This window comes from Jaculus jaculus, chromosome 4 (genome assembly GCF_020740685.1).
Source record: "Jaculus jaculus isolate mJacJac1 chromosome 4, mJacJac1.mat.Y.cur, whole genome shotgun sequence".
NCBI classification, from domain to species: Eukaryota; Metazoa; Chordata; class Mammalia; order Rodentia; family Dipodidae; genus Jaculus; species Jaculus jaculus.
Genome location: NC_059105.1, coordinates 8,369,108 through 8,657,465, shown reverse-complemented (window position 1 = coordinate 8,657,465; position 288,358 = coordinate 8,369,108). Strand labels below are relative to the sequence as shown.

Below are 288,358 nucleotides of genomic sequence, written 5' to 3'. Positions count from 1 at the left end.
TGCGAGGCTCCGTGGAGCAGCGTCCCTTTTAGTCATGGTTTAGTGGAAGGAAGAGTTGTGGGCCAAGAATCACTCGAGACTAGCCTCAAAAGGTCTTAGAGATACTCAAAAGGTCAGTATCTTATCACATTTTCCAAATTCTTTTTTAGCTAATTAGAAGCTCAACAAAGCATTTTTAAAAATTAGGTTCTACAGGGCTGGAGAGATGGCTTAGCCATTAAGGCACTTGCCTGCAAAACTAAAGGACCTGGACTTCCGGTTAAGATGGCGGCGTAGGTACCACGCCAAAGCAGCCTAGGGGGGAAAAAGACCAAAAAAACTCAGCAAAATACACACTTTTACTAAAAAGTGAGGTGTATAGGAAATTGAGGCGGCAGCGGAGAAGTAGAAGAGTTCCAGAGCATCCAGAGCCTGCACAGGCGGGAACAGCGGCTCCGGGGCGGCTCGGCCACCCGCCGCAGCCGCGGCGCGGCAGAAAGCCGCCGGACTCTCGGCTCGAGCCGCAGGACAAGCCAGGTGCGGGATTTTCCCCTCACACTGCGCTCTCCACAACTCGGGAAACGTGAGGGGAGAGCGGCAGCGAGCAACGGAGGGAAGAGCAGACCGCGAGGTAGAAGCACACGTGGAGCAGCGATACAACCAGAGCAGCCGTGGCTCCCTCCCCTCCCCCACCACCTGAACCCAGCTCCAGCGAACACAGCAGCGGCCCGGGACCCGGCCACGCCAACTTGGGCTGACAGCAGGACCCAAGCAGGAGCAGAGTTCAGCAGCAACTTCAGCGGCTCCAGCACCGGTACCAGTGGCCCCAGCAGCAGCGGACCCAGGAGCGGCAGCGGCGGCAGGCGGCTTCGGGGTGAGCAGCGGCAGTGGACACGGCAGCGGCAGCTTCAGCAGTGGTGGTGGCTCCGGTGGTGGCAGCTACAACAGCAGCAGAGGCAGCAGCAGCGGCTCAGTTTGCCCCATAGGAAAAGCAAGTGCCCAGCTCCAGAAATCAGAACAGCAGCCCGACGACCCAGGCAGCAACTTGACTGAGACCACAATCACCCAAGGTAACTGGGATTGCACCAGGGAAGGGTCTCACTTGGTCACAAGCTGACTTGGATACCTCAACAGACCAGAAATCTAAACCTCTTTGTTGATAGAGGATCTGGTCATTATAATAACTACTCTTGCATACATACTCGGGGCTGTTTTTGATTGAATGTGTACAGTGTTTAGTTAAATTTTAGAATCTACCTGTATTTTATTCCACTCAGCCTGCTTAAATACTCCTATAGCAGGGAAACTCAACCCCTAAGAACATCTTTGTAGATACTCTGAGAGTCTTAAGAGCCACACCTAATACCTTAAGGTCCTACCCTGAAAATATATTACATCAAATCAATTGATACAGCTAAGAATACACAGCTAGCTAGAAAATCCAAGCATTAACTTAATCCAAGATGCAAAAATATATACATTATAACACAAGAAACACTAAAAAGCAAGATGATATAAATCCACCTAAAAGTATTAATGCATCAGAAATGTCCTCCAGTGAGAAAGAGTTAGAGGAAATGCCTGAGAAAGAGTTCAAAAGAATAATTATAAATATGTTCAAAGAGGTCAAAGAACACATGAAAACAATCAAAGAAGAAATCAAAGAGGAAATCAAAGGAATCAAAGAAGAGGCAGGACACCAATTTAATGAAATAAAGAAGGCAATACAAGACATAAATAGGGAAATAGAAATAATAAAGAAAAACCAGTCAGAATTACAAGCAATGAAGAACACAGTTAATGAAATAAAAAACTCTGTAGAAAATCTCACCAGTAGGATGGATGAGGGAGAGGACAGGATATCTAAGCTAGAAGATCAGGTGGCAGACCTAATGCAGTCCAACAAAGAGAAAGACAAACTTATAGAAAAGTATGAGTGGGATTTCAAGATATTCGGGACACTATGAAAAGATCCAATATTAGAATTCAGGGCATAGTAGAAGGAGAAGAACTCCACTCCAAAGGCATAGTAGGCATCTTCAACAAAATCATAGAGGAAAATTTTCCCCAAATTGGGAAAGAGGTGCCAATACAGATACAGGAAGCCTTTAGAACCCCAGCCAGACAAAACCCAGAAAGAAACTCTCCTCGCCACATTATACTCAAACTTCCAAACACACAAACCAAAGAAAAAATATTGAAAGCAGTTAGAGAGAAAAATCAAGTTACCTACAAAAGCAAGCCCATCAGGATTACAGCAGATTATTCAACACAAACTTTTAAAGCCAGAAGGGCTTGGAGTGATATATTCCAAGTTCTGAAAGATAACAACTGTCAATAAAGGTTACTTTATCCTGCAAAGTTATCCATCCAAATAGATGGAGAAATAAAGACATTCCATGACAAAAGCAGGTTAAAGGAGTATCTGAAGACAAAACCAGCTCTACAGAAAATACTTGATAGAATCCTCCATGCTGAACAAAAGGAAAAGCACACATATAAGGAACCTAGAAAAAACCAGCTATACTCAAATACCAGTTAACAGAAGAGAGCACAGGTAGAACAAGTAACACACACACACACACACAAATGGAAAACATAAATACACACCTTTCAATAATATCTCTTAATATCAACGGTCTCAATGCCCCAACGAAAAGACATAGATTTGCAGACTGGGTTAAAAAGCAGGATCCTACAATTTGTTGTCTCCAAGAAACTCACCTTTCTACAAAGGATAGACATTATCTTAGGGTGAAAGGTTGGAAGACGGTGTTTCAAGCAAATGGGCCTAGAAAACAAGCAGGGGTTGCTATCCTAATATCAGACAGGGTAGACTTTAGTCCGACGTTAGTCAAAAAAGATAAGGAAGGTCACTTTATATTGATTAAGGGCACACTCCAACAGGAGGACATTACAATCCTAAACATATATGCACCTAACATGGGGGCTCCCAAATTCATCAAACAAACACTATTAGAACTAAGGTCACAGATAACACCAAACACAGTGGTGGTGGGTGACTTTAACACCCCACTCTCATCAATTGACAGGTCATCCAGGGAAAGAATAAACAGAGAGGCATCTGGACTAAATGAGGTCATAGAAGGAATGGACCTAACAGATATATACAGGACATTTCATCCAAAGGCTGCAGAATATACATTCTTTTCAGCAGCACATGGAACATTCTCTAAAATAGACCATATATTAGGACACAAAGCAAATCTTAACAAATTCAGGAAAATTGAAATAATTCCTTGCATTCTATCTGACCACAATGGAATTAAACTACAAATCAGTAGCAAGAAAGGCTATAGAGCATACACAAAATCATGGAAACTAAACAATACACTACTAAATGATGAGTGGGTCAATGAAGAAATCAAAAAGGAAATCAAAAAATTTATAGAGTCAAATGATAATGAGAACACAACATACCAAAATCTCTGGGACACAATGAAGGCAGTTCTAAGAGGTAAATTTATAGCCTTAAGTGCCTATATTAAGAAATTAGAAAGGTCGCAAGTAAACGACCTAATGCTTCGCCTTAAAGCCTTGGAAAAAGAAGAACAAGGCAAACCAAAAAGTAGTAGACGGGAAGAAATAATAAAGATTAGGGCAGAAATTAATGAAATAGAAACAAAAAGAACAATCCAAAGAATTAATGAAACAAAGAGTTGGTTCTTTGAAAGGATAAACAAGATTGATAAACCCTTAGCAAATCTGACCAAAAGAAAGAGAGAAGAGACACAAATTAATAAAATCAGAGATGAACAAGGTAACATCACAACAGATTCCAGAGAAATTCAAAAAATTATAGGGACATACTATAAAAGCATATACTCCACAAAGTATGAAAATCTGAAAGAAATGGATGATTTCCTTGATCTATATGACCTACCTAAATTAAATCAAAATGAGATTAATCACTTCAATAGACCTATAACAAACATGGAGATCCGAGCAGTTATCAATAATCTCCCAACTAAAAAAAGCCCAGGCCCGGATGGATTCACTGCTGAATTTTACCAGACTTTTAAGGAAGAGCTAACACCATTGCTTCTTAAGCTTTTCCAGGAAATAGAAAAAGAAGGAATCCTACCAAACTCCTTCTATGAGGCCAGCATCACCCTGATACCAAAACCAGGCAAAGATAGAACAAAAAAAGAAAATTACAGACCAATCTCCCTCATGAACATAGATGCAAAAATTCTCAACAAAATATTGGCAAACAGAATACAAGAGTATATCAAAAAGATCATTCACCCTGACCAAGTAGGCTTTATCCCAGAGATGCAGGGATGGTTCAACATACGCAAATCTATAGATGTAATACATTACATAAATGGGTTGAAGGACAAAAATCACATGATCATCTCATTAGATGCAGAGAAAGCATTTGACAAAATCCAACATCCCTTCATGATAAAAGTCCTACAGAGACTGGGAATAGAAGGAACATATCTCAATATAATAAAGGCTATTTATGACAAGCCTACAGCCAACATTTTACTAAATGGGGAAAAACTGGAAGCTTTTCCACTAAAATCAGGAACAAGACAAGGGTGTCCACTGTCTCCACTTCTATTTAATATAGTTTTGGAAGTCTTAGCCATAGCAATAAGGCAAGAGACACACATAAAAGGGATACAAATTGGAAAGGAAGAAATCAAGTTATCATTATTTGCAGATGACATGATTCTATACATAAAGGACCCTAAAGACTCTACTAGCAAGCTGTTAGAGCTGATCAAAACCTACAGCAATGTAGCAGGATACAAAATAAATACACAGAAATCAGTAGCCTTCGTATATGCTAACAACAAACACACAGAGGATGAAATCAGAGAATCACTCCCATTCACAATTGCATCAAAAAAAATAAAATACCTTGGAATAAACCTAACCAAGGAAGTAAAGAATCTATACAATGAGAACTTTAAAACACTCAAGCGAGAAATTGCAGAAGACACTAGAAAGTGGAGAAACATCCCTTGTTCCTGGCTTGGAAGAATCAATATCATGAAAATGGCAATCTTACCTAAAGCAATCTACACATTTAATGCAATCCCTATCAAAATTCCAAAGGCTTTCTTCATGGAAATAGAAAAAACAATCCAAAATTCATTTGGAATCACAAAAAACCTCGAATATCTAAAATAATACTGAGCAACAAAAAAGAGGCTGGTGGTATCACCATACCTGATTTTAACCTATACTACAGAGCCATAGTAACAAAAACAGCATGGTACTGGCACAAAAACAGACATGTAGATCAGTGGAACAGAATAGAGGACCCAGATGTAAGCCCAAGTAGCTATAGCCACCTGATATTCGATAAAAATGCCAAAAATACTCATTGGAGAAGAGACAGCCTCTTCAGCAAATGGTGTTTTGTAAACTGGATAAATATCTGCAGAAGGATGAAAATAGATTCTTCTCTCTCGCCATGCACAAGAATTAAGTCCAAATGGATTAAAGACCTTAACATCAGACCGGAAACTTTGAAACTGCTAGAGGAAAAAGTAGGGGAAACCCTTCAACATATTGGTCTTGGCAAAGACTTTCTGAATACAACCCCAATTGCTCAGGCAATAAAACCACAGATTAACCACTGGGACCTAATGAAATTACAAAGATTTTGCACCGCAAAGGACACAGTGAAAAAAGCAAAGAGGCAACCTACAGAATGGGAAAAAATCTTTGCCAGCTATATATCTGATAGAGGATTAATATCTAGGATATACAAAGAACTCAAAAAGTTAACCAATAAGGAATCAAACAAGCCAATCAAAAAAATGGGCTAAGGAGCTAAATAGAGAGTTCTCAAAGGAAGAAATACGAATGGCATATAAGCACCTAAAAAAATGTTCTACGTCACTAGTCATCAGGGAAATGCAGATTAAAACTACATTGAGATTCCATCTCACTCCTGTCAGATTGGCCACCATCATGAAAACAAATGATCATAAATGTTGGCGGGGATGTGGAAAAAAAGGAACCCTTCTTCACTGCTGGTGGGAATGCAATCTGGTCCAGCCATTGTGGAAAACAGTGTGGAGGTTCCTAAAGCAGCTAGAGATTGATCTACCATATGACCCAGCTATAGCACTCCTAGGCATATATCCAAAGGACTCATCTCATTTCCTTAGAAGTACATGCTCAACCATGTTTATTGCTGCTCAATTTATAATAGCTGGGAAATGGAACCAGCCTAGATGTCCCTCAACAGATGAGTGGATAATGAAGATGTGGTACATTTATACAATGGAGTTCTACTCAGCGGTAAAGAAAAATGAAGTTATGAAATTTGCAGAAAAATGGATGGACCTGGAAAGTATTATACTAAGTCAGGTAACCCAGGCCCAGAAAGCCAAGCGCCACATGTTCTCTCTCATATGGGGATCCTAGCTACAGATGACTGGGCTTCTGTGTGAGAATGAAAATACTTAGTAGCAGAGGCCAGTAAGTTGAAAAGGAGACATAAAGGGTGGAGAAAGGAAGGGAGGAGGATACTTAATAGGTTGATATTGTATATATGTAATTACAATGATTGTAATGGGGAGGTAATATGATTGAGAATGGAATTTCAAATGGGAAAGTGTGGGGGTGGGGAGGGAGGGAATTACCATGGGATATATTTTATAATCATGGAAAATGTTAATAAAAATTAAAAAAAACAACAACGAAAAAAAAAACTAAAGGACCTCAGTTTGATTCACCAGATGCACAAGGTGGCACATGTGTCTGGAGTTCATTTGCAGTGGCTGGAGGCCCTAGCATACCCATTCTCTCTCTATTCCTCTCCCTCTTTCCCTCTCTCAAATGAATAAATAAAAATAAAATATTTTTTAAAAATTAAGTTCTAGGCCAGGCGTGGTGGCGCACGCCTTTAATCCCAGCACTCGGGGGGCAGAGGTAGGAGGATTGCCATGAGTTCAAGGCCACCCTGAGATGGCAGAGTTAATTCCAGGTCAGCCTGGACCAGAGTGAGACCCTACCTCAAAAAACAAAACAAAAAAAAAAAAAATTAAGTTCTACAGCTTGAGTTGCGGGCATACTGGCAGGCACCTTGAAGGTCACATAGTCGGGATGGAAGGGTGCGGGGAGGAGGGGATGAGAGGTTGGGGCATATACATACAAAACTGAACCCAAAATGAATGGATAGAAGACTAAAAGAACATTCAACAGGGGTGTGGGGGTGGGGTGGATCATCTGGTAGAAGGGCTCTGGCCTGTAACCCCCATCACCAGAAATTGGTCACTACCCACATTGAGCTGTGGGTGAGAGAGACCTAAAAGGTTCCCAAAACAGGACGCACTTCTGTCAAAGCACTGAGTACCTGCTTGAGATAAAAGGTAAGACCCTATTGCTGAAGACGTCACATGCTACCAACACAGAACCCTGAGAGATACAGCTGGAATCTGGAAGGAAGCCAATTCCCAGATAGTTAACCCCTAGAGTGCTGGAAAGTGCTTCACGAGTTGCTGGGGGAGAGTGCCTAACAACACTGTGAGCAAGCGGGGCGCACTGCTGCCCAAAGGCAACCAGCCTGACAAGACGTACACACCCGTGCAATGGTGGCACACAGCCTTGGTGGGCAAATAATGGCTTTCTGATTGGCTAAGAGATCCACTCCGTGGAAAGGAACCTAAGTGGAAAGGAACTGGAAACCAGCTCATAATCCTACAGAGATCAAGTTTATGGACTCCAACAACCAACTCCCACTAGTATTTGGCCAAAAGAGGGCCTACATCCATCAAAGTCTCCCTAAATTAACAATGTTTCTACCATTTAACCTATTCTGACCTCATTCTCCATTGCAGAATCTGTTTTTCTTTTACAGAACGTAGTGAGAACTGAGGATATTAGACAAACCCAGGTGAAGGCACAGAGAATTTGGGGAGATTAGCAAGAGTGCTGCTTCCATGGCGAGCCTGACAATCAGCACCAGGGTGAGGGAGACAGACCCTGAGGATACTCAACACATACCAAGGCAGAAATTCAAGGCTTCTAAGAGTTCATCACTGAAGTAGACTTAAAACACACCCACCACAGCTCAGGGAATTTTGTGGAAGAGCAGACATAAAGATCGTCAGAGCCGCAGGTTGAAAAGGCATATACAGAAGCATTGCCCCATACTTTGCATATCTTAGGCTGGAATTTGGATCACCCCCAGTAACAAACACCTCCTCTCGCCAGGTGGCTGGAGATCTAAATTACAAGCTTTAATAAACTCCTCAGTGTATTGGAAGACATCTGTGGTGGTTTGATTCCGGTGTCCCCCATAAACTTCGGTGTTCTGAATGCTAGATTCCTAGCTGATAGAAATTTGGGAATTACCATGTTTTGGAGGCAGTGTATTGTTGGAGGCGGGCTTATGGCCATTATAGCCAGTGTCTCCTGGCCAGTGTTTGGCACAGTCTCCTGTTCCTGCTGTCCACCTTATGTGGGCCAGGAGATGATGTCAAACTTCTGCTTATGCCATCATTTTCCCTGTCATCATGGAGCTTCCCCTTGAGTCTGTAAGCCAAAATAAACTCTTTTTTCCCAAAAGCCACTCTTGGTCAGGTGATTTCAACAGCAATGTAAACCTGACTGCAACAGTGATATTGGTACCAAGAGTGGGTCATTTGCTGCTAGACACCTGACTATGTGGCTTTGACCTTTTGGAGTTGGTTTTCATTCTTTTTTTTTATTTATTTGAGAGCGACAGAAAGAGAAAGAATGACAGAGAGAGAGAGAGAGAGAGAGAGAGAGAGAGAGAGAATGGGTGTACCAGGGCTTCCAGCCACTGCAAATGAACTCCAGACACATGCGCCCCCTTGTGCATCTGGATAACGTGGGTCCTGGGGAATCAAGCCTTGAACTGGGGTTCTTAGGCTTCACAGGCGAGCACTTAACCACTAAGCCATCTCTCTAGCCCTTGGAGCTGATTTTCAAGAGGAATGTGGAAGGACTTGGCCTAAGGGATACCTTGCAGGGCTGTAAGTACAGCTTGATGGACTACTCTGGTCAGAGTTGAAAGACCTGAATGCAGAAAGAACTATGGACTGTGAGGTTTAGCTGATGAGGATGGGAAAGAGCTTTGCCTGGACTGGGCTAGAAGCAGTTTGTGTGAGAAGCTTGCTGTTATACTCATGTCCCAAGGACTTGTGCAGAGTTACTTTGCATAGAAACAGACTGATGTGAGCAGAGGGTTATGGCAGAGAAAGAATTTTTTAGGCCAAAATTGTTTTCCTATTCAGCTGCAATTGAGAAATTACAACCATTGAGATTGGGCCAGCTGACCTGCATTAGGACAACAGAAAGAATGCAGTCTTTTGAAGGGGCCTGAGTGCTCAAGGAGTGTCCTGTTCTTTAAAGTCTGCTTTGTTCCTCCTTGGATTAACAAATTGGCACCCTACCTGGTATTATATAGTATAAGAAATCCAGGAAAGGAAGGGTCATTGAATTTGCAACACAGCTTTGTATTTTGGAAACGGCCATGGGCAGTGTGTACCAGGTTTGCTGGATGCCTGCATGCAGACCTGATTGAGCTGTGAGGATGGACAGTGGTTTGCAGTGGAGACCCAGTGGAGATGCCAGGACCATGAGATAGATGCCAAGGAAAGCTGCTGGCCCCAATGAAGTTTTCTAGGACTGTGAGTAGCCTACCTGGAAGGGTAGAATTGGAACTCCAGAGAATTGTTGCTGGTTAGAATTATTGGACTTGGAGATTTGTTACTGACTAGAGTTGTTGGACTTGTAGTTACAGAGTTTGATATCTGCCCTGGTTGTTTTAAATATTGTATTGATTGAATATTTCTTTGCTGTGTACGATGGCATCTTTTGCAGTATGAATGTTTATTCTGTGCCATTATGGGGTTTTTTGGAGATTTTTTTGGTATTATGGTTCAGTTAAAAAACTTTGCATTATGGGGATTTTGAACATTATTAAAATTGACAAAAACCATGGGGACTTTTAAAGTTGGACTAAATGCATTGCATTTTATATCATGGACGGTTAACTATTTATGGGGGTCAGGGGCAGAATGTGGTGGTTTGATTCAGGTGTCCCCCATAAACTTTGATGTTCTGAATGCTAGGTTCCCAGCTGATGGGGATTTGGGGATTAACACTTCTTGGAAACAGTGTATTGTTGGGGGCAAGCTTATGGGTGTTATAGCCAGTGTCCTCTTGCCAGTGTTTGGGCACACTCTCCTGTTCCTATTGTCCACTTGATGTTGACCAGGGGGTGACGTCCACCCTCTGCTCATGTTCTTTTCCCTGGCATTGTGGAGCTTCCCCTTGAGTCTGTAATCCAAAATAAGCTCTTTTTTTCTCAAAAATTGCTCTTGGTCGGGTGATTTCTACCAGTAATGTGAATCTGACTGTAACAACATCCATTTAAACTACCATAGTGACCCGATAACATTTTTGTTCTCAACAGATATTGGTAAAGGATAAATTTGACAGGTTTGTAAGCAGTCTTGTATAGCCTGGCGACAAAGTGAAAGAAAGTTTAAAAACTTTTTGATTTCCAACCTCCACGCATACCGAACACGCCCCACAGTCACCAGCCTCCCGTCCCCGAGTCCCCTCGGCCTCGGTCTCTTCTCACTTTCAACTCGTCTCTCCTCTGTTCCATCACCGTCTCTCCCCACTTCTTATGCAGGTCTTGTGTTTCTGCAATACTGTTTTCCAGATGCAAAGTGGCCTCTGTGTTCATGAGCTCACAGTGGCTGAGGCTCCTACACAAGACCTGCATTTGACTTTCTGAGCCTGGGTTACCTCACTTCATATAATCTTTTCCAGAGCCATCCACTTCCCTGCAAATTTCATAATTTCTTTCTTTCTTTTTTTTTTTTTGTGAATGAGCTCTTGAGAGGGAGAGGCCACCTCCAAAAGTGTAAGATTCTGCTTAGGTTTTCCCCGGGCAGTACCCACACATACTAACAACTTATGATCGGCAGGCAGCAGATAGTCCCAAAGACGACCACATTCCTGAACTTCCGCGTGCACTGGGATACATGTCAAAAGGGATTAAAGCTGTAAGTGGAATTAAACATGTTGACTTGTATGGTAGTTTGAATGGGATAGTTTATATGGCTCCATAGATTCAGGCATTTTCTTTTTAAAAAATATTTTTTATTTATTTACTTATTTGAGAGAGAAAAAGAGGAAGGGGGAGGGGGAGTGAATGGGCACACAAGGGCATCTAGCCCCTGCAAATGAACTCCAGACACATGCGCCCCCTTGTGCAACCGGCTTATGTGGGTCCTGCAGGAACAAACCAGGATCCTTTGGCAGGCAAACGCCTTAACCACTAAACTATCTCTCCAGCCTGATTCAGGCATTTTCAATTCAACTTCCTGCATGAGCCCCTAGCACCTAGATCCTTGCAACATGGGAGTCAGTCACTGTGGGCAGATCTTATTGTCAAGCCCTAAGGTGTGTTTGGGGAAGGATCTGAATTCCAGCCCAAAGGTGTGGGAAGAACTGTTTGACTGTGGCACTCCATGCTTGTTTGTGGTGCTGGGCTGGCTGATGGTTTCTCTCAGCTTGGATCTATGAGAGACAGCCAGCTGCTTCTGCTGTTGATGGTGGTCCCCCAGACTCTGCAAGCCTGAAATAAATCCCTTCCTCCCAGAAAGTGTGTCTAGTTTGATGGTCTTCCCCACAACAATTGCTGGCTACATCAGCTTAGCTGAGAGGAAGTTTTAATCAGAAACAGAGGTCTTATAAGGCTTCACTGAGCAACAGATGTTGCAATATCACAGGTAAATAGAAAGGAATTAATACCCATCCAGGTGGTAAAACAGCAGAGGCAAAATTCTGAGGCCAGCAAAGCTACAATATGAGAGTTGAGGAAGGCTGTAGCTGGAAGGGAGACCCAGACGGGAAGGGGGTTGGAGCTATGGGGGACGGATGGGGGAGGCCAGCTGTGGGATGCCAGTACAATGCCCTGTAAACCACATTCTTCGGTTCAAATGAGCGTTGCAAATCCCCATGGGGATAATCGCATCCCCAGTGAGGAGGGTCCCTTGGGGGGGCAGGGATGAGGGTAAGGATGGTATCAATATGTGCTGTTTACATACTGAGTATGCCCATAACTAGTTAAAAAATTTCAGGATAAAAAAATTTACTTATACAGAATGTATTTTTTTTTATTTGTATGTATACCACGGTGTTTTTTTTCCAATTACATATTTACTTGCATGTGTGTAGGGATGGGTGGGCACACCAGGGACTCTTGTTCCACAATGAACACCCATCCAGCTTTACCAATCTGGCTTTACATGAATGGCTAAGGAACTGAACCAGAGCTGCAGACTCTTCAAACAAGCATCTTTAACCACTGAACCATCTCTCCAGCCCCCAGAATGTATTTTTAAGGAATGCTATAAAAATAGCATGGTTGGGCTGGAGAGATTGCTTAGTGGTTAGGGCATTTGTCTGCAAAGCCATAGGACCCAGGTTCTATTCCCCAGGACCCATGTTAGCCAGGTGCACAAGGGGGCGCACACATCTGGAGTTCGTTTGCAGTGGCTGGTGGCCCTGGCGCACCCATTCTCTCTCTCTCTCTCAAATAAATAAATAAAAATAAAAAAGGTTTTAAAAAAATAGCATGGTTAAGCATATTGTTTCAGAAGATTGTCACTGAAATCTTCAAATTTGAGTATGATTGAACAGTAGCAATATTACTGTCTCTCAGAATATTTGCAATAAAATGTAACTTAGTAGAAAAATATTTGAAAAATTCATTAGAGCTTTTTAAAAATTATTCCACTGGCATTTATTTTGATTACAGTAATCTTATCTGACATCATCTTATGAATATTATATTGCATTTCTACAATTACAAAATTAAATTATATGCCGGCTCTCAAAGCAATTTATTTTTAGCAGCTTAAGCTTTTCTATTAAATTATAGACATAGTTTGATAATAAAATCCACCATGATTTTTAAAATTCCTTCTACTTTTTTTGCTTGTTTTGTTTTTCCAGGGTGGGGGTCTCACTCTAGTGTAGGCTGACCTTGAACTCACTCTGCAGTCCCAAATTGGCCTCAAAACCACAGAGCTTTATTGACTGAGCACATGCTCAAAACTGAAAGGAAAATCGTGTGGACAGCATTTTAATAAGTGCTCCCATGGGCTTCACTGTGAGCATGTAACATGCAGGTCATATGCTTGCCACACTGTAAGTGGCCAGTGTTTCCCAGGAATCTAGGGAGCTCGTGGGTTCCTTCCTGATTAGCTGATGCAGTCACAGAGCTATGACCGTATAGAAATGTAGAAAAGGGCATCTGGTCTCAAATTGTTTTCCTAACCAAATGTGTAGTGTGTGTGTGTGTGTGCGGGTGTGTGTGTGTGCATACACTAGTGCACACAATCACAACACACACACCACAAGACAAGATGATTTAATGAAGTCACGTATCTACAGCGCATGAGTGGACTTTATTGAAAATAATAAGATTATATAAAATCAACATTGGCCTTTTTTTTGGCAGGGTTTCTTACTTAGCCAGATTCAAGAATTGCCTATCGAGTATTCCAACAATACTATCAAGGCTCTGTAACTAGAGTTGGTATTTATTACAATTTCAAATGCTCTGGGGGCTGCAGCGAGAGAGATGGCTCAGTCAAACAAAGTGCTTGCCAATCATTTTTTAGAAGGATTTATCTGTATAAATAAATGGCATACACAAAAATAACAAAAAAGTGCTTGCCTTGTAGGCATGAAGAGCTGAGTTTGGTTCCCTTGTGGAAGCTTGGTGTGGTGTGCAGACACATACCTGTAATCCCAGAAGCCCTGCCAAAGTAAAAAAAAAAAAAAAAAAGCCATTATTTTTTCAAGTGGAAAAAGGAGACAGAGTACTTTGCAAACATCCTTCAGGGTATCTTTCTTAGCCATTTGAATGCTTCTGCCATTTACATGCAAAGGGATTTATCTGTGATGTTCTGACTCCACCACTTGTTCAAGAGCATCAGTTCCTGGATCTCTGGTAACCCCCACCCCCAGCACCCGTGTTCTCACAGCTTAATGCAGGCCTTGCTGCTTGTTGCAGTTACCTTCACATTGCTGACATGAAGAACCCAACCAAAAGTAGTTTGTGGGAGGAAAGGGTTTATTTTAGCTTACACACTCGAGGGGGAACTCCGCCATGTCAGGGGAAAAGGTGAAATGAGCAGAGGCTGGACATCGCCTCCTGGCCAACATCAAGTGGACAGCAACATCAGGAGGATGGACCAAACACTGGCAAGGGGAAGCTAGCTATAATACCCGTAAGCCCAGCCCCAACAACGCACCTCCAGAAAGGCTTCAAATCCCAGCTTGCCACCAACTGGGGATCAAGCCTTCAAAACACATGAATTTAGGAAGCGTACCTGACTCAAACTACCACATTGTCTATGCGCATATTTCTCAATCCCCAATGCAAATTCTGAATGTCACTAAACAACACCTTACCTCTTCCTGGACCTTGGTTTCTTGATTTCTTCTAAGCTAGGCTGTGGTTGTGGAGTACCATACTTGACTGGCATGAGACAGAAGGACACTCCACATCTATCATGGGGTAAATAAGAGACAACAGTCAAGATCATACACACACATGCATACATATATACATACATCAGTAGTGATATCAGGTCCCATACTCCCCATGAAATGAAGACTGCAAGAGACCATCAAAGCATATGTATGCTAAAAAAAAAAAAGAAAGAAAGAAAGAAAGAAAAGAAAGCAGAATAAGCTCTGCGACATACAGTGATATGGACAAGTCTTTTAAAACAGACGTTCAGAAGACCACATATTGTATGATTCACTTAGAGCATTCTGGAAACAGGAAAAACTATGTGGTCCACGTCCTGGTGGTAGTCATTTGCCTGCTGGGATTTGTCAACACTTGAAGCTGTGTACAAAAAGGACTGAATAAGAATTATACCTTGCTTAAGCATTTGTATTTGCTGTTTCTGTTTTACTTTAGATTTTGCACAATATATATGATGTATTTTGATCTTATTCCCCTGAATTCACCTTTTTTTATCCCCTCCCATTAACACTTTTCTTCTTCCCCATGAAGCCTCATTTTACTTTCATGCCTTATTTTTTCTTCTGTTGAGTTATTAGGGCTGCTTGTGTGATCCTGAGTGAAAGGACTTTTACTGGGGAGTGGGCAAGTTACCAGTGGCTGGCACCACTGAAGAACCCAACAACCATCAGCAGCCAGTAGCCGCTCTGGGAGGTCTGGGATCTGAGAGACCCCCAGTGATGGTGACGTGCTGACGGGCTCAGTATTGTGCTGGAAACCACAGCCACCTGGAATTTGGGAGTGTAATGACATGTCATCCAAAAGACAGCATTTCAAAGCCTTCCTCCCCATCCCACGTTTAAAAGAATATACTTAGAACTAGCATTCAAGTCTAGACTAAATTTAAATTTGAAAGTTATTTTAAATAGTTAAAATGATGGCTTTTAGTCAAGGAAACTGTAGATTACTACAGGATGGGATTCTAGGATAGTGGTCTGGGAGCTGATTGTACCAGGGTAGGAAGTTGCCTCTTGGTGTTTTCCAGCATAGTAGGGGAAAGTCTCAACTTACCTATGTACATTGCAGGATTTTTTTAAAAGACTTTTGAGAGTCTCTTTGAGGTATATTTCTTGCAGCTGATAACTTGCTTTAGCAATGACACAGGGTCTCTGGGATTTGAGACTTATGAAGTGTCTGCCAAGCTTCTATATGGATGTTTTAATTTTTAAAATGACATACCAGAGATATAAAATTCAAAGTTACCAATCCACATAGCTAGAAATATTTTGAGATTTTTTTGTCTAAAGAAAATGTATAGCCTTTTGAAGAAAAAGAAGATAATACCAGAAAATAAGCAATAACCACAAATACCTATATGTCAGGTTTCAAAGACTCGAAGAGACAAGTCTAGTAATCCTTTTCTGTTTCTTTTAGTCATTTCTCATAAAGCATCAACCAGAATTGTTGGGTTGGATTTATTTTATTAAACAATAATAACAAGCTAACATGTGCTGTAAGAAAATTCTGTTTGGAGCAAAGGGTGAGTGACAATTAGAACACTGCTCTCATCACTACCACCAGCAGCTGCAGGAAGACCTTGCTGTGGTATCAGCAGGGGTGGCCTGAGTCCACTAACTGACCCTAGTCAGCTGTGTGACAGTGGATGGATTAGCTCTCTCCACGTCAGTGTTCTGACCTCGAGTCACGGGAACAAAAGTGCTCCCCCTCCAGAGCTATTATTTCAAGTAAGTGGGGTAAAGTTTGTGGAAACTACCCAACAGCATGCCTGACCTCTAATCAGTTCTCCATACATCGATGACACTGTGAACATTTAATTTAGGAGAAATTGTGAGGATAAAACCACTAGATGGATACAAAATTCTTGCTGTAATCTGATGATACATTGATCTGACCAACGGGTCATTCATCCAGGTAAGAATAATCCTATCTGCTGTGGAAAATAATCTGTGACTGGCTTTTCCTGTCACTAGAGAGTCCTCAGCAAGCCCTGGACCAATCATCATCTGTGTAGAAAGTTCATGCCCTCACACTGGAAGGCACAGTGCCTCAGTGACAAGAAAACCGCTTTCCTTTCGAAGAGAAGGTGGAGGGTGGGAAGCAAATTTGTGATTCATGGTGGAAGAAGCCAGAACTCTATCCTGCATGAATTACAGGGAAGCCCTTGCTGGGAAAATATAGAACTTGTATATCCATAAAAACATAAAGTACATATTTAGTCAGCTCAGCTACTTAAAGTGAGAGAATGCTTATGCCAAGTATGCAAACTAAAAGAATATATAAGTATGCATCCTTTGCCAAATCTATCTTTGAATTGTGCTGCATGAAAATATCAAGGATGCCTCCACTGAGATGAAATGAGGAATTGTAACCATCATTAGCTACACAAAGTAGTCCAGGTGTGTTTCTTAGGAATGAAGCCAGATGTTGATGGTCTCACCCTTTGAAACTGTGTGTTATGAGGGAAGTCGTCGAGAAGATTTCCTACCCAGTGTCAGTGGCAAGGCGGTGGTTTTCTTTGCCCTTCCTTCTGGAAGGGGCACAAACATAATAAAAGAGAAACTTATGGAATCAAAAAAAAAAAATAACCTATTAGGTTTTCATGCCACATTTAGTGGGGACTTCTTCCTAAAGTGTTTCAAGTCAACTATTACAAGAAGTAGCTGCTTTTTGGCACAGGGTAACAATTATTTCACCTTTTAAAAAAAGGCTTTGTAAAATTGTTTTAATATGAAAGCATTTAATATGAAAGATGTGTGTAGTGTGGGATTCCAGTGTACTGTAGTAAGACACATGGTCGTTGAACTTGTGGCACATGACCAGTTCAGTTTCTAGAGATGCCCACAACCTATGTGTCTGTACTAGATGCAAACTAGACTTCTAACTTCTCACCCACTCCTAATTTTTACGAAGCAAAGTTAGCAAGTTTATTAATTAGGTAGCTATATAAGAAAATGACGACACCCAAGCCTAAGACACGGGTACCAGCTTCTCTACAGCGTCTTTATAATGGCTATATACATGATCCTGTGGTTTGTAAGCTATATTCCTCAAAGGGTGTGATTTCCAACAAGGTTTGAAGATTAAACAAAACTGAGAATTTAAAGCTTAAAAATTAAGTAATACAGGGCTATGGAGATGGATCTGTAGTTAAGGTGCTTGCCTGCCAAACCTAACAATCCAAGTTCAATTCCCCAGTACCCACATAAGCCAGATGCACAGAGTGGCACATGCATCTGGAGTTCATCTTCAGTGGCTGGAGGTCCTGGCATGCCCGACACTCTCTCTCCCTCTTTCTCTCTCTGTCTGTCTCTCTCAGTATCTGTGTCTCTCTCTTTGTATCTCTCTGCTTGCAAATAAATTTTTAAAAATTTTAAAATAGATGATATTTTATCATCTTATAAATGTAACGTAAGGTCATTTTATGAGGTGCATTGTTTAGATTTAAGGATAAGAAAATGGTCCTAAGTCGGTCAAACTCAAGTTTACAAAATTCTGACCTATGTGAGTACGAGTCATTTGATTTTATTATTGTTGTTAACTTTTTAAAATTTACTTCTGAGAGAGACAGATATGATGGATATGCCAAGGTTTCCTTGTGCATCTGGCTTTACATGGGAACTGGGGAATCGAACTTAGGCCCAGTCGTCTTTGCAAACAAGCACCTTCAACCACTGAGACGTCTCTCCAGCCCTATTTTTAATCTTTATTGTGCATATAGCTTAGGTGGGTACTGGGGAATCAAATCTGGGTCCTACATTGGGCTTTTCTAAACCTTGCCAAGTCACACACCCAGAATCTATTGATTCCCCTCGTCTCCCCACAGAAGCGCACAGTCAACGCACAATCGTGCACTCCGTTTCAGAGGCTTCAACGTGCTCCTGCTGCTTCTGCAGGTAAAGTGAGAACCTTTGCAATAAAAGCTAAAGCTCTTTCAAGAAAGGTGACACCAGGCTGGAGAAATGGTCTAGTGGTTGGGCACTTGTCTGTGAAGCCTAAGGATGCAGGTTTGATTCCCCAGTATTCATGTACACCAAATGCGCAAGGTGGTGCATGCATCTGGAGTTTGTTTGCAGGGGTTGGAGGCCCTGGCACGCCCATTCTCTATCTCCCTCTTCTCTCTCTCTCTCTCTCTTTCTCTCCCTCCCTCTCTATCATGAATAAATAAATAAATAAGAAGACGATGCCTGGAAGAACACTACATCTGCCACCATAAACAAGGAAATGCTGACACAGAATTGTAAAACAGTGCCAACAAATCCAAGTTCAGGAATGGTAAAAGAATTTTATGTGGGGCCATAGGAATTACAATTCAGAGATGCAGGTTCAGAAGGCTCCGAGTCAGTGTTCAAAGAGAGCATGGAAAATGGGAGCTGGTATCGACATTAAATCTCTTAATTCATTATGAGGTAAGTAAAATTGTTTAAAGGCAAACTCCTATTGACATATGAAAAGAGAGCTATGTAACCACTGGAAAGGAATGAAAACAAAGTGTGTGCTGGGTATAAATGTCCACAAAGTAAGAGTCTGGCACTTAAGCTACATCTTGAATCACATGAGGTTGTTACGCCTTTCCAGAAGCCTTCAGGAGGAGGAGAAAGCTCTCATATCCCAGCCAGAGCTGGAGACTGCTTCCTTAATCCTTTCCTATCCCAGCTCCATTTCACAATGCTCTCTCCATGTTGCTTTCATAGCAATTTCCCTTTTATGCACACTTTAGGAGAGTATAGGGAAATGAGGACTTTGAATGCTGCCTACTTAGGTCATCTTAGAAGCAACTAGCATTTCATAGTTCCATCTTCCAATGTCCTAGCCAAGAGAAATCATAGTGATAACTGAAAGAAAAATCATTAATCGTGTGCCTACCACATGCTAGGACTTGGATACAAAACTGAATACTTAAACACTTGCTTCCAGTTACTTGCATAGTCTTGATGATCTGCGGGGAGATCCCATTGGTCCACGTAGGGGTCTTCTGGAGGACTCAGCAGGTTGCTTCCAGACAACCCAGTCAACCATTCACCTCTGAGAGAGCTGAAACACGCAGAGAAAGTAGCACTTGCTACAGTTGTAAGCCTCAGGTGCCCGAAGTGCTGACACTGGGATCACAGCTGTCTTGGCACGGGTGCTGACAGACCTGTGGCTCCACAGATCGTCCATCCCGACACAGCACAGGAGGCCGGACTGTGACTTCAGCATCTGGGACAGAGGAGGAGGGGCCAGAACTACCTAAGCTTCCAGAACCTGAACTTCATAGTGCAAACCTTCCCCCATCTCAGCTGGAATCTGACTCAATGCTTAGACATCTTTTTCACTCCAGGAGATCCCTGACTTCCCTGGAATGCTCTTTTTCCTAGAAAGCAGATGAATACTTTTCGGAAACTTTACTCTGAAATAGGCCATGAATTGGCCCTAGTCAGGTTTGGCCATGGAGATGTGACATACTGGCAGCTTTGACTACGTCCAGACAGTGGTATGAGGTTTCCCATAGTCTTGCATTGCATTCTAACCCCTAACCAGCTGTCTTGGCATGATCAGCCCAAACGTCTCTGGGCTTCAGTTTCCAGATCTCTGAACAACAAGTCCTTTGAGACACTTATGAGGTACAGCTTCTAGGATCCCATGGGGCATTAGCCCCCAGGTGGCGAGAAGAGACAAGGGGGTGACGATTCATTATAATTTACAGCGATGTGCCACCAGGAGTCAAACAACATCCCCGTGTGTGTGTGTGTGTGTGTGTGTGTGTGTGTGTGTGTGTGTGTGTGTGTGTGAGAGAGAGAGAGAGAGAGAGAGAGAGAGATTTTGCCAAGAGTGCTGCTCCTCAGGACATGCACTCCAGGGGACGTTCCTGGCTCCCCACTGGCTGAGTGTGGGCTGTAAACCGGTTAGTGAAAATATGGACTCAGCCATTGGGAGTCATAATTTCAGGAAATGGCTTCTCCTGGCCTTCACACCATGCTCTGCCACATGGTGACTTTTATACAAATACTTGAGAAACCAAGAAAAGGGCAAAAGTGTGAGCGATGGAAGACAAAGTCTAAGCATGAGCTGTCGACACTTCAAGTCCCTTCATAGCTCGCAAAATTCTCATTGTCCAAAGCAGCTTCTCAGTCAATTCCAGGAGCCTGCGATGAAATTGCATTTATGGCCTCCCTTTTATTCTTGATCTTAAGACTCAGGTTATTGAGTGATGAGTGGTCTTTGCGAGGCTCGCTCCTCAAGGACACAGCAGATCGACCCTTTAACTCCTCCAGTTGAATTTTTATTTTCTCCTTCCACATGCTTCTCTTCAATAGAACTCTATTTTTTGAGAGAGCCTCTTTTACTTTCCTTTAAAATCGCTCAAAGCAATCACCCAAACACAAGATTTTCACTTACAAGAGAGGAAGAAAAGAATGAAACTCGAGGGTTTGGTACAAAGGGACTCCTTATACCATGCCGGGGTTTGAGTATCTCAAATTCCTCATGTTAGAAGAGGAGTGTGTTGCCCTGGCTGGATCCAAAGCTGGCCCTTCCTGTCTGCATGCCCATGCTCAGCCCGAGGACTTGATGGCGCCTGCCACCCCTGGGCCCCTGGGCCTCTGAACCCCTAGGACCCTGCACCCCTGCCATCTACTTTCTTCTCACTTGTCTTCCTTCCGCTCCCTGCTGTGGAGCCCGGAATCTTTCCCTGGCCTCCATCCACTTCCAGCGTAGAAAACATTGCACGTACCTTGGTGGTGCTAAGCTTCGGGAGTTACCTCCAAGCAACCGCGCTCACTTGAGGAAAACGTTAAGAAGGGCGGAAATCAAGCTGATGTTGGTTTTCGGGGCTGCAACCTCTTCTGCTTCTCCCTCATACACCACCTGTCACTGCCGGTCATGGTTTCCTAGGCTCTTCAGCATTTCAACCACAACATCCGAAGCTTGCCTCCCATTTCCGGCATCTAATGTTTTGTGCAGCCAGAGACTCTTACATGAATCCAAGGATTTCTAGGATACAAGACAAAAGTTGTTTAATATGAATTAATTTTGATCACTCAAACATCAGAACAATGTCAGGCTTCTCAGTGCTCTTTAGTCTTATTAAATCAGAGTTCTAGAAATTGAAAACCTAAGTGATTTTGTCAGGGTAGAATGAGAAAGTCAATATGAGTGCAGAGGAGGGCAGACATTTTCAAAGTCCTCATGAGCTCACCAGCCAAGTCCACAGCTCTAATTTTTTTTACAGAGGCATGAGACCAAAGAGAGACTCTGGGGGCTTTATAGACTGAAATGGGGTAGACAGATGGGGAAGCCGGGGGTCCTGCAAATGCAGCGCCACTTCCTATCCCTCCCCTTTGAAACATGTTAATGTTTGGGCAAGTTCTCCCTAACATGCAACTAAAATGACTGCTTCTAGAAACATCTATCTGATTAGAAGCTGTATGCCCCTCCCAGTTGAATGTGAATGACAAATGTTTTGTCGTGTGTACCCCCAAATCCCAACACATTAGTTACATATAACTTGCCATGGCACAGTTAATTATCACATGTTGGAGAAAGGAAAAGAAGTAAAAGGCAACTCTGAGATTAGAAAATTATATGTATCAAAAGTAAAGATTTTCGGGCTGGAGAGATGGCTTAGCAGTTAAACACTTGCCTGTGAAGCCTAAGGACCCTGGTTCGAGGCTCGGTTCCCCAGGACCCACGTTAACACATGCACAAGGGGTCGCATGCGTCTGGAGTTCGTTTGCAGTGGCTGGAGGCCCTGGAGCGCCCATTCTCTCTCTCTCTCTCTCTCTCTCTGCCTCTTTCTCTCTCTGTTTGTTGCTCTGAAATAAATAATAAATAAAAGTAAACAAAAAATTTTTAAAAATAAAAATAAAGATTTTCACCAGCCATGGTGGCGCATGCCTTTAATTCCAGTACTCGGGAAGCAGAGGTAGGAGAATCACTGTGAGTTCAAGGCCACCCTGAGACTACATAGCGAATTCCATGTCAGCCTGGCCTAGAGCAAGACCCTACCTCGAAAAACCAGCCAACCAAACAACAACAAACAAAGGTTTTTATGTCTTTAGAAATTTGACATCATAACTGACTTCACTACTCAAATTACAATTCAGATAAAGCTTCTGAGGGACAGCCTGATTGGTTGTTCTTGGGAAGGGATCCGCGGGACCCTAATGAACCCTTTCCATTGTAAGTGAACTCAGCAGTTCATTCAGACAGAGGAGAAAGTTGAGTGAACAGACATGAGGATGAGAGTTTGGATTCCCAGCACCCACGTAAAATGCCAAGTGAGGTGGCCCATGCTCACCATCTCAGGGCCAGGGCGGCAGAGTCAGGGAATCCCTACGGCTCACAGGCTAGCTAGTCTAGCTGAATTAGCGAGTGGAGCTCCAGGCTCAGTGAGAGAGCTCGTCTCAAAAAATAAGCAGAGAATAAGGGAGGAGAACACTTGACACTGACCTCTGGCCTTCATAGACACAAACACACACACATGCACATGCACATACATACAAACACACTTGAACTACACGTACACATGGAACAAGAATAAAAATGGGAGAAATAGAAATGAATCCATAGCTGTCAGTCTTGCCTGGCCTGAGTTTCCCCACCCCCCCCCTTTCCTATAATAATCAGGTGGGGTGCAGTAGACACAGGGCAAGTGTTCACTCCCTTACAGGAAACTTTGTCTACATGTATTAGAAATGCAATATACGTATGCCATGTAGGTCATGTTTTGCTTGGATTGCTGCAGTGATGCCCACACTTATGGGGAACAGATAGGGTGTGTTCTATTTTCAACCATATTGCAAAGAATCTTGTTCAAGAGCGGCTCAATATGACCTGCTTGTTAATGATGAACCCCACTTTTGTCTGCCTTGACAGTTTAAAAGTGGCAAGATTGGCTAAGGCTTGTCTTCCCCAGAGGTCCTAGAGGCTGCAAGCACTCAGGTCGATACTTCCAGCGTGAGAACCCTTTGTTAGGACCACAGATGGGCGAATAGCCAGCTACATAACGTGCTTAACTTGGAAGCAAGGCAGCAAGTCGATACTTCTTGCTGGTGAACACTGATGCGGAGAAGGATGCTTGCTTATCAGGGAAGCAGGAGCCTGGGTCCACAGCTCACTGGGAGAACATCCTTCACCTGACTCGCCTTCAGCCCTGGGCAGAAATGCCAGAACTTCCCTTCTGCACTGTGCAACCTGAACCCCCTTCTCACCGTTGTTTTAACTTGTGCCATTGCTTCTTAAAAATATTTTATTTGGGCTAGAGAGATGGCTTAGCGGTTAAGCGCTTGCCTGTGAAGCCTAAGGACCCTGGTTCAAGGCTCGATTCCCCAGGTCCCACATTAGCCAGATGCACAAGGGGACGTATGCATCTGGAGTTCGTTTGCAGAGGCTGGAAGCCCTGGCACGTCCATTCTCTCTCTCTCCCTCTATCTGTCTTTCTCTCTGTGTCTGTCGCTCTCAAATAAATAAATTAATTAAAAAATATATTTTATTCCTTTATTTATTTATTTTGAGAGAGAAAAAGAGAGGGGGCAGATAGGGAGAAAATGAGCAGGCCAGGGCCTCTAGCCACTGCAAATAAACTCCAGACGCATACACCACCTTGTATATCGGGCTTACATTGGCTACTGGGGAATCGAACCTAGGTCCTTAGGCTTTGCAGGCAAATGTCTTAACCACTTAGTCATCTCTCCAGCCCAACACATCATTTTCTTTCCACGCTATTTGGAGCCTGTATGTGATGGCTGGATTGCTTTCTTACACCTTAAGAACAAGAGGCTAGGAATCATACAGCAGAAAGCCAGTGCCAGCCTGGAGTTTGTACACACTTGGATGCTGATTGCTCAACTTTCACATAAGAGGGGAAACATTCTAGCTGCTGTGTAGGATCTTGTTGCAACCAAGCTTTAACTTGAAGGAAACAATGATACCCTTTAAAAAGAACAAAGACACAGAAACGCAGCGGGGTGTTCTTTCCAAGGTTATTCAGAATCGTGAGAAGAAAGAACACAGACAGACAGACACACAGAATAACCAGAATGTCCATGTGAACTTAACTCATCCATCCAGTGCAATAAAATTTTATGCTACTTTTGTAAACCATGGTTCTGAATGCTATCTAACATTAGAGAAAAATGTGCACAACAATGTTACTAGAAAAAGAATTGAATGTAAAACTTTAAGCAGTTTGGCTCCATTTGGAAAATAGGTCTATTTGAATACATATCCAGAGGAAAAAAGCAAACAAATAGAAGTCAAGGATTATAAGAAATATTCCTTTCTTGGGGCTGGAGAGATGGCTTAGCAGTTAAGGTGCTTGCCTGCAAAGCCAAAGGACCACAGTACCCATGTAAGCCAGGTGTACAAGGGGGCTTACGCGTCTAGAGTTCATTTGCAGTGGCTGGAGGCCCTGGCATGCCCATTCTCTCATTCTCTCTCTCTCAACAAAATGTTAAAAATATATTTAAAAAAAGAAATGTTCCTTTCTTAACTGTATTCTCTGCCCCCCCATTACTAATTTTAAGCCAGAGGAAAATTATGAAAAAACACAACTAATGCAAGATTCCTATTAAATAGTTCCTTCAGCTCACCACTAAAATAGAAGAGACCCCTTTAAATCGTATGCAAGGGGTAATACAATAAGAATCCCTGGGCTGGTGAGACGGCTAAGTAGTTAAAGACACTTGCTTGCAAAGCCTGCTGGCCTAGGTTGGCCTGGGTTCAATTCCTCAGTACTTAAGTAAAGCCAGATGCACAAAGTGGCACATTGATCCGGAGGTTGTGTGCAGCAGCCAGAGGCCCTGGCATCATGCCCACTCATGTTTCCTTGCTCGACCACTCTCTTTTTCTCTCTGCTCACAAATAAATATTTTAAAAAAGAATCTCTATCATACTACATGATAATTACCTATCACAAAAGTGAGACAAGTGGTGGTCTCAGATAGAGTAACTCATGTTAGAAAGATGGAATTTTTAAAAGTATTTTATTTATTTATAATTTATTTGAAAGGAGAGAGAATGAGAGAGCCAGGGCCTCCTGCCGCTGCATACAAACTCCAGATATATGTGCCACTTTGTGCATCTGGTGTTACATAGGTACTGGGGCATCAAACCCAGGCCATCGGGCATAGTAAACAAGTACTTTAACCACTGAGCAATCTCTCCAGCCCCAAAAGTTTGACTTTTTTAATGAGAGAATTGGCATGTCAGGGCCTCCAGACTCTGCGATGGAACTCCAGACACATGCACCCCTGTGCACATGAGCATCACTTTGTGTGTCTGGCTTACCTGGGACCTGGACAGTTGAACATGGGTCCTGAGGCTTCACAGGCAAGTGCCCTAACCACTAAGACATCTTTCCATCCTCCAAAGTTTGATTTTTAAAAAAATATATGAAATTATTACTTCAAAAATAAGTAATGGGGCTTAGTGGTTAAGGTGCTTGCCTGAGAAGACTAAGGACCCAGGTTCAATTCTCCAGGTCCCATGTAAGCCAGATACACATGGGTCTGGAGTTTGTTTGCAGTGGCTAGAGGCCCTGGCATGCCTATTCTCTCTCTCTGTCTGCCCCCCCATCTGAAATAAATAAAAATAAAATCTGGGCAGGCATGGTGGCACACACCTTTAATTCCAGCACTCAGGAGGCAGAGGTAGGAGGATTGCTGTAAGTTCGAGGCCACCCCGAGACTATATAGTGAATTCCAGGTCAGCCGGGACCAGAGTGAGACCCTACCTCAAAAAAACAAAAAATAAATAAATAAATAAAAATAAAATCTGTTTCTATTTAAAAAGAAAAATAAATAAATAAATAACGACCAGGTATGGTGGTGCACACCTTTAATCCCAGTACTTGGGAGGCAGAAGTTGGAGGATCACTGTGAGTTTGAGGTCAACCTTGGTTAGAGTAATACCCTACCTAGAGAAAAACAAAAATAAACAAATAAGTAATGATTTCCTAAACAGTGACAACTTACAAATTCCTTTGCAAATAGAGAGAGCTTCCAGATCAATCAGCAATAAGGATAAATCACGCTGCTTAGGGGTCAGCCTTTGAGGTCACATTTAAAGAAATTCAAGCACCCATGGTAACTAAAAAGGAAATGTGTCCTTGGCAGGTACAACTCTAAGAACATGGAAAAGGATAAAGGCCTTCACACACAGCAAGCATTTCAACAGCCCTTCTTACTTCTTAGTTCTTTTTAGGAAACTCATAAACCAAATCCCTAGATTCCTTCCTCAGCCCCAATCCAAGGACCTCTCCTTCTCTCAGAGATTTTTTCTTTTTTTTCTTTTTTTTTTTTTTTTTGGTTTTATGAGACAGGATCTCACTCTAGCCCAGGCTGACCTGGAATTCACTATGTCTTCTCAGGGTGGCCTTGAACTCACAGCAATCCTCCTACCTCTGCCTCCTGAATGCTGGGATTAAAGGCATGCACCACCATGCCTGGCCCTCTTAGAGTTTTCCATGTAGAACAGCCTAGTTTTTTTCCCAGGCAACTTGAGGATCTCTTGTCTGGTCCTGAGGAGGAAAGGCAGGAATTGGGGAGGAAGAGACTGGGACAATAAATTAATTTCTGCAGCCACCAAGCATGCAAAGTGTCATAAACACCCAGGGCTGGTCGGTTTGTCCCATCAAGTAAAGACCAACCACACCGCAGAGCAATCGGCTGGGTCCCTTTGATATTTTATGACTTAATTAAATTAGGACTTGGGAGCCAAGAAGATAGCTCAGCAATTAAAGGTGCTTGCTTGCCAAGCTGCTATCCTGGGTTCAATTCCCCAGAACCCATGCACAGCCGATGTGCAAAATGGCGCACGCATCCGGAGTTCACTTGCAGTCGCTGGAGGCTCTGGGGGCCCCATACTCGCGTTCATTCATTTCCTGCCTCTTCCTCCTCTTCCTCCCCACCCCCTTGCAAATAAATCAAGAAATTTGGAGTTGGACTAGTTCTTGTAAGTTACTTTTCTTGCTTGTAACTATGACAGAATACCCGGCAAAAGCAACTTAAAGGAGGTATTTATTTTGCATGATGTTTGAGGACATGAAGTCTGTCACAGCAGGAGAGGGATGGGGGGCACAGCAGCAGGAGGGGCTTGTGGCGGTGGCTAAGGAGGTGGGCACTTGCTCACATCTCTACAGATCAGGAAACAGACACGGCAGAGGCAGGGTTGAGTCGTAAACCTCCAGGCCACCCAACAGCAGCCTACTTCTTCCTAAAGGTGTCACAATCTCCCAAAAGAGCAGCGGCAGCTAGGGCCCGAGGGTCCCAACACCTCAGCCTGTGCAGGACATCCTACGTCCAAACCGTAGCAGTCCTAATTTCTGACCTTGTCAATACAAATTGCAAACTTGGTCCACCCAGGTTTGTTTAAGAACAATACAGAAAGGTGACTAGAACCTTTGTTAAAGAATAGCAAAAGTGGGCTGGAGAGATGGCTTAGCGGTTAAGCGCTTGCCTGTGAAGCCTACGGACCCCGGTTCAAGGCTCGGTTCCCCAGGTCCCACGTTAGCCAGATGCACAAGGGGGCGCACGCGTCTGGAGTTCGTTTGCAGAGGCTGGAAGCCCTGGCACGCCCATTCTCTCTCTCTCCCTCTATCTGTCTTTCTCTCTGTGTCGCTCTCAAATAAATAAATAAAAAATTAAAAAAAAAAAAAAAAAAAAGAATAGCAAAAGTTCAGTCACACCCCACACACAGATCAAAGTTTCTAGAAGTGGTGACATGACTGGACTGTCATCACCTCATAAGAGTTCTCAACTTTTAAGACTTCCAAATCACATGCTTTTTGAAGCTAGAAAGAGATCCGTGCTATTAACTTAAAGATATTAATAGTTTCTCACTGTTAAGCGGTTCCAAGAATTATGACTCATAATAGCAATATCATTCACTGACATTAATAACATTCTCAGGTTGCACAAAGCAGTGCATGCCTCTTGTTAACATGAGAATAGAAGACATAAGATGAAATTTTGATGTTTTTACAACTTTCAGAAGAACTTTATAATGCATTTTGTTTGAGCGCTCATATAATCATATTAATTATAAGTATTTTTTAAAAGCTTACTATTTCCTTCTGTACAATATACCATGAGGGAGGAATAAAATCTTTCAAAACAAATGAGTCTCCTTATCCTATCCTAATGCTGCCACTGAAACTTGATTTGAAAGGATGGTCAACAACGGCAAACTATTTTTAATAAAACAGTCCCTACTGCCTCTGAGCGGTGGGTTATTTTCAGAGTTTAAATTTCATTCACTCCAAGTCCTCTAGCTCATGGGGAGAGAATTTCAAGACTGACAGGGTTCTTATCAAGTTTCCATTTTGAGCATGAGATTATAGTTTAAGAAAATCAAAACTGTGCTCTATTTAGAGAAAGAGTCCAGAAAACTTATAAACATGGATGGTTGGCCAGTGTGATGGTTGATTTCAATTCATAACTTGATTGTATTAAGAAACATCTAAATGGAGCGGGCCACGGTGGTGAAGGGAAAGTGTGGGGGTGGGGAGGGAGGGTATTACCATGGGATATTTTTTATAATCATGGAAAATGTTAATAAAAATTGTGAAAAAAAAAAGAAAATAAAAGAAACAACTTTAATCCCAGAATTTGGGAGGCTGAGGTAAGGGGGTCACCATGAGTTCAAAGCCAGGTTTGGGCTATACAGTGAGTTCTGGGTCAGCCTTGGCTAGAATGAGACCCTGCCTCAAAATCAGCCCTGTACCAAAAAGAAAAGAAGCACCCAGAGAATTCATGAGGCACACCTTTAAGTGTGTCAGTGTGTCTATGAGGGTGTTTCTGGACAGGATTAACTGAGAATGTGCCCAGAACGTGGGTTATCCCATGGGGAAATGTCCCGGAATGGACAAAAGGGAAAAAGGAAGAAAGTGAGCTGGGCACCAGTATTGATCCATCCCTCTCTCTCCTTCCTGACTGCTGATACGATGTGACCAGCTACCACATGCTCCAGCCACCATGAATTCTCCATGACACACCCCTCTCAAAGGATAAACCAAAATAAACCCTCCTTCTCCTGGGCCACTTTTTGTAGATATTTGGCCACACTGATAAGGAAATAACTGATGCAGTCAGAGTGTTCTGTGACCTAGCAGAGCCAGGCTCCTCTGTGTGGACTTCCCTTGGGGGACCATCCTTGTCCATGGTCGCAGTCAGCTCCAGGCTGCTGCGAAGAAGCAACTTCCAAACCAGACGCAGTTTCAAGCTGACAGGTCCAGGAGAAGTTCCACTGGTGGCAGAGGAAGCTGGCCTCCTTCCACAGACCCCAGCAGAGAGACACAACCGCACAGCCAGCCCCCCAAGCACAAGCAAAACAGCAAGGAACCCGGCAGGGCTCAGGCACTCTGCATACCTTCAGCCGGGGAATCAGAGCCTCCCTAAACACATCTTTGGGCTGGACCCCAGGATCCTCCCCCAGTGGGTGACACCTCTTCCATCCAGGTGGCTAGAAATCCAAGTTACAAGCTTTAATAAAACTCCTGAGTCAGCTGGGCGTGGTGGCGCACACCTTTAATCCCAGCACTCGGGAAGCAAAGGTATGAGGATCACTGTGAGTTCAAGGCCACCCTGAGCCTACATAGTGAATTCCAGGTCAGCCTGGGCCAGAGTGAGACCCTGCCTCAAAAACACAAACAGACAAAACCTCCTGAGTCTACTGGGGAACATGCATTCACACCACCACAGCCACCATGTTCTGCTTGGCAGCTCTGCCACCGCCGGTTCCTGGAAACACGGGGCCATGGGCTCACGTCACTCGTCATAGCTCAGGAAACACCCCTGTGGAAAGAAAAGCATGCTGTCAACTCAGTGGGATGCAGATTATGGATGTAGCTGGGGGCAGCCCATGGGCCGGACATGTGTGAGGCCCAGGCTTCCATCTTCAGTTCCACCACAAAAAAAAAAAAAAAAAAGTGTATTTGTATCAATCAATGCATCACAACAGGAATTTATCAAGTATTTCTCATAACAGAACAGAAGCAAAACTGAGTTGGTCAGAAACAAACATTTGGATGGTAGTTCTGAGGGCTGAACTAGGCACAAGGCGTTGAAAGTCGCTATTCCAAAAGTCTTACCAGCCCCAACATACTTGGACTAGATCCGACGAGAGTATGGGATTGGGCTTTTTTCTTTTTACTGATAGATTTGGGTTGTCTTGGATCTTTTCTCAACCCTGAAATAAACCAAATGTCCTAAGAAGATTAAGAGGAATGGCAGCTCAGTCTTTGGCCAAAAAGAGAGGGCGGGGGGAGAGAGATTGGGAGAGACCCTAAAAGCTCAAATCTTAACGAGGGCTGGGAGTAGGGAAGTCTGGCACAGCGGAGATTTCTGGGAAGCATGGAGCTCCCACAAGCCAGCCTGTGACGTCTGCCTGGAGAGGAAGCTCTGTGCCATGAGCTGGGCTGTGGCGTGCAGAGATCTGAATCCCGCCAGACTTCACAGGACGGCCAGGCCACTAAGAGGAGAGCCAGGGGCCCGAACATGCAGCTAGGCAGTCCAGTGGCGCAAGCAAGATGGTACCAGAACGCTGGAAGAAATAATGAGCCAGAGGAAGAAGCAGACAGGGACACTGACCAAGAAGAGTGAGCAACAAACCCAAGAGCTTTTCTTCTCGAAAGAAAGCTGAAATTTGCATGCATGTGCATGATTGCATGTTGATTATCTATGTGGGCGTGGATGCAGGCACCTGTTTGTGAATTCATTTAGACAGGGGCCGGAGAGAGAATTTAGACTTTTTTTAATTTAAAATATATTTTAAATACATTTACAGAAATAAAGCACAAAATGAAAGGCCTTACCCAAAGTAAAGGCGAGAAACATTCATATTTGAGTGAAGCATTACATAATCAACTCTCAGAAGGAAAGCATTTCCGTTCCTGCTCACAAGGTGGCGGCAGGTGTCTATCCTTTTAACTTGGGCTGCACGTGGCTTTTGGAATGTGTGAAGACTCACTGAAAAGGTGACAGACCGTGTGTCCTACAAATGTGTGACACCTCTTCCCTGCGTGAATCAAGACTTTTTTGTTGTTGTTGTTGAAGTTGAATTAATGGGATGAGTATTTTCTGAATGCTACTCTACGGGAAGCCTGCAGATTTTTAGTTTTGATGTAGAGTTTCTGAGATATGCATGCGTGTGTGTGTGTGTGTGTGTGTGTGTGTGTGTGTGTGTGTGTGTTGTGGGGAATGATGTGTGGTGGTGTGTGTGCATGTATGCAGGTTCATATGTGTGTGGGTTCATATGTGTATGTATGCAGATGTCTATGTGCATTTGGAGGCCAGGGGACAAGCCTGGGTGTCATCCTCGGGTACAGCATTACCTCTTTTTGAGCCAGGGTCCTTGTCTGGCCTGAAGCTCACAGATTAGGCTAGAGTGGCTGCCTAGTGCACCCTAGGGATCCTGCCGTCTCTGCCTCCCCAGCACGTGCCACCACGCCTGACTTTTTTAAGGGGGTCATGGGGCTGTAACTCAGGTCCTCATGCTTGTGAGGCAAATATTTTACCAACTGAGCTCAGAAACCAAGCCGAGTCAGAAGCCCCGCTTCTGAGATAGTCTTCACACCTAGCTGAGGGTTCTAGAACTTGACTGACTGATCCTCAGGTGGGTCGCTGCCCTGGCCTCAGGTTGTGCTGGCTCAGACAACTCTCAACACATGACCTTGGGGTTTTCCTAGATGAGACGAATCTGACATAGGCTTCCCATGACAAAGGACAAGTGTCAGGGTTGCTAAAGACTACCTGGACTGGCCAAGCGGCTTCCTCCTGCTCCACTGATAAGGGCAGAACTCCAGATGAGCTGGCCAGGGCCAGATCTCCTACCTCACGTCATCTTTATCCAACACCTACTCGGATGCCTCAGCTGGGATAATGCCTCTGACCTCCAGATAGCTGTGACTTGGCCGGGGCCGGCTGGGATCGGCCCGAGCAGCAGCGGTCCCTGAGCGTGGAGCTTGTGTCCCTGAGCACGGCCACGCCTTTTCCTGAGCTCTGCTACTCCGCGCACCGAGAAACGCTGGCACAACCGTGCCCTGCTGAAGCCAAGCCCTACGGCCTCTTTTACTTTGAAATTTTGTTTTAATGTCGATAATAAATTTCAATTTACTTAAATACATATCCGATTGTTATACCAGATTGTGATGGTGAAATTTTGCTTGTAAGTATTTTTTATCAATTCACACACATTCTTTCCTCCACTCTCCATAGTCTGGTCTTCTCCCATCTTCTCATTCCCTCGCTCTCTACCACAGCTGCCAGCTGTTAACTTCTCCAGTGCCCCCAACCTTAAAAATTATTTTGCTCCATCGTGATTCTCAGTAACCATCCTGATTTTATTTTAAAGTTTCTAGAAGAGTGTCTGTGGGCTAGTTATCTAAGTGAGTTCAAACATCACTAAATCAGGGTCCTCTGTTGGATTAACTGAGTTAAAGGCACATGGCACTAAGCGAGTGTGTAATTCATATTCTTGCTGTTCCAGGGTGGAGCCTCTATTTCCTCATTTGTATTAAGCATACCATTTTGTTCTCATGCTTTGACATTTGGGGCCTGCCGACCCTAGACTGCTCCTATCAGAGTTAGTTCCTAGAGAAAGTAAAGGACTCACTTCAGTGTGCCTCTCACGGGTCCAAGCAGAGCCCAGATCAGAATGGTTTCCTTTATGGAGCCTCCCAAGACCCTCCTAAGTGCGCTAATTTTTCTCTTGCTTTAATTACTGCAGTGCCTGGCACAGGGCAGGTGGACATGCTCAGCCCACTGAACTTAGTCCCATTACCAACCTGAAATCTGCTTCTTCCCACAGAAACCATGAGGTGGTGGTTTGAATAGAAGAGATGGCCCCCAATATATTCAGTTGTTTATTTGTTTGTAGTTTGCATCTGTAGCCACCTGGCAGGAGGCAATGTCACTGGGTCATCTTAAGGTGTGGTGGTGGGTTTCAGATTTCAATCTAAAGATATGCAAAGTGTGCCTAGATGGAGTTCCTCAAGTGTGCTGCGTGGCTTTTGGCTTGTGGCTTTTTGGCTTGTGCTTCTCTCTCTCTGCTTGGTCCTGTGAAAGCAGGCCAGCTTCTTCTGCCATTTATGGAACTTCCCCTGGATCTGTAGGCTTCAATAAATATCCCTTCCTCCAGAACTGTGCCTGGTCTGGAAGTTCATCTCAGCGAACCTGAAGCTATCGCTACACATGATAACTACTGTCTTTGAGGGGCAGAAGAGGTGGCTTGGCAATTGCTGGTTCTTGCTTTTACAAAACTAGTAAGTTCAAGAATCCTCAGTTCTAGTTTGAAAATGAAATACTGGGGCTGGAGAGATGGCTTAGCTGTTAAGGTGCTTGTCTAAAAAGCTTAAGGACCCGTGTTGGACTCTCTAGGACCCACATAAGCCAGATGCACAAGGGGACACATGCATCTGGAGTTCGTTTGTAGTAGCTGGTAGCCCTGGTGTGCCCATTCTCTCTCTCTCTGTCTCTCTCTCTCTTCTTCTTTCTCTCTCTCAAATAAATAAATAAAACATTTTAAAAGATGAAACAGTGGAGACACTTTTGAAGTGTTATTTATAACAAAAGTGAAAGATGGACTTGTTTTGATGTAGGAAAACTTTCTTCTCCCAGTCAGATCCCTGAGCAAGAGTAGTCTACCACTAATGTGCGTGAGGAGTCTCTGGTTCTGAAGCCCCAAGCTTGTTGGATTCTTGCTGCTCTCTCACAGGGAGCATTGTGGGAAGGCAAGCCCCATGTGATGTGGGAAGGCTCATAAGTAGTACTGATTGGAACAGTGTTTTGTTTTGTTTTTAGAGAGAAAGAATTGGAGAGCCCGGGCCTTGACCACTGAAATCAAACTCCAGACACTTATGCCACGTAGTGGGCATGTGCAACCTTGCACTTGCCTCACCTTTGTGTGTCTGGCTTACATGGGATCTGGAGAGTCAAATATGAGTCCCTAGGCTTCACAGGCAAGCACCTTAACCACTAAGCCATCTCTCTAGCCTGGCAAGAACAATTGTTCACTCTTTATTAATAACTCTCATACACACACACACACACACACACACACACACACACACACACATATATAAATGTATTTTGATCATATTCCCCTGCCATTACTTTCTTTTGCTCCTCTTCCCCATCCTTCTTCCACTTGACGCCTTCTTGTTTCAAACTAGTCCCTCTTCTGCTCTGTTGTCCCTTTGTTTTTCATCATACATGACAACATATTAACGGGCCCAATACTGTGCAGGTGACAACTCCCCTCTGTAATGTCACGCATGCCGTGGCCACTTTGTGTTTGGAACATGATGTTCTAAGGCACTTCTCCTCCCCAGCCTTGGGCTCTTACCTTTTTTTGATTGTTTTGTTTCTTCAAGGTAGGGTCTCACTCTGGCCCAGGCTGACCTGGAATTCACTATGTAGCCTCAGGGTGGCCTCAAATTCACGGTGATCTTCCTATCTCTGCCTCCCCAGTGCTGGGGTTAAAGGCGCGCCCCCACGCCCGGCGGCTCTTGCCTTTCCTCTCCACCTCCTCTTCCGTGCTTCGCAAGGACAAATGCTCGTGCTTCTGCGCCTGTGTTTCACTTCAATGACCTTCAGAACGCTCAGAGCACTTGGACCTGGAGAGCAGCTGTGGCCGGCAAACGCTGTGCCTGCCTGCCAGCCATTCCGAAGGCTGGTGAGTGGTTGACTGACCCACATTTACCTGCTCTGGAAATGCCCACAGCTACACAAAATCACCCTTTACCAGGTCTCTAGACACTTGTTCCTCCAAACATGGTGCGAATACCCTATGCACAAGCAACTGCCAGTCTCTCCTCCAGACTGCAGTTTGCAGGCATCCTGATACAGCCTTTATGTTTTGGTTTTTCTTCATGACGGCTTATGCCACTCCATCATTAGGGATTTAATTTTTCAGTTAGTGGGGGTCTCTTGATCAGCTCTTTTGTCTTAGTACCTCAGACATACTGAGTTCTCATCACCATTGCTGTGATCATAACAAGGAACTGAGGTCCTGAGTCGGGGCAACACGGAACTCTCCCCTTACATAGATCCAAGCCCAGTGCCTTGGGCTCTTGGCTCTTCTTTGCTTGCTGACTTCCAAATCTGGATGCTCAGACCCCTGTGCTCCTCCCCATGGCAACCTCTCCACTAAGGCCTTGATTCAGCTCCTGTCACACAACACAATGGTTTTGTTGCCACTAGAAACCAAGGCAGAGAGTGCCTGGGTTGATGCTTTTCCCATTCCTGTTCTGACTTGATTCCATCCTGGCCGACTCACCCCTCAGGTTTCTATCTGCAAAATTAAATCACTGTCCAGATACACTTACACACTTTTGCTTTTTGAGGCATGCTCAACAGACTGGCCTTTTTATTTTTTAATGCAACAGTGAGAGAGAATTGGTACACCAGGGCCTCCAGCCATTGCAATCAAACTCCAGATCTGTGTGGCCCTCTGTGCACATATGCGACATTGTGCACTTGCATCATTGTGTGTCTGGCTTACATGGGACCTAGATACATGTGCCGCCTTGTGTATCTGGCTTTACATGGGTTCTGGGGAGTAGAGCATGAGTCCTTAGGCTTCACAGGCAACTGCCTTAACCGCTAAACCATCCCTCCATCCCCACTTATTTGTCTTTAATATTAAAACATTTTCAGGGATGGAGGGATGGCTTAGCGGTTAAGGCATTTGCCTGCGAAGCTGAAGGACCCAGGTTCAGTTCCCTAGGACCCAAGTTATCCAGATGCACAAGGGGGCACATGCATCTGGAGTTCATTTGCAGTGGCTGGAGGTCCTGGAATGCTCATTCTCTCCCTCTCCCTCTCTCTCTCTCTCTCTCTCTCTCTCTCTTTCCTCCTCCTCCTCCTCCTCCTCTTCCTCCTCCTCCTCTTTCTCTGTCAAATAAATAAATATAAAAAATTTTTTTAAACATTTTCAGAGCTGAAGAGATTTCTTAGTGCTTAAGGCACTTGCCTGCAAAGCCAAAGGATCCATGTTTGATTCCCCAGTACCCATGTAAAGCTAGATATACAAGGTGGCACAAGTGTCTGGAGTTTGTTTTCAGTGGCTATAGGCCCTGGCATGCCCATTTTCTCTTTCTCTCTCTCTCTCTCTACCCATTTCTCAAGTAAATAAATGAAATATACCCTTTAAAAAGATTTTTAATTTTTTGACAATTTGACATGTATATATATATATATATATATATATATATATATATAATTCATTTTATCACATTTGCCCCCATTACTGTCTCTTATTCTCCTCTCACTCTTGCTAACCCTTTTTCTTCCCAACTAGTCCCCTACTTTCATGTCTTTTTTTTTTTGTTTGGTGACCCACCAAGTTCAATTAGGGTTGCTTGCATGAACACAGGTCAGGGGTATTCTCTAGAATATGAGTAACTTACTTACCAGTGGTTATACCTCTGAAGAACATGACTCCTCCCCAGCAACCATTAACTGCCTATAGTTTCTTGGGGAGGGCTGGAGCCTCGTGAGCCCCTCTTACATCCATGATGGCAGGTTGACAGGCTCAGCTGGTGCAGGAAACTACAGCTGCTGTGAGTTCATGACTATACTTGGCATACTGTGTTAAGAAGACAGAATTCCACAGCACTCCTTCCCCTCCTTCACTCTTTCTGCCCCTCTTCCATGATACTCCCTCAGCTTTGTGGGAGGTGATACAGATGTCCCATTTAGGGCTAAGCAGACAATCATTATTTGTTCTCAGCATGCTTGCCACCTGCGCATCTCTGCGTTAATCTCTGTACACCACAAAAAGGAAACTTCTGTAACTGCTGCTGAGAGCAGCACTCGTCTATGGGTATAAACACGGAGATTTAAAAGGCAGGTTGAGGGCTGGAGAGATGGCTTAGCGGTTGTTGCAGTCCGGTTCGCATTGCTGTTAGAAATCACCTAACCAAGAGCAGCTTCTGGGAAAAAGAGATTTATTTTGGCTTACAGGCTTGAGGGGAAGCTCCACGATGGCAGGGGAAAACGATAGCATGAGCAGAGGGTGGACATCACCCCCTGGCCAACAGAAGGTGGACCACAGCAACAGGAGGGTGTGCCAAACACTGGGATGGGGAAACTGGCTATAAAGCCCATAAGCCCACCCCCAACAATACACTCCCTCCAGGAGGCCTTAATTCCCAAATATCCATCAGCTGGGAACCTAGCATTCAGAACACCTAAGTTTATGGAGGACACCTGAATCAAACCACCACAGCGGTTAAGCACTTGCCTGTGAAGTCTGAGGACCCCGGTTCAAGGCTTGATTCCCCAGGACCCATGTTAGCCAGATGCACAAGGGGGCACACGTGTCTGGAGTTTGTTTGCAGTGGCTGGAGGCTCGGGCACACCCATTCTCTCTCTCTCCCTCTTTCTCTGCCTTTCTCTCTCTCTCTGTCACTCTCAAATAAATAAATAAAAATGAACAAAAATTTTTAAAAGGCAGGTTGACAGCCTGTCTATTCAGCTTAGGAACAATGCTAGCATCTCCCTAGGATGACGACCTGCCTAGCCAAGGGCTTTTGAATAAGTTTACAGTGCCCGGCATGAATTCCTTCCTGACCAGCAGCCCTCAAGCCCAGCATGAAAGCAGGTGGTTGCCCCCATAACAGTCCTGCCACCAGTGCACCCCTGGCACATCTTGTCAGGATTGGTCGTGGAGCACACTGGGTCCACCACGTGGTAGACACATTTCTTTTCGTTTTCCTGCAGCTTTAACGGTAGGTACCCTGTCACTCCAAGATCCCACGCTATTCATCCTGCAAAAAGCACACAACTACGCTGGACCTTTGCATGCCTGTGGCCCAGGGGTGACTCAGCAGAAGCAGAGCTCTTGAAAGGAAGCAAAGCTTGAGTGTTGATGCAACATGGAGGGCCAGGCACCACCTTCTTAAGGAAGGCATCCCCTTATTGGGGTGTGTTCTTGAATCCTCTTCTTTTCACTTGAATAGAGCTAGTTATAGCATTGTGTGACAGCTGAGAGTATATCTATCTATCTATCTATCTATCTATCTATCTATCTATCTATCTATCTGTATGTATGTATACAAATTATATATAATTTCATCATGTGGCTTTCTAGTGTTCATCTCTCCCCACAGCTGCTTGCAGAAGTGACCAGCAGCAGCTCACATGAGCACGGAAGCTTATCATCTCCATTGCAGTCAATCCTCTGTTCTCTATAACTGACCCACTAGGCAAGGCGTGCCCACTGGTGCAATGGTGGCATGACTCTTATGGAGGTGACCAGTTGCCATGTCACATAGAATAGAAGTGTTACACCCACAGGATAAGCGAGTGGGGCTCTCTATTTGAAGTCAAGTGGTGGCATTCACTAAGTTGCTATCACTCTTTAATAAAAAAAGGTTGCCCTGGCCATAGTTATATTTTAACCTCTTTGCTAAATAATGTTCACAATAAAATGGGGAAAAATTCCTTAGGATACAGACTTCAGTGGCTAATTGGACTCTCTCCTTTCCATATGAGAACTGCAAATACAAAGCAAAAAGCTGTGTTAAATGACTTGACTCAGCCAGCCTTTCATGGGTGTGCCTGAGAGCAGAAGTGGCCACCTCCTGGGGGAGCTGATGAGTCGCCCCACCAACAGAGGCGATTTGCTCACTAGGTGCCCCGTGACTCTCACACCAGTCTGCTTTTCATTCCTCAGCAGTTCCTTCCTGTGGTAGGTATTTTTGTAGGCCCACATTGACAGAAGGACACTCGTATTTTGTGATTTTGCAATGGGAAACTATCTCGTGGTATCCTCAGGGCTCCCTTAGAGCTTGCTTAGTCAGTATTGAGATATGCAAAGTCACCAAAAGCAGTTCTTTGAAAACAGGATGATGGTCTGCTAAGAAATGCTAAGAATCTGTTTAAGTCCCCGAGGCCCTAAACCAGACAAATCCTTCCCAAGTTCCAAAGGCTACTGCTTGGTAAGAGGGCTGAGACAAGCCTTGTGGATGGAGGCTGGCTGGAAACCAGCTATCACAGTGTGGCCCTGCACAGACGCTTAAAGCTGGGCACTTCAGTGTTGTTTCTGATTGCCTGTGAGGCTGCAAAGTACCTGGACAGAAATGACTCCATTGACATTCCTTCCCAGGCGGTGTTTCAGCTTGAGGAGGCCTCTGCTCAGGTAGTTAAGATTATTTTACATGCCAGATCAAAGGCAGTTAGAAATAGGTTCCAGCCTCCTACTTTCCCATCTATGAGAGCCAGTTTAGCAAGCATCTGAAGGCTCCCTTCCACACTTCAATTACCCTAGGCCAATTTAAGAGAATAAAAATTTGGAAATGCGACTGAATTGTGAAGAAAAATGTAGACTGCAAAAAAGATCTCCCCACATGTGTTTCAGTAATTGGCATGAATGTGTAATTTGACATGAGAAAAATGTTGGGAGCAGGAGAGAAGCCCAAATTACTTACATCTGGACAGGCAAGTAAGATAAAACAAGCCCATGCAACATTCGGTGTGCACATGTGTCTGTCTACATTATTAACTTCTAGAGTAGCATCTAGCACAATGTTTAGTTCATAAATTCCATTGCTCTGAATTATGAGGCAGAAATGATTATCTGGAATTATGAAAACCAGCCGTTGGGAGCCCATGCTAAAACCAAAGGGAGATACACACCCAACTGTGATTCAGTGAGCTAGAGGCAGCCCTGAGTTTATGTAGAATGTGCTAAGGAGCAACAATCAAGGACATCGACTCTGTCATTTTCTTTCCTTCACTCAGCTCATGTTCACTGAGCATCTGCTCTGCTCCAGGCACTGCTTCAGCCTCATGGATACAATTATAGAGATAATGGGCCTTGACAGACAAAATAAAACACAAGAAAGGGAGGGAGAAAGGAGGGCGAAAAAGAAAAAGAGTATAGGCAAGAAAGAATGGCAGATGCAGTTGCCTCCTCATTGCTGGGACAAAACACCCAACCAGAAAACCAGAAGGAGCTTATGGGTGGAAAGGGTTGATCTCAGGACACAGCTGTGAGGGGAAGCTTCATCGTGGAGGGGAAAGCACAGAGCCTGGGTCACGTCTCCACAGTGGTGGGAAAGAAAAAGTCCACATGTTGGGCTTGGAGATAGGCTATATTACTCTGAAGCACCCCCTAGCTACATACCTCCTCCAGAAAGACCCCACCTCCAAAAGGCCCCATAGCTTTCCTACATTGCTATCAGCTGGGGACCAAGCACTCAAAACACTTGAGGACATTTTTGATCAAATCACCACAACAGACATAACAAAAACAAAAACAAAAAAAAAGCCAGAAAAGTTCTTATTAACAAACTCTATAATAGAGCAAATGGCAATTCCACCCCAAATTACATCTATATCCTAGACCCCAGAACCTGTTAACATGAGCTTACTGGGAACTGGGTCTTTTTACATATAATTCAAGTTAGAACCTTAGAAGTGATTGTGTGTCCACCAGTCCTGGACCTCCGGGAGCTGAAGGTCAGGCAGGACGCGTTCCTTGCCATGCGGGGCAAAGAGAGAAGCTCTGCTAACATCGATAAACTTCTAACCACAAGAACTATGGAAGAATGACTTCCTGTTTTCAACCATGAAGTTCTCACAGCAGCGTAGGAAGCTGATACAGGCTCTGAAGAGACGAAAGCTGATTAGTGGTCACCACGTGCTCCCGCTGTGCTGGAAGATCTCACACTATGAAAAACCACCTTTTTCTGTAGGAGGGAAATAACTAGGGTCCACATCCAGGACTCCCCTTGCAGGAAACACATAAAGGGAATCTTCCCTTGCCACTAGAGGCATTTGGGGCCAGGAGCAGATACCTTTGCGGTCATCCATCCTGGGCAAGAGTTCACAGGTGGTCCCGCTTCTCTGAAGGAACTTCCCTCCACCTCCATGGGTCTTACCCTGCAACCTTCCTAACTTGCTGAAGGGGAAGAGGCAGGTCTTCTTTCTCTCACAGCCAGGAGAAGAAATAAGCAACCTGTCACGTGAAACTTCTCCCTGGGGAGTTGCTAGCCCACATCTATTCACACCAGATAAGGCACAGATAGCAGATCAAGCACGGATGCACCAAAGCCAGTTTTAGTGGCCCAAGGAGTTAATGGGGTCACCTGCAGAGGAGGATGAGGGGTTGCTTATAAGAATAATGGATGACTCGAAGGTAGCTAATCCCAATCCCTAAAGCCAGACACCGTGGCACAGGCCTTTAATCTCAGTATTCAAGAGGCAGAGGTAGGAGGATTGCTGTGAGTTCAAGGCCACCTTGAGACTGCATAGTGATTCCAAGACAGCCTGGACTAGATAAACAACAATAACAAAACAAACAAACAAACAAACACAAAACACCCCAGCATAGGTGATAGCGCCCAGAAGCTACATCTCTGGAGCTCACTGCTAGGCTTGGTGGCAGCTAGCTTGGTTGGTCAGTATCTCCTCACAAGCAGTGTTTGATGCTCCTTCAGCCTTGGGGAGGGGTCTTAAGGCTTTCCCAAACTCATTTACCTCCTGAGCCTCCCTCTGGGAGCAAATGTTTCAATCTTGAGGAAATTCCTACAAAGCAGAACCCAAAAGGAAAAGGCTAATGTGAGGTGGTTATGAATCTGTCAGGGTCAGGAACAGAATGTGATCGTTTGCATGTATGTCTCCCAATATATTTAGTTTTATTAAAGCTTCTTAGATTTCTAGCTACCTGTGGGTGGATCCCAGGATCCAGCCCTGAGGTGTCTGGGGGCAGATCTGAATTCCAGTGGGAAGACGCGCAGTGCTTGAGTTCCGGCTGGGGCTCCTGGCGCGTGCTTGCTTTGGGTGGTGGTGGTGGTGGTTGCTTTTCTCTCTCTCCAAAAGGATCTATGAAAGTTTCTTTCAGATTCTTCCCGCCATTAGAGAACTTCCCCTGGATCTGTAAACTTCAATAAGTCCCTTCCTCCCTAACTGTCCCTGGTGTGGACGTTCATCCCAGCCACCTGAAGCTGTCGAGGGCACCACCTGAGCTCCTCATGTGAACGTGGCCGAGGGCTCTTCCAGCCAGACTTTCAGCTGAGGCACTGCAGCCTGGGGTGCGGCCCGTATTACACAGCGACGGACTCGACGGAGGGAGCTCAGCCTCTGTGAGTTTCACTGGAGCGTGGCAGCACAAAGGAAATGCACAGTGGTGTTCGTTACAGGACCAGAGTTTGATTTCCCGGTACCCAGTAAAGACAGATGCATAAAATGGTGCACGCATCTGGAATTTGTTTACAGTAGCAAGACGCCCTGCCATGCCCATTCTCTCTCTCTCTTTCTCTCTCGATCTGTGTGTGAGTGGGGGGGGGGGGGTTTACAAATAAAAACGTTTTTTTACAAAGAAAATGGTGATATCTGTGATGGTCTAAGTGTGTGTGTGTCTACCAAACTGACAAGCTAAAGCCTGACCCACACTGCACTGGCATCTAGAGGAGCCACGGAGAGGCGACCAGGTCACAGAAAGGGGCTCATGCCTGGACCTTAAAGAAAACGCCCCAGAGAGCAGCGTGTCCTCGCCTGGACGCCTCCCTCGGGCCGATGCGGGCTCGGGTCACAGCGCCGGGCTCCGCACAGCAGCCTGAACGAGGCGGCCCCTCCCCGCGGGCGATGCAGAGGACGCCTCCCCCATGTTCCCACCCGTGCTGTGCGACCCTTGAAGGAAGTAACCGTGCAGGCTCCTGGGTGAGAAACTGGGTGCCAGGCTGCTTCAAGATGGTGGCAACAGGGCAGAGGGGGAGGGGAGGGGCGTGGCTCAGCGGTTCAGGGCACTTGTTGGAAAGCCGGCCTCAGATCAATTCTTCAGCCAAGTAAAGCCAGACGTAGCATGGGAGGGGAGGGGACACAGCTAAATGAACGTGTATATTCTTTAATAGCACCTGCCCTGGACATGAGGAAGGGAGGTTAACCAAAACTAAAGATACATGGAAAAGGCCATAATGAACCTCCTTAATACAATAGAAAAAGTGTCTGAACAGTAGTCCCCTGTGCACAGGGGTAATGCCGCTCCCAGAAAATGTGGTTATTAAAAGAAAGTCCCAGCACCAGGCATGGCATACTTTCCTATGAGTGACTGGATGGGAAGGTTCCCGAGGCCCTCGGAACAATCCGGCCTATGGGCACTGCTTTTAGCTGCCCAACAGAAACAGCTGGTAAGATCCTATTGCTAGTGTGGTGGTTTGATTCAGGTGTCCCCCATAAACTTAGGTGTTGTGAATGCTAGGTTCCCAGCTGATGGATATTTGGGAATTAATGCCTCCTGGAGGGAGTGTATTATTGGGGGCGGGCTTAAGGGCTTTATAGCCAGTTTCCCCATGCCAGTGTTTGGCACACCCTCCTGTTGCTGTGTTCCACCTTAAGTTGGCCAGGGGGTGATGTCCACCCTCTGTTCATGCCATCGTTTTTCCCTGCCATCGTGGAGCTTCCCCTCGAGCCTGTAAGCCAAATAAACCTCTTTTTCCCAGAAGCTGCTCTTGGTTGGGTGATTTCTACCAGCAATGCGAACCAGACTGCAACAGCTAGAGATAACACCCAAATTGGTTTCAGGAGACATAGAAATGAAGCTGGAATTGAGCTAGAAGCTTCCTCCCTCTGGCCACCTTCCATAGTCCCAGAAGGCTGCTATGCAGACCCCTGGAAGATAAAAGTCATGCACAGTAGTGGACCCTGAAGGTGACACAACTGACCACCAGGAAAGGTGTGCTCAATAAATTGTATCTCTTTAAATATTTTTATTTGTTTATTTGAGAAAGAGGAAAATAAGTATAAGTGCACTGGGCCCTCTTGCCACTTTAAAAACAAATTTTAGATACATGTGCCACTTTCTGTGCCTGGCTTTTTGTGGGTAGTGGGGAATCAAACACAGGTGGGCAGGTTTTGCATGCCAGAGCCTTTATCCACTCAGCAATCTCCATAGCCCACAAATAAATTTTAAAAGTTAAAAAGAAATATATAATATCTAGCCAGGCATGGTGGCATATGCCTTTAATCCCAGGAGGATCACTATGAGTTCAAGGCCAAACTGAGACTACATAGTGAATTCCAGGTTCAGCCTGGGATACAGTGAGACCCTACCTCAAAAAAACCAAAAATATTAATGTATATGATAGTATTATATTGTATATATAAATAATATGTATACATAATCTGTCCTGAAGAATGACATTCATAAAATCACATATTTTAGGATTTTTTTTTATAAAGTTGGAAAAAAAGACATGAATATAGACCTACCCCCCCTTCCCTCCAAAAAAATCCAGCATATGAGCAAGTGAGAGCCTGTCCCTGTAATTTTAACTTCAAGATGGTAAATGCAATCCTCAGTGCGACCAGTCTGCAGCTGCAGGCTGTGAACACCCGCTGCATCCTTATGTGGCCAATGTGGGCCCATCTGTGAAAGATATTTTGCAGGAACAAAGTTGAACTTTGACATCTTCTTAAGTGTCAGCCCAGTAGATTTATCATAGTTGTAAAAACAATAAAAATGCCTTTTGGTTTTGATGGCCACATTATGTTCAAGTAGGTTATACATGAAGTCTTACTCAAACAGTGGTGTGAAAAAAAAAAAAAACGTTATTTAATGAACATATAAATGAATAAATGAGAACCGCAAAGGACTTTGGGAACCCAAATCCAATGAGCACACAAGTCCTCCTCCAGTGACCCAGCAAATCCAAGCTTCCCGCTCTACTCAGGGGAGATCTGGAATTATTCACACATCCCATCCTCCTTGTCTGTTGTCACTGTTGCCGTGTGTGTGTGTGTGTGTGTGTGTGTGTGTATGCCATGGCGTACATGCAGAGGTCTCGGCAATTTCCAGGTGTTGGTCCTTGCCCTCAACCTTATTTGAGGCAGGGTCTCTTGGTCACTATTGCAATCACCAGGTGAACTGGCCAGTGAGAGTCCAAGGGCTTCTCCTCTCTTCTTGCTGTAGGCCTCCCACCGCAACAGAGTGAGTCTTGTGTGTGTTAGGAATCTGAACTCAGGTACTCAAGCTTACACAGCAAATAATGCATTCACTGGCCCATCTCCCCATCTCTCTTCCTTGTTTTTAATATGATCTGCTTTGATAGGCCCTCTTTGGGGTAAACACAGGAGAGCTAGCAGAGCACAAAAACTTCAGTGCTGGCATTCATTTTTAACCTAATTTTTCTGAGTTTCCAGTGTAATTGCTCATTAAACGGGAAAAAAATAATGATTTATGATTTCCAAAACACTTTGCATTTTCACTCATTTCAGATGCAATCAATTTCATAGGCAAAGTCACAAGAGGGTATGTGGTGAACGAGGCTGTTTCCAAAGGAGGTCACATAAAAATTAAAAAGCACTAAAGAATAAATAGTTCATGCTGTCCAGGGGGATAAGCTATGCAACTCCAAGTAAAAGTTAAAACCCAATTACACACTAATCAGCTTTGCACAGCACATCTGACTCATTTGCATTCGATGCCAATATCCTGATAGGTGCTGAGACAACACATGCGACGCGGCCCTCGGCTCTCTGAGGAGTGCAGGCGCGGGCACCGGGCTCGCTTTCTCTGCCTGGCTGCGTTCCCTCTGACTGCGACAGCACACGGTCAACTCCCTGTGGATGGACGTCCAACGTCCGACGTGGGATCAGCACAGCTCTGCGTGCCGACAGCACTCGGTCCTCCTCAAACGGACAAGAAACTGGGCAATTCTGGCTCCGTATTTGGAGTACTGATCTCTGTTGTCAACGTCATTGGATTTCGAATCACCGGGCACACACATCTCTGGGCATGTCCGTGATAAAGTGTTTGCAGAAAGGTTTGAGGAGGGAAGACCCACCCTGGATTGTGGGTGTCACCGTTCTGGGGCCTGGAGTTCAAGAATGAATAAAAAGAAGAAAGCAAGTTGGATGCGGTCATCCATATCCCTCTGCGGCTGGACAGCTGCCTGACCCCAATGTCTTCCTGCTGAAATGGACAGTTTCCCCTCAAAGCATGCACCCAAATAAACCTCTGCTTCCTTAGGTTGTTTCTGTCAGGCATTTTGTCACAACAATGAGAAAAATAGCTACTATAGGACATTTCTAGGAGCTTCTATCTGATGGTATATTTTAGAAAAGCACATCTGTTTCATGTTATATAAAGAATTCTTCTTCTTTCTCTTCACCTTGGGCTGGCAAGTGATGGAAACATTTTGAGATAATCTTCTTTACACAAAGTTCTCTTTTGCCAGGAAGGGACAGAGGGCGAACTCTCTCCTTAAAGACTCTTTTGTTTGGGGAGGCAGTCGCCTCTGAGGATGAGCTTGGTAAGCAGGCTGCTGGCGGGCTGGCATGAAAATCCCTCAAAACTCTATTCAGAAAAGATTGCATGGGTTCTGCATTGACAACAGTGAACCCTGTGTCAACGTTTGTCTCTGCCTCAAGCCTCTGGAAGCTGTTTTCCTTGAGGCCACTTCTTGTGGCCCCAGGTTGGAGGTGGGGAGAAGGTAGGTGCCACTGGGTGTCTGTGGCTGAGCTGCCACCCTGGGAAGACCAGCCAGGACTTTTCCACAAAAGGCTACAGGAGCTGCCTGACGTCCCACTGGGCTCCAGAAGCTCCAGAGAGCGGGCTTTGAACCTTCTGCTCCGGCTCCTCCGGTTCCTTGGCTCGAGGGTTCTCATTGGAGAGACACCACTGAGCCTGGAGCCCTGATGATACAGGTTAGTTCCCAAACTGCCACTCGGAAAGGAAATCTCGCCGTTTCTAATGCCAAGTCCTGGCTTCGGCTGGACCTAGAAGACAAAGAAAGAGAAACAAATGGATCGTGGTTTAACTCAGTGCTGGGAGACCCCTATTCCTTACCCATCCTCCGCCAGCCACACCAAACTGACTTTCAGTCAAGTCGTGAAGTTACATGGAAGAAAGTCTGACTTTGAGTCTGTAGTCAGCATCTGCTCCGAGCAGCTCGCTGTCACTCTCAGACTCCCTGCATTAACTTCTCAACAAGGATGAGACTGGGAATCCAATGGACACTTGACGCAACCACAGTTCTGGTAGAGCCAGTTGTTTAAGTACAAAAAATACATGCACATGTTGCTTGCTGGCCTCCCTGGTTGTTTTAATGATGTATAACAACATACAAACAACAACAAAAGCCAACAAATCTGTGGCTACAGACAAGATACACACAGGAATAAGAATCTGATCTTCCAACATCAGTGGTCCTTCCTTCAGACCAGATCTGAGCTTCCTCTCACAGATTAGTCCTAGGACTTGTGGGCACTCTGTGTGGGTAAATAATCTGGCACCTTTTAACACAAATACTCCTGGGATGGAGAGAAAATGCTTAGCAGTTAAGGCGCTTGACTGTGAAGCCTAAGGACCCAAGTTTGATTCCCTAGTCCCCTCCTAAGCCAGGTGCACATGGTGGTGTGTGCATCTGGAGTTCCTTTTCAGTGGCGAGAGGCCCTGGCACACCAAGTCTCTCTATATATCTCTCAAATAAATAAATAAGATAAAGAAAATATTCCTTATTTTGGGGGGGTCCATTTATGTAGAGTAGAGGCTGGTATTGTGTGGAAAGAGGAAGGGGAGCTGCTTTTGAGGGTGCACTGCTGTGTTGTCCCATGAAGGCACAGTTACAAACTTACAGGCACCGATCAGCAAAACTACATCCGTTCTTCTGGTGGCTGCCCATCGCCTCCAGGATGGAGTTCACTGGCACACTTTCCATCCTTATGCTCCTGGGAGAGCCAAATGCTATCTCTAACTCAGCATCCTTCCAAGGGGATTTTTTGAAATGATAATTTTCTCCATAGAAATTGGTGTCCATGTTCTCTCTCCCACACACACAAGGAGAGAGAAAGAGAGAGAGAGAGAAAGTCAAAGTGACAGAGGGACTGCTAGTTGGGAAGAAACAGAAGTCAGGTGGAAGTTAAATGAGAAAGGAGGTCAAGAGATGGTAACAGGAGGAGGATAATTGTCAAAATATATTATATACATGTAAAAAATTATCAATAAGAAATTGGAGCTGGGCGTGGTGCACGCCTTTAATCCCAGCACTTGGGAAGCAGAGGTAGGAGGATCACCGTGGGTTTAAGGCAAGCCTGAGGTTCAATGAGACCCTACTTTGAAAAAATCCAAAAATAAAAATCACAGTATCCAGGACCCATCCTTGCCAGGACAAGTCATAAATCAAATAGAAAAAAAAAAGAATAATACACAGAATCCTAAATGCCTATTACTCACTGGAAGAAGCCAAGCTGGCAAGGCTACTCTGTGATTCCAACTAGATGACAGTCTGAAGAAGGCAAGATGATGGGTAAGACACAGAAGATCGGTAACTGACAGAGTGAGAGGAAGGAAGATGCCCAGGCGGCGCCCCGAGGCTCTCTAGGGCAACGAAGCCACTGTGTGTGATGCCGCCCTGGCAGGCGCCTGACTGCATTTGTCACCATCCGCAGACTGGACAGCATGAGGAGGGAGCCCTGTGTACACGACGGCCTCCAGGTGACAACCACTCCTCTTTGTAACACACACGCCACCCTGGTGGAAGCCGTTGGCAATGACAAAGACAGGGTGTCTGCTGGGCCCACGGTCTGTTAGATGTAAACTCCCTGTGTGTCCTGCTAACTAACACTGCCATGAAATACAGTCTACTCGAAGGGGGCATGAAAAGCGACACACGGCCATGTCCCCAAGCAAGATGGTGAGGACGGTTATGAGGCAGGTCTAACATGACTCCGCCGACATGTGCGTACACAAATTATCTGTCTGTGAATCTGCTCGTTACTGTTTTCTCTGTTGTACTAGAACGGTCATGTTGCGGTTACCTTCTTGTTGCTGGAATAAAACACCCAACCAGAAGCAGCTCATGCAAGGAAAGGGTTTGTCTGGGCTGATGGTTTCAAGGAGAAGCTTTACCATGGCGAGACGGGAGCACACAGCCAGGTGGACGTCACATCTCCATGGCAGCGGGGAGATGGGCTATGTCACCACAAAGCCCGACCCCACAACTTGCCCAAATTGTCATCAGCTAGGAACCAAGTATTCAGAACCCATAAACCTACAGAGGGCATTTCATTCCAACCATCACAGGTAGCATATCCGAAACCATAAAGACAACAGTGAAAAAATGGGGATATCTATTGCTTCTGTTAGAAGTTGTCAAATACTTCCTGTACAGAGCTACGTAGTGACAATCTGAGGCTTTCTTACCATGTAGAATTTATCCCAGATAGCTCTGTGCAAAGCAGCCAGACATAAATAAATAGTGTGTCTGTGTCCCAATAGATCTCTATTTGTGGGCACTAGAATCTGAACCTCATTTTCATGTGCCACGTTTTCTTTGCCAATCATTTAAAAATGGAAAGCTGTTTTTAGCTCCTGGGCTATGACTGTCCAATCCCTCCTCACTCTACAGCAATGAGCCCCTGATTCTCACTCATTCACTATCAAGGGATAACAAATTGCTTTTTATTTCTTCCCAAAAGCCCAAACGATGACAGCATCTAACTAGCGCAGCTCAAGGGTTGTGACAGTTTATATTGACTGTCAACTTGACAGGACCTAGAATCACCTGTGAGGGATTGTGTTCATGACACTAAATGAGGTGGGAAGACCCCCAGGCACGGTGGGTGGGGTCCTGGGCTTCCGATCAGGGAGAGGGCGGGCTGAGCTCCAGTCTACATCCCTCTGCTTCCTCACGGTGGGCTGAATGGGCCCAGCTGCCACAAGCTACTGCGAGCATGGCGATCCTACCACGATGGACTGGAAGTGGAGCTGTGTGGTGAAATAAGCCCTTCCTCTCTTACACTGATTTTTGTCAGCTATTTTGTGCCAGCAACAAGAAGCTGACTATTTCAAGGTTCTAGCACAGAGGTAACCCCTGACTGCTGGGCCTCCCTCTGTCTCCCAGCCTCTTTATAGCGACTAACACACACACACACACACACCTGTCACTAGGTGTGTGGCTTTTTTGAATACAGATGAAAAGCCACCACTCTAGACTGTTAATTCTACAGGACTAAGCCCAGTTCCCTAGAGAGCTTCACATTCCTGGACATCCACCCCCATCTCACCAGTGACATTCCATGATGCAGCCCACCTAACCACAGTGCCCCTGCTTGTGCCAGCTCCTGCCCCAATCAACAACTCTCCTAGAGGGGACACTGTTGGAGGGATGTCTGCTGCACCTTCAGATGCGCCCTTCGGCAAGCCCACAGGAGACATTCCTGACTTTCTGACATTGCTGCACACTGGAATCACCTGGGGATCATTTACCTAGAGCCCACCCCTGAAATTCTGACTGCATGGGGCCAGGATGCGGCACGAATGCCTCCTCCACCCCTAGAGCCCGTCCCTCGTGCACAGTGCAGGCTGGGGGCCACTGCTGTGGACCAGAAAAGCTGCACCCCCAATGCTCCCGTGGGCCTGTGAGTCTGCGCGGTACCATGTGGGGCCAGTCACTGTGCTTGCCCTTGGCTTCATTCTGCTGTCGCCCTTGGCTCTGTGCCTCCCTCCCTTCCTGCCTCCTGCCTCCCTTCCTTTCCTTTGCATCTGCCTGCATTTAATAAAAATCTTATTATAGGTCGAGAGTACTTTTTACAACAACAGTTCGAACCAGAAATATTTCAAATCTTGAATTTTTCATATATCAGGCTCTTTGCATACACACAATGAGATATCTGAAATATGGGGCCAAAATCTAACAACAAAATTCATTTACATTTCATATATAACTTACAATTTGAAAGCAATTTAATACATTGTTAGAAGAAGTGCATCTTTCTTTTGTTCTAATTGTTTTCTTCAATTTATTTGAGAGAGAGAGAGAGAATGTATGTAGTGGTTTGATTCAGATGTCCCCATAGATTTAGCTGTTCTGAATGCTAGGTTCCCAGCTGATAGATTTGAGAATTAACGTCTCCTGGTGGCTGTGTTGTTGGGGGTGGGCTTATGGGTGTTATAGCCAGTGTTTCCCTTGCCAGTGTTTGGCACACTTTCCTGTTGCTGTGGTCCACCTAATGTTGGCCAGGGGGTGATGTCTACCCTCTGCTCATGCCATCCTTTCCCCTGCCTTCATGGAGCTCCCTCCTCAAACCTTTAAGTCAAAATAAACCTCTTTTTTCCCCACAGCTGCTCTTGGTTGGTTGATTTCTACCAAGAATGTGAACCTGACTGCAACAGAGAGAGAGAATGGGTACACCAGAGCCTCTAGCCACTGCAAATAAACCCCAGACACATGTGCCACTTTGAACATGGGTCCTCAGGCTTAGCAGGCAAAATCCTTTACCACTAAGCCATCTCTCCAGCCCAGACTTGCCTCTTGACTGTGACCTGGAGCATAAGTTAGGTGTGTAATTCTGTGATACCATATTGGTATTCAAAACTTTCAGACGGGGGGACATTTTTAATTTTGTATTAGGGATAATCAACGTGTATAAAAGTGGTAACTAGTCCTTATAAAGATAATTTCATTGTATAAATAGAAACTAAGTCTCCCTCATCTTAGTCCTAAATTCCAAGTCCAAATTCTCACTCTTCAAAGAAAACTATATTGTTTATATTTTTAAAATTGGAGGGAGGGGATGGAGAGATAACTTAGCAGCTAAGTGCTTGACTATGAAGCCTAAAGACCCCAGTTCAAGGCTCGATTCCCCAGTACCCAGGTAAGCCAGATGCATAAGGTGGTGTATGCATCTGGAGTTCGTTTGCAGTGACTGGAGGCCCTGATGTGCTCGTTCTCTCTCTCTCTCTCTCTCTCTCTCTCTCTCTCTCTCTTTCTCTCTGTAGTCTCAAATAAATGAATAAAAATAAACAAAGCAATTTTAATTGGAGGAAAAAAGCATACCTACCATTTGTGGGTAAGGTCTCCTGGAGGACTCCCTCAGTCCTGTAGAGGACACACCTGTCATCTTGGCTTCTTGGACAACACTGAACAATATATTGTACCTGCTGATTTGACCCAATGAAGACTTTTTTCTTCTAGAAGTGGAAACTAGCATGGTTTTCTTCATAACCAAGAACCATTCAGTGTTGATTTTAAACTACCAGGCTAAGCCAGGCATGGGCGTGCATGCCTTTAATCTCAGTACTTGGGAGGCAGGGGTAGGAAAATCGCTTTGAATGCAAGGCCACCTTTGAGCCTATATAGTGAATTCCAGGTCAGCCTGGGCTAGAGTGAGACCCTACCTTGAAACCTACCTCCCCCTCAAAAAAACCTACCAAGGCTAGATAAATGTATCCTTAAGTTTAACTCTGAGGCGCCCATTTCATTTTCATTTTAAACGCAATTATTAGAAAATAGAAGCCCATGATGTGTTGTGTTAGAGGCCTTTGGGTATACTCAGGAGTGGTGTCTCACAAAGATATTATACATCTGTGTCTACTGCAGCACTATTTCAAAGTAGCCAAGTTATGGAGTTGGCCTATGCCCACCAACAGATGATAGTGGTGTTTTACTGAATCATAAATAAAAACAAAACTATGCCATTTGCAAGGAAATGCTGAACTTGAACATCTTTCAAGTCCTCAAGCATGACTTATTCCTTCCTGACACCCATGTCCACACATGATTTCTTCTTCTAGGATGGCCCTTCCCAGAGCCTTTTTCTAGAAACTCTGATCATTGTCAACTTCAACCTTACACATTGCTTCTCTTACAAATTCTCTCAATATCACCAAGTGTTGCAGTCAGCTTCGCATTGCTGGACAAACATCCAACCAGATGGATCTTATGGGAGGGACAAGGTTTTATTTCATGCTCACAGATCCCAAGGGAACATCATCAATGGTGTTAGAAGCCAACTCCCTTCTGTAGATCCACAGAAAAATACCATCAAAGAACCAGTAAACACCAGTAACCAGCAAGCACACACTTAGGGCTGGACTCCAAGATCTAACCCAGTGACAAGCAGGGATCTCCCTGCTAGGGGCTCAGTTTTTATTTTATTTTATTTTATTTTATTTTATTTTATTTTATTTTATTTTATTTTATTTTATTTTTCAAGCACAAACAGAGAGATACAGAGGAGACAGACAGAGGGAAGAAGAATGGGCACACCAGGGCCTCCAGCCACTGCAAATGAACTCCAGATGCATGCGCCCCCTTGTGCATCTGGCTTACGTGTGTACTGGGGAATCAAACCTGGCTTCTCTGGCTTCACAGGCAAGTGCCTTAACTGCTAAGCCATCTTTCCAGCCCCAGGGCTCAGTTTTTAATAAAATACCTGAGTGTATTGGTCCATACACTGCAAACTATCACATTCTAACTACGACACCAAGCTTGTGCTAGGCGCCACCATAATATTCACTTTGATACTTACCAGCTGTGGGACTTTAGATAAATTGCTTCATATTTTTTGTGTATGTGTCATGTGTGACGTGTGTGTCGTGTGTGTGTGTGGCGTATGCATGTTTGTGCCCTGTGTGTATGGTGAACAGTGCCAAGGTAGGGCATGATGTCCTCCTCGGGCATTCTCTGGCTCTGTTTCATTGAGACATAGTTTCTCACTGAACTGGGAGCTGCCACGTAAAATTAACTGACTGATCAGCAAGCCCCAGAAATTCCTTCATCTCCAACCCCCACAGGACTAGAGTCACATGTCTGAATTTTTACATGGGTGTAAGGATTGAACTCAAGTCCTTATGCTTGTGTGGGAAGCACAGTCACCCGCTGGCCATCTCCCCAGCCCCATGTCACTTAATATTTCTTTGTCTCCATTTCCTCATCCATAAAAGAAGGTAACAGCAAGTGCCAACATCACAGGGCTGCTGTGAGACAGATGGAAAGGGTGGCAGGGTGGAGGGATGCTACATGGGTCAGGATACTGATGGACTGAGATCGTCATCGTTAGCATCACTGTGGCTCCTTCCCAGTCTCAGTGCCCGACAGGCACTCAACTGCTTACGCCTCTCTTCCTTCCCCTGGACTTGGCCATCGGGAAGGGCAACACTTGCAAATGCCTTCTTCATTGTATTTCTGAACCTAGCACAGTATCCACTGCATAATAATAAGCAAAACCTCAATATCTGTTGAATAAGTAAAACATAACATTTAAATATATATCACATAGAAATTTATCTAAAAGCTAGGCCCTTGGTTACTCTTTAGGAAGACATAAGGTCATACTGAGAAAGAGATTGCTTAGTGGTTAAGGTACTTGCCTGCAAAGTCAAAGCATCCAGGTTTGATTCCCCAGGACCCACATAAGCCAGATGCACAGGAGATGCGGAATTAGTCTGCAGGGGCTGGAGGCCCTGGTGTGCCCATTCTCTCTCTCCCTATCCCTCTCTCTCTTTCCCTCTCTCTCAAATAAATAAATAAAAATAATAAAATTCAAAAGTTTTTTAAAAGAGAAGATTTAAGGCTGGGGAAGTAACTTCGTGTTGGAGTGCTTGCTGAGCATGTTGAAAGCAAGCCCTGAGTTCAGCCCTTGGTGCCAGATAGAGAGAAAGAGAGAGGATTTACAGTAACTTTATAACTTATGGCCAGACACCTCTGAAATCTTTGTAAACAGCATGATACCAGCTTTTTGAGGGACGGAGGGAGGAGTGGAGGGATGGAAGGAGGGAGGAGAGAGAGAGAGAAAAAACCTGGTTCTCAGGCCATCGGGCAGAGTGAGAGCAGCAGCGTTAGAGGGGGCGGCGGCGGTGCTGGCAGGAGCAAGTCCGGAGAGCTGGACCGCGGCTGGCAGATGAACCCTCGAGCAGAAATAAGCTCCGCTTGCCAAAAACAAGCTGGAATGCATTTCCAAGAATTCGGATCACCGGGAAATCATCATTCTAAGAACTATTTGTAAAATGCTACAAAGTGAGATCTAGGTTTTTCCAAGACTGGGGAACATTAGCAATGGGGAACAGGGAGACCATCTGTCACTCACCTGTGACTGTCTTAAACACAAGCAAAAGTGCACAGGAGAAGTGAAATGGAACTGGTAAGGGAAGGGCTCAGTACATGTGATGGGAAGACAATGTTGCCTCTTACAGACAACGATAATATCCAAATAGTACCTGATGTACTTAAGAGTTGAAACCAGTCCTTTTCAATACTTAATCTACTGACACACCACTGATGTCAACATGCTGGCCACACGTGTCTCAGTGCAGCATGACCCGGTACATGGAATGAGTGTGCATGTGGAGTGTGCATGTGGCTGCCTACGTGGGGTGTGTTGGGCACAAGGATGGAGAATGGGAAGGCAAGAGGAAAACAAAGAGGAAGCAATAAATTCCTATTGGGGAGAGTCAGACATGAGAAAGAGAAGTCCTCAAACAATACTAGAGAAGAAGAGGATAAATGCTTATTTCTGGAGAAACTATGTTCTTTTTTTATTTTTAGTTTTTTAAAAATTAATATAGGGCAAGAGAGAGAGAATTGGCATGCCAGGGTTACAGCCACTGCAATCGGACTCCAGATGCTTGTGCCACCTAGTGGGCATATGCAACTGTGTAACCTTGCACTTGCCTCACCTTTGTGCATCTGGCTTGTGTGGATCTGGAAAGTCAAACATGGGTCCTTAGGCTTCGCAGGCAAGCACCTTAACCTCTAGGCCATCTCTCCAGCCCAGAAACCATGTTCTTTTATCTCAAGTGGTTAATAAGACCTTAACAATGAGCCCAGCTAAGCATCTGTTGAGGGGTTGAAACACGGGCTGGCTTATGCCAAAGTCACTTCTGGAATGTATGTGCTCTTTAAACAAACTTAGTTCCTAAAAACAAATAGTCAATCAATCCACAGATACTGCAAGCCATTGCCTGTCTAGTACTCTACTGAAGATAAACCATCAGTAAATAAAACACTGAAAAAAGAGTCATACAGTACCACATTACAAGTGTACGGCCCAAGAATGGGAAAAAAGTACTCAGATTTACAAAGACTCATGTGTCAAATGTTCTACTTAGGAATGGTGGGTGGCGCGGCGTGCAGTTTGATCGGTGCTTGTAGGGTGGGTAACTAGGAGGAAGTACAGATCTCCTTCGATAAGGAGCAGAGGGCCACGCGTGGGTGCAGATATGCAGACAAGGGAGTCCCAGCCAGCCACTGAAGAGGTGAGATTCTGACAAACCACGAGACAAGAACAAAGCCTGAAAACGCTGTCAGGTGCAAAAAGACGTACTGCACCATTCCACTTACATGAAATGAGTTAGGCAAACAAATTCACAGAGGCAGAATAGAATACAGGGGACCAAGGTCTGTAGTGGGGAATGAATGGTGAGTTTGGGTTAAGGAGTTTCTGTTCAGGGTGATGAAAAGTTCTCAAATGCATGGCGGTGATAAGCTGTGTGCCTCGGCAAAGGCACTGAATCCCACTGGGCTTGCATGCTTAAAAATGGTTAAGGTGAGCAGGGCGTGGTGGCGCACACCTTTAACCCTAGCACTCAGGAGGAAGGGGTAGGAGGATCACCGTGAATTCGAGGCCACACTGAGACTATATAGTGAATTTCTGGGCTAGAGTGAGATCCTACTTTGAAAAACCAAAAAAAATTAAAAAGTGGTAAAGAAGGCTGGAGGGATGGCTTAGCGGTTAAGGCGTTTGCCTGCAAAGCCAGAGGACCCAGGTTCAATTCCCCAGGACCCACGTTAGCCAGATGCACAAGGGAGCACACGCATCTGGAGTTCATTTGCAGTGGCTGGAGGCCCTGGAGCGCCCATTCTCTCTCTCTCCTCTCTCTCTCTCTCTCTCTCTCTATCTCTCTCTCTCTCTCTCAATCTCTGTCAAGCAAATAAACAAAATAAATAATAAATAAAATTGAAGAAAGTTTAAAATTTTTTTTAAAAGTGGTAAAGATATAAGTGTAATGCTATATGTATTTTACTAACATTTTATTAAAAACATTTTCTGCATTGTTAAAGGTGAACATGGTAAAGTTTTCCTATGTACATTTTGCCACAATTAAAACCTTTTATTTTTTTATTTTAGTTTATTTATTTATTTATTGGGTTTATTTCTTAATTTATTTATTGTTTTTTTGAGGTAGGATCTCGCTCTAGCCCAGGCTGACCTGGAATTCACTATGTAGTCTCAGAGTAGGCTCGAACTCATAGGGATCCTCCTATCTCTGCCTCCAGAGTGCTGGGATTAAAGGTGTGAACCACCATGCCTGGCTTTATTTTATTTTTAATATTTTATTTATTTGCAAGGAGGGAGGCGGGAGAGAGAGAGAGGATGGGTATGTCAGGACCCGCAGCTGCTGTAAACAAACTCCAAGTGCACGTGTTCCCCTCTGCATCTCTGCCTACATAGGCACCGAGGAACGAGCCCAAGCTGCCAGGCTTTGCAGGCAAGCACCTCGACTGCTGAACCATCTCTCCGACGCTAAAAGCTATTTTTAAAAAAGAATCGGTACAAGAATAAGCCTAGACTTCGAAAAGGATAGGAGGTGGGAAGGTGAGGGTGGCCAAAGAAAGCCACACAGGGAGGAAGAAGCTGCTGGGACTGGGTGTGGAGAGTCTCGGAAAGGACTTCAGCTGTACTCGCTCCCACTTTGTCAGTGAAGTGAGAAGGAACAGGGCAAATCTTTTCCAAAACTGCCTTTTGACAGTAGTGTGCAGGTCACGCAGGCTGCCTGGGGCCAGGACAAAGACTTAAAAGTCAAAATCACAACGCAGACTTGAAGTTGCATGCGCTCAAAGAAGGAAGGTGGAAAGAAGAAACGACTTCAGAGGAAAATCGGAGCAGTTGGTGACTGATTTGATGTGGGGTTTTGAAAAATAAACAAACAAAAAAGAAGGCTTCAAATATAGCTAGTGTTTCAAACCCTGGACAATCTGACTTTCAGAGTTGAAACGGGAAAACCAGTCTCATGCTCTGAGAAGAGTGTTCAAAATCACTTAAGCCATCTATCCGTAGTATTCAGTAAAACTGATGTACAATCTCTTGATTTTTTTCAAAACTTTAATTTCACATTTAAGAGAGGAGACCTTGGTACCAATGAAGCTATACACAGGACAGCTATGGATGTTTCTAGTTGCAGGAGACCTTTAGAATGTCCCGGAAAAGTTCTATCCAATGCAGTAGGCACTAACTCTATAAGGCCAGTGAAACTACTAAAATTAAGTAAAATGAGTAATCCTGTTCCTCAGGGTCACTGGCACTCAGCAGCTTTTCTGTGGCCAAAGCCACCATATAGAACAGTGCAGAGCTGGAATATTTTCACCATTACAGAAAACTGTAGAGACAGCCAGGTGTGGTGGCGCACGCCTTTAATCTCAGCACTCAGGAGGCAGAGGTATGAGGATCACCGTGAGTTCGAGGCCACCCTGAGCTGAGACTACACAGTGAATTCAAGGTCCTCCAGGGCTAGAGTGAAACCCTGCCTCAAAAAACAGGGGGGAAAAGAAAAAGAAAATTGTAGAGGACCACATAAGTCAAGAATGTATCTCAAGTGGAGAGGGGAAAGTGGAGTGTTAGGTATATGAAATAAAATCTTTTCCAAAAACCACACAGTTTCTTTCACATGCCTGGGTTTTGGAGACTTCTGTGGGACCCAGAGGCGAGGCCCAGCACTGCCTGTGAGATGGCTTGTCACATGAATTCAGCCCATTTAGAAGAGTAAGTTAGAAGAATCCAGCAGGGGACATGGCTGACCACCTATGCCTGTTGTTGAGACTGGAAACCCCAGATTGGTTAGCTCCTGTGCTAATGTAAGGACCTGCCTATCCAGGTCACCAGTCCTGGGGGGGAAACTGGTTGGGGTGATGGGGTCAAGGAAGGAAGATCTGGAAGGTAAGGCTTTAGGGAGACAAGAGAGGGAACCTCTGCAACTCTTGGAGTTTTGCTGTCAACAGATACAGACATGAACAAGACCAGGCAATGACGTCACAGCCCCATCTTGACCTGGGAGCTCTGGGAATGGTGGCAGCCATTGCTCTTCTTGTATCCTCAATGTTTCAGAAAGATCTGGGGGCTGGAGAGATGGCACAGTGGTTCCTATTTCCGAATTCTTCTGACCCAGAACAATTACAGTCATTTCTTTAAAAAAAATAATTTATAGGGCTGGAGAGATGGCTTAGCGGTTAAGTACTTGCCTGTGAAGCCTAAGGACCCCGGTTCGTGGCTGGATTCTCCAGGACCCACGTTAGCCAGATGCACAAGGGGGTGCACGCGTCTGGAGTTCGTTTACAGTGGCTGGAGGCCCTAGCGCGCCCATTCTCTCTCTCGCTCTCTCTCTCTCTGTCTGTTGCTCTCAAATAATAAAATAAATAATGAAGAAAAAAGTTTAGAAAAATAATTTGTATATTTGGAGAGAGAGAGAATGAAAATGGGGGCTCCAGCACATGTAGCCACTGCAAACAAACTGCAGGCGCATGTGTCTCCTCGTGCTTATGTGGCTTACATGGGTGCCTGAGAATCGATGCTGGGTCCTTAGGCTTTAACCTAAGGCAAGCGCTTTAACAGCCAAACCATTTCTCCAGCCCCGAGGTCATTTGCGAGGTAATCATTTCACACTCTCCTATTTGGTGGATCCAGAGTCGCTGACCTACAGTGTCATACAATTATGATCCCACCGGCCCCTTCTCTTAAATCCTGAATAAAAGACTTTGAATCTCACTGCTGCGATGGCTTAATTGATTTTCAGCTTAACAGGATTTAGAATCACTTGTGAGGACTGATGTAAATTAGCTGAGCCTCTGCGGAGGCCTGCGGAGGCTGGCGAGGAGGTGAATTCCACCCTACCCGGAAAGCACTGTTCCGGGCTGCGGGGGGGAGGGGCGCTGCGACGGGCCAGCCAGCTCAAACTCCTGCCTCCAACCGTGAACTGTAGGCTGAAATGAGCCCTTCCTCCCCTGAAACTGATTTTGTCATATATTTTGTCCCAGTAACAAGAAGGTAACAAATAACCTGCTTTATGTGCTTCTGCGCTCACTCCCAGTGGATCAAAAGTTGCTCTCCTAAACTGTCTGGGCTCCGCGACCCTTCCCCCCTCCACGGTGCTACAGCTGATCCGGTCCCGGCTGCGTCATCCCTCCTCCGCTCCTCGGAATCAACGGTCCATTTAACCTTTCCCTGTACTCCACATGGGTGCTTGACGCTTCATAGTTACGTGTTATCACATGACACCTGTACTCTACATACTAAGGGAAGAACCACGTCTCATTAACTTGGAAGGGCAGCGTGCTTCCACACAGAACACTTAACCAGAGTCCATAAAGTACCTTAGTCAGCTCTCTGTCACTGTGACAAAGAGCCAGGATAACCAGACAAAAGTTTGTCTGGGGCTGGAGGGATGGCTTAGCGGTTAAGGTGCTTGCCTGCAAAGCCCAAAGGGCCCAGGTTCGATTCCCCAGGACCACGTTAGCCAGATGCATGGGGGGGGGGACACTTGTCTGGAGTTCGTTTGCAGTGGCTGAAGGCCCCGGTATGCCCATTCTCTCTCTCTCTTTCTCTGTCAAATAAATAAATAAAAATAAAATACTTAAAAAGTTTGTCTGGCTCACAGTTTTAGAAGTCCAGCCCACGCTCGTTGCCTTGCTTGTGCATCTGGTATGCAGCGGCATGTCATGGCAAGGGGCACATGTTGGAACAAACCATATGGTGAAGAAGCAAAAGGAAGGAGGCTCTCACTGTCCCTTTCGAGCACATATCCCCAAGGAGTTAAGGACCTCCCACTAGCCCCAACTCTAAAAGGTTCCACTACCCCCAACTGTGCTCAGCTGGGAATCAAAGCTTACCTCACGGACCTCTGGTGGGTGCTTAGAATCCACACTACAGTGCAAAGACATGTCTGCCTCATTTCCCCCCCCGTGGCCACGACTGGTAGACTTGCTGGAACTTTGCAAGTAGCTTTTAGAAAGACTTAATCTTTTTATTTTTATTTATTTATATTTATTTTTTATTTTATTTTGGATTTTCGAGGTAGGGTCTCACTCTTGTCCAGGCCGACCTGGAATTCACTATGTAGTCTCAGGCTGGCCTCGAATTCATGGCAATGCTCCTACTTCTGCCTCCCCAGTGCTGGGATTAAAGGCGTGCGCCACCACGTTATCTCTTTAATTTATAAACGTCCCCACTGACCATCAAACAAGATAAGATAATCAGTTCTAACACAGTGATCTGAAATTCTGAATCTGCCTGAAGCCTGCACAAAATGTGTGGTCAGATTGACCAAACAAGTACCGAGAGATCAAGGACGGCACAGCAACCAGGGCTGGGGACTGGGCCTGCGGAGACGGTGGGGGACAGCTATAAAGTGCAGAGAAGGACAGCAGTCGCCAGCCATGGAAAGCTGAAAAGAACCCGCAGCAGCTCCCAGCGGTGTGGAGTGTGGCTGATCTGATTGTAGGCTGGATTTACAATGCAGGAGGCTTAAACAAAGAGGAAACACCCGACTTCCCTTGGCACACAGACATCGTCCCTGCCACCAGTGGCCAGGCATAACGAGGAAGCAGAGAGATGCAAGATGGTGAGAAGGAAGAAGAAATCCACTCTATTTACGCATCCACCTAGAACTGAGACGGCAGGGTCTGGCCCCGGGGAGGCACTCGATAAGCATTTGCAAAATGGATCCGATAAGCATTTGCAAAATGGATGGGCTTAGGCTTGCTTGCTTATTCACTTACTTACTGAGCATCTACAGGACGCTTTGTCACTCAGTCTACAATGATGAGAGAGAGACCCTGTGGGCTGCGGACATTTAACAGGATCGCTGACAGCCTTCTGACACACGCAGGGGACAAGTGTGCTGCTTCTGTATGGCCTGCAGCAGGTTCCACTTAAAGAAACTGCATGTATATTCCTTCATCTGAATATCATAACACAAATCATAAAAGCAGTATGTGTTGGGTGACATTGATTGCATGACTCCATCCTGTCCCGGTAGAGAAGTTAATTTAGTGCCATGCTTTTCCTCAAGTAGGTATCTTTTTCTTATTTGGGGTGAACATCAGTCATTTGGGCCCATTCAGTCTTTGCCCGCTCCACTCTGCTCTTCACTGAGGACCCTCACCCTTCCTCAGCAGTCCCACAGGTCAGGCCAACTCCACACAGAAGTAGAGAACACCACCTCTATGTCTAATCTAATCTGCGCAGCCCTATCCTCCTGGACGCAACTATTATTGCAGAGAAGAAAATCAGATCCAAGTTGGACCAATTGAAGCCCTGTCCTAAAACTTGCTGGGCCATTGTGGGTTGATAATCTGTCCAAGATAAATGGGTCAGAGCTCAGAGTTTGGCCCTGGGTATACCGCTTAAGGTCTAGTCTACTTACTTACAAAAGCCAGCACAACTAACTGCCATCCTTGTGGCCCTAAGCCCCATGCCAAGAAAGTTTGAACTCGTCTATCTGTCTTTAAAAAATCATTCTGAGGCCAGGCATGGTGGTGCATGCCTTTAATCCTAGCACTCAGGAGGCAGAGGAGGAGGATCGCCATGAGTTCGAGGCCACCCTGAGACGACATAGTGAATTCCAGGTCCGCCTGGGCCAGAGTGAGACCCCACCTCAAAAAAGCAAAGCAAAAAAATCATTCCAAGCTGTGCTTGGTGGCACATGCCCTTAATTCCAGCACTCAGGAGGCAGAGGTGAGAAGACTGGCAAGAGTTCGAGGCCACCCTGAGACTACATAGTGAATTCCAGAGCAGCCTGAGCTACAGCGAGACCCTACCTCAGAAAAAAAAAAAAAAAAAAAAAAAAGTCATTCCATTCTAGAAGCAAAAGAAAGCCAGGCATGGAGGCACATATTTTTAATCCCAGCACTCGGGAGGCAGAGGTAGAAGGATCCCTGTGAGTTCCAGGCCTTCCTGAGGTTACATAGTGAATTCCAGGTCAGTCTGGGCTAGAGCAAGATCCTACCTCAAAAAAAAAAAAAAAAAAAAAAAGCCAGGCGTGGTGGCACATGCCTTTCATCCTAGCACTCAGCACTCGGGAGGCAGAGGTAGGAGGATCACTGTGAGTTCAAGGCCACCCTGAGACTGTGTAGTGAATTCCAAGTCAGCCTGAGTTAGACTGAGACCCTACCTCAAAAAACAAAACAAAGCAAAGCAAATTAGGGGCTATAGAAATTAATCAATGGTTAAATACATTTGCTTGTAAAGTTTGATGCCCCCAAATTGATTTCCAAGACCCCACATAAAGCCAGATGTACAAAGTGGTGCATGCATCTGGGGGTACTGGAACTCCCATATTCTCCTTCTTCCTTTCTCTCCTACTCCCTTCATGCCCTCTCTTGCTGTCTCTCTGAAAGAAATAATATAAATAAGTACAAGCAACATAGTTAAATGGTGCTACAGCATGCTAACTTCTATAGTATAGCACAGCCAAGCCTTGTGTACATTTTCCTCAGACACTGTTGTGACAAGAAACTAAAGCAGAATTTTCCAGAAAACAATCCCTCATTTCATTTGCGAAAGCTTAGAGTCATGGTTAGAGAGAAATTAAGAAGAAGGGACAAAAATTCAATGTTTTGGACTAGGGAAGAGGTATATAAAGTTCTCAGAACATCCTAAGAGGTCAGGAAACAGGCCCAGATGGGCCATCAGAATGAAGAAAAATGCTCAACCCCAACCTGAGAGGTGGCCAGACTCCTGGAAAATCCTGAGATAAATGGAGCTATTTTTATAATGCATATAGGCTTTATCAAAAAAAATAAAAAACAAAAAGCTCTGATATCCCCAATGTAGCTCAACTTTTCAAAGTAACTAATTATATTTCTTTATCTCCCAAGAAAGTGAACAAAAGGCTTAACTTTTAAAGCAAGAGTGAATGTTTCCTGCTACACACACACACACACACACACACACACACACACACGCACATTTTTGCTTTCTGGTGATGTTGATTTGAATCTCTGTAGGTTAACTAGGAGTGTAAGAAAAACCAGATGCCTTCAAAATTAGGGCATTGTGTAGCTGGGCGTGGCGGTGTACGCCTTTAATCCCAGCACTCCGGATGAAGAGGTAGGAGGATGGCTGTGAGTTCGAGACCACCCTGAGACTCCATAGTGAATTCCAGAAGAGCCTGAGCTAGAGTGAAAAGAAAAAAAAAAAAAAAAAAAATAGGGCATTGTATGATAAGTCCCTAAAAGGAAGTTCCTATCCACCTCTATCAAACAAGAAGGCAAAGAAAAGACTTTTAAAATCATGTAATTTAGAATCAGTATGATTCATGTTTGATTAACTAAGGCAAAGGAAAGAAATAAAATTAAATTAAATAGGAATGAAGCCAAGCGTGCTGGTACACGCCTTTAATCCCAGCACTCAGGAGACAGAGGTAGGAGGAGCGCCGTGAGTTCAAGGCCACCCTGAGACTACAGAGTGAATTCCAAGTCAGCTAGAGTGAGATCCAACCTCAAAAAAAAAAAAAAAAAAAAAATAGGTAAGACATCTCACTTGCTCTCTATTGCTTTATCAAATAGGCCTTAAAGGGGTACCTACTGGGGAGGCACCATGGGATCTTTTGCTGTGAGCGACGTATCATCCACCCTTATGGCCCACAGTGACATGCACGCATACACTCCTGTGGACCACTGGCTGCCACCACAGATACTGTGGCCTAGTAGCCACTTGCTAGCCAGCTACTCCCTAGCACTTGGGAGGCAGAGGTAGGAGGATCTCCATGAGTTCAAGGCCACCCTGAGACTATATAGTGAATTCCAAGTCAGCATGGGCTAGAGTGAGACCCTACCTGGAAAAAAAAAAAGAGTTAAATGAAAAATACCAATCTAAAAGCCATAGGTTAAATTGGGTGTGGTGGTGCATGTCTTTAATCCCAGCACTGGGGAGCCAGAGGTAGGAGGATTGCCTTGAGTTTGAGACCACCCTGAGACTACATAGTGAATTCCAGGTCAGCCTGAGGTAGAGTGAGACCTTACCTTGAACTCCCCCCCTCCAAAAAAAAGAAAGCCTTAGGTTAGGTTAGGTTAGGTTAGGTTAGAGTGCAAAATAAACACTAGTATCTAAAATTGAGTTCTGGGCACCATCTTAACGGTGTGCTTTAGTAAGTGCCCTATCATTTCATCTAGGTGACTACCTTTACCAACAAAAGGTGCCAGCGTCACCTTTCCTGAGCTAAAGCCACACAACTACTAAGTGGTGAAGCTTAGCTGCCGCATCACACTCTTAAGGGACAACACATGGCAAACCATCACAATGAAATATACACTGCTTAGGAACAGTTTGGTGGCCAAGAAGGGTAGCTCTCATTTTAAATCACGTTTAGAAGGGGCTCTGGTCATTGAACTTGATTTGCGGTTAAACTTGACAGTGACGGAAGATGTTTCCAAATTAAGCTGGGGAGGGAGTTGGCTGAACGGTTAGAGCATCAGCTGCTCAAGTCAGACCCAAGTGTGGTCCTCACACCCCACACAGGAAGCCAGAAGCTGTGGCGGATGTCTGTAACCCCAGGCGCCACCTGCAAGATGGGAGAGGAGACAGGGGAGTTTCCCAGTAGCTCTCTGGGGGTGCAGCAAAAACACAGCAGAGTAAGATCCAGAAAAACCCTGCCTCAAAAGAGGTGGTACAGCCAGGATGGACCCAAAAGCTGTCCTCCAACCTCCACATGCATGCACTGTGGCATGTGTGGCCAGAACATCACACACACGTGAAAGCATACACACGTGCACACACAAGCACACACAAAATAAATTTAACTTTAAAAAAAAAATCAAGTTAGGCCTGGAGGAATGGCTTAGCGGTTAAGGTGCTTGCCTGCAAAGCCAAAAGACCCTGGTTCGATTCCCCAGGTCCCACGCAAGCCAGATGCACAAAGTGGCATATGTGTCTGGAGTTATTTGCAGCGGCTGGAGGCCCTGGCACACCCATCCCCAACCCCCTCTTTCTCTCTGTTAAATAAATAAATAAGTAATCAAGTTAATGATGCTGCAAACTCAACATCCCCAAATATCATTACAGCTTGAAATTCTTTAAGTCAGGTGGAAGAAGCTCATAATTATCCTGAATCGTGAGCGGGCCAAGTATGCGTACGCAGGTGGCAAGCGTAGTGAAGGAGCACAGCCTGACGGCACCGCTTGTCAAGCCCAAATTCACTCCCAGTCGGAAAGCCCTGTCCCACAAGGAGATTGCATTAGATCAGTGTATGTCAGCCTCGTGGCATATTAGACTCATTCAATGAACCGGCTTCGTAGGGTGTGTGTGTGTGTGGTGCAGACATGCATGTACGTGTGTCCATATGTGACATGGGTACATAGGTGTGCATGCATGTGCACACACGTGTGTGTGAAGACCAGAGGTCAACATAGAGCACCCTTCCTCCATCACACCACACCTTGTTTGCTGAGACAGTGTCCCCTCCCTGCACCAGGAGCTCACCAATTTGGCTAGACCAGCTAGTCAGCCAGCCCTGGGGATCCCATTCTCTGTCTCCCCAGTGCTGGGCCCACCACTACACAGGCTTTTATATGGGTGCTGAGGACCTTAACTCAAGTCCTCCAGCATGCAAGGCATGTGCTTTGCCACCTGCACTTCTCGGTAAGTTGTTTCGTGTGTTTGTTTTATAAAGGCTCTGTGTCCCTCCAGAGAGGCCAGTCTAATGATCCCAGAGTGCAGCTGTGGAGAGGGAAACACTGAAAAAAAAAACAGACAGACATCTACGGTCCTTCTGGATGCAGGAATCACACTGTTCCCACGTGCTACAAGTCCCTAAGGCAAGCAGAGGACGCACCTGCAGCAGAATCGTGTTGCCCTCGTAGTCCTGGGTCTGCCACCGCCAGCTGCTGATGGGAACGCAGGGGTTGGGCAGGAGAGGCACCAGCTGGCCGATCTCCTGGACCTGGAACTGCAGCACCGAGGACTCCCGGGGGTCCACAGACACGCCCAGGGGCAGCTGCTTCAAGGAGAGCTGCACGCTGAAGCCCTCGGTGGCATAGAGCACGAAGACACAGACGTTGGTCTTCTGCGGGGTGGCGTCCCTCTGCAGGATCATCTCGTAGAGCCTGATGGCATCCTCGTAGTTGTCAAAGGCACAGTACAGAGTCACCCTGAGCACCTCGGCACCACGGTGCACCTGCCTCACGCCCCACACGGGCATCTGGTGGTGCAGGCTGTAGAACTCCTGGTTGGCAGGGAGGTAGGGACGCGGCCTCCCCTGCGCCTGCTGGGTGGGGAAGCCGTGCCACGGCGGGCGCTGTAAGGCGTCCAGGACGCGGAGCAGCCGCTCTTCCCCAAGACGTTCCTGGAGAAAGAGCAAAACAGACATGCCCGGGAACCTTGCCCTCCGGGGTTGGTACTTTTCGCAATAGCTCCTAGTTCTGACCCTCTCGGACACCAGGAAGACGCGCACCTCTGGGCAGATGTCACCCAGGAGCTGGTCCAGAGCCTGCTGCAGAAGCGCGCCATGGCCACAGTCGGCCAGGAGATGCACCGTCATGGCCACAGGCTCCTGCGTGTCGTCCATGGCAGGACCAGGGGAAGACAGCGGACTGGACCCACTGCCCACTTCCGGCTTCTGCAGTGAACCAAAGGCTGGGGCGAGGCCACCTTGGGCGAACAGCAAAACTCCCGTTGCTTCAGAACAGAGGCCTTGTCTGGATGACAAGGGGGACTGTCCCTCGGCTCTGTCCTCTGCTGCCCACGCACTCACCACTCACCCTCGCAGACGAAGCTGCCAGCGGCGTGCTTGGCTTTTTCAGGCATTCTCTTGGGTTTCTGTTTGACCTAAAAACCTACAATCCTGAGAACCGCCCCAGTGGGAGGCTCGGTGCAGCGACTCCGCAGAGGAAATGACCAGCCAGAAAGGAATAGGAGGAGGCTCCCTTTGGCTGATAGCAATCTGTTACATTGAAAAGACACCCATTTGGTGGACCACAATGGGCTCTGATTTCCTACTTGCATCTCCTAGTGTTTATAGTGGCCAGCCAAGCCACCTAAATACAATGACTTCCTTAAAAAAAAAAAAAAAAAAAAAAAAATCCCAAAGCTTGTCGCTTTGCCAGCCACCCTCCCCCTTCTGTCGGTTTTTTGTTTTTGTACTTTCTATGCTAGGACATGAAGAAAATATATATTTTTTCTAAATAGTGTTGACTTCATTGAAAATCATGTACACGAATGAATCTGAAGATTAAAAAGACGTTAAGAAACAAAGTTACCTTTGGCCCATACAAATTCAGTACGGAGTGAACATTCGCTGTATCGGTGAAGTGTCTACTACGCATAGTCATAACTGCCCTAAAAGTTTACCTGAATTGGTTGAATCATCCAAGAAACCTATGAAGATGATTGCTGATGAATCTGGGGCACAGAAAAGCTAAAGGACGTGCCCAAGGTTGGAACCCAGGAACCGAGGAACCCCTCTGAGGCTCCGAAGTCCAGCCTCCTTGCCCCTGCCGAGGGTGAGGAAAAGATGCCACGACCACTTCTACCTGGCGCCTTAGCCAGCGCCCGTGTGCTGCTTCTTGAGTGACCTTCAAAAAGACTGGCAACAAGCTTTGCCGTAAGCCCCCGCAAGCTCGAAATACTGTGTCAAAAGTATTTGCTAGCTAGGCATCGTGGTGCATGCTCAAAATCCCAGCACTAAAGCTACTGGGACAGTAGGCTGCTATGAGTTTGAGGCCAGCCTGGGCACACAGCAAAATACGGTCACAAACTAAAATGAAAAATTTTCAAGCATACTTCTGAAAAGCTGTGGGCATGCATATTTCTCTAAAGCTTAAAGGAAGCAAGTTATTCTTAGTGCTACAGTTGATCATAGTGTTGCTTGGCTTGTTATAAATTGAAAAAACAATCACTTTTCAGATGAGCATTCTAACTCTAAGTTTTATATATGTGGATTTCTTTCATGATAGTGTAGGCATGATCCCACCCTGGGGGAGTGGGCTGGAGCCGTGGCAGGATGGAGGAGACGGTCTAAATCCTCAGAAGAGATGCCTGCACCCCTCTGTGCTAAAAGTGGAGGTACCCCGAGGACCAGCTAAACTGATTCAATGCTAAATCTACTGAACCTCTGGTCTTTGTCCCTCAGTTTTCTACAGTTTTTTTTTGTTGTTGTTTTGTTTTTCAAGGTAGGGTCTCTCGCTCTAGCTCAGGCTGACCTGGAATTCACTATGGAGTCTCAGGGTGGCCTCGAACTCACAGCGATCCTCCTACTTCTGCCTCCCCACTGCTTGGATTAAAGGCGTGCGCCGCCACATCCAGCTAGCTTTCTACAGATTTTAAGACCCCGCCACAGGCACTGGGGTGAGAGGTGGGGGCTGCAATTCTTTCTCTCCCTTGTGTTGCTAAACTGTAAGTAGGAAAATTCTGTTTCTTGATTCTTTTTGGAATTAGGGAAACTGAGGCAGTGGCTTATAAAAAAACTTCTACCCATAAAAGGAACCATTTCCAGGCAGATTTACTTTCTAAATATACCTACAATTTTAATCATTTGAGTTTATAATTCCTGTGCTTTCTTCATTAGAAAGGCATACAGTTTATGACAAACAGATTGATTTTTAATTACTATATGCAACTCAGTAATCAAATTCATTTGACTTTAACTTTCTAAGAAATCATTAGAGCATTTTGAAGTGTTAAGGCATTACAGCTCTCAAACTTTAAAAAAAAAAAAAACTAACTTCTGGGGCTGAAGAGATGGCTCAGCATGTAAAGGTACTTGATTGTGAAGCCTGGTGGCCTACATTCATTCCCCAGTAACCATGTAAAGCCAGATGAACAAAGTGGCACATGCATCTGGGGTTCATTTGCAGTGGCAGGAGGCCCTGGTGTGTCCATATTCTCATATATTTATTCCTCTCTCTTTCCTTGTAAATTAATAATAAATTTAAAACATTGTTTAAACAGTATTTAACAGGCCTGATGGCACATGCCTTTATTTCCAGTACTCTGGAGACCAAGGTAGGAAGATCGTCATCAGTCTGAGGCCAGCCTGAGAGTACATAGTGAATTCCAGGTCAGCTTGGGCTAGAGTGAGACTCTATCTCAAAAAAAAAAAAAAAAAAAAAAAAAAAGCCGGGCGTGGTGGCACACACCTTTAATCCTAGCAAGCAGGAAGCAGAGGCAGGAGGATTGCCATGAGTTTGAGGACACCCTGAGAATACAGAGTGAATTTCAGGTCAGGCTGGGCTACAGTGAGACCCTACCTCAAAAAACAAAACAAACCAACAGAAACCCTTATATCACGTCCCATGCTAATATCTGAAATATCCGAAAGCAGTTGCTGTTCTCTTTCCGCACCCCGTCCCTCTCCACACCCCATCCTTCCACTACAGAGCTTACTATACCAAGTCAGTTTAGACTAGCTGTGGTTTTTTGGAGTCTTTGAAATTCAGGAAACAACAGAAATAATTAAAGCTTTGAGGAGAAAAACTATATCCCCGAGTTAAAAACATTAATTCATTAGCTCATAATACTTTGTCCAATACAAAAGTGAAAGCTGTTATATTGGAAAAGGTTTTACTTCTACCCAATGCTGAAAAGATGCTCTATTTTTCTACAGGGGCTATTATTTCTGATGGGATTTAAAAGATCTTATCAACCTGTTGCCTCTGCTCAGGGTCATCCCCTTCCACTTAACAAACGGCGGCTTCTCTGCTGAGCTCCACAATGGCATTCATTTGTTCATTTGTTTGCTTTACAATGTCCCTGCAGAAAGCATAAAACGGCTCAAGGACACCTGGGCAGCTAACATTGGCCCACTGTCTTGTTTTCTCCGAACTTGGAACCCATGTCCCGGTTCCTGTCAGCTATCCATTTCTGGACAGTGGCCAGCTGTTCCACTCTGCACACCAAAGTGGAATGAATTATTGGTGACAGGCAGCGACAAGAAATCATGGAAATCAGCTACATAGTCACCAAGCTCCACCTTGAAGAAGTACCTAGTGTCCTGATCAAGGGCACTGTAGGTCCCTGGAGACCCCCTTGGAGGCTGTCCTAGTGAAGGAGAAACAGGAGAAAGACAGCTTGTTGCACAAGAAGTCAGCCAGGGACAAAGATCCAAAGAGAACATGGATGTCCCCTTGCCCGTCCTGGTGGGACTAGAACCCGTGTCTGACCCAGTGTCATTCAAGACGGCTGCAAGCAACACTCCCTGGCAGCAACTTCCTGCTTCTTCCTCAGCTCACACACCTGGGTGGGCTGGCCCCTCCTGAGGCAGCTCCTTGAGTCCACAAACCAATCAGGTCTCTCCCTTGCACATCTGAGTGTGGTGGCAAAGCTCATCCTAAGTGGATGATGTCTGGCCCATCTAAATGGGAAACTCTCCTGAGCCCTTTTCTTTTGACACCAGAATCTCCTGTCTCTGGTCCCTGCCTTGGTAAGTTCTTCCCCGTTCTTCCTGTTGGGGCACCTTGGTGTTGGGTGCTTTCTCGCTTTGCTGCATGTGTGGTCTTTAACTATTTCTTAGTCTGTCCTGAGCCCTACGTGAGTGGGAAGGTGAAGGACGGGCACTGTCATGTTCCACCATGCGTGCGTGTGTGCGTGCGTGTGTGCGTGCGTGTGTGCGTGCGTGTGTGCGTGCGTGTGTGCGTGCGTGTGTGCGTGCGTGTGTCCTCTACATTGCCTTCGCCCCTGGAGATTTCCATCTCTCCTTTCTCTCCCTCCTCCTTTCGCACAGCCACTGAGGAGAATTCCCTCTGGCTTGAGTCTTTGTTAGCCTTTTCCCTGGATTCTCATTCTCCCTCAAATATGCCATATAATTCCTAATTTACCCTTCTCAAGATCCATTTTTGTTTCAATTATTTGCTAAATGTGGATAAGGACTCAAAAGTTGAGGTTCGAAGGCCTGGCATCTCCTGCATATCTCCTTGAACCCCTAAATCCTGCATCACTGGGAGACCTGCAGGAGAAGAGATGCTACTTGAAGCCTTCATAAGTGACTGGGAGAGGAGCCTCAGAACACTGGAGAAACTGCCGGAAGTTCATCATGGTTGGAGGATGGGAAGTGCTGGAAGGAAGCCAGGAGCTGGGTCACTGCCTTTAGGAGAAGAGTGGTCCTGTTTTCAGTCAGGAACATTGAGACTGGGTCTCACGCTGCCCTTCGCCCTGCCTCCTAAGTGCTGGGAGTACAGGTGTGTAAAATCATGCTTCCCCATCCCTCCTTGGGGAATAGGACTCAGCAGCTCTTCTGCCTAAAAGACAAGGAAGCATTGCTTTGAGGAGCTATGGACTCCAAGGCATATGAGAAGCCAATGGACAGGCTTGCCAGCTGGTGGGACGTGTCTCAACCCTGAGACCTCCCAAGGTGATGCTCATAGGCATCTGGATGAGGTTGCCAGGCCCACATAAGGACCACAGCAGAAAGGGGGGTTGCAATCAGGAGTGAGCATGAGGAGTGTGGGAAGATGTCTGTGGGACCCACAGTAGAGGTGTCCAGAAGCCACATCACACACAGCTCAGAGGAGAGCTGCAGACCGAGAACACGGATTGGGGAAATTCTGGTCTTTAGCTGTGAGGATGGATGTGATTCCTAGAGAGCGTGCATGATGGGTGGGGACACAACCCAGCAGAGAACCCCGTGTGAGTGACACTAAGTGGCCCCTAAGGAAAAGCAGATAAGGGGCCGTGTCATCCTGTGTGCCTGTCTTCAGACTCAGGAGTCCAGAATTTGGCTTTGGCTGGATAGATGCTGTCCCTCAGACACTGTCACGTGGGTGACTCACTCTCCTTTCTCAATTAGGCAAAGTCAAAAGAAGCAGCTATAGCCAGGAGACCTCAGAGCCCTGCAGATCTGTCTTCCTGGTCCCCCAAAGAACATCAGCTCGGTCTGCTCCTCCCTTGCAGGAGCTGGAGGAGGGGCCGCATAACACAGTTCAGCTGGGGCCAGTAGCTTAGGACCCCTTATCTGCAGATTGGGCACCACATGTCTCTGCGTGGATATGGGACTCTGGGCGTCTCCTGGAAGACGCAAAACACAGGAAGGCCTACTGGCAATCTGGTTGTTGGCAGAGCCTGGATTTCTGGGTTTAGATGATGCTCCGCCCCACCCCCCTCCAACGGACTAGGGCACAGCAGCTACTCACTTAAAGGTCTGAAGATCTTAGGAACTCAGGGAGCCAAAGCTAGAGGAGTAGGGAATATTCCTAGAATCCTAACGCATCGTGCTCCAGGGACACACACACACACACACAGAGAGAGAGAGAGAGGGGGGGGGGGGGGGAGATTGAGCCTTGGGATTACACTCGTGGCAGGACCAGAAGCAGACACAAAGCGGAGGCCGGTGCTGTCCCACCCTTTCTGGGCTGGACTCCGGCAGAGATGGGAAGGGAGGAAGGAGCCACTGTGAGCACCTTCTCCTCTTTCCCAGCTCCCCAGGGAACACCTCCTGCTTAACCCCAAACAATGCTATCAGGTTCCTATTAAACACCATCTGTTTCCCCCTTTCCCGGACAATGCCGGGCGGGGAGAAGGGAGCGAGCTGCTGACCTGGTTTCCACAGGTGCAAACAAAGAGGGCGGGCTCCCTCCTGGCTGCTTGTTGATCCTGTGATCCATGGTGGTGACTTCACTTCCTGTGCTCTGGCCAGCGCTACCCAGCCCCCTCCACCAGCCCCGGGCCGAGGCCTGAGCTCTAACACCTGCGGCTGTGCACATCAGGCAAGCCCTGAGATTTTGTTTTTTTAATTAAAACAAAATATATTTGTTTGAGAGGCGGGTGGGAGAGACAGGGAGATAATGGGCATGTTAGGGCCTCCAGCCACTGCAACGAACTCCAGACATGTGTGCCACCTTGTGTAGCTGGATAACATGGGTCTTGGGGAATTGAATCTGGGTCCTTTGGCTTTGCAGGCAAGCGTCTTAACCACTAAGCCATCCCTCCAGCCCTACCCTGAGACTTCTAATCCCCCGGGTTGATTTCATGACCCATTGAAGAGAAAAGCAGCCGTAGTGTTAATAGACGAGACTCTGGAGAGGAACCCAGGAGCTCAAACACCCCTGACACCTTGGAGTTTCCATATGTTCTTGTCGGGGTGTCTCCGGGCAGGAGGGTTACATTTCACCCCCAAACAAAGTCTGGTAAGTACTGTAGGGAATAGGTAAATAAGTTATGCATATTGTTGCCATATTATAAGTGAAATAAGTTAGTTTACAGTACTTCTATAGGTTACTATTCAGCTATGATAAAAATCAACAAAAAGAATGTTCAATCAACTAGATTTGGGGGAATCTAAGTAAGTGTGCACATCCTCTAGTACTTGACCTCCCAAGAAGCTCTGGGGAAATCCTCCCACATGTGCATAGGTGGGGGTCAGCGCTGTTTGTAGCTTCCTAGCTTGGTTGGTAGAAATAGCCAGGAAAGACGGGGTAGAGGGAAGACCGGCTATGTGACACCAGAGAAAGAAGGGCGTATAAATTTTTACGTGTCCTCACAGAAGAGTCGGTGTCAAGGGAAATGAGCGGACTTGAGCCACTCATTTCATTCTTTACTTTGTAAAATTTATTTATTTATTTGAGAGAGATAAATTAAGAGAGAGAGTGGGTGTTCCAGGGCCTCCAGATACTGGTGATGAACTCCAGATGCATGTGCCACTTTGTGTATCTGGCTTACATGGGTCCTGGGGAATCAAAATGAGGTCCTTTGGCTTTGCAGGCAAACATCTTAACTGTTAAGCCATCTCTCCAGTCCCATTTTTTTTTTTTTTTAAGGTAGGGTTTCACTCTAGTCCAGGCTGACCTGGAATTCACTATGTAGTCTCAGGGTGGCCTTGAACTCACGGCGATCCTCCTACCTCTGCCTCCCAAGTGCTGGGATTAAAGGCATATGACACCATGCCCAGTGTCCAGCCCTGTTTTTTAATATCTTTATTGACAACTTCCTTAAATATAAATTATACACCATGACTACCATGCCCTCCCACAGCCTTCCCTTTCCCCCCTCCCAAATCCCTCCTCCATTGAATCCCTTCTTCTTTCTAACTAATCTTTCTTCTATTTTGATGTCATCAATTTTTTTTTCTGTTCTAATTTTCAGGTCTAATTTTCAGCCACTGTGAGGTCATAAATATCAAGGCTACTTTGTGTCTGGAAGACAGTATTGTTAGCATTCCTCCTCTTCCTTTGCCTGTTACATTCTTTCTGCACTCTACTTCACTTTTTTAAATGACTCTCACAGAAAAAGATTGAGTGAAAATAGCAAGACCCCCAAAATATATAAACAATTCTATAATTGGTATAAAATTTGGAAACATGCCAATACTTTTTTTCTTTTTCTTTTTTGAGTTTTTGAGGTAGGGTCTCACTCTAGCCCAGGTTGACCTGGAATTCACTGTGTAGTCTCAGGGTGGCCTCGAACTCACGGCGATCCTCCTACCTCTGCCTCCCGAGTGCTGGGATTAAAGGCGTGCGCCACCACACCTGGCAACACTTTGTAATGGATATAAATATAAACCTCAGTAGTTAAAAAATTATGAAGGTTTGGAATATAACTCAGTGGTAGAGTGCTTGACTAGAATGTATGAGAACAAAACTGCAAAAAATGAAAAAAAAAAGGCTAGGGAGATGGCTCCATCAGTAAAACATTTACCACGTAAACACAGAGGACCTGAGTCCAGACCCCCACATCCTGGTAAAGGTCCCAGCATGCTGGCATATACAGATAGCCCCAGGATGGGGTGGTGAAGACAGGAGAAGGCCCAAGGCCTGCAGGTTGGCTTGTCTAGCCAAATTGGTGAACTCCTGGCTCAATGAGAAACCCTATTCCAAAATAAGGTGAAGATTATCAGGAAATCACCAAACATCAGCCTCTGTCCTCTATAAGCATATACACAAGCACCCATGTGCATACAAACTTATAAACACACATATACACACTCAAAATAATTTTAATGTATTTTATTTATTTATTTATTTGAGATAGAGAGAGAAAGAGGGTGAGAGAGAGAAAGAAAATGGGCATGTCAGGGCCTCCAGCCACTGCAAATGAACTCCAGACACATGTGCCACCTTGTGCATCTGGCTGACGTGGGTCCTGGGGAATCAAACCAGGGTCTTTTGGCTTTGCAGACAAACACCTTAACCACTAAGTCATCTTCTCCAGACCCAAAATAATTTTTAAAAAATTTTAATGCATGAGAATAAGAAGCACCAAATTCAAGGAGGTGATCACTTCAGGTGTGAATAGAATGTGATCAAGATATTGAAAATCTCTGCCGTGCTGGGTAGAAAGCTTGCAAGTGCTCATTTTGTTTATTTCTAAAATATTTGATAATAACTTATATACAGATCTGGAATTACAGGACCACTATAGTGTTAAATAAAACAAAAATATTAAGCCAGGTGCATGCCTTTAACCCCAGCAGTTGGAAGGCAGGGGTAGGAGGATCACTTTGAGTTCGAGGCCACCCTGAGACTACATAGTGAATTGTAGGTCAGCTTAGGCTACAATGAGACCCTACCTTGAAAAACCAATAAAAAACAAACAAACAAAAATATTTGGTATAAGATTCTATTTTTCTATAGAAGCTACATGTGTGTGAGCATGCACATGATTGTTAAACACACAAGAGAGAAATGTCTGCAATGGCATAATATAAGCTTGTATTGATAGTGTATGAATAGTGAATACCTCTGAGAGATGAGAATGGGAATATAGGAACAGTTTCATTTCTTCATGAATTATTAGTACTTACTGTAGACACTACATATTACTTTTGTAATTAAATAATAAAGAATGAATGAGTCAATTCAAATAAACTATACACAAATGATATAACTTTCTAATTTACTCTTTTTCCATATTTCATTTTATCTTATTTATTTATTTTTTATTAACAACTTCCATGATTGTAAACAATATCCCATGGCAATGCTGAAACTCCATTCTCCATCATATCCCCTCCCCCCCCCAATCAGTCTCTCTTTTATTTTGATGTCATGATCTTTTCCTCCTATTATGATGGTCTTGTGTAGGTAGTATCAGGCACTGTGAGGTTAATTTACTCTTTTAACAAATGCTTATTATGATGAAAGAAAATTGATACTGCCTGACTCTCAGGAGGTTATATTGTGGTGAGAGGAACAGATATTAACCAAACAATCACACAGTTAAAAATGGCCCTTGTGGGCTGGAGAGATGGCTTAGCAGTTAAGGCTCTTGTCTGCAAAGCCAAAGGACCTTGGTGCAATTCCCCAGGAGCCATGTAAGCCAGATGCACAAGGTGGCCCATGCATCTGGAGTTTGTTTGCAGTGGCTGGAAGCCCTGGCATACCCATTCTCTCCCTCTTTTCCTCCCTCCTTTCCTCCATCTCTCTCTCTCTCTCTCTCTCTCTCCCTTTCTCAAATAAATAAATAAAATATATTAGAAAACAAAAAATGGCCCTTGTGCTAAGAGGAAGGCAGGTAACCATAGGGTTTGATCTCCTCGGGGAGATTAGAAAGTCCATGTCTGCAAAAGAAAGCTGGAGCTGTGGTCTTCACGGGGAGCGCCAGCAGCTGGGGGAAGGACACTGTAGGAAGAGGAAGGCCGTGTGACAGCCTTGTGGCAGGTGGGAGCAGGGTGAGGAGCTCCCTGTGCTGTCAATGGAACCATCCCGTCTGACACGACGGAGAATTCTGCAAGAAGAGCAAGTTTGGCTGGGGCGTGATGGGAAGGGTTTTGACACACAACTCTGGGAAAATTCACATGACCCGGACTGCTCCCAGCAAATCCAATTACTGGACGGAAGATAAGAACAGTTTAAACACTGACTCGTGTTAGCTCACCCTGATAACAACCTTCTGCGGTAGGTGGCATCGTTATGTCCATTTTGCAAATGAGAAAAGAGGGATCGAGAGAAAATAAAAGCATAGGAATTTTACCTCCAAAAGTAATCTTCATGAGATGTATAAGAAATGACACCCCCAAAACAAACACCCAAATCCTTCCAGACTTTGCCAAATAATCCTAAGCGTGATTAGCGCTCACCTTGCATTCAGACCAGCATTTCCCAATGCAAGGCTCGCATTCACAAACTGACATGTACAAACTGGTGAAAGCGACGCAAGTGACTTTGAACCATAAACAATTTTAAACATTTTACTAACATATTTTAAACATTTTACTAACATATATACCCCTTTAAAAATCAGCTAGAAGTAGGCAGATAATATGAAACCACACCTCAAATGCTGCCAACAATGACGCTCCCACGAAAGTCTGGCTTTAATTCCTAGCTAGATTACAAATAGAGATGGAAAGGCACATGGCAGGAAACCTGACTTTCTCTGCCAACTTTTAAATCGTTAAAGCTCAGCACAAAGCTGACAAGCCAATCAGACTGAAACCAGCAAGCCTGGGCTGGTCGGCCGGCCCTACAGCGTGCAGAGCCGGGCTGGCATTAGTCAGCTGCTCTACACTCCTATGAGCTCCATTCCCTCTTTATATTTATATCCCAGCTGCTTCCAAAGGCCGTGCCTGTGCCAACCAAGCAGCAAAAATAGAAAGAAGAGAGGAGAAAATAACCCTGCACATGCAGAAGCATGCTGCTTCAAAAACTACAAGCAGGAATTCTGTCCATTAAACTTAATAACAGAACTTGTAGAAGACATGAACTGAGGTTGTGGCTTCTGTGACATGCCTATCTTTGTGGCTGAATCTTTCTCCAAGTATGAATCATTCTAAAATGCTTTCCAAATTTGTTGATGGTATCTGTTCTGTAGGATAGCACAGGGGGAAAAAATGAGGGTGTCTCTCACCTTGACTGGTATAAATGTAAACAATACTATTGCTGAAATATGCAACTCAAAAAGTTGAGTTTGAACACTGGAAGGAAAATCGGTCTAAATTGAGAGACCTTTGTGTTGGAATACTCACTGAATTACATACAAAAGTCAAGGTGCTTTGCTTGTTCCCAAGTTGTTAATGTGATTATAAGACAGTTTAGGGGTACGAGTGCTCCCCATAATAAATAGGGAAGGAATAGACCATGTGGGGGGATCTGATTTTTTTCTTATTAATTTTTTCTAAAACCTACCAGGAGAATATGAATAAGGTTACTAGGTACCTGAACTGTGTACCTGGCCTGAGATCTGTTTTTTGTTTTTTTGTCTTAAGGGAGTTCCCCTTCTCTAGAAATCAGACTGGAAGATATGAATAAGATTGACAAGTGCCTGAACACGTGGCATGAAAAACAGACTGCCCAACTAAGGTCCCATCCAGTAAATTCTCATTTTGAAAAAAACAAATCATGGGTGGAGAGACAGCTTGGTGGTTAAGGTGCTCGCCTGCGAAGCCTAAGGACCCATGTTTGACTCTCCAGATCCCACTTAAGCCAGATGCAGAGGTGAGGCAAGCGCGAAGTCACACATGCCCACTAGGTGGCGCAAGCATCTGGAGTTCAAATGCAGTGGCCGAGGCCCTGACGTGCCAATTCTCTCTCTGTCTCTCTAAAATAAACAAACAAACAAATAAGTAAATAAAAGCCTACCATGATCTCCTGGTAGGCTTTCCCATTTCTGGGGACCCCCCTCCTGCCTCTTAGCAGGGACTCTGTCTTTTTTTTTTTTTCATTTCTAAAGCTCTGTGTGCTGTAATGATGCCGAGTAGGAGCAAAGTAGCTTTCCCACCATGGCAGTTGGCTAGGGACTGGCCTACAAAACTCAGGCACTACGGTGCCTGCCCTCACAGGACTGCAGACCCCCCCACGGTGCCTGCCCTCACAGGACTGCAGATCCCACCCCGCTCAGTCCCCTCCTGGTGAAGGCAGCCACTCCTCAGTGGCCACTCACTGCTCTTACACCAGTCTGGGCTTAGCCCCTTCCTGCCCTCTGAGGCCTACCGGCCAGGCGGGTCCTGCCCACACACCTGAGCCAGGTGATGAGGCTCGTAACTGGATGTTGGAGTCCAATAAGAGAGTCTGAAAAGCGTTTATAAGTGCGTCCTCTTCTGCTCACGGGCGACTTCTTCCCCAGAGAGACCTTTCCCTGGGTGAGGGAGATCCTCCCGTCTCCCCTCCCCTTCTAAATTGGGAAGGGGGAGAAGTGCTTTTGACTTGGGCATTCCACATCTTTGTTTTCCCTCTCGCCTTACTCTTCCTAAAATAATTATTATAACGTCCCCTTTTCACAACCCTCTCCCCCTCGCCCCGTTAACCCCAGGAGTTCACGTTTTTAATTCTTTGGTAACGTGGATGAGAACTGGAGACTTGAGGCTGCTGGCGCCAGAGTTCTTGGCCCACAGAGCTCTCTCCTGCATCACTCGCTCTATACTAAATTCTTTCTAAACTTCACCCTGTATGTTTTGTAGATTTCATCTCTTGAGCATTCATAAGAACCTGTAGGCTACTAACTCAATAGAAGTTTTATTTTTTAGTATTTTTATTTTGTTTATTTGAGAAAGAGGCAGAGAGAGAGGGACAGAATGGGCGTGCCAGGGCCTCCAGGCACTTTAAACAAATCCAGGCACATGAGCCACCTTGTACATCTGGCTTATGTAGGCCCTGGGAACCGAACCATGGTCCTTTGGCTTTGTGGGCAAGTGCTTTAAAGGCCAAGCCTTCCCTCAAGCCATCAGTAGAAGCTTTGTGTGGCTGTGAACATCCCAGCACCTTAAATCCTGAGGCACAGTCCAACCAAGAGCTCTGAAACGCTCCATCACTCTCAAAGACAAGCCCAAATAATCATATCAATAACAGACCTGCAGGTACCTAACATAAGGCACAGGCCCAACAATGCGTTTGTTGTTGTACTTATTAAATTCATTTGTTTATTTTGGAGTTTTGAGACAGAGTCACATGTACCCCAAATTTGCTAGGTAGCCAAGAATAACATTGAACTCTTGATCGCTCTGCCTCTAGCTTTCAAGTGTTAAGATTACAGCTGAGGTAGCATTTCTGCTTTTGATCTAGGAAATGTGCTTGTTGAATATTCACTGTTCAGTGCTGCCATATTTACTCTACATAGTTGTTAAATTTTATATATATATATATATATATATTTTTATGTGAGACACAGAAAGAGGAAGAGAGAGAATGGGTGTGCCAGGCCCTCTAACAAACTCTGCAAACAGTGCAACTGCCTTATGTGGGACCTGGAAAATTGAACCTGGGTCCTTAGGCTTTGCCCGCTAAGCCATCTCTCCATCCCTTTCCATATTTTTAACATCCCAAGCAGTTCTAAACACCTTTGCAACAGCACGTGTTTTAACGTTAAAACATGTGTTTGGAGTCGTGATCTTAAGTAGGAAAGCCAGATGTTTCTCCATATGGGAAACCTAAGGCATACAAACCTAGACATGAAATGGCCTGTTCAGAAAAGTCATCCTTGACGATTAAGAACACAAGCCTCTTGACTCACCCCATCTGTTCCCGAGGCTCCCAAGACACACCAAGCAGGCAGCTTGTTGGAAAAGGTTAGTGGTGGGAGGAGGGGAGAAACAAAAGGAGAAAGCTGTGGGACCTGGCACTGCCATCCAGTCTCCTGACCCTCAGGTTGAGATTACAGAGCTAAAGCAGGAGGGTCCCCTGGGGTCACTAAGGGCGACGCATGCAGGGCGTGGTGGCACACACCTTTCATTCCAGCCCTCGGGAGTTGTGCCGGGAGTTCAAGGCCACTCGGAGACTACATAGTGAATTCCAGGTCAGCCGGGACTAGAGTGAGATCCTGCCTTGAAAATCACACAAAACAAAAGAGTGCAACGCATAAAAGTCTCTAAGGGAGTTACTTCTGTCCAGAAGCAAAACCCAGGCCACCCTAGTTAACTAGTGGATTCCATCTTCACACTATCTCATGAATAAATTGAGTTTCTAGTGGTGACTTCCTTTTGTTATAAATTAAAACCACTCTTCCATTTTCCCAGTGAGAATGTACTAGAAGAATTCAGGTTAAGAGAGAGAATGCAATCACTGATGGCCATTCTGCCGTGGGAACTTTCATTACTATATGAAACAAGAACAGAAAATGATCAGATAGAACCAAGTAGAAGGGAAATTTCCCAGACATCTCGTAGTGGGGTCTTACCAGGACATACTTCTGAGAGCTGGTAGAGGTTGCCCAACTTCTGACAGTCAACCTGCAGGGATTCACTCACAGGACTGCTGTCTCCAGTCCGACTGCAGTCAGGATCGGGGATTTTACTTTGTTTTCTTTGCTCCTGAGGTTAGGTGTTGGGAAACTTCAGATAAAAGCTATGAATTGTGGAGTAAAGATACCATAGGCAGCCAAGCTAGTAATGCTTTTTCTAGCTTCACCTTGGCCTATTTTAATAGCTTGGTAGAACGTTTGTCATAAGATGTAACCTATATGTGGTGTGAAGTGTTTAGCTATAAAAGCCAGATTCCATTGTAGACCAAATCTTGTCCTGAGATGTATACCCTGATGTTGAAAAGAAAAAAAATATACAAAATTTTACTAAACTGACAAGATTCTTATGTCTATCTAGCTGCTTTTTAAAATTTTTACTTATCTGAGAGCAACAGACAGTGAGAAAGAGGGAGGGAGAGAGAGAGAGAAAGAGAGAATAGGTGTGCCAGGGCCTTCAGCCTTGTGCATCTAGGCAGTCGAGCCTCAAACCAGGGTCCTTAGGCTTCACAGGCAAGGGCTTAACTGCTAAGCCATCTCTCCAGCCCTGTCTTTCTGCTTTTTGCTGTGCACTTAATGAGACAACTGGGCTGGAATAATAGCCAGCTAGGGAATGTCAAGTCCATGAGGTAGAAGCAGGGAAAGAGACTGCTCCAGGTTAAAGGAGATTGACTTGACATGACACAGCCAAATGTAATGTGTAGATCTTGACCCATCCTGGCTCAAATAAGCAAATGGCATGTAGGGACGTTTGGTGAAGTTTGAAAGTTGGGTGTTAATGACTACTGAGGTAGTTTGAATGGGTGTTCCCCAAGAAGAGTTTTATTAAAGCTACTTGGATTTGCAGCTACCTGGCCGGAGGAGGTGTCACTGTGGGTGGACCCTAGTGTCCAGCCCTCAGGTGTGGTGACAGACCCAAATTCCAGCTGAAACATGCAAAGGGCCTGGGTGCTGCCTGGGTCCCCTGTGGTTTGGCTGCCGCAGTTTTGCTCTTGCTTTTGGTGGTGGGTTTTCTCACATTTGCCATTATGAAACCTCCCCTGGATCTGTAAGCTTCAAGTAAGAGCCATTCCTCCCACAAACGGCCTGGTTTGAAGTTCATCCCAGCACCCTGAAGCTGTCTGCGACCACTGGCAAGGAAATGTTGGTTTTGTTGCTAGGTGAAGGAATAGCCCTGCTCCAGAGTGAGGCACAGTTAGTATGTAAGAGAAATTAGCCAGGCGTGGTGGCGCGTGCCTTTAATCCCAGCCCTCGAGAGGTGGAGTGTTGCAGTCCGGTTCCATTGCTGGTAGAAATCACCCAACCAAGAGCGGCTTCTGGGAAAAAGAGGTTTATTTTGGCTTACAGGCTCGAGGGGAAGCTCCACGATAGCAGGGGAAAACAATGGCATGAGCAGAGGGCAGACATCACCCCTTGGCTAACATAAGGTAGACAATAGCAGCAGGAGAGTGTGCCAGAACTGGCAACAGGAAACTGGCTATAAAACCCATAAGCCCGCCCCCAACAATACACTCCCTCCAGGAGGCATTAATTCCCAAATCTCCATCATTTGGGAACCTAGCATTCAGAACACCTAAGTGTATGGGGGACACCTGAATCAAACCACCACATAGAGGTAGGAAGATTGCCATGAGTTCAAGGACACCCTGAGACTCCATAGTGAATTCCAGGTCAGCCTGGGGCTAGAGTGAAACCCTACCTCAAAAAAACAAAAAAAAAATAAAACAGTATTTAAGAAAGAAATAAACATCTATGCTAAATTTGAGGGGGGAAGCAGATTAAGTGAACTATTACTTTCCACTATATCCATTGGTCACCTGAAGAAGTTCTTGGGACTTGCTGAGGGGAAGAGAGACCACTCTGCGACTTCCCTCACACTGCTCTGCCATGTCCATTTGCTCCCAGCACACACACAGCCGGTATGTTTCTCCTCTTTTCCTGTCCTTTCCTGCCCTTTTTTGGGGGGGGAGGCTTTTTTGTGGCACAGTCTCACTTTAGCTCAAGCTGACCTTGAACTCACAGCAATCCTCCTACCTCAGCCTTCCCAGTGCTTATATTATAGGTAGGAGCCACCACACCTGGACACCAGGAATATTTCTTAAAAGAAATGAGATATTTCACCTAAGTGTATCAGGTAGGAGTGTATTAGGTAGAAGATGACTAACTGGATAACAGGATGATTTTATAATATTATTCTTGGTTTTTAAAATGTCTCTAACCTACTTGGCCTTGGCTGTGTGGGGGTTTCAGATACTGGAGTGAGCACCGAGTAGTTCTAAACAATGGGGAGGGAAGATGCAGGAAAGCTCCCCCAACATATTAGAAGATTCATCTCTTATAGTGTTGAAGACGTGATCAGAAGAACCTCTTTTCCCCTGTCATGAGTGAGGCCAGCTTCAGGCTCCAGCCTGGTGAACTGGAAGCCGGAGGACTGTCAGATGTGGTAAGGGCCGATGTCTTTGTGTCTCATTTTTTAAAGCATTTTTTTATTGAGAACTTTAATCCATGCGCATACTATAATTTTCTCACATTCCTGTCCCATTAGCCTTTTTTATTTCCCCTCCCTTCCCCCATTCTCCTGAGCACCAGCCTCAGTCCAAGCAGCCTTTCCTCTGTTTGGATGTGTCGTCCAGTGCATGACTTCATCACTGAATATTTACTGAGCACTCAGGACATGGGGAGCTGAGCCCTCCCAGGGCTGTGGCCACTGACTATGAGGCAGAAAATGCATTATTGGCAACTGGTGCCCTGGGGCTTCCTGCAGCTTCTCAGGTTCCCTGGCCATCCCTCCTGTGTCCTCTTTGTGTCCACCTGAGGTGCTCACGTGGACAATTGACACGGGGGCTGGAGCCAAGAGGTAAGTCTGGATTGAGAGGAATCTTCTCCCACAAAGCCAGCTGAGCACGTGACAAACAGCCACCAGTTTGAGATATTTGAGGACAGGGGGAAAGGTGAGGAGAATGATTGGTTTGGCATCAATGTGAGAGGGAACCAGTTAGATAATAATTAGGTAGCTAGTTAGAAAAAGGCTCGCAGGGCTGGAGGGAAGGCTTAGTGGCTAAGGTGCTTGCTTGAGAAGCCTAGGGACCCAGGTTTGATTCTCCAGATCCCATGTAAGCCAGATGCATATGATGACGCATGCATCTGGGGATAGTTTGCAGTGGCTTGAGACCCTGGCATGCCCATTCTCTCTCTCTCTAATAAATAAGTAATTTAAAAAATAAAGAGAAAGGCATAAGGGAAATCTTAAATTGATTTCTGTCTGCCGCCTGGAACACAGGAGGGTGCTTGCCTCACAGGGACATGCCGTCACACCGCCTCCAACAGAGCCAGGACTCAGCCTCTGCCCCAAGCTCAGCCAGTCAGCTCTCTCACCTCCTTCTATTGCTGATCGCTTCCTGATCCACGGCCCTGAGCCCAAGCCAATCAACCCTCTGAAAAGCCCTCCACAGTAAGATTATATCCAGATCCTCACCAGGTGGGCAGGCCCGCTTTTGTGCTGGCCGTTCATCTCCCCTCAGCTTCCAGGATCCCGTCCTTGGAAGCCTCCTCTACTCCCCACGGCTCTCCTCCCCGCCCCCCACTTCCTCTGCACTTCTCTCTCCTCCCTAAATCCCTCTGTGTGGTTCAGGTTCATTCACTACTACATGGGTCAGACCACACGGGAGCCTGCATTCCCTGTTCCTTGGTCCATGGACTTTCCCTCACCCCTCCTGACCCCTGAATAAATGTAATAATTTAACAATTATCCTTCTCAGTCTTGTTTTATTTCAATTCTTTGGTAAAACAGACATGAACTTAGGGTTTGGAGTTTACCTTTCTTGAACCCCCCAAGCCCCATTACCAAATGGGGTTGTTTTTATGGTCTTTAAGGATTGTGCCCTCATCAGCACCCCATTCTCAGGGAAAGAGCCTACCTTCCAACACCCTGGCTGCCAAGCCATTGGGTGGAGAGGGGTTATTTGTACTTTTACAGAGAGAAATTCAGAAAGGTGCTTTCAAATATTTCTCTACGTGCGTAGTCGAATCATATTAGAGAAAAGACCCTCTTAGACATAGCAGTCTATTTGTCAGGTTAGTAGTGAACACCCCAGCAGGCCTTCAAAGGCAAGCTTAATGAGCAGTGACCCCGTCTGGTTAGGAAGGCATGCATTGAGCAACCGAAGGGTTTAAATTAACTGCACCTCGACGATGGCTTTGGAACACAAGCAGACTTGTTAACGCTTTGTAGTGGACTCGCAGCACTCCTCACCAGCAGCACGTGGGCTCTCGCGTCTCCTACTGGATGCTTCCAACCTACACAGAGGCGTGGAACTGCCTGGCGCACACTTACTTGCTAAGTTAATGCTTCCTGACCGTGCAGACACACATCACACACACACTGCACACACACACACACACACACACACACACACACACACACACCCCATTTCACTGTGGTTAATCCAGTGTGTTTCACCACCTTCAAACCTGTGAGTAATTCCTCACTGTATTTAGCTAACAGGATTTTGGAATTACATGCTTGAGATACAAACAGAAAAGCCAAAAATACAACCTGGACTCAGGAGTCTCTCCTGTCTCATCAAGAAAGGTGAGTATTTTCTAGCAAAGTTGTCAGCCTCTTGGAATTTTACCTGCTCACTTGTTTGGGGGTTTAAACTGTTTCTTAGATGTCAATGTCTAAAATGTACCTAGTGGCCCATATCTGATGCTGGGCATGATGTGAGCATGGAGTCCACAAGGCCAGACATGCTGGGTTTCTAGATCTTTTGACACTGCTTCCTTTCATCTCCCTGAGTTGTGCCTTAAATTTTTCAGGCACCAGGGGACCAGCCAAACTGCAGGTATCTATTCAAAAAACTATCATTTTTCACATATATGAAAGAATGCTCTGAGAATTTAAATTAACCTACCTTCTCTAACTTTTCTCTCCCATGGAAAGAAATGTTTCCTACTATAGATTCTTACCAGGAAAAATGAAAAAAAAAAAAAGAATGTGCAAGAGAGTTAGAATAATGCTATGTGGGGTATCCATTGGAGGTCTTTTATTCTTCTTATTTTTATGTTAATGATTAGTAGTAACATTTTTTTATTGGTACCCTCTTTTCCCTCATCCTTTCCCCCATTCTGTTGGGGAGCTCCTCAGTGAGGTTGCAGGTATTCCCCATGGGGTTGTGGTTTATGTGTTATAGGAACAGTAGTCAGTTATTTTGGGGGGAGGGAATGCTTCTGGGTATGTCTCAACCTGTGGCTCTTATGATCTTTCTGCCCCCTCTTTCACAAAATTCCCTGAGCCATGATGGGTGAGTTTTAAGTTGTTATTTGGTTTTTCGAGGTAGGGTCTCACTCTAGCCCAAGGCTGACCTGGAATTCACTACGGAGTCTCGGGGTGGCCTCGAACTCACAGCGATCCTCCTACCTCTGCCTTCCGAGTGCTGGAATTAAAGGTGTGCACCACCACACCCTATCTTGGAGGTCATTTTTGATGCAAGACCACCCCCAGAGTGAAGCCATTCTTGTCCCTTAGTAGCACAGCTCTTGGGAGAAACTTAACAATGGTCTGATGCATACAGATCTCCGTGTATAGAGTCACGTAGGATGCCAGAGCAGCTCCGAAACACAGCCACAGACACGGGTGTGTGAGTGTTCTGGAAAACAATTAAGTAGGCTCTCTATTGTGAAGAGCTTTAAAAACGTTGGGCTGGCTGGGCATGGTGGCGCACGCCTTTAATCCCAGCACTCGGGAGGCAGAGGTAGGAGGATCTCTGTGAGTTCGAGGCCACCCTGAGACTCCATACTGAATTCCAGGTCAGCCTGGGCTAGAGTGAGACCTTACCTCGAAAAACCAAAAAAAAAAAAAAAAAATGTTGGGCTGGAGAGATGGCTGAGCAGTTAAGTGCTCGACTGTGAAGCCTAAGGACCAAGGTTCGAGGCTGGATTCCCCAGGACCCACTTTAGTCAGATGCACAAGGTGGTGCACATGTCTGGTGTTCATTTGCAGTGTGTGGAGGCTCTGGCGTGCCCACTCTCTCTCTCTCTTTCTCTCTCTCTCTTTCTGTCTCTCACTCTCCAATAAATAAATAAAAATAAACAAAATTCCCTGCCAATGAGAGGCCCTGTCTCAAAAGCAGGTTGATGGTGCGTGAGGTTGACAAACCAGAGTTGTCCTTTGGTCGCCGCATGTGCACACACACTTGTGTATGCATGCCTCATACTTACACATGTGCCCACCCACACACAAACATGCGTGCAAGCACATCACACACACTATCAAAAAAAAAAAAAAGGTGTTAAACCCTTTGACTCTGTAAGCTTCCTTCTAGGAAACTACTTGTTTTAGCAATTTGTAAGTCTGTTTTTGTGGGGCTGGGGTTTGAACCAGGGTCTTACGCCTGCTAAACAAGTAGTCTCACTGAGCCATGGCCCCAGACCTTTCTACCAAACTATTTTAAGTGAATGTTAGAAACATCGACAAACACTTGTACAGAAGCTTTTGTTGCAGTGTGAGGTTATAATAGTAGAAAAAGCAGCTGGGTTTTCAAATACAGTATCAGTTATAACCCAGACACAGTATAGAATATTAAAGTAAGTTATGACACCAAACACTTAAAATTCTGCTTCCAAAAATGCTTATTGATGTAAACTCTCTCATGTTAATATTAAAGTTGTAAAAGGAGAATATATTTCATTTGTAATATGATCCTAATTTTAAAATGATTTATTTTATTTATTTATTTGAGAGAGAGAGAGGGAGAGGGAGAGAGAGAGAGAGAATGGATGCACCAGGGTCTCCAGCCACTGCAAACAATCTCCAGACGCATGCGCCCCCTCATGCATCTGGCTTACAAGGGTCCTGGAAAATCGAACTGGGATCCTTCGGCTTTGCAGGCAAATGCCTTAAACTGCCAAGCCATCTCTCCAGCCTGTATGGTCTTAATTTTAATATTTCATTTATTTATTTATTTTAAAGAGAGAGAGAATTTGTGCTAGGACCTCCAACCACTGCAAACAAACTCCAGATGCATGTGCCACCTTGCACCTCTGTCTTATGTGGGTACTGGGGAGTTGAACCTGCATCCTTAGGCTTCTCAGGCAAGGACCTTAACTGCTAGGCCATCTCTCCAAATTTTAAATATTCACAGAAAGAACAGGATGAGAGCACAAATATGAATCTCTAGATAATAGGATAATTATACTATTGCTTTTCATTTTTAGCTTTCTAAGTTTTCCAAGTTCTCTGAAATGTACATTTAGAACTTCAATAAGAATAAAACAATATATGCCTTAAATAGTGTAGCTGAAATACAGCCCTTCACTCCTCTTTTCCCTGCACAAAAATATAGAAGTGGATCCAAAGAAAGTCACTGATCAGTGGCAGAGGCTTACAATAGGGTGAGGCCTGACAGGAGCTCCGCAACGGGCTTCATAACAGACAGAAGACTGTCAAGCAGGTTCCTCCAAACATACATTTGTATTTTGAAGACAGACTCTTGACTGTGCACACCACACCCACTGCCAACATTTTACCAAACTGGATATACTTTCTTAATTCAAATTTCAGTAAACCAGGGCTGGAAAATGGCTTAGCAGTTAAGAGACTTAACTGTGAAGCCTAAGGAGCCAGGTTCGATGCCCCAGGACCCATGTAAGCCAGATACACAAGGGGTACATGCATCTGGAGTTCATTTACAGTGGCTAGAGGCCCTGGTGCACCCATCCTGTCTTTCTCTCTCAAGCAAATAAATAAAACATTTTTTAAAATTCAGTAGACCTTCAAGTGAAACTTTTCTAAGGCTGCTTTTCATAGTGACCTCCATGTTCTGTGACCCTAAAGTATCTTTCTTTCTTTCTTTTTCTTATTTATTTATTTATGTCTTTATTTGCAAGCATAGAGAGGCAGATAGAAGAGAGACAGAGAGATAGAGAATGGGCTTACCAGGGTGTCTAGCCCTGGTAATCAAACCCATGTCATCAGGCTTTGTAGGCAAGTACCTTAACTGCTGAGCCATCTCTTCTGCCCTGTTCTTTCTTTTTTTAAATATATATTATTAAATTTTTATCTTTAAAAAAAATATTTTATTTTTATTTACTTATTTGAGAAAGAGGCAAAGAGTGAGAATGAGCACATTAGAGCCTCCAGCCTCTGCAAATGAACTCCAGATGCCTGCACCACCTTGTGCATCTGGCTTACATAGTCCTAAGGAGTTAAACCTGGATCCTTTGGCTTTATAGGAAAGCCCCTTAACCACTAAACCATCTCTCCAGCCATTTTTTACTTATTAGAGAGAGAGAGAGAGAGAGAGAATGGGCATGCCAGGGCCTTTGACCACTGCAACTGAACTCCAGAAGCATGCACCAGCTTGTGCATTTGGCTTACATGGATCTTGATCAAACCGGGTCCTTTGGCTTTCTAGACAAGTGCCTTAATTGAAAAGCCATCCCTACAGCCCACTGTTTTTTTCTTCTTTTTAATCAATATATTTTTATTGAACACTGATTATAGGTCAAGGACTCTATTAGTGACCAAGGACAAAATAGTAAATAAAACAGATATGATCTATTTTTCTCTCATTCAATGGAATCTATGTGTCAATGAACACTTACCATAAACTGCAAATACATCCATGAAAGCAGAGTCAAGGTGGGTCCCAGGTTATATCCAGCATCAGGGAACAACTCCTCTGAGGACAAGGAGAGGAGCCAGCAATTAAATAGCATTTTAGGGAGAAGAGATGTGATATACCAATAGTCTGAGGCAGAAAGACATTTGATGTGTTTTAGGAAGCCCCAGGAATCCGTGTCATCGAAGGGTAACTGACAGGGAATTGACAGCCAATGGGGTGGAAGAAAGGATGGCCAGAGTCACAGTGCAAAGTGCTCCTGTGGTTCAGGGTCAGGACCCTGACTGGCTGAGATGGAAAGTCAATGAAAGGATTCTTTTTATTTAAATGTTTTAGGGGGGCTGGAGAGATGGCTTAATGGTTAAGATACTAAGGACCCATGTTTGATCTCTCTCCAGATCCCACATAAGCCAGACGCACAAAGGTGAGGCAAGTGCAAGGTCTCACATGCCCACTAGGTGGCGCAAGCATCTGGAGTTCTATTGCAGTGGCTGAGGCCCTGGTTCACCAACTCTCTCTCTAAAAAAAAAATGTTCTGGGGGGTGGAAGACATGGTTTAGTAGATAAAGGTACTTGTTTGAAAGCATAACCACTTGGGATCAATTTCCAAGTACCCATGTAAAGCCAGATGCACAAAGTTGTGCATATAACTGAGCTTCTTTTTTGCAGTGGTAAGGGGCCCTGGCACATCATTTTCCTTCTCTCTTACTCTCTCCTTGAAATCAATAAATAAGCTATTTTTAGAAAACTTTTTAGGGGCTGGAGAGATAGTTAAAGCCATTTGCTTACAGAGCCTGACAGCACAGGTTTGATCCCCCAGTGCCCACATAAAGCCGGATGCACAAAGTGGCTCATGCATCTGCGATTTCCTTGCTGTGGCAAGAGGTTCTGGCGCACCCATTCTCATTCTCTCTCTCTCTCTCTCTCTCTGTCTCTCTCTCTCTTCCTCTCTCTCTCTCTTTCTCTGCTTACAAATAAATAAATAAAAAATATTTTGTAAAAGCTTTAAGATTTTTTAACCAACTATAGACTGTCTTGAACGTGCAAAGCTAGTAAGTACATAGACACCTGTCACCCGTTCACTCAGTCTCCTCCGATCATATTGGAGAATAAAGCAATATCAAAGGCAGGAGTGTTACAACAGTGCAATCTAGAAGTCAGGCCTCATTTAGATTTTATCAGTACTCACGCAGATCCACTGATGTCAACACATGTAGGGGCCCATGCGGTTTTATCCCATGACAGATGCTAGTGAAGGATTGTGAATGAGTGCTATGATCTGATCGGTGCTTTGGAGTCAACTGCTGGGAGGAGAAGGGGATGTGGCGGAAGACCCGTTAGGAGATTACCACCGCAGGGCAGGAGCACGGTGAGTTAGTAACGGTTCACGCCAGCGCACAGGGAGCCAGCAGAGATGGCAAAAAATTGGTGTTGGGCTGGAGAGATGGCTTAGCAGTTAAACGCTTGCCTGTGAAGCCTAAGGATCCCGGTTTGTGGCTCAGTTCCCCAGTATCCACATAAACCAGATGCACAAGATGGTGTATGCATCTGGGGTTTGTTTACAGTGGCTGGAGGCCTTGGTGCTCCCATTTTCTCTCTCTTTCTGTCTGTCTGTCTGCCACTCACAAATCAATAAATAAAAACAAACAAAAAAGTTGTTATTGTCTGAGAGGCAGAAGAGATGGAGCCCATAACAGTTAGGATGAACTGCATGAGGGGAGTGAGAAGACGGGAGAGATTGAAATGTTCCCGAGTGACCTACCGCGCAACCAGCTGGACAGAAAGGCCATTTTCTGGGAGGAGGACGTGCTGGTTTGGATCAGGCGCTCCTCATAAAGTCACGTGTTTCAAGTGCTTGGTTCCTAGCGGGTGGCAGCTCGGGAGGTGGAGCCTTGCAGGAGGTGTGTTGGGGGGATGGGCCTGGGGGTTCCTCAGCCCCTGGCTTGCTGCTGTTTGTCCAGCTCAGGCTCTTGCGGCTGTTTCCACCTGGGGTGGCAGAGCTGATGCCCAGCCGCTGCTCTACCACCTTTCCCTGCCATCTTGAAGCTTCCCCGTGAGACGGTCAGCCAAAGTAATAAAGCAAAAACAAAAACCTTCCCATCAATCTCTTTTGGTTGGGTGCTTAATCCCAGCGACAGGAAGGAAATGGCAACAGAGGACATTTGGTCAAGGGGATGATTGGAAGGAAGCTGCTTTGATATGCACATGTGAGCCGCCAGGGGAAGAAAGCACCTGAGACCCAACAGAATGGGGTCTCTGAAACTTTATCTGAAGCCATGAAGCATCCTTCTGCGAGATCACCCACTGAATGAACGAGAGGGAAGCGAGAAGATGGCCCATTGCTCTGCACAACCCACGTCCATAAATAGCACAAGCTCTTTCTACTCCACCAGCTGCGGGTCACTCAGCAGACAGCGATGTCTCCTCAGAGAGACTGCAAACCCGCAAGTGACCGCGATTCTGCCTTGCAGTCGGGCTGAGCTCTTGACCACGCCTGGCGCTGCTGGCTCCGTGGCCAGCATTTCCTAACCAGGCCCGCTGGACTCACTCCGGAGGCAGAGCGGAGCACTGACCGGTCCACGAGTCACTCTCAGCTTCCACGTGTATTCAAGTAATGAACCAGGGGAGTCCGAGCAGACATGCGCTCTTCTTGCTCTGACGTTCCTGGATAAAACAATATGCCCGTTGACAACAAGGAGTCCGTCTTCTCAGTGTGGGCGCCAGCTTCCTGCAATTGCCATATGTCAAAATAACAGTCGTCTGTGGACTACTTTTGAGCATTCCTGGAAACTGTTATAAGCTGCCATTAGCTACAATTCCTGAATGATAACAGGACGATGTGTCAATTATTTGAACATTTCATTGGCTATAAAAACAATTTCTGGTAGATTGACTTTCAATATCATCATAGTAAGTGGGGTCTAATCTATCAAAAGCAAGCCGATATTTTCTGTTCTGCGGAGAGCCCTTCGGTGCGGCTGTTTGAGAGTGCGGGCTGCGGGCTGACTGGCTGCATTCGTAGCTTGATACTGAATACAAGTGGCCGGAAGGCGAGAGAATGACCTGATAGCGCTTCCCTGGAAAGCCTTTGTTGGATAGCCCAGAAACTTTTCACTCTTCAGAAAATCCATGATGTTTGTCCCATTTCAAAATACTTGTCATTAGATTTACTTCAGTTTTCTTTAACTAAAAAATCCAAGCTGAGTATTTTGGCCCCTACCTACTAACCCCAGCACTTGGGAAGCTGAGGCAGGAGAATGGCCATACTATCAGCTCCAGGCTAGCAAGTTCAAGGCCAGTCAGAGCTGCACAGAAAGATTCTGTCTCAAAGTAAACTAAAACTAAAATTAAAATCCATGCCATTCATTAATTCGGTGACCATCTATTTTTTCCTAGTATGTGCCAGATATTTTTCCAGAGACAAAATGGACAAGGTCTTTGTTTTCCTCTGTCTCAGTGGGCTGCTCAGAAAACAAACCCAACACATCTCATGAGGCCAATCAGGAACGAGATCCAAGCACAGACCAGAGACATAAAACGGTGACATGAGCAAAGGCCAGGCTCAGAGGACATGCTGCACTCTGTGGGGTCCAGCCTGCCAAACAGTCGGGTTAGTTCTGCGGACTGTATGTTTGAGTCCCTGTCCCCAAAATCCACATGCTGAGCCCTGCCCCGAGTGTGCCTATGTTTGAGTGAGGCCTCAAAGAAAGCAATTAGGACTAAATGAGCTCATGGCAACAGGGTCGGCTTGTCTGCAAGTAGTGTCCTTGCGAAAGAGAACGCCAAGGAGCGCTCCCTCTACTTTCCCTGGGACAACACAGCAAGATGACCTCCTGCAGGCGGGGAAGAGCCCTCACCAGAAACCAGCCACGCTGATCTTGGGTCTCCAGACTCTAGAGAGAGAACATAGATTTCTGCTAAGCCACCTGTCTGTGGTGTTTGGTTACGCTGCCTGAGCCAGTAATGCGATAACATGCCGAGATACAGCTGGGTGCATTGCTTTCTGTGATGATCCTGCATAACCTTGCTCAGGTGGTTTGACTTTTAGGACCTCATTTGCTAGGCGGTGTTGCTGGCTTTTCATGAGTTCTTGTCCTGTGACCCGTACAATGAATGGCATGCACGGACATGGCAAAAGGGCAAGTGAACAAGTCTTCTTTCATGATATTTATTCTGCGCGATTGTGTGGATTCACCGGCATCTCATATCACTGCAAATAAATGTGCCACGTTTTGTGTCTGGCTTTACGTGGGTGCTTGGGAACTGAACCCAGGCTGTAAGGCATGTTTTTTTGTTTGTTTGTTTGTTTTGTTTTTCTGAGGTAGGGTTTTACTCTGGCCTAGGCTGACCTGGAATTAACTTTAATTTAACTATGTAGTTTCAGGATGGCCTTGAACACCTCCTACCTCCTGAGTGCTGGGATTAAAGAGGCTTGCCACCACACCCGGCTTAGGCTGTCAGGCATGGTAAGCAAGAGCCTTTAACCATTGAGCCATCTCCCCATCCTGACATCCATGTTTTCTGGGTCTGTGTCCCTAATACCTACAAAAAAGGCTACCTCAACTCTATCAGTAGCATCACGGTGACCAAACTTTTCAAATTTCTTTTCAGTGGTGTGCTTTTTTACATCTTGAACTCTTCATTCTACTTTATATATGTTAATTTATCTTTGACCTCCTTGCAAACAGGTTTGAGTGCCCTTACTGTAAAAGTCATAAAATGAGGGCCAGAGAGATTGCTCAGTGGTTAGAGTGCTTGCTTACAAGGCCTAAAACCACAAGTTTGATTGCCCGGTTCCCATGCCAGATGCACAAAGTGGTGCATGCATGTGGAATCCATTTGCAGCGGCTGAAGGCCCTGGCACACCCATTCTTCCTGGCTGTCTCTCTTTTATTTCTCTGCTTACAAATAGATAAATAAAAATATTTAAAAATAAAAATCATAGACCGAAATATAATGACATGGAATAAAAAAAGAAATTACAAATAGAAAAGGAAGAAACTTACTCAAAGCAGAAGACCTGACAGAATTGTTGAAGTTGAGCTTCCTGGTGGCCAAAGCAAAAACTTCCAGAAACTATACACCAGATTTACTAACCCAGCACCAAATTTACAAGGTTAGGTCCTCTGGGATCCAGCAAGGACATGGACTGTGGTCAGCAAATACAATTCCAGCTCATCTCCCCCACAAAATCCTTCCCCCTGGCCTCTTCCCTTAAATGTTTCTCTACTGGGCCACCGGAGCAGCCCTTCAGAATTGCCATTTGCTCTCATTGCTGAGTTCTAGTACTAAGAGCAGCCACAGGTGACGAAGAGCTAACTTCTCTTCTAGGTGCTTCACGTGTATTTTTACATCACTGAAGCATCTCCAAACTGTGACATGATGGGTCATATTACTACTGCTATGTTCCAATGAGGACATGGAGTTACTGAGAAGGCTAACAGACGTGTGACGGAAAGAAGGTAAGAGCCAAAGCGAGGGTAGGACCGCTTACAACGCACTCCTCCAGACACAAAGTGGCCTGGATATCCATGACCTCGCAGTGCCTGACACTACCTACACAAGACCCTCATAACAGGAAGAAAAGATGATGATATCGAAATAAAAGACTAATTGAGAGAGGGAGGGGCTATGATGGAGAGTGGATTTTTTTGTTTTTTTTTTTTAATTTTTTAGTTTATTTTTATTTATTTATTTGAGAGTGACAGAGAGAAGGAGGCAGAAAGAGAGAGAATGGGCATGCCAGGGCTTCCAGCCACTGCAAACGAACTCCAGACGCGTGCGCCCCCTTGTGCATCTGGCTAACGTGGGTCCTGGGGAATTGAGCCTCGAACCGGGGTCCTTAGGCTTCACAGGCAAGCGCTTAACCACTAAGCCATCTCTCCAGCCCAAGAGAGTGGAATTGTAAAGGGGAAAGTGGAGGGGGGAGGGAATTATCATGGTTTACTGTCTATAGTTATGGAAGTTGTCAGTAAACAAAATTTAAAAATTAAAAAAGACTTGACCCAGGAGCACACAACTGGTTAGCCTGGGCCGCTGCCTCGCCTGCCTCTGCTTCTGCATTAGCCCTCTCCGGCCTCCACCTGCCTCTTCTCCACCTGCCACAAACTTCACTCCATTAACTCCAGATGCCAAGCTCCAGAGTGCCCACTGTCTGTCCTGAGAAAGAAGCCTATCTCTTGGGCTGGACACCCAGGGACCCGGCCACCCTTCCCAGCTGGCTCTTCGGCTCTGAAGAGAGCTGATCTCCAGCTCGGTCCACCTGCTGCCGCTTCCCTCACAAGCTGCACCCTTTCCACCTTCACAGGCAGAGAGGTCTTCAGTGCCCTTGCCTGACCTCACCCACACCGTGCCCCTGGCACACTAAGTTCTTTCCTAGAGATTTGTTGGGCATGTAACCTCCTTCCTCCAAAATCTTCCCCTGACTTCTGAAGATCTTGCCGCCGTCGCTCTCACATCAGTGCATGGGGCACGTTACTATAGCTACCCCAAGATATCTGTCTCCAGAAGGGAAGAGTCACACATTTGTTTGCAGATCCCTAGTGCCTGGAAAATCTGTTCTGTTTTTCAAAACTTGGAAAATGAGTAAATGAATAAATAGTAAAGAAAAGTGTGAAAGGCCAGCACAGGTGGACAAGCGCATCAGCTATGAGCTGATCTGATGGAGCAGCCACACCGATGAACTGCTTTTAATGGTTAATTGCAGAAAGAATTCTCACTTTTTAAAGATTTTTTATTGAGCTGGAGAGATGGCTTAGTGGTTAAGGCATTTGCCTGCAAATCCTAAGGACCCAGGTTCAATTCCCCAGGACCCATGCAAACAAGCTGCACGAGGAACCTGAGCATCTCGAGGATGTTTGGAGTGATGAGAGGCCCTGGTGTGCCCGTCCTCTCTCTCTCTCTCTCTCTCTCTCTCTCTCTCTCTCTCTCTCTCCCTTGGCTGCTTTCTCTCTCTCTCTCTCTCTCTGCTGCCTCTGCTGCTTTCTCTCTCTCTCTCAAATAAGTAAATCAAAGTTTTATTTTTTTATTTGAGAGAGAGATAGAAAGGGGCAGACAGAGAAAATGAGTGGGTGTACCTGGGTCTTCTGCCACTGCAAACAAATTCCAGACGCATGTGTCACTTTGCAACCAAGTGCGTTTTACCACTGAGCCATCTCTTCAGCCCAAGAATTCTAACTTTTATAACTGCAGAACATTATTAGTTATTGTTAAAGTTCAGAAAAGAGGTTTTGGGACACAGTTCCCTTGGGTTAGGGAGTTGATTTTTATGTACAAGACAGCCCAAATGGACAAAGAAAGAGAAATACTAAAAAGGCCAGAGGAAGGGAACGGGCTAGTGGAAGAGAGAGCTGCGTGGTTTGGGGGGAGAGGGGAAGAGCGCTGGAGAACCACACGGGCTAAAACCCTAATGCAGCAAACACTGGCTGTGACTTCTGTGGCATGTACCAGAGCACTGGCACAGCCGGGCAGGTGTGCCAGGACTTAGCAAAACTTGGGGTGGATTAGCAAAAGTTGGTGGAAGGAGAGCTGGGGAAATCCAAACCAGACCTGAACTAAGAAGCAAGGAGAGACTGAGAGGAACCACAAAATAGGCAGAAGTGAATAGAAAGAAAGATAAGAAAAGGAGGGGAAAAAAAAAGCATTAAGAAACAGGGGGAGAGACAGAGACATAGGGAGGGACAGAAAACACGCCTTAGTTCAGAGAGAAGCCATAGAATGAAAAGAGGGCATCTGAGGGAGGCCTTATATACATGCTTCCTTCAGGAGCAGGGAAACTGGCCCGAGAGGGAAGGGCCTTCAGAGCCTGCAGAGGTGTGGGCTGTGGTCCCAAGTCAAGCCCGCTTGACACCCCACCACACACGCACACAGCCTGTTGAGCCTTTTGGGAAAGTGAGGCGTTGAAAGCTTCAGTTATGGCTGGTTTGGAGAGAAGAGAGGGCTCTGAGACCCAAACAATCATCACCCCTAGTGTTCATCTAAGATGGGGCATGCACCTGCCAGTTTTATTCTGCGGCTCATACTCTACTAGTAATAAAAGAATGACGCTATTTGTAAATAAAATAAGTTTAAATAAAAATCATTGAATAATTCTTCTTTCAAGTTGAACTTTTTCCCAGCAGGCAAACATCACCCAACCTAGAAGGGCATCTGTAGTCATGTGGGCAGATCTTATCTTCGTGGGAGGATCAGAGCCTAATGCGGAAATGTGTGAGACAGATGTGTTTAACTGAAATGGAAGCTCAAAAGAGAACGCGTCTGGACACGCCCACTCACCGTAATAACAGCACAATACAAGTTCATAACCCCATTGTCCAGGCCCTTCCTCTTAGGAAGAACAGGGAGTCCAGCTAATGCAGACTCAACCAGTGCTAATCACTTATTTCCTCTTGAAGAGCCACACAAAACAAAATTCTTCATGATTATAATAGCAAAACAGTTCTCTATCATTTAGTTGAAAGAATTTAATTAATGCTTATAGCAGGATTCCCAGTATGTAGCAGTCTTTGAAAAGAGGAAGTGATTTCAGTTTTGTCAAAAAAAAGGATGGGCTGGAGGGAGGGTTCAGTGGTTAAGGTGCTTGCTTGCAAAGCCTAACAGCCTGGGTTGGATTCCCCAGTACCCACATAAAGCCAGATGTACAAACTGGTATATGCAGCGACAAGAATCCCTGGTGCACCCATTCTCTCTCCCCCCTTCTCTTGCCTTGCAAATAAGTAAATAAATAATAAATAAATAAATTATTTTAGCGCTGAGTGTGATGGCACATGCCTTTAATCCCAGCACTTGGGAGGCAGAGGTAGGAGGATCGCCACGAGTTTGAGGCCACCCTGAGGCTACATAGTGAATTCCAGGTCAGCCTGGGCTAGAGTGAGACCCTACCTTGAAAAATCAAAAAAAAATTTTTTTTTAACGGAAAGTAATTTAAAAACTACCTAACTCTGTCAACAGTCACCCCCGGGAGCTATATCCATGGCTCAGGCCCGTGGTTCTGCCACTGATGCCCCAGAAAATAGCCCGCATGAAGCTGGCTCACAGTGCATGCAGTGGCCATCAGAGGAATCCAGGCTGGTAGGAAATAAAATAGAAAGAAACATATTCAAAGAAATAGAGATGAGAAGGAAAACAGCCATTGGGAGCTGTGAAAATGGCCCTTTCGTGTGAGATTGGGCCCTACGGTTTCCTAAGGGCTTACACTGGGAATCCTGGTGACATTTTCCTCTGTCCTGTGATGCCTGTCCCGGTCTGGATCTGACAGGTCCTTTGCAGGGTCATGTTCTGAAAGCACAGTGTGAACTCGTTCTGTGTTGAAGGCTGTGAGATCGTTTGGGGTTAGGTTCTGGTGGAACTAGGTGTGAAGGGCCTTTGAAGGTTACGCCCACCCCTGCATCCTAGTGGGCGGCTCCCTGCCTCTGCCATGTTTGGGCGCTACGCCGCTCTGACCTCCATGGACAGCCGCTCCACTCTGCCCTCCCTGCCACCGTCAGACAGCTCGCTGAAAGCATAAGTCAGAGTAAATCTTTCCTGGGCCAAAGAGATGGCTTAGTGGTTAAGGAACTTGCCTGCAAAGCCACAGGACCCAGGTTCAGCTCGCCAGGACCCATGTAAGCCAGATGCACAAGGTGGCGCACACATCTGGAGTTCATGTGCAGTGGCTGGAGGCCCTCGAGCATTCCCCACCCCCTGCCAATTTCTCTTTCTCTCAAATAAATCAATAAAAATAAAATATTTTTAAACATCTTTCCTCCCATAAATCAATTGCCATCAGTAATGAAAAAGAAAAATAGTAAACCAGGCATGGTGGTGCACGCCTTTAATCCCAGCACTTGAGAGGCAGAGGTAGGAGGAACGCAGTGAGTTTGAGGCTACCCTGAGACTACATGGTGATTTCCAGGTCAGCCTGGGCTAGAGCGAGACCCTACCTCAAAAGACCAGCCAAGCAAACAAAAAATAATAAAAAATAAATGCACCACCTCTGCACATATCTACTTTATAGCAAAAAAAAAAAAAAAAAAAAAAAAGTCACCTGAAGTCATCTTTCAGGCCATAATGAGTCAGTCTTTGAGTAGGAAGCAATTCCATCTCCTAACTAGGAAAGCTGGAAGGGTCTGAACTCAGATTAAGACCCCAAATCAAGCAGCAGATTTTAGCAAAATAGGAAGCACCTCACGAGTGCAAACTTGGGACTGTGGGGCATCTTCACGTCGATGTGACTCAGTCACAGAGCCGGGTCCACCGCTGGGTTCCTGCCGCAGGCGGGTGACAGAAGGATGTCGCTGACTGCCCCAGCCAGCGGCGTCTGTGTCTACAGAGCCAGGCTCTTCTTCGGAACTGCTTTGCCCAGCAGAAGCTGCTGGTTTCTGAAGCTTTGATAGTTTCAGTTTATGAAGTAAAACCAGCAATATGTTAGCAGGAAAAAATATGAACATATGATTATGTTCCTAAACATGTCTACACGGACAGATGAGGAGCCACAGAGAGAAATGAGGGCTTACGGGGTGTTTAGGGCAGGGGCTGGCAAAACACTAGGAGGTTAAGGAAAGGAACGCAGTGACAACGGCTGTCCTGTGAGGCCGGCAAATGGTACCTGAGGTCACCTCTTGCTGTGCCATGTGTCAGACCCTGAACAGGTTCTCCCAGGGAGATCTTTCCGAGGCAGGCAACGGGTCCTCAATGTGAAGAGCCTCTGTCGTGAACCCTACTTCCGGTGTACATGTCAATTGTTTTTGCCCAAAAGGCAGTGTTTTCAGAGCCACTCTTGGATCTGCAGAGCTCTGCAGACTTTAAAATAACCAATTCAAAATATGCTCAGGAAATCTACTTTGAATGGGATAGTCTGATGTACTTCACAGACTGCCCCTCAGGAGACTCCAATCTTTGCCCTCTTAGAACATTCACCATTTCCGTGCAAAGAAGCTGAGGCTTAATGCCAAAGCATCAGTCCAGTGGACAGCGTGCACAGAAGGACAGTGTGTCAGTTACGTTCTGGCTGCTGTGGCCTGACAAGAAAGGACTTAAGAAGGGTGCATCGTGCGTCATGCACTGCGACGGGAAACGCACAGGGGCAGGAGCAGGGAGCAGAAGGGAAGTCCCATCCAGGCATCAGACTTCAAGGCCCAGTGGCTCACTTTCTCCAAGTATCTTTATATTAAAACTCCTTTTCTGCTCTTACTGTATGGCTAATTCTGTGTGACAACTTGACTGGGCCACCGAACGCCCAGGTGTCTGGCTAAGCATCCCCTTGGGACGTGTCTATCAGGGTGTTTCTGGGTCAGATTGTCAGCATGGGACACAGGTACATTTGGCAGGTTCTTGGTCTCATAAATAAAGAATTTAATTATGATCATGGTATATTGTCTATATTTGGGGGAGGTTGTCAGTAAAATATTTTTAAAAAGAAAAGAATTTAGACAACTCAGAAAGAAATTGAAGGAAGGTTTTGAAGGGTTTTTTTTTTTTTTTTTTTTTTTTGGTTTTTGAGGAAGGGTCTCACTCTAGTCCAGGCTGACCTGGAATTCACTATGTAGTCTCAGGGTGGCCTCAAACTCACAGTGACCCTCCTACCTCTGCCTCCCGAGTGCTGGCATTAAAGGCGTGAGCCACCACAACCAGCTTAAGGAAGCCTTTATTGGACTTTCAGAGAGAAAACAACCAGGCTGGCCAGCTTGTGGGCACCCACCCTAGGACGGGGGAAAGAGGGAGTAAGCCTGAGGCGTCAAGGCAAGCAGGCTTGGGATTTCAGCTGGTGTCCAAAAAGGGAGATAGAACATGGGACAGGGGAAGAATAGAACTCAGAAGTCGGGCAGGCTTAGCAGTGGGGGTCTGTAAGCAGCCGTAAGGGGGAGCAGAAGAAGGTTGCAAGTTCCAAGAGAGCAGCAGGTTTGTTGAGGGTCCGCAAGCAACTGCATGATTGGCTGAGAGGGAGAGAAGGTTGTACTTTTGAGAACTCAGAAATCTGGCCGGTTTAGCAGAGAAGGTGTGCCAGCAATTGCCTTGAGGGAAGGGTTCCTGGAGTATATGTATAAGTATACATCTCTTTAAGGGCATATTCTTCTCATCTTCTTCTTTTTTATTTATTTATTAGAGACAGAGAGAGGGAGAGTGGGCATGCCAGGGCCTCTAGCTGTGGGAGCTCTTGCTTCTCAGGTCTCAGGACTTGAACTAGAATCTTCATCCTGCCTCTCCAGGCGCTCCAGCTTGCAGAGGGCAAAATAATTAACGTCATCGGGGAAGTACTGGGGGCTCAGTCACTGGGGCGTTTGCTGTAAGTGTGAGGACCAGCACTCACATCACTGCAGGAAGGGTGTGCTGACACGCCAGTCATCCCAGTACTCTAGAGGAGACAACAGGATCCCCGAGCAAATGTGCTACCTACACTATTGGATTCAGTGAGCTGTGGGTTCAAGGGAGAGATTGTGTCTCAGTAAGTAAGATAAAGAAAGATCAAGGAAGACACCTGTTGGTAGAAATCACCCAACCAAGAGCAGCTTGTGGGAAAAAAAGAGGTTTATTTTGGCTTACAGGCTCAAGGGGGAAGCTCCATGATGGCAGGGAAAATGATGGCATGAGCAGAGGGTGAACAACACCTCCTGGCCAACATAAGGTGGACCATAGCAACAGGAGGGTGTGCCAAACACTGGCATGGGGAAACTGGCTAAAACACCTCTTAGCCCGCCCCCAACAGTACACTGCCTCCAGGAGGCATTAATTCCCAAATCTCCATCAGCTGTGAACCTAACATCCAGAACACCTAAGTTTATGGGGGACACCTGAATCAAACCACCACAACACCCAACTTCGACCTCTGGCCTACACATGCACACACACACACACACACACACACACACACACAAGCAAGCAAGCACACATATACACATATATTATATATGCTCATACATGTGCAATAAATATGATACATACATGTGTCCTATTGGCTCAGTGATGGCTTCGTTTGCAGTTGCCTTTTTCCTCTCCTCCCACTCTCCACCATCTCCACTTCATTTTGAAGGACTTTACAAGACAGCCCGGAGGAGGAGGAGCTCAGACACGCGGCCTAACTCTACGGCCATTTCCAAACACATACGCGGTCTTAGTGAAGCAGGGTGCTGTTCTGCAGCGAGCTCTCTCAGGAGGGGCCGCCTGTCCCAAGTGAGATGTGTCAGAGCATATATGAGAACATTTATGTCTTTCCCCAATGACAGAGCCTTTATGAGTAACATTAAATGCGGTAGCTACCTCAATTTGTTGGGTGCAATTCAACAAGTACTACTGATTTCTCTTACCAGATAGGGCCACAAGCAATTATAGGTTCTTTTATATTGTTCAAATCTGGTGCTGGAGAGATGGCCCAGCAGTTAAGGTGCTTGCTGTAAAGCCCAATGACCTGGACCCAATTCCTCAGTACCCACAAAAAGCAGATGCATAAAGTGGCATATTCATATGGAGTTCATGTGCAGTGGCTGGAGGCCCTGACACGCCAATTCCCTCTTTCTCTCTTTCTCTCCCTCCTTAATAAAATATTTTTTAAAAGTTATTCCAATCTTTGTTGCTGTTTTGAGATAAGTTCTCACATATCGCAAGCTAGCTTTAAGCTCCTCTGTAGCCAAGAATAACCTAGAACTCCTCCTGATCCTGAAGCCTCCACTGCCCAAGTGTTAGAATTACACCCAACACTCTTTTCTGGATGATGAATAAATTCCCATTACTACCTCTGTAGCATCGTTAGGATGTTCACCTACATGTGGAGGTCCCTGTACTCATGACCACAGTGCCCCGCTCTTCGCTGCCACTCCAGGGCCAAGCATCCCATCAGCTGTACCAGCTCCCACAACAAGCTCTCTGAGATTTATTCCAGAAGACATCTTCACTGTTCACTCAGCTTCCTATAGAATTGAAAAGCCTTATAAATAACTTTCAGTGAGTCTAGGCAAGTCTTTGAAGGCCTTTGCCTAAGAGCATATAGTTATAATGTGTCTAAAGGACTTATTTGTAATGTAAATTAACCTTTGTCATGCAAATCACATTGTATGTCCACTGAAAAAGGAATCAAACCAACATTAACTCATTTACTGTTTATTCTTATTTTCTCCCATTTCTCCTTCCATGTTTGGATTCCTAGGACAAAAAAGATGTGTCATAGTCAGCTTCACACTGCTGGGATGAACTTCCAAACCAGGTGCAGCCGATGGAAGGAAGAAGGGATTTATTGAGGCTTGCAGATCCAGGGCATGTTTTATGATGGCAGAAGAAGCTGGACGCCTGCTCAAACCCCCACAGAAAGAACCACTTCCAGCAGCACCACAGGCGCCCTTGGGAGCGCCAGGCAGAGCCCGGGCTCTCTGCACAGCCGAGTCTTGGAACAGCTCAGGCCTCAGGGCTGGTCTCCAGCACCCACACGCAGTGACACCTCTTCAGCCACATGGCTGGGAATCCCAGCTTGGATAAAACTCCAGAACCCGCTGGGGAAGGGCGTCCATTCAAACTACCACAACATGAGTTCTACTTAAAACAAAAAACAACGTTTTATTGCCAGGCATGGTGGTGCACACCTTCAATCCCAGCACTCGAGGTGGCAGAGGTAAGAGGACTGCTGTGAGTTCGAGGCCACCCTGAGAGTACGTAGTAAATTTCAGGTCAGCCTGGGTGACAGCAAGACCCTGCCTTGAGGGAAAAGAAGCAAAAAAAAACCTTTTTATTGACAATATCCACATATACATATAATACCCCATGATTGTAGTCCCTGCACCCCACCTTCGCCCAGTCTTGCAGCCCCTCCACGGAGCGCCTTCTTCCAAGCTAGTCTTTCTTCTAGTTTCTCACTGACAATATTTGTGTGCGGACAAAATGGATTTTGATCATCTTTTCCCCACCCGCCCCCACTCCATCCTCTGCCCTCTTCCTCCCTCCAGCTAGTCCCAGCTAGCACCACGGGAAGGCTAGATGCTGACCTTGAGCGTGACAAGACAAAAGGGGAAGAAACTGAAGTCTGGATGGATCTGGGATGCAGACCTCCTTAGGCCTCTCTTCTCTCTCTTGCATCTTAATTCATCGACGTCAGGTACTGGATCCTAAGCAGCTTCTTTCTGCTGTGGTTTGTAAACTCTTTCTTTATCGGTGCTATTGGGGATTGAATAATGCTAGACAAGTGCTCTACCACTGAGCTATATCCCAGACTTTAAAAATTTATTTATTTATTTTGAGAGAAGGAAAGAGAATGGGTGTGCCAGTCCTTCAATGGCTGCAAATGAACTCCACACACACATGCGCCCCCTTGTGTACATGTGCAACATTGCATGCTTGCATCACTGTGTTTCTGGCTTACGTGGGACCTGGAGATTTGAACATGACTTCTTAGCCTTTGCAGGCAAGTGCTTTAACTACTAAGCCATCTCTCCAGCACTCAGACTTTAATTTTTATTTGAGACAGTGTCTCACTAAATTGCCCAAGTTGGATTTGAACTCACTCTGTAACCACAGCAGGCCTTGAACTTGCAATTATGAATTAAAGGCCTGCACCACTAGGTCTGGCTCTATTATTCTTTTGTTTCATGGTGGGTTTTATTTTCATTTTTGATGTTTTGAGATAGGGTCTTACTACATATTGCTGGCTGGCCTAGAATTTGCTATGCAGACCAAACTGGCCTTGAACTTGCAGTGATTCTCCTGCCTCTTACCTCCTAAATTCTAGGATTTCAGATGGTTGCCGCCACACACAACTTCTATTATCCTTAAAAACCAATCAGAATTGAGAACATGCCAACAACTTATTTTGGTAATTGCTTCTTTCAGATAAAATAGGAGCTATGTGGACTACCTTTAATACTTAACAGTATTAATTATGAATTTGGGTCTTTTCTCTATTAAAATATCTATTATGTACCTATTAATGCTACAGCATGATTCTTACAGAGATAGCTTTGTGTATGTGTAATCACATTAGCACTAGTAATTATATTTATGAGTAGCTTTCACTGGGTGTGCACAGACATGTCCTATCAATTCTCACAACCTGTTGGCAGATTTGAAAGCAAATGCTTGGTTGGAGGGGTCAAAGCCTGCTGTGTGGTTTGAACGTAAAATGTCACCCATAGCTTCATTGTGGTTGTGATGAAGCTTCATGCTTAATCACTGGCTGGTGGAACCTTTGGGAGATGGAGCCTTGCTGAAGAAGGTATGCTGGAGGTGGCCAGTCTCTGGGATGTCATAACCCACCTCCACTTGGCTCACTCAGGAACATCATGCTCTGTGCCTCCTCTCTGCTGCTGTGAAGATATGACACCCACCTTCCTGGCCCTGCCATGGCTTTGTCGGCCATGATAGAAACTTCCCCTCAAAACTAAAAGGAAATAAATCCTTTCCTCCCATAAATTGCTTCGGGTTGGTGGTTTGTCCCAGCAATGTGAGAGTAACTGATTGATAAACCTGCCTTCTAGGGGTGGGGGAGGAGTCAACACTTCTTTAGGTTACCCACAATCTAAACTGACTTCTTTGGGCCCTGGCTTGTACGACCATCTGTTGCTGAAGAGAGAAAGATAGTATAAAATGCTTCCCATTTAAAAACCTCTGTGTATGGTTCAACATTTAAGTGACATACATTTCCCATCTTGGACTTGCAAGTACAACTCTAAAATCATCATTTAAAAAATATTTTATTTATTTATTTATTAAGAGAGAAAGAGAGAGAGGAAGAGAGAATGGGTGTGTCAGGGCCTCCAGCCACTGCAAACGAACTCCAGACACATGCACCCCCTGTGCATCTGGCTTATGTGGGTCCTGGGGAATTGAACAAGGATCCTCAGGCTTTGCAGGCAAATGCCTTAACCACTAAGTCATTTCCCCAGCCCTAAAATGATCACTTTTAAGTTGGGCTCATTCATAATTGATTATCTTTGCTCATTGGCTCAATAAGATGATTTTTAATTTTTTGTTTATTTTTATTTATGTATTTGAGAGCCACAGGCAGAGAAAGAGGAAGAGAAAGAGGGGCGGGGCGGGTATGCCAGGACCTCCAGCCACTGCAAACGAACTGAGGGGGGGAATAGAGTCTCAAACTGGGGTCCTTAGGCTTCACAGGCAAGTGCTTAACTGCTAAGCCATCTCTCCAGTAAGATGATTTTGATAAAAAGTTTCTCCTATCTTTCTATGCCTCAGTATCATCCAGCTTGGAGCTCTGAGGTAAGGTGGTCTCATGGTTGTTTGTCCGGGTCCTGCTCAGCAAACCACTTGAATGTGAACCCTGTTGATGGGCAGCAGAACAACAAGAATTTACTATATCTCACTCCTACAGTGCACTTTGCACTTCTCAGCTATTGGGGTCCAGCAGACTCCCTCTAACTTGAAATTTTATTTTTCAAAGTATGAATTTGGCAAATGAAATCATCCAGCTTGGACTTCTTTTTCCGTAGGTCAGTATTTTGTTTGTTTGTTTGTTTTTATTTATTTGAAAGCGACGGACAGAGAGAGAGAAAGAGGCATATATATAGAGAGAGACAGAATGGACACGCCAGGGCCTCTGGCCACTGCAAACGAACTCCAGACGCGTGCGCCCCCTTGTGCATCTGGCTAACGTGGATCCTAGAGAATGAGCCTCGAACAGGGGTCCTTAGACTTCACAGGCAAGCACTTAACCTTTAAGCCATCTCTCCAGCCCCAGTATTTTTTTTTTTTAAATGGAAGCTAATTTGTAACAGCATGACCTTCACCAAGGAATCCCGACCCACAGGGTAAGAACGGGGAAGGGAGACATATCCTGGCTGCTACGTTTATCTGACCTCAGTCCTATTCTGGCCCAGGCGTCCGTCCTCTTGCTAGCTCAGGGTTGTCCCCTAGACGCCCGTGGCTTCAGTCCCCGCAGCTACCCTCACCTCCTCCTTACCTTTTTGGTATCCTAACAGTGCTGGGGTCGCCACTCACCTTTTAGTATCAAAAGAAAGAAGGAGAAGATGAAAACATTTTCAGTGTCCAAGAGAAAGCGCAGTCGCGGCACAGGGGTGGGGAGGGCCGAGAGCAGTCAGGGATGTCTCAACCCACCCAAAGCAGACCGCTGGGGCTGCGGTGTCCGCGGGCTCCTGGGTGAGCGCGTCCTGGCTGGCTTCTCACCAGCTCCTGGCTCTCCTGTCCAGCCGGGCAGCAGGGGGTCAGGCTATGGGGTATTACGAGGTAAAAGGTTCGTATCCTTTTATGCCACGTGCAAAGTGGCTGCTGTGTGCGGTGGAAGATGGAGTAAGGGGCCTTGTACTCAGGGGTGCCTGGTGGGCCGGGCTGGCGCGCCTGGGGTCTCAGTCACCATCCTCAGGCGTCCCCAGTAGCTCCGCTCCTCTCCAGACCCGGGGCAGCTCGGCCTCGTTCCCTCCGGACCCCGTCCGGACCCCCTCCGGACTCCGCATCAGCTCCCCAGAGCCAGGTCACCTCCTGAGAGTGCGAACCCCGAGTCCGTGGGCCAGGGTCTCTGCCAGCATCCCTTAGCAGGCCGGAGGGGATGCGGTGCGCCCGGGTCCCGGCGGGGGCGGAGGGCTGCGCGGCCGGAGCCGGAACGCCAGGAAGCAGGGCGCGCTCGCGCTGCTCCCAGGCCTGGATGCGGGCCCCCTTCCTCCTTGTTTTCCTACCGATCTCCGCCCTCTGCCATCTCAGACCATGCCACTTTGGCTGCCACCTTCCTGTCTCTGCAACAACTCACAACCTAACCATAACGCCCCTCGGATAGGTCCCTTGGGCTCTCCAAGAACCCAAAAGCAGCGAGGACTGCACTGTCCACTGCAAACTCTCCGGTCCACAGCATGTCCCTCCACAAAACAAAACGGAATCAGCACTTCAGAGCTCTGCACTCGTGGGTAGCTCCCCCTCCCCCCGCCCATGTCCCCTTAGGTGGGCGCAGGCTTGCAGCCGGGGCCGCGACCTCTCCTCCCCGACCCCTCCGCTGGGCTCGCCCCGCACGTCCGCCCGGCCAGGCTCCTGCCTCCCTCCCTGGCCCACCACGATTCCCAGGCAAAGGAGGCAGGCTGGGAATTTCCACAAGAAAACAAAGACTCCAGAAAATTATTATTTAAAAAAAAAAAAAACTCTAGCCGGGCGTGGTGGCGCACGCCTTTAATCCCAGCACTCGGGAGGCAGAGGTAGGAGGATCGCCACGAGTTCAAGGCCACCCTGAGACTACAGAGTTAATTCCAGGTCAGCCTGGACCAGAGTGAGACCCCACCTCGAAAAACAAAAAACAGAAAACAAAACAAAACAAAAAATCTCTGAAACTTATAAAAAGAGATCTGAGAAGTTGAGGTGCTCAAGTCTACCCAGGGACACCCTTTTTCTCAGGTCAGGCTGGGTGGGTGTCAGCCAGAGCCCGGGAGACATGTCAAGCCAACCGGGCACCAGGGCCTCGGACGGAGCTCCAGGGCAGGACAGGCCAGCCAGGCTCGGGGGGAAAACTCGTTGTTCTGAGCGACGTCATGCGGAGAGGAAAGACCACCCAGCTTGTCTTCAAAGACATCAATGTGGAAGTTACAGGAGATGGGGGAGGGGAGAGAGACCCCCGACCATGAAGGGAATTGGGAACTGTAGCACTTGGGGTTGAAAGGGATTTAGGAGTCCCGGAAGCTGCAGGCGCAGTTCAGAACGTCCCCCTTCGTTTCTTTCGTTTGTTTTTTTTTTTTTTTGTTTTTTAAGTCTAGATTGTTCATGGGAGAGGAACATGTGATCCTTTTGTTTTCCCGAAACTGCCTTATTTCACTTACCATGACCATCTCCAGCACCATCCGTTTTTCTGCATGATTGTGATATTCTTTATAGCTAAAATTATATATATATATAAAGTTTATGTTTATATATATACATATAAACACACACACACATATATATGTATATATGTAATCTAGGCCGATATCATAATTTGGCTATTGTGAATAGGTACTCAGGCATTGTACAGTGACGTAGGGTGCTGTGAGTGTATACCCAGGAGTGATTTAACTTGATCTTATGGAAGCTTCGTAGTGGTTGTAGTTATTTATATCCTAAAGTATTTTTCTCTCCTTGCTATTATGTAATCATCACTCTAAAAGTTTTTAAAAAGTGGGGGTTTTTTTTGAGGTAGGGTCTAGTTCTTGCCCAGGCTGACCTGGAATTCACTATGTAGTCTCAGGCTGGCCTTGAACTCACACTGATTCGCCTATCTCTGCCTCCCACGTGCTGGAATTGAAGGATATGCCACCACACCTGGCTTTATTATTTATTTATTTTTGTTTTGTTTGAGGTAGGGTCCTGCTTTAGCTCAGGCTAACCTAGAATTCACAATGTGGTCTCAGGGTGCCTTGAATTTAGGGCAATCCTCCTACTTCTGCCTCCAGAGTGTTGGGATTAAAGGTGTGTGCCACCACCCCAGATTTTTTTTTAAATTTTGTTATATTTATATATTTGAGAGATAAAAAAAGACAGGTAGAAGAGAGAATGGGCATGGCGGGGTCTGTAGCTACTGCAAAGGAACTCCAGATTGATGCGCCACCTTGTGGATCTGGCTTAAGTGGGTACTGAGGAATCTAATCTGGGTCTTGGTCTTTAAGGTGCAGGAAAGCACCTTAGCTGCTAAACTATCTCTCCAGCCTAATAAGTTTTATAAGTGATATGTATTATTTCTAAATTCTTAAAAATTATAAAATTAGTACCCTATTAAATGTGTTAAAAATCACCCAGCACGACTGCAGGATTATTTATTTTTCCTCATGTAATATTATTTTTGCCTTCTGTGGTTTAAAGCTAATTTGGGGGTACATACAAGTTCATGCACATTATATGCTCTTCTCTTTTCCTAGGTTCCTAAGGGTTTTTTGTTGTTGTTGTTGTTGTTTTGTTTTTTGAGGTAGGGTCTCACTCTGGTCCAGGCTGACCTGGAGTTCACTATGTAGTCTCAGGGTGACCTCAAACTCACAGTGATCCTCCTACCTCTGCCTCCCAAGTGCTGGCATTAAAGGTGTGTGCCACCACGCCCAGCTCAATTTCTTTCATTTTTTTTTTTTTTTTAATTCCAAACTGGGTATGGTGGCTCATGACTGGGATCCTAGCACCCAGGAGAGGCTGAGGTAGGAGGATCACCATGAGATCCAAGGACAGATGGGGCTTGAACTGATAAGGGAATCTGGGGTGCTTTGAGAGCATCAGAGCCTTACCTCAGCTCTTGGGTGGGCAGTGATTCCGGAGCTAGGGGACTGGAAATTCAACAGCCACACAGAGCCTTCCCTGACTCACTGGCCTCTTCACTCTTGTCTTAGGAGTTTTGATGAATAGAGCCCACAGCTAGAAGGATAAGGTTAGAGTGACTTTATTATAGGGAGAGTTTAGAGTTTAGAAGAAAAGAACACAGAGCTCCTGCCAGCTGAGCAGAAACAGGGCTCTCAGAAAATGGGAAATCCCACTCAGAGACCCAGTTTGGGGCCCTTTCAGGGAGTCCTGGTTGGGAGCAGCAGAGCTGGACAGTTCAGTCTTGATACCAAGTGTCTGAAGTCAGATTTCTGGGCAAGGGCAATCTTCCTGGGAATCTTAATCTTCTAGGAAGGGTGGAACCTTCTGGAAGGGAGAGACTCTCTCTTGTAGGGAAGGAGAACTCTTCTAGGGAAGAGATTAGGAAACGGCAGACCCTCCTGAGACCAGATCCTTCTGACATTTCTGAGCTCTAGAAAGGTAGAGTGACTTAGATTCTCTCCCTTCAGGCTCAGAGACATCGTTGACTTCAACTTGGGGCAGAGATGTGGGAGAGAATGGACTGTCACTCCTAAATGGCCTCAAAATGAGACCTTGCCTCAGAAACATGTATATATTGTTTGTTTGCTTCACAAATTGTCTTTTTTTCTGAAGCAGGCATTGGTGTTCTAGCTTTTCAGGTTTATTATTTAATTATTATTTGCAAGGTACAGGTTCTCTAACGCTTTGTTATAACTTACCATGGTGGCTTTGCTCTGTGTGTATGTTGTGTAGGAAAGCTATATGCTGTGGGCTGAAGGTTGTGTCCATCCAAACTCACATGCAGCCTGAACACCGATGTGGTAGTATTAGGTGGAGATTTTGTCATGAAGGTATACGTTCTCCCTAGTAAGACGGCCTCAGCGCTCCTCCGCCGTGGGGGGACACAGCCAGAGGCACAGCTGTGAAGCAGACCGGGAACAGGGGACTCTCATCACACAGTCTGCTGGTGGACTCATCTTGGGCCTCCAAAACCATGAACAACAATTTTCATTACTTATAAACTGCCCAAATCACGACATTTTATTACACCAAACCAAATTCACTGAAATTCTATCCCAATACTTACTGATCGATTAAAAAAAAAATTCTCCAGCTTAGCTTTGTACTTCTTGAATCAAAACAAAATTTGAAGGTTTTCTTTTTTAATGTTAATATTTTAGCCGGGTGTGGCGGTGCACATCTTTAATCCCAGCTCTTGGGAGGCAGAGGTAGGAGGATTGCCATGAGTTTGAGGCCACTCTGAGAATCCATAGTGAATTCCAGGTCAGCCTGGGCTAGAGTGAGACCCTACCTCGAAAAACCAACCAACCAAACAAAAAAGTTCATAAATATTTATTTACACGTTATCAATTTTTGCACTTCTCTTCCCTTCTTTTCCAGGAAGGAAGGGAGACCAGATCTTCTCTTATGGGCTCATTCCGTAGTACCCACATAAGCCACATGCACAAGATGGTGCATGCATCTGGAGTTCATTTGCAGTGGCTGGAGTGGCTTTGAGTACTAATACCTCTCTATCTGCCTCTTTTTCTCTCTCAAATAAATAAAAAATTTTAAGAATTTGTATTAATTTTGAAGCTGACTTTACCTACCTGCTTTGTTTTTGCTGTGGTTTTCATGCAAAGACTAAGTGATGAGCCACCCTGTCCTGAAACCAGCAAGGGATTGTTGAGTTTCTGGTCCTCAGAGGACCCAAGTAGTACAACACAAACTCGCCTGAAAGGGGGAGAGTGTTTTGTATTTTTCTTATTTGCATATGCATATTGCAAAGAGTATTTGGTTTTTCTAAGCTCTAGACTTTTTAATGTTGGTTCAATTAATAGAAATATTGGGATATCAGGGTAATGTACTGACCCCTGGTGGATTCAGCAAGTGTCTATTTTGACAACTTCTGGAGCTGGGTTATAAAGCTTATTCTTAGAGTCACAGACTCCAGTGCTACCAGACACCAGGTGGGTTATGTTAATGTGACAGATCACTCTGTATATGATGACAGGTCATGGTGTCACATGGAAAAACTGGATAAGGCAGTCTCCATGAAAGGCACATACAATCAATGTTTTCTAAATAAAACAAAACGGGCTGGAGAGATGGTTTAGCAGTTAAGGTGTTTACCTACAAAGCCAAAGGATCCTGGTTCAACTCTCCAGGACCCACCTAAGCCAGATGCACAAGGGGGCACATGCATCTGGAGTTTGTTTTCAGTGGCTGGAGGCCCTGGCGTGCTCATTCTCTCTCTCTCTCAAATAAATAAAAAAAATATTTTAAAAAATAAAAATTAAAAAATAAAAACAGGGCTGGAGAGATGGCTTAGCGGTTAAGCGCTTGCCTGTGAAGCCTAAGGACCCCGGTTCGAGGCTCGGTTCCCCAGGTCCCACGTTAGCCAGATGCACAAGGGGGCGCACGCGTCTGGAGTTCGTTTGCAGAGGCTGGAAGCCCTGGCGTGCCCATTTTCTCTCTCTCTCTCTATCTGTCTTTCTCTCTGTGTCTGTCACTCTCAAATAAATAAATAAAAATTTAAAAAAAAAATAAATAAAATAAAAAAAAATAAAAACAAAGCAAAACAAAAGTTAGCAGAGCACATGTAGGTGCAACCTGAGTGAGCTTGGTTGGAACAATCAGCTTGGCCCAAGGTCCCGTATTTAAGTTACACACAGAAAGATTATGCCATGATGAGATCACACCAAAGTTCAGCTGTAAATTAGTACTGATTGCTCTTGTCATGATTCACTCTTACTTTGAAAAACTAGCAAAAAAAAGGTATCAATGCTATTATTGGCTATCAATAAAACAAGGTTAGAAATTTGGTCTCAAAACTCAATGGGAAAAATATTGTTGAAGTGATTTCATGTTTTATTGCTAAGTAAAAAAATAAAAATCCTTTGTACGATATAGAAATAGGGAGAGCAGTGGTTTTGTGAAATTAACTTGAAAAATGATACCTTAATTGGAATTGTTAATGGAAACTTACGATCCCTCATCCACACACACTGATTTACATTTATTGCCTCCCATTTTTTTCTAGGGTTTGTGTGATGTCTAACTTCAAAGCTTTCAATGACTTCCCATTATGTACCCATCATGTTCAATGCCCAAATCCCCCTCTATTTCCCACCCTCATTCTCTGTATCTTAAGCCCCACATTCCCATTCTACACTGTGAAGTCAAGATCAGCGTCTTTCACATGAAGCTTTGTCTGTTCCCCACCTAGGTCTCCCCACGCATCGCAGGAATGTGAAGGGTTAGTGTGGCTTCCTTTCTTGAGACAGAACTCCGGTCCAACCTTCAGCCCAGTGAAAACGGGTCCTCAGTTCTGAGTCTCCTTGGTTCTGTGCTCTCTTCCCTTGACACACTATTGTTCTGTATGTTATGGCTTTACTCAGACCCTCAAATTCTAAATAAATAAATAAATAAATATTCCTGGTAGCATAAGAAGCCTAAGGAACAGTGTTTCTTTAAATGTGTATGCATAAAATAGACACAATCACATCTTCCCATGTGTGGATATTTCAGTCATCTGCCATGTGTTTTGAATGCTTGGTCCCCAGGCGGCAGCACTGGGAGGGGGTGGAGCTTTCCTGGAGGAGGTGTGCTGTCGGTGGACTTGGGGATGTAGTAGCTTGCTTCCTCCCGCCAGAGATTGCCTCAGCCTTTTGCTGTTGTTTTCCACCTGCTGTTTCAAGGAGTGGTGCTCAGCCTCTCCTCCTGGACCATCTTTTCCCTGCCACCATGAAGCTTCCTCTTTAGACTGCCAGAAAAAACACATCCTTTCCTACTATAAGGTGCTTTTGGTCTGGTGTTTTGTCCCAGCAACACAAAGGTAACTACAACACTTATAAAACATATATGCGAGCTGGAGAGATGGCTTAGCGGTTAAACGCTTGCCTGTGAAGCCTAAGGGCCCCGGTTCGAGGCTCGGTTCCTCAGGTCCCACGTTAGCCAGATGCACAAGGGGGCGCACGCGTCTGGAGTTCGTTTGCAGAGGCTGGAAGCCCTGGTGCGCCCATTCTCTCTCTCTCCCTCTGTCTTTCTCTCTGTGTGTCTGTCGCTCTCAAATAAATAAATAAAAATTAAAAAAAAACATATATGCATATTACCCTTATCTGAACTACCTAAAAGAAATTAAGAAGTTTAAAATAAAATGTTCAATAATTTTTTTTGAGGTGGTGTCTCACTGTAGCTCAGGCTGACTTGGGACTTTAACTCTGTAGTCCAGTCTGGTCTCACACTCATGGCGCTCCTCTCACCTCAGCTTTGCAGTGCGGGATGACAGGTATGAGCCACCTCGTCCAGCCAATCAAATTCTTACGTTGGACAAGGATTCAAAAGTATCTCCATTAAGAATATGACGTGTACATGTAAACCGTCATAGGTACCGATGCCAGATACTCATGACATGAACTATAATAACTTTCTAAGACACTGCTTTTAGCTTTTAGTGTTTAACAGGAAACTTTGTGAATATTGTTAAATTTGCAAACTCCCAGACCTATCCTTCGGAGCTTCATATTCAGTACTATGAGAAGTTCAGACACAATGGCTTATTTTTGTAAATATTTTACTTCAATTTCTGTTGCTATAGCAAGACACCCAAGGTGTGGGTCACATAAAGAAAATAGTTTCATTTAGGTCACAGTTTTGGATGCTGCAGGTCCAAGACCAGATGACCCCATCTATTTTGGCTCTGCTGAGGGTCCGCTTAACTGTGTCTCACATGGTCAAGATGCAGGAAGGGAAAATCTGTGTATGGAAGAGACCAATGTAAGGTGACCAAGCTTTGGAATAAGCTACTGTCTCAAGAACTTACAATAACCTAATTATTGCATAGGAGGTGTCTTCCGTTAGAGGTACAACCATCTCTCAGCATCACCATACCAGGGGGACTGATTTTCCAGCCCATGAACCATTTAAAATATCCTCAAACCACAGCAGCAGACATCAAAATCAGTGGATGACTAGAAGAGGCTTATGGGAAGGAGTTTATGTCAGGCTTACAGTTTGAAGGAAGCTTCACCACGGTAGAGGAATCTGGTTTGCTTCATCTATGCAGAGACAGAAAAGCCAGCAAACACAAGCAGACTCAATACACACGTAGGGCTGGGCTCTGCTGCTGCTCTGCACAAGCACTTGAGGCTGTGGGGATGCTTTACATTTAAACCATCACATCTCCATAGACTCAAGTGTTAACAAAATTAATCTCCATTTTTGGCACTGTTTGAGGAGGCTGTGGAACTTTTAGGTGGAGCCTTGCTGGAGTGTGTCAGTGGAGGTGGGTCTTGAGATGTTACTGCCTGGCCCCAGGTGTGTCTACTTCCCTCCCGATGTAAGAAGTGATGCCAGCCATCTGCTCCTGCTGAGCTTTCCTCACCATGACGGACACTTCCTCTCAGAACTGTGAGCCAAAATCAACCCTTTTCTTTCCTATGCTGCTTCTGGTCAGGTATTTTTTGTCTCAGCAGTGAGAAAGTAACTGAAAATTGGTACCAAGAAGTTGGGCCCTTGACACAGTAAACCTGACCATGTGGTTCTGGGTCTTTTGGGACTGGTTTGCAAGAATAATGTGGAAAGATTTGGAACTTGGACTTGAGAAGCCTTACAATGCTGTAAGCAGAACTCAATGGGCCATTGAGAGTTCAGAAAACCAGGATATAGAGAGAAATGCAAACAATGGAGGCTTGGCTTAAGAGGTTTCAGAGAGGAAAAATGATGAGTTCATGGATTAGAAGCAGTCCATGTGATATGTGGCAAAGAAATGGGATGTGTTTTGCCTATGTCCTAAGAACTTAAACAAAGTTGAACTTAAAAAGTAATGGGCTAATGTGTTTGGTGGAGAAATTTTCAAGGTAGAAAAACATTGCCTCTGAGACAAGTTTGAGGCCAACCTGAGGTATCTGAGACCCTGTCTCTAAATATATGTGTGTGTGTGTGTGTGTGTGTATATATATATATATATATATATATATATATATATATATATGAATGAAAGTGTCTGGAGACAGTGGTGGGGGCATCAAAGGTCTCAAAATGTCCAGCAGCCTGGGGTGTCAGTGGTTCATCCATGTTCATAGATTCCCTATGTGTCCAGCTACTGAGAGGAGAAATGGTTCTCTAGCATAAGTCTAACTGCTGCCTGATTTCACTGCTGCCAGTGGATCCCATGAATTGCCTGGCTGATATTAACTTTGGTTGCAGCATACACTGGCCTGTGTCCTGGAGGTTTATTTCCAAGACCAACAAGCACAAGTAAGCAATGAACTTGACAGCTAATTTGTTTCGCTGAAATGTATCTCTCACCTATTTACCCTCTCCAAAGACCACATCCTTTCTTTTTCTTTCTTTCTTTCTTTCTTTCTTTCTTTCTTTCTTTTTTTTTTTTTTTTTTTTTGAGGTAGGGTCTCACTCTAGCTCAGGCTGACCTGGAGTTAATGACGTAGTTTCAGGGTGGCCTCGAACTCATGGCGTCCTCCTACCTCTGCCTCCCAAGTGCTGGGGTTAAAGGTGTGTGCCACCATGCCCAGCTCATAATGTTGACTCTTATTCATTTCTAATTTATAATTATTATATAATTTTCCTTTCTTTTGTTTTATGTTTATCTTAGTACTTGAATTCACTGTTTAATCGATTTCCCATTTAACAATAAAAACATGTGAGCCCAAAAGTTTCTTCATTGTATAGTTGAGGCCAATTCCCTTGTAATTAATGTATAACAACATCATTGTTGCTTAATTCTAAGGGGATTGTGGGTTCAGTTTTGATTTCTGACTGATTTTAAAAGAATAGTGTTAACTCTCCACATGGAATTACTTGCAGTGTCTTTTTATTTATTATTGTCTACCTTGCTTCATTGTTCCTCAAAAGAAAGTAGACCTGGGAGAGCTTTACTAAAATGTGTATTTTTTCAATAATGTCAATTCCATTTTAAAAGTTGTCTTTTAGCTTTCTGTCAGTTTCATAACTACCTTAGGAAAATTATTTAGAATCCATTATGAAGTTTAAGTAGCATAGTACAATGTTTATAAAACATCTATGTGTTTTCTTTCTGCATACCCATATACATGAATCCAAGGTGGTTACCCACCATCAAGAAATGTAAACAAATGAGAATTATTCAGATTCTTCTGTAGGAACAAAACGTACTGATGAACAAAGGGTCTTCCAATTCTGACATTTATGTGGCATTTTCTACTAAGACAATAAGCTTCAGAGTCAGTTAAAACAAAGAAATGTCTGGATTTCTTTGCTTCTATTCAATACACAAATACTAGAGTTGGACCAGATGGAGTTACAATTTCTCCCAGAGTTCATGGAAAACAGTCCCATCTGCCATGAGAGATTAGGCAGGAAGGCTAGAATCCAGAGAGGCAGGACATAAAAAGCCTGCCACTTTGTCATGGGAAGTGGAAAGAGTAAGACAAAGACTGGACATGAGACATAGGAAGAGAAAGTTAAATAAATGAGTGCCCGGTTTCTCTTCTCAGAGTATGGACTTCATGAGGAAAACTTGTGCTGGAAAAGCTGGTGAGGTACCAGCTCCTGCCTGGGGTATGGAAGAAGACTATGGTGCAGATATGCCCTAGTATAATACCAAGAGGGCAAGCAGAGAAGAGAGACAGCTGGGACTGGTGTCCTCGCCTTGTTCAGACCTAAGACGAAGAGATAACAGTGACTGCTGGGAATGGCGTGACTACCAGAGTGGTACATGTAACGACAGAAGTCTGCAGCTTCAGTGACAACATTGAGAGAGGGCAAAGAAGGATGAGGGACAAGCAGCTGGCTCTTGGTAGGAAACAGAAGCCAGGTGTGTACACACACAAGATGCAGAGGAGGATGTCCTCATAAGAACCAGATGCAGACACTGCAAGATGCAGAGGATGATATCCTCACAAGAACCAGATGCAGACACCATAAGATGCTGAGGAGGCCGGGCGTGGTGGCACACACCTTTAATCCCAGCACTCGGGAGGCAGAGGTAGGAGGATCGCTGTGAGTTTGAGGCCACCCTGAGACTCCATAGTGAATTCCAGGTCAGCCTGGGCTAGAGTGAGACCTTACCTCAAAAAACCAAAAAAAAAAAAAAAAGAAGAAGAAGATGCAGAGGAGGATGTCCTCACAAGATCCAGATGCAGACACCATAAGATGCATAGGAAGATGTCCTCACAGGAACCAGATGCAGACACCACAAGATGCAAAGTAGGATGTCCTCGCAAGATCCAGATGCAGACACTGTAAGATACAGTGGAGGACGTCCTCACAGGAACCAGATGCAGACACCCACAAGCTGCAGAGGAGGATGTCCTCACAAGAACCAGATGCAGACACCATAAGACGCAGAGGAGGATGTCCTCACAAGAACCAGATGCAGATACCCACAAGATGCAGAGGAGGATGTCCTCACAAGATCCAGATGCAGACACCACAAGATGCAAAGCAGGAAGTCCTCGCAAGATCCAGATGCAGACACTGCAAGATGCAGTGGAGGATGTCCTCACAGGAACCAGAGGCAGAGGAGGATGTCTTCACAAGATCCAGATGCAGACACCACAAGATGCAGAGGAAGATATCCTCACAAGAACCAGATGCAGACACACACAAGACGCAGAGGAGGATATCCTCATAAGAACCAGATGCAGACACCACAAGATGCAGAGGAGGACGTCCTCACAAGAACCAGATGCAGACACCACAAGATGCAGAGGAGGATGTCCTCACAAGAACCAGATGCAGACACACACAAGCTGCAGAGGAGGATGTCCTCACAAGATCCAGATGCAGACACCACAAGATGCAAAGCGGGGTGTCCTCGCAAGATCCAGATGCAGACACTGCAAGATGCAGTGGAGGATGTCCTCACAGGAACCAGATGCAGAGGAGGATGTCCTCACAAGATCCAGATGCAGACACCATAAGACACAGAGGAGGATGTCCTCACAAGATCCAGATGCAGACACCATAAGATGCAGAGGAGGATGTCCTCACAAGATCCAGCTGCAGACACACACAAGATGCAGAGGAGGATATCCTCATAAGAACCAGATGCAGACACCATAAGATGCAGAGTAGGACGTCCTCACAAGAACCAGATGCAGACACTGCAAGATACAGTGGAGGACGTCCTCACAGGAACCAGATGCAGACACCATAAGACGCAGAGGAGGATGTCCTCACAAGATCCTGATGCACACACACACAAGACGCAGAGGAGGATGTCCTCACAAGATCCAGATGCAGACACCATAAGATGCAGAGTAGGACGTCCTCACAAGATCCAGATGCAGACACCCACAAGATGCAGAGGACGATGTCCTCATAAGATCCAGAGGCAGACACTGCAAGATACAGAAGAGGACATCCTCACAGGAATCAGATGGAAACACTTGCAAAACGTAGAGGACGATGCTGTCAGTGGGCTCCAAAAAGTACACATCCAATTCAACCTGAAATTAAAGTAATCATTTTATTTCCAAATGATAGGAGCCTTTGCAGCCCTCATTCCTTTTCCTTCCCCACATCCCAAGAGCTGTGGAATATAGCGTAATCCTAAATTCTCCCACAAACTGACTTTAGCAAAGTTTGCATAAATTATTGTTGAACTACAAAGAAAACATTTTCCATGTGGGACAGGTAGGGATGGGAAGGGAGTTCAGCTTGTTTACCAGGCAACCTCCTCACATCCTCTTTTCTGAGGACTGTGATCCACGTCTTTCAAGGTGAAGCTCAAGTTTCCTTGCTCATTACCACAGTGACATTTTGACTCTCACGTGCTCAAGGTTTGCAGCGGAAATCCAGATACAAATTTACCTTTGGATGAAGAACTTTAATTTTTTTTTTCAGTGACCTATATGGTTATATGTTCTTTTTCTTTTAAAAAAATATTTTATTTGAAGCCAGGTGTGGTGGTGTATGCCTTTAATCCCAAGACTCAGGAGGCAGAGGTAGGAGGATTGCCATGAGTTTGAGACCAACCTGAGACTACATAGTGAATTCCATGTCAGCCTGGGCTAAAGCGAGACCCTACCTCAAAAAACAAAAACAAAACAAACAAAACAAAAATTTATTTAACTTAATTCTTTCTTTCCATCTGGAACTCTTGGGTTAGGCATTAATTTGAGATCTCTCTGTCTTTGTTATAAGGTATTTAGTACAATAATTTTCCCCTTAGGACCACTTCCACCATGTCCCATAAGTTTTAGTATATTGTGTTTTAATTATCATTCAGTTCAAGAAACTTTACAAGTTCCTTTTACCTAACCCTTTTTTCCATAACCTATTCATTGTTTAATAACATGTTGTTCAGTCTCTACTAGCTGGTGTAATTTCTGTTGTTTCTATTGTTGCTAATTTCTGGTTTTAATGCATTGTGGTCCGATACGATCCAGGAAGTTACATTAATTTCCCTAAATTTACAGAGTCATGCCTTATGCCCTAGTATATGCTCTATTTTGGAGAATATTCTATGGGCTTCTGAGAAGAATGTGCATTCTGCAGAATTGGGGTAGAATGTTCTGTATATGTCTGTTACGTCTAATTGATCTATGATGTTAAGATCTATTATTTCCCTGTTATTTTTCTCCTTGGATGATTTGTCTAATAATAATAGTGGGGTACTGACATCCCCTGTTATCATGGTATTGGGATTTCTGACTTGTTGGCAAGCAGATTTTGCTTTATAAATGTGGTGCACTTGTGTTTGGTTCATACGCATTTATTTGTGATGTCCTTTTGTTGGATCATTCCCTTGATGAGTAAAAAGTGGCCTTCTTTGTCTTTTCTTTCTTTTTTGAGATAGGGTCTCCCTCTAGCTACGCTGACCTGGAATTCACTATGTAATCTCATGGTGGCCTCAAACTCACAGTGATCCTCCCACCTGTACCTCCCTAGTGCTGGGATTAAAGGCATATGCCACCACACCCACCTTTCTTTATCCTTTTTTTCAAAATTCATTTTATTTATATGAGAGAGAGATAAAGAGGAAGAGAATGGGCACTCCAGGGCCTTTAGCCAATGCAAATGAACTCCAAATGCATGTGCTACCCTGTGTACCTGGCTTATTTGGGTCTTGGGGAACTGAACCTGGATCCTTTGGCTTTGGGAGCAAGTACCTTAACTGCAAAGCCATCCCTCCAGCCCCTCTTTGTCCTTTTAAATTATTTTTGGTTTGAAGTCTATTTTGTCACATATGAATATAGCCACACCCATTTGTTTCTTGTTTCCATTTGATTGGAAAATCATTTTCCATTCTGAGGAGGTGTCAATCTTTAATGTTGAGATGGGTTTCTTGAAGGCAGCAGATGGAAGGGTCCATTTTTCTGAACCACCCTGTTAACCTGCGTCTTTTTGTGGGTTAGTTAAGTCCATTAATATTTAGAGTTAAAGGACTGGAGCAATGGCTTAGTGGTTAAGGAACTTGCCTGCAAAGCCTAAGGACTCAGGTTCTACTCCCAGTATCCACATAAGCCAGATGCACAAGGTGGCACATGCATCTGCAGTTTGTTTGTAGTAGCTAGAGGTCCTGGCCTGCCATTCTCGTTCTCTATCTGCTTCTTTCTCTCTCTCTCAAATAAACAAATATTTTTAACAATATTTAACTTCCGGTTAAGATGGCGGCGTAGGTACCACGCCAAAGCAGCCTGGGGGGGGGGGCGGGAAAGACCAAAAAAACTCAGCAAAATAAACAGTTTTACTAAAAAGTGAGGTGTATAGGAAATTGAAGTGGTAGTAGAGAAGTAGGAGAGATCCAGAGCCTCCAGAGCTTGCACAGGCAGGAAAAGCGGCTCCGGCAGCTCCGCCAACCGCGGCTCGAGCCGCAGGAAAAGCCAGGTGCAGGCGCTTCCCCTCACACCGTGCTCTCCGCAACTCGGGAAACGTGAGGGGAGAGCGGCAGCGAGCATCGGAGGAGCAGACCACGGGGTAGAAGAACACGTGGAGCAGTGAGACAACCAGAGCAGCCGCGGCTCCCTCCCCTCCCCCACCGCTTGAGCCCAGCTCCAGTGAACAGAGCAGCAGCCCGGGACCCGGCCACGCCAACTTGGGCTGACAGCGGGACCCAAGCAGGAGCAGAGTTTGGCAGCAACTTCAGCGGCTCCAGCACCGGTAACAGCGGCCCCAGCAGCAGCGGACCCAGGAGTGGCAGCAGCAGCAGACTTGGCGGCAGCAGCTTCAGGGGGAGCAGCGGCAGTGGACACAGCAGCAGCAGCTTCAGCAGCAGTGGCTACAGACCCAGCAGCGGCAGCTTGAGCAGCAGCAGTTCCAGCAGCAGGGGTGCTGATCTGCAGGGCCACACTTGCCAGGCTCGGTTTGCCCCACAGGAAAAGCCAGTGCCCAGCTCCAGAAATCAGAACAGTAGCCCGATGACCCACGCAGCAACTGGACTGAGACCAAAATCATCCAAGGTAACTGGGTTTGCACCACGGAAGGGTCTCACTTGGTCGCAAGCTGACTTGGATCCCTCAACAGACCAGAAATCTTAACCTCTTTGTTGATAGAGGATCTGGTTGTTATAATAACTACTCTTGCATACATACTTGGGGCTGTTTTTGATTGAATGTATACAGTGTTTAGTTAAATTTTAGAATCTACCTGTATTTTATTCCACTCAGCCTGCTTGAATACTCCCATAGCAGGGAAACTCAACCCCTAGGAACACCTTTGTAGATACTCTGAGAGTCTTAAGAGCCACACCTAACACCTTAAGCTCCTACCCTGAAAATATATAACATCAAATCAATTGACACAGCTAAGAATACCCAGCTAGCTAGAAAATCCAAGCATTAACTTAATCCAAGATGCAAAAAATATATACATTATAACACAAGAAACACTAAAAAGCAAGATGATATAAATCCACCTAAAAGTATTAATGCATCAGAAATGTCCTCCAGTGAGAACGAGTTAGAGGAAATGCCTGAGAAAGAGTTCAAAAGAATGATTATAAATATGTTCAAAGAGGTCAAAGAACAAATCAAAAGAATCAAAGAGGAAATCAAAGGAATCAAAGAAGACGCAGGACACCAATTTAATGAAATAAAGAAGGCAATACAAGACATAAATAAGGAAATAGAAATAATAAAGAAAAACCAGTCAGAATTACTAGCAATGAAGAACACAGTTAATGAAATAAAAAGCTCTGTAGAAAATCTCACCAGTAGGATGGATGAGGGAGAGGACAGAGTATCTAAGCTAGAAGACAAGGTGGAAGATCTAATACAGTCCAACAAAGAAAGACAAGCTTATAGAAAAGTATGAGTGGGAATTTCAAGATATTCGGGACACTATGAAAAGATCCAATATAAGAATTCAGGGCATAGTAGAAGGAGAAGAATTCCACTCCAAAGGCATAGTAGGCATCTTCAACAAAATCATAGAAGAAAATTTCCCCCAAATTGGGAAAGAGGTGCCAATGCAGATACAGGAAGCCTTTAGAACACCAGCCAGACAAAACCTGGAAAGAACCTCTCCTCACCATATTATAATCAAACTTCCAAACACACACACCAAAGAAAAAATATTGAAAGCAGTTAGAGAGAAAAATCAAGTTACCTACAAAAGCAAGCCCATCAGGATTTCAGCAGATTATTCAACACAAACTTTCAAAGCCAGAAGGGCTTGGAGTGATACATTCCAAGTTCTGAAAGATAACAACTGTCAACCAAGGTTACTTTATCCTGCAAAGTTATCCATTCAAATAGATGGAGAAATAAGGACATTCCATGACAAAAGCAGGTTAAAGGAGTATTTGAAGACAAATACTTGATAGAGTCCTCCATGCTGAAGAAAAGGAAAAGCACACATATAAGGAACCTAGAAAAAACAAGCAATACTCAAATACTAGTTACTAGAAGAGAGCACAGGTAGAACCGGAACCACACAAAAAAATGGCAAACATAAATACACACTTTTCAATAATATCTCTTAATATCAATGGCCTCAATGCCCCAATGAAAAGACATAGGTTTGCAGACTGGGTTAAAAAGCAGGATCCTACAATTTGTTGTCTCCAAGAAACTCACCTTTCTACAAAGGATAGACATTATCTTAGGGTGAAAGGTTGGAAGATGGTGTATCAAGCAAATGAGCCTAGAAAACAAGCAGGGGTTGCTATCCTAATATCAGACAGGGTAGACTTTAGTCCGACGTTAGTCAAGAAAGATAAGGAAGGTCACTTTATATTGATTAAGGGCATACTCCAACAGGAGGATATTGCAATCCTAAACATATATGCACCTAACATGGGGGCTCCTAAATTCGTCAAACAAACACTGTTAGAACTAAGGTCACAGATAACACCAAACACAGTGGTGGTGGGTGACTTTAACAGTATTTAGAGTTATAACAGGAGGTTTGATTTGATCCCTGCCATGCTGGAAGGTTTGGTGCTTTGTACATGTTCATGTCCACTCTGTTTTCGGTTAGTGTGATCTTCCTCTTGTAGGATGTTTAGGTGATGGTTTGATTCTTCTGGGCGGAGTATTTCCTGAAGTATTCTCTGTAGGCTTGGTTTTGTGTTCATATAATCATATAGCTTGCCTTTGTCATGGAAAGTTTTCCTTTCTCCGTCTATGATGCAGAATACTTTCACTGGGTGCATTTGTTTGGGTTGGAAGACATAGTTTTTTAGGGTTTGAAATACTACATTCCAAGGCTTTCTGGCTTTCACGGTTTCCATTGAAAAATCAGAGATCAGGGCTGGAGAGATGGCTTAGCAGTCAAGCGCTTGCCTGTGAAGCCTAAGGACCCCGGTTTGAGGCTCGATTCCCCAGGACCCAAGTTAGCCAGATGCACAAGGGGGCACACGCATCTGGAGTTCGTTTGCAGTGGCTGGAGGCCTTGGTGTGCCCATTCTCTCTCTGTCTAACTGCCTCTTTCTCTCTGTCACTTACAAATAAATAAATAAAAAATTAAAAAAAAAAAGAAAAATCAGAGATCACTAAGATAGAATTGCCTTTGTATGGGAAGAGTTGTTTCTCTCTTGCTTCTTTTAGCACTCTTTGTTTTCATTGTTTAGAGTTTTTGCTATGATGTGCCTTGGAGAGTTTCTTCTTTGGTCCTGTTTGGTGTTCTGTAAGCTTTTTGTATCTGGATGGGCCTCTCTTTTGTGAGATTGGGACAATTTTTCTTCAGTAATTTTGTGGAATATGTTCTCTATCCCTTTGGCCTGGATTTTCTCTCCTTCTGGTATACCCATGATCCATACATTTGGTTCCTCACATTCTGTTTGCATGATTTTTTTGAACTTATCAAAGTTTTTGGACTCTCGATAAATTTCTTTTGTCTTGTCTTCTAGATCTGAAGTTTTGTCCTCCACAAGTCAACTCAGTTAGTGAAGTGTTCTAATGAGGCTTTAAAAAGCTCTATTTGATTTTTTTTTTTTTTTTTTGCATCATGTCCATCTCTCTGTTGAATTCCAATTTCAAGTCAAGCTTTGATTTTCTTGATGCTTCCTGGAAATTGGTAAATCTTTTCAACAAATGGTATTTGAACTGAAATACCCAATGTTTAAAAAGACAGAAAAGGGAAAAATGAATCTTGCACTTTTCATAGAAATTAGCTCAAATGGCCAGGTGTGATGGCACATGCCTTTAATCCCTGCACTTGGGAGGCACAGGTAGAAGGATCACCATGAGTTCGAAGCCAGCCTGAGACTAGAGAGTGAATTCCATGTCAGTCTGGGCTAGAGCAAGACCCTACCTTGAGACCCCATGTTCCCCAAGAAATTAGCTCAAATGGCTTATATGTCTAAATTTAAAATGTAAAACTATAAAACTTTTAGAAAATTACTTGGAAAAGAACCTCTGCAACCTCAGTCTTGGCAATGAGCTTTTAGATTTAATATCAAAACACAATCCCTGAAGGAAATAAAAAGATGATGAAAGTTCAAAATTTATGCTCTGTAAAGCACACCATTAAGATAAGCAACATACTGGGAAGAAATATTTTCAGTACATCTGATAAAGGACAGAGACCAAAAACATATGAAGAAACCTTAAAATCCAAAACAATTCTAACATGAACAGAATATCTGAACAGATAATGAAGACATACAGATGGCAAATAAGCTCATGAAAAGCTGCTTATCATTGTTTGTTACCAGGGCACCGCACACTGAAAACAAGGAAATATTGTTGCATGGCCCTTGGAGCAGACATAATCCCAAGACTGATGCTGACAAATATATGGTGCTCCTCCACTGCCCCGGCCAATGTGGAATGGCACAGCCCCTCTGGGAGACAGGGCAGCAGCCTCTTCTGGGGCCAGAGATAATTCTTAGCATATGATCTGGAAACTGTGCTCCTTAGCACTCACCCAAATGAGCTGAAAACCCTGACCACTAGTATTTATAGAGCTTTATCCATAACTGCAAGAACTAGAAATCACCAAACTTGCTTTTAACTGGAGAGTAGATGAATTAACTGTGATATGTGCATGTACAACTCCACAATGAAGGGATGAGTTATCAAACCTCAAGAAGACACGGAGGAACCAATGGCATGACTTTTCTGGAAAGGTTTAACTATGGAGGCAGTAAAGGGATCAATGGCTCTCTGAGGGAATGACAAGGAGGCATGAATGATGGAGCAAATAGACTTTCAGAGCAATGAATTATTGTATGTGACAATGCAATGGTGGATATCTGACAGTGTGACTGGTCAAAACCCACTGCAGGCTATTTGGGAGGTGAAGTCAGGAATATCAGAAGTTTAAGGTCATTCTCACTACATAGCCAGTTTGATGATGGCCCTAGCTACTTAAGAGTCTGTCCCAAGAATTAGAAATAATTATAGGAGGATAGCGAAGGGGATATGGGAACTCAGTGTACTTTGTGCTATTTTTGCTGTAAACCTAAAAGTTCTAAAAATAAAGTGTATTCACAAAAGCCAACTGTAGTTTCTTATCCATTCTCTACCTCTGAAATTTTCCCAAGTGAATTATAGGTTACTCAGAAATGCTGGCGAAACAAAGCACAATCTGAAGACTTCCTGGGGTTACTTGATCTTTCTTCAACAGTGCCTGCATTTTCCACATTGCTGCGCATTCACATGATTTGTTCCAGGTCAGCCTGGGCTAGAGTGAGATCCTGCCTTGAAAACAAACAAACAAAACAGACAAGCAATTACACTCTTGGGCTGGGATGTCAACTCTATTGGTTGCTGCTTGCCTAGCATGCACCAAGCCATGGGTTTGATTCCTGGCATCACAGAAACTGAGTATGGTGGTTCACACTTGTAATCCCAACACTCGGGTGGTGGAGGCATGAGGAGCAGAAGTTTCTGGGCTACATTGTAAGTTTGAGGCCAGTCTAGAGTACCTAAGACCTTATCACCCACCCACACACATACAAAAAAAAACTTGAGAAGGTCATGGGTAGAGGGGACTGGTGGTGTGTGGACATTTATTTCTTCTGTGCTGGTCTCTCTGTCCCGTCCCTTGTAGAGCCCCCAGCTGCGTCATGTTGGGACACAGCATCTGAAGGCTTATGATGTCACAGCCACTATGAGGAGGGCCCAGCGAAGACCTTGCCATTTTTAGTGGAAAACAAGTGGTTGTTACTGGCCACTATTCCTGGCTGTTTTCTTTGGATCTGGATTTGCAGCAACTTTCTTTATAGCAAGACACCAATTGTTTAAAAAATAAGGATGTTTAAATTCATCCATTAAACAGATATGAAGACTGCTTAAGACATACAATCTCAGAAATGGATCAGACTCTTAAACTCTTACAAGATATGATTGTAAATATACTAATGACATAAAAATAACATACACACACTTGACCTTAACATGACCTATTGAGTTTATTGTGTTTATTAGTAGACAAATACTTTAGACAGCACTCCAGGTGATTTGTACATTTGTATTATTAAAGAGCAGCTTTTTCTTTAAATGAACATTTAAAAAATTATTTATTTACTTGACAGAGAGAGAGAGAGAGAGAGAGGAAGATAAAGAATGGGTACACCTCTAGTCACTGCAAATGAAGTCCAGGTGCATGATCCACCTTGTGCCTCTGGCTTTATATGTGTACTGCGGAACTGAACCTGGGTCTTTTGACTCTGTGGGAAAGCTTCTTAATGTCTAAGCAATCTCTCCAGGTCAAAGGGCAGCCTTTTGACAAGTCAGGAATAACTCTATGTTGTAAAGCTAGGGAAGAACTATCAGTGAGAGGAAAAGAACTGGTAATCCCAAATTGCCAATCTCTGGTCTCACACTAGTCAACACTCATCATGTTAGTACGTGTAAGTTGTTAAACCCCTCAGGACTCCATCTGAAAAGAAGAATAAAGCTTGGCCTATTTTTATTTTTTTAATAATTAATTTTTTATTAATTAGTTTTGTACTTAGCAAACACAGTCAATTTGGTACCATTATTAGGCTCATCCATTACCTACCCCCTCCCCTTGGCCCCTCCTTGTTGAGGTATATGGGAGTTAGCCCACAGTTATGGGTAGGATAAATGTCTGCATATCATGACCCAACAAGTGGCTCTGACATTCTTTGTGCCCTTTCTTCTGCAAAATTTCCCTGAGCCATGTTGGGTTCATTTTTGGTCTGCTTCAGTGATGAGGTGTTGGGGGCCTCATTTATTTTCATATTTTTTTCACTTCTGTATTCTTTTTTTCTCAATTTTTATTAACATCTTCCATGATTATAAAAAATATCCCATGGCAATAACCTCCCTCCCCCCACTTTCCCCTTTGAAATTCCATTCTCCATCATATCCCCTCCCCTTATTGGCCTATTTTTAATTTTTTGGAGAGAGAATTAGTTTCCTTGGTATAGCAGGCCAAAGAATGGCTGATATGCTACTTCCCTGAGCACACGAATATTTAGCAGATACGATTAAGTTAAAAAGCTCGAGCAGAGTTATCCTGGGTCATGTGGCTGAGCCTGATGCATTTACAGGGCCCTTGAGAGAGAGCACAGAAAGTGGGAGGGGAAAGAATGGTGGGGTGCAGCGGCCGGGGATGGGGGGGTGGAGGTGGAGGCGGAGGCAGAGTGCTCCTTGGCTGCGCGCTCACGGGCTGAGGCAGAGATAACACTCACAGCAGCACCTTCCTTTGTGGGGGCACACTGACAGTGAAAAGTCCAAAACAAGGGGAGAGAGAATGAAACAAAACCATTCTCTCTCCGCCTCTCCCTAGCGGTCAACGGCACACTTATGTTTCCAGCTTGAGGGAGAAACCCTCTGCCTCTAGGAATCACATAGTTAAGCAACTTAGAAATTGTGTGGCTGGCATAGAGACTGAGAAACTACATGGGTGACTAGGGACAGGTTGGGGCTCTGGGAGTTCTTCCAAAACATTGGGGTCGGGTTGGCCAAGGCAGTTAATCACTTGCTTTTGTGATCAGCCTGCTCCATTCCCTGTTCTCTGAGCACATAAGATCTCCTGCTTACTACTAAACTTTCAATAGACAATCGGTGTAGGACAATTTCAACACACGTAGGCTCCTGCTCATAGTCCCGATTGGGTGCTGTTCGTGCTGGTGATTCACCCTGCCTATTTGTTTCTGTGTTGGCTATAATTCTGGTCCCCATACAATAAAGCGTGGTGCCCACCTCCACTCACTCTATCCTCCTGGCCTTTTGTCTCTGCTTGGCTTGCAGGTGGCAATTCTTTGTCATTCTCTAAGTAAGAATCAGCAGAGCTTCTCCCTCCCACTTCAAGCTTCTCACGGCCAAACCATAAATAATAACCAAAAGACCAATGTCTCTGTCTGTGTACATGGGATGTCTGAAATGTCTAGCTAACCCTGGGACTCAGAAAATGGAATATTAGGAGACTTGTGTTAGATATAGGAAGCAACTCCTAACCCTGGGGACTGGTTCACAATGGTTACACTTCCATCAAGATCAAGAAAAATGCCAACGTTTTTAATCTGTAAGTCAGAATTTTCAGCCAAAGATCATTTTCTCTATATATGGTCTGCTCTAGCTGCCATGATAAATGCCAGCAACCACGGGACATGTAAACAGAAACTCCTTCCTTACAGCTCTGGGCGGCAGGAGAGAAAGACCCAGATGCAGGCCGGTCTGGCGTCGCCGGGAGAGACTCACTGCCTGTTGCATCCGTGGCACCTTCAGGACTTCATCCCTTCCCCAAAGCCTCACCTCACACAGACGCATGCAGCTGCGGAGAACGCATGCGTGCGGACCGTGGCGGGATGCAGTGAGCACACGTGTGCTGGGAGGCGCACTCTCCCTTAGGAAGCTTCACCTCACCTGGAGACACAGGCGGCCCATGTGACCACACAGTAGGCAGGAGAAAGGGGAGTTGCAAAGAGATACTATTTAAGTCTGAAGGGAGGGCTGGAGAGATGGCTTAGCGGTTAAGCGCTTGCCTGTGAAGCCTAAGGACCCCGGTTCGAGGCTCGGTTCCCCAGGTCCCACGTTAGCCAGATGCACAAGGGGGCGCATGCGTCTGGAGTTCGTTTGCAGAGGCTGGAAGCCCTGGCGCGCCCATTCTCTCTCTCTCCCTCTGTCTGTCTTTCTCTCTGTGTCTGTTGCTCTCAAATAAATAAGTTAAAAAAAAAAAAGTTAAGTCTGAAGGGAAGGTGCTTGGGGAGGCTAGAGCCGGCTGGGGCGGGTTAAACTGGAGCCTCCCAGGGGCCCAGCTTTCTAATTGTCTGTCAGTACAGTTCACCCTCCCTCATCTTTTATTTTCTTACTCTCCCCTCCAGGCCCCCACACTGTGTTTTCATCTTCTCCTTGCCGTGGACTCTCCAAAGCCTCTACTTGCCACAAAGGCTAGCTAAAGCTCTCCCTGCCCAGCTTTGCTTCCTTCTGTCCACATTTGGATCTCGCCCCCTCTTCGGGGAGGACTTTCCTAACCACTGACAGGTACTAGTTGAATCTGTCATTCCTGTCATTCGCTCTTTCATGTCCTTGTTGCTCAAATCCTTCCAAAATGACACCCGTGTAGCAAGATGGCGTGGCTGTGCGTACTGGGAACTCTGGTGCTGAGGGCATGGAAGAGAACCGCGGGGCTCGCTGCCAGCCAGTCTAACCCAGAACAGTCAGACCGAAATTCAGCGAGAGACTGTTCACAGGACATGCAGCAGGAGAGCCGTGTGGACACAGCCTCCTGCACGCGTGCTGCGTGTATCTGAACACACACGCCAAAACAGGGAGCTTCATGAAGACAAGCTCTTTGCCCCCCTTTTTTTCCAAGGTAGGGTCTCACTCAGGTCCAGGCTGACCTGGAATTCTCCATGGTGTCTCAGTGTGGCCTCGAACTCTCGGCGATCCTCCTGGCTCTGCCTCCCGAGTGCTGGGATTAAAGGTGAGCACCACCACGCGCGGCTCCTTGCTTCCCTATTTTACTCACTGTGACATCCTGGCTCTTAGAATAACTTGTAACACAACACACAGTAAACACCACAGACCTGTGAAGAAACACCGAGACACATCTCAATAACATATGCTTTCCCCATCGACAATAAGTGATGTTTCTACTTATTTTTTTGTTTTTATATTTATTTATTTGAGAGCAACAGAGAGAGAAGGAGAAAGAGGCATATTGAGAGAGAGAATGGGCACACCACGGCCTCCAGCCACTGCAAAGGGACTCCAGACGCGTGAGGCCCCTTGTGCATCTGGCTAACGTGGGACCTGGGGAACCGAGCCTCGAACCGGGGTCCTTAGGCTTCACAGGCAAGCGCTTAACCACTAAGCTATCTCTCCAGCCCTGTTTCTACTTATTTTTAAAACACATAAAGCCCCACAATTTACAAGTGACTCAGTGAGGATATTCCAAACAATATTGTCTCTTCCCACACATGGTAGGTTACTCCCTGGGGCCCTGGAAAGCAGCATTTCACTGGGATTGGCAGTTCGCTGACCTTCCCAACTTGCTACCAGTGAGGTCTCAGAGCCCTTTGCCAACCCTTCTGCTTCCCTCTTTACTCTCAACTCTTATGTCAGTCTGGATATAGTCAGGAGGCAGATGCTACACAGTAACTTAAAACAAGGGAAGTCTAAATAAGGAATTACTATTTAAATGATTTAACAGGGCAAGCAAGGACAACCCTCTGGGAAGTTGAGGCTGACAGGCAGACTAGGCTGTGAGGAAGGGCCTGAGGCATCCTTAAGACAGCGCTGGATGAACCAGTAGTTGGAGCAGCCTTGCTGAGTCCAGCTGGGCTTCCACATATGGATGGTACGGAAGGAATAAGAGGAACAGAAGGAACAAAGGTCAGGTGACCAGTTCACCAGAACATCCATAATGCCTAAGTGAAGGGGTGCTCTAAAGGGCAGGGGGTGGGTGGGATGCAGGCCCATACTGTTTGGGGTTCCCAGCTAGGCTGTGGTATCAAAGTCCAGGGTTGGAGTAAGCTATGCTTTGCCAGTATGGTGACTAGCCGTGGAGGATGCACCCAAGGGGAGCAGGAGACACCAAAGAAGAGGGCACCTTCTAGAAACCTGTTAGGTGAGCCACAGGAGCTGGGAAAGGACCAGAAGTGCTTCCCCTGGGATGCTCCTTCGGGTGCTTTTGGAGTGAGAGGCACTGATCACGCCGTAGGACTCCTTTATGGGACCCTCCAGTCCTGTGGCCGCGTGCGTCACCGACATGTGACAACTCCTAGAAATGGCTCCCACGCATTCCCTTCTCCCAGACCCTGGGCATCCTCCTGACACACTCAGTGCGAACAATCGGTCTTGACCCTGAACTAATCTGCTCTTCCTCACAATGATCAACTTCACTGTGCACCTAAAGCAGCTCCAAAAATACAGTCAACTGGGCTGGAGAGATGGCTTAGCGGTTAAGCGCGTGCCTGTGAAGCCTAAGGACCCCGGTTTGAGGCTCGGTTCCCCAGGTCCCACGTTAGTCAGATGCACAAGGGGGCGCACGCGTCTGGAGTTCGTTTGCAGAGGCTGGAAGCCCTGGCGCGCTCATTCTCTCTCTCTCCCTCTATCTGTCTTTCTTTCTCTGTCTGTCGCTCTCAAATAAATAAATAAATAAATAATTAAAAAAAATACAGTCAGCTACCAATACATAAGATCACAACGAAAAGAAAGAAAACAGAAAAATCAAATATTCCACCTCTCTGAAAGGTAAAGGCATGGTTGTTTTCAGTTTCTCATACCAAAAGTCTTTTGTAACTTTTTTTTTTTTGTTTGTTTCTTTACACTGCCAGTACTGATGTCAGAATCTACATTCAAATATGTGCAGATTTGGGTCACTTCTCACCAAGGCTGCCCCCATGACACTTACCATGATCCGCGCTCATCACCCTGCTGCTAAGGGCCATGGAAACGTGACCCACAGCGCCATAGAGCTCTTTATGGAGAGTGAGTGCGATTGTTGCTCTACCTACCCCTACAATGGGTCTCCCTTCCGGAGGAAAAGCTGATCCTCCTCATGACCCACACCACTTGTATCTGAGGCTCCTACCTCTGCTTTCTGACACTTGTCCTGGATTCTGCATGGGTGACTCCAGCCTCCTCTGAGGCTTGCTCTCCAGACAGGGAGTTGGACTGCCTTCCTCCTCTGCCTGGAACTTACTTCCTTTCATCGAGGTATCCCTCACTCCTTCAAGCTACCTCTAAACATCCCCTGCTCAGTAGGACCAGCTCCATCACACCACTCTTCACAACCCTGAGCTGCTTTATTTGCCTTCATAGCATTTCCACATCTGTGCTACTTGCCATTCTTTCCAATGGGTTCCTCTTGTACAAAGCTTTTTGTCCATTTTCTTTCCTGTTGAATCTCCAGAGCCTAAACCTTTATCTGGTACATAGAAGGTGCTTGATCAGTACAATGACATAAATTCTATGAAACAAAGTGAGTATAATTTAAAAATATATCATTGCATTCACGTTTAATGTTAGATGAAGCAGAGCACAGGCGTCAGTCAGGTGACAGGTTGGGAGCGTTCGTTTCCAGCTGCACTTGCAGTAGACAGATGTTCACACCAATAAGTCCTCAGAACACATGAAGTTGCGTGCACCCACTTGAGTGAATAAGGAATGAATTAAATGTCGGTGGTAGTCACTCTATGGTCCCCTTCAAACATGTAACTTGGATATCCAGCAGTCAGGTTGGAGGAGGTCACTGGGAGTGGATCCTGGGATCTAGCCCTAAGGGGGCTGATCTGATTCTAGCCCACAGGTGTAGAGAGCAGTCTGAGCTTTGGGGTCCTACTTGGATCTATGAAGGAGGCAACTTCTGTCACTGATGAAAGTTCCTCTGGATCTATAAGCTTGAAATCAGTCGCTCTCTCCCATAAACTGTCTGCACTGTGTGTGCATCCCAGCAGGGTAGAACGGACGCAACATCTTTCAACTTTTTTTTTTTTAAGTTTTCCCTTATAAACCTGGACTAAAACCTCAAGAATTAGAATTCAATGTGGAGAGCCAATTTTAAATTAAACAGCCACACAGTTGCCTAACATTGACATGGGAAATTATGACAGGAATACAAACCACATAGATCTAGGCTGCACTAGTTAATGGAACATTTCTGTATAAACTCAGACATCTTTGTTTATGCATTTCTAGTACTTTTTTTAAGCCAAGGAGAATGCAGATATTCACAATATAGAACCTGATTATTCACTTAATGAGAAAATAACTTACAAACACAACTTTTTTCACACGTTTATGTAGTTTTTGCCTAGTAGAATTTTATTGATATTTAATAAGTTTCTTAGCAAAGATAGTGAAATAAACCTAGGATTGAAGTCGTTTTGCTATGTTTTCCATGACTGATGAACTATACATGCAGTGATCATGTAACAGAAATTCTCTCCCCTTCAACTTTCTCCTACCTGTACGATTCAAAGTCACGCATCACACACTGACGTGCACGTCCACGCCCATGTGCATGACACGCCTGCGCACGAGCACCAACACTGAACTAGACTGCAAGAACGCGACCGCTCCGCAGCTCCGTCAGTAACTCATAGTTTGGTCATGTTGATTTAAAATGTGATTTTTAAGGAAGTTTACGGTAGGTAATTCAGTATATTTCAGGAAGCTATACTGTCTTTTAAAAGGACCATTTTGACCTGGTTCTGCTCACAAATCAAAATTTCTAGGTAGTAAGGTCAGCTGGTTGTAAGGGGAGTTACGTAAGACAGCTCAGGTTCAGATGCAGGGCTGTAACTTCAGACGTTGAGTGTTCAGCCTACGCAGCGGGTCATAAATGACTGCTGTTACCACGAATGGGTGACAAGTTAGAACTGAACTTCCTGACGGTGCTGTGTTATGAGCTGTTTTAGTTGGTAAATTTAGGAGAGGCGACTCGGAACATATAGGTGATCCTCCAATCAGGGATGATTTCACTAGAGTCCCTTTTTAACATCTGGACAGACGACCATCAGGACTATGGCTCACACTTATGTGACAAACTTGTGGCACAAACACCTCAGCTGTCGCCTGGCACTAATGTGTTGCACATGCCAGTTCTTAAGTGAGGGAATTCCAAACCTGCTTGGTAGGCACTTACCTTCCCCAAAGAATCAAAACCAATGTTACTGCCTCCACTCAACAGGAGACGAGTCAGAGCCTTGAACACTGGGCTTGAGGCTCAGGCTCCCTAGTGGGAATGCCCAAATCAATCAGTACAACACACACTACCTTTGGCTATGAGGTCATCTCAACTTTCTGGTCAGGCACGGAGGTGCACACCTTTTATCCCAGCAGTTGGGCGGCAGAGGTGGGAGGATCCCTGTGAGTTGCAAGTCAGCCTGATCCCAACTTACAGTCAACAGAAAAACCTGACTAATAAACCAACACAAACATCACAAAAGAATTTGCCAAGAAAATCTCCTAAGATCAAAATTCAACTTATCAAGTTCTGCCCCACCTGCCAAAATCATAATTCCTGTGGAGACAACGTCTCCAGGGCACAGGTGTCAGAACCGTATCAGGGAGCAGGGGACCTTGCACGCCTTTTATGCCAGCGCGCCTGAGCTCCTTCACTGGGTCTTGGGAGGTTCAAGAGAGGGCGCGCTGGCCAAGCGCACCTATCAAAGACACATCGAGGGCTCAAGATCATTCAATCCCACCGACACATCCCACTTCTTATCTAGGTGAACATCGTTTTACTGATGTGAGAAACACAACCCACAGTGCAAGCGCCTCCAATAATGTGCCGCAATGTTGGCGCTACAACAGGTGATTACTAAGCAGATTTCATTTGATATTTACCACACACCCGCACCCACATGTACCAGACACTGTGCTGAACATTTTATTTGGGAATCACAACTGCAAAAATAACCAGGAGACTCAGAATTTAGTAGTTCTCACTGCAAGAACTTGAGTGCCTTAGTTTTATTACACAAATTATACTAACACTGAAATTTGACCATTTCACAATTACTAAAAATACAGCTCACCTTTACTCTGAGCTTCTCACGTCTAACTTTAAAGCTACTTTTGCATGGTTCACTTAAGACCAAGTTAGACCTAAATATTAAAGGCCAATTAAGTGTCATGTTCACAAGTGAACGTGCCATTTCTAAAATTAAACTTCAAGATATTCTAATTGCAGGGTTAGAGTGATGGCTTAGCAGTTAAGGCCCTTGCCTGCAAAGCTACAGACCGGGGTTCAATTCCCCAGTGTCCATGTTGTCATATGCACAAGGGGGCACATCTGGAGCCTGTTTGCAGTGGCTAGAGGCCCTGGTGCACCCATTCTCTCAAATAAATTAAAGAGTGTTTTAACAAAGGATATTCCCATTGTGCACCTTCTCCTGCGCACTGGCTTCATGACCAACCCTTGTCACATTCATGGTCATTCATAGGTTTCCTGTTTTGTGGATAATTGAATTGGAATGGAAAAGCACAGGTTTTTTTTCTCCTTCCTTCTTTCCTTCCTTCCTTCCTTCCTTCCTTCCTTCCTTCCTTCCTTCCTTCCTTCCTTCCTTCCTTCCTTCCTTCCTTCGTTCCTCCCTCCCTCCCTCCCTCCCTCCCTCCCTCCCTCCCTCCTTCCTTCCTTCCTTCCAGAGCGACAGACACAGAGAGAAAGACAGATAGAGGGAGAGAGAGAGAATGGGCGCGCCAGGGCTTCCAGCCTCTGCAAACGAACTCCAGACGCGTGCGCCCCCTTGTGCATCTGGCTAACGTGGGACCTGGGGAACCGAGCCTCGAACCGGGGTCCTTAGGCTTCACAGGCAAGGGCTTAACCGCTAAGCCATCTCTCCAGCCCAGCACAGGTTTTTAAAGTACAGAACTTAGATGATGCACTTACCTCATAATCTAATTACATGTGTAAAACTTTCACAATGACTTTGGGGAGCAGTTCTTAAAGTTTTATTTATTTGAGTGACAGAGACAGAGGGAGGAGAGAGAAAGCCAGAGACAGACAAAGGAAGAGAATGGGCATGCCAGGGCCTCCTGCAACAACAAACTCCACACAGTCATCACTCTGCACGGCAGGCTTTATGTGGGTACTGGGGAATTGAACCCAGGCCCTCAGGCTTTGTAAGCAAGCACCTTTAATGGCTGAGCCATCTCTCCAGCCCCACCCCCATATTTTTCTTTTAGAGACATGTTCCCAAATTGCCGTCATCTCCATCCAGCTTTTCCTTCCTGCCAGTTGGCACCAGTGAAGAGACATCCACGACCACGTGCAGAATTCCACTCAGAGGTGTTAGCTTCCCTTTCCACAGGGTATCCTTCTACTTGTGTAAGTGGGGTCTACAAGAACTGTAGAAGGGAAAACCATACCCATCTGCCATACAGGACAGACTCCGGAGGCAGAACTGGATCAGAGCTGGATCCAACTCCTACCTTTGCCAGTGTCTGGCAGCACTGCTGAGTGACAGTTACGTACGACGGCCCTTACGCGGAAGAGACAACTGCAGTGAAGCGCTCAGACAGCACCCAACACGCACTGAGCACTGTTCACAGTATGGAACCTGCTTATGTCTGCTCTTGGACTAGAAACAACTCAGGATTTTGTCAGCCTGAATGTTTCACTATCAGTAGAACACAATGTACTGACGGCAGGACTAGGCACTACTGCGTACCGCACAGCCTAGTGAACAAGCTGCAACTGACACCCAGCGGCTTTTCCTGCCACGACTGGGCCACCAACAGTAAATACCATCCAACCAAGGAAAAACTGGACTGTTCTCACAGTAGACGAGCAAGGATAAACCCAGTATTAATCATTCAAAACTAACCAAATAACATACCAAAATTATTCAACTGGAGGAACTTAAGTATTCTGAAGCCTCAGAGAGTGGAGCCAAGAGTTCAAATCTAGAGATGCCAACGCACATGTACTCTTAGAAGCCCTTCCTACTACCCGCACACCGTGCAAAGACAATGCCATCAGTCACCGTTTCAGCATTCTTACTGCAAAGGAGGACTATTATTTTGTGGGGGGTCTAGGAAAAGCACCAGCCCTGTTTACAGTCCCTCACAGAAGCATCCTTTCCTCAATTCCCCGAACTCACTGAAATACAAAATCACCGAATTCAAAGCCACTGATTTTGTGAGGCTGTTTTGTAATTGTGATACACTCAATCTTGAATCAAAATGCAGCTTATGAACTGTGCAGGCCCAGGGACACTTGCAGGTGCCGGGCAAGCTTTGCTTTTCCTCCACGCACAGCAGCACCCGCCAGCTCGGCTCCAGGCCGCAGCACTTCCACGGCTGTGTGAGCATCTGCGAGGGAGCAGCATGCCGGAACATCTCCCGACACTCCAGACCTGAGTGACCCTTCCAGCCCACTTGAGATGACGACGGAAAACCTAGTGACTTCTCAAAAAATGGGGTTCAACCAGCACTTCTGACTTATTTTAATGCCTCACTTACATTTCAGTAACTAAAGCTTTCACATCTTCCATGGTTAACCTGAGATGTCCTATTTCCCAGAGTTATAAATTTTTTAACTGAGACTGGAGGGCAAGAGGGCTTTCAACGTAAAATATCCATGCTTTCTTGTAAGCATCCTGTTTACATACAATTCCAATTAAATCAGACAGTGCACCTCTTCAGGATTCTGTGGAACAGCAACTCCCTACCGCTCACATACAGTAAAGTGTCCTGAGAACAGTGTCCGTAGTTTTCATTGGCATCTTCATTCTATTGTGTAAAAGTGGGGAAATGTAGAGATTAAGAGCATAAGGTTTATAATTCTAAGTCCAGATGGAGGCAAATTTAAATTCAAGAAGAGAGTATTTGCAAGTGTAAAAAGGAAAATTATAATCCAAGACGCACGGGGAAAAATATTTATGTGGAGTTTTTAATCCATAGAGTTCAGTTGAAACTTGACCATAACTTCAAACAGAAACCATCCTCGGACATACATACTAATAAATGTATCAACAGTATTGATAGTCAAACGGAGGTTTGGTTATTGAACTTAGTAACAATTCATTTTTCTATCCAACAGAAATCTATAGTGGTTTGCCCCAATTACATATCTGAAACATTATCTCTTGAGAACAAAACTGAAACAAAATTAAATAGAATGGAAGATAAAAATGCTCTGAAGTTAAAGCAAACTATAACCCTTGGCAGATCAGTCAGGTAACAAACGACGTCGTGGTAGTTGGAAGCACAGGATCAGTGACGAGAATCTTCAGCACAAAGCACATCTTTGAAAACATGGAACGATGACTCCTCAGGACAAGATAGTTAAGTAGCTAAGAATCATCATGTCTGAAGAATATTGCTTCATCACTTTCCAAAACACAGCTGCAAAAACTGAAGATTTCATTCAAAGTGTCAAGGTAACTGGATTTATTGCATCTTTAGATTGCATTTGAAACAAAATCAATAGCGTGCCACAACTTCACCAAAATATATAATTAAACTGTGTGTGTGTGGGGGGGGGGCGATATTTATAAAGAAAGTGTAGATTGTGTGTGCTTTTCAAAGGGGCTGAATTAAAAATAACCAGCTGCCAACTTTGTGCTCTGACATACTTGAATTAGTGTATGTGAATACTAAATTTATTTTTGTCTACAATAAATGAAATAAAAACACCACCCTATACAATTCACTATTAGCAGTAAGTACAACAGCAAAAAATTATTGTACAATTTATACATACTAAAATATTTTCTTTCTCTAGAAATAACTCAAAACGAAACCTAATCATTTAGGACTTAATTTGGAAAACCTGAAATTACAATAGGGAAAAACCAAATCAGGGTATGTATGGAGGCCGGAACAAAGTTTCTTGGTCATAAGGCTGTGAGATCGGTAAGTGCAGGTGGAAGGGAAAAGCGTGCTCAGACTGTAGGCTTGGGTCTTCGTATACTTGTCAAACCTTTAAATTAAACAAGACTAGCTAAAGAAACGTCATAAGCAGAGCAAGAGAGTTGGGAGTTGTGCATTTCTTTTGCCATTTTTTGTTACCCAACTTACACAATGCGCAAAGTGCTACTAAGCAACACTAAGGAAACACACTTACATCCACACCGAAGACCTGGGGAAATGAAATCCAACAGTTTTATTTAATGAGCTGTATTCTCTAAATTTCTGTTTTTATTTTTCCTGTTTCCATACAACATTGAAAACAAAACGCGGCACATTCACATTTTCCCGAGGAACTGTAAAGATGACCTCTACAGGGACAGACGTTGTAAAGCCTGAAGCTCAATCAACTGATGTTGAAAACTCTCAATGGGAGTAAAGGCTTGATCTGAACGGTCTAGAACATGTACTGCAATTTAACAGAAGAGATGGTCGTCTTAATATTAATGATTTAAAAGAACTTCCCAGTCCATGCGAAGAGTACAGTCCAAGAATAAATCAAATTCTGAACGCATTTTATGCTACATATGTGTACACTTTGCGATCCTCAGGTGTTCGTGCCAAATATTCTCTCTCAATAAGTCCTTCAATACGTTTTTTAATAACCACTGGACTTGGTAAGAATCGAGCCTTCAACTGCTGAGTTACCTAAAAAAGAAGGTACAGAGACTAAATTCTTACCATAAACACAACTCTGACATGTAAAACGCCAAATTTCCTATGTGTCACTAGAACCGATTTATCATTTAGCGACTGTACATCCAGTTATAAGTAGAGATGCCAGCAGGCCCACGACCCCAGCACCTGAGAAACCAACGCATGAACATTACCCGATCGCAAAAAGTAAGTAAAACCCAAAGGGGGAAGAAGTACAAACCCATTTAAAGGTTTTGTCTGCAAATGTGGTGTGGGATCAGATCACACTTCTTGTCTCAAGCTGTGAATGAAGAGGCGCTGCTCGTCGGTGTCCTAGAGCAGCGCGCGGATTCACTGCCCCGACTCTCCCATTACCGGAGTGCTTTCCCAGGTCCCAGTTCCCAGAACACGGGCAGCAGAAACAAATTTCCCCCAACTATGGTCAGGATCTTAAGTATTATGTTACCAGAAATTAAGTACTTACAGTAGCAGCCAGTCTGACTACACACAACCTGTCAATCATTTTGTATATATTAATTTGTTTAATGCTCCTAACTTTGCAAAGTGGGCTGTCTTGTTTTGTAAGGGAAAATTAAACCAGAGAAGAAACTTGACATGAACAAGCAATAAGCAACAGATACAGCAGAGATGAATCTAAACCGTTCTGATCTCAAAGTTCCTAGTCTTTCCAATTAGTAATCCACCATGCCTTTCTTGCAGAGTCTCCACCCACTGATAAACCAGATTTTCTTTTACTCTTGATCACTGGATTGATTTTTTTTATTGACATTTGAGTACTTCATTCTGCAACTACAATCTATGACTGTTTGGGAATTACCATGCAAGCATCACAGAACTTGCTCTCAGCCCACCTGAAACCGCACATCCTAGCCCTTCTGTCCAGACTACGAGCAGTTTCTTCGTGACGGGAACCTGGGTTGCATTCTGGATCGCTCAGCAACACTCAGCAGCACCTCAACCTCTCCACTGCTGTGGGCTTACTCGACAATCTACATCTGAGTAGGCAGGAGGCATCATAAGCCCAATACTACCTAAAGCGTGTCTTTGTAAAATCACTGAAACACAGACACACTCGTTTGTTCACACGCTGTCTAAAAACCTGCATTTCGCTACACCTGGCCAGTTAGAAAAATGTCTGCCAGCTCTGGGAGAAGACCCCAAACAACCTTACAACCTGAAGCTCACTAAGCCCGTGAGCACCTTTCTCAGACACCAATTCTCATTTCTGGTAAGCTTCATGGTTTTCTAACCTCAGCGCTCTGTATAGAAACTCATATTCTGTTTTATACAAGAAGAGGCCATTTCATTTCAGTATGAAATGCCTCCAATGCCTTCCCTAGGTATGTACATATTTATCCATATCTTATCATTAATTTCATCAGCATTCATCAAAGCACCCTGCCTTGTGGCCTTAAAGAGAGGCACATTTATTAATGTCCATTAATTATGACTAGCAGCCACATACATATCTTCCAGCCAATCTCCACCTAGAGTTTGGACCTCCTTGTCCTTTCTTTTGTGTTCTTATGCTTTTTAGCTTCCTCTTCCTTATCCTCAGTATATCATCATCTTCCCATGGGAGAAGGGAGGAGAAATCCAGAATCCCCAACTCATCACCCAGCGCACAGCTCTCTCTGCCTGTCCCCTAAGCCACTACATCAACGGCCCAAGCACTCTTGGTGGTTTCCACTTCCATGTCCTTTATAAGGCACCACCAGCAGATAGTAATAGCCCATTAGTCCAATAAAAATGCCTGAGAGGGCTGGAGAGAGGGCTTAGCGGTTAAGGCGCACTTGCATGTGAAGCCTAAGGACCCATGTTCTACTCTCCAGATTTCACTTAAGCCAGACACACAAAAGTGAGGCAAGCACAAGGTCACACATGCCCACTAGGTGGCACAAGTGTCTGGAGTTCAAATGCAGTAGTTGAGGCCCTGGCATGCCAATTCTCTCTCCTTCTCCCTCCGTCTCTACTCAGAAATAAAATAAATAAAAATAAAAATAAAATAAAATAAAATAGAGCCTGAGAAAGTCATCGAGTCACTTTGCTGGCAGTATGCACGGCCATCTTGCTCTTTCCATGACTTCAGTCTCAGAGTTTTTTTTTGATTGCTCCTCACCTTGTGTTTTGAGATAGGATCTCTCTCTGGACATGAACCTGCTGCCTGGGCTAGTCTAATGAGCCATCTTGCCCTGGGGAACAGCCCCTTTCCACCTTCGGGCACTGGGATCACAGGTGCACACTACGGTGCCTGCACTGAAACACATGCTGGGAACCTAGCGGGTCCTCACACTGCACACTAAGAGCTTCACTAACTGGGAACCTAGCGGGTCCTCACACTGCACACTAAGAACTTCACTAACTGGGAACCTAGCGGGTGTTCACACTGCACACTCAGAGCTTCACATGCTGGGAACCTAGCGGGTGTTCACACTGCACACTCAGAGCTTCACTAACTGGGAACCTAGCGGGTCCTCACACTGCACACTCAGAGCTTCACTAACTGGGAACCTAGCGGGTCCTCACACTGCACACTAAGAGCTTCACTAACTGGGAACCTAGCGGGTCCTCACACTGCACACTAAGAACTTCACTAACTGGGAACCTAGCGGGTGTTCACACTGCACACTAAGAGCTTCACATGCTGGGAACCTAGCGGGTGTTCACACTGCACACTCAGAGCTTCACTAACTGGGAACCTAGCGGGTCCTCACACTGCACACTCAGAGCTTCACTAACTGGGAACCTAGCGGGTCCTCACACTGCACACTCAGAGCTTCACTAACTGGGAACCTAGCGGGTGTTCACACTACACACTAAGAGCTTCACTAACTGGGAACCTAGCGGGTCCTCACACTGCACACTAAGAACTTCACTAACTGGGAACCTAGCGGGTCCTCACACTGCACACTCAGAGCTTCACTAACTGGGAACCTAGCGGGTGTTCACACTGCACACTAAGAGCTTCACATGCTGGGAACCTAGCGGGTGTTCACACTGCACACTAAGTGCTTCACTAACTGGGCCATCTCTCCTCTCATGATTTTTAATATTACTGACAACTCTCTTGAATTCTCTTCCCTGCCATGAAATATCATTTTTTCCCCTCTTTCTATTGGATAGTGCTCTGAAATGTAAGCATAGTGCAGAATTACTGAGAGAGCTTATTAAAACTCAGAGTGGGCAGGCTGGAGAGATGGCTTAGTGGCTCAGGTACTTGCCTGTGAAGCCTAAGGACCCAGGTCAATTCCCCAGTACCCACTTAAGCCAGATGCACAAGATGGCACATGTGTCTGCAGTTTGTTTGCAGTGGCTAGAGGTCCTGGCATGCCCATTCTCTAATAATTAAAAATAAATAAATAAATAAATAAATAAATAAATAAATAAATAAATAAATAAATCAGACAGGTATGGTGGTACATGCCTCTAATCCCAACACCCAGGAGGCAGTGGTAAGAGAACTGCTGTGAGTTTGAGGCCACCCTGAGACTACAAATTCCATGTCAGCCTGGGCTCAAGCGAGACTCTATCTCAAAAAAAAAAAAAAAAAATCCAACTGACAAACAAAAAACAGAGTGGAGCTGCAGAGATGGTTCAGCAGTTAAGGCACTTGCTTGAAAAGCCCTAGGTCCCCTGGTTCACTTGCCCAGTACCCACATAAAGTCAGATGCACAAAGTGGTATGTGCATCTGGAGTTTGTCTGCAGCAGTAAGAGGCTCTGGTGTGCTCTCTCTCTCTCCCTCCTTGCAAACAAAGAAACAAATAAAATAAAATAAAATAAATTAAGAGTGCTGGGCCCTGACCCTACCGTTTCTGACTGAGCGGGTCGGCAGTAGGGCTGAGAACCACCCGTGCTTCTGGTAAGCACACTGGCCACGCTACCGCAGCCGGCCCAGAGGTGCTCCTGTACCGCCAGCACTGGAGAGGCGCGCTTCTCCCATTAGCTCCTCTCGCTGCTTCCTCTGTGGCAAGGAAGTCTGCATCCTATACATTTCCTTTGTTTCCTGCTATTCTGAACCGATTCAATAGTAATACATGGTTCTAACTACATTCCCTATAGTGAATCCCCAGTTCCAACTTCTAGTCGTCCTCTTCCTCTGATGTGGTATTTTTTTAATTTCCAAGCAGACCGAGACAGAGAGAAAGAGACTAAGCATGCTGAGCTTTCTGCTATTGCAAACGAACTCCAGATGCATGGGCCACTTTGTGCGCTTGGCTGTCTGTGGGTTCTGGGGCTGTGAACCTGGGCTGTCAGGCTTTGCTCACAGGTGGCTTAAACTGATGACGCTCCTGCCCAGTCACCCCCCGCCCCCGACCTTTCAATGCCCTAATTGATCCCTCCCCCTGGAGAGGACAGTGATGTTAATTTCATAAACATTATTACTGACATCTAGGCCATGTTGTACAACACCGTACCTTTTTGGCTATGGAGATTAACTTCCGCCTAATCATCTGCATCAAAAACCTTAGAGGCTGTTTCTCCCTCTCATTTCCCATTATCAACTAATAAATACTGACAATTCTACTTCTCAACTATCTTCATTCATTTCTCTACCTGCTACCAACTCTTTCCTTACCTATGCTCTACTAATCTTACTTGACTATGTCAATGACTTCTCAAGATCTTAATTTGTTAAACAAAACCCTCAAAAAATAGTAACTGGAGCTAGGGAAATGGCTCAGCAACTAAAGGTACTTACTTGCAATGCCTGCCTGCCTGCCTCCCTGGGGTTCAATTCCCCAGTATCCATGTAAAGCCAGATGCACAATGTGACACAATATGTCCAGAGTTCATTTGCAGTGGCAAAAGGCCCTGGACTTGCTCAATCTCTCTCAAATAAATAAACAAACAAAAAGTTTTAAGAAACAGCTAACTGTGCCAGGTGTGGTGGCGCTGTCTTTAATCCCAGCACTTGGGAGGCTGAGGTAGGAGAACAGCCGTTTGTTGTTCTGGGTCAGCCTAGGTTAGTGAGACCGTGCCTCAAAAACATCAAAAAGTATCTGTTACTAATTTTCAGAACGACAGGTAGTTTGTTTGTATGAAGATATAAAAGGTTCTATTCCATGCTCAACTGTGTCCTACAGGCACTAAGCAGTGTAACTTGAGGCTAAGTGGAGAGTGCTCTCCTCTTTGCTGTGCTCTCCGAGGTAGGCGTCGCTGTGGCGGCCTGCGCTAAGGAGCCTCCCGAGCCCAGGCCGCCGGCGCGGCGCCCGCTCACCTCCGCCACCAGCACGTTGTGCTGCATCTTCTTCCTGGACTTCATTATGCGCACGATAGCAGCCTCGATCTCGTGCTTCCTGTCGTCGTCCACTTTCTGCCTCGTTTCTTTCCTTTCTGGGTCAGATTCACCTTGTTTGGCTGCAACTAAAATGAAAATAAAGAATAATTTAAAAGTCTGATTAATAAGCAAACACAATACAGGTCAGCACAGAAATGCTAGCATCAACCCGAGCACACACACATTAGCTCATGGAAATGTTCCAGGTCCACTCCAACTCTAAATTAATCTTTTCTAAAAGTGTGGATCTTAATTTTACATGGAAAATAACAATCAATCAGTTTCATTTCTTAAAATAAAATACAGACATTCCTTTCCTGGAAGAAAAATGGTAGCTGGGTATCTTCAGTGGTAAACTTGGCAGTGCCCTGCCGGTGGCTACCAGGAATCACGTAGTACTCCACCACGTGGCTTTGAGTTTCATTACAGTGTAAGGATCTCGGACAGGCAAACTGTCTCTTCTGACTGCACATGTTGTCGTCTTTGAACTCAAAGCACAGCTGCCCCTCTAAGACGTCAGAAGGGGAGCAAAGAGCAATGCTGTCAACTCCAACAAGCTAAAGAGACAATCACAGCGTGATGGTGACCTCAGTAGGGGACGACACAGCCTTGAATCTAGTCCCGTACCCCTGGGCAGCCTCCCACATGCTCTCATTCACAGTGCCTTGTCATCACCTCCTCATCACACTTACACTGTATTCCAATCTGTAGTGACCCTGTCCTTTCCTATTGACTCCAATGCAGTTACGAAGTGTTTGTAAAACAAAGGTCCTTTTATCATACAACTTCGTTGTAACTGATGTAGTGGACAAAAAACCCTGATGACTGCTTGTGTATTCAGTCATTAAAAGGAAAAGGACATGTAACTTCTGGAATCAGAAACTGGAAACTCACAAAGAAGCACATTGCTGACTTAGGCATGGACACAGCCACAGACGGCAGAGTCAGCTGTTTGTAGATAAAACCCATGGCTCCGTCCATGCCTACTGGGGTTATCGCTCAGTGGCAGGGCACTTGCTTAGCGAGTGTGAGGCTCTGGGTTCAGTCTCCACATTACAAAAAAGAAAAGAAGTATAGAATCCTGCTCTCAATATCATTTGCTAAGATAACATCTTAGCAAAAAAGAGTAAAGTTAGATGAAAATAATCTACACAAAGAAAGAATAATGCTTTCCTTCAATAGTCAATGCCATAAAAAGGGTACTGGTTTAGATTAGAACTAAAAGAAACAGAAAAAGTAATGTGGGAATTGTAATCGAACTCTGAAGCCAGAGAGTTAAGATATAAAAGAAATGTTTGCGACCATGGAGAACACAAACATATGGGTGTTGTGTAGATGGCTCCTGCAAGTGTGATATAGTACCTCATACAGTATTAGCTGTACAATTACATATGCATGCACACACGTGTGGAAGGAAGGAGGGAAAGCACCAACACCTCAAGACTTCAGGTAAACACAAGTCATAGCCATACTGGGGTCCACTAGTGTTTTTCACCATCCTGGTAAATTTGAATATATTTAAAACCATAACTAGGGGAACTTAAAAAAAGGCAACCTTTATCTGGGCATGATGGTACACACCTTTAATCCCAGAACTTGGGAGGCAAATGGTAGGAGGACTGCTGTGAGTTCGAGGCCACCCTGAGACTCCATAGTGAATTCCAGGTCAGCTTGGGCTACAGCAAGACCTTACATCAAAAAACCAAAAACCAAAAACCGAACAACAAAAAAAAAAAGAGGCAACTTTTGAAACAATGCATTTGGTTCATCTGGATGTTCCTGAAGAAAAAAGTACATGGAGGCTGGAGAGATGGCTTAGGGGTTAAGGCACTTGCTTGCAAGCCTGATGGCCCAGGTTCAAATCCTCAGTACCCAGGTAAAACAAGATGCACAAAGTGGTGCTGCATCTGGAGTTTGTCTGCAGTGGCAAGAGGTCCTAGCGTACCCATTCTCCCCCTCCCTGCTTGAAATAGTAATAATAGTTTTTCCTTTAAAAAGGAAAAATATAAATGGGAAGACTGATTGTACCTACCATTTCTTGAATTATAATCCTTTTGAAAATATGACCTCCCCCTAATATTGAGTGCTGCTCCCACAATGCCTAACAGTGAGGCATACCAGCAACCCCACTGATGAGGGACCCCTGAGGAATGGGGGCAGGGAAGAGGGAAAATATGGTAGCAACACATGATGTATCCACACAAGGTACGTTCTTCATTAAAAGAAAATAGTGAGCGTTCATCCCCAGAGCCTAACAGCACTTTACTCTTAAGAACATAATGTGGGGGCTGGAGAGATGGCTTAGCGGTTAAGCGCTTGCCTGTGAAGCCTAAGGACCCCGGTTCAAGGCTCGATTCCCCAGGACCCACGTAAGCCAGATGCACAAGGGGGCACACACATCTGGATTTCGTTTGCAGTGGCTGGAGGCCCTGGCGCGCCCATTCTTGCTCTCTCTATCTCTATCTGCCTCTTTCTCTGTCACTCTTAAATAAAAAAAATAAAATAAACAACAACAACAAAAAAGAACATAATGTGGGTTGGGGAAATGGCTCAGTGGTTAAAGGTGCTTGCTTACAAAGCTTGATGACTCAAGTTTGAGTCCCTAACACCCAGGTAAGGCCAGATTCACAAAATGGTGCATGTAGCTGGGCGTGGTGGTGCACATCTTTAATACCAGCACTCAGGAGGCAGAGGTAGGAGGGCCACCGTGTGTTCAAAGTCACCCTGAGAATTCCAGGTCAGCCTGGGCTAGTGAGAGACCCTACCTCACAAAATAAGACAAAACAAAACAATGCCATGGTATCTGTGTCTAGAGTTCATTTGCAGTGACAAGAGGTCCTGGTAGGCCGGTTCACATTCTCTCCCCACCCTGCACTGCTCTCTCAAATAAACAGGCTTTGTTAAATTCAGCCATCAAGAATGAGATTATGGTGTGGTGGTGCACGCTTTTGACCCCAGCACTTGGGAGGCAGAGGTAGGATCCCCACAGTTCAAGACCACCCTGAGAATACAGAGTGAATTCCAGGTCAACCTGGGCTAGAGTGAGACCCTACCTTAAAAAAAAAGGGGGGGGGATGATGCCCTATGAAGGAAAACTGAAAAACTGGAAATCATTATATTAAGCGAAATAAGCCAGAAACAGAACACATACATGCATACACACAGAGAACTACTTAGGGAAGTTCCTAACGAGGAAAGGGACTAGCAGGAGGGGCAGAGAGAGAACTAGAGAGGAGACTAGGGAGAGAATATGGTCAAAGTACATCGTGTATCTGACTAAAAATGTCATTACTCAAGCCTACTCACTAATTTAAAAATGACAATAAACAGGGTGTATCAAGTGTTTGTTTGTGTGTGCATCTACATATGCATCTTTATACATGCTGGGGGACAGTTTTGAGAAGATAGTGATGGTATAGAAAACATCAATTATGAAAATGATTTTTAAACATATTAGTTTTGCTGACTATAATATGTATCTGATTGTTACTGAACCTCTGACAATTTAAAACTGGTGTAGTTATAATAATTCACCACTGAAGAGAAAGATTTATTTTAAAAGAGCCAAAATCACCTGAAACCATCCCATAATCAGAAATACTTCTTACAGAAACCAATCACTGAACCAAACAGAGATGATGCAGTCAAATTCATCGTATCACTAAATTCTTATGTTAACCATTCCTAAAAACACCACATACTTGCATGTATGCACCTCGTGCGTCTGGCTTACGTGGGACCTGGACAGCAAACCTGGGTCCTTAGGCTTCACAGGCAAGCACCTTAACAGCTATGCCACTACAGGCCTACTTTCTTTTTGCAAACATACATGTATGCTGCAAAGACACGGGCCAATCTCGGCTGGTAAAGAGTTTAACACTAAGTTTCTAACTATGGGGCAAAGGATACAAGGCGTTAGCTGAAATTCTACTTTGTTTTACAAATCCTCACACAGAATTAGAAAGGCCAGAAATGGAAGTGTGCAAAGCTCTTGAATTATGTTTTCTAGTATTCAAGTGCGTATGTAGTAAATAATTTTTAAAAGATATCCCCTAATAACATGATACAATCATAACTTCTATTTCAAACCACTGTTTATTTTAAGCCACATATAATGGATGCATTACTGGTACTAATATAATTGTGAAGTCAGGCAGCAAGATGCTGTACTTTTATATGGCAACAACAGGTTGCCATTTTTCCTTATCTATGTTAAACATACAATGAATGATTTTCACTATCAACATAACAGTAAATACATATTAAAAGCTGTTCAAGACTATGCCATTTGTTTTCATATTAGAGATAAATAATTTTATCTTAAAACCAGTGTTATCAAAATACAAGTGCTTCCTCCCTGGTGTGGACCCCTGAATGGTCCTGCGTGTCACACTCAGATGCTGCTTCTCTCCTCAGGTCCAGGAACCAAGTAGTACCACCAGCATTACTTTTCTTAACAACAAAAGAAATTCAACAGATGCGGATTTTTTTTTTTTCTCTACAGAAAAGACAACTTTTAAAAGGATGAATTTAATTCCAGATACCTGTTTGAATCTTGACTCTGTGTAGTTTGGATGTGAACTGATCATTAACTGTGAATATGTGACCGTTTTCTATTTCTTTTGACTTGGGTTCTTTTGTAAGGACCCGCTGTGTTGGTTTACCACAGGCGAGGGACTGTAGGGCTCTAACAAGTTCTCTTTCAGGGATATCTGTCTCTTGTTGAATTTCCTGAAATTTCATGAGATTGACATAATTAGATTGTTCTCAAAGATTACAAGTTCATCAGTTAATCAGCAAATAACCTGACCAAAGCAGAGGCTAGACAGTAATTCCATTAAAGAAATAATTAAGAACAAAGATTTCCCTGCAGGCATTATTAGAAACTTACTGTAGTACTTAGGTAAAATTAAACTGTTTGCCACATTGTGTTAGTTTTAGAAGTATTTCACTATCCAAGTTTTACTTCCAAGTTTATTCACAGTTATTTTTGCTCAGCAACTTATTTCATAGGGAAAACAAAGTAAACCTGGACTCAACCCTTCTATTATGAAATGAAAATTTAGAATGAGAGTTGACTATGTTTATTGCCTGTGCAATCAAACAAAAGACTTAAAAACCTGGAAGTTATCATTAAGCATAAAAATACGATTTAGTCCGTATGTCTACAGGAACATGCAGTTAAGGAAAAGCCAGCATTTAGAGAAACATCAAATTTCAGCAAGTCTGTACATTTCACTGCTTTAAATAGTTGGTTAAATGTTTACTACTACTGTAGACATTGCATGTACTGTACAAATTAGCAGCATACAGTTAAATAGGTCCTATTAATCATTAGACTGGAGTTGGTTACAAACATGATAAAATGACATGTTTACATATTTTACTTCATCATATTCAAAGAACTGCAAGTACTTTTTGGGGTGGTATCTTAAAATCTCAGGGCATTCCCAGAGGTAACTATTTCTGTTCTTTCATTATATGATCTATGCTTTTCTCCCTCATCTAGATAAGCAACACTGATGCAGACACACGAGCCTAAGACCCGCAGTGCAATGGCTGCACCCTGGACGCTGTCATCGTGCGTGCACCCACCTACTTTCCAGTATCAGTGTCAAACATACATGGAGTCATAAACTTGGGACTGTTGTCATTAATTTCTTCAGATGACCCCCGTTAGGAAGGAAATGCAAGCTGCTGGGAAGCCCACAGCCCAGCGGCGTGACATGGAAGGATAGACTTTGCTGAGTCCGCCTGGGTCCCCAATTCCTGACTCTGACATTGCTACTCATGGACTTTCTTTCTCAAAACCCCACAGACATTTTATGACTGATGGATGCTGAAAAGCCTGTCTCCTGAACAGTGCCCGCGTCCCGCCTTCCTCTGCACACCCGATGCTCAGTCCATGGGCATCATCAATTCACTTTTCACTGCTCTCGAGACGGGGTCCTGCTATACATATACACAGTGTGGTCTAGCCTGGCCTCAAATGGCACTGATCTTGATGCCTCAGCCTCCTGAGGGCTAGCACTGTGTCACTCACCCTACATCCCTGTCCTTCCTGTTTCTTTTCTCTTTGGAGGTAAGTAGTTCACTCAGTACCCAAGATGTCCTGCCTGAACTCACTAAGTACCCACAAAACCACAGTGCAAGAGCATCCACCCATTCTCTCACAAGCCTCCTCAGTGACAGACGTTGTTTTACCCGAATGCCGGGCGACAATGACTAAGACCAGCAGCACGAGAGCAATGCTCTGCTTCTCCTTCAGAGCGGCTCGGCTAGTTCCAAGGGCCTCAAGCCGCCGGGAACAGGCACAGGAGGCTCTCTTCAAGCAAAACTAGTAATTTAACAATGGCTTTAGAAAATAAATTTGTATTTGTGGTAAGCCCATTATTCTCTCCCAATTCTTTATAAACTAGAACTCTGAAATCCAAGTTAACATGAAAATGGTTCTTAAATATGTTTACCATATAAACAGGATCACAGAGTTCAATATTTAAATATATCTAAGCCGGGCGTGGTGGCACACACCTTTAACCCCAGCACTCGGGAGGCAGAGGTAGGAGGACCGCCGTGAGTTCGAGGCCACCCTGAGACTCCATAGTGAATTCCAGGTTAGCCTGGACCAGAGTGAAACCCTACCTCGAAAAAAAAAAAAAAAAATTAAAAACCTTTCTCTTTTTAAAAAGTTTTACTTATTTATTTGAGGGGGTAGGAGGGCAGAGGGATTTGGGAGGGGGGATGGGTATGCCAGGAACTCTAGCCACTGCAAACGAACTCCAGATATGTGTGCCATCTTGTGCACCTGGCTTATGTGGGTCCTGTGGAACTGAACCTGGTTCTTTGGCTTTGTAGGCAAGTGCCTTAACCACTAAGTCATCTCTCTAGCCATAAATCTTTTTCTTCCTATGTTCAACTACATCTAAAATATGCCTTTCAAATATTCATTATTTTAAATTCAAAAAATTAAGGATCACATGACCATTTCAATATTGAGAGATCTTTAACAGGCATTGGAAAAAGACTAATTAAATTTAATGCAAACAAATCCTGAATTAATGGGAAGAAACATAGGACAAAAAGAAAAAAATGAATATGCATATTACAATTATTATTCTAAGGCAGAAAAAGAAAGAAAGATTTTTGACTGTGCTACTAAAATAGTATATAGCTGGCCTAAAGATAGACACAGAAACCAGACAGATTAAACAGCATAGTAATGTATACACTCACATGAAGTCAAGTGACTTTTTATAAAGGTGCAAACAGGAAAAAAAATTAGTGCTTTCAACAAATGATGATAGAGCAGTGGTCTGTGTGAGGAAAATAAATTTTAATTCTCATCTTACACTATTTAAAATATTATACTGAGTAACTCAGACATACAGTAGTGGTGAGTACTGTGGATTGTACATGTATATAGACCCATACTGAATAACACACACTATTTTCCTATGTCATTGTGACTTCTATCTATACACTTTTTTGCTGTGATTGTCCTAACATGGTGAAAGTAATAGTTTAAAAAAAATAATTCAAACATAAATGTAAATGCTGGAATTGCAAACTTCAGGGTACTGATTAATTGAAGTGTCAATAGCAAAAAGTTCTGATCAACCAAAGATGAAAATTTCAGCAATCAACAGACTGAGAAAAACATTCACAATACACATACATCTAACAAATCATTGGTGGCAAAAATTTATTAAAAAAAAAAAAAAAAGTTTACAGCTCAGTTAAAGTCTTTCCAAAATGTGAGCACGTAGACAAAAGGTAGTGAGCGGCTGAGGAACAGCATCACTGAGTGGCACCTTCGTCCTCAAAGAAAGGCCGAGGAAGCTCGTGAAGCAACTGCACAGCGCTTGCAGTTCAGACACGGGATGACGAGGGCTGAGGGGCACAGCCGGCAGTTTCCTCAGGTGAACACAAGCAAACACAAGCTCTCTCCTGAAGCCCACACGGCTGCTAAGCCAGGGAGCATCAAGAAGTCAGCCAAAGCACACACAGCCAGCGCGGGTTCTGTCACTTCAGTAGTGGAAAGAATGGACGCGGCTTCTGCACCGCTGCGATGGCTCTCACTGGGCCAGTGACAAGCTGGACACAAACCACATGCATTCTGTGATCCACTGATACGAAATTCATCCCTGACTACCTGGACCAGCAGGACCATGAATGGATACAAAGAAACATGGGAGGTAATATTCATTACTGTGATGATGGTAACATAGGTGACAGTAGGTTCATTAGACTGAGCACTTCTATGAGGTGCAGAAGAAAGTTATATTTCCATGTTGATTTAAAAACAAACAAATGTGACCCAGTAATGTATGAGTTCCCAATTCCCAGTCCATGGCCCAACCTCATGCAGCTTTCTCTAACCGTACAGTTTGTCTTGAAAGTACTCAAGCAAGACAGAACCAACAAGTAGCAGTTAGAAGAAGCATCAGTGCTTACAGAACAGTGAACTGGAACATGCACATACCTCAAATGTGTATTTTTCTCTGTTATTGAAGAGCATTAATATGGTCATCTGGAACGTGGAGACCTGCAGAATGTGCTTCCGTGTGTTGGAGCCGGTTACTTGCGCCCCTCCGACACCAACCTCAGACCCATCTTCCTGTTTGATTAAAAACAAATCATTAGCTCTTCATATGCTTAACAGTTTGGTTCAGAAACAATCTCATAATCTCGACTTCCCAATAAAATCATGCCAACACCCACAGCATAAAGTCAGTGCTATGGACTGTCCAGGTTTATCCACATGGTGAATATTTTAATGTAACTGAGCAGGTAATTACATATTTTAGTGTATAAAAATATCAAATATTATTTAACTTATTGTAAAGAACTATTTCCCATGTCAATTAGCCATACAAGTATAGGACTTATGCATGTTTTCTGAGTAACAAGAAACATTTTTGTGCTACAGAGTCATGTAAAACAGGTAATATTCTTGCTAAAATCTAGACCAGCCGGGCGTGGTGGCACACGCCTTTAATCCCAGCACTCAGGAGGCAGAGGTAGGAGGATCGCCATGAGTTCAAGGCCACCCTGAGACTACAGAGTTAATTCCAGGTTAGCCTGGAGCACAGTGAGACACTACCTCGAAAAACCAAAAAAGAAAAAGAAAAAAAAAAAAAATCTAGACCAAAAATGTTATTTGCTGCTTTGGTCTTTTACTAACTTCTAATTTTAAAGCAAATAACTTTGATTTGATTCAGATCAACCAATCAAAATAAATTTGTTCTAGCTCTTAATATTACTTTTTAAAGAAGACACATCACTGGTATATTATTTTTTAATTGAATCCATTAATATTTGCATGCCTCACAGATCCCATACCAATGTCATGTTTTGGCTGATTAGAGTTAAGGACCATAAGAGACTGTATGACTTTATGTAATAGCATCTCAAGTTTAATCTTATAAATAAAATATGTAATTATTCCATTATTCATTAAGATATAATCTTCATATTTTCAAATATGGTTAAGCAAGTGAAGGAATAGCAGCAACAAATAAAAGCCAAGATTTTAGCCTTTTAAGTAAAGAAAGAGCAATGATGAATAATCTATCAGTTTATCTAAATCACAAACCAGTTTTAACAGTAATGCTAAGCTACATATCTACGTATTCTCACTGCATCAGCACTTACCTTCTTCACTGGGCCATAGAAGGTGGCGTTGAGGTCTGCAGAGCCCATGTGGTGCTGGAGGGTCAGCTGCCGGCCACTGTGCTTGGCTAAGTAGAACCTGCAGCAAATCAAACCAGGTTTTAGAGTCCTGTACAGCACACAGTTGAAATTACAAAGTACACATCATAGTCCTTAGCAAACACATGGACAGGAGAGAAACCCCAGGAATTAAGTTCAGTTTCAATGCTGAACAGAAGAAATGACAAGGGGGCATTTAAGTCCAAAGCAACTTAACCAGTTATTCGCAAACTAAGGAATTTCTTCTGTGTATCTTTCATAACAGCTTTCTCCACAAAAGCCCAATTAATTTGCTTCAAGTCAGTGACAGACTTCAACAGTACAAAACACAATCCTATTAACACACACTAATGCTGAAGGACAGTAATAAAATATTCTTTTCTTGGTTTAATGTAACCACCGTTCTTACATACCAAAACGTGTAAAGAATAATGAATCCTCTTTTGAATATTGGGTTAAAAAGTGTATATTAACTTTCATTAGAAATGCCATTAGTGTTAAAACGTAGTTCAAGCTGGGCGTGGTGGCGCATGTCTTTAATCCCAGCACTTGGGAGGCAGAGGTAGGAGGATTGCTGTGAGTTCGAGGCTACCCTGAGATTCCATAGCGAATTCCAGGTCAGCCTGGGCTAGAGTGAGACCCTGCCTCGAAAAACCAAAAAAAAACAAAACAAAACAAAACAAAACAAAACAAAACAACAACAAAAAATGTAGTTCAAGTGTGGACAGCTGTTTAGATTTAGAAATATAGTCTTATTTAGGTTTACCTTCTGAATATCTCAAACGCATGTCTTGGTGCTGGTGGGATATTGCACTTTGGTGTGGCTGACTGAGTGGGCCAATATCCTGTTGTGAGAACCCGAACTGTGAGATCAACACCACCTAAAGAAACCTATACAAACAGAAGAGACAGTCCCAAAAATTAACTATCATTCATTAGCTAACCACATAAGCTGTGTTACAATTATTAAAGTAGTTATCTTCATGTCCAAAAGCTAGTTTAAAAAAAAAAAGCACCATGTTAAGGTTAGACTTACCTGATGGTTTCCAAATAATTACAGATATCATTGAGAAGTCTTAAATACTGTTCTTTAATTTGATAAAACACAAAGAAAGAGAAAAACATACAAGGGGCCACATTAGTTATCACTATCCCAGTTTCTGTGGGTCTAGTGGTACATCACAAGAACTTGATAGAGATTTGTATAAAAGATGGACAACTTAAAAAAGTTTATTTGGGGCTGGAGCGACGGCTTAGCTGTTAAGGCGCTTGCCTGCAAAGCCAAAGGACCCTGGTTCGATTCTCCAGGACCCACGTTAGCCAGATGCACAAGGGGACGCATGCGCCTGGAGTTCGTTTGCAGAGGCTGGAGGCCCTGGCGCGCCCATTCTCTCTATCTACCTGACTATTTCTGTGTCTTTCTCTCTCTCTCTCAAACAATTAATAAAAATAAAATATATTTAAAAAAAAGTTTATTTGCATACATTTGTGTACGGAAGGGGTAGGGCTTACATGAGACGCTGAGAAATTAACCTGGGTCAGCAAGCTTTGCAAGCAAGCACCTCTAACCACTGGGGAAACTTTCCAGATGGTTTCAGTAAGATTTATACTGGCACGACTATTACTTTCATGTATTTGCATGTTTTCAAGCAAAGTAAAAATTTAAAGAATCAGTATTTCAGCAGGAGCTTTCAGTGTTAGCACACACAGCAAGTTATAGGTCATTATTCCCTTATCTAACCTGGGCGACTTAGTGACACAAGATTTTTTTTCAAGGTGTGAGTGAGTTTTCTTCACAAGTCACTGACTGACTTTTTTCCTAAAAGAACTCCCAAGGAGAACAAGATGCTTGTAAGACACACGGCGGTCACGGTGAGAACTGTGCAGCATTTGAGCATCTATTCAACCCCTAACAGGCTGCATGGGCTTACCCATAACTGCAAAGGTACAGCAAATAAACTTTCTGGTGTCTTCCCTTACATAATGCACACAACTGCTTCCTAATCTCCCTCACATTTAAAAAAAAATTAATTTTTGTTTTATAAGGCAAGTCTCCATGGACACACTTTCCGGCTGCGCGGTTCTGCCACCGAGCTGTTCCTATCGAGTGTGGCCGGCTCCCTGCTCGGGCGCTGCCGGTCGGGTCTGCAGTGGAGCGATGGCCAGCAGGCAGCTTTCCCTGAGCAGCTAGTGCAGAGCGCGATTCAGACTCCGAGCTGCAGCAGCTAGTTCTCGCTTCCTCTTAGCCATCTCAGTAATACTTTTAAAATTTTATTTAGAAGTATTTTATTTATTTGCAAGCAGGGAGGGGGGATGGACATGCCAGGGCCCCTTGCCACACCAACAAACTCCAGATGTATATGCCATTTTGTACATCTGGCTTTATACAGTATGAACCCAGGCCAGAAAGGTTTGTAAGCCATCACGCCAGCTCTCAGTAATATTTTTAAACAACTCAGCTAGCATTCAGAGACAGCACACACAGCACACAGCAGGGGCAGGAACAGAGAGGAAGAAGTCCTAAGAACACCCATCATGAGCGCACACGTCTCTGATATAGATGAATGGAAATACGCCACATGGCCTTGTCCCTCCTGTTCTATTTTAAAAATAAAAGTACATGTGGGGCTGGGGAGAGAGCGTAGCGGTTAAGGCGTTTGCCTGCAAAGCCGAAGGATCCTGTTCAATTCTCTAGGACCCATGTAAGCCAGATGCACAAGGGGGTGCATGCATCTGGAGTTCCTTTGCAGTGGCTGGAGGTCCTGGTGCATCTTGCGATCTCTCTCAAATATATAAATAAAATACCTTATTAAAAAAAAGTACATGTTGGGCTGGAGAGAGATGGCTTAGCGGTTAAACACTTGCCTGTGAAGCCTAAGGACCTTGGTTCGAGGCTCGATTCTCCAGGACCCACGTTAGCCAGAGATGCACAAGGGAGTCCACGCATCTGGAGTTTGTCTGCAGTGGCTGGAGGCCCTGGCGTGCCCTTTCTCTCTCTATCTCTATCTGCCTCTTTTTCTCTCTCTGTCACTCTCAAATAAATAAATAAAAATGAACAAAAAAAATTTAAAAAAAGTACACATGGAGGCCATGTGGACAAATACTTACATTTTCTTATAGTATTGTAAATTTGTCTAAATGAGCTACAATGTAAGTATTATTAAAAGTTTAAGTAAAGTACTTGCTATATGGCTCCTGAGAGGGAAAAAACCACTGTCATTGTACATTTCAACAGGCCAAGAATCTTGTAAAATATTAGTGTTCTGCTTGAGGGTCAATGTTAAAATTCAAAGATTTCCAAAAGCTCAAGTTGGCTTTGCTTATTCTTATCTTTTATTGGTTATTTCCAATGCAGAGGAAAGCTTAGGAGACTTGTAAACAATCTTTTTCAGAACAAGGTATTGCTTTCATCCAGGCTGACCTAGAATTCACTACGTAGTCTCAGGCTGGCCTGGAACTCACAGTGATCCTCCTAACTTCTGCCTCCAAATGCTGGGATTAAAGGATGCGTCACCACACCCTGGCTTTTTTTTTTTTTTTTTTTGGTATCCTTTTATTTTGTTAAGAACAAATGCCCACACAACTGAGGACTTACAAGGTAGTTCTATATAGAATTAAAGTCTTAGTGAAATTTGTATTAACTGTGTACAATTAAATGTGGTTTACAGGACACATCATTATGCTTCTCACATCAGATGATTATAGATGAGGTTAGCTAGAAGAGAGTGCAACACAGCTTTGTCCCACTCATCTGTGAAAAACTGGGAAGTCTCCTTGGAGCTTATACAGATGACCTTTACTCGTTATTTACAGTGTGAATTTGTAGGGGAAAAAATAATACACTAACCCTTGGGTCCCATACAGGCAAATTAAGATTGCATTCTTCAGGCTGTTTCAAAAGCACTGGATTTGGCCATTCCCATTTAGAAAATACCAAGAAAAATTTATGTACAAGAGTTGATGCTATTGCATTTGGATAAAGCTGGCAAGTTCTTGCTACTAGCATTGCCCAGGAAACACCACCGAGGAAACCTAATATATTGGAATAGATGTTGTGCCGTTTGGCCCACAGTTTGATAGCTCTCAGAGTTAACCTGAAGTTGTCAATGTTTGGTACTAGGTGTAAGATTTCATCAGTTACCCTGCAACCATTAAGACTTCTTATGCATCGTATATCTAAATTTTTAAGGAGACTGTCATCTCGTAGGTCCAAATCTTCTGGAATAGTCTGCAGTGCTAATCTTGCAAACAAAATATCAATCTCTATCCCATCAAAACACAGTTTGATAACTGGCACAAATGCCTCTTCAACAGCTCTTAAGTCTTTTACTTCTTCTTGTGATTTCAACATATCATAGAAAGATGTGAAAAAGTCACTTCGATCAACATGTCTTGGTGCAACACACAACGCATCTATATCAGCACCTTTTGTATGTACTCCTAATCTGTAAGATCCAAAGGTAAAAATTTTTCCTCCAACATTTTCAATTACAGATTGTGGAAGATTCTTGCTTTCACTGATTTCCCGAATCCACTCTTTCACCAGGTTATTTAATTTTCCCAAAATTAAAATCCTGCGCTGCAATTCCTCTTCCTCTTCGAACACCCCATAGGGCTTCAGAGTCTCAATGAGTTTCTGTGTCAGCAGGCAGTCAGTCTCCTTGGGGGCTGCTAAGCTGATAGGAGATGTGATGCCATAGTGCTTCTGTGGCGGCTGGGTTTGTTGTGATCCCTGTGTTGTAACTGGAAACGGCATCGTCTCCGGCGCCGGCACCGCCCAGTCACTTCCCCCCCGCAACCGCCGCCGCCGCCGCCGCCGCCACCGCCCTGGGCATGATCCACTGAGGCGGGAGGGAGGGGGGCGGCCTGCCTCAGCCCTGGGTCCAGCCCCAGTCCCGCACCCGCTCCCGCCGCTTTAAGCGCTTCTCCTCCTTCCCCTTCGTCCTAACATGGCGCCCACCCTGGCTTTTTTTAAAACAGTACTAGCAGGTAAAGAATAACTTTCCAGTCAACACAAGTCTTTGTCAAGAGGATTAACAGAAAAGTAGCCTGGGAGCTACTGTAGTAGTGCAGTTGCATAAAGTGACCGACAATCCAGTAAAATCACTTTCTGAGCATTTTTTTAAACACTGAAACAAGAAAACAAATGATGTGGGACTAGTCCATCTTTCAGTTCCTGGCCTCCAGAATTTGTACTTATCACTGACTTGTACCTTTCTCAGAAGCACAATCACTTCAGAGACAATTATTTCTAGTGGAGGCAGACTGTCTTCATATATCTATATACTCATCCTACAAAGCCAAGCTCTCACCATCTCCTCTGTGATGAGTTAGCTGTAAGACCAGTACAAGTGAAGACCTCTTATAAAACCAAAGGCAAGGCCTCACTTCAAGAAAAACTTACAACTTCAGTAACTATTACGGCTATGTTGAAAAGATGCAAACAAAGCAACAGGAGCACAGCAAAAGCGTTTTCATGACAAGCTCTCACTGACTGACGCCGAGGACGTGGACGTGTGGGCTCGCAAACACTGAGGAGCCCCAATCTAAGACACAACCATTTCTGCATTCCTACAGTTTAACCTCCCATCTTTCCAATGTGAAGGAGAACACAGAGGTTGGAGCTCAAGCAACCTAAAATAATCCTGAATCAAAGGGGATAGAGTATTGAAAATTCTGGGGGCTGAAGAGATGGCTTAGTGGTTAAGCCCTTGCCTGTGAAGCCTAAGGACCCCCGTTCGAGGCTCGATTCCCCAGGACCCACGTTAGCCAGATGCACAAGGGGGCGCACGCGTCTGGAGTGCGTTTGCAGAGGCTGGAGGCCCTGGCGCGCCCCTTCTCTCTCTGCCTCTCTCTGTGGACACAGCGGCTGGGAGGGGTACATCTGCCAAACAGTCATGAGATCCCGGGTTTCTTTGGTCAGCCTAGCAATATATAAAGTCGTCCCACCATTAAATTTAAACCCTCTACTGTAGTCTTCTAGTGGGAAAAATACACTAATTTTTAAAATAAAAATATATTCAAATGAAAGAAATACACAGAAAGGTTATAGAGAGACAAGTTTTAGAACACTCACAGACAGTACACATGATGTTACTCTTGACATTGAGAGAAATGACACCAGATCAGTAGTCTCATCAAAATCTCTATTACAAAAAACTTTCTATAAGCTAAGAGCAAATTAATGCAGACTCTTACCCCAGTTGCCTGCAGATGTTGCCTGAATTCATCCATAGTTGTGTTTGAGATGCTCATATCTCTAAACATTCCCTCCAGTTTTGACGTGAACTGACAGCCACACTCGGTCTGTGGAGGCAAACCAAGCGCACACGTCTTCCATGAGCAAGTGCAGAACGGGTCATGCCATGCTACTGCCACCGACTATCTCCCTGAAAAGCCCACGGGCTGCTCTAGGCTTGTGCTTACTAAGCCTTAGCATTTAAGGAATAAATAAGCCAAGGATTTCATTTTAAACTGCAAATCCCAAGCGCTTTCAGAAAGCCCAATACCCATGGTGGAAGGTGGGGTCAACAATGTGCTTCTAACGCGCACTCAGGTGGCTCGGGCTCAGGCAGTTTGGATACGCTGTGAAGCAGAGCTGCCCGGCAGTGCTGCCTTCAGAGCCTTGCGGACCTCTGATCCCGAACTTTCACTGGCCTACAGCTGCAAGAACTACCAGCAGAGCCTGGGGGCTCCTAAAAAAATAAAATAAAAATCCACCTTTAACAATCCTGGAAATAAGTAGTTAAGATCAATCATAGTCTGCCGCTGCAGTCTTCAGCCAGGCACACACATTCCACCTTGAATATTCCTTACCTTTAGCTTAGAAATCATATTTTTTTCAGAGTCATCAGAAACACTTTTATTCGTGAGCAGTCTTCTTGCCAGGTGCTGTTTGTAATAACGCTCAAACACATCCTTTTCCTGCATAAACCTAAAAAGGACCATTGCCTTGTCCAGTATGGTTTCCACTTCTTGTTCTGTTAGCTGCAAAATTAATCAGAAGACAAACACAGTTCAAATCCACCACAGCCCCGTTAAAACAGAAGAACACACATCCTACTTCACAAGACCAGGTCTCCCCTCTCATTTCAAGGCGGGCTGGAGTGGGTCCATCCCCTAGACAGTTACTGCTGAGGTGGAGATGCTGTGAGGGATGGATGGGAACAGATAAAAATTTTAATGAAAAAGAATATTTAGGAACTTTTGCATAATACTTAGGCAGAGTCTTATATGGACAAAAGATTAAGGCTAATTAAAAACTTAAATTGTTAGTTCTGGCCTTTAACTCCCAGTACCAGAAATCGGTTGCAACCCACATCGAGCTGTTGGTTGGAGAGACCCACAAGGTCCCCAAACAAGACAGGCTTCTGTCAAAGCACTTGATTACCTGCATGAGGTAAAAGGCTAGACCCCATTGCTGAAGTGAGCGCATGTTGCCATCACAGAACATCAAGAGACCTGGCTGGAAAGCAGAAGGAAGCCAGTTCCCTGATGCTCTGCCTGGACAGTGCTGGAAGTACTACTTGAGCTGCTGCGGGAAAATGACCACCAGCGCTGCGAGCAAGCAGGGAATAAGCAAGCAGCCTGACAAGATTTGTACACACCTGTGGCAACCAGCCTTGGTGGATAACCAATGGCTTTCTGATTGGCTAAGAAAATAAAATTAAAAAAAATTCAAAACATTTCCTTAAACTAAGCCGTACAGGTTTCAGACTATAAGCACTCAAGGAGTTCCCCTTGAATTAATTAGAACTGACCAACAATAATTTGTCTCATTATGAATTTTTTTTTTTTTTTAGTTTTTGGTATTTTGAGGTAGGGTATCACTCTGGTCCAGGCTGACCTGGAATTAACTCTGTAGTCTCAGGGTGGCCTTGAACTCACGGCGATCCTCCTACCTCTGCCTCCCAAGTGCTGGGATTAAAGGCGTGCGCCACCACACCCGGCTGTTTCATTATGAATTTTAAAACACTGGAAGTAAAAACGATCTCAGAAGATGAGGGAAAAGCAAGCAAACAAAAAAGGTCAATTCCATCACTGAAAGGGGGAGGGAGAGGGACTGGGGTTATATTTACACTGTTTATATGTGTGACATTTTTCAATAAAACAAAAGGTCAATTCCAAATACAAAGAATCGTGCCAGTAGTGTGCATCTCTACTTTCTGCTGCTCTGAGAGCTGGGAGGGAGGAACACCTGGGTCTAAAGTTCTAGACCAGCCTGGTCAACATAGCAAGACCCTGGAAAGAAAGAAGAAAGAAAAGGAAGAGATGGAGGGGGAAGGAAGGAAGGGCCAATAGGTCCGGGTGCACCGTACGCACGCACGCTCTCTCTCTCTCTCTAGTAAATATTTTTTTAAAAAGACTTCTTGTTTCTTTTTTAAGTTTTTGGAGATAGGGTCTGGATCTAGCCCCAGCTGACCTGCAATTCACTATGTAGTCTCAGGGTGGTCTCAAACTCATGGCAATCCTTTTATCTATGCTTCCCAAGTGCAGGGATTAAAGGTGTGTGTCAACATGCCCAGCTTAAAAAGGGCTTTTTTAAAAAAGATTTATTTATTATAGACAGACAGATGGGTGGATGGGGGCAGTGAGGATGGGCGTGCCAGGGCCTCTAGCTACTGCAAACGGAATCCAGACGCACAGACACCATGTGCCAGCAAGTGCATCTGGCTTATGTGAGACCTGGAGACTTGAACATGGGTCTTTAGGCTTTGCAGGCAAGCACCTTAACCACTAAGCCATTTCTCCAGCCCTTAAAAAAGAGTTTTAATAGACCATTGCACATTTAAGCAAAGTAAAGAACAGAATTTGAAGCCATGCAAGGTGGAACATGGCCATAGCCCAGCACTAGGAAAGGGAAGGCAAGAGCATGAGGGATTCAGGGTCAGCCTGAGCTACATGAGATTTTGTCATAAAAAAGGTGAGAAACTTAAATTTTAATCTAATATTTCACAACTTTACATCAATAAATACAATTTCATGTATTTTCAAATTTATTACAACTTACCCCTTTGACTCCCTTTTTCAACTTATCATCAATAAATAATGAGAGGTATTCAGGAGACCTGGAGTTGAGGTTGAGGAAATACTCAAAGTCCCCAGCAATAGTCTGTTTAAAAAGCCGGTCATTATTGAAGGATTCTTGGAGGAAGCGATCAAATCTACTCTTCAAATCCAATAAGCCCTTACAAATAAAAACATAAGAAACTTAGGCAACGTATTTTTTTTTCCTTAGGTAAAATATAATATAATTATTTTCCAGCCTCTAAGCTCCAAACGTCAGTGATGTCAGGATTCTATCTTTCATATATAAAAATCATATTGACAATGAAACAAAGAAGTGCCTCATACTTCTCACCCTCTTGTCTTGACCAAAGAGCTTACCCAGAGAGAAAACTAAGCTTCCTGAAAGCACCGAAAAGGAGAATAATAGAGTAAGTAGAAGCTATTCAGTGTTGCTTGAAAACAAAACATTTTGAGACAAAAAAAAAAAAAAAATTGAAAACAATCTGGTTTTTGCTAATACAATAAAGTATTTAAACTCTAAGGAACCATAAAATGCAGCTCTCATGTACCATTTAGACTAATTAAACAAAACCTAACAACTTGAAGTACCCAATATATTTCAGATACTTATGCATGTTAATTTCCTATGGAACATTTAAGTTGGACATAGGCAATACAAAGCCAAGTAAAAAGCAATCTTTTTAGCATGCACTATCATCTACAGTGATTACTAGACACTTATGTATTTTTTCTTTTTACCTGGATATAGTCCACAGGATTCTTCCCTTCTCCTTCCTCAGAAACAAGGGCTTTTCCTTGCTCCCTCAAATAGGAACTCATACATTCACACATTGTCTTCAAACCATTTGGCACACGACTAAATAATTTGTACATGCAAGCAAGGTCTGCAATCAGAAAGAAACCAATTGGCTACATTAAGAGTTAGGGAAACTCAATCTGCTCAGGGACACTTTGGTCTGCATTTTTACCACTCGCTGACAGCATTTCTGTATTAGGCATAGACATCATGACAAGCAACCTACAGAGCAGAAAAGCTCCTACCATACTTTTGTTCTTTCATTGTTATGTGTTCAGCAAATAGCTGTGACTCTAAATTACCTTTTAAAATTCTATCTTCAATTTTTCTGATCTACAACTGTGTAGCTGGGGAATGTCTTAATTTACTGGGCCCTGCTTTTAAGCAATGTCATGTCAGAAGTACAATTGCACTAATACAACTTGTCTTAAGTCATAAAGTGAAAGAAGCTTGCATACCAGGAATCAAGAATAAATTTGCATTGGTTAGAAGATGCAGATGGTTGTATGAAAAAGCTAAAATGGTCTTTTTTGCTGGTTTATTAAATTAATATGAAGAAAAAAATGTGATGGTTATTTTTCAATTACTTTGCACATACTCTGCTACCATGTATGATTAAATATAATTAAATTGCATCTGTTAATACAAAGCATATCATATTTATCAATGGTTGCTTCCCACTGTAAAAGCAGACACGAACAGTTGACTACACAGCCTAAAATATTTTGTTGCCTACTTGGTTCTTTACAATAGTGTGTCAATAGCTGGCTGAGACAAGTGTCCAAGAGCACCTTTCTTTAGAAGACAAGGCAAACAGACAAACCATAACATTTTTCTTTTTAGAGTAAAGGCCAACCTCCCCCTCTCCCCTTTTTTAAAAAGAAATTTCTCTGGCTGGAGAAATGGCTCAGCAGTTAAGGTGCTTGCCCATAAAGCCTAACAACCCAAGTTGGATTCTCTAATACCCATGTAAAGCCATATGCGTAAGGAGGTACAGATTTCTGGAATTTGCCTGCAGGAGCTGGAGACCCTGGTGCACCCATTCCCTTTCTCATTCTTTCCCTCCCTCCCTCTCTCTTTCTCCTGGGCGTGGTGGCACATGCCTTCTATCCCAGGATGGGGAAGGCTGAGGTAGGAGGATGGCTGTGTTCAAGGACAGCCTGGGTTAGATCGAGGCCCTATATCAAAAAACTAAAAAGAATAACTGTGATAATAATCTACTTTAATTATAAGACAATGACAAGTATTTAATTGTTCTTAACTTGTCACTTACCTTCCGTCTTCTCGTTTTTTCAGCATATGCACTAGGCCTGAATTCTCCATAATAACCTACTTTAATTATAAGAGAATGACAAGTATTTAATTGTTCTTAACTTGTCACTTACCTTCCGTCTTCCCGTTTTTCAGCATATGCACTAGGCCTGAGTTTTCCATCTCCACGATAGTCTTCATGTGTTTGGAGATGAGCTCCCTCTCAACCACCTTCACAATGGGCTCTTCGGTAGACTTGTCTAGGCAGTGCATCACTCGTTCGATTTCCTCATTAATTCTAGCTTCAACTTTCTTTATATAGACTGAAGCACTATTTTCTGCTAAAAATTTCTGACTTTCCATCTGCAAATTAGAAGAACATTTTTTTTTTACACATGGAAGGAAATTTAAGCAGGGGTTATATAGTGTTAACCATAAATCAGAGTAAAAGAAAAATGTAATTTCTCATTACATATTTAGCCTGACTTATAGTCATTAAAACATTTATTTCCATAAAACTAAGTTATGTTATCTGTAAGCAGTGTTTCTTAAACTTTGCTAATGTATTTCAAATAGAAGCAGCTGACCCCATGTCAGGAGTAATTCTTTGATTTTTTTTATTATAAAATATAATTCATGTTCATCCTAAGTTTTGTAAACATGCTGCTGGTTACTACAGTCCTCCCCGACATCCCGTTCCCCACTCAACAAAATATACACGCATAAAGCTTGAGAAACAGAACCTTCAATGATTAACCATACCGGATACCAGCCTTATAGAAGCTTCATTAAATGACAAATCAACTTTAATCTATTAAAAGATATGTGGCCGGGAGTGGTGATGCATACCTTTAATCCCAGCACTTGAGAGGCAGAGGTAGGAGGATCACCATGAGTTCGAGGTCATCCTGAGACTACATTGTGGATTTCAGGACAGCCTGGGCTAGAGTGAGACTCGAAAATCCAGAAAAAAAAAAAAAAAAAACAACCAGATATGTGCACATAAATTTTAAGTTAAAAAAAATCCCCTAACCTTTAAAAACAAAACATAATTTGAATCCTCAAAAATAGTTAAGTCCTTCCATATCTAATAAAAAATAAATTAAAAAAAACCAAACAGCTAAGTTCCTAAGGAAAGATTTTACCAGGCATGGTGGCATGCACCTATAGATCCAGCTCTCAGGAGACAGAAGTAGGAGGATCACCACGAGTTTGAGGCCAGCCTGGGGCTACAGAGTGAGTTCCATGTCAGCCTGGGCGAGAGTAAGACCCTACCTTGAAAGAAGCCACCCCCCTCAAAAAAAGAAATTTTAACATACTAAACAAAATCTTGGTGAGACAATCACATAATTCTAATAAACAGTATATGTAAGTATATACATATCCATAATGCACAAACACATGTCACTACAAAATATTTTAGGGACAAATAAAATAACATGAAAAGTTTAAGCACATCTAAATACAGCAAACATAGAAAATCAACACAGAACTTTGAAATGCATGGTCTGGGGGTCACACCACGGCCACACAGGTCATGAGCTATAAATTGATTTAGAAAAGAAGGAAGAAAGCAACAAGTCTGTTCTTTGTTTCTTTTGGACAAAATGAACTAAAATTCACCAAGTTCCATTTTTATAGACATCTAATGACTTTTATTAATGACCTATTACTAAGTTATTATAACTTACATTTATTCTCTACTATTAGAGCCCAAAAGTTGTTAGTATTCTACAAAGACATCTTAGGACAACGTTACATTTTTCTCTGTTAAATATATATACCGCAGTAGCTTTCAGGAAGGATACCTTTTTATCACCAACAGCCAGTATTTCCTTCCATTGTCAATGTTCAGGTGTTATCACCATGATGTCACTATAAATTAGTTCTAGCGCAGCTTCACTTTTGAGAATTTAGTTGCTTTGGGGCCAACGTGTAATTTCCTAATCAATCTTTAAGGCAAAGTACCCCACGGAATCATGCACATTGCCACTACTAATCTTACTAGTAGATGACATTACAAAAGCCCACAAAGAAGACTCACTGGAGAATTTATGGTCCTCTGCACAAGAGGAAATTCTTCAGCACGCTACCAAAACACTGCTCAGAGAAATATCCGAATGTAAGTGTGTAGGGTTAATTTTTCATAACTTATCTCCAACGGGCTCCAGGCAAAAGAGGTCAAAATGTTCAAACTAATACTCCACTCAATAATGTTAACATCATGAAAGAACATTTACACACACACACACACACACACACACACACACACACACACACACACCATCTACTCACTGATTACCTGAAAAAATTCTGCAGACATTTCCAAAAAAGGAGCCTCAAAATCTTCTTCATAGACTGATCTTCCTTCTAGACCTAGAATCATTAACATCTGGCACGCATTTCTTATTGCGCCCCTGCCAAAAGAAGTTAAATCACTTCATAATCAAGTTAAAGATGTGTGTAAAACTATGTAAAGCAATTGAAATATCCTCACAACATTTAGCATTTATCAATGTAACTAATCTCCCAGAAGCAACTCCTGTACAATGATTTAGAATAATTTTTATTGAAATGCATATCGACTTCACAGCTATTTATCAAGTTATTCTGCTGCTATAACTTAAACTTTTTAAAGAGAACACAGTTCTGATGTCTAAAATGTCAATTTACTTTGACAACAGAGTGGCTGCTTAAGGGAAGGAGCTGCGAGCCGGCTGCGCTGCACCGTCACTCGCACGAGGACAACACACACTTTACTTCTCCCAGGCAAAGCTGGAGGGACCAGCTGGAGCAATGTCTCTGCAATGGTGGCACGTCTGCTTGGGAAGTCAAATGCCCTTTGATTAGACCTCAGGGAAAGGAATTCCAGGCTGGTACTGACAACTAATTAACCCATGGCTGGGAGATCATAAGCCCTAGGCAAGAAATTACTATTGCTATCTGGCTAAAGAGATATATTATGCCCAACAAGCTGTCCTCTAAATTCTTATGTTTATGCCTATAAGTTAATGCTACTCTCTCTTTTGTTTAAAGAAGCTTCTCTTTTCAGCTGATGGTGACCACGGGGTGTTCAGCACTAAATAAGACATCTCTATCACACCCTCCAAGGCTTAGGGATCATTATAGAAGAGGTGGTAGAATGAATGTAAAAGCCAAAGGAATGCTTATAATACTGTCTACTGAACAAAAAGTAGCCTTTATATCACGACCTCACAGTGGCTGACTCTACCTACACCATACCTGCAATAAAGCATAGGGAGTGATGACATCAGAATAGAAGAGACTAGTTGGAAAGCATGGATTCAGCGGAGGGGGGATTAGGGAAGGGGAAAAAGCTGGATGGTGGGAAGTAATTATGATCATCATATACTGTTGAGATGTATGAGTTGTGAACAAAAGTTAAAAAAAACAGAGGAGGAAGGGGGAGAAGCTCTTAAACTAAGAAATTAAAATGTTACTACATAGCAAAAAGAAAACTAAAACATAGGAACAATGACATGGGTAAGCTGGTATGCTTAAATTCTAAACTGCGTAAACTGCAATAAGTTTTGAAGATTTTAACAAGTGGTGAACCTTCAAGCTTTTATTACTTCAACAATACTAGAGCAAAGAATCAATTCTTAAGATCTAAACACTAAAAAGCCAACCCACGATAACAATAAATGAAACATTACCTGTCTACAACTTCTCCCTTCCGCTCTCTTGCAATCATATCCAATAGAGTTTGCCGAAGATGATCCCTAATGCACCCGTAACGTACAACTTGATCTCGAAAAATGATTAACCCCAAATTGTAGACATTTTCTACATTGTTTTGTTGTACATATACACGGTCCTGCAATCAAAACAAGGTAACATAAATGTGAATACAATTTATGAAAACATAAAAATGATTATTGTGACTTGCAATGAAAAACAAAGGTAGTAAAAGTTCAAAAGCAGCCATTCCTCAGGTCAAGTTATCTTCAGCAATGCGGAACTTCCCAGTACCTCCCAAATCACATAAAGTTAAGCCTTACCATTTACAATAGTGAAACAGGGAATGGCTATTGCCTACTTACCACTGAAGAATAACCACAGGGACGAAGAGCAGGCATCATACTTGGAGGGGAAATGAAGAGAGCACAGAGGAGGAAAGGAAGAGCATGGCAGGCGGACCTGCCCATCTCTAAGTTATCCCCCACCCAGCATGGCTCTCTTTAAACTCTGTCCTCGGATATTCTGACGCCAACGTGAGAGTGGAAAGAAACAGCAGCACACGTGACCAAGGTGACCGGCACTGCTGGGAAGTACAGGGCTCTAAGACACCTAAGAAGAGCACCAGGCACTACAAAATACAATGCCCCACAGGACTGTCACTTCAAACGGACTGCTTCTGAATTCTTAGTGACATGATTGTATGCATCTCACCTGATGAAACATATAATCCAGAATTTCTGACTATGCATATCCTTTTCCTATTTTTAAAAATTATTTATTTGAGAGACAGAAGCAGATGAGAGAGACAGACAGACAGAGAGAATGGGCATGACAAGGCCTTCAGCCACTGCAAAGAACTCCAGACACATGCGCCATCTTGTGCATCTGGCTTACACGGGTACTAGGAAATCAAATCCAAGTCTTTAGGCTTTGTAGGCAAGCGCCTTAACCACTAAGCCATTTTTCCTGCTATATACGTCCTGTTTTGTTCATTATTTGAAATCCATTATCAATACCAAAATATGTTGCGATAACAATACTGTTATGTCTTCCAATATAAAGAACAAGGAGCTGGGCAGCAGTGACGGCTCAAGCCCGAGTGAGCTTGATCCTCCCTGGACACTACAGAAAAAGCTGGAAGCAACGGTGAGCTTTGGCAATCCCAGCACACGGCTGAAGAGACAGGAAGCCCCTGCAAGCGCAGCAAAAGTGACAACAGAGTGTGGTCCTGACAGAGACACCTGTCTCTGACAAGGGGCAAAGTCAAGACCGGTCTGGAAGATGTTCTCCCATTTCCATACATGCACCACTTCACACACATGTGCACACTGATACACTCACAGTATGTGCATACTCAAACAAAAAAATATTCCTTTCTGTTTACTAACTTTTTAAAAATATTTTATTTTTTGGGGGGGAAGAACGGGTGTGGGCAGGGGTAGGGGTGGAGGAAGAAGGGAGAGAACAGGCATGCCGGGGCCTCTAGCTACTGCAAATGGACTCCACACACTTGCACCACCTTGTGTAGCTAGCTAATGTGGGTTCTGGGTCTGCAGGCTTCACAGCCTTAACAACTAAGCCATCTCTCCAGCCCAGTTTGCTAACCTTTTAATGTTAGGAGATGATTATGTATTTATTTGCATGCCAAAGTACTTTGGAAAGAGCCAATAGCTAACAAAAGAGGCATGCATCATCACAACACAGTTAAGAACCATCACAAACAGTAATCTAAACTTTTCAGTGCTATATTATGTAAACTTAAAATACATGAACAGAGCTCAATAATACTAATAATGAAGCAAGAATAGTTTTGATGACCATTCCAAACAGCTGAAATTCTACCTCATTTAAACAAGGCATCCCTTAACCTATTGGTCATCTTACAATATGGAGGCAGAGCTAGTGGACAAAATGAAAGCCATTCTTTTATTATAGCACCTTCAGAATTTTCATTCCTACATTCTGTATAAGCCTATTAAAAGCTCCTATTTTTCAAGTTGATATATAACTTTATTAATATATGTACCACCATGACTATTTAGAGAATTTCTTCTGCCTAATATGATTCAAACCAGCATGTGGCAGGTTAACTGAAGACAAGTGGTAAAACAAACTATTAAACATTTACATAAAAACATATAAATCTCATTTTGATAGCAAGACAAGTCTCCCCTGCCCCAGTGCTGGGGACTGAATGCTGGCCCTTATACTTGCTAAGCAGATGCTCTATCACAGGCCACATATCACCATACCACCAGATATTAAGACTTACTTGGAATATGAGTCCTGTGGTTGGAGTTCAACACTTTCTTACACTAATACATTTTACATGCATGTGTGTGTGTGTATATATGTGTATGTGTGTGCGTGTGTGTGTGTGTGTGTGTGTGTATGTTTAAGGTGGAGGGAGAACTAGACAAACATATTAAATAATCTGAATATACAGTCATTCCAGATATTTTAACTTTCTGTATCATTATTTTAAACTACTCAAACCTAATCCAAACCACCTGCTTTTACCAAGGCTTCAAATCACTCAATCTACAAAATTTTGTGACAGTAACAAAAACTGATAAAGAAGACAGAAAACAAGTAAGAAAGCTAGTAAGGGAAAATAAAAATGCTTATAACATATAACAGAAGAACTTTTATCAGTCAAGATGTTTTACAGCTAAAACAGAAAGTACTGTTAACTGCAACAAGTCCTTTAAATTTTGCCTACATTACAAAGTTATGGAACACTAAGCAAATCTAGAAATAAAAATACATGTAGTAAGTTTAATATATGCTTAAGATACCTTTCTGAAGAAACCAAATGTTCTAATTTTAGGCTAAGAAAATTATAAAATAACAAACCAGATTTTATTGCTTTCTTTTTTTTTTAAAAAAAAATATTTATTTATTTGAGAGCGACAGACACAGAGAGAAAGACAGATAGAGGGGGAGAGAGAGAATGGGCGCACCAGGGCTTCCAGCCTCTGCAAACGAACTCCAGACGCGTGCACCCCCTTGTGCATCTGGCGAACGTGGGTCCTGGGGAACCGAGCCTCGAACCGGGGTCCTTAGGCTTCACAGGCAAGCGCTTAACCGCCAAGCTATCTCTCCAGCCCTATTGCTTTCTTTCTTTATTGAAGTTCTACTATAAGAATTATAGAACAAGAAGTATTTATAATGTAATTTTCGGAGTGGACCAGTTACTGATTTTTCTAAGACCTTTTGTTGTTTTGTTTGTTTTTCAAAGTAGGGTCTTTAGCTCAGGCTGTCCTGCTCACTGTGTACTCTCAGGGATGTTTCAAACTCACGGTGATCCTCCTGTCTCCCACGTGTTGAGATTAAAGGCGTGCACCACCACGCCCGGCACTAAAACCTTTTTTGATATTGTATAACTGGTGAAAGTCTTGTGCCATGAAATTCATTCATGTTGAGTATACAGTTCAATAATTGATACAAAGTACAATTTCCTTTGAATTCCATCAGGTCATAGATATTTTAGTTTGATTTTTTTTGTGTTTTATCTGTTCTAATGAGCATGGGTATGAATGCCCATTGGGCACAAGTAATCCATAGCCTCAGGGAATTTTTAAGGTTGAGCTACCTACTATAAAGTCTCCAGCAGCCTGCTGTAGATGTTACTGGGGGTAGATTTTGTAGTCTAGCCCTAAGGAGTGTGCAGAGTCAGTTTGGAGCTCTGGCTGGTTTGTTTTACTGTTTGGTGGTGTCTCTGCTATGAATCTATGGAAGGGAGCCAATGTCTTCCATCACTGATGGTGCTTCCCTTGGACTCTATAAACCTGGTATGAGCTGCTTCTGGACAGGCAATGAAAAAGCAACAGCAGTAAACGTGGTACCAAGACGAGGGTTGTTGCTTTAACGAAACTTACGTGAGTTTTGGTTTTTAGGACTGGAGAAACCTTACAGTGTTGTAAGCAGAGCTTGGTGGACTATTCCGGTGAGGGTTTGAAAATGCTAAACACAGAATTGTAGATTGTGAAGGCTTGGCTTATGGATTTCAAGAGAGAGTGAGCTTTGTTGTACATGAGCTTCTCATGTAAAGGCTAGCTGCATTCTTCTGCTCATGCCCAGAGACTAATCGAGGTTAAATTTAAGGTAATGGATTGGTGTGTTCACAAGAAGGCGTAGAACAAAAATCCACATGGTTTTAGGTTACTAACACTGCAACTGTTAAGTAGATTATCACCATTAAGGGTTGCAGGATGGTGAGCCACCGTGAGGAGGTGGCTTGAAGGAAGATGGATGAAAGCGTATGCTGCTCTTCAAGGTCAAGGGTTATCCCCCTGGATTTAAAAACTAGGCTATGCTGCTTACCTGGTATTTTTTTTAAATTTATTTATCTATTTTATTGCATGAAAGAGAATGGGAACACCACCTCCAGACACATGTGCCACCTAATGCATCCGGCTTACCAAACCATCTCTCCAGCCCATGGTATTGGTTTTGAAAGCATAAAATGCAGGGAAGCTCGTCAGGAAGGGCAACACTGTCCCGTTTTTCTAAAATGGCCCCTGGGCAAATGAAGCAGGGTTGAAGTCCCTGTGTACAGGTCAAGTAAGGACACGGGATGAAGGAAAGCCTGCTCCAGTCACTGCCGAGATGCAACAATGGGGAACAGGGTTAAAATCTATCTCTCGGAGACCAAGCAAAACCACTGTATGGAACTATGAAGATGAACTGTGGTTTGCAATGTAGACCCAAACACGTCTTGGATGCACCAGAACTGTGGAATGGCTACCATGGAGGCTGCTATCTCAGAATGGACTTTCCCTGGCTGTTCAGTCTACCTGGAGGGACAGAACTGGAATCCAGACTTTCATTACCAGCTATGGATACTGGGCTTGTACCGAAGATGTTTATCTGCTGGTAATGAGGACAGCCAGGTCTATAGGAGCTGTAATAGAGAGAGGGAATTTTTCCTGTGACGAGAAACAGTTTTTTCCCCGAGGTAGGGTCCCACTCTAGTCCAGTCTCTCTTGTTATGCCTTTGTGCAATGAAATGTTTACTCTGTGCCATTATGTGCTGGAAGTGTGCAACTTTTATTTATACAGGGCTCAGTCTCAAATCTTAGATGAAACTTGGGACTCTGGAACAATGTTAAAGCTGGTGAAGACAATGGGGACCTTTGAGGTTGTTCTGGGTACAGGTGTGCACTGTGAGACGGTCATGAGTCTACGTGTCTGTGGGGACGGGGACGGGGACGGGGGGGGGGGGGGGGATGTGGTGGTTTGACTATACCTCAGGTTTTATCAACTGCTTCCAGCTTAAAACTGCAGCCTGCTGGACATGCCACTGGGGGTGGATGTGGTAGTCCAGCTCTAAGGTGTGCTGAGCCAGTTTAGAGCTCTGTCTTTCATACTTGCTTGCTGTTTGGTGGTGTCTCTCTACTACGAATCTATGGGAATGAGCCAGCTGCTTTCGCCGACAGTGCTTTCCCTGGATTTGGTGTGCCTGAAGTAAGCCCTTCCCTCCCTCAAGCTGCTTGTAGGTCCCAGCAATAAAAAAGTAACTATACCACCATCATCTGCAGAGAACCCAACACAAATGTCAAGTTTGCTACTTTTATTTCCTTTTGCAAATCCAAAATTCAGACACTTAACTACTTTATTTTATTTTTATTTTCATTTTTTTGGTTTTTGAGGTAGGGTCTCACTCTAGCCCAGGTTGACTTGGAATTTACCATGTAGTCTCAGCTTGGCCTCGAACTCATGACAATCCTCCTACCAATGTCTCCGAGTACTGGGTGTGTGTCATGATGCCTGGCTTCCTTTAAAGTTTTTTTTTGTTTTTGTTTTGCAAGGCAGGGTCTCACTCTGGCCCAGGTTGAACTGGAATTCGCTATGGAGTCTCAGGGTGGCCTCAAACCCACGGCGATTCTCCTACCTCTGCTTCCTGAGTGCTGGGATTAAAGGCATGCGCCACCATGCTCAACTCACCTTTAAAGTTTTTACTCACTTTTAATATAAAATATTCTGACAATCATGTCTGAAAGCCTAATAAATGGATGTGAGTTTCATCTCAAGGAAAATCACATTTCAAATTTTTATTAGTAGTTCTCTCTCAGGTACTGATAGTCCCTGCCCAAGTACATCATTCACAGTCAGCCTGACAGCCAACTTACAGACAGATCATCTGTAATGCAACAACTCAGTCTTTTTTTCTTTTTTTTTTTTTCAACATGAGAGTGAAGGCAGTGTGACACATGCCACCCGTCAATGAGCTGGAGGGAAGAGAATGCACATGGTATGGAGACCCAGATGATTCTTATACCACTGTTTGGGGCTGTCATTTGGGAGAGAAAATGAAATACAAATCAGGAATCTTTTTCCCAGCTGCAGGAAGCACTTGCTTGCAGGTAGGCTTCATGTTTCTTAGCTTTTGAACATGGGCAATCCTGCATTACAGAATTTCTTGTTTAGTTCTAGAACTTTTTATTACCTAGTTAAATTTACTCCTAGCTTTTAAAATTGTACTTCACTCTTAAAGAAACACGTACTGCAGAGGTGTGTAAAGCGTGGCACATGATGGTTTGAGACTAAATGCTCACATATGGACTCGAACAACTGTTGAAAAGCACTTTTATTTTCATGCAAGAGAAGCTATCACACAGACAATAGTCTATTTTCAATCATCAATGTTTGACATCTTAATGAATTAAGAGTACAGCAAAAAGAAAAAAAAAAGGCTTTATTTATTGATTGTTTTTTCAAGGTAGGGTTTCACTCTAGTCCATGCTGACCTGGAATTTACTCTGTATTCTCAGGGTGGCCTTGAATTCATGGTGATCCTCTTACCTCTGCCGCCTGAGTGCTGGGATTAAAGGCATGTACCACCATGCCTGACTGGCTTTATTTTTTTTTTTTTTAATGCTAGGAACAAATTTTATATCTAAACTTAATTAGAAAGAACTGGAGAATTTTATACCCTCCTGCCTCAGCATTTGAAGCCATGCATGTGGGAACACAAAGCTTCTTTATGTAATAAGAAGACAGGAAATGAAACTCACAGTCAGCAGACTATTCTTCTGTCACATTTATTACATCACTCCTCCTGGGATTCCAGGATCTTGTACTGTAGCTCAGGCTATCACTGGAATCATTTCATAGCTCAGGTTGGCCTCAGATACTGCATTCCTTTTGCATCAACCTGAGTGCAGGTATTATAGGAGACCATAGACACCCTTGATCTCATCCCATTAATCAATTAAAAACTTTCATTAAACAATTACACAATCGTCTTCCACCCTCATCTTTTGTCTCTCCTCCCCCTGTAATGAGTCCCCTACCCTTCTTTCCAACTGTTACTTCTATTCTGATGGCCTTTTCTTTCTTTCTTTCCTTTTTAGCCTTCTTCCATCAATTTTGATAACATGTTGATGAGCCCAATATTATGCAGGTCTTGTGCAGGTAAAGCCAGCTGCTGTGAGGTCAGAAATGTAATCATCACTTTGTATCTGGAAGACAGCATCCACAGCACCATTCCAAGTTATAGTTTGTAAGACCAACGTACCTGCCAAGAATAACTACAAAGATTGGACAAGGGAACAAAAAAAGCACTACTTTTAAAAAACAGTAATGATGACAGCCAGGTCTACAGGAGCTGTAACATAAAGAATTTTTTCTTTGATAAGAAACAGTTATTTTTTTTTCCCGGGGTAAAAAAGGCTTTATTTATTGAGTGGTTTTTCAAGGTAGGGTTTCACTCTAGCCCAGGCTGACCCGGAATTCACTGTGGAGTCTCAGGGTTGCCTTGAACTCATGGCAATCCTCCTACCTCTGCCTCCCGAGTGCTGGGATTAAAGGCATGCACCACCATGCCCAGCAAAAAGTTAATTTTAACCAAGTTACTTTTCTGTCAAATTCCTCAGAGGGTCTACTTAAGGCTTCTGTATCTTTTCTAAAAATTAAAATTTATTTCTTTGAGTGGGGGGGGAGGGGGCAAAGAGAAAAAGAGAGACAGAGAGAGGGAGAATGGGTGCACCAGGGCCTCCAGCCACTGCAAACCAACTCCAGACACATGTGCCTCCTTGTGCATCTTGGCTTATGTGGTCCTGGGAAATCAAACCGAGGTAATTTGGCTTTGCAAGCAAACGTCTTAACCACTGAGCCATCTCTCCAGCCCAAGGCTTCTGTATCTTCACAAGACAAGAGGACATCAGCAAGGGAGGTGTGTCTGCCTTTACATGGCTGCAGGTATTATGATCTTCATTATCTCAGCAATGGTGGCTCAAAAGCACCAGGACACCTAAACTGTTACCTGTAAACCCACACTCATTAGGCTGAGGCAAGGAAATTGCAAGTTCTGGGATAGTTTGTGGTGCATAGTGAGAACTTATCTAAAAAATAAAGTAAGCCAAGTATAGTGGGGCATGCCTTTAATCCCAGCACTCAAGAGGCAGAGATAGAAAGGAACGAAGTGAGTTTGAGGCCACCATGAGACTACACAGTGAATTCCAGGCCTTTGGCTAGAGCAAGACCCTTCTGCAAAAATACACACACACACACCCTCCACAAAATGGGGGGTGGAGTTGTTGAGCAAGAGTTTAGGTTGTAAATTCTAAAATTAGCCTCTCAGTCATGTTCAACTCTGAAATTTTCAAGTCTTTTGGTTCAACTATGAAGTACAGGGAAATCTATGAATTGTTTGCTTTCTGAAGACCAGAAGTGGATCTCACTAACAGTGTGACGGCATGTTGATGGTGTGTGAAAATCATTCCTCTACACCTTTGTGGCTGTCCTCACTGTGGAATGGTAACTTTATTTCAAAAAAGCTGAAAGTGTCATGACTGTGAAAGTTGGTTAATCTAGCTATCAAGCTGGTTTAATCAACTCTGAAGTATTTCTCACATAGGAGTACTGATAATCGTTTCCATCTATTTCTTGTAAAAGGAAAACAAAAGAGAAAAACACCTTTACAAATATTAAGTATTTGTCTTACTAAGAAATAAAAGACCAACTCTAAAGAGTTAAACTCATACTTAAAAAGGAACCAAGCTCCTCCCCTCAACCCAAACACCCAAGCATGCTACAGCAAGCCTTAAGAACCTGCCTGAGCCTGCCTTAATAAACTTAATCACCAGGCAGTTTTTTCTATCAACAAGTAATAAAGTGTTTTCAAACAGGGTTCACTTTCAAGCCACGAAGCAAATATAGGTTAAGGAAAGCTTGACACAATGAAGACAGAAATAGAAACAACAACAAAAAGCCAGAAAAACTGCCAAAAAGCTATTACTGCAGAATTAAGGGGGAAAGGGCCAATTAGATTATCGTTTACAGAACTGTTGCAATATGGTTCGCATTACTGGTACATATCACCCAACCAAAAGAAGCTTGAGGGAAAAAAAAGAGCTTTATTTTGAATTACAGGCTTGAGGGGGAAGCTCCATGATGGCAGGGAAAACGACAACATGAGCAGAGGGTGGACATCACCCCCTGGTCAACAGAAGATGGACCATAGCAACAGGAGAGTGTGCCGAACACTGACAAGAGGAAGCTGGCTATAACACCCATAAGCCCGCCCCCAACAATACACCCTCTCCAGGAGGCATTAATTCCCAAATCTCCATCAGCTGGGAACCTAGCGTTCAGAACACCTCAGTTTATGGGGGACACCTGAATCAAACCACCAGACACAACAGTGCATTCAAACCACAGCTACTATGCTGCACCCAACCTGTCCCATAAACAAAATGCAACACAACACACCCAGCATCACCACAGAAGTCAGCGTCTGAGAACTGAGGCAGGGGAACACCTGGAAGCCAGTGTCCCAAGACTCTTACTTTATTCAGAAAGCAGGTTTTGAAAAGTGCAACAAAGAACCACTGCTGCTCTTTAAGAAGAGTGGCTATACACATCAAGACCTCTCTCTGACAACTAGTCTTATCCGCTTTTACTGAAACTGTTCCCATTGTGGTTGCAGAATCTATTCTATCTTACAGTTGGAGGAGAATACTGGGGAAAACAAGGATGCATCATGCATCAACACATCAAGGAGAGAGAGCCGACTGTCTAGCAGGAGACGGAACACATCCAGCTCATCTGCCCAAGCACAGAGGTCATTACAGAGGAAGTGGTGACATGGATACTGTGCTCATGGCTAGTCTGAAAACCAGTTCCAGGGAAATGGCAACAGACCTCTAGAGAAAGCTGCGGCATATCCCTATTCTGCCTGCCAAGGCTCAGGGGCGCCGCAGAGGCAGGTCAGAAAGACTGCAAGAGCCAGGGTGGCTAAGAACAGCCCAAGGAACCATAGTTGCCCATCTCTGCAGAGACTGATTGATTGAGACCTCTTGGTCTCCAAAATGAATAGCAATAACTCCATCAAATACCCTCAGCAGAATTGGGGTTGGGGAGAGGGGGCTTAAGGGTGCAACTGTTTTACAAAAAGTAATAAATAATAAAAATAAACAAAGTAAATAGCATTACATTACACCTGAAACATAAAGTTCAAATTTCAACATCTATTAAAAAGGGGAGGGGTCTGAAGAGATGGTTTAGCAGTTAAGGAGCCTGGCTACAAAGCCAAAGGACCCAGATTTGATTCCCAAGAACCCATGTAAGCCACAGGCACATGGTGGTACCTGAATCTGAAGTTTGCAGGGGTTGGAGGCCCTGGAGCGCCCATTCTCTCTCATAATAAAAAATAAAATATTAAAAAGGTCAAAAATATAAGATACTAAAGGTACCTTCTAAAGTCAAGTGGGATAAGATAATGTAACAAATAAGATAATGTAACAAACTTATCAAAAAACCAGGGCCTTACTTGGGCTGCAAGGCCATTGAGAAATCCTGCTGGAACTGAGCTAGTAACCTCCTCCATGTAGACCAGCTGACAGAAAGCTGGGAGAAGCCATTCTGCATGCAGTTCAATGGGAGAAAGAGATACCACCAGTGGAGATACTCAACAGTGGACACTGCAAGCCTTTTATTTGGCCAGCCAGCCCAAATGAGCCACCGGGTGCAATAGTGGCACGTCTGTCACGGTGGAAACCAACTGCCCTCCAATTGGACTGGAGGCCCGCTCCATGGGTGGGGGGGGAAATACATCCCTGATGCTGAAAACTTAAAACAGGGCTAATCATGAGCCCTAGCAGTGTAACATCTGCTGATGTCTGGAAAAATGTATATACTATGCTTATCAAACTGCCCAGTAAGCACTTCTCTTAATATTTATACCCTTATATTAATGCTACTCTCACTTTGGGTAGAGAATCTTCTCTTTTCAGATGGCAGTGACTTTGGGATGACTCAGAAGGTATCATAGTGCAGGAAAGAAGTGACTGGAGTACTGAGTAACATCTTGATCACACCTTCTAAGGCTCAGGGTCTAATGCAGAACAGGTGGTGGAAAGAATGTAAGAGACAAAGGAAGGGTAGGACTCCGTACAAGGTGCTCCCTCAGACATAAAACAGCCTGGCTATCCATGACCTCACAGTGCCTGACACCACCTACACAAGAACATCATAAGAGGAGGAAAAAACCATGACATCAAAATAAAAGAGAGACTGATTGAGATGGGGAGGGGACATGGACATGATGGAGATGGAATTTCAAAGGGGAAAGTGTGGGGGGAGGGTATTACCATGGGATACTTTCTATAATCATGGAAAATGTTAACGAAAAAGTAAATAAATAAATAAAAATTACCCTAGCCTTAAAAAAAAATAAAGCCAGGGCCAAAAAATCTAGAAAAAAAGCCAGGCGTGGTGCACGTCTTTAACCCTAGCACTCTGGAGGCACAGGAAGGAGGACTGCCTTGAGTTCAAGGTCACCCTGAGACTATAGAGCAAATTCCAGGTCAGCCTGTGCTAGAGCAAGACCCTACCTTGAAAAACCAAAACCTGAAAAAAAGCAATGATGTACAGATAAATAGCAAAAGAATGGGGAGAATGAGAAACTTAAGTCTTTCATAATTACACTATGTGTTAGTGAACTAAAAACTCCTATTTGAGGACAGAGCGTCAGACAGTTAAACAGGGTGCTGCCATATGGTACCGAAGACACACCTTCAAGAGGGATGCAAGAAATCTGCCATGTAACACCGTCACCAGGAAGGCTGACCATAGAACTGTCAGACAAAATGGGCCTTCAGGCAAGAAATAGGACTGAGGACAGATAATCCACAAAAATGAAAGCCAACTCATCAGGAAGAAAAAACACCCATAAATTTATACTCATTTTTCTAACAAAAACTCAAAGTACATAAATTAAAAGAAAAAAAGACAAACCTATGAACCAATCTAAGGATTTTAAGATTTGTCAATAGCCAAAAAGACTTAAAAAAAAAACTAAGAAAATGTGAACCACCTAACATATCTGACTGAATTGATGTTTATACATATCATCCAACAAGTCTAAGCTTAAAACACTAGAAGTACATGAAATTAAGTACTTTTCTTCTTTATTCAAGACACCATTAAGAAAGTTAAGCCAAAAAAGTAATAAAATTAATTTATCTAACAAAGCAATTTAAATTTATCTGACAAAAGTTTATCCAAAATAAAAACCTCAACACACTAAGAAACAACAAAAAAGATAAAGTGTTTAAAAAAAATGAAAAATCTTGTGTACCTGTACATTATATTTAAAAAATTCAAAAAAAATTAAAGACTTCAAATTGACCTGGGGCTAGTTGAGTATCAATCAAAAATATTTCCCGGGGCTGGAGAGACGGCCCCCTGGTTAAGGCGCTCGCCTACAGTGCCTAAGTACCCTGGTTGGATTCCCCAGTACCCACATAAAGCCAAACACACGTCTGTTCACTGCAGTAACTACAGACCCAGGTGTGTCCTTCTGTTTCTGCCTCTCTCAAATAAGTACGTAAGTAAAATATTTCTAAAGATTTTACAAGACTTCAATTTGGTGGAGGACTAGTGAATTGTCAAGTGGACAGTGTAACTGCCAGGATATCCAAGGTTTTGGGTGAGCTTCTAAGCATGCCCATAATGATGGTTTTAAGCAACTTCTGGTAACAACTTATTTTCAAAGTCAATTCTTTAGTGGGGATTTTACTGTATACTACAATACATAAAAGTGAGAAAACAGTTTTACTTTGTTCCAATGTGTTTTGGTAACTTACAACTAGATCATAGATTAAGTCACTATAATCAACTAGGTATGGGGAAGAAATTGCAAAATTTGACAAATATAAAAAAAGAGACTTATCTACAGAGGTTCAATAACTTAAACAAATTAATGCCAAATCAGAAACTAAAGCCAAGACTCCCTTAGGAGTCAGTCAAGTATTTTTCTCACCACTTCAAGCTTCCTGTATATGCCGCATCATTCCACTTTATGTACTTCTCATCCCGCTTACTACAAAGAGCACACGCTCTATCTGCTGACTACACACTACACCACAGGGCCCAGTTCGTGTCAGGCCCCGCATGCAGTGAACACTAGCCTTCTAATGGATGCTATAGCCTGCTAAAGCATCACCACAGACAGAAAATCATGTTCACTGTGATTATTATAGCTCTATGATTAGCTCAAAGATGAAATTATTAAATAACTATGAATAATAAAAAGGAAAAAAGTACTTCTGCCTGGTAGCAACAAAACAGTCATGACAGGCAAGAGCTGACATGGGAGGATGACACATCTGTAATCCATACAAAGTGTGCAATAATGCTCTCCTTTTACAGAAAGGCCGAGTATTTACCTTTTAACTGAGCTATGCTGCCCGTCAGACACACATGCCAAGGAGCACACATGGGGAGTACTTGCCTTAAGCAGACTCTGCTTGCTATTTAAATAGACTTGGTAAACTTGCTGAACAGAAGCAAAGTTCACAGGACCAAGTCAGCAGATGGATCCTGTGTTCTTCTAAAATGTCATTTTGGAAGCAGATAATGTGCCAAGGAAGACTCTTCATCAACCTAGCTTTGTTTTCCCAGAATACGCATGATTTTCACATTTTCTAGCTGTTCAATCTAGATTATGTAGCAATGTTTGTAGAGTTATAAAGGACCAAAGCCCCGAAGACAAACTTGTAGACCCACATATGGCAACATCTCCAAGTTCTCATCCATCTTCTTGCCCTTCAAAGGAAGGCTGTTTTCTTCAATTCTATGTGCTGCCCTTGGCAATGACAACCTTCCTGTTAATAAACAATCTCACATATTTCTTACAGATACCTTAATTTTTACCTCCCACTGTGTTAAGGTTCCCTTTAGCCACATACTGCAAGAGAAACTGTGGGCCTCATCATTAGAGGATACACAGTAATTCCAACACTGAAGACCTTCTTTTTCTTCCCATTTCTACTTGGTTGTACTAAAATGAACCTTCTCTTCATACTCCCTTGATCTCTGGGCCTACTAGTAAATCCTGATTTCTCTTGGGATTTTATGAGGCATTTGCCTCCTTAGATGCATGAACCTACAACCAAACATGAACCATGTTACCAAATTCTCCCTTACTGCAATATGCAATATGCAGGTTCTCCTTAGTTTGAACATTCTTTCTGAGGTAACTTAAGTACACCAAGGAAAGCGCATGCTCTACTGAATGGGTCCCCTATTAAAATTTGCAGCAAGGTACCTAAACTATATCCTCAACACCCACAATGCCTACAGGTATTCCATTTATTTATACCTAGTTATCCTGTAAAAGGGAATTCCAACTGCTTTCTTTTCATTAATTTCCTATTGCTGAGAAAAAAATAACCCAAATCAGAAAATCAATCCAAGTCAACAGAAAAAAGCCACAACACTGCAAAGGACTGCTTCTCTCTGGAGGGGGCAAGGCAAATCCCTCCTTCTCTGCCCTTCCAGTTCCGATGATCACCTCTACCAACCTCACAGGACATCATTCTCATCTTCACTTCTGTCCTATCATCTCTCCAGCTTACGTCTGCATCTCTCTGGTGAGGACAACTGTGATTATATCAGGCCTGTAACAACATTCAGGATCATCTCAACTAAAGTTCTCTAACACCCACAAAGTTTCTTGCGTTATGTAAGATAACATCCCAGGTTCCAAGATCAGTCGTGGACGTATTGGAAATGAACTTACCAAGAAAGTGTTCAGTGGGCAAATTTTGACCAGTGTCCCTTCCATGTAATCACTGATCTTATGCCGCTCTCTAGTTGGCATATCTCACGGCACCTGGCAGAGAAGCATGGTACCCAACACTAAGCTCCACCACTTCAGACACACACGTTCTTGTTAGGAGGAAATGCATCAACTGCCCAGGTAGGGGGATGTAGGTAGAGAGTGTAGTTTCTCTCCTCCTCTGAGTTGAGCTCTAAAATCCCAGCAGTAAGAGGCAGGTGTCTCAAAGAACTCTGACAGGCTCCATATGAATATAATCACAAGGCCTGAAGGACATGCCCAGGAAATGTGACCTGAGATGTCAAGGATAAGGTAGAAAACTTTCAAAGGAAATAGTGTAATGTCAAAAGAAAACCTTATCAATTTCTGGAAAATTAAAGGCATTTACTTATCCAGGTTGGCTAGTAGAAATGGGTATTTGTTACAGAAGTGCATATATTTGTCAAAACTCACTTTGTATGCTCTTTAGTTAATCACAATGAATATAAATTTTAATTAATTTAAAAATACACTAGTAGGTGCATTACTTTAATTAAGGCCAGATCAGTATATATTAAGAAGGTATAACAGAATGGAGGACATAAAAGATGAAAACGTTTAACTTTGTACAATATGAGGATAATAATTCTTTCTGAATCTAACACTTTAGTAAGCATTCTGAAAAAGCAGAATATCAGAATATTATTATTAATTCATTCATGGTACATGTGCATGCCTAGTCTATGCATGGAGCTCTGTGAGATGTTAGAAACCCAATGGTTTATCCGGACACCATCCTTGTCCACAGCTCTGTCAGGCAGGTCAACTACACAGTACAGACATGACAGCTGCCCTATTTATCTTAAGCTTTGCAGGTGGTTTCAGCTACCCTTAGTCAACTGTAGTCCCTGAGGAGTAAATGGAAATTTTCATGAACAATGAGTTTAAATCATACCTTTCTGAGTAAAGATATGAAATTTCAGGCTGTCTGCTATGATTCGCCTGATGTGAACCAACTTTAAAAACAAAAATTTAATTTTTAGAATTTACTTATGGAGGGGGGCGAGAATGGGTAAGACAGGGCCTCCAGCCACTGCAAACGAACTCCAGATGCATGTGCTCCCTTGTGCATCTGGCTTATGTGGCTCCTAGGTAACTGAACCAAGGTCCTTTGGTTTTTCAGGCAAATGCCTTAACTGCTAAGCCATCTCTCCAGCCCTGAACCAACTTTTTGTACAACATTTCCACACAGCATTAACCAGAACCTCCAACCTTCCTTTGTAGCCATCTTGGTTTTTGAAATCTACATATCACACTATTGTAAACCTTTTGTTCAAGTAATTATTTTATTTAATAATGACCCAAATGGCAACAAGTCAGGGGGTGCATAGGACTACTACAATGACTTTCATAAATGCTGCAAAGGAACAGCTCTGAGCACCACAGCAACTTCATCCACTGGGGAGTGACAAGAGTGACATCTCCTGGAGGCAGGGTCTCATGTACCCACTCATGCTGGCTAGCTCCAACCTAGTATATGGCCGAAGATAATCGTGCACTTTTGATTCCCTTGCCTTTGCTGTCTAAGTGCCAAGATTACAGGTAGTCACGACCACTTCCAAGACTGGTTATGAAAAGAAATTTCAAAATATAAGTAAGTTGCAAGGAGAGATTTTGAGAAACCTTAGAAAAGAGAGGATGTGTGGGCTGGAGAGATGGCTTAGTGGTTAAGCGCTTGCCTGTGAAGCCTAAGGACCCCGGTTCGAGGCTCGGTTCCCCAGGTCCCACGTTAGCCAGATGCACAAGGGGGCGCACGCGTCTGGAGTTCGTTTGCAGAGGCTGGAGGCCCTGGTGCGCCCATTCTCTCTCTCTCCCTCTATCTGTCTTTCTCTCTGTGTCTGTTGCTCTCAAATAAAAATAAAAAAAAAAAAATTAAAAAAAAAAAAAGAGAGGATGTGTGAAAATTCCCAGAAGAGAGGTAAAGATTTAAAAGATATGATCAACTTTGCATTTAAATGTAGCAACTCTGGGAAAATGTAGATACCAGGGTGGAGAATAACCCAGTGAATGCTGTGAGAGCATTCACAGTGAACTGCCACAAGGAAGTGACGGTGGAGCAGGCTTAGTCAACAGACATGTAGACATGAAGGAAGAAATCAGAGATCTAGTCATATAAGGAGAAGGAATGGGGAAAAAATTCCACATTTTGGTATGGGCAACTGGAAAGACAGCCATTATGAGCTCATATGAACATTCTGACTTTGAAGTGCGCCTTGTGGGCAATGGAGAAATTAACAAAATCTGTCTGAATCCATGACACTTAAGGATCTATGTACAGTTTGGAAATTGTGTACAGAGGTACACAGAACTGGAAGAGTGAAAGTACATTACGAGAACCAAAGTCTAGAAATAAGTCTAAAGAATTTTCAATTTAAATGGGTGCAAGAAGAAGAGGAGGAAGTGAAGAAGGAACAGAGATGGTAGGAAGCAGATACAGTGCTTTCTCACAGTAAGCAAGGGCGCGTCGTGTTAGAAGAAAAGTGCAATCAGCTATGTCAAGATGGCTAACCAATTATCAAGGAGAATGTGGGTCAACAGTGGTCTCCATATTCTGAAAGTGCCCCCAACAGTACAAGAAACGGACAGAAGAGTTGAGGTTAGATGCTTAACTGCAACGTATTTGTTTGGAGTGAACGAAAGGTGAGAAAAGAGCGTATTTCAACATTTGTTATCACACATTTATCTGTGAGCGGCAGGTAAGGGAGGTTGGTCTTCAGGGGTCTAAGAGAAAACTTATCAGATTTTCATTCTGACAATGTGAATGGCTCCAACATGCTCAATGTCAATAAATAAGATCAGGTGTTTTGTTTTGTTTTTAAAAGGTAGAAGCTCAGTACTTAAGATTGCAGTCCTGCTGGTAAGGGCCGTGGTCCACCGCACAGGCAGGGAACTGGCCTTTGGCAGGACAGCAGATAGCACTCTGGACTACAGGAGGAGAGAAAAGGTACATGAGCACCATCCCTGTGTGAGGCTGTCTTTTCTCTGAGGCAGAAAGCCAGATTCTTTCCTAGGAGGGAAGGAGGCAGAGGGCAGAGGTGCCGGACTGAAAAGAAGTAAGTGGTAGGTAGCGCACACTCTTGGCGGACGCTGGGGCGACACGGCAGGATCCCGGCAGGGCTGACGGCAGAACCGCGGCGCGGACCTGGCTCGGAAGAGACTCCTCCCGCAGACGGCAGTCAAGGCAGGCGAGGGCTTTACACAGCACAGAGTTTCCGCAGGTGTTTGACACAAGACGAGGGACAACAAGTACTGACACTGGTGCGCTGTTGACTGAGCTCATCACTGTGGACCGACTTCTGTAAATGCTTTAGATGGATGGCTCAGTTAAGCCCATTTCACTCAATTGGCAAGAGTAATTTTTTTTTAAATTTTACAAATGGAGAACCTGGCACAAACCAATTACTTGTTTGATAATGGTCACCTAAGAAGTAGAGTCAGGGGGCTAGGAAGATGGCTCCATGGTTAAACTTGCTTTCTTGTAAAGCCTACTTGCTGGCCTGGGGGTCAAGCATTTGATGTTCCTTTGCAGCAGCAAAAGGCCATGATATGGCATTACACACTGTCTTAGTCTGCCTACCTACCTATCTTATACTTTAAAAGAAAACAAAAATAGAGCCAGGTTTCAATTTCTAAGATTTCATTTTAAAAAAGGTGAAAGAAACTGAAACAAAAAAATAAGTGAGTAAATACTTTTAAAATAGTTCATCAATACACATATGTGATAAAATGACAAGCGGTTTTATAATTTTGTGTTAGGAAATTGGTATGGAATTTAAAGACTAAAAAAGCCAAAAACTACAGAGGAGAAAAGCAGCAAGTTTACTCATTTCAATTTATATACCAGACATTGTTTTCACATGCAATCTTAGGTACTCTGTGTGGCTCAAAACCAGGAAGGGTAAATGGCACTCAGAAATGCAAACCTGGTAGACCTTTTACCACATTCCTGAAAAAGTAAGTGGCCTCGCCCCGGCCCCTGTGCTCTTTGCCACTAAGCCCTTACGAAACCAGAGGAAGGACTGCCTGCATTCACTCCGCAGAACAAAAACCCCACGGTGTCTTGTTCTCACTGGAACTGCACACCAAGCACCTGCTACTCTATTAAAAAAGAGAATGAAGACAAGTGTCCACTGCTACCTGCAACTAAAACTCACAACTCTGCAGATGAAAATAAAGAGTCAGGGTTGCAAGAAAAATCACTGCAGCCAATGCCCAGGTACAAACACTAGCAAGAGGCAACAAATGAATGAAAAGGAGCTACATTCATTTTACGACCACACTAGATTCTATAATCTCCCCTCAGGTACTAAGTATCTCAGCTCAAGCCAGTGTCTACCAAACTGCCAGGCTGAACAGTGCGCTTTTCAGGTGGCAGGACGGGGCAAGGGGGCAAAGCCGAGCAGGGTGGTGGGAGGGACGCGCGGCACGAAGGAGCGCGAACTGCAAAGCAGCAGGAGGAGGTGAAAACAGGTTCCACACCCAGTGAGCTCAGGTCCTCGAACAGGATTTAGCTGCAGTGGCGTTGTAAGCACTGACTGGTCGCAGAGAAGGATGCCAGCTATAAAGAGTCTCATTATCAGAAAAATGTTTATATTAACGTGGTGTTTTTGACAGTGAAAAATACTACTATTTTGGTTTTAAAAGCATGAAGAGAACGTTCAGCTTTCACTTCATGCTGTCACTGAACTAACCCTACTTTAGAAAGGACTGCTGAGGCTTTTTAATACTTTCTATTTTAAGTGAAAGTGCTACATATTAAGAAAATATTTTTTAAATCACTAATGTTTAGTTTCCTATTCTACTCATTAAATAACTGTCAATAATTACATTTCATTTTACTCAGGTTGTGGCTGGCCTTTACAAAGAAAGCACTGTTTAAGAAGCAAAAGCCAAAACCATCTTCCACACAGATGTACCGTCCCTGTGTTCTGAAATGTCAACAAAGCTCCACTTACCATGTACATGAGTATGTCTCTGATCATCACCATCGCTGTCTGATGATCATTCCAAGCTTGATTTAGTGTCTGAAGAAAGTTGTTATTCAATGAATTTAGTACATCTTCTCGTACCTATTGATAGAACAGTTCATGAGATTATATGCAAACATTCATATATACAGGTATATGTATCTACTTACTTAATAAAATAATGAAGTAGAATCCTTAGTTTTAATCAAAGACATAGTATGGACCAGCAGAAATATTTTAAACTATAACCTATAAAGACTATAAAATGTGCATATACAGTCCACACTTCTTAACTCCAGAATAAAGCAACTTCCATAGCATTTCTAATCACCCAACGGCTCAACATCATGGTGAGAACAAAATCCTGAATTCTTATAATCAACCTCAAGGCCCTATAACTGGCCAACTAAAGGCTACTGCTCTAAGCAAATTTCTCAGGACTCCTGCCTTTCCCCAGGTCTAAGACTACTGACTTTGGACTCAAGCTACCTTGAATGCCAACCCTAGCACTGTGACTCGCTGTGCGACTTTGGATAAGTTATTTTTATCTATGGGCCTCTGCTTCCTTGCATACGACCAGTATCCTTCTTGGTGGACTGCTACAAGGACAACGAGTATACCGCACAGTGCCTAGCACTCAGGAAATAATACACCAAACCACTATCTCATCCACTGTCTCGGCCTCAAGTCACATGGCCCCCTCCTTCACCTTCCTGTGCTCAGAGCTCATCTCCACAGACAGACCTCTCACTTCACTCGCCTCTACTTCTTTACCCTCCGGGTGCTGTTCCCTTGCTCCACTGTGTATCTGTGCATTGCTTCTCCCTCTTCTGTGCTCCTCTCCATAGGCAGTGGTGCGTCCTGTGGGTCAGATCTTGCACTCCCCCCACCTCCAATGCTAGGCCTTACTTTAAGGAGCCGAGCACTTCGTGTGCTCCTCTCTGCACTCAGTGTGGGGTCTGGGCACGGAACATCGTATAGTTCACTCCACCTCTAATACAAGGACTTGACATGCTAACACTTAACACGCTAAGCACTTTCAGGAGACCTGCTTTTGTATGTCAAGTTTTGAGTGTGGAATGTCCCCTAATCCCATCCTAAGAAAACAGTAATCAACCTTAAGAAATCTTTCCTTATTCTACAAGTTTTACACCACTTTCCTAATACCCTTTCTACTAATGCTCTCAGCCCAATGGAGTATATCTGCCCAAACAAAACAACCTATAGGTTCTGACTCCAAATTCAGAATGAAGTATGGTTTACCCTAGGTTTCTATAGTATTTTGAGATTATATAGTCAGACCTCAGTGTCCACAGGTTCTACACTCAACCAACCATGAACCAAAACATTTGGGGGGAAAGCCTGTGCCTCTACTGAACATACAGGCATGCCTTTCCCCACTTGTCTTTAATTCCCCAAACAATACAATGTCATAGCTGTTGTATTAGGTATTCTATGTACCGTAGAGATGACAAAGCCTACCAGATAAGGTACAAATACTCCCTTAACAGAAGGAAATGAACATCTGGATTTTGGCTGCCATAGGATTCCTGGACTGAATCCTAGGAGTAATCAAGTATTGACTACTGAATATCAACTCTACCATGGAGGGACAGCAGTGGAATGGGGCAGAGGACAGGGGATATAAGATACAACTCTATGGGAATGTGACCAATATGCAGTATGTTCATATTGTAAAGTTCATAATAAAAGTATTTTCTGAAAAGAAATGACCACTATACTGCCAACCTCTATAAATCAGTTCAATCAATCTTACATGGTCCTAACTCAACTCTAAACAGCTCCAACATGAGTGTTATCTTGTAGCTCTAAACACCCTTTCAAACAATCTGTACCTGTGGTTAAAACTTTTTCAAGTTGATGGGCTGGAGAGATGGATTAGCGGTTAAGCACTTGCCTGTGAGCCTAAGGACCCCGGTTCGAGGCTCGGTTCCCCAGGTCCCACGTTAGCCAGATGCACAAGGGGGCGCACGTGTCTGGAGTTCGTTTGCAGAGGCTGGAAGCCCTGGCGCGCCCATTCTCTCTCTGTCCCTCTATCTGTCTTTCTCTCTGTGTCTGTCACTCTCAAATAAATAAATAAATAATTTTTAAAAAAACTTTTTCAAGTTGAGAAAAATCTGAAGTCGTGGTGCTTTACAAAAATAAAAACCCAAAAAACAAATTAATGTGTATGAGATATACTGACATCTATAAACCTGAATTGTAAATACATATAAAGAAAATGCCATTGTACAGCAGTTCACGTATAAAGGAAGATGCAAAGTGCCACATGTGTCTGGAATTTGCTTGCATTGGCTAGAGGCCCTGGCACACCTATATTCATTCATGTTTTATCGCCCCCCTTGTGAATAAATAAAATGTATTTTTAAAAAACTGTCTGGAAGAAAATAATCACCCCAGCAAAGAAAGTTAAACCTGAGAAAATAGTGAGGTTCCCGAAAACTCCAAAGCAATACTAGCTGCCGTCAATGCTCTTGGTTGCCCACCAGAATTAGATGGTAAGACCCTTCTGCTGAAGACATGCATCCTGCAAAGTTTATTTGCAGGACACTAGGGTATCAAGTTGGAACTGAGCCGAAGCCGCCTCCTTGCTCTCATGGTACTAGACAGTGCTATGTAGGCTGCTGAGCGAGGAAAGGTCAGCGGTCTTGACCAGCGGTGACTAACAGAGCTACAAACGGCCAGTCACGCAGGACGTGACTGACTGACTGACTGACTGACTGACCAAACGCTGTCTTACGTGGATGGGAGGACACTCAGGTCTGCTACTAAAATTTCACCAAAAGTCTATTGGGAAAAGGGGGGTTGGGGAATGGGTCAGCAGTTTTGCTTGCAAAGCCTGCTGACCTGCATTTTATTTCCAAGCCACCCACGTAAACCAGATGCAGAAAGTGAAACATCAAGAATTTATTAGCAACAAGAGGTCATGGTATACCCCTCACCATAGACAAGAGCGTGTGTATGTGCATGCATGCACACAAATACACTTAAAAAAAAAAGAGTGAATAAAAGCTTTGGATCCCTTAAAAAAAAAGTGTCCCATTACTGTGAAGGTCATAGACCCTAGAAAGAAAGCTTCTAGTGTTGTTTAGCCAAATGGGTATGTTGTGCTCACCAAGTTACCCTCTAAATATCTGTTTATACCCAGCAGTCAATGAGACTCATTTATCATGCCCTCCAACGTTCAGAAAATGTTGCAGAAAAGGAAACGAAACTAAACACAAGGATGAGGAGTACTCTGCTTTTGTGGACATGAAGTGGACACTGCATACATGACTTCACATTTAAAACCCAAAAACTATTATATGCATCAACATTTCAACATGGATGGGGAATTAAAAAAAAGACATCAAGGTAGAAGTGGACTAGTTAATAAGAAGGGTCCAGTGGAAGAAGGATGGAGAAAGGACACAAAAGAAGGTAATGGAGTGGACTTATGATCAAAATACACATGTAACATTGTAGGAAAATTGCCAATAAGTATTTTTAAACCTGAGACACCACTTGTTCTTATGTGCTGGGGAAAGAAGATTGCATTTTAATGATGAAATAATACATCTAATCTACCAAATGGAAAATAATATTTTATTCCACACAAATTATAAAATTATATTCTATCTTCTCTTCATAAAACTGAGCTCTCTGACTTCAAGGTTTTAACTCCTGGAATTGCTTCATAAATATACCGACCTTTTCAAAAAAGATAACTATTTCATACTGTTTAGTTGATAGTATCATGTTAAACAAACACTTATACATAAAATTGCTCTATAATAACTAAGTTATAAATTGTTAAATTAAGCTGATACATGATTTCAATTCATTGATTTTGAGCAAAACAAGCATTAGATCTTGTGTCTGTCAAATGCAAATGTCAAGGTAGCTAACCTTCACTATTATCTAAATGAAAACGTGTCTATTTACCTTTTCTTCATATAATTTCACTAGATTGCTAAATTTTGAGTAGTAATTAAAAGTTGGAATCATTAGCCGGGCATAGTGGCGCACTCCTTTAATCTCAGCACTCGGGAGGCAGAGGTAGGAGGATCGCCGTGAGTTCAAGGCCACCCTGAGACTACCGAGTGAATACCAGGTCAGCCTGAGCTAGGGTGGAATCCTACCTCAAAAATCCAAAAAAACAAGATTAAAAAAAAAAGATTTAAAAAAAAAGTTAGAATCATGACAAAGCAGGAGAGTAAGGTTGCCAGGTGCTGAGATTCAAGCCCTCTGGGAGCAAAGGGAGGAGGACTCAGGACTCAGAGTTCTAAGCCAGCAATATGTACGTATGTGATACTGTTAGTGTAAGTCCCCTAACATCTGGGGAAATTATTTTTTTTTTGCATCAGCATGCACACAGTATGGAACCCTGCTGCCAAGGCAGCGCAGAAAAAAGGGGTCCTACGGATAAGGTGGGACTGGTATTACCATGCATGAAAACCTGTGTTGTGTTCACCTACATGAAGACATAGCATTTTAAAAGTGACACAAGAAACATGGGCAAACAAGTAATGCTGTGGTTAAGTCAAGAAAAGATGGGCCACTGCAACAGAGATGACAAGAAAGCAGTGAGGAGCGAGTGCTGTCATGGCATAAGCTTTGCAAAAGAAGAATGAGAAAGAAGCAAGTAACTCGGAGGCAGTCCACAGTTATTAAAAACCACTAGAAGAGCTTTTAGAGAGAGATTCTACCAAGACAGTGAGAAGACATGCTATAGACGAGGAGAAAATATTTGAAAGACCTATCTGATAAAGAACTATTAGCCAAAATACACAAGGAAATATTAAAATTTAATGAAATATTAAATAATACAATTTGGGGGGCTGGAGAGATGGATTTGCCATTAAGGCATCTTCCTGCAAACCCACAGGATCCCGGTTCGATTCTCCAGGACCCACGTGAGCCAGATGCACAAGAGCACACGCATCTGGAGTTGGCTGTGGCTGAAGGCCCTGGCGTGCCCATCCTCTCTCTGCCTCTTTCCTCTTAAATAAATAAATAAAACTGGATTATTTAATTTTATCTATTTTGCATCTGGCTCACATGGGTCCTGGAGAATCGAACCGGATCCTGTGGGTTTGCAGGCAAATGCCTTAGTGTCTAAACCACCTGCTAACAAAGCCAAAGGATTCACGTTTGATTTCCCAGTACCCTGCAGATGCACAAGGGGGTGCAGCGCATGGAGTTTGTGAGCAGGGGCTAGAGGGCTGGCACAACCTACTCCCCCCACCTTTCAAATCAATCAACAGATAAGCATTTCTTTGAATGTGTAACAGTAGCTTTTCTTGTAACTGCCAAAACGTGGAAAGAGCTAAGAAGCCCTTCAATAGGTAAATGGACAGGCTATGGTAAATACAAACAGTGGAATATTACAAAGAACTAAAAGAAACAAGGTACCAAAGCAAGAATAAGAAACTTAAATGTGCTAGGCATGGTGACTCACGCCTTTAATCCCAGCACTTGGGAGGCACAGGTAGGAAGATCATTGTGAGTGCGAGGCCAGCCTGAGACTACACAGTGAATTCCAGGTCAGCCTGGGCTAGAGTGAGACCCTACACTGAAAAACCAAAACCAAGCAAGCAAGCAAGCAAGCAAACAAAAAAAAAACCCAAAAGTCAAATGTATACTGAAGGACAAAAAAGCTAGTACTTTTTTAGGCAGTTTCAGTTAGAGATTAAGGCCCAAAGACAGCCAGGAGATGCCACCTCACCCTGGCATGAGAATGGAACTCTTGGCAGAAATGAACTCATGTCTCATCAAGACTGGTCTACAGCGACCCCTGCTGCCCACAGCTTAGCACTGGCCCTAGAGACTCTAGGCTGGCCCTAGAGTCTGTCCTCCAAATCTACAAACCAACTGGGTCTTCAACTTGCACCCCGGAACCTGGCACTATAAAAGGCTGAATGAGGCCTCCTCCTCCTCCTCTGTGAAATTTCCCTGGATTCCCTCTCATCTCTGCTTGGGTACACGTGAGCCTGGCTTGGTGGGGTGGGAGAGCATAACGCCGTTTCTTGGTAAGAACTTTTCTGCTTGCCTCTGTTTTATAGTTCAGAAGATTTTCCTCTGATCTCTGAAAATACCACAAGGGTTCTCTTACCATCTCTAGGCTTGCTACCTGTGCAATTTCTTTAAACTCAGTGTAACCATGAGTGTAACTCTCTTCATTACTCATTTCTTCCCCTAAATAAACCTAATAATTCGTAATTTATCCTTCTTGTGCCCATCTTTATTCTTTATTAAAAAAGTAGGACAGAACCCAAAACTTGGGGTTCATAAATTCAGGGGCCCCTCTTCAACCTTGCATCAATACTCCAGGGTGAACAACGCCGAATGGAAAAGGCACATGCTACTTGACTGCAATTACATGACACTCTGGCAAAGGCAAAACCAGGCATCAGTGGAGACTGGGGTGTCACAAACTAGGGGCAGAAGGGCCGATCAGAGGAGAAGGAACGCTCTGGCACTGAAACTACTCCTGTGCTATTACGGTTGGATACATGTCAGCAATTATCCAATTATCTAAAGCCATGGAGTGATCTCACACTAAACTCCCATGTAAACTGTGGGCTTGGAGTGATAGTGAGGTGTCAATGTCCCAGTACGGTAAAGGACGGCAGCAGGAGAGGTGGGCGAGAAATAGCATGTGGAAAACTTCTGGCCCTTTCACAGAATTTTGCTGTAAATATAAAACTTTTTTGAAAAACAAAGTCTACATAAACAACTTTTGATGCCACTCAAAACCCAAAGCCATATAATCTAAAAACTAAAAGGCTACATGCAGTAAGTAATTCTGACACAGCTAGAGGTTCAGAAGAGAACCACAATAGCCATTGCTACTCCTCAGCAGTTCTTCAACATGAATGCTGTTATATAGTCATAGAGTCGTTGTACAATTCTAGCTCCTGGTTTTTTAAAGCCAGCAATTAGTATTTAACATTAACTTTATCTTCAGGAGAATAATGCCTCCTTACAACTCCAAAGCACCATAGTAAATCAAAGAAAAAGGCTTAATTGTAATGAAACATAAATGCAATCTAAGATTTTAAAGCAACTGTCAACCTGACTTATAAAGCACAATTTACATAAGAAAAAGTGATAAATTGGACTCCATCTAAATTTCTTAAAAATCCTTTTATTCTACAGGTCAAGAAGTTATAAGCTAACAGAAAAATCAATGATTTGTATTCAGAAAACATAAAAACTTTTAAAACCCAGTAGAGAAAGTAAAGACCGAAATTTAAAAAATGTTCTAGGGCTAGAGAGATGGCTTAGTGGTTAAGGCACTTGCCTGTGAAACCTAAGGACCCAGGTTTGGTTCGCCAGTACCCATGTAAGCCAGATGCACATGGGGTGCATAATCTGGAGTTTTTTTGTAGTGGCTAAAGGCCTGGCTTACCCATTATCTCTACTTCTCAGCTTGCAAATCAACCAACCAACCAATAAAAAATATTTAAAGAAGTGGTCAAAGACTGGAACAGACACTTCAAAAAAGCATATACAGGAGACAATGCTGTACATGAACAAATGGTTCAACAACATCTGCCACTTGGAAAATGTAACTAAAAATCATAAGACTAAAAATAAAATTATACACACACACAGACACAGAAAACATAAGACTAAGCACACTTGAAAATGGCTGAAACAAGCTAACAATATTAAGTGTTGACAAAGCTTTGGAACAACTGGAACAAGCATATGTTAGTGGTGGGAATGCAAATTCACACAACCATACAGGAAAAGTTTGGCAGTTTGACATTTAAACACGCATTTATAAGCCCCAGTATACTACTAGCAAGTATTAATCTTGGAGTTCACAAAAACATTGTACCTAACTGTTCACATGCGCTCCTAATTATTCACAATCGCAAAATGCTATATACAAGAAATGTCTTTCCGTAAGAATACAGGTAAATACCATGATAACCTCATATAATACATTATCAGCTGGCCATAAAAAGAAGCAACCCAAGGAACAAACTAGTCCTTCCAACAACCTAATCACTATAAGACAATCATTATGCTGAAAGAAGCCAACCTCAAAAGGTTTCATACAAAGTATGACTCCATGTGACATTCCTGAAAATATATAACTACACGGAAAGAAACAAAAGAGTGGTTGCTAGAGATTAGGATTGCATAGGTTGTATGGAGTGAAGGAATTGTTCTATGTCTATGGTGAAAGTGGTCATACCAATCTACATGCTTGCCAAAATTTAAAGAACTATGCATATAATCAAGTCCAATTATTATATATTCTTTAAAAAAACTTATAATGATAGGATTAAGTCAGTCCTATTTATCATCAATTATGATGCCAAAAGCTTGGCTAATAAAAGCAACACGAGTTATCAATACCATAATTGTTAAACCAATACTCTGCAACAAATGATTTAAATACTATTTTTAAACATTTTCAATATTACTGTTTGTGAAGATTAAGGTAGAATTATTTTTTTAAAATTATTTATTTATTTATTTATTTGAGAGCGACAGACAGAGAAAGACAGATAGAGGGAAAGAGAGAGAATGGGCGCGCCAGGGCTTCCAGCCACTGCAAACCAACTCCAGACGCGTGCGCCCCCTTGTGCATCTGGCTAACGTGGGACCTGGGGAACTGAGCCTCGAACCGGGGTCCTTAGGCTTCATAGGCAAGTGCTTAACCGCTAAGCCATCTCTCCAGCCCTAAGGTAGAATTATTAAAGTCATTATTCTTCACTGGTCATGGGACACATAGCCTCAAAGCAGTTAAGCTTCCAACCTGGAGAAGAACGGGAAGCTGACAGCAGAGGACAGACAAGACAGCAAGCAGGACGGAACGGGGCTAACCAACCTTCGCTCCTGAGGTTCTCGACCCTAACATGTGGGATGGCTGACTCCTGGGCTAATTACAGCCAGAGGACGTATTCTGCACAGAACCCTCCACCCCCTCAACACACACCATTTTAACCACTAATAAAAGAAATTCATTTTTTAAATTTTATTTGAAATAAAGAGAGAGAGAAGGAGAGAAAATGTGTGCACCAGGGCCTCTAGCCACTGCAAACAAACTTCAGATGAATTTTGTGCATCTGGCTTTGGTAGGTACTGGGGAATCAAACCTGGGTCCTTAGGCTTTGTAGGCAAGTGCCTTAACTGCTAAGCCACCTCCTCTCCAGACCCAAAATTCACTTTTTAAATTTTAATGCTTAAAAAAAGCTCCAGACAGCTATTCCTAATTGAACTACTGACTTGCAGCAGCCATATAGTCAGCAATGACATGGAAAATGAAAATTGAAGACTTCCTTCTTAAAGATTCAAAATTTAATACAGCATCTACTCAAGTACAAATACTTGTAAGTATATAAACACAGCATTATGTCACATTGAAAATATAAGCCATGTATACAAAAGTGGGTCATGGGCTGGAGAGATAGCAGTTATTTGCCTGAGAAGCCTAAGGACCCAGGTTCGATTCTCCAGAACCCACATAAGCCAGGTAACATAAGGTCATGGTGCATGCATCTGGAGTTCATGTGCAGTATCTAGGATGCCATGGTAACCCACTCTCTCTCTCTCTCATAAATAGATGTTTTTAAATGGGTCATGGGATTGGAGAGATGGCTCTGCGGTTAAGGCGTTTGCCTACAAAGCCAAAGGATCCCAGTTCAATTCTCTCAGACCCACGTAAGCCAAGCACAAGGGGGCACATGCGTCTGGAGTTGGTTTGCAGTGGTTGGATGCCCCTGGTGTGCCCACTCTCCCCCCCTCAACCTCTTTCTCTCTTTAAAATAAATTAAAAAATATAATTTTTTTTTTCAAAAAGTGAATCATGATTCCAGCACTTGGGAGGCAGAAATAGGAGGATCACTGTGCATTTACAGTGGCCAGCCTGAGAAGACACAGTGACCTCCAGGTCAGCATGGGCTAGACTTGAAACAACAACAAACTGTAAAGGAGGGGCTGGGCAGGTAGCTTAATGGTAAAGTACTTACTCCCAGCACCGGGGAGGTAGAATCAAGAAGCTTCCTGGAGCTCAATGACCAGTCAGTCTAGCTGAATCGATGAACTCCAGGCCAGTGTGGGATCCTGTCTCAAAGAGAAAGACAGGCTAGGGTGTGGCAGTGTGGGGGCCTTTAATCCCGGCACTAAGGAACAAGAAGTACAAGATCACTGTGAGTTTGAGGCCAGCCTGGCACTACAGAATGAACTCCAGATCAGCTGGGCCTGAGTGAGATGCTACTTCAAATAATAACAACAACAACAAAACAAATATTTAAGAAAAGATGTGGACAGTATTCCTGAGGATGACCTACCCAAGGGTATGCACTGGCTTCCACATACATATGGACATGCACCTAAACACACGTGCAAACACACATGCCACTCCCCCCCACCCCCGCCCGCGGAGTACAACAGAAGTCTCATACCTTTAAGGTGTATTGCCTTTCTAGACCAAAATAACCACCATCTGTATCTGCAAACAACTGTGCCCAGCAGGTAGCTGCTAACCAGCACTTTGAGCAAGTCTCGACTCTGTGCTACCTGCGGCTTTTGGAACTCTTTGTATGTGGACTGTGACCACGGTTGAGCAGACCAACAACTTGTGCCATGCTCAACCAAGTACCTTACTACAGGGAAGACTCCATTTCTCTTAATCAGCGACGATATGACATTTTAAAGGGAAATTCCAGTTGTTTAAAATAATTAAGAGTCAGTAGATATTAACTACCTTACTAGCTAGAAACCCTAAAGTTATATTGCTTGTTTTCTATGATGGAGCCAGGTCAATAAACAAATATGCAATTTTAATCATGATCTAAGACAATAGCATTTGTTTATACTTTAAAAAGTTAAAATGTGGGCTGGAGAAATGGCTTAGCACTTAAGGCACTTGCTTGCAAAGCCTAAGGACCCATGTTTGATTCTTCAGGTCACAAGTAAGTCAACTGCACATGGTGGCTCATGTGTCTGGAGTTCGTTTGCAATAGCTAGAGGCCTGGTGTGCCTACTCTCTCTGTCTTTAATAAATAAATAAAAATCAGAAAAAAAAAGTTAAAATGTGTATGTGGTCAGGGGCTTTGTCACTAAAATTTTGCCAGCTGCACAGATACTATTTTTCCAAGCAATGTTACTCGAAGATCTCAAAATTTTTCCACTTTACTACATCGTAAGAACAACATGGCCTTAACACCAAAGGGGCTTAATGCATCTCAAGGGAAGTCCAACTATGAGGAAGGAGGCCATCTCTCTCAATCTGACATAGACAGTGGAAAGAAGCTCCAAAGTTCTTCCCCATGTCCTGGGAATCCCAGAATTAACAAAGTTAAAAAGACACAGCAGTGGCTTGCAGATAGCTTAGGAGTTAAGGTGTGTGCCTGTGAAGCCTAAGAACCCAGGTTCAATTCCCCAGCACAAACTTAAGGCAGGTATACAGGGTGGTACATGTGTCAAGTTCGTTTCCAGTGGCTGGAGCCCTGGCATACCCATTCTCGCTCTCAAAAAAGGCACAGTGGCAGAAATCAGGGGTTCTTTTCTCTAAAGAACAGAAAGTTCTACATGCTTGCAATGAACTCTTACTTCCTTTTTAAAGAGATTTCTTAATGCAGGCAAACTCTAGTTGTTTGTATATTCAATATAAATTCGGGCCTGGAGAGATGGCTTAGGGTTAAGTTGCCTGTGTGCAAAGCCTAAGGACTCAGGTTCGATTCTCTAGATCCCAAGTAAGCCACATGTACCTCTGGAATCATTTGCAGTGGCGAGAGGTCCTGACACGGCCCCTCTCTCTCATTGCTTCTCTCTCTGTCTCTAGTAAATAAAAAAATAAAATAAAATATTTAAAAAACAAACTTGGCGAACAGATATTGCTATCATAATATTTCCGACAATCTTTTTGTTGTTGTTGCTTCTTTTTGGTTTTTCGAGGTAGGGTCTTGCCTTGCTTTAGCTCACGCTGACCTGGAATTTACAATGTACTCTCAGGGTGGCCTCAAACTCATGGAGATCCTCCCTCTGCCTCCCGAGTGGGACTGAAGGTGTGCGCCACCACACCTGGCTTTGTTTTTGTCTTTTTGAGGTAAAGTCTCACTCTAGACTAGGCTGACCTGGAACTCACTCTGCAGTCCCAGGCTAGCCTTGAACTCACAGTAATCCTCCCTACCTCTGCCTCCCGAGTGCAGAGATTACCGGCGTGTACCATCATACCAGGCTACTTCTGATGTTCTTTACATCACTCTGTCTCATACCAAGCTTCCACAAAGGTCAGGAGAACAAATTTCACATAATGTGAATATTTTAAGCTGTCTAAAACTTCACAAATGAAATTCCCGAGTGATATAAACACGGGACATTAACTAGGTTGGCCATATTATTCTCATTATTTTTCATTAACTTTTAAAAATAAAGGTTGCTACCAAAGAAATCACACGGTTATCTTTAATAAGACAGTAATACATTAATTGCATGGAAAAAATTTTCTGATTGCTGTAAGGATATTTTTGTGTAAGAAATTTTACTAATGCAGAGTTAATAATACAGCTTAAAAATTCACAAAGACTACAATAATCTGCATTTTAAAGTCAAATGCTATCCATCCTCACTCTGCTTTAAATGTCTAAAATATTAAAGCTCTGAAAGAAATAAAGTCATAATATTGGCTTATCTACTACTTGCTTAAAAGAATACATTAAAAACGTTCCCCAAACTGACCATTTAAATACTTAGAACTGTTTCCAACAAGCAAAGTAAAATGCTAGAACATGATGGATTTAAAGATGCATTTAAACATTCTATAATCTCCAAAGGGAAATAGGCGTAGCCTAATATTTAGAACCATTTGATCTCACAAGATGGCATTAAATCCAAAGCAGGTGTAAGAGAAAGTTTACAGGCCACGTGTTTTCACAATTGCAAAATTTTTTCAAAGATTATTCCAAGTGTTACAGAAAAGAGAAAAATTATCTAATTTTGGTATCAATTTTAAAAAGCATTCTTAGTTTAAATAATCTTTTAAGCTGGAGACGTGGTTCAATGGTAGAGTACTTGTCTAGTACGTGAGAGGCCATGAGTTCAATTCCCTAGCATAGCAAATGCTTTTCAGGCTTTAAAAAATAACCCATATCAGGGCTGTAGGGATGGCTTAGCGTGTAAATGCTTGCCTGTGAAGCCTAAGGATCCCAGTTCAAGGCTCGCTTTCCCAGGACCCACGTTAGCCAGATGCACAAGGGGGCGCAAGCATCTGGAGTTCCTTTGCAGTGGCTGGAGGCCCTGGCACACCCATTTTCTCTCCCTCTCTCTCTCTATCGCTCTCAAATAAATAAAAAGAACCCATATCAGACAATCAAGGTTTCTCTGTTACAAAATAGTACTATTAGAGGACAGGGCAGGGAGAAGGCAGCTCATCCACTAACTTATTTACTCATACTAAAAGAGCATCCCCCCAAAAAATAAATAAATAATAATAATAATAATGGAAATGAGGCGGAGAGATAACTTTCCTGACTGCGCCTGCAGTCTTCTCAAAAAGCTATGCTATGCCATGCCGTGCCATAGTTGGCATGCAGCATCAACAACTGTTCAAACTTGGATCTTCCATAGCACCTCTTTCCCAAACTTTCAAAAGAAAAAGCTATTCCACCTCCCAACGTCTTAAACAGTCCACTGTTGCTATATCCCAGATTCAGTAATGATTCCATTTCCATACTCTATTTTCAACAGTCTCTTTGAGATACGCATTTCATGTTCAGGTCACTCTTCCCACACAGTATCAGAATTTTACACCTAGCATTCAGCCTTTCCTTTCTATGCCTATCAGCATCCTACCTTCTCCAATATTCAACATAATAGATTCTCAATTTCTGCCAACAAATTTTAGTCAGAAAAAAAGTACAAGATAGCAGAACTACAGATAAGCATCAATGAAGCACTGAAAATGGTACCCACACCAACCAATTACTTCATCTCCATGAGCAGTCAGCGTCTCTTTGAAGATTAAAAGCAATGGCTCCACCAACACAGTAAACCCAAATTCCCTACAGTACTTTTTAAAACACAGTCTAGCCCACTGAACATTTTTGTCGCCCACAGACGCGCCTTTCTTTTATGCTTCATCTACACCAGCCTTCCTGCTTCACTGAGAAAATCCAACCTGGAATTTCTCTCCTGCAGTATTTCCCCACTGGAACTACTGCTCTGCCTTTATTCACATGAAGAATCTTTAATAATCCTTTAAGGGTTACCAGAAGTGACCAAGCTTTGTATCTTGCCCTGAGTTCCTCAGGCAAAATAATTTCCTCTTCAATTCTGATTACCTCATTTTAAAACTAAGGGTTTCTTGCTGGCAGGCACCATACCCTTACCTATTTTACAGTGGCTAAAATGCAGGAGAAATTCAGTGTCTGTGTGCCTTTGAACTGGGACTAATGAAAATCTGGTAATGAACCTACTAATAACCTAATGGAACTGCTAATGAAAATCTTTCCCTAACTGTTACTATAGATGTTACTCTTAATTTACTATCATTATATTGATACTTTCTACATAAATGTCACTAAAATATCCTACTCCATTCATTTTTACTGGCTGAGGAAAGAGGAAAACACTTAGAAAGTTGCGTTATAAAAGCCTTCTTAAGAAAATGGGTCTACATCTAGTAAGAGGAAAAGATCATGACATCAAATAAAAAGAGAGACTGACTGAGATGGGAGGGGTATGATGGAGAATGGAGTTTCAAAGAGGACAGTGGGGGAAGGGAGGGCGTTACCATGGGATATTGTTTATAATCACGGAAGTTGTTAATTAAAAAAAGAAAGAAAATGGGTCTAGAGAAGTTTGGAGTTTATCTTAGTTATCAACTTCATCTCCACAGGCAAATAGTAGCTTCACATAAATACCTTAATGCCTACAAATAAATGTGACATCTAAAACACTGGTTCTTCTTCACATTCCTCACCTAAAAACTGGAAGAGAAGTCAAAAGTAATTTTGCATAGAGTAAATGAGATCCTCCATATTAAAAACTAAAGTAAGCTGTCTGGTCTACAAATAAGACTGTACTTTAGAAAACTTCCAAGAAAAATGGAATTATGACCCCATCGAGATGTCAGTTTCCCTACCTGTAAAATAAGGCACTTAGAACTGCTATCAGGATTATAAGCCACAGAACAAAGAATGGAAAATATTAAGCCTCTAACTGTCACGGTGGCAGTGATGCTTGGCCTGGCACAGGACAGGTTCTCAGTGAGCAGTTTTCTGAATGAAAACAAGTGAGAAGGGTGAAGCTCTCTTGTTCTTCCAGTCAAAGCAAAGTATTATGCAAAGGGTAGAATATATGCAGAAAGAGTTTGAAAACCAACGCAGTAAATGTTAAGTTACTTCTTGATATTCACAGTTACCATGGCTGGGTGTGGTGGCGCACGCCTTTACTCCCAGCACTCGGGAGGCAGAGGTGCGAGGAACGCCGAGAGTTCGAGGCCACCCTGGGCTAGAGTGAGACCCTACTTCAACTCCTCCCCCCAAAATAGTTAACATCTTTTTTCTTCTGCTATCTAGGAATAAAAAAGTCAAGGTACAAGAACTAGCTTTCACAGGGTCCCTTGTTAATGATTTCGCTCTACATAGCACTAAGTGGAAATTAAGCAGTAGTCAAATCTAACAAACTAACTGAGCATTATAAATTGTGATAATCAACTCCTGACATATTAGGGCTAAAGGTTTTCCTTGCACTTAAACCATTAAAAACTGAAATGGTTTCATTCTAAATACATTCATGGCACAGGTATGAGTAGTATGAAATACTATGATGTTTACAAGTCTTAACTCAAGTGAGCCAGCTACAGTGGTTTACGCCTGTATATGTTAAGACACCCGAGAGACTCCATCCCAAAACTCCTGAAGGTGATTAACTCCTATAGCAAAGTAGCAAAATACAAAATCAATGCACAAAAATCAGCAGCATTTCTATATGCAAATGAAAGATATAAGGAACATAGTCCCATTTTCAATAGCAACAACAACAAAAATACCTCGGAATAACGTTAACCAAGGAAGTGAAAGATCTATACAACGAAAACATAAAAACACTCAAAAAAGAAACTGAGGAGGACTTGAGAAAATGGAAAGACCTCCCATGCTCCTGGATAGGCAGAATTAACATTGTGAGGATGACAATCCTACCAAAAGCAATATATAGATTTAATGCAATTCCAATTAAAATCCCTACAGTGTTCGTCACAGAGATAGAAAAAAAATGATCTCAAATTTCATATGGAAAGGCAGAAGGCCTCGCATATTCAAACATATCCTCAGCAGAAGAAATACCTCTGGTGGCGTCACCATACCTTATCTAAAGCTGTACTACAAAGCCATAGTAATAAAACCAGCATGGTACTGGCATAAAAACAGAAGTACAGACCAATGGAATAGACTTGAGGACCCAGACTTTGGGTCAAGCAACTACAGCTACTTGATATTTGACAAAGGCCTGAACAATATAGGCTGGAAAAAAGACAGCGTCTTCAACAAATGGTGCTGGACAAACTGAATCACCACATGCAGGAAACTGAAACTTGATCCACACATTTCCCCATGCACTACACTCAAATCCAAATGGATCAAAGACCTCAATTTAAGACCAGATACTCAAATACTACTGGAAGAAAATTTAGGAAGTACTTTCCATGATATAGGAATGGAAAAAGACTTCCTGAACAAAACCCCAGTAGTTCACCATCTTAACCAGTCACTCAACCAATGGGATCACATGAAGCTGAAGAGTTTCTTTACAGACAATCATACAATAAGCAAAGCCAATAGATTACCCACAGAATGGGAGAAAATATTTGCATGTTATCCAACTGATAGAGGCCTAATCTCTAGAATCTACAAAGAATTAAAAAATCTAAACAGTAAGAAGTCAAACACCCCACTCACAAAATGGGGCAAAGAGCTGAACAGGTAGTTCACAGAGGAAGAAATACAAATGGCAAACACACACTTAAGAAAACGTTCATCATCCCAAATCATCAGAGAAATGTAAATTAAAACAACTATGAGATTCCACCTTATCCCAATAAGGATAGAAATCATCAAAAAATAAAACAAAAATAAATGCTGGCAAGGATGTGGAGAAGTAGGAACACTCATCCACTGTTGGTGGGAATGTAGGATGGTACAACTACTTTGGAAATAGAGATTCCTGAAAAAGCTGACTATAGAGATACCAATAGATCCAGTTATTCCCTTACGGGGCATCTACCCTAAAACCTTCAAACCACAGGCCAGAAAGATTTGCTCAACCATGTTTGTAGTGGCTCAATTCGTAATAGCTAAGAGCTGGAATCAATCCAGATGTCCATCCTAGAAGAATGGATAACTAAGATGTGGTATATCTACACAATGGAATTCTATACAGCAGTAAGAAAAAATGACACAAAGAAATTTGAGGAAAAATGGTTGAACCTGTAACAGATCATTCTCAGTGAACTTACCCAATCACAGAAAAAAAAAAATCGCCACATAGTCTCACTCATCTACAGCATCTAATCCGAATCTACCCAAGATACCTTACACACCCAGCAAGTATCTCATGGACTAGACACTAGGATGGATGGGGAGGGAGGGGAGGGCATCAAAGGGGTGAGAAACAGTAATTGAGACCCAAATGGCAATGGTACCATAAAATTCTATTTCCTAAAAGGCAAACCAAATAGCTGAACCTTCACCAGGCCCTTATAGGAAACACCTGAAACACAAGACACTGGAGAGGGTAGGATCAAGTCTATCCTAAATCTTCTACATCTGCCCTCCCCCCATCTCTTGTCTCTCTAACTCTTGTATATTAGTTATGTTTTTCCTCATTTTCTCAGTGGGCACTGACCTGTAACTCCCAGTGCCAGCATGGGGCTATCATCCACAATGAGCTTTTCTGATCAGAGAAACCTACAAAGTTTCCTAAAAGAATGACAGATTTCTGTCAGAGTACTTGATGACCCACCAAAGGTTAGCCATATGCAGCTGACACGTAAAATGGAACGGCATGGCTGGAAGCCAGGACAGAGTCAGTCCCCAGACAGTCAGCGTGTCTAGTGCCAGAAGGTGCTACATGGACGACTGGGGGAAATGACCAATATCTGTCCAAGCAACTCATGGTCTAACCTACTTAGCAGCAAATAACCTGTTTTGATGCCCACACAAGTGCAATAGTGGCACACAGCCATGGTGGGGAACCAACTGCTCTTGATTTGGCTAACTGATCCCCTTCAGTGGTACAAGACCCATAGCTGGAGCTGGAAAACAAGTCAGAACCATATCCAAACATAAGCCCACTCTCCAATATCAAGCTACCATCAATCATGGGGTAAAAGAGACCTACACCTATTAAACCCTCTATAAAGAAAAGTAAGGGTTATGTCATTTGTCCTGGTGCTAACTTACTCTCCGTTGGAGAATCTAATTCTCTTTTTCAGACAGATGCAGATCCTAAGGAGCCACCCCATCATACCTCAAAAGGGCCCTAGCTGAAACTAAGGAAAATTGGCGAAACAAGCAAGGGTGCTGTTTTCCTGATGAACCAGACACCAGCACAAGGGGGAAGGAGACCAACACAGAGAAAAATCAACATCTACCAAATCAGAGAGCCAGAGCCCCAGAGGCCCCCAACATCTCATCACTGAAACAGACCAAAAATGAACCCAACATGGCTCAGGGAAATTTTGCAGAAGAGGGGGTGGAAAGAATGTCTGAGTCACATGTTGGGTCATGATATGCAAAGACATTTATCGTACCAATAACCGTGGGCTAACTCCACAATGCACGACCCATATACCTCAACAAAATTGGCTAATGGGGAGGGGGTAGGACATGGATGAGCCTAATAATGGTACCAAACTGCCTGTATTTGCTGAATACAAAACTAATAGAAATAAATAAATAACACAGGGTTTTAGGCAAACCCGAGTTACACACAAAACTGCTTCAAACCAAACAGTAGCAACAACAACAAAATGTATCACACAATTCTTATTTAACTCTTTAAGATTAAAAAAAAATAGCAGGGCTGGAGAGATGGCTTAGTGGTTAAGGCATTTGCCTGCAAAGCCAAAGGATCCCAGTTCAACTCTCCAGGATCCATGTAAGCCAGATGCACAAGGCAGTGCATGCATCTGGAGTTTGTTTGCACTGGCTGGAGGCCCTGGCGCACCCATTCTCTCTCTCACAAATAAAATATATTTTTTAAAAGTAGCAATCCTATCTCATTTTGTAAATTCACAATGTTTATTTGTGCAAGACTGTGAGTGGCAGAATTAGGTGTAAGGTCCAGTTCTATTTTCTACCTGGCACTTTCCCCTGCAGCTGCACCCGAGCATCTAGCGTTCTCCAGATGCTCAACGGGAGGTGGCACTGCTTTGCAGGACGAGCTTGAAGACTTACCAGTGACTCGAAAGGGAATGGCTCTGTTCTTAGTCTGTCCCCATGCGGGAAACTGATTATCACTATTTCTGAATGTTGAGCTGCCGGTCAACATTTAAAAACACAAAAGTTGCTGTGAAAATAGTTGTTTTCCTAATGGCTAAATGGAAGTCAAAGCTGCTCTGTATTTAAGGCTAGAGCTGACTCTTCGTATCAAGTCTGTCATAGTTTAGACTGTTGAAATCTTCAGCCAGTTATGATGCTTCAAGTTTAAGTTCCCAGCGCTCCATCTTGGACTTCACCTCTGACTTCATCTACTTCGAGGTCCTTACCTATTAGCTGTCCTGCCCACAAATGTACATCTGCAGTTTAAAAGAAATAGATATGTGTATCCAATTTTATAGGCATTTTAAAACAAATAATATGTATGCATCAAAATGAAGTTCCTTTTCCTTAATTCTTTTTAAACAATTTTCACTTATACTAGGCATGGTGGCACATGCCTCTTAAATCCCAGCACTTGAGAGGCAGAGGTAGGAGGTAGGAGGATCACCATGAGCTCAACTGAGACTGCCAAGTGACTACACCAGGTCAGCCTACACTACAGCGAGACCATATCTCAAAAACCAAAAAAATGTTTTTTTCATTTACTTATTTATGAGCAAGAGGGAGGGAGGGAGAAAGAGTGGGCACACTAGGGCCTCTAGGCATTGCAAATAAACTACAGATGTATGTGCCACCTTGTACATCTGGCTTACATGGGTTTTGAGGAGTTAAATCTGAGTCCTGAGGCTTCACAGGCAAGCACCTTAATTGCAAAGCCATCTCTCCAGTCCTGAAGTTCCTTTTTCTACACCAAATCATCATCAAAAAAAAATTCATTTAGCTGGCTGTACAAGAGCCAAAACCCTACAAATTACTTTGGATTCTTCCCTGTCTTAGCCCTTGTAATCAGATCAGCAGGTAACAATCTTGTGAAATGTGAGCTATGCCTTGACTATGGAAAACTTGTGTGTTATAACTGTTAGCACAATAGTGCAAACCACCTCTTACCTCAAGGACCAGATCACTCCTTCCTAGGCCCCTCAATTCTCCACAGAGCAGCAAGAGGACTATTTTTTGAATAATCTACACTGTAAACACATCACTATCTTGCTGAAGATCCACGGACGGCTTCCTACTGTACATACGATTAAGTACTGAGCCTCTCTGCCACAGCTTCAAGGTCTGACTCCACTACCTCTCCAACTGAATCTTGTCCTGTTCCTACCCAATCATCTTTTTGTAAACTGTTTATTCAATTGTATTTATTTGCAAGTGGGGAGGGACAGAATGGGCTCTTGCCACTGGAAGTAAACTCCAGACGTATACACCACTTTATGGATCTGGCTTTACAGGAATACTGCGGAATGGAACCCAGACCATGCAAGTCTTTAACCACTAAGCCACCTGTCCAGGTCCCCACTGCCCACTCTGACATTCTCCACTCACGATGGGTTTTGTGTCTCTGCCCATGGCATTGATAAAGGACGTACTGCTGCCTTTTTAAAATGAATTTGAGGGCTGGAGAGATGACTTAGCGGTTAAGCGCTTGCCTGCATAGCCTAAGGACACCGGTTTGAGGCTCGATTCCCCAGGACCCACATAAGCCAGATGCACAAGGCATGTATCTGGAGTTAGTTTGCAGTGGTTGGAGGCCCTGGCATGCCCATTCTCTATTTCTCTCTGTGCCTCTTTCTCCCTGTCTGTTCCTCTAAATTAATAAAAATAAAATTTTAAAATGAATTTTGACTGGAATCCTGCCACACACAACCACTTATGAACGGTGAGTGCTGCTTCTACCTACGCCACACGAGCACAGCTAAGGAAAACCAAACTGCTCTCTGGTCCTTTAGACAAAAACATGTTGCAGCGGCATTCCCTGTGCCTGCAACACTCTCCAGCTCTTCTCTGCTGTGTATTCTCTCTTTCTGTAGGACTCAGCTGAAACATCACCACTAACCTACATCGCCCTGCCCTGCCTGCCTCCCTCCCTCTCTTTCTTTTTTTGGCTTTTTAAGGTAGGGTCTTTTATAGCAAGGCACCAGCTGCCACCCCCTGCAGTCTGCTTAGTGTTTGGAGAATTTCAGTAATTCCTGAGTCTGTTTACTGGAAAGAGACATGCTTCTGGAAATGTTAAGATACACAACCAGAAATGAACTAGGGAAATAAAATTTTCTGTGCCTGTCTCAACTTTGGAAACTTACTTCCTAAGCTACCATCAGTGTCCTCCATGTAACTGCCCTTCACCCACAGCGGCTGTTTGCACTGCTCTGCATGACCAAAGCCAGTTGTAATCATGCTCACCGTTTTCATCCCCCAAACCAATGTACCTGAAGATACAAAGAAAACCAAGCCTCGGGCTACAGTGATTGCTCAGCAGGTAAGGTGCTTGCTTGCGAAGACTAAGGGTCCAGGTTCAATTCCCTAGTGCCCACATAAAGCCAGATACACAAGATGGCGTATGTATCTGGAGCCCATTTGCAATGGCTAGAGGCCCTGGAATGACCATATTTTCTCTCTTTTTCTCATAAATAAATAAATGCAAACCAAGCCACTTCCATGTAAAAATTCTATTTCCTTTTAATTTTTCAATGTGAAAACATGGGTCCTAGACATCTACACAGTGGTCCTAAAGTTTATATACACATATATGAACTTAGGTAAGCAATTCAGCTAAGTGTGAAGAGTACAGTGAACAAAAAACAGATGAATACAGCCAAAACAAAGAGTTGTCTGTTCTACGAAACTAATGACAGGTATTTCATACCTCAGAATCCTGACCTAGTATCTCAACAAGTCAAAAGGTAAAATGAAGAGACAGTAGTAATTGATTTTCATGCAGATTCATTTTTATATATTATATTATATTATACTTGGCATTACTAAAACCCTTATTTAGTAAAATAAAACAAATTGTTCCTTTTATCTGGAGGCAAACATTTTAAGCTACCATGCATTAGCCCTGCTTAACCGTTAATAATCTTTTCTGGTAGTGATCTCTTCAACGTGGTAACACTACATGTACAGTTTAAATTTTTTTCATAAGAATAAAAATGAAGACAAAAATGAAAACAAGGATACTAGCAGTGATTCACATACTTAATCCATTTGATATATAAAAAGGTAATCAACAGATATGCTAAAATGAGTGCATTTCCTCAGCAGAAGCTAGCTTGTTCAATGAATGTTTGTAAAGAATTGAAAAGTAACATTACAGATGCCAAAGAGATATTAATGATTATTTTAAGAGAAGAAATCAGAATTTAGCATATATGCTTTTAATTTTAAAAAAATTAGTAAAAATCAACTGGAATTCATGTCCTAAGGGGTAAATAAATTCTCAGGGGTGAAGCCTTCATGAATGTGCATTTATATTCTTTGTATATGCCAGTGAAGAGGTCTTGACCAATCAGGCCAAGGGCCCTGTCAGCCCTGTGGTCTGTGCGCTGCCTATCATCCATCTTTAATCCATTAAAGCTATGGGATTTATACGATGGCAGCCCACGCTACAACAGTTAACTAAGGAGCCATTATTAAGCAACTTACTAAATCTTTTCAGGTTTCTCATAGTCCTATAACTCACATGATTTCGGTATGTACTTAATCATGTGAATCCAAAAATCACTTTAACACTGACCTCTCCTCCTCACCTTTGCACAGCCAATTCTCATCAGTAACACATGGCTACAGACTTTTCTCTCTGCTCAAACTGCAAAGCATTATTAAAAAAAACACAAATTCCCCAGCAAACCAACTCCCATTTCCCTTCCTTGACAGCTCTTTAGAATACTCCCAAGGCTACAAGTCTCTTCCTCTCATTTTATAATTAGGGACAGCTTCATTACCACAATTGACACGCTTGGAAGTTGCTTGGATCTCATCATCTTTATTATACTCTGATCATTGCATTCTGCATGAAGAGTATCTATCTACAGAGTCCAGGTTTCACCCTAATTCTATACTGCCTGAATTCAGAAATAGGCAGATTACTGTGTCCAACTGGATAAATCACCAATTCTCTCTGTGCCGTCAATTCTTCCTTTGCAGAGCAGGTAACTGCTCTGACACATGCACTGTGACACTGTAACTCTACATCTTGAAACAATCAGCGATTAGCATTAGGATTATTACTCCTACAGAACCTCTGGCAAGTGCAAACATGCCTCCTCCTACTGTTCTTACCCCACACTCTCTCCCCTTCTGAGAACTCAGGTGCTCCAATGGTCTACTCCTTCAGCAGCTTTAAACAAACACTAGACGTTTTCTTTTCAGGTCAAACTTCTTGAAACAGTTTTCTTCATCTTCCAGTACTTGGAAATATGCTCCTGAGTGTCCTCCCTTCGCTCTGGGTACATCATTCTCTGAGATGGCCCATATAACACTTAATCCCTGAACGTACTTCTCAGTTCTACCAGCTACAAAGGTGTCCATAATCATGTGTTTCTATTTGGGCAGCTTATGATTCTCACTCAATTTTTCTCTCATGTAAAATGACATCTAAGTTATTTTCCAAGAATAAAAACTGTCAATATAACCTAAAATAAAACTTAGCTCCTCCTCTATTCATTCCCAGTCATTTCCCACCCTGACCCACAGTGTTTCTACTAACAGCACCTTCACTTACCAGGCACTCAAGTTCTGCCCTACCTTATTTCCCAGTCTCTGGCATAGCCCATTCTATTCTAGCCAACTCCCTATCCAGATTTCAAGCTGTTCTTCTGACTCTCGTGAACACCCTCCCCAGTCTACATCTCTCTCTCAGGTTAGGCTTCAAAGGCTCTGTCACATTATCACTCACACCTCTGCACTCACTGTTTACTCGAACAAACTCCTTAGCCTGCCATTCAAACTTTTCTACACTCTATTCCTACACTGTCTTTGTAACACTGTAATTTGCTATCTAAATGTAACACAACTCATCTCTTTTATAACCACAGGCTATCAGCCATACAGAAGTGCCTTCTACATTGTTCAAGCGTCTCCAACTTCTTAAAAGGCTCAGTTCAATTTCCTCTTTTCCCATGACTTCTTCTTGGTGGGGTAACTCTCTCCTTCACATAATTGCCAAGTTATTTATCACCTTTGCAACTCATTTTCCACTTACTTACATAATGCTTTCCACTATTACCTACATTGGTACCATCTCTCACATCAACATAAAAACAACCCAGAAGGGACAGTATATAATCTCTTAGCATCCACTGTGTATTTTTATTGAAAGCTCAGCATAGTACACACTTGTTGATTGCACAAACACAATCATCCTATGTAATGCAATGCTAAACTACTTGGCTCATGTAAGTCCCCACCCTGCCTCTAAGAGAAAGGAATTGCAGGCAAACAGAAACAGAAAGTTGCTATTGCGCAACCACTATAGTAAAGATTAGTGAAAGCATCATCGCTGATTGCTAAAACTATCACATTGAAATTTCTGGGGAAAAAGGACACTCATACAGTCTCAAATATAACTGAACAATTATGAATTACAAAGGGAAAAATGGTACCTTCACAGTGAAGAAATCTGGCGGACACCAAGTGATCAAAGTTAACACCAGCAATTATGGGATAAACTGACATCATGTGCCTCCTGATGTGATGCACTGAGGACACAACATCACTTATGTAATATTCCTGCCAAAAATGCATCACCTGAAACTAGTCATGAGGAAACAATCAGACAGACCAAAAACTGAGGGTCAAGCTACAAATCAACTGACCTATATCCTTCAAAAAATGTCAATGTGCTGAAAGATAAAGACAGGCCAAGGAACTGAGAATGATCCTGGACTGGATCAGAAAAAAATAACTATAGAGAACATCACTGCCACACAGGACAACCAGTATTATTTGAATATCAACTATATGACAACACTGTATACATATTAAACTGAATGGTTTCAAGCATACCTCTTTGGTTACATAAGAGAATTTCCTTATTCTTAGGAGAAAGGTTGTAAGTAGTTGAAGTGACATGAAATTTAAAACTCGTATCTAATTATGCAATAATGATAGCAATAAATAAAAGCAGCAATAGAAAGACTTGCCAAAATATGGCAAAATGCTCATTTACATTACATAATGAACTTTAAGAGTTTACTGTATTACTCATGAAAATTATGAGTTTATTTCCCAGAATACTTAAAAAAATGAATACATTAATAGCATATAAAAATCATGGAAAATTCATAAATCTGATGTTACACTGTATTTGACAATGTCAGGGCAAAAAATTGTGGTAAAGTTCTTCACAAATGAAACTAATTTTATTTGCAGTTTGTTCAATGAAAACACTTATTCTAAACAAAAAAGATACACCTTTATGGAATCAGAACCATTTTATAATGTTAACCACTATTAATAATACTGAACAATTCACATCTACCACAGAAGTTAGTCAAGTCAATTTTAATCAGTCAAAGAGAATATTTGAATACAAGTTTTATTTTTTAAACATACAGAAGAGAAAGATCAAGGCAAAAACATCTAAAAATAATTATCTGTCATTAACACAATAAATTAGTATTTATCAATAACTTATATGCTTGTTTTATTCTTATTTTCTATTTTTCATTGATCACAAACTTCATCTTCCTTCAATAAGCAAAAATTCTGATTTAGCCAACTGTAAGTGTTGAGAAAAGTTCTATAGTATAGTCAGATATTAAGTAACTTCTACAGGCTTCTTAGAGCCTTGAAGAAGAGCACCCTAGCCAATGTTCTCGACAGTACCAAGGGCTGTCTACAGCTGACAGTGATTGAGCAACAGTCCACAAAAGTTGGATACCTTATTTATGAGATGTTCGGTAACAACTTCTCTTAGTCCAGTGTAGAGTTTTTCTCCATGTTTATGCAAAACCATCGTGTATGCATTTCTATAAAGCTCCTCAAAACTAAGACCACTGTTATTCTTACGCTGGATTTCTTGAATTGCATTTTTCAGAAGGTCCCAAATGCTGTTTACATATTTTTCATCCATGGTCATCTGCAACATCCAAGAGAGAAAGAAGAGAAAAAAGAAAAAAAGTGGTTGAAAATACATCCACATTTGTCTACATAGTAAATATTGTATTATGAGGTTACAAATCTGTATGATTACTAGGGATGTTAACCTGCTTTAACAGAAATAATGGAATACATTTTTATGTTTACTTTCTTGAGCTAAGAGAAATTCACAATCATTTATTCTCTCCCTGCAAAACATTTGGACCACTACATTCTAACAGCCCACCTACTCTTCATATGAACCCACGTAGTTAAAAGTGACACATCCAAACCTATGAACAAGTGTGCACTTCCGGTAAGCCCACATCTACTTTTCCAGTCTACTGATGATATTTGTCTAGATGACTGTAAACCACCCTCCTACATCCTCACCTGAAGATGACTGTTTCCTGTTCCACTGAGAAACAGAACCAACCAGAAGAGACACTGTACAAATGGACATTATTCAGCAACCCTTTTGATTATCTGTATTGACCTGCTCTTTTTTGGTGGTGCTAAGTGTGTAATGCAGGAACCAGATATGTAAATGGCACAGAGGGACTTTTTTGAGATGCAGAATTTCAGGACGCACTCAGGCCTACAGAACAGAACTTTCATTTTAACAGGAACTCTTAAAAAAAAAAAGAAAAACACAGAATCAAGTCTTTCATCTGAAACAATCTACCTAATCCAGGACCTCTTTTATTGGCAATCCCCCTGCTCAGCATTATTGATATTTTTCCTGCCTACTAAGTAATTTCCATTTGCCGTCAAAACTATTACTTTCCCACCTTAAAAACAAATCCTCTTCTAACCTAACTTTTCTTTCCATTTATAGTGAAATCATGGCAGGGCAGGCAGTAGGGAGTTTCTAAAGTCACTGTCTCTAAGCCCCATTTTCCCACTCTAGCTTGAATCCTTTATAGGAAGCTTTCTCTACCACCAGCAGCACCACTTCACTCAAACTACTCTGGAGAGAGTCTCTAGTGAATTCTGCAATACGACACCTAACAGTCAAAGGCCCAGATCTCATCAATTCTCCTTTAATTCCTTACCTTCTTTCCAAGCATCACAGTCACTAGCTGTTGTCCTGCTTCACTGGTTTCTAACTCTCCAGTCTGTTTTATAGGTTCTTACTCACCTCAACCTCCAACTCTAAGGCTCAGGGTCTAGGTCTCATCCATCCACATTCAGCTTCTAGGTAAGTGAGTCTCATTTACTCTCTTGGTTTTAAATCAACCTCAAATTTTACATATGTCTCTTCCTGTCCCTTGCACAGGAAGTCTCAATATTTCTACTTAAATGTCCAGTAAGCATCTCAAATACATCAAGTATGAAGTGCAAGCCCTAGTATTTCCTACAGTTTGCTGGTCCTACAATATTTTCTAAATGAGCCAATGTCTGCTTCATCCTTCTAGTGCTAAAGAGAAAACCCTTCTAAGATCTTCCACTACTCTCATCTCACCACCTGACCAAACACAAAGCCTGCTGCCTTCACTTTAGAACACACTCAGGCTCCTTCACACCCCTCCCAGTACACCACTGTGGCTCAAAGCACCACCTCTGAGATTATTCAACAGCCTCTTCACATTCCTGGCCTGCCAGACTGACCTCCTGGAAACAAATCAAATTATGTCACTTATCTGTTCACAACCCGCAAACAACTTTTCATTTCCCTTGAAGTTAAAGTCAAATATCCCCTACAAAGCCTCATCTGATCTCATAATCTCTCAACTTCTCATCTCCCATGATCACTCTGCTCTATGTGTATCAGCTTCCTGACTGCACCTAGGAATCCACACACAAACCACGTAAGAGTCACTGTGTTTGCTGCTCTGCCCCGAATATTTTTCTATCAGATATGTATCTATCCACATGACTCAACCTCAGAGTATTAGTCGCCTTATAATGCCCCCCTGTTTACAACAGCAGTCTGTCACTACTAATTCCCAAATCCAATCCCTATTATTTCTCTTATGGCAAATTTTTTTGTTTTGTTTTTATGGTCTCTTTTCTCTAAGCCATAATGCAGTTCAATAAAGACGTGGACTTTCTTTTTTTTAGTGTTTCTGCAGGCACACATACGTGCATCTATGTGTGGAAGCCAGAAGACAACTTCAGTTGTCATCCTTAGGACCATCACCCACCTACTTTTGAGACAGAATCTCTCACTGGACTGGAGCTCACCAATTATGGTAGACGGGCTGGCCAGCTGCTACAGGGATGCCCCAGCTCCAACCTCCCAAGTGTTGCAACTACAGATGTGTGCCGCCACATTCAGCGTTTTATGTAGGGGCTGGGAAATGAATTCAGGTCCCATGCTTGTGAGGCAAACACTCTGACTGACCTATCTCCTTAGAACCCTAATCTTGTGGTTTTTATTTTTATTTTTATTTGAGAGAGAGAGAAGGAGGGAGAAAGGGGGGAGAGAAGGGGGAAGACAGAGAATGGGCATGCCAGGGCATCCAGCCACTGCAAACGGACTCCAGATGCATGTACCCCCTTTGTGCATCTGGCTTACATGGGTCCTGGAGAATTGAACCGGGATCCTTTGACTTTGCAGGCAAACGCCTTAACTGCTAAACCATCACACCAGGCCCCTTGTGGTTTTTAAACAGCTGAATTCCTTATCCTTTAGGCCAATATCACATAGTAAGCCCATTTTGCTGCTGAATTTCTGCTAATATTTGACTAAGGAGCCTTTAAAAAAACTTATAGGGGAATGTGGCATATGTGTGTTTACGTTATGCTGTGGTGTGTTGGTTGCTGCATGTACACGTAGGTGCCCTTTGCAGTCCCTGTGGTAGGAAGTGCTCACCAATGAGTGGCCTGAATTGATCCATATGTCCAGCTCTACGGCTATTTGCCTTGCCTTGTTTAGAGTCAGTCTTTTTAATGATTCCACAGCCTTTTTTGGTCATGCCTATGTCCTTAAGTATAAAAGAAAAGGCACCTAACAGGGTCTTCATCATCCTGGCTGTAAAGCATCAGCTCAAAAGCACCCATAAGATGACTGTCTTACAATGGTGATATCTGGGGGGTTTAAACAATGATGCTTCAATAGAGCAACTTTTACTCAAACCTCCAGTCGCCAGAGACTCCGGGCATCTACCCCACCTCATCAGTGAACCAACCAAGACACAAGCAAACCTAAAGACATTAAACAACTGAATAAAAATCACCAATTATCCCAAATCCAAACCAAGGAACTCAACACTCCTCCTATCACTGTGTTATGGTGCAACTTAGTACCAAACTGTGAGTCACTAAATGACCACAGAGCACATCATAGGTTTTGCTGTCAGGGAGATCTGAGTTTGTGTCATGGCTTTACCACAAACAAGCCACAAGACTGTTGAATTTAACCCCTCTGGAGGGGCTGTAGAAATGACATAGTGGTTAAGGCACTTGCCTGCAAAGCCAAAGGACCCAGGTTCAATTCCTTACAGCCCACGTAGGCCATATGCACAAGGTGGCCCATTATGTCTGGAGTTCGTTCACAGCAGCTGGAGGCTCTGGCGTGCCCATTCTCTCTATCTGCCTCTTTCTCTCTCTCAAATAAGTAAATAAAAATAAATTAACTCTTCTAGGTTTTGATTTCCTTCTTTGTAAAATGGGTTCAACATCCCTATTTCAACGTAAGAACTATCATAAAGAGTAAATGAGAATCTGAATTTAGCCTAGTTCAGCATATCTCACCTAATTCAGGCCAGGGTACAGTAACTCTCCTAAATTATCACACACTGGGAAGAAATACAGCTTTAAACCTTTGCAAATAGGTAAGCAATGAAACAAAAGTATGTTAAGAGCACAACCATGTATGAAATACCCACCAGTCAATGTAATTGTGCTTCACAACTATTACTCTCCACCATAGGCCTCCGAATCTTATCAGACTTATTTAATTAATTACTGTTACCATTACTCTGTCCTTTATTCTTTTCACTCTAGACCGGATCTTTACCTACCCTTGGTTATTATTGTGCCCATAACTACTTGCTTGGTAGGATTCAGAAACTGATGGGACTCTAAGACTGAGCGGAACATCAAAGTTTCCTAAAAGTACATATGAAATTTTGCAGGCAGGTGTAATCCGTATGCCACTTCTTCCTTTAGGGTGAGCCTCTAGCTTTTATCCCATTTCCCCAGGAAGTTTAGCCCATGTGTCTTAAAGATACATTATACCGGCATACCTGTTCATGGCTGCCAGCCCCATGTCCACCCAAAGCCTGAAAACACCTATTCAACAACCTGCTACACACCCCAAATAGATGCTTCAGACACCGACAGAACAATGCCCAGATCCCTTGAGAACTTTGCTAACCCTAACCCTGCAAACATGTCCAATCTCTGTCATGTATTCTTCTATCTAATCACAGCAACATAGGCTAGAAGCATAAGCCTTGTCTTACACTCTTTCCTGTCAAAAGCCTTCTACGGACGTGAGGTGGAATGGAGGAACACATCCTAGAAGGTCCATGTGCTGTTTCTCACCGTATTTCCACCAGTCGAAGACTGTCCCCAGCCAGCATCTTCTTTGTATCCCCATGCTTTGCCTCTGAATCCAGCTCAGGTACCCCATCTGCCTGGACTCTTTCTTCCTCAGATCCTCCATAATTCTTAGGGTATCTCTAGTACCATACTCCTATATTGCTTCCTAGTTATTTTGTGAGCCCTCCACTAGACCAAGGGTTTGTAGGTACTTATATTTTTCCTCAATGTCATTTAAATGGAAACCAAGGACTGCCCAAGGAAAATTGTCTCACCCTTGTTATACCAACTCAATATTCAAAATGTGAACCATTAGTAGGTATAATGATATAAAAGAACATTTGAGGGCTGGAGGGATGGCTTAGCAGTTAAGGCATTTGCCTGCAAAGCCAAAGGATGCAGGTTCAAGTCCCCAGGACCCACATTAGCCAGATTTGCACAAGGGGGAGTGTAGCAGACAGATTCACGTTCGCTGAGATGAACTTCCAGACCAGGCACAGTTATGGAGGAAGGGATATTTATTGAAGCCTATAGATCCAGGGGAAGTTCCATAAATGGCAGAAGAAGCTGGCCTGCCTTCACAGGACCAAGCAGAGAGAGAGAAGTACAAGCCTAAAAGCCAAAAGCCACAGCACACTACAGGAACTCCATCTAGGCACACTTAGCATATCTTTCAATTGAAATCTGAAACCCACCATCATACCTTAAAGATCACCCAGTGACACTGCCTCCAGCCAGGTGGCTAAAGATTCAAACTACAAACAAATGAACAACTGAATATATTGGGGGCCATCTATTCAAACCACCACAGGGAGCATGTGTCTGGAGGTTGTTTGCAGTGGCTGGAGGCCCTGGTGCACTCTCTCTCTCAAATAAATAAATAGATAAAATAAAATATTAAAAAAAGAACATTTGAATGTGCTTATCTGAAGCCATTAATCTTATTTTTAAATACCCAAATGTCGTTTTCAAATAAAGCACAGTAATACACAAGCAATGGAGTCTCAAATCTAACAAGTAGTATTTTCACATTTACTAATTTACCTTAAGGGTCCCAGAACCCCACTTATTCATCTATTTTATTAGTAAACGTTAACTGGGAATAATAAGCAGAAGAGTAAGCCCTTCAGGAAAGGATGAAAATGTTATAATCTTTCTTTCCCTAAATAAACAAGTCTAAAAAATACAGAAAATGAAACAGAGTGTCGTATAACTTCTTCCATAGATATGACTTGGTCCTGCCATCAAACAGACATGCTAACTCTGGTGAAGTAACTGCTACCAATTACCCTTGATCTCCTACTCATACATCTTTGATACAGAAACATTAACTGACAATGAAATTTTTTTTAAGGACTAAGAGTTCAGTCTTCACCTCAATCTGCTAACCATAAAAAAACGCGGCTAGGGCTGGAGAGATGGCTTAGTGGTTAAGCGCTTGCCTGTGAAGCCTAAGGATCCCGATTCGAGGCTCGGTTCCCCAGGTCCCACGTTAGCCAGATGCACAAGGGGGCGCACACGTCTGGAGTTCGTTTGCAGAGGCTGGAAGCCCTGGCGCGCTCATTCTCTCTCTCTCTCCCTCTGTCTTTCTTTCTCTCTGTGTCTGTCGCTCTCAAATAAATAAATAAAAAATTTAAAAAAAAACACGAGGCTAGACTTTACTTAGGGATTGAAAAAATGTTAGAGCTGTAACTTCATATGTTCTAAAAACACATAAGTCACCAATCAAGTATTTGAACAGAACTGTAATTCCATTGGTAGCACTTATTAGCTTATGTCTGCCATAAATGCAAATAAACTCAGGGTGTAAAGCAACCAAACCTTCAAAAACAGTAATAAAATAAAATGCACATATATAATATTTATTGTTTAATATGTAATTATGAGTCTCATTTACTATCTTCTTCAAAAAGCTTAAGTTACAAAGTTATCAGAAAGCAACTTTTTTCAGCAGGAATAGAAACAAAAACTCATTTAATAAGAAAATATATAATTAAGTATTCTCAAATGCTTATACTATCATAAGCCTTGTAAAAACCAAAACTTAAAAGTGTACTCTGGCCCCTTCCCCCCCAAACCAGAAATTATAATTTCCTCACTAGAAAATACCAATAAAAAGAATTCTATTTTCTTTAAAAAATCTCATTTTTCATCTATCAAGTAACATAGCCTTCAAAATGCTAAAATTTGAAAGGATGTCTATTAGATACTTACACCTCTTGAAAGTACTGGAACTTATATTAAAAATTGGACTGAACTACATCGTAAGATTCATTAAAACTAAGATGAAGAGAACTGTATTCTTTGTATCCACTATGTACACAAAGCACAAAAAGCCTTCAGTCCTTTTTGAATAATATTCTAAGAGAAGAAATTTGGAACAGGGTGGGTGGGGGAAACTGTTGAAAAAACTCCAAGCAATTCAGAATGACACAGCTAAAAAAAGGGGGGTGGGGGGAATGCTTGGTCTCAATTTCAAGCTTTGGCCTCAAAAAGGCTTCCTTGGGAGAAACTATCTGAGGAATGGCAGTATTCTGATTGGATACACACATCTATTATGGAAGTAAGCTTCCATCCAGACTATAAGCACCTCAGAATAGAGTAGGTCCTCTCTTCCTTCGTTACTGTATGTCTCATAATACATGGCATGATGCCCAGCTGACAATGGAAAGAGTATTACTGAATACAGTCCACTTAGTTAATATTGATAAAGGATCTTACTTGATGACCCATGATGCAATGATATATAACATCACCAATGACCTCACTGACCAACCAGTAAGAGGCCTGTGATATTAAATTACAAGACAGCAACACTCATAAGAAAGTTAAATCAAGAGGATGTTCAATTAAGCTCAGCATTTGACTCCTTAACACCTGAGTAGGATGTCTAAATATGAGGTAAAAAATGTGGGAAACCTGGGACTAGAGAGATAGCTCAGCAGTTAAGGTACTTTGCCTGCAAAGCCTAACAACCCAGGATCAATTCCCCACATAAGGCCAGATGGACAAAGGGGCCCATGCATCTGAAGCATGTTTGCAGTGGCAGGAAGCCCTAGGGCATCCATACTCACTCTGTCTCTCTGCCTCTTCCCGTCTGTCTCTCTCAAAGAAACAAAAATACTTTTTAGAAAAATTTGGGAAATTTAGAACTTTTTTCCAAAAACAAAATCAAGCTTCTAGATTAATCCAGCAAAGTCCATTTAGTTATAGAACAATTGACTTAAAAGCACAAACAACACACTTTCAACTATATTCTCTGAATAATGTACTTATAACATTTCACATTCCAATGTAACCAAAGAGGCAATCATGTAAGCATAATCATCTCCCAGTATCAGAGGTTGGGTCCCAGGATCCCTGTGGATACCAAAATCCAAGAATGTTCCAGGCTGTTATGTAAGATTATATACATAAATCCTCCTGTATATTTAAGTCATGTCTAGATTGCTTATAATACCTAATACAACACATACCGTATAAACCACTTGTTGCATTGTTTAAGGATCTAAGATAACAGTACTTGGGAGGCAGAGACAGGTAGATACCAGGAGTAAGTTGGTTAGCTAGACTAACTACATCAGTGAACTCTGGTTCAGTGAATGATGTGCGGAGCGACTGTGGAAGACATACAACATCAATCTTGGTCCTCACACACACAAGCATCCACACAAACACATGATCACATGCACATGTAAAAAGCCCTCTGCAAATAGTAACACTAAATTGTGCTTACATCCAAGAATCAATTATACACAGACAACAAAAACAAAAACAAGTGGCGACAGCAAAGGGTCCACACTGCATAAACTTATGACAAAAACTGCCACTGAATCTGCTTAAATTTGTCTGGAACTGTCAACTCACAAAAAGACATAGACGAGAACATAGCTAACTTTCCCAGTTTCATATTAGGATTTAACCATAATAACATGTAATATCCTATTTTTAAAAATATTTATTTATTTGACAGAGAAACAGGGAGAGAAAGAGAATGGGCGTGCCAGGGTGTCCAGAAACTGCAAATGAACTCCAGACGTGTGTGCCCCCTTGTGCATCTTGCTAATGTGGGTTCTGGGGAATCGAACCTGGGTCCTTTGACTTTGCAGGCAAACAACTTAACTGCTAAGCCATACCTCCAGCCCATAACACCCTATTTTAAAGAATATGTCAGAAAAGGTAGGTAATTTTTGCAACATCTCCCAAAATGTTCAACCAAATTCTAAGAGCACAGCAGCATCAGTTCCTAGAATTTATGTTTAAACTCCTTTTCACTGACATTTTTAGATCCAAAAGGTACCTAAGGTAACCCTTTGTTTTACAAAACAGGAAACAGACCAGGTGGTTTACCAAAGACTACAAAACTAGTTAAAAGAATGCAAGAGCCCATGAATCCTACTGTACACCAAATCACCAAGATACCTGATATTGAGAAATTACTTTATAATTAAGAAGCCTAATGTTAACACTGAGTTATATACTATGGCTATATACTTATCTACTCTGATCCACAAAACATTTTTTTGTTCGTTTGATTTTCAAGGTAGTTTCACTCTAGCCCAGACTGACCTGGAATTAGTATCAGGGTGGCCTCAAACTCATGGCAATCCTCCTACCTTTGCCTCACAAGACAAGTGCTAGGATTAAAGGCATGCGCCACTATACCCGGCTTTACAAAAACGAGGTTTTGTTACTGTTGTTGTTTCCAAGTTAGGGTTTCACTCTAGTCCAGGCTGACCTGAAATTCACTTTAGTCTCAGTCTCTGCCTCCCCAGTGCTGGGATTAAAGGTGTGCACCATCACACCCAGCTTTACAAACTGAGTTTTTAACTAGAAATCCAGCCATTAATAGTTCTTCCATGAATACAAGTGAAGACCATATTCCTAGGCTAAGTCACCCTGCCTAGTCCTCAGTTTCCTCATGTGTTTAAAATAACTGATTCTCTCGAACCTTCCTGTTATAAGTGCGTATTTGTATTCTCTCAAAAACTTGTTACACTCGCCGGGTGTGGTGGCGCACGCCTTTAATCCCAGCACTCGGGAGGCAGAGGTGGGAGGATCGCTGTGAGTTCGAGGCCAGCCTGAGACTACATAGTGAGTTCCAGGTCAGCCTGGGCTAGAGTGAGACCCTACCTTGAAAAACCAAAAAATAAAAGTAAAAATAAATTAAAAAAAAAAAAGCTTTAATTCTCAAAAATTAAAAAAAAAAAAACAAAAAACTTGTAACAGTAAGTAGTGGTATTAAGGAAGTAGGGACTACAGGAGGTAAACAAGAAAGTGAACCCTCATAAAATAGCTTAGTGAAGGGATGTAACCCTGCTTGGCCTCCCCTTCAGGGCATGCAGCATCTAAGCCAAGAGCAAGCTGCCTTCACCAGAAAATGGAACCTGCAATTGCCCTGGGTCATGGCTTTCCCAGCTCCAGAAATGTGACAGTGTAAATGTCTATTCTTTATAAACTGTACAGCCTGTGATACACAATCACAGCTACCAAGTCCCACTTAGGTTAGAAGCAAACAGATGACAATGAATTTGGCTTTTAACATTCATTTAAAAATATACTTCACTTACCAAACATATATCTGCACTTACCAAGAGAGACATCAACTTGAAGTCTCTAATCCTTGTGCACTAAAGTCACTTTACTATTTGTGATTTTGGTATTTTCTGAAAAATTTCTAAATAAAGTACTTAAGAACATGTTACTTTCAAGGAGTGCCTTTTTTCTAAATACACAGTTAAAATGTACTACACTGTGCTTGTGTACTGCATGAACCTCAGAGTCCCTGGCTATCTGCAGCCAAAAATTTTAAATAGCCTTTAGAATAGCTCTTCCAATATGTTCCTATTAAAAAAGTACATCTGCCTGGCATGTGGCACACGCCTTTAATCTCAGCACTCGGGAGGCAAAGGTAAGAGGATAGCCATGAGTTCGAGGCCACCCTGAGACTACATAGTGAACCAGGTCAGCCTGGGCTAGAGTGAGGCCCTACCTCAAATAACCAAAAAACAGAAAAAGAAGAAAAAGGTACATTATTTTAGAATCTACAAAATTTTAGAATTTTTAGCAACACCAAGTAGCTTGTGTAGTGTAATGGAAAATGCATGGACTCTGAATCAAACACAAATGGATGTGTATCTCAGTCCACCCTTTTCTATTATATACTTACCGGGTCTCTCGGAGCCTAGCTAGATTTAAAACAGGAATGATAACGTCTTGGGTGCTGGACAGATGGCTCAGCAGTTAAAGTGCTTGTCTACACATGCATAACGATCAGGTTCGATTCCCCAGTACCCATGTAAAGGCAGATGCCCGGGCATACCCATTCATATGCTCTCTCTTTGCAAATGAGTAATTTCTTTAAAATGGGTAAACTGAGTATTTTGAGAATTTGAGATTATTCAAAACCAAAAACAGAAGACAGCACAAAGATTGCTTATTTTATAAAGCAACATCTCTTTATTGGAGGTAGAGATAAAGAAAGGAAAAAAGCATCAGACAGTATGCTAAAGAATTTCTCCTGATGATGATGGATTGCTTTTACAGAGAAATATTTCTAGGAAATCTTGTATCTTCCCCTTTGAAGTTTTTTTTTTTTTTTTTTTTTTAAATTGTTGGTTTTTCAAGGTAGGTTCTCACCCTAGCCCAGGCTCTCCTGGAATTCACTCTGTAGTCTCAGGGTGGCCTTGCACGCATGGCAATCCTCCTATCTCGGCCTCCTGGATACTGGGATTAAAAGCCTGTGCCACAATGCTCAGCTTCCTTTTAAGTTTTTATTCACTTGCTTAGGGTAACATTTATCACTGAAGTTAGGTCCACTCCCTTCTCTGAGACTGTAAATCTTTTTTTCATTTATTTATTTATTAAGAAAAAATAGGAAGACAGAGACAGAATGGATGCACCAAGGCCTCTAACCACTGCAAACTAACTACAGAAGCATACAGCACCTTTTGCATCTGGTTTTACATGGGTACTGGGGCTTTGCAGGCAAGCACCTTAGCCATGGAGCCGTTTCTCTGGCCCTTGAGTATTTTTTTCTGTTTTTAAATATTTATTTGAGAGAGAGAATGAAAGAGGAAAACAGATAGCATGACAGTAAATCAAAAATGGATGGAATTACAATGTCATACTTAATGGCATTTCAAACTTTAAATGTGAATTTTAAAAAATTAAAAGGAATGATTTCTCAAAGAAAAACCTCTGGGTTAGGAATGCAGGCCATCCACAGGGTTCCTTCTTTTAGTCATTTTTAAGGCAATTGGTTAATGCACATAGTGAATTCCAGGTCAGCCTGGGCTAGAGTGAGACCCTACCTCAGAAAACAAAAACAAACAAAAATATATGGTTCACAGAATCTCCCATCAAGGTAACACAACTCTAAATGGTCAGGGAGGCAACACTGAAGACGCACATTCTGCTCCTCCCAGGCATCTCTGGTACCAGAGTCCGTCCAAGATTCTCTGGAAAAGTCTCCATGTGACTGTCCTACAAGAAACACGCAATATTTTTAGTTGAAAATGCCAGCTTTGCAGGCGGGTTTTTGTTGTTCAGATTTTTAAAGAACTAAGTAGAGCTGGGGAGATGGCTCAGTCAGAAAAGTGCTTGCCTTGCAAGCAAGAGGACCCAGCTTTGATCACCAGAACCCAAACTAAAAAAAGCCCAGCACGGTGACATGCACTTGTAATCCCAGGGCTTGGGAGGCAGAGGCAGGTAGGTGGATCTCTGGAATCTGCTGGCCAATCAGCCTAGCTTACTGGTGAGTTCCAGGCCAGTCAGAGACCCTAACTCAAAATAACTGTTAGTACCTGAAGAGCAACACCCAAGGTTGTCCTTTGGCCTTTGCATGAGAAGCTGCATGCATATGCACATAAAATATCTAGGTTATACCAGTATTTACTAGAAAATTTGTATTTCATTTAATCATTACAATTATTTTATGAAAAACTAATACAGCTCCCGCTCTTTTAAGATTAAAAAAAAAACAAAACCCTAAACAGTACTATATTGTTTCATTCACTGAATATGGCCTACTATATGTTGAATACTAATACACCTGAACTGCTGAAAAGTAATACAAAAGACCTGCTGCCTCCTCTAAAAGAAATTATGTTCTTAAAAAGGAGCTCTAGACCACTTTATGAAGAATCTTGACTATGAAAGAGAAAGGAGATAGTGATCGTGATGGAAAGATAAGACCAGGGGGAAAAGTGAAGAGTAACGATGCACATTAAGATACATATATGAAAGGCATGATCACTGAACAAGTTTACCTACTGACATAGGTTTTTTCAGTGAGGCGGTAGTTAAGGTTCCTTAAGAGAAGGAATGCTCAATAAACAGCCTAAGACCAGTAATTAAAATTTGGTGGTGCTCAGCAGGAAAGGTGAGAGGAGGCTTACTAAGCTGTACATACACTCACACAAGCACACAAACACACACATACACCCAAAGCACTGTGTGTCCAGCTAAGTTAGACACCACTGTCATACAATTTTCTACTGGGCCATATAATAGCCTAGAAAACTTGAGCCATGACAGCAGAGATGGTCGAATTATCTAGATGCTTTCTGTGACACTGTGGCCTAGCTCTGGGAAGAAAGGAAACATGGGGCAAGTTGTGTAGCCCAGGAGGCAGTGATAACACCATAGCTTGGGAGAGTGAAAAGGGTCCTCTGGAAATCCATAAGCCTGTCCTGAGAAGAAAAGCAGCAATGAGTAACAATAACTAAGCAAAAGTTTACATTTATCTACAATGTTTGATACATTTCAGCTACTTCTCTAAAAGCTTTCCAGATCTTGACTCCATCTTTGGAACAGTTTTGTAAGGTAGGCACTATCATTTTCTTCTTTTACAAAAGAGGGGCTAGCCAGAAGTAATTTGCTCAAAGTCCTATATAAATGGAGAAGCCATGACAGATGTAATTGGGAGTTTTAAAGATTTCCAGAATGGTTGAACAAGACACTCCTAGACAGGGTGAAGATCATTACAATTCACAAGAAGCTAGAGCCATGGTTATTGCTGTGGGTGAATGCTTGACTCATAGCACGAATACTAATCAACACTTTTAAGTTCAGCAAGTAAGTGCCTCTTCCCACATGCAATGGATCTGGACCTGAAGAAGGATCTGAGAGTGAACATAACTAGGTAACAAGGGGTACCACAGAGAGGAGAATAACTTCCAAGAGGCTGAGAAAAAAAAAAAAATGATGGGAAATAAACAGCACCTGGGCCCCAAGACATAAGGACTATGAAGAAAATAGGAGCCTCCGTTTAAGAAGGTAAGTCTCTATTCTCAGATGGAGAGGAAGCAGAGAGAATTCTGAGGACAGAGAGTATAAAGGAGAGAAAAGATCTGCAGTGGACACAGCAATCAGACTGTATAGTGAACAACAGAGGAAGAGAGTAGATGAAAGGAATGTTAAGGTACAGAAAATGAAATGCGGAGTTCTGCTACTGCTGGTCTAGTTGGGAGGTTAAATCTTCAGATGGGGAATGTACAGTGCACATCCACCACCACACCTTTATTTTCAAGGCATTACTGTGTGAGAGAACATGGAGACTACCTTTCTAAAAGTTCATTAATGACATACTACTCTATCTAAGGCTCACAGACTCAAACACTTCAAAGCACCATTTGCACTCAACTAGCCAACTGCTATGTGTTAGAACTAGCTTCACAATCAATCATTCGCTAATCACCCACACCAAGCGCTAACTGTTCTCCAGTTGGAAAAGGTCTTGCTTTAAATACTGAGGAAAAGCCATCAAGTTCAGAAGTGATACCCCCCAAAAAAGAGGGGGAGAAAATAATCAGACTCTTTTGTAGCCACACACAAAGCCAGTAGTATTTTTCTGCAGAACCCTAGAGGTACCAAAGCCTTTTAGACTTAAGTGTTCTGGAGTGTTTCATAAAATGCTTGAAAATACTAAGTTCTAGAGTTTATACAAAACAGGTAGGGTGGGCAACATCACTAAAATAAGTACCCAGTATTTCAATGTAACTCTCTATGAAAACACTCCAATTTTCTTATTTAAATTTTGACAATCACAACATGGGCATACCTGTAGCTGTGTACCAAGCAGCTTTTAAAGCCTTATTTGCTTTCTAAGCAACAACCTGGTAAGGTAAGTCCTTTCTGTTCTCATTTTACAGAGAACACTGAGGTTAGAGGAGGATAGGACCTCCTTAAGACCAGACTACAAAGAAGTGGGTCTAGGGTTCTGAACCATTACTTCCTATCTCCCTATGACCTCACTTTGTAGGTGTACCCCTAACATATCTATTGGATACTTAACTACAAAAACCAAGTGAAAATTCCCTGTGGTCTCTCCATAGATTCATTCTTATAGTCAAGAAATGCTAATATACTATTTTTAAAGATTTATTTTCACTAATTTCTTAGAGACAGAGAAAGGGGGAGAGGAAAAAAAGGGCACTGTCAGGGCCTCTAGCCACTGCAAATGAAATCCAGACACATGCACCACCATGCGTATCTAGCTTACGTGGGATGTCAAGAATCGAACCTGGGTCCTTTGAAATGCCTTAACCACTTAACATCTCTCCAGCTCAAAAGTACTATTTTTTTCACTATGAAACTAAAGATATATTTGGCAAAGATCTCTCAAGTTCAAATGACACAACCTTAAGAGGTGTAATTCCAATCAGCACATTCCTTATTCAAGAGGGCCTTACTGGGCTACAATCAAAGTTCTGCTATTTGCACACAGAACAGCCTTGATTCTACTTAGCTCAAGATTCCATAATTGAAGACAGGCTCAAGTACTTAAGTTGAAGTTGCATTCTGTATGAGAGAGAAAAATACAGGCTCCAATAAAAATACTAGACTGTAGGGAAATGGTTAAATAAATTTGAACTGTAAAGTACCAGAGTCACTGAATCATGTTTATAAGAATATTTAACATGGAACTCTATATACTGTAAAACTATTACTAAAGCGGCAATTTAATGGTACTGGAGATGGCTCAGTGATGAAGGCACTTGCTTACAAAGCCTAAGAACCAGAGTTCAATTACCCAGTACCCATGTTAAGCCAGATGTACAAAGTGGCACATGTATGTAGAATTTGTCTGCAGTGGCTGAGGGCCCTGACATATCCATTCTCTCTCACTCTGTCCTTCTGTCAAATAAATTAATATTTTTTAAAAGGCAATATAAGGGCTGGGGAGATGGCTCAGTGGTTAAAGGCGCTTTCTTTCAAAGTCTGACTTCCCGGGTTGGATTCCCCAGTACTCACATAAAGTCAGATACCTAAGGTGGAGTTTTTTGCATCAGCAAGAGGTCCTGGCATGCCCACACTCACTTTTTCTGTCTGTGTCAGAAAGTTAGACAAGTCTAACAAAAGTGCCAAAGACCCTCCTGAGAATCTGGAATGAAAGTAACAGAGGGAAGGAAGGCTTGCTTCTTTTTCTAGTCATAATTCTACGTTCTTCCTGGACTGGACAAATGTCACTACTTGGCTACATTTAACAGATGAATGATGTATGAGCAAATAAAGTTTTCTCTAGTTTGTAATTAACATACTATACATAAAAGGTCAGATTTTCACATTATAGACTGTATTATTAGGTTTAAACTTAAATACAGGTAGTAATATTTTCCAGATTCTTCTGAGCTGCTACCTAAAAAAATAATAATAACAACTTTCTCAATTATGACTTCATGCTCATTTTTTCCTTTTAATCTCTGAAGTCAAAGAGGTACTACCAGCTATAAATACAGTTGCTGTCCTGAAACTGTTAAGCAAAAAGAAATCAGTCTAAGTGTTAAGCAACACTTTAATGAATCTGTTACACCTTACTCCGTAATTTCTCTGTAAGAAAATAACACAGAGGATGAAAAACAAATTTATAGATAATTCCTAGCTCTGTATTTCAAGTTTTAGATTTCAATACTATTATTCAGCTCTTTCTATATACAGTCCAGGTAGCCCTATACAACAATTACCTTCCTGAAGAAAAAGTAACCTTTTATGAAGATCAACCCTATTCCAAATCTGGCAAATACTACTAAAGCTAGACATAAGAGAAAAGAAGAAACACGACTGTCTCTTTGTCCTTATCCCCTCATGGTCTAAAGTATATCACAAAAAGATGGTCAAACTATCTCTTTCACTAATGCCAATCATTTGGTAGGTACTCCCTAAACATAACTGGACATCCACTACTGACTATGATACACAGGTGGTATTCATATAGAATTATGGAGTGGACAATTCATCCAAAGATGCTTCCTTGTCATAACTGAGCACCATTCATAAACTAGTAGCTGATTATTTCCAAAGACCTCACAGTAGCAGTCCTAAGAACTGGGTCACATTCTAGAGAGTTTAAGAAAACCCTAAATGAAGCCAAGAAAGGCAAATGAGAGAAGACAGCACTTTCATTCAAAAATGAAACCCTCCAGTTCCAACAAGCTTGCAAAGACCATGTTAACAAAAACATGGACAAGATAGCAAGGAATAGCTTTACAGAGAGGAGTACAGTTACCTGACAGCAATTAATCCTACAGAGTGGAAAACTCAGGAGCTATTACACTTGGCAACAGCAAGGAAGAGATTTCTTGCAGAAGAATTATTTGGTCCAAATCTAAATAATGTTAGCCTAGCTGTTAGTTTATGTACAAAAATCTTTAAAAATATTATGAACAAAAGGCTGTAAAATGAGATATTTTATGCAAAGCAGGAAAGCCACAAATTAGAATCAATTTTTTCCTATCAACAGCTTATAAGTAAAGAAATTATTTTATATCTTAAAAAATTAATTTCTGTACATGTACTTAAAAATGTCAACTTTATTGAACTGTAGGCTGTTTACTCCTACTTAAAGAGAATCTGAGTCTTCTTATGAGACTGTTGTCTGAAGCATTCTCACATTTAAAGTATCCTATAACTTAACACTATTTTGCCATGAAAACGAAACAATTCTAAAACATAGTCCGTATCTTTTGCACATCATTTTGCTAAATAATCTGAAATGAACTGAACATTTTGGCTAAACTCACTTTCCAATAAATTACAGTAACTATATGCCCAATGGTAATATATACATTTGTATACCTATGTTTATGACTTCTAGCTAGCAATCCCTGCAGACAGTAGTTATACAAAGATCACAACCTGGAAATTTTGAGTCTGTAAAGGACTATCTGAGTATATAAAGACTTAACATGCAAAAGAAGAATCAGTGAAGTATCATCACAGAGGCATAGCTATCCCTTAATGATGGCTCAAAGAACTATAACTTTTAAAATTTTATTTATTGGAGGAAAGAAAGGCAGAGAAAGAGAAAGAATGAATGGGCATGCCAGGTCCTCTAGCCACTATAAACAAACTCCAGATCCATGTGCCACCCCGTGCATCTGGCTTACCTGGGTATTGGGCAATCAAACCTGGGTCCTAAGGCTTCACAGGCAAGCGCCTTAACCATTAAGCCATCTCCCCAGCCCTATAACTTAAATTTTATTGAGAATATAATGGCTACTTCCAATGGGAATTACTTGTGAATGTTATTAATACCTATGAAATGAAAATCCAGAAAACTCAGTTTCAACACAATGTGTTAACCCATCACACAGTAATACTTTTCAGCTAATGGTATGATAATATTCTCCCCAACTAGTAGCTCCAGAAACTAGAGAGGTCTTTTCCTTTTCAGCTATACTGACAAATCCTAAACCCCTAGGAAGAGTGTCTGGCTCACAGTACTCAGTATTTCTTGACCCAACAAAGAAGAAAGTAGGTAAGTAGGGAATATAGAGATCAAAGACTTGATCTCACACAGAGGTAGAACTGGTTCCTCTGAATAATATTAGCATAAGTGAGTTGCTGTTGAATACAAGCTATTCCATATCTTAGCAAACAAACAAACAAAACAACCAAAAACGACTTCAAGAAGGAGCAGTGTACTAGAACAAAAATTTCCTAGAAAACCTAACAGGTCAGACTGCTGACTTCAAAAACTTTGGAATGACTCTGAATTCTGCTAAGAAAGAGATTTAATAGTCACCTGGATGGTTGATTCAGTGGGGAAATTAACATTACTCATAAATTCATAAACCTTGCTCTTTGCCCAGGTATAAAGGAAAATATGCTAGTGAATATTTATTAGTGCTTTTGCCCAACATTTCTCACTTTCTGATGTAGTTTCTCACATTTATTTAGAAAAAAAATCCTGCATTTAGTCCCTTTAACTGGCATCAAAATACTTAATTCTCCTAAGTACAGCCTATTTACATTAAGCCTATTTATCTACATAAAGTCTTAAGTTTGTACACACTGACATTAGTATGTTCCTTGTAATGTTGCACCAGGTGTATACTTCGCTTTTAAATGTTAAGAACCCATAGGTGCACACGTTCTCCAGGATAAAGTGACTTCCTCAACTGGGACAATCATACGAAGACTTTCCCCACCGTAATAAGCACTTCAGTAACAACGTACTTTAAACGTGATTACAAAACCCCTTTCCACTGAACACTTATGAGTCCAAGAGGGAAAAATAAGAGCTTTCGCTGGTGGTGGTTCTAAAAATTTGCTCAATTGCTCTATTTGCTTTATACCTGTTACTGTAGAGTCAAGAGCAAGTATGTCCAGTTTCTCTCTTACAACAGTGCGCTTTAATTGCTTGCCATAGGCAATCACAATCAGGTACGACTTCCAAAGTTTACTCCATAAACCAAGCACCGCAAGTGTGTTATGACTCAATGTAATAACAAAAAGAAAAGTTTCCGAATAAAATACGTTTGCTGTCGATAAACTGACAAGGTACAACCAGTCTGCGTGGTGACTACACTCCTTTTTTGGCTTCTTTCAAGAAATGGAAAGCCAATGGTCCAAATGGTCCTGTATTGCTTCCCCCGGACCCACCTAGGGGTGGCGAGGCAAAGCCCTAGCAAGAGTTGCTAAAGTGTATTAAGAGGCGGGGGTGTGGGAGGGGGGTGAAAGACGCTATAAATACGCTCCACGTTATTAGGATATTCGTGCTGAGCATTTCGTGGAAACACTGTCAGTGTGCCGGAGATCAGGCTGATGGCAAAACCCTTCCTTCCCGACGAGGGGGACAGTCCTTCTGCATCGCCCCCCAGAGCCTGGCTGGGTCGTGTTTTCAACCGCAGCGAAAAGTTCACACACACGCCCCACGCACGCACGCAGACTCGGGCAGCGCGCATCCCTGCGGGGCTGGAGTCCCGGAGCCGGGCGGGAAGAGGCGGCTGGGGGAGCGGGCACCGCAGCCCCGCGGCGTGGCGGCGCGCGGGCACCGGCCCGAGGCTGGGCGCGGGGAACGGCCCGGGGAGGACGGCCGCGCCGCCCCGTTGCCGGGAAGGCTCGCGCCGGGCCACCGGCGGGCGTGGGGGGAGGGGAGGCCGGCCTGCGGCCTGTTGGGGGGGAGATGAGCCCCGGCCTCGCGTGCGGCGCCCGGCCGGGTCCCCGGCCCCGGGGTCCCGGGCGCCGAGGAAGAGACTCACCGGAAAGGCCCGGATCCGCATCTTGGTGTCCTTCCGGCTGCCCGTGCCTTTGCTCAGATTCGACATGGTGCTCGTCCCCTCCCCGGCGGCGGCTTCGGGTCGCACTCCGAGGCGCCGGTGTCACATTTAAGGCTGGCGGGCGGGCGGGCAGCGGGCGGGCTCGGGGCTCGGCTGGGGGCGGCGGCGGCGGCCCCCCGGGCTGGGCAGGGAGCGGGCCGGCCCCTGGGCGGCCGCGGCGGCGGGGGGCGGCGGCTCGGGCTCGGGCTCGGCCGGGGGCTGCGCTGGCGCGGCGGCTCCGCGGGCTTCTCCCCTCGCGCCGGGTTCGGCTCCCTTTATCGCGCTCCTGCGCGATGGCGGCGGCGGCGGCGACGGACAAACATCTCACTGCGCAGGCCGAACGTCGTCCTCCTCCTCCTTCTCCTCCTCCGCCTCAGCGAGACGAGATCCGGCCCAGAGGGTGGAGGGGGGAGGAGGGAGCAGGGAGGGAGGGAGGGAGGGAGGGAGGAGAGCCCGGAGAGCGGGCAGGCTGGGCGGGGGGAGGGGGCGGGGGGGGCGGGCGGCCGCGACGGGAGGGCCGCCGCTCCAGATCTCGCGAGAAGAGGCGGGGGGCGGAGCGAAGGCCGGGAGCGGGAGGGCGCAGCGTGGAGGGAGCTGGGAGTTGCGGAAGTGGGCGGGGCCAGCGCGGCCGAGGGCCGGCGCTGGCGGCGGGAGGTGTGAGCTGCCCTTTCGAAAGCCGGAGCCTCGGAGACGCCGGGTCTGGGCAGAGGCGCTTGCTGATTGGAGGAGCGCCGAGCCGCCCGTGGGTAGGGTCGGGAGGGAGGGCGGGGCGGGCCCTGGTCACGTGAGCGGTGGCCGGGGGAAGTTCCGGTAGCCGGGCAGGTCTGGTCGATGGTAGGCTGGGCCGGGCTGAGGCTCGCTCGGGGTGGCGAGGTGACTGTTCCCGGGAACGAGCGTGGGGTGCGGGTCGGAGAGCCAAGACTTGGAACTGGTTGCTGAGTTTTTCTAGGACGTGGGCCCTGGGGATGCGCGCTTGACTTTGCACCCGCGTGGCTTCCTGCAGTTGCACACGCTCCAGGGTCTCCTCACGCACTGATGCTTTCTGGGCGGCCCGGGGCTCACTAATGTTCAAACGTAGTTTTTTGGTTTTCTTTTAAATGAATGACAATGTTTTGGCAATTCGTTTAAATGATAGAAACATCTTTAACCTGACAAAGGCTCTTTTTTTAACCATTGCCATCAACATTAATAGTTGCAAAATGGAAATTACTGTGTAATTCAATTTGCTGTAAACTTGGAAGAAATTTTTTTGGTCATCCAGTAGTCAAAATGTCTAGTTTGCCTCAGTTTTGTTTATCATTCAGTGTGAATCACACTTCCTAACTTACCTACTTGTTCAACTGCCATTGTGCTTGGGTTCGCAGGACAATATACGAGAGTTTTACTAAAGTTTCTGGTGGTCCCATTTTAAATGACCTATTGTTGGGATGGACATCTACATTTGAAAGCTAGGATTTGAATTCTAATAGCAACCTTTTTTTCATTTTTATTTATTTGAGAGTGACGAGAGGGAAATAGAAAGAGGCAGATAGAGAGAGAATGGGCGCGCCAGAGTTTCCAGTCACTGCAAACGAACTCCAGACGCGTGCGCCCCCTTGCGCATCTGGCTAATGTGGGACCTGGGGAACCGAGCTTCGAACCAGGGTCCTTAGGCTTCACAGGCAAGCGCTTAACCGCCAAGCCATCTCTCCAGCCCTAAAATAGCAACTTTAATAATGAACATAGATGCTTGTTTATGGCCGAGTTTTACTTTACGTGTGTTGACTAAACCCCTGTCATACTTTCAGCTTCTTCGTTGAAGTGCCCCATTGAAAATATATTTTCTTGGATTTTTTAGTAGTTGCTAATCAAACCAAGAGCTTGAGAAGTGGTGGGGCATGCCTTTAATCCCAGCAGAGGGAAAATGATCACTGTGAGTTTGAGACCAGCCTGCGACTACAGAGTTGAGTTCCAGGTCAGTCTGGGCTAGAATGAGACCCTATCTCATAACACCAAAAATAAAATAAACCAACCAAAGCTCTAAATATCGGACATTGAAAAACCAAAACAACACCAAAAAAGGAAGCAAGAGTCTTAGAAAGGATTTATAACCTGTATGCTAATTCCATCTCTATTTCCATAATCATTACAATATAAAACTCGATTTTCATTCTATTTCTGTCCTGCCATATGGCTCAATATCTTGATTATATAAAAATATATGTTCTGGGCTGGAAGGATGGCTTTGCAGTTAAGGCATTTTCCTGCAAAGCCAAAGGACCCAGGTTCGATTCTCAGGACCCATGTAAGCCAGGTGTTCAAGATGGCACATGATCTGGAGTTCCTTTGCTGGAGGCCCTGCTGCACCCATATTCATTCTCTCTTTCTCTGTCACTCTCTCCCTCCCTCCGTGCCTCCCTCCCTCACTCCCTCTCTCCCTCATCCTGTTAACTAAATAAATGAATAAATAAAAATTAAAATGCATGTTCTGACTTTGTATCAGAGTTACTTGACTTTGTATTGGAGTTACCTGCAGGGCAGCTTAGTGAGGGCCTGCACACCCCAGACTGAAATGGCCAAGCTCCCTTCAACTGCAAATGCTCCTGAAGCCACTGGTTTGAATATAAGCTCCGCCACTTCACCGTGCTTTATATCGTTGGGGGTAAAGACAGCTGTTTTGCCTTGAGTTCTTTGTAAAATACAGTCAGTGAGAATACTCCGTCCTTGTGCTATTGTGAAATGGAAATGAGTGAATCCATTTTAAAAGCCATCACAACAGAGTAGCCACTCAACATCTGCTGCCATATATCATGGGCATTAAGTATAGCCAAGGTTGTACTAATCTTCCTTTATTCAGTATATGGGTTTCTAAAAGAAATGCTTGTATGCTTTAATAAAATTGATCAGATCTTAAAGCTAGCTTTCAGTTTGGATTCCACAAACCAAGAAAACATGTACCAAAAAGGTAGAGATGGAGTAGAGATGTCTTAGTGGTTAAGGTGCTTGCCTGCAAACCCTAAGGACCCAGCTTGGATTCCCTAGATGCACAAGGTTGTACATGCCTATGAAGTTTGTTTTCAGTGGATGGAGGCCCTGATGCCTTTCCACCCGTCTGCCTCTGTTTCTCTTTCTCAAATAAAATGTTTTTTTAAAAAGCTGGAGACCTACAATCATATTGTCAATCTTATTTTGGCAAGTAGAGGCATTAAAAGGAACAACCATCATAAACCACCCCCATCAAAAGATGTCATAACTTTGCCGGGTGTGGTGGCGCACGCCTTTAATCCCAGCACTCGGGAGGCAGAGGTAGGAGGATCACCGTGAGTTCAAGGCCACCCTGAGATGACAGAGTGAATTCCACGTCAGCCTGGACCAGAGTGAGACCCTACCTCAAAAAACCAAAAAAAAAAAAAAAAGATGTCATAACTTTAGAAATGGGCGGTAACTTTTATGTAAAGAACAGTTTGCCTACAAAGCCAAAGGATCCCGGTTCAATTCTCCCAGACCCACATGAGCCAGATGCACAAGGGGGTGCATGTGTCTAGAGTTCATTTGCAGTGGGTGGAGGCCCTGGCTCTCCCATTCTCTCCCCTCTTTCTCTGCCTCTCTCTCTCTCTCTCAAATAAATAAATAAAATATATTTAAAAAAAAAAGAAATGCGTATTTATTTACTTGAGAAATTTTACTGGATGGCTACTGTTTGTATGAAGCCCTGGGAAGGAGCAGTACTTTCCATCACAGGACACACAGGGCTTACTTATGGCTCAGAACTGCTGTCACAGAACACACGGGCCCTACTCATGACTCAGACCTGCCATCACAGGACACACGCGCCTTACGGCTCAGACCTACGGTCACAGGACACACGTGCCTTACGGTTCAGACCTGCGGTCACAGGACACACGCGCCTTACAGTTCAGACCTGCGGTCACAGGACACACGCGCCTTACGGCTCAGACCTTCGGTCACAGGACACGCGCGCCTTACGGCTCAGTCCTGCCATTACAGGACACACGGGCCTTGCTCACAGCTCAGAGCTGCCACCATGGGGATACGCAGACCTTACCCTCCTTACTGTCAGGTCAGAACTACCGTCATGGGTCTCACGGGCCTTACTCACGGTTCAGACCTGCTACCAGGCCTTACTCATGGTTCAGAACTGCCGTCACAGGATTCACGGACCTTACTCTCAGCTCAGAACTGCCATCACGGGACACACGGGCCTTACACCTCAGAACTGCTGTCACTGGACACATGGGCCTCACTCATGACACAGAACTTACTCATGGCTCAGACCTGCCGTCACAGGAAACACAGGCCTTACTCATGGCTCATAACTGCCATCACTGGACACATGGGCCTCACTGATGACATGGACCTTACAGCTCAGACCTGCCGTCACAGAACACACAGGCCTTACAGCTCAGAGCTGCCGCCATGGGGATACACAGACCTTACCCTCCTTACTCTCAGGTCAGAACTACCGTCGTGGGTCTCACAGGCCTTACTCACGGCTCAGACCTGCTACCAGGCCTTACTCACGGGCCTTACTCTCAGCTCAGAACTGCCATCACGGGACACATGGGCCTCACTCATGACATGGACTTTACAGCCCAGACCTGCCGTCATGGGACACACGGGTCTTACTCATGACATGGGCCTTATTCATGGCTCAGAACGGCCGTTATGGGACACGGGCCTTACTCACGGCTCGGCCATACCATCATGGGACACACGGGCCTTATCACGGCTCAGAACTGCTGTCACAGGACACACGGGCCTTACGGCTGAGAACTGCTCTCACAGGACACATAGGTCTTATGGCTGAGAACAGCCCTCACAGGACACACATGCCTTACAGCTCAGAACTAGAAACCACAAACCCAGCTTGCACTTAGCAACAACTTCCTGTATATTTCACCCAGAAGTCAGAGGTTTTTCTTTCTAAGGAAGCAACATCCTCAGTACATGTATGAACAACTTTTAAGCAGCAGTAGACTCTTCGGTGCCCAGTGGTGCCCTGGCTTGCAAATAGAAAACGAACTTTCTTTTCTGCAAATGGACACCTTTCTGGCAGAGAAGGGGGTGGGCGGAATAAGAGCTCACTAGATCTCACATGCCTGACAGTTGCTCTTCCCACTCCTGCTGACGGTGCCCTGACACAGGGAAACGGTGGCCCCATTGCCAGTGATCCACACAGAGGACCCGCATTCCAACAGGTCCAGCCAGGCAGCTGGGTGGGCCAGCCCCTATTCTAATTCCCAGTCTGTTAATGGGCACCATGAGGGATGAGGGGCCTGCAAAAGGGTGCAAGAGCTGCTTCTTGGCCATGGGTTTCTAGGTATCCAGGATACCAGGCCACTGCAATGACTGCTTCAGCCCTGCTGGTTTGATTGTGAAGATATTGGTTATTAAATCAGCTCGCAGCTACCAATTCAATTAGAAGGACTTGTTCAGTAGTTTTGAATGGGCCACGACTGTGTTAGGGAAAGATGTATGCTCTTCAGATTAGAAAACAAAGATGTAGAGATGGCCCTGGGTCCTTGCATGAAAGGGCTGGATCCTCTACTTTCTTTTTTGTCCTCACTCCGAGCTGACATGTTCAGGGAAGGAGCATGCATACATGCCTTGTAAGAAGCTATGTTATCAAAGGGAAATAAGGGTATGTCACTGACTAACCGCAGACACTTAAATACATGAAAACTTTGTTCTTTTTCTATGCACTTATTTTGTCCCTATCTTTTCCATATTCAGATGATCATACAATACATGTGAGCATATGAGACAAGTTACATCTTGAACCAAAAAGAAAGAACCCAACAACTTACATGCCTGATCATATTACAAAAACCCACCTCAGTACTTCATCACACCGTCATGCTAAGTATTATCTCATGGACAACTTTTTAAAAAACTGTCACAACCTTGGTGTTTCGTTTGTTTTACATTTACCCAGGGAATTAATATTTTGGAAATAAAAATATTTGTGTATAGAACCAACTAATTTAGCTGAATATAAATTCTTATTTAAAAATTATAGACATTGCATCCATATGACTTTATTTGAAGGAAAAGGATTTCTTATTACTGATAGCATTATAACGGTAACCATATCAAGAAACCTCCAGGGGGCAATTATGATGCATACTGCTTTCATTCATGACAACTAAAGTATATGTTGAAATTTATAACTCATCAGCTCTGTCTCTGGAAGGTAATTTTGAAGTTGAGATAAAGCATGGTACAAGAGAGACATAAAAGCAAATAGTCTAAATCTTATTCTACATTTAAGCATTATATAAACTACAGCTATCAGCAAATATAGTAAAATAGCAGAGTTTTATCCTTCCTCAATAAGCTCTTTGTCTTTAGTTCACAGTAAAACCTTATCCTTAATTCTTACACCATCTGGAGCTGGTTGAAATCAAAGCCCAAATAAGCTAGAGGAGACCTTGCAGCAGAGATTACCTGCAAGAGCCAAAAGGTATCACAGTTGATGGGGCTAGTTGTAGCCCCAAATTTGCATAATGTGATAATTCCTAGAGGTAAGTTGATTCTAGGTCTCTAGTTTCTGTATTAATTCTTGCGTGGCTGGTTCTGGAGAAAAGATCCCATTGGTTAGGCAGTTGTGAGACACTAGCAACATGGACACCTTGTTAAGATGAAACTGACAGTCTCACATTAACACAGCTAACATCCTTCTCAAGGGGCTGGGGAGATGTCTCGATGGTTAATGGCAAAGCTCAGTGGCCTAAGTTTAATTCCCCAGCACTCAAATAAAACCAGATGCAAAGTGGCACATGAGTCTGTGATTCCAGTGTTCCTAGAGCAATGGGGGACGGGAATGGGGCATTTGGCAGAGGTGAAGCCAGGAGGATCCAAAGCTTACGAGCAGCTAGTTTGACTTTTCTTTGTAGTCTATCAGTTCATTTGCAGGCACAAGAGATGCTGTCTTAAATAAGGTGGAGCACAGACACCTTGAGGCTGCCCTCTGACCTTTACATGCAAGCATGAGCTCGCATGCATGTGCGTGTGCACACACATACACACACACACGCACACAAACAGTTTTTTTAAAAACTCAATAATTTTTATTCATGAGTCTTACTAGGAACAGTACTTCTCTGTACTTCATTGAAAAGTGCTCATCTCTATATAACTTTCAGGACTTTTAGAGCAACTACTTTGTTTAACAATTTTTTTTTCCCTTAACTTATTTGAGAGAGAGGAAGACGGAAAGAGATAGAATGGCGTGCCAAGACCTCTTGCTACTGCAAACAACCTGCAGACATGTGCCGCTTTGTGCATCTATCTTTATGTGGGTACTGGAGAATTGAACCCCGGCCAGCAGCCTTTGTGAGCCAGTGCCTTTACCTGCTGAACCACCTCCCCAGCCCGGAACTTCTTTAGATGCTTCAATTGGTAAGTGGCTTTGCATCCTTTGATTGATTGTGACAGTGATGGGAGTAATGTTTGTTCTTTCAAGGGAGAAAGTGTTATTTATTTTTTAACTCCTTGATTTCTACTTTTAAAGGAATCACTGAATAGGAGTGGTCTTGGTGAATAGTGATGTCCACTTCCAATCACATTAGTCAAAGAGGACTAATCCATCTGTCAGTAGATACCTGTGACAAGGCAATCAGTCCTCCTGAAAACTGAGGGGGTGACTGAAGGACACAGGGCCTTGGGCCTCAGGTGCAGGAAGTAAGTGGGGCTCTGCCCAGCTGATGACTTTTGCATCACGGATGCTCCTTAGTTTTCCAGCTGTCTTCCTCCTGCTTCTTCTCTCAGCCTCCTCTTCCTACCTCCTCATGATTCTAGAACTCCAAATATCCTTTTATCCCTTTCCCCAATTCCACTTTTCCTAAAGTAGTCAAAGTTTGTTTCCACTATATATCTATCAAGGTCCTTGCAGGGAAGTAATGGCTCACTGTGGCAGAGAAATTAAGAACAGTTTAGCTAAGGAATATTTCATACACAATCCAGGTAAAGATGAGTGTGACCAGGAGGTAATCAAGCACCTCCACCCCAGCAGTCACAGGTTCCACCAAAATTCCAGAATTAAGACTTTGTTGTAATTAACTCCCATCTGACTTTTAAAGAAACAAAGCAATGTGCCCTGTTATGTTCCATGATCACCCTGAGTTCTTTGCAAGGCACAAAATCTGTGAACTTTAGATACGTACATCACATTTCATTTAAAACATCATCATTGGTGCTCTTTCCTTCCTTTCCCAAATTCCTTAAGAATTTGATCAAAAGTTTGATATTCTGCTATCGAGAATGCTTTTTGTATCTATTGAGAAGGCAGTTAGTTCTTCCTGTAATTGTGACCTGGTTGTTTGATTCATCACATGACCACTGCTTTTGGTGAATTTACACAGCTAGCACATCATGTTATGCTAACCATGGAAATAAGGTAGGTACAGGGAGCAATCAACAATTAATTGAGGGGCTGGAGCTATGGCTTAACAGTTAAGGCATATGCCTGTGAAACCTAAGGACCCAGGTTCAATTCTCCAGGTGTAAGCCCATTCTCTCTCTCTCTCTCTCCCTACCTCTCTAATATATAAATTTTAAAAATTAATTGAAAACAAGGAACATTGCTTTCTAAGGCAAGCAAGCTGACTTTCTTTCATATCAGTACCTGAATTCTTTGAGCACAGAGAACAGTAGCAATTGTTACATGGTTATATCATAGTAATGGAGTAGACAAATGGCTGGAGAAATACATGCAATTAGATGACTGCTAAATGCTGATGTTGTACATGGGAAAAATAGTGCATCTCAGTCAGCTAAACTGCTTTCTATAGATGGTAACAAAAACCTCAACTCTACCTGGTATAAGAATAATCAAATTATTGTCCCCTATATCAAGAAATTCAGAGTTAGGATAGGATCCAGCCATAGTACATCTAGACTCTAGCCCAACTTCGTCTTGACACTGGGCTAATAACAAGGCGGCTATAGTCACAATATCACTTGTAGATCCTACAGATCCTTGGCCAGAGGAAGGCGAAAGACAGACTTGTTCTTACGTGTCTGTGTTATGAACTAGGAAATGGCTCCCAGAGGCAGTTACCGGACACCTGTCATGGCTTATTGGCCAAGCATAGGTTATACTCCTAGTTTAGCCCATTCAGGGGAAAATGGAATAGGCTTTGTTCATAGTAGTCATTGGGAAAGAATAGATCTTGGGAGTCAACCACTATTATGAGCACAGAGTGCATTTATGTTTATCTCCTTTTGAAGAGATTTCACATGGAGATCAATGAGTTCAGAGGAAAAAATTATATATATATATATATATATATATATATATAGAGAGAGAGAGAGAGAGAGAGAGAGAGAGAGAGAGAGAGAGAGAAACATGCAATGTTTAGCTAATGAAAGGGCGTGATCTCAGGCCCCCAACTGCAGTGAAAGGAGAGCTCTTATAAACAGATAATTAAGCCAAAAAAGAAGCTCACCACATCCAGGGACCCACGGCAAGGTAAAGGTTATCACAAAATGATAGGATGGGCGTGTACACTTATACAGACACCTATACCTTCCCTTCAGGGATTATAGGCTCATCTTTCAAAAGCACTTAGCAAGAACTTACCCCTGTTATTTTTTTTTCACGTGGACTGTAGACTAGGGTAGCTATAGGCAACTGAAAACAAAGTAATTGCCCACACAGTGTTTGACAGATGACAAAGAGGTCTATTTACCTTCTAAAACTCTCCTTTAAGAACAAAACAAAGTAAACCAAATTTTCAAAATTAAGAATGAACTAGCCATATGCTTAATGGATCACACAGTTAGCTACAGGTTAGGGTGTGGGGTGCTTTGTGCTTTCTCTCCGAACCCTTGTTCTACTGCAAAGCCAACAATGAAACATAGAGCAGTTGGCTCTTTTCTTAGGTCTTAAAAAAAAAAAAAACAAATACTGGGCTGGAGAAATGGCTCAGAGGTTAAGGTGCTTGCTTGCGAAGCCTAAGGATTCATGTTCGACTTTCCAAGTCTCACATAAGCCAGATGCACAAGGTGACCCAAGCACACAAGATGGTGCACACATCTGGAGTTTGATTGCAGGGCTGCAGATCCTGGCACACCAGTTTTCTTTCTCTCTCATGCTCTGTCACAAATTCTCTCCCTCTAATAAAAAAGTTTTCAAAAAAAGGAAATACTCATGGAAAGCCTATATTATTCCATCAACATGTTCACCTTAATTATTATATCACAGAAACTAAGCTCACCCAAATAAAGCAAATTCCTTGGATGGAGTCCAAATATTCTACTGAATTAATGCAGTTCATTTTGCTTCAAAACTTGAAACTTTAATTTCTTCCTCTAACAAAGTAAGGACATAGTCAACAAAACTGAATCTTTTCTTGCTAATTTATGTCTTAAAAACTGTAGAATAATCTGCTTTTTCTCTTTTTTTGGGGGGGGGAAGGGGTGTGAGGTTTGAAGTAGGATTTCAGTCTATCCCAGGTTGACCTGGAATTCACTATGTTGTCTCAGGGTGGCCTCGAACTCACAGCGATCCTCCCACCTCTGCCTTCCAAGTGCTGGGATTAAAAGTGTGTGCCACCACACCTGGTTAATCTGCTTTCTCCTTTTTATTTCTTTATTTATTTTTATTAACAGTTTCCATGATTGTAATCAATATCCCATGATAATGCCCTCCCTTCCCCCACTTTTCCCTTTGAAACTCCATCATATCTCCTTCCCCTCTCAATCAGTCTCTCTTTTATTTTGATGTCATGATCTTTTCCTCCTATTATGATGGTCTTGTGTAGGTAGTGTCAGGCACTACGAGGTCATAGATATTCAGGCCATTTTGTGTCTGAGGGGAACACATTGTGAGGAGCCCTAACCTTTCTTTGGCTCTTACATTCTTTCTGCCACCTTTTCCTGAGCCTTGGAAGGTGTGATAGAGATATTGCAGTGCTAAGCACTCCTGTCACTTCCTTCCAGCACAATGATGCCTTCTGAGTCATCACAAGGTCACTGCCATCTGAAAAGAGAAGGTTCTCTACCAAAAGTGAGAGTAGCATTAATATATGGGTATGAAAATTAAGAGAAGTGCTTCCTGGGCAGTTTGATAAGTGTTCTATATACATTTACTCAGACAGCAGCAGACGTTACACCCCTGGGGCTCATGACTGCCCCTGTTTTAAGTTTTCAGTCTCAGGGATGTATTCCCTCCCATGGAGCGGGCCTCCAGTCCCATTAGAGGGCAGTTAGTTTCCACCATGACAGACATGCCACTATTGCACCAGTTGTCTTATTTGGCCTGGCTGGCAGAATTTAAGACTTGCATTGTCCACTGTTGAATATCTTCACTGGTGATTTTGTGTATAAAGTTTTCATCTTTTTTGTTGTTGTTGTTTATTTTTATTTATTTATTTGAGAGTGACAGACAGAGAGAGGAAGACAGAGACAGATAATGGGCATGCCAGGGACTCAAGCCACTGCAACCGAACTCCAGATGCGTGTGCCCCCTTGTGCATCTGGCTTACTTGGGTCCTGGGGAATCGAGCCTCAAGCTGGGGTCCTTAGGCTTCACATGCAAACGCTTAACCACTGAGCCATCTCTCCAGGCCAGCTTTTATCTGCTTCAGGTACACAGAGATAGTCGTTAAGGGTATAGTAGACAGCTCCACGATGCTGAGATGAACATCCAACCAGACAGCTTATGGGAGGAACACCTTGATTCTAAATTGTGCCCTACTCTTCGGTTACAAAAGTGCATGTGTCTCTGAATGATGGAGAGAGATAGCATAATCAGGAAATTTTCATTTGGGAATGTAAGTTACTACTTCAGGACAAATCTATTCTTTTGTTTATTTTAAAAGCATTCTTATTTTTTTTTAATTTTTTTCTGTTTATTTTTATTTATTTGACAGTGACAGTCAGAGAGGAAGAGGCAGATAGACAGACAGAGAGAGAATGGACCCGCCAGGGCCTCTAGCCACTACAAAGGAACTCCAAATGCATGCGCCCCCTTGTGTATCTGGCTAACATGGGTCCTGGAGACCCGAGCCTCGAACCGCGGTCCTTAGGCTTCACAGGCAAGCGCTTAGCCGTTAAGCCATCTCTCCCGCCCCCAAGCATTCTTATTTTTGAGATGAGAGAAAGCGTGCCAGGACCTCTTGTCATTGAAAAAGAAAAAAAAAAACCCTCTGGATGCATGCGCCCACCGCTTTAGGTACTGGGGAATTGAACCTGGGTTGACAGGCTTTCTAAGCAAGTTCATTGCTTCTTTTGGTGGAGAGTCACTGACTTCCTACAAATAATATGACATCTAAAATGTGGATTCCAGTTGTATTACTTATCTTCTCATTCCTGGGACAAAATGCCTGACAGAAATCAGGTTAAGGGGCTAAGGAATTAATTTCTTAAAGGTATTTTATTAATTAATTAATTAATTAATTTATATGGATAAGAGAGAAAGAGAAAGGGAGAGGGAAGATAATGGAAACACCAGGGCATCTAACCACTGCAAATGAATTCCAGACACATGTGCCACCTTGTGAATCTGGCTTTACGTGGGTACTGGGACATCAAATCTGGGTGCTTGGCTTTTGCAGGCAAGTGTCTTAACCAGTGAGCCATTTCTCCAGCTCAGGTGGTTTATTTTAGGTCAAAGTTCCAGGACACTTTCAGTTCCCAGTGAGGAAGCCACGTGCCGAGTGCTTGTGTTCAGGCACCGTGTTCTTTTCATGCAGTCCAGTACCCCAGCCCATGACTCTCACAGCCGTGGTGGGTCTTCCCACTCCAACTACCCTAATCAAGACAGCAGATCACAGGCATGCCAGAGGCTAACCTGATCTACATAATCCCTCAAGAGGACTCCAGGGCCTGTCCTGTTGACAGTGTAAACCACCACACTTGGTACTTTTACTTGGGTTTACTTCTACCAGGGAAAGGAGGACAAACTGATTGAATGCCTACCACATGTCTGTCTCATGACTCAGGTCTGCCTATTTCTTCTTCACACAACTGTGTGCATTTGAGTGTTATTATTCTATTATTAGCACTGTGGTGAGGGGTACTGAGTTGAAAAAAGCCCAGTGATCCTGGGTGTTCTTGTATAAAGATAGGTAATACCATTACCCATCTCTTGGTTGTGAGAATTGATAGATCTAAGTGACATGCTGTGCTGTTACTCAGTGTTGCAATGACCAGAAGCAGCTTATGGGAAGAAAGGCTTTATCTCAGGAAGATGGTTTTGAGGGGAAGCTTCATCATGGTGGGGGAATCTGGCTCATTTCATCATATACCCACAGCAGAAAAAGAAGAGCGGCCAATAGGCTAGACTTGAGATCAGCGCCCAGTGACACACTGCCAGAAGGACTCCTCTGGCTGGGGACCAGATCGGAAGCTTAATTAAAAACCTGAGGCTATGGGAGACATTTGCATTTTAACCACCACACTCAGCATCTCACAGACACTCAGCGCTTAGCGGTGCCAGCTCCCGTGTTTCATTGTTATCCCATTTTACAGGTAAGAAAGTCATCTCAGAGAGGTTGAGCAACTTGCCATATCTGAGAGAAGTTAGGTATCCTGCTTAATGTTTCTACATAAGTAGATCACAAGATCACCTACTTTCAGGTGTGTCTAATTCCGGAGTCTGTATGTTTCACAACTATATTATTTTCCTATTGAATCATTGACTTGAGACACTAATCCAACTCAACAGGATGATGGGATGAAATGCTCAGTGGGTCAAGTGCTTGCTGTGGAAGGATGAGGACCTGAGTTCCGATCCCCAGAACCTACCTGCAAGCTGGGTGTGGTGGTGCCCTCCTACAGTGTCAGCATGAGGGTGACGAAACATGTAGCTACTCAGGACTTGCTGGCTAGCTACTCTAGCCAAACTGGTGAGTCCCAGTTCCAGAGAGAGACCCTATCTCAATAAATAACATAAAATAAATCAGGTGGGGATGGAGAGATTGCTCAGGGTTAAGGCACTTGCTTGCAATGCCAGGGTTCGCTTCCCCTGTATCCATGTAAAGCCAGATGCTCAAAGTGGCACATTATGCATCTGGCATTTGTTTGCAGTGGCTGGAGACCCTGGTGTGCCCATTCTCTCCCTCTCTCCCCGACCTCCTTGCAAATAAATAAATAAATAAATAAATAGATAAATTTTTCAGCTGGGTGTGGTGATGCATGCCTTTAATCCCAGCATTCAGGAGATATAGGTAGGAAGATTGCTGTGAGTTCGTGGTCAGCCTGTGACTAGATAGTGAATTCCAGGCCTGTCTGGGCTAGAGTGAGACTACCTCACAAAATTTTTAAAAAAATTTTTAATTCTTTTTTTTTTTTGATTTTTTGGTCTTTCAAAGTAGGATCTCACTTTAGCCCAGGCTGACCTGACCTGGAATTCACTATGTAGTCTCAGGGTGACCTTGAACTCATGGTGATCCTCCTTCCTGTGTCTCCTGAGTACTGGGATTAAAGCCATTAAAATAATTTTTTAAAATGTTTTAAAAGCCGGGCGTGGTGGCGCACGCCTTTAATCCCAGCACTCGGGAGGCAGAGGTAGGAGGATCGCCATGAGTTCAAGGCCACCCTGAGACTCCATAGTGAATTCCAGGTCAGTCTGGGCCAGAGTGAGACCCTACCTCGAAAAACCAAAAAAAAAAAAAAAAATAAATAAATAAAAAAAATAAAATAAAATGTTTTCAAAAATAAGGTGGAAGAGCAATTGAGGAAGACACTGGATATTGACCTTTTGTTTCCACATGCATGTACACACACATAAACATGTACATGCATGCACACCACACACACATATACACAAAAACCATTTTTGGTGTCATCTTGAATATTCAGAAGTCAGAAAGTAGATGATGATATATGGATAACACACAGTGGGTCTCTGCCAAGACCCTGACACGTGACCTTGTTGAAGTTTTGAGTAATGGGCTGCAACATGTCGATACCCACAGCTTAGCAAAGTGGATTAGACTAGATAGTAGAGCTAGGAGGTGGCATGAGGAAGAGTGTGAGGCCGCCTGTGCCAAGCATTTTACCTCCCTACTGGATGGCTTCCTCGCTCAGAAAAACAATTGTATCCAGAAAAAGTTTAGTACAATATATAGCAAAAATTTCAAATTTCAATAACTGGAACATAAGACCCTGCACTATATATATGTGTGTGTGTGTGTGTGTGAACTAAATGATATGATGGCGAGTGAATAAGATCAATAAAACAACATATAAAACCCACATGCTAAATAAAGCAAATACCCCTGTGGACCCAATAGAGGATAGGAATGCTGTCGTGCAGTCAATTTTTGTACTATCTGCAACATTTGTATTGCTGTCTGTGTTACTGTGATCTCTACAGATGAAACTCATCTCTGTGTACACAAATAGGTCAGAAAGATTTAGTTACTTGAGCATATTCCTCTCAACATGTTAGAGAAATAAAGTCTCAAGTTTTGGAACAAAATGAATTTCCTTAGCTAACAAAAATATTTAGATATATCTGAGTATCCGACCTATGTTCAGCCAATGCCTCCCCACCCCCGAAACCGCAGCGATGCTTCTTTCTGCTCTGGTTTACCACTCTATGGATGTGAATGTGCTCTAGGTCAGGTTGTGTGGCCCCAGCTCGGAAAACCACAGAGGAGAACATCAAGGTGGCTTAGCTGGCCCGTAAGACAGTCCTTCAACATCAAAATGTTATCTTATCTTAAAAGTACTTCTTTATAATTATTTATTTATTAAGAACACTGTTTTATTTATTTATTTGCAGGCAGAGAGAGATAGAAGAGAGACAGAGAGAATGGGTGTGACAAGGCCTCTAGCCGCTGAAAATGAACTCCAGATGCATGCACCTCTTTGTGCATCTGGGTTTACATGGGTACTGGGGAATCGAACCTAGGTGTCTAGACTTTACAGGCAAGTACCTTAATGGCTAAGCCATCTTTCCAGCCCTACTTATTTAATTATCTATTTAAGAAAGTATGCATCAGCATGTCAGGACCTCCTGCTGCTGCAAGCAAACTCCAAATGCATGCACCACTTGTGCTTCTGACTTTACATGGGCACTGGGGGATTGAACTCCTGGCCATCAGGCTTCACAAGCAGGTGTCTTTAACCTCTGAGACATTTCCCCAGGCACTAATGTCAAAAGTTTAAAGTCATTCCAATACACTGTTGTAGCAAATATAATTTTAATTCTGATTTGGATATTTAAATCAGTCAGAAATCTAAATAGCTGGGCATGGTGGTACACACCTTTAATCCCAGCATTTAGGAGGCAGAAGGAGGAGGATGGCTGTGTGTTTGAGGGCAGCCTGGGACTACAGAGTGAGTTCCAGGTCAGTCTAGATTAGAGCAAGACCCTGCCTTGAAAACCAAAAACCACAACCCCCCCAAAAATCTAAAAATAAATACATAATTTTACTATGAGTTACGTTTTAGCTGAAAGGAAAAGAAAAGAAACCACAAACATGTTGTTACAATCTAACAATACACAGGCTTATGTATTTAGGAGTGCACTGTGCTGATGTCCTCAACTAAATTTGAAATACATAAAGGAAAATGAGATTGGGGGTCTGGAGAGATGACTCCACAATTAAGGGTGCTTGCTTACAAAGCCTGCTAGTCTGGGATTGGTTCCCCAGTACACATGTAAAGCCACATGCACAAAGTGGTACATGTGTCTGGAGCTGTCTTGCATGACATGAGGCCCTGAGTGCCCATACTTCCTGTTCTCGCTCTCTTTCTGTGTCTCTCCTTCTCTCTTTCCCTTTCTCTTTCGCCCTCCTCTCTCATAAACAATATTTAAAAAGAGAAAAATGGCAAATGTTGGGATAAATATAGGAATGGTAGGTAGATACATGATAATACCAACATAATAAAATGAAATTGTAGAATCTAGGTAGTAGTTTTAATATAGGTGTTAATAACACAGTTCTTTCTAGAGTAACTTTGACATTATTCAACAATATGATAGGGGAAAACAGGTATACCTGAATTAAATTACTTAGAGCCAGACTTCATATGAAGAGTTAAAAATGTACTTTTAGGACCAGACATGGTGCACACAGCTTTAATCCCAGCACTCAGGAAGCAGAGGTAGGAGGATCACCATGAGTTTGAGGCTACCCTAAGACTACATAGTGAATTCCAGGTCAGCCTGGGCTAGAGTGAGACCCTACCTTGAAAAATAAGAAACTATAAATAAATAAATAAAAAACATAATTTAAAAAATGTACTTTTTGGGCTAGAGAGATGGTTTAATGGTTAAGGCACTTTCCTGCAAAGCCAAAGGACCCAGGTTCGATTCCTCAGGACCCATGTAAGCCATATGCACAAGGTGGCACATGAATCTGTAGTTTGTTTGCAGTGTCTAGAGGCCCTGATACTCCCATTTTCTCTCTCTCTCTTTGCCTCTTTTTCCGTTATATAAATAAATAAATACGAAATATTAAAAATGTACTTATGTTATTAAAAAAAACTTCACATGAAATTAGTTTGATGCCTGAAAAGGTGAAATTAATCATGACATTGGCTACGACTTTTCTAGTGTCCATAGTACATCAGGAACTTAAAGAGTGCTTCCTGAGTATTATCTAATTTGATTTAATACACATAAGTACCACTTGTAAATGTGTTTTCCTTATTGGGAAGCAGGTGTCAGAGGTCAGGGAATTTGCAAGAGGGATGGGGGGCGAAGTGCAGAGCAGAGCAAGAGGAACGCGGCCACTTGCTGTAGAAAGCAGGCTCGCCAACGGAGACCTTTTGAGAGCTTCCAGCCCGCTTTCTCTGTATCTGCTACAAATTGCATGAAGGGCAGCCTCACAGAACCTCAGGTTTTCTATTCCTCAACCAAGGCTTCCCCGTGTTTCTTCAAGTGCACGGGTTTTGTTGTTATTGTTTACCAAAATGACATCATTTTGGAATTTATGTAGCAAATTTCTGCCATGCACTTTCACTATAATTTATATAGTAGGACTTTCTCTTTACCCTTTTCCAGGTATCAAACATGCCACAAACACACCTTGATGCTATAAGCAGGATATCCTAAAGGGTAACTTATTCTTTCAAATGCACTCCAATCTTGCATATTCCCCTGCTGGAAAGAAATTCATGAAATTTTTGAACTAAATATGTATTACCCCCACTTGAGCAAAAATGCTAATTCTGATAATCCTTAAAATTGTTCACAGATGAATTCCAAACCCACAGCTTTTCTTTGTTTTCAATTTTGGCAGTGACTGACTGACACAGTGCAAGTCACCTTAAAAAAAAAACAAAAAAAAAAACAGGCAGCAAATTGAAAAGCAAACGGCATATTTCGGAGGCATTTTCCATCCACTATAAAGCCCTAGCCTCATAGTATGCTTGGTAGTAGGTTTACTGTGAGCATCAAAGGAAAGACAGTGTACTTATGTGTTGTTTTTAAGTAAAAATCACGGTGAGGGAGATGTTTCAGGACTTCCAGACGCTTGCTTACAAGCCTGCTGACCTGACTTTGATTCCAGCACCCACAGAAAGCAAGATGCAAAGTGGCACATGCTTCTGTAAACTCAACATCATCAACAGGAGGCAGGGCGAGGAGGAGCTCAAAACTCGTGGGCCAGCTACGTGGGCCTTCCCAACTTCAAAACAAGTGAGGTCCTATCTTAGAGAAGATGGCAAGAGAGGACCGACACCCAAGATTGTGCTATGGCCCCTGCATGGGTGCCACAAGACATGCTCACAAGCACACACTTGCACTTTGAAAATGTCAAAAGAAAAAAGAGTATTAAAAAAAATTTTCAATTTATTTTGGCTGGAGAGTTGGCTTAGTAGTTAAGGCACTTGCCTATGAAGGCTAAGAACCCAGGTTTGATTGCCCAGTATCCACATAAAGCCCAGATGCACAAGGTGGCACATGCATCTGGAGCTCATTTGCAGTGGCTGGAGTGGCTGGCACACCCATTCTCTCTCTATCTGCCTCTTCCTCTCTTTCTCCCTCTCTTCTGTCCTTCCCTCTCTTTCTCAAATAAATAAATATTGTTAAAATTTTTGCAATTTATTTGTTTCTTACCATTTCTTATTAGGCACAATTATATGGGTTTAGATGTGATAAAATTGTGAACATCTGTCTTGATTCTTGTGTTGCATGACAGTTTTCCACACATCTGATGATCTACATATCTTCCAAGTGAGGCACTGATTGTCTTTATTATAGATGATCCCTTAAAAGGTGTTTTGCATAACAGCCTTAAAAGACAGAGATAGTGCCTCCCTCTAGAGCAAAGAACAGACATGCTGGTTTTTCCACATGAAAGATTTGGGTTCCTGGACTGGGGAAATGGCTCAGGGTTAAAGGTGCTTGTTTGCAAAGACTGCCCATCCAGGTTTGATTCCCTGGCATCCATAAAAGCCAGATGGACGAAGTGGTGCAAACATCTGGTGCTTGTTTGCAGTGGCAAGAGACATGGTCTGCCCTCCAGCACAGAAGGACAGGTAAGATTTGCATCCCTAACTCCAGGGTTTCTTTCCTGTCACCCAACACTACATGCAGTTTGTTTGAACTCATCTGCATTACCCGCTAGAAAATAGGCTCAGCGCAAATGTTGATGCTGGGTACCGAATGCGGTAAGCCCTCTGTCTACACCCAAGAGTCATCTAACGGCCTTTATCACATCGTGACAGGTGGATCAGCTAGCCAGAGTGATGGTTTATCTTCATTGTCAACTTGGCCATATTTAGAATCACCGAGGAAACCAACCTCTGTGTGTATCTGACAGTCTTTCCTGAGACAGGGAATACCCACCAGTGTGGTATTCAGTGTGGGGGAGCACCATTCTATAGGCTGGGTCCCAAGACTGGGTGAAGAGGAGAAAGCGAGTGAAGCGCTGGCATTCATCCCTGTCTGCCTTCTGCCTTGGCGCCTCGTGTGAACAGCTGCCCCAAGTTCAGGCAGTCACGCCTCCCCCTCCACCATGGGCTGTATCCTGAAACTATGGGCCCCAATAAGCCCCTCCTTCCTCACGTTGCTTTGGTCAAGTGTTTTGTCACAGCAACAAGAACAGTTAACTCATCTACCCGCAAGGAGTCAGCACTCAGCCTCCTCACAGACCTTGACGAGAGGTTTGAAGTCGTGTGGGGTTAATGACTCTTTCCCTTATGGTTCCCTTTTTGCAAAGTATGACCCAGACGTTGTGGAGAATGGGCCGTCACTGTATTGTATTGACTAAGCATCCATACTCTGTAACCAAGCTGGTGGGGTGTAATCTTGGCTAGGGCTTGCTTTCCATTTAGAGTCCCCCCAAAACAGAACCCGAGACAAGCATATGAATGAAATTCTCTTAGGAATCACTATTAGGGAGTAAAGAGTTAAGAAGGGGGACAGAAGGTCATTAAATGGTGAACTGTCAAGACAATGTTGACTGTGGATGGCTAAGGCTTAATTCTAATTAGGAACTCTTGGTGGCCAACACAAAACGTGAACTTCAGAGTGATCCTAGCCGAGGGGTAAAAGAGCTAGGAGATAGTACACCGGGTGCCACCTGTCGTAGGTTGTGGGTTGTTTCTGGGGCGGGGTAGGTGGTGGTTCTAGTTGGGGCTCTCTAACCTGTCCTTCAGGGATGAAGAAGGCTAAGGCAGGTCTGGCCTCTGGAAGTGAGGTCTGGCCCTGCACTATGAGGATCAAGCCAAGGAAATACAGTTGGCTCTCCCTTGGCCTTTGTTCTGGGTGCCCGTTAGCAGGGTCTTCTCAGGAGGTTACCTGAATCTGCTTATGTGCCTATTTCCTCGTCTGACAAGTGAAAACATTAACAGCACCATCACATGGGCTTGGAAACAGGACTAGAGATTAAATGCACAGAAAACTTTACACAGGAATTTTGTAGACATTTGCTACTAGAGGCCGGGCGCTTCTTACAGAAGAATGCAGGAGTTACCCATTGCTTGGTATCTTGTCTGCTGTCTGACACTGGGGTCACATCTTGTTCCCGTGCACCGTGTTGTTTTATCTCACTAACGCCTGCAGTGGGCTCAGAGACTCGAGGGTTCCCGACACGCGTCAGGAGCCACCTACGGCTGCTGCGTGGGAAGCACAAAGAGAGATGTGTCTAACGCTTATTCCTATTGAAATTTCCTTAGAGAATTTATGGGGCCAAGCACTCCTGAACTCTTTAATTTAAAGATTTACTGCTCTGTCAGAGAAACTAATTAAATCTTATTTGAAGTGTCAGTAACACAGTAGCATTAGACTCAAGTTTTTGTTCTACAATAGGAATGAGAATATAAAACAAAAGTGTGTTTTAAATTCAATTTTCTAGTATTATGTATCATTTATGTCAGATTCCCATGAATCAACATGATAGTAACTATGGAATTCACCAAGGTGCTCAGGAATTTAGTAAAGATACTTAAATTTTGATTCAGGTAAAATTGCATTATTAACCAAACAGCACTGGCAGGAAATTACTCTTCATTAGAAAACCCATCTTTATGGAAATCATCTCTGCAGAGGTCTATGCAGTGGCCTTCTTCATACCCTTATTGCTATTCTTTCGTCTTCTGTTTCTTATGCGCGCGTCTGGGCATATGTGCGGGTGCAGGTGTGCGATGTCTGTATGTGTGCGGGTGCAGGTGTGCAATGTCTGGGTATATGTGTGGAAGCATGAGTGTGATGATGTGAACGCAGCCAGAGGCTACTTTGGGCTCTTTCCTCAGGAATGCCATCCACCTTTTCGTGAGTCAAGGTCTTCCATTGACCTGGAGATGACCAGCTAGGCTAACCTGCAGGTCAACAAGCTCTGGGAATAACCTGAGGTTCATCTCAGCACTGGGGCTTCAGGCCTGGAATGGGGGCATCAAACTCAGGTCTTCATTCTTTCAAGTAAGTACTTTACCATCTGAACTCTCTTCCCAGCCCCTGGTCTTTCTATTTTTTGTTTCCTTTCTTTTCTTTTCTCCTCCCTCCCTCCCTCCCTCTCTCTTTTCTTTTTTCCTTTTTTTTAGTGACAGCTTCCATACTGAGACAATAAACAATGATCATTCCCTCCCTTCCCCCACTTTCCCCTTCACAAATCCACTCTCCATCATATTCCCTCCCTCTCTCCATTAGTCTCTCTTTTACTTTGATGTCATCATGTTTTCCTCCTGTTATGAGGGTCTTGTGAAGGTAGTGTCAGTCACTGTGAGGTCATGGATATCAGGGCCAATTTCTGTCTGGTTGATTGCATTGTAAGCAGTCCTACCTTTCTTGGGCTCTTACATTCCTTCCCTCTCTCTCTACCTCCCTTCCTCTCTCCACCCTTCTTTATTTCTTTCTTTCTGTAAGTCAATAGCTTTCTTACTCTGCCTTGCCTCTTGACCTCTTATTTAAAGATCTCAGCCACTTTGAAATATCATCTGAGTTTCTGTATTAAGGAAGTTAAGATCTCAGCCACTTTCAAGTATTATCTGAATTTCTGTATTAAGGAAGTTGGCAAAAAAAATTTCCACCAATTCCTCTAATTTTTTAGGGCATTAATTTTTTTATTGAAAACTTCCATAATTATAGACAATAAACCATGATAATTCCTCCCCCCCCACTTTCCACTCTTCATCATATCCCCTCCCCCTCTCCATAAGTCTCTCATTTTGATGTCATCATCTTTTTCTACTGTTATGAGGGTCTTGTGTAGGTAGTGCCAGGCACTGTGAGGTCATGGATATCCAGGCCATTTTGTATCTGGAAGAGTGCATTGTAAACAGTCCCACCCTTTCTTTGGCTCTTACATTCTTTCCGCCACCTCTTCTACAATGGACCTTGAGCCTTGGAAGGTGTGATAGAGATAGTTCAGTGCTGAGCACTCTTCTGTTACTTTTCAGCACTATGGTGCCTTCTGAACCATCCAAAGGTCACTGTCATCTGCAAAGAGAAGCTTCTGTAACCAAAAGTGAGAGTAGCATTAAAATATGGGCATGAACAGTAAGAGGAGTGTTTACCGGGCAGTTTGGTGAGCATAGTATATGCATTTAGCCAGACAACAGTAGTCATCACACCCCTAGGGCTCCTGACCTCCCCATCATAGGTTTTCAGTACCAGGCATGTGTTACCTCCTGTGGAGCAGCCTCAAGTCCAATTAGAGAGTGTTTGGGTTCCCCCATATCAGACATGCCAACATTGCACTTGTTGGCTCATTTGGCCTGGCTGGCCAAACTTAAGGCTTGTATTGTCCCCTGTTGTTTTTTTTCGCTGATAACTTCTCTTTATCCCGGGAGCTGCATGCAGTGTACCAACAGCCATCACTAACTGTGGATGCCCAAATTGTTCTCCTCACACCTTTGAGCTGGAATTCAGATCCACCCCCAAACACATCTTAGGGTTGGACTCCAGGATTCACCCCCAGTGACAGCCTTCTCTAGGAGACTCAAGTTACAAGCTTCATTTTAATAAAATCTGATACTGATAAGTCATTAATGATAAGGGATTTAGCATAGTGTCAGGCACACAAATGTTCCCTGAGAATATAAAACATCTGGTAATCTTCTTAGGGCATATCTCAGAGACAATTACTTAGATATGTTTCTTAAACTACCAAGGCCAACGCTAATATATAAAATCCTGAGCGGATAGTTACATTTGGGGACACACTGTCCATTTCTGACTTTGAGTCTCATATAATCAATGCCTGTGGTCTGATGAGCCTAGTCTCATGGGCTAAGTCTGATGTGGTAAGAATTGTATCAAGTGTCAGGTACATTGTTGGACGTTCAAGGCTTTGTCAGTAATGTTGACTATTTCTGGGCACTAGTACAAGTCCCAGAAAGAAAGATTAGTTACATGTTTTCTTTAGTAATGACATGAGTTAAATAATGTTACCCTGAGATTAAATGTGTCACCTATTCAATAGAGTTTTACAGAAAGCCTCAAAGCAAATGTAGTCTATGAAGTGTACAAACTGGGAATGTTGACAGCTGCCAAGCCCACACAGTGTTTATACAGCTTACACGCTGAGAAAGCACGTCATTCAGACAGTCTGGCCTAACTGTGCTTCCTTCTTGAGAACCTGGTCTCATTGTTTCTGGTAAATGGGCAGCAACACACATAACCCTGCCCTGCTCATAGCAGCCGATTGGTACAGAGATGAAAGAGATGGACAGACACAGAGACAAAGAAGTCTACATAAAGCCAGACAGTAGGAAGCCAATAGGAAGCAAGACAAAGACAGGTGGCCATGTGGCTCCAGCAAGTGAGGATGGAAGAAATGAAAAGCATAAATGTATTTTGTTTTAGTTTAGAGTTGCTTTATGGAGGACCAGCATGGACTAGAATTTGCCATCGTTTTACTGTGCCTGCTCCCCCTCCCTGGGGGGCTGGGCTGCCAGGTGCATGGTAACACACCCAGCCCCATGTCTCGATTTTGAGACCTGCGATTTCTTCTTCTGGTTTGTGAGTGGCTTAGAGGTGCTGCCTACCTGTGCAATAGAGAATCTCGAGAGAAGGCTGAGTGCCCAGCAGCACAGTCCAAAAGAAATAAGATGCCAGCCACCTATGTAATTTAAAGGTTTTCTATAAGCCAAGTTAAAAATGAAAAGAGACGGACAAAATCAATTTTAATACACTATCTTATGTACCTCAATTTAGTCATAGTTTTTCCGTTGCAATATGTAATTGACATAAAAATTAACAATGAGCTATTTGCATTCTCATATTGATGCTAAGTCCTCGAAGTCAGGGCTGCCTTTTATACTGTGGACTTCCTCAGTGCACAGGACCGGGTTGAATAGAAGACGCCTGTTCTCTCAGGGACCACTTTCCTGACGGCCTTGTATCTTGCTCAGCCAGATGTATTAGACTTTCATCACAAGGAGAAATACAGGAGAAAACCTAAAAGGAAGAGACGTTCATTTCGGCTTATCGTTTCAATCCATGGTTGGTGCTTGAGTCCGGAGGCAAGGCAGAGGGATGGTGGCAGGAAGTGACATGGCGGAGTAGAGCAGCTCACTTCCTGTCATCTGGCAGAGAAAGGGACAGAGAAGGTCTCAGGGCACAGTATGCCTGCAGGGACACGCCCCTGCTAAATTACTCCCGCCAGCCTCACCTGGAAAGTCTCCTGACTTCTCCATGGTGCCAGCAAATTATGAATCCACCAGTGTGTGAATCCAGTGATTAGCTCAGAGTCCTCATGATTCTGTCACTCTGTGATGACTGTGAACATCAGCCTTTGGGGACACTTCACATCCAGATCCTAGCGCCACATGGCTAGTTATTCATAAAGACTTGGAAGTCGAAGCTGTAGATGTTACTTTCAAAATAAGATGATTAAGAAATGGTCTGGCTTCTTTATTCTGCTGACCCTTCTACCAGCATGGTAGAAAGGACAGGCCAGTCTTCAAGGCTGTGAATTACAGAGGGGAAGGAGCATGTGTTCTGAGTCACCACTTCAAGGGTAGTCCACTATTCATTTTGAAAGTTAAGCAAGAAATAAGCCTCTTGTTCTACCCTATCCAGTATACTTATAGACTTATAAACAAAAAACCTTGTGGGCTGGATGTTTTGGTCCCCAGCTGAAAACACTTGGGGAGGTGGAGCCTTGCTGGAGCAGGTGTGTTGTTAGGGGCCTGTTTGGGGTGTTATAACCAGCTTCCCCTTGCTAGAGTTTGGCTCACTCTCTTGCTGCTGTTTTCTACCCACTGTGGCAGAGATGATGCCCAGCCTCTGCTCATGTCATGCTTCCACCTGCCACCATAAAACTTGCTCCTAAAACTGTAACAAAACAAAAATTTCCTCCAATCAGAGGCTTTTGGTTGGGGGTGGGGGCTTTGTCCCAGGAATGAGATGGTGATTACATCAAAACATTATGGCAGTTTTTTGTTTTTTTTTTTTGGATTTCACTTTTTTATTTTTTTAATTTTTTTATTTAAATTTTTATTAATATTTTCCATGATTATAAAATATATCCCATGGTAATTCCCTCCCTCCCCACCCCCACACTTTCCCGTTTGAAATTCCATTCTCAATCATATTACCTCCCCATTACAATCATTGTAATTACATATATACAATATCAACCTATTAAGTATCCTCCTCCCTTCCTTTCTCCACCCTTTATGTCTCCTTTTCAACTTACTGGCCTCTGCTACTAAGTATTTTCATTCTCACACAGAAGCCCAGTCATCTGTAGCTAGGATCCCCATATGAGGGAGAACATGTGGCGCTTGGCTTTCTGGGCCTGGGTTACCTGACTTAGTATAATACTTTCCAGGTCCATCCATTTTTCTGCAAATTTCATAACTTCATTTTTCTTTACCGCTGAGTAGAACTCCATTGTATAAATGTACCACATCTTCATTATCCACTCATCTGTTGAGGGACATCTAGGCTGGTTCCATTTCCCAGCTATTATAAATTGAGCAGCAATAAACATGGTTGAGCATGTACTTCTAAGGAAATGAGATGAGTCCTTTGGATATATGCCTAGGAGTGCTATAGCTGGGTCATATGGTAGATCAATCTCTAGCTGCTTTAGGAACCTCCACACTGTTTTCCACAATGGCTGGACCAGATTGCATTCCCACCAGCAGTGCAGAAGGGTTCCTCTTTTTCCACATCCCCGCCAACATTTATGATCATTTGTTTTCATGATGGTGGCCAATCTGACAGGAGTGAGATGGAATCTCAATGTAGTTTTAATCTGCATTTCCCTGATGACTAGTGACGTAGAACATTTTTTTAGGTGCTTATATGCCATTCGTATTTCTTCCTTTGAGAACTCTCTATTTAGCTCCTTAGCCCATTTTTTGATTGGCCTGTTTGATTCCTTATTAGTTAACTTTTTGAGTTCTTTGTATATCCTAGATATTAATCCTCTATCAGATATATAGCTGGCGAAGATTTTTTCCCATTCTGTAGGTTGCCTCTTTGCTTTTTTCACTGTGTCCTTTGCGGTGCAAAATCTTTGTAATTTCATTAGGTCCCAGTGGTTAATCTGTGGTTTTATTGCCTGAGCAATTGGGGTTGTATTCAGAAAGTCTTTGCCAAGACCAATATGTTGAAGGGTTTCCCCTACTTTTTCCTCTAGCAGTTTCAAAGCTTCCGGTCTGATGTTAAGGTCTTTAATCCATTTGGACTTAATTCTTGTGCATGGCGAGAGAGAAGAATCTATTTTCATCCTTCTGCAGATATTTATCCAGTTTTCAAAACACCATTTGCTGAAGAGGCTGTCTCTTCTCCAATGAGTATTTTTGGCATTTTTATCGAATATCAGGTGGCTATAGCTACTTGGGCTTACATCTGGGTCCTCTATTCTGTTCCACTGATCTACATGTCTGTTTTTGTGCCAGTACCATGCTGTTTTTGTTACTATGGCTCTGTAGTATAGGTTAAAATCAGGTATGGTGATACCACCAGCCTCTTTTTTGTTGCTCAGTATTATTTTAGATATTCGAGGTTTTTTATGATTCCAAATGAATTTTTGGATTGTTTTTTCTATTTCCATGAAGAAAGCCTTTGGAATTTTGATAGGGATTGCATTAAATGTGTAGATTGCTTTAGGTAAGATTGCCATTTTCACGATATTGATTCTTCCAAGCCAGGAACAAGGGATGTTTCTCCACTTTCTAGTGTCTTCTGCAATTTCTCGCTTGAGTGTCTTAAAGTTCTCATTGTATAGATTCTTTACTTCCTTAGTTAGGTTTATTCCAAGGTATTTTATTTTTTTTGATGCAATTGTGAATGGGAGTGATTCTCTGATTTCATCCTCTGTGTGTTTGTTGTTAGCATATACGAAGGCTACTGATTTCTGTGTATTTATTTTGTATCCTGCTACATTGCTGTAGGTTTTGATCAGCTCTAACAGCTTGCTAGTAGAGTCTTTAGGGTCCTTTATGTATAGAATCATGTCATCTGCAAATAATGATAACTTGATTTCTTCCTTTCCAATTTGTATCCCTTTTATGTGTGTCTCTTGCCTTATTGCTATGGCTAAGACTTCCAAAACTATATTAAATAGAAGTGGAGACAGTGGACACCCTTGTCTTGTTCCTGATTTTAGTGGAAAAGCTTCCAGTTTTTCCCCATTTAGTAATATGTTGGCTGTAGGCTTGTCATAAATAGCCTTTATTATATTGAGATATGTTCCTTCTATTCCCAGTCTCTGTAGGACTTTTATCATGAAGGGATGTTGGATTTTGTCAAATGCTTTCTCTGCATCTAATGAGATGATCATGTGATTTTTGTCCTTCAACCCATTTATGTAATGTATTACATTTATAGATTTGCGTATGTTGAACCATCCCTGCATCTCTGGGATAAAGCCTACTTGGTCAGGGTGAATGATCTTTTTGATATACTCTTGTATTCTGTTTGCCAATATTTTGTTGAGAATTTTTGCATCTATGTTCATGAGGGAGATTGGTCTGTAATTTTCTTTTTTTGTTCTATCTTTGCCTGGTTTTGGTATCAGGGTGATGCTGGCCTCATAGAAGGAGTTTGGTAGGATTCCTTCTTTTTCTATTTCCTGGAAAAGCTTAAGAAGCAATGGTGTTAGCTCTTCCTTAAAAGTCTGGTAAAATTCAGCAGTGAATCCATCCGGGCCTGGGCTTTTTTTAGTTGGGAGATTATTGATAACTGCTTGGATCTCCATGTTTGTTATAGGTCTATTTAAGTGATTAATCTCATTTTGATTTAATTTAGGTAGGTCATATAGATCAAGGAAATCATCCATTTCTTTCAGATTTTCATACTTTGTGGAGTATATGCTTTTATAGTATGTCCCTATAATTTTTTGAATTTCTCTGGAATCTGTTGTGATGTTACCTTGTTCATCTCTGATTTTATTAATTTGTGTCTCTTCTCTCTTTCTTTTGGTCAGATTTGCTAAGGGTTTATCAATCTTGTTTATCCTTTCAAAGAACCAACTCTTTGTTTCATTAATTCTTTGGATTGTTCTTTTTGTTTCTATTTCATTAATTTCTGCCCTAATCTTTATTATTTCTTCCCGTCTACTACTTTTTGGTTTGCCTTGTTCTTCTTTTTCCAAGGCTTTAAGGCGAAGCATTATGTCGTTTACTTGCGACCTTTCTAATTTCTTAATATAGGCACTTAAGGCTATAAATTTACCTCTTAGAACTGCCTTCATTGTGTCCCAGAGATTTTGGTATGTTGTGTTCTCATTATCATTTGACTCTATAAATTTTTTGATTTCCTTTTTGATTTCTTCATTGACCCACTCATCATTTAGTAGTGTATTGTTTAGTTTCCATGATTTTGTGTATGCTCTATAGCCTTTCTTGCTACTGATTTGTAGTTTAATTCCATTGTGGTCAGATAGAATGCAAGGAATTATTTCAATTTTCCTGAATTTGTTAAGATTTGCTTTGTGTCCTAATATATGGTCTATTTTAGAGAATGTTCCATGTGCTGCTGAAAAGAATGTATATTCTGCAGCCTTTGGATGAAATGTCCTGTATATATCTGTTAGGTCCATTCCTTCTATGACCTCATTTAGTCCAGATGCCTCTCTGTTTATTCTTTCCCTGGATGACCTGTCAATTGATGAGAGTGGGGTGTTAAAGTCACCCACCACCACCGTGTTTGGTGTTATCTGTGACCTTAGTTCTAATAGTGTTTGTTTGACGAATTTGGGAGCCCCCATGTTAGGTGCATATATGTTTAGGATTGTAATGTCCTCCTGTTGTAGTGTGCCCTTAATCAATATAAAGTGACCTTCCTTATCTTTTTTGACTAACTTCGGACTAAAGTCCACCCTGTCTGATATTAGGATAGCAACCCCTGCTTGTTTTCTAGGCCCATTTGCTTGAAACACCGTCTTCCAACCTTTCACCCTAAGATAATGTCTATCCTTTGTAGAAAGGTGAGTTTCTTGGAGACAACAAATTGTAGGATCCTGCTTTTTAACCCAGTCTGCAAATCTATGTCTTTTCGTTGGGGCATTGAGACCGTTGATATTAAGAGATATTATTGAAAGGTGTGTATTTATGTTTGCCATTTGTGTGTGTGTGTGTGTGTTACTTGTTCTACCTGTGCTCTCTTCTGTTAACTGGTATTTGAGTATGGCTGGTTTTTTCTAGGTTCCTTATATGTGTGCTTTTCCTTTTGTTCACCCTGGAGGATTCTATCAAGTATTTTCTGTAGAGCTGGTTTTGTCTTCAGATATTCCTTTAACCTGCTTTTGTCATGGAATGTCTTTATTTCTCCATCTATTTGGATGGATAACTTTGCAGGATAAAGTAACCTTGGTTGACAGTTGTTATCTTTCAGAACTTGGAATATATCACTCCAGGCCCTTCTGGCTTTAAAAGTTTGTGTTGAATAATCTGCTGTAATCCTGATGGGCTTGCTTTTGTAGGTAACTTGATTTTTCTCTCTAACTGCTTTCAATATTTTTTCTTTGGTTTGTGTGTTTGGAAGTTTGAGTATAATGTGGCGAGGAGAGTTTCTTTCTGGGTTTTGTCTGGCTGGGGTTCTAAAGGCTTCCTGTATCTGTATTGGCACCTCTTTCCCAATTTGGGGAAAATTTTCCTCTATGATTTTGTTGAAGATGCCTACTATGCCTCTGGAGTGGAGTTCTTCTCCTTCTACTATGCCCTGAATTCTTATATTGGATCTTTTCATAGTGTCCCGAATATCTTGAAATTCCCACTCATACTTTTCTATAAGTTTGTCTTTCTCTTTGTTGGACTGCATTAGGTCTGCCACCTGATCTTCTAGCTTAGATATTCTGTCCTCTCCCTCATCCATCCTACTGGTGAGATTTTCTACAGAGTTTTTTATTTCATTAACTGTGTTCTTCATTGCTAGTAATTCTGACTGGTTTTTCTTTATTATTTCTATTTCTCTATTTATGTCTTGTATTGCCTTCTTTATTTCATTAAATTGGTGTCCTGCCTCTTCTTTGATTCCTTTGATTTCCTCTTTGATTTCCTCTTTGATTTCTTCTTTGATTGTTTTCATGTGTTCTTTGACCTCTTTGAACATATTTATAATTATTCTTTTGAACTCTTTCTCAGGCATTTCCTCTAACTCTTTCTCACTGGAGGACATTTCTGATGCATTAATACTTTTAGGTGGATTTATATCGTCTTGCTTTTTAGTGTTTCTTGTGTTATAATGTATATATTTTTGCATCTTGGATTAAGTTAATGCTTGGATTTTCTAGCTAGCTGTGTATTCTTAGCTGTATCAATTGATTTGATATAATATATTTTCAGGGTAGGACCTTAAGGTATTAGGAGTGGCTCTTAAGACTCTCAGAGTATCTACAAAGATGTTCTTAGGGGTTAAGTTTCCCTGCTATAGGAGTATTCAAGCAGGCTGAGTGGAATAATATACTGGTAGATTCTAAAATTTAACTAAACACTGTACCCATTCCATCAAAAACAGCCCCGAGTATGTATGCAAGAGTAGTTATTATAATGACCAGATCCTCTATCAACAAAGAGGTTTAGATTTCTGGTCTGTTGAGGTATCCAAGTCAGCTTGTGACCAAGTGAGTCCCTTCCCTGGTGCAATCCCAGTTACCTTGGGTGATTGTGGTCTCAGTCAAGTTGCTGCCTGGGTCGTCGGGCTGCTGTTCTGATTTCTGGAGCTGGGCACTTGCTTTTCCTACGGGGCAAACTGAGTCGCTGCTGCCGCCTCTGCAGCTGTTGTAGCTGCCACCCCCGGAGCCCCCACCGCTGCTGAAGCTGCCGTTGCCGTGTCCACCGCTGCTGCTCACCCCGAAGCCGCTGCTGCGGGATCCGCCGCCGCTGCCGCTCCTGGGTCCGCTGCTGCTGGGGCCACTGGTACCGGTGCTGGAGCCGCTGAAGTTGCTGCCGAATTCTGCTCCTGCTTGGGTCCCGCCGTCAGCCCAAGTTGGCGTGGCCGGGTCCCGGGCCGCTGCTGTGTTCGCTGGAGCTGGGTTCAGGCGGCGGCGGGGGAGGGGAGGGAGCCGCGGCTGCTCTGGTTGTATCGCTGTTCCACGTGTGCTTTTACCTCGCGGTCTGCTCCTCCCTCCGTTGCTCGCTGCCGCTCTCCCCTCACGTTTCCCGAGTTGCGGAGAGTGCAGTGTGAGGGGAAAATCCCGCACCTGGCTTGTCCTGCGGCTCGAGCCGAGAGTCCGGCGGTTTTCTGCCGCTCCGCGGTTGCGGCGGGTAGCCGAGCCGCCCTGGATCCGCTGTTCCCGCCTGTGCAGGCTCTGGATGCTCTATAACTCTTCCACTTCTCCGCTGCCGCCTCAACTTCCTATACACCTCACTTTTTAGTAAAAGTGTGTATTTTGCTGAGTTTTTTTTGGTCTTTCCCCCCCCAGGCTGCTTTGGCGTGGTACCTACGCCGCCATCTTAACCGGAAGTCTATGGCAGTTTTTTAAAATTACAAATAGATTTATCATGTGATCCATCAATTTCAGTTTATTTTTGTTTTTGTTTATTTACTGGAGAGGGAAAGAGAGAGAATAGGCACGCCAGGGCCTCCAACTGCTGCAAATGAACTCCAGATGCATGCGCCACCTTATGCATCTGGCTTACATGGGTACTGGGGAATCGAACCTGGGTTCTTAGGCTTTGCAGGCAAGTGCCTTAACTGCTGAGCCATCTCTTTAGCCCAAAGCCACCTCTCCACCTTCAGCAATTTCATTAGTAGAGATATATCTTCCAGAATTGAAAGCAGAAGATAGATGGTTCAGCTATTAAAGGTGCTTACTTGAAAAACCTGACAGCCTTGGTTTGATTTCCCAGTACCCACATCACAAAGTGGCACATTTGCAGTGTCAGGAGGTCCTGACATGCCCATACTCCCCCCTCTCATAAATAAATAAATAATTTTTTTTTTTTTTTAAAGATGAAAGATCTGAGCCTGGCATGGTAGCATACACCTTTAATCCCAGCACTTGCTATGCAGAGGTAGGAGGATTGCTGTGAGTTCAAGGTCATCCTGAGACTACATAGTGAATTCCTGGTCAGTCTTGAATTCCCAGTGATCCTTCTACCTCTACTTCCTGCGTGCTAGGATTGAAGACATGAACCACCACACTTGGCTAATGAGGTGTTTACTAGGGGCCAACACTGTTTCAAGCATGTGTGAGAGTGGTGTAGGATTAGGCAAACATGTTTTATGTTCACTATCCATTAAACATATTGCCTTTTTGTCCAGGAGCCATAATCACTAAACTCTAGAGTTACAAATGCCTTTGACCTCCATGCTTGGGGCACTGCCCCCCAAACTTACCTATGAGACTCCTTTAACAGTCTGGACCCCAGCAGGTTCTAGACCCTCCTGTTGTCAGGCCTGAGGACTGGCTCTGTTGAACCAGCCACAGAGCCTGGATACTATATTTGCAGTCTTTGAGCTCACCTTAGAATATCAAAGTGTTTTGTAAATGCCACATCTCTGGAAAATAACAATATGCCCTAGGATTTTGTAAGCCTGTTTCTTGCTTCAAATTTAATGCTAATGGTAAGCTGAAAAAGATTCCAAGTGACAGATAATTAGTGATAATGGTGATTACTGGTCTTTATGCAGTCTTTCACCCAAACAGATGGCAGAGAGCTTAAAAAAATGAATGTTTTAAGGCATAATTTCTCCTTCTAAAATACAAGTTCCTCTAAGGTCAGCAATAGTTTGTATTTAACACACTGCATTATGTTACATGTAACTAAATAACAATTTTTCGGTAATTCAGTGAGCTTGTTAATTTGCTAAGCAATTAGCATTGAATGGATTTTTTTCTGATTACATCATAAGTGTTTGAATGTATGCCTTGTTTATTTTCCTTATTTCCTTACTTAGGGTTTATAAGTAAGTGCTACATGGAAGACCTTCAAAGCACAAGAGGCTGGCACACTGCTAGCTAAGACGTAGCACGTCTCTGCTTGGTGGTCGGCCATGCCCTCTACCCAGCTCTGTTACCTGCCTCTTGAAAGACATGTGAGTATTGCCAGGTTTGTTTGAGATATCCAGGTAGTTGTAGAATTCTAGCACTTTATACCAGGATGTATTTTCTGGAGTTCTTTTATGTAGTTATAAATGCATTAAAAAGGCATCAAGGTTTAATTAAAATTGATCATCCATTTAGCTTATGAAAGGGAAAGCCTTCCTTTCCTTGTTGAGGTTCATGAAGGCCCTTGTATAATGGAAGACTTCATAATGTGGTCTGGGGAAATGTCAGGGTAGCGTTGTCAATAATAAAAATAAGATATTAACCGTAAGAAATGAAGTTTTGTTAGTGGGAGAAATATGAATGTCTATGATGGACTGGAGGTGAAGTTTCAAAGGAAGTGGATCTTGTGTTCTTAGATGGGCTTGGTTTGCAGAGGAGATGAGGTGGCAGGTGGCGGGGTACATGATAGGTGGGTGGTAGCCTGGAAGGGAGGCTCTCATGTCCCCTCTCCTCTGTCTGTCCTCCTCCCTAATTCTTTCCTCCCCAGGACAGATTTTCGTCCTCTTCATCATAGTAGACAGTCATGGCCAGGGTAGGAAGCAAAAGAGGGGACGCTGTGGCCCAAGGACAAGGGAATCCATGACCCTTGGCACCAGGTGGGCCATTCTGTACCGGAAACTTTAGCTGCTTCTTACAGAAAATTGGGAGGACAAATCCACTGAAGTGCGGAGGCACCCCACGGGCAGTGTCTGACAAAACCCCATTCGTGCAGCTGTGGTGATTGTCATTGGCTCTCACAGCGCCTGTAGCTGTGGGGTTTACTTGTCTATTCCATGTACAGAGAAAATGCTAGGGAATACGGTATTGGAGGGAAAGGGATGACATGGGATGAAAGAGAAGATGGTGAATAAGAGAGGCTTCGGCAGGCCCACATCCCATGACGGCTCAGGAATTCTTCTGGAGGCAAACCTTCCTTACAGGAGAGAGAGGCAGAAGTGGCCGCGTTGAGGCGAATGAGAACCGGCCCCAGGTGAGAGGCGCAGTGTGTTTCCATCCCATCTCCTGGATCTCCTACTCAGCATGAGGCTGGTAGCAGAAAATCGGTTCCAGAGCTTCAAGTTCAAATGCTCGTGTGTGGCCGCAAAATACCTCAGACATCCAAGGAAGCCAAGAGTGTGAACTGAAAAACCTTCTGATTCAACTTTCTTCCTTTTGGTTATTTGAGGTAGGGTCTCACTCTAGCCCAGGCTGACCTGGAATTCACTATGGAGTCTCAGGCTGGGCTCGAACTCATGGCAATCCTCCTACCTCTGCCTCCCGAGTGCTGGCATTAAAGTCATGTATCACCACACCTGGCTCAATTTTCTATTTATTTATTTATTTTATGAGAGGGAGAAAGAGAATTGGTGTGTAGGGCATTCAGCCACTGCAATTGAACTCCATACACATGTGCCATCTTGTATGAACGTGCAACCTTGCTCACTTGTGTCACCTTGTGCGTCTGGCTTACATGGGATCTGGAGAGTCAACCATGGGTCCTTAGGCTTCACAGACAAGTACCCTAAGTGATAAGCATCTCTCCAGCCCAAATTTCTGTTTTTATTATTATTATTTTTATTAGTTTTCTATTCTGCAAGTACAGGCAGTTTGGTACCATTATTAGGCTCATCCATGATCTACCCCCTCCCCATTGGCCCCTCCTTGTTGAGGTGTATGTGTCGTGCATTGTGGAGTTAGCCCATAGTTATGGGTAAGATAAATGTCTCTGCATATCATGACCCAACATGTGTCTCTGACATTCTTTTTGCCCCCTCTTCCGCAAAGTTTCCCTGAGCCATGTTGGGTTCATTTTTGGTCTGCTTCAGTGATGAGGTGTTGGGGGCCTCTGAGGCTCTGGCTCTCTGATTTGGTAGGAATTGATTTTTCTCTGTGTTGGTCTCCTTCCCCCTTGTGCTGATATCTGGTTCATCAGGAAAACAGCACCCTTGCTTGTTTTGCCAATTTTCCTTAGTTTCAGCCGGAGCCCTTTTGAGGTATGATGGGGCAGCTCTCTCCTTAGGATCTGCATCTATCTGAAAAAGAGAAGCAGATTATCCAACGGAGAGTAAGTTAGCACCAGGACAAATGAGATAGCCCTTACTTTTTTTTATAAAGAGTTTAATAGGTGTAGGTCCTCTTGTAGCCCATGATTGATGGTAGCTTGATATTGGAGAATGGGCTTATGTTTGGATATGATTCTGACTTGTTTCCCAGCTCCAGCTATGGGTCTCGTACCACTGAGGGGATCAGTTAGCGAAATCAAGAGCAGTTGGTTCCCCACCATGGCTGTGTGCCACTATTGCACTTGTGTGGGCATCACACCAGGTTATTTGCTGCTAAGTAGGTTAGACCATGAGTTGCTTGGCCAGATATTGGTCGTTTCCTCCAGTCGCCCATGTAGCACCTTCTGGCACTAGACACGCTGACTGTCTGGGGACTGGCTCTCTCCTGGCTTCCAGCCATGCCATTCCATTTTACGTGTCAACTGCATATGGTGTCTTCAGCAGTAGGGTCTTACCACTAACCTTTGGTGGGTCATCAAGTACTCTGATAGAAATCTGTCATTCTTTTAGAAAACCTTGTGGGTTTCTCTAATCAAAAGCTCATTGTGTGTGATAGCCTCATGCTGGTACTGGGAGTTACAGTTCAGTGTCCCCCTAAGAAAATGAGGAAAAAAGGTAACTAATATATAGGAGTTGGAGAGGAAAGAGAGGGAGATAGAGAGGGAAGGAGGTAAGATGTAGAAGGTTTAGGTTAGACTTCATCCTACCCTCTCCAGTGTCTTGTGGTTCAGGTGTTTCCTGTAAGGGCCTGATGAAGGTTCAGCCATTTGGTCTGCCTTTTAGGAAGTAGAATTTTTTGGTACCATTGCCATTTGGGTCTAGATTAGTGTTTCCCACCCTTTCAAATCCCTCCCCTTCCTCCCCATCCTCCTAGTGTCTAGTCCATGAGATGCTTGCTGGGTGTGTAAGGTATCTTGGGTAGATTCAGGTTATGTGCTGTAGATGAGTGAGACTGTGTGGTGATTTTTTTTCTGTGATTGGGTAAGTACACTGAGAATGATCTGTTCCAGGTTCACCCATTTTTCCTCAAATTTCTTTGTGTTATTTTTTCTTACTGCTGTATAGAATTCCACTGTGTAGATATACCACATCTTACTTATCCATTCTTTTAGTGATGGACATCTGGGTTGATTCCAGCTCTTAGCTATTACAAATTGATCTGCTACAAACATGGTTGAAGTTACCTTACATATCATTAATTTTACTGGCCTTTAGGTTTATTTGTAAGCTTTATCTATTTATTGAAAAAAAGTTCTTTATTTGTTTGTTTTTCGAGGTAGGGTCTCACTCTAGTCCAGATTGACCTGGAATTCACTATGTAGTCTCAGGGTGGCCTTGAGCTCACAGTGATCCTCTGACCTCTGTGTCCTGAGTGCTGGGATTAAAGAAATGTGCCACTATGCCTGGCTTATTGAAATTTTTATTGACAGCTGCCATACATAGGCATCTTAATCATAACCCCTCCCACTACCCTCTTTGTCTCACTTCCCACGTCCCCTCTCCTCTGAACCCCTTGCTCGTTCCAACTTGTCCCTTTCACACTTTGCTGTCCTCTTTTTTTCCCTCCTAGTACATGGGTGGCATGTAGGTTACGTCAGCCGCTGCGAGGTCCTGGGTGCGAGGGACACTGCGTATCTAGGAGACAGCATCGCAAAGCACTCCTCCCCACCCTTCGGCTCTTACATTCGTTCTGTCACCGCCTCCACCACGGTCCCTGAACCTTGGAGAGTGTGATGGAGACAGTTTGCTCATTTCTTTTCAGTGCTGAGCACTCAACTGTCACTTCTCAACACTGATGACATTTGTAATCTTTGACTTAATCTTCCAAGTAGTGTGTATGTGTGTGTGCACATGCACACGTGCACACACACACATGGTGTATGGGTGTGCTTGTGGTGCACGCATTTGTGTGTGTGAAGGTGCAGGTTTCCTGTGCGCACATGTGAGAAGCCTGAAGGAGAATGTCGAGTACCCTCCTCTGCATTTTCCTTGAGGGGGAGTCTCTCACTGAACCTGGCACTGCAGTTTGCAGTCAGACTGGCTAACCAATGACACCCAGTAATTCCCTGGTTTTTGTTCCCCACAAGACTGGGATTACAGGTGTGTATGGCCCTACCCAGCATTTTAAACTCATTTTTATTTTATTTTATTTATTTGACAGAGAGAGAGAGAGAGAGAGAGAGAGAGAGAGAGAGAGAGAGAGAGAAAGAGAGAATTGGCACACCAGCACCTCCAGCTACTGTAAACAAGCTCCAGACACATGCACTATCTGTGCATCTGGCTTGCGCGGGTCCTGGGGAATTGAACCTGGGTGCTTTGGCTTTGCAGGCAAACACCTTACTGCTAAGCCATCCATACAGCACTATGCTCAGTTTGATTTTTTATTTAACTATGGGTTCTGAGGATTGAACTGAGGTCCTCATGTTTGCAAGCAAGCACTCTACCCACTGAGTAGCTTGCCAGCCCCTCCCCCTCTTGTTATTTGTCTATGCACTCACTCTCTGCATTACTCCTTTTAGAATTTCTCCAAGAGATTGTTCCTCTCTTTTCTGAAAGTTTAACTTAAGCTTTCAGTCTTCTCCTTTAAAAAGTCAGGGCTGGAGAGATGGCTTAGTGGGTTAAGATGCTTGCTACCAAAGCCAAACGACCAAGGTTTGATTCCCCAGTTCCCATGTAAAGCCAGGAACACAAGGTGGCCCCTGTGTCTGGAGTTTGCTTGCAGTGGCTGGAGGCCCTGGCATGCCCATTATTTCCCCTCCCCGCCTCTTTCTTAAATGAATAAATAAAGAAAGAAAATATTAAAAAAAAAACCTCATTTCAGCTGGGCATGGTGCAGAATGCCTGTAACCCACACCCTTACTAGGCTGATGTTGGAGATCAAGGCCAGCCTAGGCTTCATAGTTAGACTTTGTCTCAAAAGCATTTTGCTTATTTCTTAGGCATTTTCTAATATCTTTTGTGTCCTTCATGGATAATAAGATCAGTCCTTTGTGATATTATGTTTATGTTTCCCCACTGCAATGTCAGAAGTTTCTATACATTCTGAGCTTTTATGCGAAAACCTTCTTTTGTCAATTGCAGTTGAATTGAGCAAACACAGCTCTCAAGCTTGATGCAGCTACCCAGTGGCTGGCTGGTTGGTATTTTGGTCTACAATTCATCTGCAGCACGCATTCATCATGGCTGCGGGCACCTGTCACAGCGGGGAGGCCATGCACAGTACGCCAATGTCTTAACATGGTCTAGCAATGCATTTGTTCAAACCTTTGTGTATACAGATACACCAGATGGATGACAGCAAGGAATAGTACTCGCTTTGTATAAGACAATTTGAAGTCTTACTTAAGAATAGGTAAAACAAGGTCTGGAGGGATGGCTTAGCTGTTACGGCACTTACCTGCAAAGCCAAAGAACCCAGGTTCAATTCCCCAGGACCTACTTTAGTCAGATACACAAGGGGACACACATGTCTGGAGTTCATTAATAGTGGCTGGAGGCCCTGGCATGCCCATTCTGTCTCTCCCTCTTTCTCTGTCAAATTAATAAATAAAAATAAAATATTTTAAAAAAGAATATGTAAGACAAATAAGAAAAGAGAAGTTATCAGAGTTTAATTAATCTATTTATTTAGTAATGCTGATGTGTTAGAGTACATGTCGTTTTTGGTGTGTGTGTGTTGGGCACATATATGTGCATACTCATATACCTGGTGCCCACACTTGCAGAGGCCAGAGGAGGACACTGGCTGTCCTATTCTATTACTTCCTTTCCTTATTTCCTTGAGATTGTGTCTCTCACTGAGCCGGGAGCTCAAAATGCTTTTGACTAGACTGTCTGACCAGCTAGCCTCACTCTGGGGTTACAGTCATATGTGACCATACCCACCTTCTCGCGTGGAGATCAGAGTCAAGTCTTCATGCTTGTGTAGCAAGCACTTTTCCCACCAAGAAATTTCCCATCCTTGGAGTACATGTCCTCGCCAATTTCTCCTGATACACACTTGTCAGGAGAAGCTATTTCTAACAGTTAGATAATAGCAGGTCTTGAGGTTGCCAAGTCCTCTGGGATTCTGTTTTCTTGAACCCAGTAAATGTTGGGGTTCTCCAGAGGAATAGAAACAATAGGACACAGACACACACACACACACACACACACACACACACACACACACACACCCCTCTAAAGAGATGTATCATAAGGAATGCTCTCCTGGTTATGGAGGCTGACAAGTCCTAAAATCCACAGGGTACATTGGCATTTGCTGGAGAGAGACCAATGAGAGTCTATGTTGCATCTTCCGTCTACAGGTGAAGAGACTGGAAACGCAAGGCTAGTGGATGTTTGGATTTAAATCCCAGGGTAGGAAAAATCTGATGCTCTAGTTCAAAGACAGGCAGAAAGAATTCTCTCACTCCAGGGAGAGTCAGTCTTTTTGTGGGGAAGAATCAAATGCAATTACAATATTTGTACATATGACAGAGTGAACTTTACTTTTGTGCTTTCTGTGGAAATATATTTTACTAATATAAGTAACTGTGTACTATAAAATATTCTACCTTCCTAAGAAAAAAACTCAGTCAGCTGTTGTTTGCATGCAATGTCCTAATTACAAATTATTTTTAAAATCTCATTATAAAATAAAAAAAGAGCATTTCTCCAAAAGCATTCTGCAATTTAGGCTGAGTCCCTTATGAACACCAAAAAGCTGAAAAAGGAAAAATCTAGTCAAACTGTATAAATGACTTAATACAGTCCTAGGCTGGAAAGGACTTGCTTTCAACTATCCTGATTTTATTCTGTTTATCAATCTTTCTAAAGTCCCTGGGAAGTAGCCTTATTTAGGAGATGTCCTTTTGTAAAAGATAATTAGAACACTGACAGATTTTATTTGTATCAACGTATTTTGTTGTTAGATGATTCCATCTTTTTTATTTTACATCTAACTGCCCCCACTCAGCCTTTTCTTTTTCATGTTTCTACACACACACACACACACACACACACACACACACACACACAGAGGGAGAGAGAGAGAGAGAAAGAGAGAGACAGAGACAGAGAGAGATAGAGAGAGACAGAGAGGGAGGGAGATCAATGGAAAGCGTGATAGTATATACTGCAATTATTTTTAACTTTTACAGCATTCAGTATCCATTTGTTATTCCATGCTAGTGGTAAGGTATAAGCAAATCTGTGACTTTTACCAAATACCTTTTTTTTATTGTTCGTTTTCTGAGGTAGGGTCTCACTCTAGTTTAGGCTGACCTGGAATTTACTATGTAGTCTCAGGTAGGCCTCAAACTCACAGCAATCCTCCTACCTCAGCCTCCTGAGTGCTGGGATTAAAGGTGTGCACCACCATGCCCAACTTAATGAATGTAATGAATGTTTTCATTTGATCTTTAGTTCTTATTTGTTCATAACAAGAGCTCAAACTAAACAAATTTTTATCTCCTTTTGTTTGAAAATACTTTGTTGATAAAAACTCATGTGTCACATTTGACCTGCTGTAGTCCGAGAGCACATTTAATATAATTTTAATTATCTGCTATTGCTTAACTTTTCAACTGTGTTAGTTGGAATTTAGAGAAGTTAAGAAAAACTTAAAACATGGAATAGTCCAAACCTGATAATCTTTAGTCATAGAGAAGCAAAAGCCCTGGTCAAATTGTATCTGTTTCCACTTTTCTTCCCTCACATGCAAACACACACACACACACACACAGAGAGAGAGAGAGAGAGAGAGAGAGAGAGAGAGAGAGAGAGAGAGAGAGAGAGAGAGAGAGAGAGAGAGAGAAAGAGAAGAGAGGAGAGAAGAGAGAAGAGAGAAGAGAAGAGAAGAGAGGAGAGAGAAAGGCATACATTTTGCCCAGGTGAAATTGGATCAAAATAAGCAGGAGGTGCCCGTCAGAGTGACAAGGGCTACTGCAGCATGTGTAACACCTGAGCAAACTGCAGTACCAGAGATCAGCCTTCTTCAAAATGTGTGGATTACAAATGAAGCAGCATTCTCGGATGTGGCCATGTTTATGAATTCCAGTTGAGTTCCACTTGTTTCCATGGCTATTCCTCAGAGCCGTTAGGGCAGCTCTAGGTATTTAGGAAAAAGCCTTCTTTCTCTTTGAAAAAACAAAACAAAACAAAACTAACTATATCATATTCTCAAGGAAAGATCTCTAATCTGGAAATCAGAGACTATTAGATAATGCAAATCGTTAAATATTTTTATATCTATACTACATAACTTAAAATCAGCCATTTGTATATTTAGATCACATAATTAAAAAGTTGAGTATCCATTTCATATATTTTGCATGCATTCTTTTTGCTTGGTGTGTGTGTGTGTGTGTGTGTGTGTGTGTGTGTGTGTGTGTGTAAGTTCATCTGTGTGAGCGTAGACATGTCCAGGCCTCGTTCTAGATTCTCCTGTCTCTGTTTCCCATTTTGCCCTGGGCACACTGGGATTACAGACGCTGGCACTGCAGTCAGCCTTTGACTGGGCTCTGGGATTTGAATGCAGCCACTCACACTTGCCATGCAGTCTTCCCACCTGCACTTAGTTTTCAAGACGTCTAGCTCAGTGGTGTGTAGTACAGGCATAGCTTGGTGCGACCACCATTGCTATCTCCCTGCCTCCTCTCTGTACTTATCCTTCCCGGCTCTGAACCCGCTGCCCCACTTTCTGTGTGCATTAGCCCACTCTAGACAGCTCACGGAAGGAAAGCCATAGGAACATGGTTTGGGCGCTCTGGATTCTTTTAATTGGTATGATATTTTCAAGTTTCACCCTTGTAGTAAAATGCATTAGTACTTCATCCTTTATTTTTGTTTTGGTTGGATAGTATTCCATTGTGTGGAAGTACCACATTTTGCTGATGTATTCTTCAGGCGATGGACACTGAGTGGTCCCTACTTTCTGGCTGTCAGAAGCAATGTAGCCTAAAACATTGCTATACAAGGTTTTGGTTTGCATATGATGATTCAGTATTTGTGATGTACTTTCAGATCCCTCATCTCATACTTCATGAGATAAGACAAGTCTCACTGTTTTCTAGGAAGGGAAACAGGATTTTAGAAAGAGCTGCCTAGTTAGCGTGAGAATCAGCAACTCAACCCAGTTGGGTTTTTGAAAATAACTTATTTATTATTATTTATTTATGAGAGAGGCAGATAGAGAGTGCAGGCACACCGTGGCCTGCTGCCACTGCAAATGAACTTCAGACACACCTGCAATGCTGTGCATCTGGCTTTACGTGAGCATCAGGGAATTGAACCCAGGTCGTCAGGCTGTGCAAGCAAGTACTTTTATCTGCTGAGCCATCTTTCCAGGTCCCAGTTCTACTTTTTTCTTTTTGGTTTTTCAAGGTAGAGTCTGTAGACCCAGTTGACCTGGAAGTCACTTTGTAGTCTCACAGTGAACTCAAAGTGATCCTTCTACCTCTGCCTCCTGAGTGCTGGAATTAAAGAGATGCACCACCATGCCTGGCTTCGCCAGTTCTAGTTTTTTAAAGACTGGTTTAAAGAATGTCAATAGGGCTCAGTGCAGTGGCCCATGCCTTTAATCCTAGCATTCAGGAGGCAAGACAGGATCACTGTGAGTTTGAGGCCAGCCTGGGACTAGAGAGTGATTTCCAGAAGAAAACGTTGCCATAACAAGTGGTTGAAACTTCCTCAAGCAGACTTGAGATAGGTAGGGTTCTGCTGGCCTGTGGCACAGAGCAGTGGCTTTGCTCTTTGCTCTTCGGTGTTCACTTTCAAGGAACACGAAGGACAGAGTGTAGCTGTTCAAGAGCCCCAAGCTCACAGGGAGCACATCTACATTCTTTTTCTCTTAATTCACATGCACATTGGAGGCATGTTTATGACTAGATCTAAATCTTAGCATAGTCTATTAATATTTCAGCTTTGGCATCAGACACGAGACAACAGTCATACAAACCTTGCCAGAAGCATTCTGAGTCAAAACCTGATGAAATGCAGTCCTCCTTTTGATCATTTGAGTCATCATATATCAACACTCAGCAGAGGGTTTTAGAAATGGTTTAATCCAAATCCTTCCACCATGCATGAATCTTGAATCATGGAGTTGGGTGTTCCCTCCTCGCTTGCCCTCTTATGGCCAAAAACAGTGTCATTTTTATAACAAAAAGCAGAACCAAAAAGAACAAAGAAATGCTGTGTTCCACTTTTTCCCTGCTGGGGCCATCTTCCCACATACGGTCCCCGTGGCATGTTCTGACTTTCGGCTTCTCTTCTCTGACGTCCAGAGCTGTCACGCTTACCAGTACCAATGCTTTTGTTCAATGTATCCCACTGGAGCCATATGTCTGCTTTCTTTTCTTTCTTTATTTCTTTATCTTTTTCTCAATTTTTATTAACATTTTCATGATTATAGAAAATATCCCATGGAAATACCCCCCCACACTTTCCCCTTTGAAACTCCAGTCTCCATCATATCCCCTCCCCATCTCAAACAGTCTCTCTTTTATTTTGATGTCATGATCTTTTCCTCATCTTATGATGATCTTGGTAGGTAGTGTCAGGCACTGTGAGGTCATGGATATGCAGGCCACTTTATGTCTAGAGGGAGCACGTTGTAAGGAGTCCTACCCTTCCTTTGGCTCTTACATTCTTTCTGCCACCTCTTCTGCATTAGACTGTGAGCCTTGGAAGGTGTGACTGGGATGTTACTCAGTACTCCAGTCACTTTTTTCCAGCACTATGATACCTTCTGAGTCATCCCAAGGTCACTGCCATCTGAAAAGAGAACATTCTCTACCCAAAGTGAGAGTGGCGTTAATATAAGGGTATAAATATTAAGAGAAGTGCTTACTTATTTGTGAGAGTGAGAGAGAGAGAGAAAGAGAAAGAAACAGTTAGAGAGAAAGAGAATGGGCATGCCAGAGCCTCTAGCCACTGCAAATGAACTCCAGATGCATACGCCACTTTGTGTACATCTGCACTTTCTATCCTATGACTACTATAATTTACATACTCTGTCAATCATTGACATCCAGAATTTCTTGTATAGTTAATTTGGGTTGACTTTTCTGTGTGTGTGTGTGTGTGTGTGTGTGTGTGTGTGTGTGTGTGTGTGTATGCAAGTGCACATGTGTGTGGCATCCAGAAGACAACCTCATGAATGGTTTCTATGTGCTGTTCAGCTCTTCTTGAGACAGGGTGCCTCAATGGCCTGGAGCTTGCCAAGTAGGCTAGACTGGCTAGGTAGTGAGCCTGAGGAATCCACCTGTCTCTGCCTCCCCACTGCTGAGATTAGAAGCTCATGCCACCACACCAAGTTTTTTGTTTTTAACATGGGTTCTGAGAATGAACTCAGGTCCTCATGCTTGCAAAAGGATCGTCTTTAAAAATTTTTTTTATTGTATTTATTTACAAGCAGAGAAAGAGAGGCGGGTGCATGCCAAGGCCTCTTACAACTACAAACGAACTCCAGATGCATGTGCCACTTTGTGCATTTAGCTTTATGTGAGTACTGGGTAATCAAATCCAAGCCATCAGGTCTTGCAAGCAAGTGCCATAACTGCTGAGCCACCTCTCCAGTCCCTAAATAACAATTTTGAAAAGAAACCACTATCACTGTTAAACTCATCATTATCACCATCAGCAAGTAATGAATCATACTGTGAATTTCTATCTAGCTGTTTTCTTATTTTCTCATATTTTTCTAAATATAGATGGTTATAGTGTTATGAATGCCTCATCTTTAAGTAAAATCTGCTTCCTTCTTCAAGATTAATCTTTTTTGCTGGAAACAATTTTTATTTTTTTTTAATCTTTTCACAATTTTTATTAACATTTTCCAAGATTATAAAAAATATCCCATAGTAATACCCTCCCCCCCCCCCGGCACTTTCCCCCTTGAAATTCCATTCTCCATCATATTACCTCCCCATCTCAATCATTGTACTTACATATATATAATACCAACCTATTAAGTACCCTCCTCCCTTCCTTTCTCTTCCCTTTATGTCTCCTTTTTAATTACTGGCCTCTGCTACTAAGTATTTTCCTTCTCATGCAGAAGCCCAATCATCTGTAGCTAGGCTGCATATATGAGGGAGAACATGTGGCACTTGACTTTCTGGGCCTGGGTTACCTCACTTAGTACAATCCTTTCCAGATCCATCCATTTTTCTGCAAAGTTCATAACTTCATTTTTCTTTATTGCTGAGTAGAACTCCATTGTATAAATGTGCCACATCTTCATTATCCACTCATCAATTGAGGGACATCTTGGTGGGTTCCATTTCCCAGCTATTATAAATTGAGCAGCAATAAACATGGTAGAGCACGTACTTCTAAGGAGATGAGATGAGTCCTTTGGATATATGCCTAGGAGTGCTATAGCTGGGTCATATGGTAGATCAATCTTTAGCTGTTTTAGGAACCTCCACACTGATTTCCACAATGGCTGGACCAGATTGCATTCCCACCAGCAGTGTAGAAGGGTTCCTCTTTTTCCACATCCCCACCAACATTTATGATCATTTGTTTTCATGATGGTGGCCAATCTGACAGGAGTGAGATGGAATCTCAATATAGTTTTAATCTGCATTTCCCTGATGAGTAGTGAGGTAGAACATTTTTTTTTTAGATGCTTATATGCCATTCGTATTTCTTCCTTTGAGAATGCTCGATTTAGCTCCGTAGCCCATTTTTGATTGTCTTATTTGATTCCTTATTATTTAACTTCTTGAGTTCTTTGTATATCCTAGATATTAATCCTCTATCAGATATATAACTGGCGAAGATTTTTTTCCACTCTGTAGGTTGCCTCTTTGCTTTTTTCGCAGTGTCCTTTGCGGTGCAAAATCTTTGTAATTTCATTAGGTCCCAGTGATTAATCTGTGGTTTTATTGCCTGAGCAGTTGGGGTTGTATTCAGAAAGTCTTTGCCAAGACCAATATGTTGAAGGATTTCCCCTACTTTTTCCTCTCCCGGTTTCAGAGTTTCAGGTCTGATGTTAAGGTCTTTAATACATTTGGACTTAATTCTTGTGCATGGAGAGAGAGAATAATCTATTTTCATCCTTTTACAGATATATATCCAGTTTTCCCAACACCATTTGATGAAGAGACTGTCTTTTCTCCAATGAGTATTTTTGGCATTTTTATCGAATATCAGGTGGCTATAGCTACCTGGACTTACATTTGGGTCCTCTATTCTGTTCCATTGATCTACATGTCTGTTTTTGTGCCAGTACCACACTGTTTTTGTTACAATGGCTCTGTAGTACAGGTTAAAATCAGGTATGGTGATAGGAATTGACTTTAAAAAAAAATTATTTTTATTTATTTGAGAGGGAGGAAGAGGGAGAGAGAGAGAGAAGAGGGGTGAGAATGGGTGTGTCCGGGCTTCCATCTGCTATAAACAAACTCCAAATGCCACCTTGTGCATCTGGCTTACATGGGTCCTAGGAAGTCAAACTTGGGTCTTTTGGCTTTGCAGGCAAACATCTTAACTGTTAAAGCCATGTCCCCAGCTCAGGATTGACTTTTCAATAGATCTCCAGTAGTCTGAGTTCTAACTGCCAGTTTTGAAATCACCAACTGCAGTTCCGTCAACTAACACATGCTGAGCCCTCATAGCTAGAGGAATTAAACTGGATCTGTGAACTCTCTTGTGCATGGTTCCAGCACTTAGGAAGTTAATACAGTCTATGCAAGGTAGAAGTCAAGCCAGACAAATATAGATTCAGTATTAATACATAGCAAGACTACCAATCCATAGACATGTAATTAATGGGGTGTCAATATTTGGTATAAGAATAAGGGTTAGAGGTAAGGAGATTGGGTCATGCTATTAGCTAACTTTGCAGTCTTTCTTTCAACATAAAATCAATGAGCAATTATTTTGCAGGTGGAGCCAACAGGACTTCCTGATGATAGGATGTAGGTGTGGCAAACAGAGTTAAGGATGTCTCCTGTGTTTTGGGCCATTAGAAGGGTGGAGCGGCCATCAGCTGAGGTGGGGGAATCTGTGGTGAGGCTGGTTTGAGAGAAATGACCATGAGGCAGTCTCTCTACAGAGACAGTTGTAGCACCTTAGTGAACAAAACAAGGGAAGGCCCAAGGGTCTGTCACTGCATTCCTATGGAGCATGAGGATGAGCTACGAACAAGCATGAATGGACGTTAGAAGTCATGAGAGCCAGGAGAAAGCATGAAACAACCCCAGGGACTGGTGTGGAGGTATCTGGAGGAGTGTTTTGTTCAGAGGAAACAGCCCATTTAGGGGCCTCATCTTAACAGATTGTGTCTGCTGGTTCTTGCAGGAGACCTTCGGAGTGCAATGGCTAGAGCAGAGGAGCCAGACGACCTATGAGACAAGATCTGTGGACCAAAAGGCCAGATCACAAAGGACCTGGTTGACCATTGTCAGGCCTTTGGTTTGTCTTGCTTTTGTTTAATTGGGGAATCTTTGGAAGGTTTCCTGCAGAGTGGTGATATCATCTGACTTATGTAATAAAAGTCTTCCTGTGGCTGCCTGGTTGAGGATAGGTGGGGAACGTAGACAAGACTGACAAACAGGGAGACTTTTAAAGATGCCACTATACACATTTATACAATGGAGTTCTACTCAGCGGTAAAGAAAAATGAAGCTATGAAATTTGCGGAAAAATGGATGGAACTGGAAAGGATTATACTAAGTGAGGTAACCCAGGCCCAGAAAGCCAAGCGCCACATGTTCTCCCTCATATGTGGATCCTAGCTACAGATGATTGGGCTTCTGCGTGAGAAGGAAAATACTTAGTAGCAGAGGCCAGTAAGTTAAAAAGGAGACATAAAGGGAAGAGAAAGGAAGGGAGGGGGGTACTTAATAGGTTGTTATTGTATATATGTAAGTACAATGATTGAGATGGGGAGGTAATATGATGGAGAACAGAATTTCAAAGGGGAAAGTGTGGGGGGGGAGGAGGGAATGACCATGGGATTTTTTTTATAATCATGGAAAATGCTAATAAAAATAAAAAAAAAAGACCCAGGATCGATTCCTCAGGACCCACACAAGCCAGATGTACGAGGTGGCACATCATCTGGAATTCACTTATGGAGGCTAGAGGCCCTGAAGCACCCCATTCCCTCTCTCCTCTCCTTTCTTTCTTTTGACAATGTCTCAAA

General features: G+C 43.4%; 3 protein-coding genes and 1 long non-coding RNA gene across 4 annotated transcripts; 1 reads left to right on the top strand and 3 right to left on the bottom strand.

The window, feature by feature from the left end:
- Nucleotides 1–44,562: 44,562 nt before the first annotated feature.
- Nucleotides 44,563–68,123, bottom strand: Fam124b (family with sequence similarity 124 member B). Its single transcript, XM_004662876.2, has 2 exons — nt 67,046–68,123; nt 44,563–47,220 (listed from the first exon to the last, which is right to left on the bottom strand). Exons 1-2 carry the CDS (start codon nt 67,775–67,777, stop codon nt 46,582–46,584), a joined length of 1,371 nt encoding a protein of 456 aa, XP_004662933.2. The 5' UTR covers nt 67,778–68,123; the 3' UTR covers nt 44,563–46,581.
- A 73,194-nt stretch (nt 68,124–141,317) lies between these two features.
- Cul3 (cullin 3) lies at nt 141,318–239,415 on the bottom strand. Its single transcript, XM_045146944.1, has 16 exons — nt 239,262–239,415; nt 219,089–219,286; nt 192,848–192,961; nt 172,759–172,919; nt 171,384–171,498; nt 169,216–169,444; nt 167,773–167,918; nt 167,015–167,191; nt 164,821–164,991; nt 164,203–164,310; nt 158,771–158,895; nt 157,948–158,044; nt 156,776–156,910; nt 152,838–153,024; nt 148,234–148,379; nt 141,318–143,005 (listed from the first exon to the last, which is right to left on the bottom strand). The coding sequence occupies exons 1-16, from the start codon at nt 239,325–239,327 to the stop codon at nt 142,874–142,876; spliced, it is 2,307 nt and encodes a 768-aa protein (XP_045002879.1). The 5' UTR covers nt 239,328–239,415; the 3' UTR covers nt 141,318–142,873.
- Nucleotides 161,571–162,935, bottom strand: LOC123460045 (poly(A) polymerase alpha-like). The gene has a single exon (XM_045146945.1). The coding sequence runs from the start codon at nt 162,758–162,760 to the stop codon at nt 161,801–161,803; it is 960 nt and encodes a 319-aa protein (XP_045002880.1). The 5' UTR covers nt 162,761–162,935; the 3' UTR covers nt 161,571–161,800.
- A 7,111-nt stretch (nt 239,416–246,526) lies between the features above and the next one.
- LOC123460296 lies at nt 246,527–287,885 on the top strand. The gene is made up of 3 exons (XR_006636878.1): nt 246,527–246,719; nt 273,025–273,162; nt 287,512–287,885. It is a non-coding gene; the product is annotated as an uncharacterized LOC123460296 (long non-coding RNA).
- Nucleotides 287,886–288,358: the final 473 nt, after the last annotated feature.

What these genes read in the sequence shown, in the direction of transcription:
- Fam124b (XM_004662876.2), bottom strand. Translation starts at nt 67,777, where the DNA reads ATGGACGACACGCAGGAGCCTGTGGCCATGACGGTGCATCTCCTGGCC. An exon ending in GCAACACGATTCTGCTGCAG is followed by an intron (nt 47,221 to 67,045) that starts GTGCGTCCTCTG and finishes TTTGTCTTCTAG; the next exon opens with GTCCAGCCGAAGCCAGGACT.
- Cul3 (XM_045146944.1), bottom strand. Translation starts at nt 239,327, where the DNA reads ATGTCGAATCTGAGCAAAGGCACGGGCAGCCGGAAGGACACCAAGATG. An exon ending in TGAAAAAGGGAGTCAAAGGG is followed by an intron (nt 164,992 to 167,014) that starts GTAAGTTGTAAT and finishes TTAATTTTGCAG; the next exon opens with CTAACAGAACAAGAAGTGGA. An exon ending in GCGTTTGAGATATTCAGAAG is followed by an intron (nt 158,045 to 158,770) that starts GTAAACCTAAAT and finishes GATTTGCTGCAG; the next exon opens with GTTCTACTTAGCCAAGCACA.
- LOC123460045 (XM_045146945.1), bottom strand. Translation starts at nt 162,760, where the DNA reads ATGCCGTTTCCAGTTACAACACAGGGATCACAACAAACCCAGCCGCCA.